General features: G+C 40.6%; 2 protein-coding genes across 4 annotated transcripts; one reads left to right on the forward strand and one right to left on the reverse strand.

Moving 5' to 3' along the window:
• Nucleotides 1-22,064: 22,064 nt before the first annotated feature.
• Nucleotides 22,065-165,269, reverse strand: cnih3 (cornichon family AMPA receptor auxiliary protein 3). 3 transcript variants are annotated; one of them, XM_039782002.1, is made up of 7 exons: nucleotides 164,634-165,269; nucleotides 138,950-139,018; nucleotides 113,866-113,913; nucleotides 45,984-46,096; nucleotides 34,939-35,082; nucleotides 34,211-34,266; nucleotides 22,065-23,832 (listed from the first exon to the last, which is right to left on the reverse strand). In XM_039782002.1, the coding sequence occupies exons 1-6, from the start codon at nucleotides 164,709-164,711 to the stop codon at nucleotides 34,239-34,241; spliced, it is 480 nt and encodes a 159-aa protein (XP_039637936.1). In that variant the 5' UTR covers nucleotides 164,712-165,269; the 3' UTR covers nucleotides 22,065-23,832; nucleotides 34,211-34,238. The 3 variants fall into 3 exon arrangements, with proteins under 3 accessions (XP_039637936.1, XP_039637934.1, XP_039637935.1); XM_039782000.1 differs by having other exon boundaries at nucleotides 34,939-35,085; XM_039782001.1 differs by lacking the exon at nucleotides 34,211-34,266 and having other exon boundaries at nucleotides 34,939-35,085.
• A 30,335-nt stretch (nucleotides 165,270-195,604) lies between these two features.
• On the forward strand, nucleotides 195,605-234,257 carry LOC120547201 (zinc finger BED domain-containing protein 5-like). The gene is made up of 4 exons (XM_039782678.1): nucleotides 195,605-196,897; nucleotides 197,056-197,274; nucleotides 200,201-200,502; nucleotides 234,221-234,257. Exons 1-4 carry the CDS (start codon nucleotides 195,605-195,607, stop codon nucleotides 234,255-234,257), a joined length of 1,851 nt encoding a protein of 616 aa, XP_039638612.1.
• Nucleotides 234,258-288,358: the final 54,101 nt, after the last annotated feature.

Below are 288,358 nucleotides of genomic sequence, written 5' to 3' on the forward strand. Positions count from 1 at the left end.
TCTTTCTGGGTGCAAATCGAGCCACTTTTCATGCCCATGGTTACTGATTTTTTGAAAGTGGTGTTCTTCCTGATACTATGAAGACAGCAATAATATCTTTAATACACAAGAAGGACAAGGATGCTGCTGATAGCAATCATTTCCCAATTTCATTACTTCCAGTTGACTTTAAGATACTGTCCAAATTAATTGCACGCAGGCTGGAAAACCTGTTGCCCCAGATTATTAATCCCGATCAGTCCGGCTTTGTGAAGGCGCGCTATGCATCTGACAATATCCGGAGACTATTAAATATAATTGACCACTCGGCCCTACACAATAGAACAGCCCTACTACTTTCGCTAGACGCAGAAAAAGCGTTTGATAGGGTCGAGTGGTCATATTTGTTTGCTGTTCTGGAGAAATTTAATCTTGGTGAAAAATGTATTGGGTGGGTCAGAACTATGTATAGCAACCCACGAGCCCAAATATGTATAAATGGTACCCTCACTGAAAAATTTGATTTGTTTAGAGGCTGTCGGCAGGGGTGCCCTTTATCTCCATTTTTATTTAACTTGGCTATTGAACCACTCGCAGAAGCCATACGGGCTAATGAAGAGATTGCTGGTATCAATATCGGGAAAACACAGAACAAAATTTCACTATATGCTGATGATATAATCCTATACTTAACCAGCCCTGAGCTATCAATCCCAGCAGTATTAGACCTTATTTCTAAATTTGGAACAATATCGGGCTATAAAATCAATTTGACGAAACCAATGCATTATTAATTAACTTCGTCTAGTTTCTAATAGACTCAGAGCAATCTCCGTTCACCTGGGCCCAGAACAGCTTTAAGTATCTTGGGGTAAATGTGGCTCTAAAACTAAAGGATCTTTACTTCATAAACTACATTCCATTGCTTAAAAGATTAAGGAGGAATTAGAACATTGGAAAATGCTCCCCATCTCATTTCTCGGACCGAATACATGTAATTAAAATGAATGTTCTGCCCCGTTTTAACTATTTATTTCAGTCACTGCCCTGTTACTTGGATAAAACATTCTTTAAATCTATAAACAAAATGTTAACCTCTTTCATCTGGAAAAATTCCTTACCAAGAATAGCTTTTAAAAATTTTAACAAAATCTAGAGAGAAAGGGGACTGGCATTACCAGACTTACAGATGTACTATTGGGCTGCCCAAACAAAGGGCCTGATTAGCTGTGTGCAAAAGCGTAATAATGCACACTGGATAGACATAGAAGAAGAACTTTGTAATCCTATTTCTACAACTTTGCTGCCATTCATTAACAACATAAATGCACTACATCAGATAACCAAAACATATGTAGTCTACAACACTCTTCGGGCTTGGCAAGATATAAATAAGTTCTGTGGGAATTTTGGCCAAAATCTCCAGGCTTTCCCCTTTATCCTTAAACCCAGATCTGCCACCATCTATTGGCAGATCTTTGCCTCTCAAAGTGGAGAGGAAATGGTATACATCAATTCCAACAATTGTTTGCCGGGGATAACACTCAAGTCCTTTTCTGTTCTAATGTCAGAATATGAAATTCGAAACAGGACTTTTATAGATACTTACAAATTCGCCATCTAATAAACACCCTAAATGGGGAAAAACGGCTGTCTTTGGGGCTGATGAATCTAGAGGAGATTTTGGTAAAATCAACATCATTAAAAGGAAAAATCTCTGTAATTTATAGTGCTCTGTTGGACTATTACAGCTCTTTCCTTGACCTCTCTTAGGAACATATGGCAGAAGGATATGGGACGCTTTTGTCGAAGATCAGTGGGATACAATATGTCAGAATGTTTTTTCCTCACTGTCCTGTCATAAAATAACTGAACAAAATTATAAATTCATGCACAGGGTGTACCTTACTCCGCTCGCTTAAAGGAAAATGTTTCCTAACTCATCCCCAGATGTCATCGTTGTAAAACATGTACAGGGTCAATTATGCATGTTTTTTGGAATGCAGGAAATTAAAACATTTCTGGAAGGCGTTACATGATCTAACTGTTAAAATTGTGAAACCCCCCCGCTGGACATTACACCAACACGTATTACCTCTTTGGTACGAATTGGACAAGACCCTGGACACCACATGCAGGAAGAGGATAATCATAATGTCTTACATAGCAAAGAAATGCATCTTGCCAATCAACCCCCCCCATTTTAATCAACAAAGTCTAAAAAATCCTAAATGAAACTTTGAGACTGGAACAACGCACATACGCCCTAAAAAATAAGGGGGATGCCTTCCGCAGGATATGGGAACCGCTTATGGACCTCTGACACTACCATGTCATAACAGAGTTTGACATGTTTACATAACATTCACAAAGGATGAACTGTGATCTGTGACCATGGACTGACCTGATCTAAAAAAAAATTTTTTTTCTCTTCTGTCTGTTATGTTAAAATGTTAAAAATCAATAAAAAGATAATTGAAAAAAAATAAAAAAAGATAACAGTAACCATAATATTCAAGACCATTTAACAAAATAGTAACAAAATAGACAATAAGCTATAAACCAAATAAACATGTGTATAAATGACAACACCATAAGTCCATCATGCACCTCTCTCCCCAGCACAAAGTTTCCTAGGAGCCCTCCAGAAAGCTCAGGTACTTTCCCCATTTTCTAGTATAGACATCCAAACTGAAAAACCCTAGCCATTTCACAAGCTCACTCCTGGATTGACAGCACCTCTTCATTCTTCCATCCTCTTAAAATAATCTGTCTGGCTATCATCACTAGTCTGGACCCAGCTTCTTATGTGCTTATCTATTTCTCTTAGGATTGACCCATCTCCCAGAACAAATAATTGCAGGATTGCAGGGACCTGGGTCCCTGCAATCCTATGTCTTTTTTTAGGGCTGTCCAGGCTCCATCCCCCAGGTTCTACATAAGCATAGAATTATACCCAGAAGCCTCATGACCTTTTCCATATTTCAACAACAAATAGGAACGCAGATTTCAGTGCCTCATTTCGTTGCCACTGAAATGCCTACACTGCCCTCTGAACGTTTGTTCATACACATGTCTAATATTTATTTTGTGACCTTGCCTGAACTTGAACGTTCACCTTAATAAATTAAGGTTGATCGCCGTCATGTCCCCTCAGTCTTCCCCCTTATAAGTGGATCAATGACCCAACACGGTGGCCGCATATTGCTTATGTGGAACTACACATTTGATTAAAACACTATTATTAGGCTGAGTGTTGTCTGTAATTAATCAACCTGTTATTAATAACCAACTGTTAGATCTATAGGCTGAGATTTAGTTGGAGACGACAGTCTGATTCTGCTATAACTGTTGGCAGCCTCCCACTTAAGCTAACATTAGCGATTCATCATTTAGCGATTTACCACACTGACTGAGAATATTCACGTATCTTATGAGCCTCATATATCAGTGTGAAAGACTCAACTAACCTGCTACACAACAGCTTTTTGGTATTTTCCTGTTTCTCTCCTGATGTGACATTGCGATTCTTCATTTTAATATGGAGCCTCGGCGATGCCGGTCAAGGCTAATAGCCTGGAGCCAAGACCCATCTATCAGGATCTATTTTAAGACATGGCAGAGGGACATATCGGAGAAAAGAGTTTTTGGATGTATTGTTGGTGCAACCAACTACCCAGCAACTTTTCGGCATAGTCATTAATTTAAAACGGTTTGTTTAAAGTAAAAGTTTGGAGCAATGTTAAACTTACAACGTTGGTTACGATGTTGTCATCTATGGGGAATGCAGGATTGTTTTCCCCCAAAAAGGGGCGTGGTGATGAGAGTCTCCCTCGGTTGGCGTATTGCTGGCCTAACGTATAAATAGCATCTACAGGATGTATAGCAGACGTTGGGGCGATGTATCAGCCTGGCATATCTGCACGACCTATAGAAAACTTTGTGACGATGTATAATATAGCATCTACAGGACGTATAGCAGTGTTGGGGCGATGTATCAGCCTGGCATATCTGCACGACATATGGAAGACGTCGCTAAAATGCCACGGACTGACGTCTCTGCGAAGTAGACCCAGTGAGCAAACGATAAATATACATTGTCTTCCTGCCATCGCCAATGTGTGCTTACTGGGTAGTGAATTTGAGTAATCCAAAAGGGCTGTGAGTTGGTCACAGTTGTCCTGTTAAGTTCAAATGGTTTTCGAGCTGTAGAACAAAGTCAAGCTGATGTCTGTGGACCATATTGTTCACTTACTGAAACTGCCATGACTGTTTGTCAAACTCATCGAACTGCAAAAACACATTTTCTCTCAGAACATGTTCAATCTGAAATCTATAAAAGTCTATTTTTGTCAGGTATAACTTGCTGAAGCAGCATGTAGATCATTATGAGATTTAACACCAATGTCATCTTAGATATTTAAATTTAAAGGCATATTGTGTTATGATGACACTATGGAATGTTCTGATGAGCAAGCATTATGTTTCTCCACTTGTGTATATTTTTTTCTTTTGTCACCTGTCTGTAGCATCATGTCTTGTCTTCTTTACCCAGAAGCCACAATAGAATCATGGAGCAAGCTAAGGTAGAGAACTGAAGGTGAAGCTTTGCTCTGCGTTATCTTATGTGTCAGCTGAGGTTGCACACTGTCATCACCATTTGGGTGGCCCATTTAAGCTGTCAAACTCATTTGCTCGTTCTGTGCTGCTGGTGTTTATGCATCTTTAAGCTCCCATCACCACCACTCTGGCATCCACCTGTTCCCTTGGGCAGAATACATAATTTTGTCAGCTTTAAATGATGGTGGCAGGGATACAAAGCCTAGATGCTAAAAATGAAAAACAGTTCCTCAACAGTAGTTGACTGATGTTTCAATGTATACATATTGGTGCTATTCTGGTTTACATTATATTACCATTGATAAATTGTGTCAATATTGAGATATAATCATAGCCCCCGCTACTGGCAACGGGAAGTTACAGTCCTTAGACTTTAATGTCCTCTACCTAGCGTGTTGACCAGAGCCACCTCAAAAGTGTTCAGAAAAGCCTTAAGACTTTGATGATTCTTCAGTTTGAAGATTGTGTTTTTTTGTCGAAGGGTGTCGCCGTGGCGGCATGGCAAACTTCAATGTTACATCATGATACAGAAAGTTGTTGTAACTTGAACTTACGTTGTCTGATCTGCCCCAAATCGTTAATACATGATAGTCCAGGCTGAAGTGATCCACATGGGTCTCAGACTTGATTATGGTAAATTGACAATTAATTAATTAATTAATACAGCCCCCTTCAAAATGTCAAGGAAGTAGACCCTGCAGGCGTTTCACCTATATGTATTAAATTTGGTATGCATATGTACCTTGTCCAGACTTACAAAAAAGCCTCTTGGATTTCTGAATCCAAGAAGACACTCTGAATCCAAGAGACATTCTGAATTGAAAGTGCATTTTTTGGACGTTTTGGACCAATTGCAGGCGTTCTTTAATTAACTCCTGCTACAAATTTAACCCAATTTACTTCACAATTGGTCAGTACAATCTAAAGACCTTGCCAAAGCAAAATTATGAAGCTTTTGCGGTTAAGTAGTTGCAGTACATCCTATACATTGCCCAACACTTGCCCACTGTTCGATTATTATGCAAATGCAGGACACTGGCCCTCATTTATCAACCTAACGTAGAAACCAGCACAGATATGAGCACAGAAATCATCCAAATATCGATAATATCGATACCAATGTTGGTATTGATTATATATAGGTGATGTGAGCGTGCGCTTCATTCAGTTCAAGATTATGCATCACTTCTATTTGACTCCCTCCAGATTGTTTAGAATTAGTCGAAAGGACACACCAAATTGTTGAAAATGTAAGACAAAGGACGACCAATAACTTCATGTCCTATGGTCCTGTGATAAGGTTCAGGAATTATGGACTGGGATACATGATAACTTATGTCGAATTGCAGAGACTCAGGTTCCATTCAGCCCAAGATTATTTGTTCTGGGAGATGGGTCAATCCTAAACGGGATGGATAAGCACATAAGAAGCTGGGTACAAACTAGTTGAATGATAGCCAGACAGAGCTGTATAGTAACGAAGTAGAACTACTTCACTACTGGAAAGTACTAAAAAGCTGTATCTATACTCTACTGGAGTATTATTTTTTTCTCCTACTTCCATTTTTACTTGAGTACATATTTTTGATGAGTTTAATACTTTTGCTCCGATAATTTTTTTATGTGCTGCATCGTTACTCGTTACTGTTGTGAATGCCTCACGCTACGGAGACTGTGTAGTTACTACGTTAGTAACGTAAGAAATCCCAGAGATCGTGTTTCTTTTCATTACAGTTGCCCGTTCAGAAGTCAGAGACATGTAAGTTTGTACTCTTTCTATTTAGTTATTGTTGCAGCAGATTAAGCTATTCCTGAGTTGTTTCAGTCTGCAGTGAGTACTGACCATTTGACCCTGTGATTCTGATCTGATCAGAATGATCTGATTTTGCTAGCTTGCTAACTTTCCTGCATATATATAAACAGACTTTCCTGTACATCACACATTTTATTTCAGTATTTGTTAATAAGTGATTAATAACCCACTGTTATATCAGATAATAGTAGTTATAACAGCTGTGACATTAATGTACCTTTTGGGGTTTATTTCAGAAACTTCCTTCATATCCAGCAATGTACAGCTTGTGACTGCCTGTAATGCACCGTCTTAATACCAAGTAAAAAGTTGAACTCCAACAATATGATATTCAAAATTTGACTGCTTTCTTTAATAACTACATACTTGTACTTTTACTTTTAGTACTTGAGTAGTACATTTTTAAATAAACTACTTGCAATACTTAAGTACAAAAAATTATGAATACTTTGGTACTTCCACTTAAGTGGGGTGCTTAAAGAGCACTTCAACTTCTACTCAAGTCACTTTTTTTATAGAGCACTTGTACTTTTACTCAAGTATGGGTTTCTAGTACTTTATACTCCTCTGTAGCCAGACATATTTTTGGAGGAATGAAGGGGTGCCACCAATTCAAGCAAGAGTGGGCTTGCTAGGGTGGCGGCGTTTGAAAAGATGTCATATAAACAGTTTGCCAGATTGGATGTCTAAACAAAAAAATGGGGAAAGGACCTGAGCTTTCTGGAGGGCTCATAAGAAGCTTTGTGCTGGGGAGAGGCGTGTATGATGGGCTTATGGTGTTGTCATTTATACACGTTTATGGTTTATTGTCTATTTTGTTATTATTTTTGTTGTATGGTCATGAATATTGTAGTTACTATGTAATCTTTTCTTGATTTTTGTTTGGGGTTTATGTGTATATGTTTATGTTTCGAATTGTATGTTTTGTATTTTTTTCAGTAGTGGTCCTCCCTGGAGGGCGGGTTACTTTTTAATTTGAAATGGTTGAAACATAGGTAAGGCCGCCTATGATTGATACAAAGTACATTTAACAATTTTACAGGCATTACTTCAGATAAAAGGTGGTTAAAGTTTGACTTACAGTTTCTAGTCAATAAGGAACCTCACAAGTATAATATTAAAATTGTGTGAGCTATGCCCTTGCTGGTGCTTCTAGCATGGATAGACACAGATGCTGGGCTCTCTGTGGGAGTGCTAATTACCAAAGATACATTCCTCTATTTTGTGCTGAGCTGACCTTCAACACTGTTGCAATAACCACACGGTTGCCAGAGCTCCCACAGACCTCCTGATACACACTTACTGCTGTAAAATACTGTTACTTTTCTAACATGTCAAAGAAGCTGTTTGACCATGGCCTTCAACTCAGAAACATTTTTAGAGAAGAAGTTCTTCCCCTCATTTGCTCAATGCTGAGCACTAAAGGTGCTTGATGACTCGTGAGTTCTCGCGGGAGTCAGTAAATCGAGCATAGCGAGTGAGTGCAGCCTCTCCTCGAGCTCAGGGTAAAACAAATCAACAAAAGCCATTCTTTCACTTCTGAAATAACATACAATGTTGTGCACGTAGCCTAGCTAGTCCTACTGTAGGTTTGGTGTATAAATGTAGTATATTAAAATGCAATTACGTCAAGCACACAGTCCGAAACATTGTAAGCTCGCCTCGCATGTTTTTTTTTTTGTCTTCACAAAACTTTATTATTCAAGTACAGATACACAAACATTGAAAACATTAAATGCATACATACAGTACATACATGATAAAGGGGCGCATGGAATTTACATTAAAGAGGTTGTAAGTCATTGTAAATGTTCAGAGTCCAGATGGCTTTCTTATTTGTCAGTCCTATTAAAGTTACAAAATATAATTCCATGTCATTTTTAAATGAATATTCGGTTTTCTTTCAGACCATTTACATTTATGGATATAACGTTTTCCAAATAAAATTCAAAGATTCTAAATGAAAACATGGCATTTTATCCAAATCAAAAGCTCGCCTTGGATGTAGCAATGACAGTACTGACTCAAGTGATTCAAGTGACTCGCACAACCCGGATCAGTTTAGTGAGTGACTCAGAATAACCCAAATCCTAAAAAGGAATTGAGTTTGCCAGGCCTACTACATTGCTGTGGAAGTAGGGGTGGGCGATATATATCGTTTACGATAATATCGTCATTTTGTGTTAACGATGTGCAAATTGACATTATCGAGTATTTAAATTACTTAGAAAAAAACACTTTAAAACACGCATTGGAACGCTACACATTCACGAATGTCAACAAAGATGGCGGCGCGTGATTGTGCAGCGGCTACTAGCTCTCCTGTCGGTGTATATTTAATAGGGGTGGTACGGTTCACAAAACCCACGGTTCGGTTTGTATCACGGTTTTAGGGTCACGGTTTTCGGTTCTTTACGGTTCTTGTTATTTTTTCTTTTAATCTTTAACACTCCAGAATATACTTCAGCATATGATATATAGCTAAAATTAGCATATTGAATGCATGTTGCACAAAACATGCACACAGTGGCAGTTCTATATATTGTTTTATTTCATCATAGGTACCATGAAATCCAAAATATTCCCACACACCAGACTATAAACGACGCTGGCGCATCCTCCAGCTCTGGGCAGCCTCTCTCCCACTTGACATTTCTGCAGCGACGTGATCGTGACCGCAGCGGCACCCCATCCACTTGAGGAGCGGGCGGCTCGGTGTCTCTCAAAAATTCTGACGAAAATCTTTTAAACTGACCTTTGTCGATCTGAAATGAAGACAGATTCAGCAACTGCATGGCCTATTTTCGCTTAAAATGTTTTCAGAAACACGTTTCGGTGAACTATTTTAGTACAATATGAGATCGTATTCTGAACGAGCCGCCATGACAGTCTATTTTGAAATTAGGGACCAGCCAGACCCATGTGACGCGATCGTCCAATCAGCTGCCATGGGTTGCGTTTGTCACGCCCATCCCGCTCGTCATTTCCAGTAAGTGTTTTAACATAGGTGTATAAAGTGGGCACTACGGCAGTAAGAGGTTAGTGCAGCTTAACAGTGTACTGACGAACCGTGCGGTACACACATGCTCCGAACCGAGACTAGCGAACCGAGCGGTTCGGGTGTTTTTTCATGAACCGTACCACCCCTAATATTTAAACAAGCACAGCCAGGGCTGGATTGGGACTCATTTTCAGGCCTGGATTTTCATGCCTTAGACCGGCCCACTTTACTTCACGAATGACTATATTAAAAAAATGTAATCAAAACCTTAGTATATAAGTCTGCAATAGCGCCTTGTCCTCTACATCCTTGTAATTCGGTGTATTTTGTAAAATATCACTATTTCCAAGAGTTGCCTCACAATGTAGATTTATTAGAAAAGTTAACATCTTAACAACAACCCAATGATGTTGAACAATATCAGAATCTGTTTCTGTGCAAATAAGTAATCACAGATTAAATAAAGAACAAGATACATTGTATTGCACTTTCTAATGACACCATAATCTATTTTTTCCTTTGAATATTTCATACAACTTTCATAATGGGTTACAAGTAATATTTGGTCATAAAACGTGATTATATTGTAGCTAATCTGATCATGTTTGCTTGTTCACACACTGTGATACAACAGCTTACAGTAGATGTGCCATCCACACTGACAGCAGCTATCCCTAATGCACACTACTGGCCCTGCTTCTGACACTAAATCACATTTTATAAATTGTCATAATTCTCAGCACAAATCTCTCCTTTTTACAAAGCTTTGTCAAGTCAAGTCAAGTCAGTGTCATTATGGTAGTGCCAAATCATCTGGCATCATTAATTATCCCAGGGCATTTTTCATATAGAGCAGGTCAACACCACACTCTTATTAATTCTTATAATACTCAGTCAATGATCAACCCTACCTGCCCAAACTGGAGTTCTGGGCTCATATAGCTGCTGCTTGGTAACCTTACTGGCTCTTCATTGTCACTGTTAGCAGCAAACTGGACTAGTAGCTGCTGCTGCGGAGCTACAAGAACAAGTTTGATTCATATACATAAACGCTGGTTTGCAGGCACTTCTCCTAACTAACTTAGCTTACCCGTCTCAATGTCTTCATTTGGCGTTTTGCTAAAAATAGAAAAAGTTCATCTGGCCGCGTCACTTTCTAGAGCTCTACTTTTTAAATTGACGCCTTTTCAGTGCCGTTTTGTGCTTTCTATTACCCGTTTAAAACAGCTTATTTTTGCTTGCAGTGGCATCCTCCAACAAGCACCAGTGACTTTTTTTTTTAGCAAGGTGCTGCCGTCGGAGGACTCCGAACATAAATAGGTCATCATTAACCAGGCTGCACTCTGCGAGTGGGCTGCATGAATGAAGAGAACGGTGGGCTGCAAGAAAAAAATAAATACTGTAAATACAAAAAGTGGGCTGTGAGTGCAGGCTGCATAGGGACAGCATCCATAATATTTAACTATGATTTCAACCCAGTGCCATACCAGAACACCGGCCCTCACAACCAAACAACCAGACCGGCCCACCGGGAATTCTCCCGGTGCTCCCGATTAGCCAATCCGGGCCTGAGTACAGCCACACTGAACTAATCAATATAGGACTACGATACAACACAGCCGTGACGAGACCCTTCCAGGTGGCTCATAACATTCCGGGGGACATAACCAGACCGTGGATTGTTGTTGGCAGCTAGCACGCCGAGCTAGCTACCGGCAGGATCGAGACAAGAACTCCGGCAAGACCAGAGGCGGAGGACTGCATTTTTGTGCATAATGAATGGAGTACCGACCGCAGAATCGTTGCCCAGCACTGCTCACCTGACCTGGAAGCCCTGTCGGCAATATACAGGCCATTTTATTTAACACGAAAACAACATACTGCCGTCTACATAGCCCCCGATGCTAACGTTAGTATAAGTTTGGCTCACTGCTAACCATAGTGAACACACTGCAGCGCGGGGTGGATAAATATTGTAGCAGGGGACTTAAACAAGGCGTCTTAAAGTCTGTACTCCCCAGCTTTTTTCCAGCATGTAGATTGTGCTACTATAGGGAAGAACACACTAGACCATGTTTTTCTCTAACATCAAGAAAGCATACAGAACTGCATCGCTCCCTCACCTGGGCCAGTCAGATCACATCCAACTACTCCTGATCCCAGCATAAATCCTGGTCAAAATGACTATACAGCCAAGTAGAAGGACTATCAAAACCTGGCCTGACACTGCCCTAGGACTGCTTCCAATAAGGACACGATTGTGTGCAATAGGTTACAGAACAGAGCCCTTTGTTTTATTATGATTTCATCTTGCTTGTATGCTGCACAATTTACATTACAGGCGAGGTATACAAGTGAATGTTTACTCAGAGTTCAATGTTCCTACAGTTGTTCAATTAGTATTTTGTATGTCTTTGAATTGATTTTACTTGAATACTTACATTTTAAAGAAAATAAATAAGAACTGTTTTCATTCAATATTATGCCCATTATTATCATAAGTGATTAAGTAACTCGGACTTTAAAAAAAGCATTTTTATAGGATATCGTCTAATTATCTTTATCGTCAAAATCGCCAAAAATATTGAGATATTATTTTTTGTCCATATCGCCCACCCCTATGTGGAAGGGTTTACAGTTTAAAACCTGATGTGTTTCATACAGACACTCAAGGGTACCTTGTAGTAATCGATCCTGGTCGATGCCTTCAAGTCAGTTGACTGTGTGTTAAAGGTCCAATGTGTAGGACTTTCTCCCATCTAGCGTTGAGATCATATATCGCAATCAACTCTCTCGCGCCGTGCAGTTCAAAGTATGTATTACAGCTACGGTACAGCTACGCTTCAAAAGCCGGTCTCTTGCTCTTTCAATATCCTTTTTCTGGCCGAAGAAGAAGACTCCTATTCCTGAAATTTGGATTTTGAATACGTGTGGTCCTCCATGTTTCCTGGCCGGGAAGCTAAGATACCCATTAGCAGCATTAGCAGCACCTGTGACTTTATCATGTGACAGCAAAAACACGAAAGGCGGAGCAGTATGTCCTGTATGTCCCTTACCGGCTAACATATTTCAAGATGGCGCGTGAATATGGAGCATCTAACCTAGTTCATGCGAATACAAATTTAAAATTTCAAGCCAAAAGGAATACTTTGAATTGATGGTGGTGGTAAATATTCATGGAAAAGGACAAGTTTGTGAACGGGCAACACAGATTTTGATAATGAACAATTAAACACGTTACACACTGGACCTTTAAGTGGGTCTATGTGTGGACCCAACACATTCTCTCACCCAGTTTCTTGCCGTCTCCTCTCAGATTGGGAAAAATTACGCCATGAGGCGGCTGTGGCTAAGGTGGTAGGTAGTCTACAAATTGGAAGGTCAGTGGTTCAATGCTGCGCCATCGGTGGGTGAATGTGCATGAATTTGAATCTGATGAGGAGGTGGCATCTTGTAGGGCAGCCTTGGTCACCAGTGAATTAATGTGTGTGTGAATGGCGAATGGTGCCTGTACTGTGTAAAGCGCTTTGAGTAGTCGTTAAGTCTAGAAAAGCGCTATATAAATGCAGTCCATTTAAATTCTGTAATGCGGTGGGTCTTGTTTTCCTTCACTACAAAGGTGAAAACCATCCAAATGTCCTATGTCTTCTTGTACTGTCTTATTGCACCAATTGTCCCGTGTTTTTGGAATGCTATTGCACTAATGAAAAAATGCATACATATATATGTGTGAGATTGATTTTTGGTGCAATCCACCAAATAATGAGTTACAACTGTCCAATTAGCTGGAAACAAAGGCATGAGGCATAAGGATTTTTGCATTCTGGATTAAAAGAAAATACGTAAACCTTACAATGCTCCTGAGCTGACAGATCGGTTTTGTTATGTTACAGAAATGAGTGTAGAAATTTAGGTCTGAATATAGGGCCAAAGACCATCATTCTCATAATTCATAACTTTTTCATGTCATATGTGTAGGGATGATGTGAAGTGAAGGAGCCTGATTCAACAGTCGAATCTTCGCAGAGGCGTAAAGCCCAGTTCAGACCAGAGATATGCGGCGAGACGAGTTGAAGCTACTTGCAACACACCAGTCTGCAACATTCTGAAACCTGCCAGTTCACACCAATGTGACGAGACGAGATGGTGGATCATCTTCTTAACGACTCTTTGTACTTCCGTTCTAACTTATGACTTTCAGGCTTTTTTTGTAGCTTGATATCATTTGTTGCGTCTAAATATGAATGTAGATAACGTTAGTGATAGTGAGATGCTTGCTACAGCGGCTTTTCTAGTGGAGCTGAAACGGCAAAAACATTTTATTTCTCTGATTCACAGCTTTGTTCTAAGGATGCTCGCTCTCTTCAGTCACTCTCTAGGTTGCTCGACCATATACCGTGCTGGTAGGCACTCCTCTAGTGTCCGGGCCGGTTCTGACCGCTGCAACTTTTCCCTGCAGCATTCTAAAACGGTTTTGTCTCGTTGCAAATCTTTTGTCTGTCTCTGAACTGGGGTTTATGAAACAAGGTACATGTCATTATGGCTATATGGGGGTGCTCAATGTCAGATTTTACATAGAACTATCTGTTTTCTCTCTGCCTTTAGTACACCGATTGTTCATTTTTGTCACAAGGTAGAAAACCACTCAACTGAAATACCTACAGCCCTCCTGTGTCCCATATCAGTCCATTCAACATAAGTCACAGTCCCTTTTTCTGATGGGTATTAACATAAAGAAAGTACCAATATGCATTATATCAGTGAGCTTTAATCCCATGCAAAGAAAAGTGGAAGAAGCAAATTTACAAACAAACCTCAGGTTCCAGAAGGTTAAGCACAGTGTGCCAGAGCTGCAGGACAAGACCTCAATGTCATATAAAAAGAGAGAAGGTGAGGATTTGGGGAAGCTAATCCAAATACATCACTGCCAGTCTGCACACGTACACACATGTACACATACAATAAGGGGCCAAAAGGTCAACAGTGTGTGCCTGGTGACATTATGATGAAACATATGACAGTGACGTGGATAGCACCCAGGTGCATACTGGCATACAGGCTGTCACCAATCTGTCAGCACCTGTCTGCCACAACTCGGACACACACACACACACACACACACACACACACACACACACACACACACACACACACACACACACACACACAGTTGCTTACTCTATCGCACACTGACAGGACACAGTTTAAATGTCAATGCAACAGCAGTAATAGTAATCCAGTATTAGAATATACAACAATATAACACTAACAGACCATTCTGGTTAATGATTACTTTTGATATTTAACTACATTTTGCCAATAATACTTGTACCTTTAGGGACTGTTGGTTATTTCTTTCAGGGGCCACTCGAGGAGTTTTGGGATTTTTAGTCAAAATAGACCTGACCCTCCCTTCACCAGCAATACATTTTGGATGACCCTCCCCAACACTGTATTGATACCTTCTGTACTGGTTTGCGCTTGGCAAAGATGTACCCATTGTTTTTTTTACAGCCATGTTATACATGAATAAACCTCTGCATTCTCATCTTATGATCACACTCCTCTGTTGTGGTGTGGTGGCCATTTCAGTAGATTTACTCAATAAGCAATAAGCAAGGAAAGTAAATGCACACTTCCTGCATTACTGCATTACTTCAAATACTAAGTTACTCATCTAGTAAATTAGTATTCACATGAAATAAAACGATAAAACATTGAGACCATTCAACAAAGCACACTGGGTAATAAGACATTCAACACTGGTTGCTATGGACTCGTCACTAGGCTTCCTCAGTCATTGTATATTTTAGCACAGCTGCCAAAGCTGAACATTATCCAAAACTCCATTTCTAAGGCCGGTTACACACTGCACGCGTCTCACGAGCGTGGCGTTTCTTTTGCGTCTCAGCTGCGTGTCAGCAGCGTGGATTTTTCTGTGTCCTACATACCAGAAGGGTGTCTGACGCGGCGCTGCTCCTGCTGCTAGGTACAGGGAAGGCTGATCTCGGGACATAGTGCCGACAGATTCAAACTGATAAATGGGTAAGTGGGCTGTCTGAACAACTTTGTGTAGCTGTAAAGAGCCTATATAGCCTATCTGATGTTGGACCGTCACTCAGAACACACATAACGTTGTTATCGTAGCCTATCCTACCATTTATATATAGCCCATTTATATATAGCCTACTGACAGGTGCAATATTTGAAAATCTTTTCTCTGAAATTTTGTATTACATTTATATCTACGCGTCTCAGGTGCGTCTCGAGCCGCGCCTGAGACGCGCGTCTCACGCCGGCAGTGTGTAAGCTCTAACCTGTTAACATGGGAGCCGAAATATAAACGGACACGCCACGCAGCTGAGACGAGCGTCAATTTGGGAGCTTGCATGCTACCACTCCTTCCCAAATGCCTTGAAAAGGCTGTCGTTTGTACAATTTCACAAATAATCACCGGGACCGAAATTATATTTGAGTCGGGTATGGCTGCAGTCTGGAGACCCTCCGTCTCATGCCTTCCCAGCTGGTGCTGATCGCGGCGCGAGCTTCGACTTTTCAAAATAAAAGCTTGTGTCTGGTCCGCTATGTTTTCGTATGTTTTTTGGATGTTTTTGAACTAAACAGTATGGCAGTCATGCTAATGAATACAATTATTTTTTCAGCAGGTGTCTTAGTTACAACACAATGGAGCTAGCAATGCAGTTTTGTGTTTATATGAAAGAAAACATTTTGCTGTTCTCATGAATACAAAAGTTGGGTGACCCAAAATAATTTCACAGAGTAATTATTGTGCATAATTGTCAAAAACTACATATATATATATATATATATATATATATATATATATATATATATATATATATATATATATCCTGTTGGAAGAGCTAAAAACTCTTTTTTAAGTTTATATGAAGCTCAGCGTAAAGTCTTTAAGGAAGACTTCTAAGCTTCATTTACCTCTCTTTACTAAACCAACCAGAATTGGCCATGAATTCCAAGAGCCAATCACAGCATTGTATCCTCACTTTAAAGCGCCCATATTATGCTCTATTTCAGGTTCATAACTGTATTTTAAGGTTGTACCAGAATAGGTTTACATGGTTTAATTTTCAAAAAACACCATATTGTTGTTGTACTGCACAGCTCTCTCTCACTGCTGCAGATCCTCTTTTCACCTGGTTTCTGTTTTAGCTACAGAATGAGACCTCTTTTCATCTTCTTCTTCTGTACTATCTTTGATTGCACTCGCACATGCTCAGTAGCTCAGATGTAGAGCATGTCAGCTAGCTAACTCTAGAGACAGTAAAAGAAAGCCTGTTTCTCCAACTTTGGTCGGTTACAAGGCAGGATTAGCTGGGAGACTTCTAAATGAGGGCGCACATGTAAGTAGTTCTTTTGTAGATTATGGTGAACTTGTGTGTGTTGTAGCAGTGCTTTGCTATTGAGAACGACGTAGCATGCTAGCGTTAGCCGGCTAGCGCTAGCATTAGCCGGCTAACGCTACAAGCTAACGGTTGTGGTTAGCCAGCTCATTTCGGACTGTGACGTCACAGTCCGAGGCCGATTTTGAACAGCTCACTAGGAGACTGAAAGCAGGACACATTCAGAAACCTGTATCTCACTCAAAACAGCATGGATGGATTTTTTTCAAAGTTTGTATGTGTGTGGAAGCACCAGAGACACAAAAGAACACCCCAAATCCCAGAAAAAGTATTTTTTTCATAATATGGGCACTTTAAATCTGTTCTTCTCTCTGCTGCTGTCAATTATCATTCCAGGCTAAGTGTGCGACCTTCTGGCTCCTTTTGGCTCCTTCCATTCGGTCTTCATACTCCTTCACCACCAACAGTGTCTAGACTCCATCGGGGGATATACCTGCCCACTTACCTACACGGCGATAGAGTCTAATCGCCAAAGACTCAATACAGTTCAACTTGTGTATATGCGACAAATAAACCTTTTGCATATTTGCAACAAAGTTTCTCCTGATTGAAATACATTAACTGTTAAATTTATCCCCACCTTCTTCCTTTTATGTTGTGGTGATTATGCATCTCCTGAACAAAGTACATATTAGAACATAATATGTGAAAAAGTATGATGAGTGGAATTGTACATCTATACTTACTAGTGCAGTGCCCGTTTGGAACGGGTGATTGCTTGGCCTGTGGTATTGCTGCTTGTAGAATTCATCAAAACCAAATTGTACCCCAAAATGACTTACAGAAGGACCCCAAACCACTTAATATGCAACTCCACTATATAGCCTACTGACTTACAGTGTAAGCTACTTCTACACCAGAGGAAGACGTTTTACTACTGTATTTACCTGACAGAGAACGCTGCAGATTCAGAATGTAATCACAAAATATCAGCCAGTAATCGGACATTAGCGTCATTGACTCATCAGTGCGCTACCCACCCGGCCCGTTATGAGCGCTAATCAGCACATATCTGCGTTCATCAACCGTGTGTGTGTGTGTGTGTGCGTGTGTGTGTGTGTGTGTGTGTGTGTGTGTGTGTGTGCGCAGAGAGAGTGAGAGAGAGAAGGTGTCGTTTTGTGTCGGATCGTTAACAAATTTAACATTTCAGCAGAGGTGTTCATTTTCAAACAGGTTTAGTGGCTTGACGGTTAACGGGGAAGAAGGGGATTTGATTCGTGGAGTTATTTTGGCGACTTAACCCGACCCAGGGTGAGTCTGATGAAAACTGATGTATCTGCCTGGTTCAACTCTGAGATTTTCTCGCATTGCACCGCTATGTGAAGGAATAATCTCCAAGATTAGGCTACGTTATGTTCTGTCAGATCACAGCAATTTAATACAATAGCAGGAAAAGAGTCCCCCTGCTGTTCTAAAGCGTTCTGCATGTGGTGTCTGCTGATGTGCAGGTTACCTTCCCCCCAAACACGGACACACATATATACAGATACGTCTCGCTTTATAAGATAAATAGCCTGCCTATAAGTGGGATCACACTCTGTCTGCACTTGTTGTGTGGTCGTGCCTTGTGTTGAAGATAAAAAAATTAAAACCATGCTATATGTTTTAGTACAATATACTTTTAGGTAAAAAATTTAACTTAAAAAATGTAAACTGTTGTGTGACTGAGTGAAGGAATGTTTCAATACTGATTAAGCCTAATCAGCATTTGTCTGGCTCACACCTTCTCAAGCTTCTAAAGAATTGATTAGCTCATATCTGTCATTTAGCATACTGTAGGAGACTCATTGTCCCCACAGGAAAGGTAACTGTTGTCTCTTTTTGGGGAGCCACCCCCTGCTAGGCCAGACTAGTTTAGGACAAAGAATGTGTACTCTTGTAGTTTGGAAACAATTGACATCGCCTCGGTAAGATCCTGTGACCGGGTGTGGCCTCAAGACACAGAATTTACACCTTTTCTTTTGAGAGACATCTGACCAATAGGGGAAGATTTCATTTGAGGAAACACCCAGGTGTAGGGAATAAATGGAAATGGAAAATGCACAGTAGCCGACCGGGACGGAGACCCGAGGTAGCGTTTGATTCGCGTGCATTTTAGTAGAAGTCCATTTGAGTTGGCTGATCTTAGATTGTGATACATTTTAAATATAAAGTGTACTAACTAGGTTAAAGCGTTTGATTCTCGTGCAGTATTAGAGGATCGATTTGAACTCGACCGGGTGTGAATAAATTTTAAATAGAAAGACCGCGAGGGCGGCGACAGAGTATTAGTCTCTGTCAAGGCACGGAGGAAAACATTAAGACTTTTTTTTAAAGCCAGTTTAAATAGCTGTGAGATATAGGACCTAGTAAAGCTGACGTTGAGTGACGACAGGCGTAAAGCGCTATGGGAAGATATCTCAGTTTTTTCTCGTGACCATAGCATGGAAATAGGAAAAATCAATTAAATAGGTATGTTGGTATGGTATAATTGTGTGAAAACACTTAGGAAATTGTACAGAGGCCTACTGTAAATATTTTTGAAATTGAATTGTGGTGTTGGGATTTGAGTCCGCGGCAGCGACTCGCGCTGTGTGTGTGGTTTGTGAAAAATTGTAAATAAGATTGTTTTGTTTAAATTGAGAGCGCGCAGCTCAGCAGTGTTGGATTTGTGGCAGATAAGAGCAGCAGATAATAAGGACTCTCACTAATTTTACTCAAGTTCTTCTTCACAGTTCCAAATCTGTCACCGGAGCACCACAGAACGACACCAACTCAGGACAGGCCCCCTCCCAAACGAAAAGAGGTTAGAACTAATTTTACCACGCTGTGAACAAAAAGTAGGTTTTGATTGGCATAATGATGAATTATGAATAGACACAGCCACCCAGAAAAAATTGCTTCTGGTAGTTTGGGATACTCATTCAATAACCCTTTTTGAATGTTGTCCCACAGTTATCTCATTTGATTTGAACTGAGTATGAACTGTATGAACTGAGTATGAACTGAGTAAAATTAAAATGTAAGCAAATGATTAGTTTCATTTGATTACATTTCCTGTTTGTGTTTAGTGTTGCCTTATATGGACAACCTTGGGAATACCTTAGTCTTAGATTTCTTTAAACTTAAAATCCATTTTTCTGTTCCTTGACTAAGTTTCGTTATTCTTCCAAACAAACAAACTTTTGCAGTATTATCTCCTGTGTTGATGAAGGACTATCCAGGACACGGGGGTTTTCACACCTCATTCAATGCAATAGATGCAGACAGATTTCCTGAGTGAATGCTTGAATCATTGTAATCTTCTCTCTAAACTATTTGATATGTTCCCCCATGCCAGAATATTTTGTAATTGAAATAAGGGATTAATCATTATATACTAAGTAGGTTACTGGATTTTGAGTTTGTTTTTCTTCTGCTACATATTTTATACATTTTAATTTGATTCATCTGTTATTTTTTCTTTTTTTTTGTCTTCGTTTTTGGGTTTTTGTTTCAAGTAGGATTGTGTCTGCGTGATTGATGAAGCCCATTGCAAGTCAAAACAGCAGCTGTTAGAATTTTTTCACACATATTCTTTTAAGTCACACGAAACAAAGACAAAAGGTGCCTTTGTTTGAATTTACACTCTCACCGGTGCAACTTCCCCACCCTACCTGTGAAGAGAGTCCAATGGGGGGTGGAGATAAGTTTAGCAGTATGGAGAAATAAATTGAGGTGCTTTAAGCAATTTAACATTAGCTACAAATGCATATATGGCATTTTTGTGCATCTTGACTCAAAATTGGTTTGTTTTTCACTTAAAATGATAAATAACAGGCACATGGAGATAAATTAATTGCATTTCTATGCATTCTGATCTTACTCTAGCTAATCTTCTTCCACTATTCTTTGTTTTGTTGTTTTTTATTTTTTTCATGTTTCTGATGATAGTCAAGATAGTAGCTCTTCTACTGATTTACATTTTTTGGTTTGTTTATTTTTATTTTTATTATTTTTATTCCCTAGTTTGTGAATATTTTGTTAAAAAAAAATAAAAAATGTGGGGAGATCTGAGGATTTGTAGAAATTTCTGTGCTGGCCACACAGAGGTTACGCAAATCTTCTGCTTTAGGGTGTTGAATGGGGCACAAAGAATGACACGTGACTTATATAGAAATTGATTTGCTCAAAAAATAGCAATTTGCTGATCAAGTTTGTCAAAAATGTTTGAAGTAATTGTAAAAGATGAATCTTTCCCCCCCTTGAGAAAGAAAATTGTGGTGTTTTTATTTGAATATGTTTTTGTAATTGATGATATGTATGTTTTCAATGGACTCATGACTTTTGGGGATCATTTATTTTGTTTTCGGACTGAAGCTTTTTGCCCATTGTCTTAAGGACTTTGGAAAACACAGATGACAAAGGAAACATTTCTCCTCATGTTTGCAGTCTGCTGCTGGCAGTGTTTCATGTTTTATGTTTTATGTTTGATTGTGTTTTCATCGTGTTGTTCATTAAATCTTGCTTAACTTTCAATTCGACCCCAGCCTCTCCTTTCTCCTCAGAAATCAAACGATCACGTCTTTTAGAGATTTTCTTCACTTGCATGTGTGGAATTCTGATACGTCCTAAAATTCGGGAATTGGCGTGTGTTTATTCAAAGTCAAAGACAGTCCAAAGTAGTGCAACTTTGCACATTTTTGTGGATCTGAGGTGTATGACACATTTTAGCTGCCAAAGCTCTGCTGCTCTCTTGTTGCGTTCATGCCACCTCGGAATAACAGGCACCGCCCCCCTGGTTACGTTGTTTTTCCGACTGGCAGCGTTCACATGGTCGGGATGCGTGTTCTTCTTCTTCTGTTATATTGGCGTTTGGCATAACTACTTTTTGCATGACTGCCACCAACTGTTGGCCGTAGCCTAGAGCATCAGGTGTGTGAAAACATGGAGGCCACAATAACAGAAGATTCTCTTTTTTCTTATGCGAGCATCCAAACAGCACATCGCCAGGTGTAGGCGATTTTTTGTGTTATCTGCAGGACAACGAACGGGAAAAGACAAGGATAATGTGTTTTTTTATACATAGGCCTATTTATGAATAATTTTAAACATATTATGTCTGTGTATGTTTCTTGGCAGAGGCATTTGTCCACAATAAACAGTTTATTATCATGTAAATATGTTCAGTGAACCAAAGTCGCCTCCTTCAAACGTCAGTTGCAATTTATAGATAGATGAAGACCAAATATTTGATTTTAAAATACTTTATTTCATAAACAATATCTAAATTCAACTTGGTCGGTCACATACACAGAAAGGATAGAAAATGCTTGAATTAGAGTAAGAGAAAACAACAAGAATTGGGCATTCCCAGCTGCTCGTTGAGTAGCAGCTAACAAAGTGAGCTTATTGTGTGAATAAGATGATGAAGATCTAGAGGAGCCTGGCGGTTAGAAAACAGTGCTACACATAGAAGATGCAGGTTCAAGCTCCTGCCCTGCTGAAGTGTCTCTAAGCAAGACTCTAAATGAGTTCTAGCTGCAGAGATAATAATCTTTAGCTGAGCTTGTCCTTTGACTTCTGACTTGTATATGGAAGGGAGCAACTTTCTTTTCTGGGAATCATTATACAGTAGTACATCAATATTCTCGGACAGATCTCATATACAGTATCACTTGCATCATCTGCTTCAGTTGCTTTTATTGATATCACAGATAAAGACAGATCAATGCTTAGCACCTTTCTCATCCTCTGCTTTATTCACTATATGCTGTCTTATCATGGTGTGGTTACATTGGAAAGTAATATTTTGTATGAGATGGAGGCAAGCCATCAGTATAGCCATCACAAATAGTGATAAATAAATCGATTGCAATACTGAAAGAACTACATTTTGGTCCATGGGGTAAATCAAGCTAGAAAAGATTCACATTGTGTCCCCATCTTCAGACAGGGCTGGATAGTTCGTTAGATGGTGGAAGACCTTCGCCAGTGTGGCTAGACTATCATAAATCATCTCAAATATATAGCCAAATATTGCAGATATTGTGCAAGATCAAAGACATTATTTGTGCAAAGAATGTGTGCTCCTACTATAAAAGCTTGGACAGGTGTCAGTTTTTAGTTTAAGTTTTAGAAAATGTTCCCACAATCAAACGACACTAGGATAACACTAAATAGGCATTTTCTGTATAGAATACCTTTAGCTGTAGATCATAATTCAATTAGAAATGCCTTTTGTTAAAGAATACACCAAAATGCACATGTCACAAAAGCCATTCACATAATGTTGAAAAGAAAAACCCTCGGGCCATGGACTGTATGTGCCGTCTGGGGGAAACTATTAAGAACTGGCTGCTCTGGCGTTTCCTCCAGTGCATTCTCTTTTCTGTACAATGTTATCCGTCCACTTGTCCATCTAGCCCTTGCTCCTGGCTCAACAGTTAAGCTACGGTTGGTGAGGTGTCCAGGGGGAATGACTGAGGGTCGGTGAGCTGTGCTGGGCTGGACAGTGCTTCACAATGCTGTGCCTGAGACAAACTGTGCAAACGCTACTGTGCTCTTCGTCCTCTGGGCTACCTGCGCTGCTACTGTATAGTAAGTATGGTATCACTCCAGAGGAGGGTGTGTGTGTGTGTATGTTTGTGTGTTTGTGTGTGTTGTGTGCATGCGTGCGTATGCATGTGGTACAAACGTTGGCCAGGCAGTGATTAACTCGGGTCTCGCTATGACCAGTGAAACTGTAAACAGGACTTTTAATTTCAGTTTTTATATACAGGCGAGCATAAAACATGTCCTTCCTTGTTAAGGGGATGAAGCAGAAAAGAAGCTTCAACCCTTATCCAGTTCATTGATTGGCTCCACAGAAGAAAATATTTTCCTTTCTTTACTTTTACAATTACTGTCTTTCAATTCTAGACCTAGACCGTGGCAGTCTGTGAATCCAGAGGCTTTTTTTCTTTCTTTCCAGTTGCTGATAAATCAGTTGTTATGAGGTAACCAATGAGTAGATCATACTGAAACACAAGAAGAAGAAACAGGACATGGAAAGTGAGTCAACACTTATCTGACTGGCCAGGCAGGCAGAAGGTGACAAAGGGAAAATTAACAATTCAAATAAGCTAATGGCCTTTTCAATAGTTAGATAAAGCATTCGAGCATTGTGTATGTATGTGTATTTAAACATTTCATTGATCCATAATTAGTATTCCTGCTGATTAATTTAAATACTCCTTTATCAACTGATCTAATAGGTTTGTGCCCTTGCAAGTTAGAAGCTTAAAGGTTGATTTTATATATGTTGCTGACAGCAAATGTTTATATGTGAAGTCCCTTTTAAGATTTACTGTCATGATCTGCATGATTCAGAGTAATGCTGTTTCTCCATCAAGATCAGCTATACATTACAACCGCCCACACACACGCACACAAGGGGCTGCTGCGTTTTTGGGGGTGTGTTGTATACCATTAAGACAATTAAATACAATCCAGAAGGTCCAATTTGAGTAATACATCCATTCAGCGCGCACAGCAGGACAGACTTTTGCTCTGTGAGTTCCGCTTCTTGTCACCGGGGGCATGTGCCAGCTGCTGACTGCTTGAATGAAACGCAAGCACTTCAAACAAGTTTCAACTGATCTTCTCCAATCCTGCACCACTTATGCAATAAGAAGCTACTCTGTGTCCTAATCGGTTGCATGCTTTCATACAAAACATGCCTGCATTTTTCAGCAATGCAATCAGTCAAATTAGTAGACAATTTGGCCTAGTGTGCTCAGATTAATTTAGCATGCAGTTAACATACTTTTGTGAATTTTGTTCCGGTGCAAGGAAGCTGTCGGTCAGATATTTTATTTGTTAATCCCTCTCTCTGGTCGGAGTTAAGGAGCATTCCAGGCAGCGGTAATATTATGATGGAATGAGGCTCATGTCACAGTTGTTAACAAATGATTTATGTTATTATATAACCAAGAATGTTTACTGTAGGAAAGAATAATGATGTATTTGAGAGAAAATAATATATCTAACATTTTAATGGATTTGAAGGCTTACAATCTGCAATTATAGCAACATACATTGGTTTAGGAGGATCTGTCTTTGTAGTTTCAAGTGGCTTGAATTTAGTAAATATAGTATTTCTTGAACTTGTTTGAATACTAATCACAATAGTGAACTCTGACCTACAGCTGGTACAAAATGCACAAAATGATCTGTACCTGGAATTAGAATAACTATATTGCCTAGTTTTAAAGTGCTCATATTATGCGTTTTGGCTTTTTCCCTTTCCTTTATTGTGTCATGTTATAGGGTTACAAAGTGAAAAAGCCCAAAGTCCACCCCAAAGGGACTTACCATCTCCAACAAAAAACACTGTTCACAAACTGATCCAAACAGCTCTATTGTAGTCCAGACGGACGTGCGTCACACGTTATAATTCTAGCCTAGCTGCTAGCGTGGCACACCCTCATACTCTGCTTCTGACTGGCTGGTAGTCCTTACCTAGCTACTGCGCATGTGCAACTCCAAACAAAGATGGAATAGAAGTGAGATGCCTCACTCTGTAGCTAAAACGGAGAGCTCAACACAGGGTGAAAAGAGAAGCTGCAGCAATGTGTAGTAGGCTACAACAAAAATATGGTGTTTTTTGAAAATTAAACCATGTAAACCTATTCTGATATAACCTCTAAATACAATTATGAGCCTGAAAATGAGCATAATATGAGCACTTTAAATAATAATGGCTTTTAATATTGAGTTGTTAAAATAATTAACACATGCTATTGTTACAATAATGCCTTATTACTGTTGCTAATAACATTGTGGTTCTACATTTAAATGTCTTAATATTTCATGTTTAGGTTTTGTAAAAGAAATTCAAAAACAAAATCCCTCCTGGCAAGATTGTGCTGTTTTTTTTTTCATTTCTGAAAAACTGCTGCTGTGGAAAAGTTGCTACTGAATGCAAAGTAAAAAGCAAAAGCTGATCATGTAATGCAATGAGCAGACGTACAAAACAAACTGTAAAGCACACATCGCTGCAAAGTGACAGTGATTTCACATTTTCTTTCTTAAGTAAACCATTGACAGAGATTAGCTTCTTCCCCAATGTGGTCAATATACTATATCCAGGGTGTTCTCAGTAAACCATTCGTACATATAGCTATGAAAGGTAAAGCACTGTAATTCATATATATGTAATGTATTTATTGCTGTATGCACCACAATGACTAATGGGTGGTTCATTCTTCCAAGCCAAAACTTCCCAGGAAAAACAAAAGACTTTCATCCAGGAAACAGGTTTGTTCCACGGGAGTGTTCACCGCATGATGCTCACTTTGTGTCTGCTAAACTCAGCTGCCCCAACCCCTGAAAGGATCTTCATCTCGTAGTGTCCTGTATCCGGCTCAAAGTTACCTTTTGTCGGCTAAACTCAATTAGCAACGGCCGATGATATGACTGACAGCTCATGGAGCTCTGTAGCCGGCTCACAGTGACCTATTGTTAGCTAAACTCAACTACCAATGGCCGCTGATACGACTAACAGCTCACAGAACTCTGTACCGGGCATCATGTGACCAGCTGGGGGTCGCCTAATGTCATAGGATAACATACAAATTGGTGTGCATACATTTTTGTACGATATCATACGAACCACTTCATGAGAATGCGTTGCTATATCATGTTTTTGCCCAACACAGTGATCTGTGATGCTTACTTGAAAAAAGAGAATAACAGAGGATGGCATGAATCAACAACTAACAGCCAAAAATCACAGATTGGGGATTCAACACTTGTCTCACTGAGCTGTGACTTGACAAGAACAGATCAGCACCTCGCTGACAGTGACTGATGATTCCAAATGTTTGTATTCATCCGAGAGGCCTTTCTGAGCTCCTAACACCTCTGTTAATCTTTCTAGTGAGAAGATGGAAAATTCACTCAGAGAGAGAGCCAGGAGAGGATATATGTGAGGTGAGGGACAGACATATCAAGAGTGAAAGGCTGGTTCCTCCTTAGAGACTTCATTAAAACCTCTAATAACTGCCTTTATCATTGGTAGATGGACTTGTAGGTCTTTAAATTACAAAAAAGAATAAAAAATAAATAATTATTCCTTTTCAAAGCCTGTGTAATATTTTCATGTTCATTCGTAGAAGAACAATAATAGAACCTCTGTATTTGTTTAATTATCTATGTCTAGTTGGGTTGGGTGTTGTTCTTATTAGACCTGGAAATTGATTATAAATGTGTCCAAGTCTAATCAAGTCCCATTGAACAGTGGAATAAACTGAGTGTATGATCATTAAGCAATATTACACGAGAGGGTTTGATTTAACATAATTATTGGCGCGACAGTGATGCGGCTAACACCGAGGCTCTTGAGCCGAGGTTCGTAAGCATCACTGAAGTGAATGAAACTATTCATATTGTGGGGCAATTCGCTCTTAAAATATTTATTATATTCTCGATTTATATTCCCCTTCCTGTTTAGTCAGCCAGTCAACTTAAGCTAACGTTAGCTTTGTAGAGATTGTGGGATTTCCCAAACTGAATAATTACTGCAAATATGAACACCAAGCTGATTTGCTAACTCTATGCTGTTATAACTAAGATATCTGCTGAAAAAATATTTTTTGCATGGATAGATTTAGATACTAAACGTCCGCGAACCATGACAAAGGCAACGTTTAACAGACTCTTTCTGTTCTTACCTTTCACAATAAAAGCCCTAGACATACGCTACATGCTAAATACAGTCTATGGCTACACTACAAGAGGGAGTTACTCAGAGTATTTTGCTTACAGGAAACTCTGACAGAGTCAGCGCTTCACATCAGGCTCAGAGGCTATCATCAGTAGTAGCATGTTGCTGGTAGTCTTGCTGTGGGATTAACTGTACTAATAAAACTGTAGAAACACGTAACTTTCTGTATGGAATCTGTATGGAATTGAATCTGTTGTGGTTTTGGAGGTTTTGCCTGGTATTTTGTTGTTTCGTTTGTAGTTTTCTGTATTTATCCTGTTTGGTTAATTCTGGACTGTGTATATTTATGTTCCCTTTATGTATATCTGTGTTCCCTGTTCTGTTTCCTGTTTTTGTTGGTTATTCTGCATTGTGTATGTTTTGGCTTATTCCTGAGTTCTCTGTTCTCCCTTGTGTTGTCTGGTGTTGTCAAGTTCCTGTGTTTAGTTGATTTCCTGTTTTCTGTCTGTTTTTCCTGTTTTGTTTTGATAGTCTGGTTTTCTGTCTTGTCTTGGCTTGTCTTGTCTTGTCTTGTCCAGTTTACTTCCTGTTTTCCCGCCTTTGTTGATTGTCCTGCCCCACCCTGATGTACTTCACCTGTTGTCTCACATGTTTCTGATTTACCCATCACCTCATGTATTTAGCCTCTGTGACTATGTTTACAAGCTGTCAATTTTCTGGGTTACTATTCGGGTTTCTGAAACATTCGGAATAACCCGTTTACATGCGTGAGCAGAGAGAGTTACTCCTGTATACATGGAATTTGTAATCAATTGGCAATATCCCGACGTAAACGGCGACGCACGGTTAGCGTCTGGACGTAGCCTACGGACAACCTTAAGACGCAATAACTTTTCGGTCACCTTCTTATAAATCTCACTATCTCTGTACTTTCTGCTGTCAACAAAAGACATTATATTCATGGTTTTCACCACACTAATAAAGAAATTGGTTTCCTCGCTCCAAAAGTGTGGTGCTGTGCTGCGTCTCGCCATGTTTACCTCTACTTCTTGTTTACTTCCGGTATACTGCGCGCAGGTTTTCTGCATTGACATATAACTATATTATTATAGTATATAATTATTATTATAACTATGTTTTCTGGCGCATACAAGAAGTTCCTCTACTCAAAAGACCAAGATTCCTTGCGAATAGAACATGCGCAGAACACAAATCAATGTTCCTTTTGATGGGGATATGCCGATACATGTTTACATGACCAAAATTTCCGGTTAGAAAAGGGGTAACCCAGGTAGCATATTCGGGTTTTTAAAAACCGGAATATGAGCATATTCGGGTTTTTGCCGGTGTTTACATGGCAGTGCGCGACCGGGTTATTGCTAATATTCCGGTTTTGAACGGGTTATTGGCTGCATGTAAACGTAGTCTGTGTTCCCTTTGTCTCTTGTCAGATCATTTTGTGTCCGTGCCCTTGTGTTGCTTCCCTGTGCCTTGTGTTCCTGCGTGTGTCAGTTTACTCTGCCTGTGTCTAGCCCATCGGTTTGTGCATTCCCTGTGAGTTTTCCAGTCGTACTGCCGCTTTTTGTTCTCATTAAATCCCTGAGTCGCCTCCATCTCCTGCCTGCCTGCCTCTCTCTGTGTTTGGGTCCACATTCCCTGCTTCATCATAACAGAATCATAGTATAGTATTACGGTTAAGTTGTTAATACATATAACATTTGGGCTCCAGGTAATCAGGTATTTTATCTGTTGAACTGTTCGACTATGTCAATTCTTAGTCAGGGGCAGGCCTAACCGACAGTATAATAATAACATCCAAAATGCATGATTCACTCTCAGTGGTTTCTGTGACATGAGAAGTACTTTTAAGTTCAGTATGTAGTCCCCCTCGCAGTTGAGTAGGCGGTCCTTAATGTGTCCCAGGACACAAAAAAAAGATATAATTGACAAAGCACATCGTGGCTACACTTTCCTTTCATTTGTTTCAAATTCAACGAACAATTTGTTGTATTTTGCAGAATACTGAAAGCAGCAGAAAGGCAGAACTCAGTACATTTTAACATCTGTTTATTTATCGCAAGTAAATATATATCATTTTTGCGATATTCAACATTATGGCATATCGCATATTTGCCTCATATCGTGCAGCCCTAATAACTACCCTGAAATTGTGTCAAATGCCACATCATGTCGCAATAATGTCATCTGTATCCTCTTTTAGTCTACTTTGTTTAATAGGTAAATAGTTATTTCTTTCTAAATGGTCTGATAATGTTATGTAGTCATTGTTTTCACCTTGGTTTGACTAGTTTATTACTGAACCCAGCCATCACGTGCCCCGCCATCACATGCTGTGCCACCCACCACCACAAGTAAATTTTCAACCTGTGGGAAACACTGAAAAGTTATGTCGGGGCAGTACATTCAAACAGCCAGTTGCTCGATTGGGCCAGTGCTCAAAAAATTAAAAAGGAAAAAAATTACTATATTTCAATTAAGGACTATATACAGACTCAAAATTAAGCATTTCCGCTGTATCAATTTTGAGGATTGCCAAAAGTATCCCCATATAATAAAGTCTCACATTTGTACCTTAAAATAGCTAAATTTCTAAAAACATGAGGTGCATGTGGGACAGTTTACATTAAGTTATTTTTCGGAATGGTGGTTATAAAAATGTTAGTCTGGAGCCCTGTATGCATGAAAGTTTAAGTTTAATGCATTGAAGTTATTCCAACCACTGAGACCAATCGTTTCTGATTCCTTTGCCACAGAAGACTCACCACTCTATTGGTTGAACTACAAAAACACACAGCCCACTCCCAATCGCACAGTGGTGTTAGACAGTGTCTTTTGGCAAGTTTATTTGCTAATTAATGCTTTTTAGCTACATTGGATCTCATCATAAAAGAGTAACTTGAGTTTTGAATTTTTGTGCTACTGTAATAATGCTGGTGTTAATCAGCCAACCCAAAAGTATTATCTACCAACCTAGAAATGCCAACAGCGGCGTACATTTCAAATCTAATCTGGTCCATTGGCAAACACATACACTTCAATGAACATTGTGATACAAGCGAAAACAATGCATGAACACATTTGCTTCTGCTTCACTGAAAAATGCATTGTGTTTCCATGACCACGTATTGGTCCACAGTACAGTATGCCAGTGAAGAACACAATATAACAGATGGATTTTCTGACAAGGTGGCTCACCCCTAATGCATAATGTTAGAAATTCATACATTTACATGAGTTTTTAATTTTAATGTTTTTTTAACCTTCCTAAATTAAGGATGTATGTCATAATTCCCCGCCTGTAAAAACATTTTATATCAAGCGCTTTCCTTTAGAGCCAGATGTTGCTTATTTCATGTTCCATTAGCTTTCAACATCTGTCTAGCTAATGAGCCGAGGTTAACCTTGTGTGTGTGTGTGTGTGTGTGTGTGTGTGTGTGTGTGTGTGTGTGTGTGTGTGTATGTGTGTGAGCAAATAGAATGGCCAGATTTATAAGCCCAGGAAGATGAAAAGAACAACAAATTCGATGAAAAGGTTAGATCTGTAAATGTACAGCAGAATAGCATGCAGGTAGCATACAACATGCTAAGTTTAGACCACAGGGGTTAGACAGGATTCCTGTACACATCTCGCCAGGGAAAAGTACTCGTGACACAGCATCGTTGTGACAGAAACGACAAGTTCAGGAGGAGAAAGGTAAGAAAAAAGGTTGGAGTGTAATAGTCAAAGGTTACATTCTGAGGAGAAATCCATTAGTGAGGCAGGGCTTCACTATCATCCAGTATCAGAAGAGGTACAGCTGGGAAGGGTGAGACAGCACAGAGCTCATCTGGGGCAAAAGTAGAATAGAAACTGTGTAGACCAGACATGGGCAAACTGGCAGGGAGGTTCCCTTCTAGTATTTATATTGAAACAAAATATGACAAATGTTGCACTGGTTTCTTTTTCTTGATTTATTTTTCATTATTTATTGAGGAATTAAATTTATTCATCTAAGTACACAAACGTGTCAAATAGATGAACCACATTAAAAAATTTAGCCCAAGGCTGCTCAATGCCTTTTGAGCCTGTGCTTCTGTCCCCCTGCTGTGTGCCCAGATGGACTAAATCAAGAGTTATATAGTAATTCCAGTGGATCATCTGCACCAGATAAGCTCCACTGAGCAACCAAAAAGGATTTTAAATCAGCCATCACCCAGGTGTGGAGGTGAGCACTCAGGTGGAGCTGTGTGTTCATCTGTGATCTGTGATGGCATGCAAAATTTCATTATGTGCATACATGGGGTTTTGTGCCTATGTGTTTCTGTGCAAACTGTTCTCACTCCCAACTTGTCAAAAACAGCAGCTTGTACCAAATTGTTCAAACCGACTTATTTTAAACCGAACCACAATCTTCTCCTAAACCTAATGGTAATGTACGATTTGAAAATTCGTTAATGAGTTTAACAGTGTCAGCATCAATGTAACGTTTGACAATTAATCTATTCATATTCATCTGTTCAACAGAAAATAAAACATGTAAAGCAAAGCACATAAAGCAAGCATCTTTTTCCATTCCTATGCTGAATACTTGACAAATCTACCTTTAAGGTATTTTGAACATTTTGAGCAGAAGAAAATGTGTTATTAAAGGGTAATTCTTTTCAACCCTATTTTCCTATGTTTTTGTGTGTAAGTGACTGATAGGAACAACAATCTTTGAAATTGATCCAGTATTAATCGTGAACGCTGTAACCGGCAACCACACACCGGGCTGCAATGTAACCCTATGTGGCAATATTGTCAATTTTTTTTTTGCCACTGAAAGTTTTAGATTTTTATTCTAAGGGTCTGACAACATTATGAAAAGGATCCCTATAGAGATAGGCCTTTTAAAAACCTCTTTAAGAACTTTGTTTAACCAGAAACAGCTCTGAAGTCGCTAGCGCTAAACCCACCAGACTCCATTTAAAAAAACAATACTTTTAGCGTGTATAGAGCCAACATATTTTCACATGTAAATCGGTAAAGTATGTGTTTATTTCCACCAAAACTAGAGATGTGATGGTTGAAAAAGTGGAAAGATGACCTAAAACGGCTTTTCATAGTTTTAATTTGTTTCTGTCAACTTTGAATGAAGTGTATTTTACGATGATAGAATTACTGTTTATTTACATGGAGTCTGGTGGCTTAAGCGAATGCAATTTCATGGATGTATTTATGTTTAAAAAAAGGATATTACTCTTTACCAGAAAGGTTGACCTTCTTAGAAATCCTCTCCATAATGTTGTCAGACATTTATAATATTAATCTGAGCCTGTCAGTGGCAAAACAACCACTTTTGTGAACGTAAATACAAGCTGCACAATTGCCCTATTAACTTACACTGTAGCTTGTTTCGCTGCTGCAGACTGCAGCAATCTCGCTTAACACTGGACCAATGTCAAAGATTGTTGTTCCCATCAGTCACTTAGACACAAAAACAAACAACACAAATGTCTTTCATTCATTAGCCCAAATGTGTCTAACAATGTTCTTACCCAGAGAAATATTTTTATGTATTTTTATTTAAGGTAACGGTCAGTAACTGTTACATTTGTTCGCCTGTCAATGGTGTTATATTTATATTTGCGCCTGCGTTGTGGTTGTGTGCCTGAAGCTGTCATAAATTGACTTTTTATCAATTTCTTGGCAGCTTTGCTCCCAGCCCCTCTGCCAACAAGCTGAGCTCAACAGTGTTGGAGAAACAGTGATTTTTACCGTGAAACGGCTTTATTTAGGGTTAGGGTTATTACAATCACCATGTCTGTTTGTTTCGGAGGGGACCTCTGTTTATATTCTCCTGGTAAAAACCTTCTGAACGATTAACACTGAAGGAATCCTAATTGGGAGAAGCTGACTGCAATGATGGCAATGGTGGTGAAGACAACTCCCCTGATCCACCTTTTGTTATCGTTTTGATTTACAGACCCCTAGCGACAGAAAAATCACATATTGTACATTTAAACAATTCACATCAACACACAATCTTTAAAGTTATCTTGAAAAAAGATATGCATTAACGAGAAGCAGCACCTTATCTCCCTGGCATATGTTGATTTTAGGATGTAATGTCAGGTTAACTTAATGATACTTTTATCAAAACCAAACAAATACACCAAAGAATTGTACCTTGTGTTGTGTAGAATAATAACACTCACCACATTGCTCATGGTGTTGCTTTTCTACATGTGTGGTATTGCTGTTATAAACATATTGAGATCACTATTAACAAAGCACCTACTACCTTAAAACAGCACATCACTTCTCTACAAGTATGGGACCATCCAGAATGTGTTAAATGTTTACTCACAGCACTATCACATATATACAAGAACAACTCCATGTTAAAGTTGCAATCCTTTTTAAATAATGGAATAATTTTTCTTTAAAAATCTTCTTCTTTGCTATTATGCTGCCATGTCTGGCCCATAGAAACTACAATCTGTAACCGACATGGCTCTACCAAAATCAGTTCAAAGCTTCAATCCATATAGTCACAACAGTCCTTCATGGCACATTAATAATGAACTTGCCCCTAAAACAGATCAAGATCAACTGTAGTGGCCATATGGAAGACCATTAGGGTAAAACCTTACTATTCCGTCTCAATATACTGCCATATGAAATAAGGTGAAAAAAAGGATTGTACCTTTAAGTGTTTCCATTGATAAGATCTATTAGAGGGATATATCCAGGTTCCACACACTGCAGCACCCACATGACACATGGAACAAGAATCCGGAGTGATTAATAACAGCATTATTAGACAAGGACAGCAACATTGTGTGCATTATTATCATATAACAGTAGAACATTTTAGCAAAAACTCGAAAAAATCGAAGGCAAACAAAAAATGCTATTTAAAAAATACCATGATTTACAGAATTAACTTATGTATAAAAAACACAAAATAAAAATGTTTATTTCCCTCTCTTATCCACCTAAGCATTCTGGTAGTGCTTGTCAATGAAGTAAAGAATCAAATTCTCTCAACATCACATGCATTAGCAGTAGTGGACCTAATATTAAACCTAAGTAACCTGACAGATCTAAATAACTTGCATGTGACTGCCAGAGAAATGGTTACTTTATTCAATGATATGCACTCACATTGTTTCATCAGAGCTGGGGAATTTTACCAAGTTAAATAATCATGTGATAGAAATAGGGATGGAAACAAACATATAGTGTAAGTGCTCATTTTCACAATTTCCTTGTTTTACATTTTCACTATTTCCCTTCAATTCCTGGTCTAAGTAATATTTCTAGTAGCTTGAGTTTGATGTCATAGTTTTTTACTCTAGCTGTTATAATCAGATTAATGTAATCTCTTTACATAATCCAATTATTGTCCCACACCGCCTGCCACATGCTCACCAGTACAGATAGTAGAAGAAGGAGAGGACGAAGAAGGAGAGCTTGCACCAGGCCTCCTTTAGGCAGAACTTGAGCGTGTCGCCATTCATCACTGATGCTGGGTCGTAGAGCAGCTCCTTAGTGTCCGTTGGGGAATGGAAGTACCTACCACAGAGGGCAAAGACCACATCGCGGGTAGTTGACCCGTTCCAGACCCCAGAGGGAGGGGGAAGGACGGAGGGATGGAGGTAGGTGGGGGAGATGATGGGAGGAAATGAGGAAGGAGATGGCATGGAAAAAGATGGCATGATGAGTTATGGGGACAACATCATGCAGCAGATGTGGGTGAAATAGTAGTTGAATATGTTTGTGAAAATCGACCGTTCCCTAAACCTCTTTCCTGAACAGTTGTTTAATCGTTCATAGTTTAGCACCTGTAACTAGGTACGGCAAGCCTGTCAAACTTTGGATACCCCCACATTCTAAAGCAGGGTGCTTAGTAAAAGTGTTAGGGACGGATTAAACTATCAGTACGTTTACATGCACATAATATTCAGGTTTTTGCCCTAATTCCAAAAACGATGATATTCCAACTAAACTGTTTACATGGCTAATGAAAGTGAATATTCCACTAATATTCCCGTTTACATGTAGTCGTGCAAAACAGGATTTTTTTCAAAGTTTACCAGCGGCGGGGGACATGTTGGACTGTGCGAACACAGCGTCCCTCTTTCATTCCTTCAACCAACTTATTGAAAAGGTCAGCATAGCAATGTTTGCGCATATCCAAAAACCTGTTGATATCCAAGTCTTTGATAATGTTTAAAAGTAGCTGTGTTTCTCCATCTTATCAGGTCAGTTATGTTGTTATAAAAGGTATCATGACTGGGGTTTATTCTAAGTTTCTAAATCCAGTCAGCTCAGTAAGTTGATTACAGCAACTCCAACTAGTGTGCATAAAAATGAGTCAATGATTTTCAATTAAACATTTTCTCCCACCTGCTGACTGATTTAAAACCTGAAGAGAAAATCCCCCCTTTAAAAGAATCTGCATTTGTTATTGCTATGCTTTTAACGTGATCAATATTTGTAAACACAAACAGCTCTCTCTTAAAGCTGTGTAAAATAAAGATGTGAAATGTCACCAAAAGAAAAAAACCTGACGGTGATTAATAGCAGAGTGGGATTGGAGAATTGTAGGATGTTTCCTGGAGCTTTTACATCCCAGTGAGACTAATTTCAGCAGGGCTGTTAGAATTATGAAACAGACAATATGTCATACAGCAAATGAGTACTCAAGGAAATTCACCATGAGAAAACATGAAAAGGGAAATTGCAACTGCTGCCTTTCGCTTTGGGCTGTTTATGTACTGATACACGATTGCATCATTACTTTTAATTTTTAATAGGGGGAATTTTCCCTTAATGGACCCCAGAGCTGACACAAATTAACTGTAATAATGGTGTGTTTCATTAATATACAAATGTATATTAATGAAACACACCAGTTAGAGTAACCTCTTTTTTTTTTGGAACCTGGACATTATTTCCCTATGTTTGTGTCTAAGTGATAGGAACAACAATCTTTAGAATTCATCCAGTATTACGCAAGACAGTCGTGAAACAAGCTACAATGTTATTTTGCAATTGAGCCCCTTTAATTTATGTCCATAAGAAGTGCTTGTTTTACCACTGACAAGCTCAGATTCAAGTGTCTGACAACATTAACATTTAACATAAAAAAATCCTTGGAATCACTATCGCAAAACCCACCAGACTCCATTTAAATCAACAGTAAATTTATCATCGTAAAAAACACTTCAAAGTCGACAGAAACAAAATAAAACCATCAAAAGCTGTCTTGGTTCGGCTTTCCATTGTTCCAACAATTAGCACTCTGGATTGGTTGGAATAAACCCTTAATTTACCCATTTATGTAGAAATGTAGAAAAATGCTGGCTCTGTACACGCTAAAAGTATTGTTTATTTAAATGGAGTCTGATTGGTTTGGCGATATTGATTTTGGAGCTGTTCAGCAAAAGGTCTATCTCTGTAGGGATCCTTTCCATAATGTTGTCAGCCACTAAGAAGAACAATCTGAGCCTTTCAGTGGCAAAAACAAGCACTTTTAGTTGATGTTATTGATGATTCTTGTTCATATTAGTCACTTGTCACACCAATGTATAGGAAAAGAGGGTTAAGGTTAATGCTGGATAATGGGTTCAGCTATTTAATCCACAGAGCCCATCACAAAGAATTTCACTCACTTAAACATTAAGATTATGTTTTGCAGGGTATGATGGGTAATACAGTTCAACCAGGAAGCTTCCATCATTACGCATGTGGTTTGTTCAGTCATTAAACTGGCTAACAGATGGTTTGTGCATGTCCATACTGTATATTAATTAATTTACAGTGGTTGTGCACAACTGTGAAATGATCATACATGTTGTTGTCATAAATGAATTACAATGTACATTCACACTTCCATTGGCCCAGAGATGACTCATGCATGTATGACATCTTCAACAATGCACTTGAAAATGATTTTTAATGTATTTTGAATGTGACAGATGGGTTTTTTAATGAGTCACTGCATGTAATTCCCAAGTATTTCTATAAAAAATACATGCACAAGTGACTGATATAATGGAGGTAAACACTAGTTTAGCTAATAGTTAACAAATTACAACACAAAAAGCTAATAAAATGTCATTATTCAAAAAATAACTTTGCACCATTTGTCTCACAATTCCCCTGAGCAAAGGTAACAGACAAAAGACAACATTTTTATTTTATGAACACTTCTTGCTTTAACACTATAACCGCCATAGCCATGCTATTTAACATTGTGATCCAAAATGTTTAATTATTCCATCATTGTGTGTGCTATGTTTCCCTCCTGCCCTGACTTTTCCTAAATACCTTTTCTGCACATGCCTATATTGTCATAATGATAGCATAATGTTTAGAAAACCAAATACACTCCTCTCTATTCGCCAGGAATAGCGCAGATCAACGTTGGTACACTCCTTGCAGCCAAATTGACACATTTGTATATAATGACCGTACAGCTCATTGAGAAAATGGATGTGACATAGAAACCTTTTAATTTGAACAAAATACTAACATTTCTAAATTGTATTATTTTAATAGGTTGGTGTGGATATGCACAATCAGATGGCAGGTTGTGTGTTGACTGTTGAACTAAAAGACACACAGGAGAGATGGAGAGACAAATATAAATGCTGAAGGGGGACTTATTGTTGTTCTTTCATTAGACCAAATGTGATAATGTAATAATTGGCATATTTACCATTTAGATTACCTGCCAAAATAAAAATGTTAAAATTGATTAAAATGTATTTCAACATTTGTTTTGCCTTTAAGAATTTAGGGTGTCCGGTTTAATAATAATAATACTTTATTTGTATAGCACTTTTTAAAACCAAGTAACAAAGTGCTGTACAGTAAAAACAATAAATAAAAACAAGATCCATAATTAAAATATAAATGCAATAAAATACTTAAGATTAACGGAAATAGTACCCTTAAGAGCCTGGCGGTTTTAGTGTTGAAGACTCACAGACTTTAATACTTACTTAGTAGTAGTATTAATTAGCAAATATTGGTTTGCTACTATATTAATGTTCTGAATGTCGAGTACAGCCCCTTTAAGTCATAGACATAGAAAAATGTGGAGTGTGTGTGTGAGTAACGCACACACATGAACGCACACACGCACGCACACACACACACACACACACACACACACACACACACACACACACACACACACACACACACACACACACACACACAGGCAGACACACACACACACACGTTTTGAAAATGATTCAGCTGGCAACCAAAGCATTTTAAAAGGAAAATTTGACACCTTTTATGTATATGGGCAGTCAGTGTTGATGGTTAATGTATTCGATTGAAGCAATAAATGCCTCAGTGTGTGCTATATTCACGGAGAACTATTTCTTCCTGCATCCAGCGCTGCCATGGGATGTGACAGTGACTCACTTGGAGGCAAGGAAAAACTAAAAAGGCTATTTCAGCCTGGATTTCGCCTATGGGTAGCCAGGCGCGTGCTCTAGAACTTCCTTGTTGTCTTTGCTTTATTGGAAACTAGTTTACGTTTTCAACAGCGTAAATGGCATCTCAAAATATGAGTGTAGAGTAGGGCTGTAACGATATGCGATATGAAACCAAAATCGCAACACTCAGATCCATGAACCTGTGCGAGAAGGCGGAGTGAGAAGGCACCCCTTCCAACTCCCAGAGTTATCGACCTCGGCCAATAAGGAGTCAGTTTGTTAAATGGGCGTTGTGGAAAACTCCCTGCTGGACTAATGAGCCAACGTCACTCCCTGGACTCACGCATTTGCGCACATGCGCAATTTCGCCATTTCCGTTTTGTAGTTCGCTGCGGACACGAGTACAGCTGCTCCTAAAGTTGCACGTTACTTATATAGCATTCTGTTGTGTTGCCGTGTGCGTTATTGAGAACGTAAGTGCACAATTTTATGTCCATGCTGGTGTTGCATGTATCTTTGTTTGTGTAGCTAACATAACAGTATTTTCTTTACTATAGTTCAGGATTGCCTACTTATGTTTAATTGCCTACTTAATGCTAGGAGCTTACTGCAAATATGTCATTCAGAAACAATAGTTAATACCTTGATTCATGGATGCATGTTAGCACAGTGTTGTACATTCGTTAATTACAATCCTGCTGAGGATTAGTTCAGCTGTTGCACTCGCGATGGTGTTGCTGGTTTGATTGTTGAAGCGCATTTCACCGTGCCATTCGCGCCGCTGGTGTATCACATGACTATTGCACCTGTATGTAGCTGTTATGTTCATTTGTGGTCTTAGAGCGCCATCTAGTGGCCAATAGATGTAACTGTACAATGAGACCTGCAGCATATTCGTTACTACATTGGAATTTATTGGTTTCCAGTACTACCCAGTATTATTTGGTTGTTTGCACAGCTATTTATTGCATAGCAATTATGTATTTTGTATATAATTGTGTATATTGCAGTGAGTTGTTGCCTACTGACCTGTAATCTGTATATATGTGTATTCGTTATGTACAGGTTATATTTACATATTCTGTATTTCTCTATTTTACAGAAAACCACACAAACACATACTAGCAACAAGCACTGTATTCACATGCTGGGATTGGATGTCAATAAATCTGTTGAACTAAGACCAAAGGTTGCAGCGACTCTCTTACCAGAGTACATAGCCAGCTCGGGTAGCGCCAGCACATAACGTACACGGACTTCACAGGCGTTAAGTGGTCTCCCCATGGATGGAAGGGTCTTCCTCACATTTCCGAAGAGAGTAGTGGTTGAATTAGTAACCAAGCTAAATGAACTTTAACAAATTACAACCCAGCGGCAAACTTAGCGCGAGCTCTGCTCACTTGTCTCATCCATCTCGTGTCGCAAGCAATGTTTTAGAAACTGGCCGCCATTTCTTGAACTGAGCTCGGACTGATAGCTACCTACCTAACATTCGCTAGCTCAGCCTTTTACCGATCTTCCACAAAATAACTTAAAGGAGCAGCTGGTGAAGCACCGCAATGCTCAACGCTCAGAGCAATTTCTTTCTGGCTAAACCCAAAGCGGGGTAAGTCTACAGTGAGTTCACGATACAGTGAAGAAATTACACCAGAAAGCTGACAGTTAACCTGGCTTTGAGCTTCTTTTTTAGTTAGCTGTCTGCTGTGCTAACTGAGAAACACTGTAGTGTTAACGTTAGCTTTAACCTAGCTTTGAGCTTCTTTTTTAGTGAGCTGTCAGCTGTGCTAACTGATAAACACTCTAGCTAGCTCTTAGCTAACGTTAGTTATGTTAGATTTGTTAGAGATAACTTACTGTGCAAAGTGCAAAGCTGATTGCAAAGGGCCTCATGCATCCAGAACAAGTAATTTCACAACTCGATATGACCGTGAGCTAGACTGAGACTGAATTGGTTTACTGTGTGGATTCAGCATGTCTGTGTTAACAAATGCTGCACTATTCTGCATCATTTAATTGCCTCTGTTCAACAAATGTTCATGTATGTTAACGTATTTCCTGCAGCTGCTATATCATATAGCCTAATGAAGATATACTATGCTCATAACAGTTTCAAATCAAATCAATAATGATTTGGCTGTACTCACTTGTATCAACTGATCTGACCTGACATCCTGTGGCTGCAGCTGAAACTGCTGTGCATCTTCTGGTACTTGGAAACTCATATTAAAATTAAATGTGACATTCAAACATGCTCGAATCATCTCCACAATGGAGTTTAGTTTAGAGTTTGTTTTCAACAGTATTTTGTTACAAAGAAAACAGAAGTGTTATAGCTTTGGCTATTTATTTATTTTACTTAGGTATGTTGTTAATAATTATAGCATAGTTAATATTGTTCTTTGGTGTTCAATTTATACAGGTTTTTCAAATGTAGGGGCATTGTGGTATAGCATAGTACATACTATCTACTGTAACTCCAACATCTAAGGTTACACCCCTTCACTTTTCCCATGTTGCCTGACAGTCTCAATTAATTAATAAAAGGGTCAGTTTACCCTACCTTTTTTTTTACCCTTAGTTGTACCTAGCGACACAGATAGTTTTAGTTTTGCATAGGGTCTAAGATATCCATCTCTGACATTTATAATCTAATGCTATTGGAGGTGGGATGGAAATTAATTAATTAAGTTCCTCTGGACTAAGGGTTTTAAAAGTCAGTTCAAAGTTATGAGGGTCTTTTTTCCATGATTTATAAGCAGATTTGTGAACAATTATTTGTGATGGACACCAGAGATATGAATTTTAACACAAATTGTGACAATTGGGCTCTCGGGGTTTTAGTACTTTAATTTCCTCCATGAGCTGTGCATGAGCTGCTCCTACTGTTGACCCTATTGGTGAGCAAGCCAAATCATAGGTGCAAACTAAAATAACTAACTTCCTGTTTTTAGAACAGCAACATACACTCCCTTTCACCTCGCACAGTACCCAAAAGGCTGTTGAATGTGTGATGGAGTTAAAAAGAAAAAAAATCTATATAATTTGATTGTTTATTCCCGAATCGACCAGAGTTTAGAATGGCAATAAAAAGAAAGTGGAAGGTAAGGGACATCCGGACGAAAATGAGTGACATCCGGTGGGATCTCCGGCGGCATCGGAACTATCCCATAAATGATACGTCGTTGATATAGACTACAGTACCCACAATCCTAAGAGTGACAACGACGTCTCTGATGGGTTACCATGGAAATGTTTACTGCATCTGCGAACAGCTAGAGCGAGCTGCTACCATTTAGGTCTATGATCTTTTATTCACACAGTGCCTTTGCCTTTTTTTTTACTGTTTTCAAAATGTTCTTTTGCACCGAATAAAGTTTTATGGTCACCATTCATCTCTGAGGGGGTTTGTTTGGTTCCAGGCTTAAATCTTTTTGTATAAGCATTTAATAAAACGTCAATGGAGAGACTGAATGGTGAAAATCACTTCCTGAACCAGAGCCGTTCAAAAAGTCATTTTTTAGCTCTATAGCAATGTTAATCTAAACCTCTTAAAGCAGCCCTCCCAGCCACATCTTTAAATGATGCAGAGCATCACATGGACATTCACAAGCAAGAAGCTACACATACATTCACACAATATATGTTGCTGTGATCACATATGGTAGTATCACATACGGTAGTATGTGATCACATGAACATGAATAGTAGTAATATATGAACTCTGTTTAAATTGATCACAATCAGTGTATCCCTCCCTCCCTCTTTCACTCTCCTCTGACTCACCTTGTCAGTATTAGATCTCTCTCCTTTCACTCACTCTCGCCTTACCGTCCTGCCTTCTGCCACTTACTCCTTCATTTTTCACCCTCCTCCATATCTGTCTTACCCCCTCTCTCTTCTTCCTTGTCTTCTTATCTCTCAGCTGTGCAGGAAGTAGCCTCTGTAGCTGGTGGGCATCTGGCACAGTCTCCAATTAATGAGACAGCAAGATGTTTTTTCTCTCTTTGGCTCTCCTCTCCTCTCAGTCTGTAACTTCAACCAGCTGAGCACATGAGCTTAAACCAATCAGGCTGCCAGCGGTGTATGTCTAACCAGCACTGGCGGGAAGAGCAGCAACAAAGACAAAAACAGACAAAGAAGCAGCAAAAGAAATCTGAAGCTCACTGACTGGTGACCCATTTTTCAGACATTGCCTTTTAGAGGCTTGAGAAGTGTTAGAATACCGATATACTTGCTTTTAACCATGCATATTATCCAGAATATTTGTTGTAAAAATCCTCAACAACATTTGCAAGGTGCAATTAAATTAACACGTGAATGGTGGGAGAGGTAGAAACAGAATGTGAAGTAAAGTAAATATGTGACTGGTTCCAGAGTTGGTTTTCCTAGATCAGTTGGGGATCATGTTTCTGTTGTCATACATGACACACATATCGATCAGGTCAGCTCATATCAATATCTTGGGGTTCACTTGGACAACACTTTCACCTGAAAGGACCATGTTGAAAGTTTGTGTTCCCGTCTACAGCAGACTTTATTCTTTATATTTTTATTAGTGTATGGTGTGGACAAGAGGACCATGTTTTTATTTTAATTGTTTAGGTTGTACTAGAAAACTTATATGGGATGTCAGCATGGTATGGCAACCTCACGGTAAAACAAAAAACTAAGTTTGCTCTACATTTCCCTGCACTACACCTTGAAAACACAGCACAGAGCTGTTTCCCCTCTACTCCTCTGGATGGAAACTAACTGTTGTCGGTTTTGTGGTTCTATTCTACCCGCAACAAATCCGGACCTAATGGGTATTGACGGACGGCGGAGCACGCAGCAGATACGCAGCAGAGCCGGTCCGTAGCCGTTATGCATCCAGTGGAAATCTGGAGTAACGTTACTACTCCACTGCTGTTTGTCCGTTACTGCAAAACCTCAGCTCCGCGACTTGCTGGAAGTCGGCTTAGTATCGGAAGTTTATATGTTACCATGGCAATGGTACACAAAAAATGGCTGCTGCTCTGACCACCTACGTTGATAGGAATGGAAATGGCCTTTCTATCCATTTAATTTCTATGGACTGACCCATCACATATCCTCCTCACAGAATGAGCACTTGCCCTCTGGCAGACGTCAGAGTCCCTTGCTGTAAACTCAAGTGTTCTAAAAACTCATTTGTTTCTACCCCTGTCAAACTTTTAAAACAATGCGGCTTGAGGCTGTAGAGATTTACAGTAGTTTCATGGTGTTTTACTGTGGAATGAGGGAAGACCGTGTTATGTGCAATATGTTCTTATCATGGGATTTGTGCAATATTTTATGTGCAATTTATTGTTGTGACTGGTACAGTTTGTTCATATGTTCTGTCAAGGGATTTTATTTAAATGTGCAGCTTTTAAGTCCTAAACAAATTTCCCTACTAAATATGATACAATATATTGTATTATATTTTTATTCCACTATTTAACCTAATCTTTAAGACACTTATGGAAGAGGGGAGAGATGACATTAAGTTTGCATTGATTAGAGATGCCAGATCTACCGAAGCATGTTGCTGCCACGCCACAATAAGGGATCAGTATCACGTTATAACGTGACAAGTTTACTGTTATAACAAGATGTTTTTCACGTTATTACTTAAAGACAAGTGGGCTGGGACGATCCGGGAACTGCATTCCTGCACCTCCCGATAAATAAGTAAATTAAGCTTTTATTTTTAAATTGCTGAAGTCAGTTGAGTGAAGTAATGAAAACTTTGTCGGTAGCCTACCGGTCGGTCACAAATGGGCTTAGTATGGAACAACACACTAATGTGCTGACGGATGCAATGTTTTTGTGTTTTTAGCTGACCAAAAATATTCTATAACAGATGAGTGAAGCTGTTTTGCCGTCATCTACAAATTATTTTTTTATTTAATTTTAGCTTTATTTTAACCTTATCTTAATTTTAAAGTGATGGTTCGGAGTAATTTCACCCTAGGGTCCTTTGCACCATGACCTCGAGCCAAACACCCCCCCAGAAGCTTTTTTCCCCTGGGTCTAACATTGGGAGAGTTAGCGTAGAGTAGCGTTAGCCTCTGAATAGCTTAGCGCAGAGGCTAATGGATCCGAAGTGTCTCTTAACATTACCCCACTAATAATGCCCGAAATGATACCAAAGGTCTACACTAGTATATATAGGTTATGCACTCATAAAACGATGGATTGTAAAGTTTGTAAGTACACCAGAAGGTTATGTAAATAACACTTGCCTGCTGGCTTCTGCTCTCTGCTGTTGTTGTTGCTGCTGTAAGACGAGTGCTTAGGGACATCTACAAATTACAACACCGAAAAGAGATGCAACAAAAATATTTTTTAATTTAACTTATTTTTTAAAGTAAGTGCTGTAGTATAACTAGCAGGAGACAAGTAATAATTGAGGTAAGTTTGGAGACATTAGCTTATTTAATCATTAAATTAATAAATATTTTTGTTGCATCTCTTTTCGGTGTAATTTGTAGATGTCCCTAAGCACTCTTACTGCCCGGTAGTAACAGCAGCAGCAGCAGCAGAGAGCAGAAGCCAGCAGGCAAGTGTTATTTACATAAACTTCTGGTGTACTTACAAATTTTACAATCCATAGTTTTATGAGTGCATAACCTATATATACTACTGTAGACGTTTGGTATCATTTCGGGCATTATTAGTGGGGTAATGTTAAGAGACACTTCGGATCCATTAGCCTCTGCGCTAAGCTATTCAGCTGATAACGCTACGCTAACGCTCCCAATGTTCGACCCAGGTGAAAAAAGCTTCTGGGGGGGTGTTTGGCTCGAGATCATGGTGCAAAGGACCCTAGGGTGAAATTACTCCGAACCATCACTTTAACCATCAATGCCACCACAAACCTAAACATAACCTTTTAGAAGCGAGGACATCCTTTTAAAAGTCTAGAACACACACACACACACACACACACACACACACACACACACACACACACACACACACACACACACAAACAACGATGGATTGGATAGTCACCTCCACGTGTTGTAGAAGAGCAGCGGGATGTTGAGGCCCACAGTCAGCCACTCCTGGGCACACAGGAACATGATGCAAAAGAGTCCATGGATGGAGTACTCTGGTAGCACCAACTAGAAAGAGACACAGAGGAGCATGAGCAAGAGACAGAAGGATGGGAAGAGGTGGATGAGTCAGATGGAGAGGAGTGGAGCAAGGAACAACCGATTACTCAGACTTAAATCACTGATATAGCTAGAGAACTTTAATGTCAACAAGCAGAGTCACAAGAGAGAGTCAGACACCAATGACCTTTGCTCTAATATAAGAACTGCATAAATTAACATAAAGGGCAGTTGGTTAGCAGATGCCACATTATCATTTTAATGCCCACAGGTGTAAGAAAACACATTAAGTATCATCATTAGCATTCAAATCTTTAAGCTAGCCTATATTAGGCTGCTGCAAATCATTCTATCTGCAAGCATTCCAAATGGCTAAATGCCCCCATCTAGATTATGGAGAGTTTAGCTGCACAATTTGCAGCACACATTGATAGCCGGGCTCCATCATTATCACAATAACTGCAGGGCTAAGCCCTCTGAATGTAGGAAGCAAGACAACCTCCTTGCAAACCGCAAGTGTAAGAATAGGTTTGAGTCCTCGCCACCAATCCCAATCCCCTTCCCTCCCACTTAACACTAGAACCACCAGACCCGACCCTCAAGCGCGTCTGTATCCTTTTCTTTGCACTGATTGGCTTTAAAATTGTGTCATTAGATTCAATCTCTATAGTTGGCTTGTGCCGATTGGCGATCCGATTGTATATCGACCACTGAAGAGATGATCTGTGATTGGTTCTTCCTACGCCGATATTAAAGCGGTTTTAACTAACTTACTATCAGAACTAATAATAATAAAATACTAATACATTTTATTTGGAGGTGCCTTTCAAAACACCCAACATTAGATTTAAAAAAAAAAAAAAATTCTTTTTCTTTAATTAGTGAGTAAGCCAGTTTAAACACGTGGGTTTTGAGGTGGGATTTGAATGATGTTATGGTGTCAGAACCAGAGGTGTATAAAGTACTAGAGACCCATACTTGAGTAAAAGTACAAGTGCTTTATCAAAAAAGTGACCTGAGTAGAAGTAGAAGTGCTCTTTAAGCACAACACTTAAGTAGGAGTACTAGTATTCAAAATTGTTTGTACTTAAGTATTGCAAGTAGTTTATCTTAAAATGTACTACTCAAGTACTGAAAGTAAAAGTACAAGTATTGTGTTATTTAGTTATTCAAGAAAGCAATCAAAAGTTTGAATGTCATTTTGTTTATATTATGTCAAATGTTTAGCCAAGACTGTAGCCAAAGGAATTAACAAATATTAAAGTTAAAATAACAAATATTAACAAATACTGAAATAAAATGTACAATTATCACACTGTGCAAGTAAAATGAACATCCTCTCCAGCACAGTAACGATTAAAGCCCCCAAAAACGTATCACATGCTAGCTAGTAACGTGTGATGTAGCTACAGGAAAGTTAGCACATCACAGGGTCAAATGGTTAACATTCAGGACTCAGTGCAGACTGAAACAACTCAGGAATAGCTTCATCTGCTGCAACAATGGCTAAATAGAAAGAGTACAAACTTACATCGTCTCTGACTTCTGAACGGGCAACCGTAATGAAAAGAAACACGACGCGATCTCGGGGATTTCTTACGTAAATTAATTATAATTATTAATTAGCGTACGTAACTAACGTACACACACTAACCTACACAGTCTCCGTAGCGTGAGGAATTCACAACAGTAACGAGTAACGATGCAGCACATAAAAATTCTATCGGAGTAAAAGTAGCCTATTAAACTCATCGAAAATATGTACTCAAGTTTAAGTGGAAGTAGGAGAAAAAAATAACACTCCAGTAGAGTACAGATACAGCCTTTTAGTACTTAAGTAGAGTAGTGAAGTAGTTCTACTTCGTTATATACAGCTCTGGAACTAAGAAGTTAAAAAGATAATATCTGGAATTTGTGCCCTATTGTTCATTTACAGATGTTTCTGGTGGATGTTCCAGCTTGTCAGACTGGCGATTAGATCGACTATCGGCAAACTCAAGTAACCACTGTTAGATTTGAAAATATCGTAAAAGTTATTGACCAAGCCTACTCAATAGCGCTGTGTTCCATCTCTAAAGCAGCAAGGAAAGACATACGCAGCCCCCACACACCATACACAGCCAGGTATTTACTCCTAGCAGTGTAAAATGTGCTATTTTTTACAGTTTTTCACGATCGCTATGACAATTTTTTCAATTTTAACAACTTTCCCAAACTCTTAACGCACCAACACACCTATAACACACGATTGGCAAAACAGTTAATTTCATGCTCAAAATCACACAATGTAAACTAAACTCCAACACTGATTTTCAAAGTACAATAATATACTAACACAATACACTGGGCTAGATTTATCAAGCCGTTTGCGCCTGTTTCCAGGCGCTAATTGGTCGCAAAAACGGACGTAACCGATGCGGGCTATTTACAAACAAGGCGCACTTGGGTAAAATCGCAGATTGTCTGCCACATGAGCGAGAAGAGACGAGTTGCGCTTTCAATATGCGTTCGTGGGAGGGTCGTGGGGAAAGTGGGAGTTCCACCCAAAAGGTGGGAGGATAAGCGCAAAAGTGCACCTAATTATATATATCCGTGGTATTTATAAAGACTGTCAGTAAGAGCGCACCTCTATTCTGCGGGGAAATTCTCCGCCTCTTTAAACCAGCCTGTCCGAGGTTTCCTCGTAGACCTTTATGCCGCTGGTGAAATGGCAACAGCAATTTGAGCAAGACGAAGACATAGGCGAGGCTGAAAATATTTTTAACACAAGAATCACACTTTGTCAGTGAACACAACATCATTTAGCGTTACAGATCAAGCAGACATGCAATATTAGAGTTACTGGAAGAAATCAAAGATGAAATTGAATCTCCCCACACGGCGTTCACATCCCATTCCAGCAGTTGTTAAACTCCTCGCTACATTACAAATATTGGCATCAGGATCATTTCAAACAGTCATAGCATCAGCAGTGGGAATATCGCACGCTCAGCCATATCACCATAGCACCAGTACCACTTGCTGCTACACGTTCTAGTGCAAGGTTAATGACGTTCGATGCGTTAAGTTTGAGCTTGAATGGTCAGTATAAATCCTTGCCATTACCGAACTCGCGATAATAGACGGCGCGCAAACTGCGCTGAGTATTAGTTAAATCAGGCCCACTGTGTTTACCAAAACAATGCAATCATGTCTCAAAAACAAATAATTCTTCCAAAAACACTAACACATGTTTTCTCCCCAGGAACAGGAACATTTAGTCAATCATAGCACAATGTCATACAAAACACTAACATCCCATGGAATTACAGAAACTGCATTATTTTGGTGTCGCCGGTCTCGTCTTCCCATACCACCCACAAAAGTGATTGTATTGATCATAGATTGTGTTTTGCACTGCAGTTTCTGTTGAAGTCTCTCTACATTTTTGTTTTGTTGGGTTTAGTACATTTTTATTAAAGATAATTTTTTGGGCTTTTCTGCCTTTATTTTACAGGACAGCTAGTTGAGAAAGGGGAGAGAGAGAGGTGGACGACATGCAGTAAATTATCACAAGTCAAATTTGAACCCTGGACCTCTACATCGAGGCATAAACCTCCAAGTATATGTGCGCCTGCTCTACCCACTGATCCAACCCGGCCACCGATTTGTTTCTTTTGCTGCAGAGATTCAATACAAAAAATGAATGACCCATCTCAGAGTAGCTTTATAGAATGTACGGTTTATGAAAAAAAGGAGACAGAGACAGAATTGTCCTAGTACTCCTCTTCCTCTCCCTCGTGGAGGCATTTTTCTTGTTTTTTGTGTTTATCTACAGTATATTGTTCAAATAGGTCCTCTTTTACTGTACTAACATATGATCATGCAATTGAAAGAACCTCAACACCGGAGTGTGTTTCCTAGAAGGGAATCAGCTGTGATTGATCTATTTGCATAACTTCAATCAGCTGTTTCTCAATAAATTCATGTATAAAATGCAGGTGATATATTTGTGTTTCAATTTACAATATGATCAGCTGTTCACTTTGACTTTAGCCTATAAGTTAGGTTTAGAACATGTTATCTGTTCTGACATACAGTGTGAAAGCATTTGTAAATTTGGCAGTAAAGATCCATTGTTTTGGTTTTGGTGGAGCTTGTGTGTAAAAGAAGTTCAAACATTTTAAATTTGTGTTAACTGTATGCATTTTGTGTCAAAGCAACAAGAAATGTGTTAATTGTATAGCCTACACAGACGGATGTTGTGCTAACTGTGTTAAGAGTTTAGAAAAGTTTTGAAAAAAGTTTCATAGTGATCGTAAAAAACTGTATTATTAGAAAAAATATTTTCAGGCTGCCACTCTATGCAGTAATGGTCTGGTCACCATCCGACACCAACCACATAAAGCGCAAATACAGCTTTTCTTGATTGCTTCAAAACAGTTAACACACAGGCCGAAACAGTGGCACTCATGGTCTAAATGACACATTTTGTTTGCAAAAGGCTCTAACACTGCCAAAACATTTAAAATATGCAACAAAAGGTAATTTTGCCTTCAAAGAACACAACTTGCAAACAAGTGTATGAGCTCTTCCAACCAACCATTACACAATGGACAACAAAACACAAAATACAGCACTCAGTGCAAATCAGTGCACCATTGCTTGCCATTGTAGCTTATTACTTTAAGTAGATTTCATGCCAGTGCCATTTTTAGTTTTTGATTCTTATTTTCAAACTGTGGCTGAAAACTGAAATACTGTAAATATTACACATAATACATGTAAGTGAGTATAAGAAATTAAGAAAATAAAAATAAAATCTATTACAGTAAAGTATAAACATCTATTACTGTAAGAAATAGCCACTATTGATACTCTGTCTCTTGTGTCTTGGCGATGGGGCCACATAGTCTAACCCTGCACACTGATCTATGGGGCCACATGGTCTAACCCTGCAGACTGATCTATGGGGCCACATGGCCTAACCCTGCAGACTGATTGCTAATTGAAGATTTGTGTGAAGTGTTTGGCTGTACAGTGTCAAACAGGTGCTTCAGTGATTTCATACTGATGTAGGTAGTTTCTAATAGTTAGGAACAGATGGTTTCTGTTTGGTTACCATAGCTAAAACAATGGAGTTTGGACTGCTTGAATGGCATCCGTGTTAACTGTTCTGCAAAAGGGTGGGGAAAATGTGTCAATCCAATGAGAAAGGGTTAACACATTTGCAAGAGGTGTCTTCTGCTCTGCTGAGACAGTGATGATGAAAACCGAGTGGATCCCAGTTTCCTTAAGAAGGTCAAAGCAATCAAGAAAAACGGTAATATTTGTAAAATACATAATTCTGCATGAATTTAGCAGAGCTGACAGAGTGGCGACTGGAGAGGGCCGCACCTTCTGGAATTCCAACAGGAAAGTCCTTTTACTGACCTGCCTCAGCTCTGAGGAATATCCTCAGGGTTAGAGGCCCCTCGGCTAATTGAAAGTTGTGCATGTGCGCCAGGTCCAGCTTTATAAAACAATCAGGTAGAAAGAATCCGTATGCACATTTAATGTTTTGAGATAGTTCATGCATCTGGCCCCAGATGTTGCTACCTAAGACTGGCAGTGTTGCAGACTATTACTTCAGATTAGGCTAAACACACTTACAATATTTGTCTACCACAAGAATTGACACTCAACCAATAATTCTTGCTTGCCAACCTACATCGGTTTTTCGGCCAATCAGACTGCACAATAGAAATTGCTTGCCATGCAAATCCCTGTGAACACCTGAATAACCCAAATGTCTTCATCCACTGAAATCTGCAGTAGCTTTTCATTGCTGTAGTTAATGTGATTCACAAACAAAGCCGCTTCACTACTCATGTATATTTAACAGCGAACAGGGCGACGCATTAGGGTGCCATTCTGGACCACCTGGCCTTAGACATTACTGTATACACTGCCATAACAAGGCAGTGTTCAGGATGCATTATTCAGATGGCCACATGCCTCCTAATAACAGAAGAACACATTTTCACTGAATAGCTCTTTAACAGCAGGAGACGAGAAAAATTGCTGCTAAGACAAAACCTAAATATACCCATTTACTTTCACACATACAGCAGGGAAGCTGCACACGCACGCACAAACACACACACACACACACACACACACACACACACACACACACACACTAATTCAGCATGCATGCTGTACATGAACGCCAGATACACACACACACTCCCTCTACTCATTAAAAAACAAATAGTCTCACTGAGCTTTACATTGTACCTTTTCTGGTCCCCTAATGCATGTCGGCTGACAGCACTCAGATGAGGGTACAAGCACGACACGTCACCACTCAACACTAAGAAGTACGTAAAACTTTAATGACAACAACATGATGTGAACACGAAAATTGTGAAAACAGCATTGCGAAGAATATAAAAAACCTACTACAATTTTCAAGACGTTTAACATGAAAGCATGTAAGCTAAAAATAGTTAGTCTTCTGTAATGTGCAAGGTTCTGAACATTAGCATTTCATGTCTTAAACCATGATTCATTAATAGTTGAGCAAAGACAAGTGACTCAAACTCAAGGGCATAACTTTGGGTTCAACATGGCGGGGGTTGATGTCGCCACCTATCTAGCGAAAAGAAGTTTGTTTCAACATTCGGCGGGACACATTATAACTGGGGTGTCTCGGTCTCCCAGGAAATGTTGAGCATCAAACGCTTCATTTCCTGCATTCTGGTGAATTTTTCTGCAACAATTTGTGCCTTTTCTGCATGCAAATGTCTTTATTCATGTAAAAAATAAATCCAGCTCCTCTGGTACCACCTACAGCCTGTAGTGCGATTTGCAAAATTCCACAGCTCCCTGTTCAGATGCACCAATCAGGGCCGGGGGGGAGGGGGAGGGGGGTGTCTAACTGTTTATCAATCACTGCTCATGCACACACATTAATTCTCCCTTGTGGGGGTGAGGGGCTTAGGAGAACATTTTGGGCATTAGCAGAAAGGGAGGAGAGACTGAGAAGTTGTCGATGTTCAAATGTTTTGGCTAAGTCCTGGATCTTCGCAATCCTACCTACAGCACCTTTAACAAAAAAATATTTGCGTGCCACAGGGTTTAAACTCTTTGACTTCACTACCCCGACCAGTTTTGATTATTGGGGGGGTTGTACATTACGCCTATGCTATCTAATTGCAACCAATAAAACCTTTAAAATTCCAACTCTTGAGGAGATCATGTGACCAGCAGCCGCAATGGTCGCAGAAAGCTAGGGCTCTCGTACCCACCTCCGCATTTCATTGAATGACCAGGTCTATTCCTTTATCTTCGACGCCAAATCGTTTTATCTGCTATCACAGTGACTCAGTGAATTGCCTGCAAGTGCGAGAAAACAGGTGCCGTTGTCGTCTAAGCTACATACTCGGACACAAAAATCTGCAAACATAGCGGCGGCTAACATAGCGACTGATGCTAGCGCATTCCCGAACATGGAGGACTTGATCGCTCAGGTCTTGGAAAAGCATCATTTCTGTCAGGAGCCGGATGTGGTGGACGACGCAACATCAACACAGGCCGCTCCGCCCCGGGGCCTGTTGCTGTTGCTGTTACTCTCATGGCTCCTATTATCCTCTGTGACATACTCTCTTCCACTTCGCCTGACAACTCTTCTCCAAAACAATAGTGATAATAGCTCAGCCCATAGATTCACTCACTTAAAGCAGATAGTATGCATGAAATAAAAACAGGACACGTAATTTCACTGTGTGTAGTGTTAACTACGTTAACTAACTGTGTGTTGTGAACCGCGTGTAGTGATTAAAATAAACAGACAACAGCTGTGTCTCAAAGACCGGGCAACAGCCAGGACGTTGAGAATCCAGGCCCGAGAGATGATGGATAGTTCCAGTCACTTCGTCATGTATTCACTTCGTTGAAACAAGAGAAGAAAGCCTCACTGATGTGAAGAACACGACAGAGATACACATAGAAATGCTCTCTGCCTGCCGTAAGTCCACTCACTCCGTCTCTGCTAGGGCATGCCCCAGCTGGCCGCACATTTGTTGACAAACTCTGACGCGCACGCAACGGTGAAATGGCGATTTGTTGTGTTAAGGGACATGTTGGGCAGATTTGTGTTTGTCTATCTTGATGACATTTTGATATTTTCCAGAGATCCTGTCGAGTACACACAACATGTTCGCCAGGTTCAACAGCGGCTGCTGGAGAACCGCCTGTTCGTGAAGGCAGAGAAGTGCAAATTTCACGCCCCATCAGTTACCTTTCTGGGATACATTGTCGCTGAGGGGCAGTTACTGATGGATCCAAGCAAGGTGAGAGCCGTCCAGGAGTGGCCCAGACCAGAGAACAGGAAGCAATTACAGAGGTTTTTGGGATTTGCTAATTTCTATAGACGTTTCATTAGGAATTACTGCCCCTCTAACCTCTCTCACCTCCACAAATAGACTTTTTTCATGGACTCCTGGGGATGAGGAGGCATTCACGGGACTGAAGGAGCTTTTCACTACCCATCCTCACCCAGCCTGACACCAGTTGGAGCTGTCCTATCTCAACGGAACCCGACCGATCATAAACTTTCTTTTCTCACCGTTTGTCTCCCACAGAGACATCATGTCTCCCACATGATGTTGGAAACAGGGAGCTGCTTGCTGTGAAACTGGCACTTGAGGAATGGAGGCACTGGTTGGAAGGAGCATAACAACCTTTTCTGGTTTGGACAGACCATAAGAATCTTGAATACATCCGCTCAGCTAAACGTCTCAACTCTTGGCAGGCTAGGTGGGCCCTGTTTTTTGGTCGTTTTAACTTTGCTCTGACTTACAGACCCGGTTCTTGAAATGTCAAACCTGACTCCCTGTCCCGCCTGTTTGAGAAAGAGGAGAGTGGATATGCTGTTCCTGACACCATTATTCCTGACGCCTGTGTCGTTGGAGCCGTTTCTTGGAGGATCGAAGAGGACGTTAAGGAGGCCCTGCAACGTGACCCAGGTCCAGGTAACGGTCCGGATGGACGCCTGTTTGTACCCCAGTCTGTCAAACTGTCTAAACTTACCTGTCACCCAGGTGTGACCCGCACACTTGCTTTCCTCAAAAGACGGTTCTGGTGGCCAACTATGGAGGCAGATGTTAAGTCGTTTGTTTCTGCCTGTTCTGTGTGTGCCCAAAATAAGACATCTACCTCAGCCCAGTTCAGGCCTTCTGCGACCGCTGCCTATTCCTCATCGTCCTTGGTCTCACCTTTCCCTGAATTTTGTGACTGGGCTGCCACTATCAAAGGTATGACCACTATTCTGACTGTTGTTGATCGGTTTAGCAAGTTTGCTCGTTTCCTGCCTCTGCCTAAACTGCCCTCTGCCAAGGAGGCATCCGTTCTACAGCCGTAGGAGTCATCGGACCTGGCATCGGGCTCGGGCTACACTCCTAAAGAACTCTGTCTACTACCAGCAGCACGCTAACCGTAGTCGCATTCCCGCCCCATCCTATTCGGTTGGGGACAAGGTGTGGCTCTCCTCTAAGGATCTTCCTCTGAAGACTGACTCCAGGAAGTTGTCTCCAAGGTTTGTGGGGCCTTTCGTGATTGAAAGGGTTATAAACCCTGTTGTGGTTCGTCTCACGCTGCCCCACACCCTCAGGGTGAATCCCTCGTTTCATGTTTCTCGGATCAAACCTGTCAGGATCAGCACTCTACTGCCACCCCCACCTGCACCTCTTCCTCCTCGGATGACTGACGATCATCCTGCCTACACGGCTAGTCGGATTCTCGACTCCTGCCGCAGAGGTAGGGGTGTTCAGTATTGACTGGGAGGGTTACGGCCCTGAGGAGAGGAGTTGGGTGCCCAGGTGTCAGATTCTGGACACTGCTATGGTGAAGGATTTTCATGTTTCTCACCCTATTAAGCCTGGTGGAGCGCCAGAGGTCGCTCGTCGGAGGGGAGGTACTGTCACGCCCGCACGGTGACTCTCTGGTCTGGTGTAACTGTGTTTTTGTTTTATTTTCTCGTTTGGTTGCTTGCAGTGTGGCTGGTGTGTTTTTGTTTTCTCCCTTTCCCTAACGTCATTTTCCACAGTGTGTGGACATGCCTCCTTCTGCTGCTTTCTCCCCGCACCTGGTTCCAATTCACTAATCAACTCACCTGCTACTCTTAAGCTCATCAACCTCCTTTAAAGATCAGTGTGACTTTCTGCTCGACGCCGGATTGTTACTTACCCTGAGTATGAGGTCTTTGCTGCTCTCGCTGGTGGTTTCTTGTTTTGAGTTTTTGCTTCAATCTAACTTGTCTGTTTTCCGTGTCCTAGAAGAAAATACTCACCTTCAGCAACCCCCAGATCTCGGAGCCAGTCAGCTCCAGTCCAGTCTCCAGCTTCTACAAACCTCAACCTCCTCGCCACACTCCGCTAAAAGTTTCCAACCACTACGGACCAGTTCATCTCCAACCACAAGTTTTTGTTGATTATAAATATTTTTTCTGTTTTCACTACTTCAGTTTCCGCGTTTGAGTTCTTTCCCTAAACCTGACAGAAGGTGGCAGCGAAGCGTATCTGGGTCTGTTCTCGGTGGGCTGCAGTGCCGTCTGATATTGTGGCAGTGCCGTCTGATATTGTGGCATCAGTAAATTGAGTTTTATAACCGGTTAAAAATGTCTCATAGTTGTGGTAAATAGCAATCCACTTCTATGGTGTGAACCGTACGGGATGGTTCACATCAGCCACCTTTTCAATTGGACACTTGGGCACGGCTCAGTGTTCACACTAATCAAATCAACTGGACTTGGGTTAAAGTGTATTGGATTAGGGCCCAGGTCCCTAATGATAAAAGCCCATAATGATGAAAGCCCCCTTACTGCATTATATTCCATTAGCTATATTTAATATTTTAAATTGTCACCAATTTGTATGAGCGTAATTTATTATATTTTATTACATTCTAATTCTACTGAACTATACGGAGAGTGGCTGTTTGTTTACTGTCACAAACTGGATGCATTTTTCAGTCCACCATCACCGAAACCCTGCCAGGTCCAGACCTGACCCTGCAATCCTCCTGAGCATTCCATTTTTTAATTCCACAGCTCAGTGTGACATGTTTGTTGCTAGGACAGAATGCAAACACACACATAATGCAAATTATATACAACTATATTCTACACTGCTGATGCCCCCGCTGTGACTTTTTCACATGCAGTGAACATAATCACTATACAGTGAATATGTGTGTGTGTGTGTGTGTGGATGTATTGGAGCATATGTAGTCAATTTCCATGCTAATGGGTAACACATTATTTTCCTCTTTTAATCGCATGCTGTGTGTGTGTGTGTGCGTGCGTGCGTGCGTGCGTGTGTTTTAACATAGGGACTCATCTGGGATGTGCCTGACTGGGGCAAGAGATCTTTTTCTCTGGCTGCGTCGCCCTGGGGCCGCCTTTACACCCATCTGATCCACCCAGCAGCAACACTGATGAGGCTGCATTCACGTGGGAATCTATATTTTACCCTTATCACCACAAGTATACCATGAAACACAGCATCACTGCATTTTGGAACACTTTGTACAGCTGCAACCATGCTGTATGCTGCACTGATAGAACTCTCAACATTTTAAGCTTCCCAAACATCTCTGTAAAATTACTGGAAACTCTTGGATTGCATTTTAATGTGAGAAGTTAATCTTATTTCGTACATCCATCAACACCAGAGTTAACAGCTAGTTTTTAGAAAGTTTAAACAGCTATCCAAGATATAAAAAAGGTGAAATAAACTTTCTCTGGCATTTCACAAGAGTTTCAGACTGGTCTTTTGATGTTCAATTAATAGTATGGTACGGAGCCCCGGAAAGATTCAGATTCAGATTCACAGAAAATATTATTGTGTGGCCACGCATTATTATTTTGTGGCCACGGTTACGACCGTAACTGGCCCAGCTTGTAGGGTAAAGGGAACAACATAAAACCAGGTGGTGTTGGTAAATTCTTATTAAGTTCTTATTAACATAAAAGTTTGAAGAAAAATTGACAGAATCACAGGTGCACAAGGAAAGAAAGGGCAAGTGGATGCTGGTTAAACCAAATAAACAAATGTAACAGAAGGAGGACTCTTTCAAAATAAGAGCTAAATCACTAAACTAAACAATCAGGCATGGAAACAAAATCTCACTAATAAGTCCCACTGTAAAACAAAACAAGAAACCAGCACCCCTAAAACTAGTGTGTCTGAACATAAAATAAGTATGAATGTGAAGTGTGTGTAATCTAAACTCTGGCCCAGTCTCCAAAGTAGTCTTACCTGAGTTTTAGCAAAGCTTTCAATAAAGCATTTAACAAAGCATTCGACAAAGAATTCAAAAGCACTTTCAACAAAGCATATAACAGAGCATGACCACTGTCATGTTGGCATGCTGCTCAAGTTAAAACACAGCTGCCACGCGATAGGATCAGGGACCATATTTATAAGCAGGTGAGCCTGATTGCTTCTTCAGGATTTGAGGGAGAAACCGAGTGCCGCTCCAATCAGTGATTCTCGCCTCAAGCAGGAAGTGGGAGGAAAAGCAGTGGCAGCAAAAACTGTCCTGTCCTGTGAGTAGTGTCCTGAGGAGTGTCCCGGGACAGTCAGACACTGTCCTGTGACTCCCATGACTGTCCCGGGACAGTCAGACACTGTCCTGTACACTGTCCCGGGACAGTCATGGGAGTCACAGGACAGTGTCTGGGAGTCACAGGACACCATTTTTACCATTTTGTACACACTAGATCTTTACATTTCTTTGTGAAATTGTCAAAATGTTTCCTCCACAACCTGTATTTTCATCCACCATCACTCTCTCCACAAAGAAGTCCCGAGTTAACTCCTGTTATGATTTGACACTATACATAAAATTGAAATTAAAAGAAGTGTCTCTTATGCACTTTCCCTTTTTCCTCCATTACCCCTGTGCTGAGGCAAACAATTCCCAGACCTCTTACAGCATATCACTATCAAACATGGTAAGAGTTCCTGCCCATGCTCCTTTCAGAGACCAAGTTGAACCTGAGAGGACTGCTTTAACTCAGCCTCAACCTCTTCCAATAAGTGACGCCACCCGTCACGGAGTGTATTCACTCACAGCTGAAGAGAGGCTGGAGAGCTTTTCAAATGTGACTTTTCACAGAGCAACACTCACAACTATTGCGGGAAATGAATACATAGAGAATAAAAGAGATGAGAATGGGACAAAGAAGAGATGTGACGTGTTCTGTGTGAGCTGAGCAAGCACACCAAATTCACAGCGTTCATTTCGGCACTCTTCACCACACCCCAGTCAAGCTGACTCTTGGTTTGTCACCCACCTGTTTGTGTAGTTTGCAGAGAAGCAGCAGGTATGAAAGCACAGATTCCCGCAGTGCAGGGCGACTGTGAACTATGAGACATAGATTTACTCCCTCACTTTAATTTATCATTCATACGCTTACTGTACAGTCATGGTTTGATTGAAAAATACAGTACAACATAGAATGTGAAAGTTCCCCATTGCCCGGGCACCAATAACGACGCTTCATTTTTTTCCTCAAAGTGAGGAAATAGAATATTCGCAAATCCCATAATCCAGGTTAGAATTCATATGCATGGGACGCCTGGGTAGCTTACCTGGTTGAGCAAGAGCCCCATGTACAAAGGCTCAGTCCTTACTTCACTAGCCACAGGTTCAATTCCAACCTGCACCCTTCCTGTCCTGAGCTGCCTTATCAAATAAAGTCCTAAAATAAAAATAAATTTACATTATTACATTATTTAGGCGCTAAAAGATCCAATCATCACTGAAGCATTTGTCATGTAAGAAAGCAAATAAAAACAAATCAAATGGTCAAAGTTGTCATATAGACAGTTAAGTTGATTGACTCAACCCAACGTGAGAAAACATTACACCTTAAAAGTTGCACCTGAATAAAATATATATTTTTTTCAGTCTACATTTGCTTGGCACAAGTAGGTAAATTAAATCATTCAAAACAGAAACTTTGCCGATATTGCTGAATGTCACACCAATTACAACCTACTACATCCATTGTAGTGTCTAACACTACTTAGCTAGACGTTTGGCTGATTGGTGTGTGATATTCTCAACATAATAATACTATTCACAAAGACCATTTAGCATTTGATTGAGTGGTCAGTTATAGTTGACTACTGTATGTAAACTTGCCATCATAGGAACAGTGGTTACATAGCCTTCGAAACGAGCCACAACTTCAACGTATGCATGCACGCATGTGCACACCTATGACGTGCGCACATGCACGTCATTGCGTACGCTCTCTACAATGTCATCATGTTACGTGACATTAGGTCCAAAACGGGCTGATAACTAGCAGTTGCGACAGAATATTTCTCTGTGATGGTTGTTGTAGGTGATTTTAATATCCATGTGGACGGTGACAGCAATAGCCTTAGTATTGCTTTCAACTCACTACTAGATTCAATTGGTTTTAGTCACTGTTTTAACCACACCCTCAACCTTGTGCTGGCATATGGCATCGAAATTGAAGATTTAATAGTATTTCCGCAGAATCCTTTATTATCAGACCATTTTTTAATAACTTTCGAATTCTTACTACCCGACTATCCGAAATTAAATAAAAACTACTCTAGATGCCTATCTGACAGTGCTATAGCTAAATTTAAGGAAGCTATTCCAACAGCATTTAAAGGAGAATTCCGGCCAATTTTTAGGTTAATCTTGATCGCTATAGCTACGCGAGTACTTTCGATAGAAAAAACCCCGACCCGAATCAGTGCAGGTAACACGGAGAAGCTGCAGCTACGTACTACAAGTGTCCCCTGAGCTAAAACGGCAGTGCTCGGGGCAAGTTTGTGAGTGGCGAGTGCCTTTGTGCCTCTTAACAGACACAAAATGCAATTAATATGTCTGTGCCACATGAACAAGGCCCTTACGTGTCAGCAAGATGCGTTTTCAACTAAGACATTGTTTAAATTTTTTTAGTTACTGAAGGCTAGCTTTAGCTTGTGCTTGGAACAGCAAGTTAATCTGCCTGTTTCCCCTCTGTCTGTCAGTCTCGTTCTTTCCAACTATTGAGGCTAGTTCTTCGTCTGTATACTCGGGTTCGAATAAATAAGGACGACCATCAAACTCAAAAGGCTCTTCCGTGTGTTGTATATCTGCTATATTCTTCATACTCCAAGCTTCTTCCCTTATAAACAACTCAGCTTTTCACTCTTCACACACTACGCTCCAATCTGCACACTACTGTTTACCTTTTTCTGCTACAACTGAATTCCCAGGAGACAGCGCGATGCAACAGCTAAGCTTCAGTAACGCTATTACTGTGCAAGCCACAGATATCGTTTATCCCGTTTCCATGTAACGCTAGTTACATAGTCACTGATATGGTCATAACCACTACAGTGCTCAATTACCTATTTTGAGGGGGAAATAATCTAAACCTTTTTGCTGCGAAGGCATGATCTGTCCTATGCAGGACATCCACCAGCCCACCGGGCGCTCCGTGGATTTTTATTTGGATGATTATCACAGATGCCTGGCTGAATACACTCTCCGGACAGCAGCTAGCAGCTAACGGCTAACAGCTATTTGGCTGTACACACTCACCGGAGGGCAGCTAGCAGCTAACAGCTACTACCGCACTACTGTTGTTTTTAGGGGGGAATACACTTCAAGACGTGACATGACCTGTCCTCTGGAGGACATAGCCACACACTCCGTGGATTGTTATTGGGATGATTATCACAGAAGCCTGTCTGAATACACTCACCGGACGGCAGCTAGCAGCTAACGGCCATCAGCTAGCAGGGCAAGCTAGCTACCGGCAGGATCGAGACAGAGACCAGGGTAGGTGAATTTAAACAATGTCTTAGTTGAAAACGCATATTGCTGACACGTAAGGGCCCTGTTCATGTGGCACAGACATATTAATTGCATTTTGTGTCTGTTAAGAGGCACTCTAAAACTTGCCCCGAGCACTGCAGTTTTAGCTCAGGGGACGCTTGTAGTACGTAGCTGCAGCTTCTCCGTGTTACCTGCACTGATTCGGGTCGGGGTTTTTTCTATCGAAAGTACTCGCGTAGCTATAGCGATCAAAATTAACGTAAAAATTGGCCGGAATTCTCCTTTAACTCAATGTCGTGCTTTAATATAACAGAGGAACTTTATGTTAACTTTAGTCCCTCCCAAATTGATAATTTTGTAGACGGTGCTACGGCCTGCCTACGGACGACTTTAGATTCTGTTGCTCCTCTCAAAAAGAAGATGATGAAGCAAAGAAAACTAGCACCTTGGTATAACTCCCAAACTCGCAAATTAAAACAAACGTCGCGAAAACTTGAAAGTAAATGGCCTTCAACCAAACTGGAAGAATCTCGTTTACATTGGCAAGACTGAAAACCTATAGGAAGGCCCTCAGAAATGCCAGATCAGACTATTACTCATCACTAATAGAAGAAAATAAGATCAATCCAAGGTTTCTTTTCACCACGTAGCCAGGCTGACAGATAGCCACAGCTCTATTGAGCCACCTCAGAACTATAGGAATCTATAGTTCTGAGTAGTGATGACTTCATGAGCTTCTTTACGATACAATTAAAACAATTGGAGATACAATTCATCACCTTTTTCCCTCAACTTCTAACGGTTCACCTTTAAACTCAGGACCGCTAGAAAGAACGACAAGACCTGAAATAGACTGCTTTTATCCTATAGACCTTCAACAATTAATGTTTAAAGGTCTCTTCAGCTAAGCCATCTACCTGTCTCTTAGACCCCATCCCAACGAGGCTACTTAAAGAAGCATTACCCATAGTTAACACTTCATTACTAGATATGATCAATATGTCTTTAGTAATAGGTTATGTAACACAGTCATTTAAAGTAGCTGTGATAAAACCTCTTCTGAAAAAAACCACCCTCAATCCTGAGGTCTTAGCCAACTATAGACCTATATCTAACCTTCCCTTTCTCTCCAAGATCCTTGAAAAGTTAGTCTCTAATCAGTTATGTGATTTTCTACATAGCAATAGTTTATTTGAGGACTTTCAGTCAGGATTTAGGATGCATAGCACAGAGACGACACTGGTGAAAATTACTAACAACCTTCTAACTGCTGCTGACGGGACTTGCCTCCGTACTTGTCTTATTAGATCTTATTGCTGCTTTCGACACTATTGACCATACCATCCTGTTACAGAGATTGGAACATTTAGTTGGCATTAAAGGAATCGCACTAAGCTGGTTTAAGTCCTATTTCTCTGATCATTCTTAATTTGTTAATGTTAACAATAAATCCTCCAGGTACGCTAAAGTTAGCCATGGCGTTCCACAAGGCTCAGTGCTTGGACCAATTCTATTCTCCTTATATATGCTTCCTCTAGGCAATATTATTAGGAAACACTCAATTAACTTTCACTGTTATGCGGATGACACCTAATTATACTTATCAAGCCAGACGAAACCAGTCAGTTAGCTAAACTTCAAGTATGCATTAAAGATATACAATCATGGATGACCTATAATTTTCTGTCATAAATCCCGCTTCCTGAGCCTGTTCTCTGCCTGTATCCTGTCATGGAGTCTGTTTTCCCTGGGTTCCCTGAATGCACCCTGTCTGGTTGCCAGGCAATGTAGCCAGGCGGGAGATCTCCCAATTACCCACACCTGCATCTCGTCAGCTATCTGCACACCTGGTCCTGATCATCACCACCTCACTTCATAAGCTCTGACCTGACATCCATTCCCTGCCGGATCGTTTGCCACTAACAGTATGTTGTGCCTGCGTTTAAGCCTCTGTTATCTTAGAGTTAGTTTAGCTGCTCTGTTTGTCTTGCTTGCTGTAAACTTACCAACTTCTCTACTGTCTGCAGTTACTTTCCCGGACTCTACACCCCACCTCTGCCTGGTTGTCTGTAGCTTCGGAAACGACGTTGGATCAGATCTTTCCCTCCCACCTACTCACCTCCGCCGCCTGCTCCGACACCTGGTTTCCCCTGCTCCCACAATCTATTCACTGAATAAATACTCACCTTCATTCAACTCACCTTGTCCTGGTCTGCTTCTGGGTTTCGCATTAGCAAATCCTGACATTTTCTGATGTTAAATTGAAACAAAACTGAAGTTATTGTGCTGGGCCCTAAACATCTCCGAACCTCTTTATCCAAAGATATAATTACTCTGGATGGTATTTCCCTGGCCACCAGCACTACTGTCAGAAATAGTTATTTTTGATCAGGATATGTCCTTTAACGTCCACTTGAAACAAACCTCAAGAACAGCCTTTTTGTAACATTGCCAAAATTAGGCACATCCTGTCTCAAAACGATGCTGAAAAAAATAGTCCATGCATTCGTTACTTCCAGGCTGGACTACTGTAATTCCTTACTATCAGGTTGCCCAAATAAGTCCCTTAAGACTCTCCAGCTGATCCAGAATGCCGCAGCACGTGTTCTGACAAGAACTAAGAAAAGAGATAATATTTCTCCTGTATTAGCGTATCTGAATTGGCTTCCTGTAAAATCCAGGATTGAATTTAAAATCCTTCTCCTGACCTACAAAGCTCTAAATGGTCAAGCACCATCATATCTTGAAGAGCTCATAGTACCTTATTGTCCCACTAGAGCACTGCACTCCTGGAATGCAGAGTTACTTGTGGTTCTTGGAGTCTCTAAAAGTAGAATGGGAGCCAGAGCCTTCAGCTATAAGGCTCCTCTCCTGTGGAACCAGCTCCCTGTCTGGGTTTGGGGGGCGGACACCGTCACCACATTTAAGAGTAAACTTAAACCTCTCCTCTCCAATAAAGCTTATAGTTAGGGAGTGAGGAGTTGCAGTGTCCGCCTAACCCAGCCCAACTGCTCTCTTCATAGTCACCAGATTCATTTACCATATAATCAATAATATAGTAAAAATAAAGGGAGGCAGGCTCCTGCTATGCTCTGCTGTGCCATGCTACATCCTGTAATGCCCTGCAGTGCCCTGCTATGCCATGAACTACGACTACTATTTCTAGTCACTGTTCCATTATCATTATTGCCACTGTTCATCACAACCCCAACTGGCACCGTCAGACACCGCCTACCAAGAGCCTGGGTCTGTCCGAGGTTTCTTCCTAAAAGGGAGTTTGGAATTGTTGGGTCTTTGTAAATTATAGAGTGTGGTCTAGACCTACTCTATCTGTAAAGTGTCTTGAGATAACTCGGTTATGATTTGATTACTATAAATAAAATGAATTGAATTGTTTACATGATCCTTTATAAAATGATCTAAAATGAAAACTATAACAGAGCATTCATTCTTTTTTGCAGCATAAAGCTAAGGGTTCTATCCATAGATATAGAACAATATCTATGGTTCTATCTCTCCCGTCATCACTTTGTACGCTTTTGATGATGTCATCACGTTGCGTGATGTCTGGTGCAGAACTGCATTACACTGGGCGGTGGGAATGGAGAAGACTGTCGCCAGAGGGGTGGGTCGATAGAAATGTCAGCAAGAGAGAGAGAGAAATAGTAAGTGTTAAGGAAAAACTCAGGAGCAGCACAACTCGTTTCACATACGTGAAGAAGATTCGGAGGACCTTGATGACTTACACAGGAGCAATCAATTAATTCCCAGTTGAGGAGAATTTATGATTACACAGTAAAGTTTGGTGCCATACCAACTATGAAATTCCTGTCTTCCTGAAGGTGTATTTAAACTCAAGTTGGTGGAAGTTTAGCTGAAACTTCAATGTAAACAAAGACATTGCAGGTGTTTAAACACAGATCCTAAAGCCGATCTCTCTCTCAGGGAAGTATGCAAAAGTGTGGCCGACCTCCAAACGGAGACAGTCCTGAAACAAAACATTCCCTTATCATGCAGCTGCCTAGATTCCTTGAATCTGTAAAGGCACACAGTTTAAGTACTCCTCTGCCTGGAAAGGTTATGAGGTTATGTTGGACAATGAATTGAATGAGACCTGGGTTAACACTGTCTGAACTTACATAGCATGAGTTTGAAAGCTGGAAGTTCCACAGTCATAGTCAGACAGTAGTTTTAAGAATTCATTAGTGTATTTTATAGTAGTCAAGGAGATATGTGAAAATGATGCTCACTTTTTCATAAAAGTATGACAATTGGTACATTTGTACAGTTTGGGGTGCTGAACATTTTCAGAAATGGAGTCATCGCAAAAACAGCACGTGGCGGCCATTTTACTTTCCACTATGACCAAATTGTGTTTTGCATAATTTCTCCTAAACAAAACATAACACAGAATAGTCTATGTCTACCCTTATGTCTTGATGTTCAAGGATTACAATGATACCATATACAATATCATAAACTGTTCAGGTGAATAGTTAATGGTGAATTCAGTAACATTGAAGGAGGAAATAACAGTATGAGAACCTAGGTTATACACTATATAAATGTTGCATGAATGTTATATATTGTTTTAAACATGTAATCTTTCTTTTTAGCATAAATCAAATCAAATGAATTTGTCACATACACAATCATACACGGTACAATGTGCAGTGAAATTCATTGTGTACCCGTTCCGTCTAAGTAAAAACATCCATAAAAATAGTTATATATACACAACACGAGAAAATTAGGTGGTGGGTGGAGGATAGCCACAGTTCTCATTGAGCAGACGGACAGCCTGAGGGAAGAAGCTCCTTCTTCAAGGGTGAGTGACAGTGATCCAGGGTTCTCTCTCCTCTGGTGGGACATGTGATGCGCTGCCGAAGGTCAGGTCTGACTCTTCAAGTTAGCACTGTTCCCCGGCTACGATGACAGCTGCATCCCGATGTCAGCCTGGTGGTTAACGAGAGTCTCCTTCCCTCGACTTTCCGGACTCTCTCGTTCTGTCCATGCGGTGAACTGAGAGGTGATCCGCTGGTTGAATTGCATGGTCCAGTATTGAGGGTGTTAGCCATGTCTCAGTGAGGCAGATGATGTTGCAGTCTTGCATGTCCCTCTGGTATTTAATTCTGACTTTGAGCTTGTCCAGCCTGTTTTCTATTGACTGGACGTTAGCTAGCAGGATGCTGGGCAGTGGTGTATGGTGTGCCCTGTTCCTTAGCCTGTTTCTGATGCCTGCCCGTTTACCTCTAGGCCTACTCCGTGACCTGTTGCTAATGAATCCGTTGTTGTTGTTGGCTGTCCTCCCGACCGCGCTAGGCCAGGTTGGATCGGGAGTGAAACTTTCAGTGAGACGGCATGAGTCCCGTATATTTAAAAGTGTTTTTTGTTGTATGTAGATACATATCTCAGGTTTTTTTAGTAGATTTAGTAAAAAAACAGGAAAAAAAACAGACGGAGCAGGTACTCTGGCTGCCGCACTCACCGGTGCCATGGCAAAAACCATAAATTAGGGAACCAGACTGTTAACCCCAGAAAAAAAGCATCGGCAACCAATAACAAAATTACTTTTTCCAGTAATTGAAGCACATTCCCACTTCAGTCGGTGTAAAACACCCAAAGAGAATATAAATCTTCTATTAAAAAATATTTTTATCTTGTTTTCATTGTCAATATGCTTGGGGGCACAGAATGTTGCAAATATAGCTGAAAAATGTAAACATTGTATTTCAGTTCTTGATAGGACTCAAAGGCAGGCCAAGGAGTTTTCACAAGTTATTTCATCAACACACACAGTACCTTGGTCAAGGACAGCACAACAATAGCAGGCAATAGCTTAACGAGACAGGTAATAGTAATAATGTCCAATGTATAAAAATGCTCCAGGTAAGGCCTGAATTCACAACCTCGGCATTGCTCTGCAGGATTCTGTCTTATTAGTAGAGCACGTTGACCGATAGCACCACTGGAGCTTATTCTTGGAGTTTCTAACATATAATAGTGCAGCTACACCTGTGGTCACTTTTTGCTGCTGGTTTGATACTGTATAACACGTGTCAAACTCAAGGCCCGCAGGCCAAATCCGGCCCCTTGCAGATTTAGATCTGGCCCGTATATCAATTTGGGTTCACAATAAATTTTGGCCCGCCTAGTTGTGCGTCAAACTAAAAACACAGGAAAGTGTTCCCCCAGAAGAATCAGAGAGTTTTCATATTCAGGCTCAGAAACAGGTTGTTGTAAAGAAAAATGATCAATGTTTTGCTTGATTTGCTAAATTCTGTGAACTAAGGAACTCCCTTGATGACTTTTGTAGGGCTTCATGTCAACAAAAAGCTACCAAAATGTAAAAAAAAAAAGTGACATACAGTAACAAAAGCACGTCAATAAACTCTACATGTCTGGCCCTTGGTGTGATTCTCTTTTTCCAGTGTGGTACGGTGGCCGGGAAGTGCAATGCAACATTACAAAGAATGAAACACTTTTACATTTTGGAAAACAAATTTACATTTTGGAAAACAAATTTACATTTTGGAAAACAAAATAACATTTTGGAAAACAAATTTACATTTTGGAAAACAAAATAACATTTTAGAAAACAAATTTACATTTTGGAAAACAAAATAACATTTTAGAAAACAAATTTACATTTTAGAAAACAAATTTACATTTTGGAAAACAAATTTACATTTTGGAAAACAAATTTACATTTTAGAAAACAAATTTACATTTTGGAAAACAAAATAACATTTTAGAAAACAAATTTACATTTTGGAAAACAAAATAACATTTTCGAAAACAAATTTACATTTTAGAAAACAAATTTACATTTTGGAAAACAAAATAACATTTTAGAAAACAAATTTACATTTTCGAAAACAAATTTACATTTTAGAAAACAAATTAACAAATGACAGATTCTTCACGGAAAGGGAATGTACCACATACCGGAAGTGATGAGGTGTTGTTGGTGAGCGCAGTCAATTTGTGTTGTTGTGAGTGAGTATATGGCGTGAATGAAGTTTATGGTGACTTTACGTGTGGTCGGTGTTTGGAGTTTTTATATGACGCGGACCTGACGGAAACACAGGGAACGTGATCGACAGCGGCGGCCGGGATCGAGGCTGCAGGGGGCAGCTGAGTCCGTCTGCAGCTGCAGGACCTGGAGCTCACTGCCCATTCCTGGGAGCCAAAAAACAGACACGCCCGGCCTGGAGACCTAGGCCTTATTGCTGGGCCCGCTGGAGGGAAGGGAAGCCCGGGAGAATCAGATCCAGGACTGAACGGAGCGGACTGTCACAGCCTGCTGAAGTTTAAATCACAGTTTTCCTAAAGGGAGTCTGGCGGGACTCGGACTGTGGACGACGAAACCACGACTTAAAGTCTCGTTAAATAAATAAATACATGCAGAAATAAATGAATCATTAGTGGGGGAGTGAGCCTGGACATTTCAGTCTGTTTAAACTTCACTTTGAAGCAGAACCTCTTAGTTCAGAAGGGTGAAGTTTCCGTTTGTACTCATATCTGTGAACTGATTATAATAAATATTCTTTGTATTAACACATTAATTAGTCTCTTTGTCTTTTTGTTTAAAAAAACTAGAACATCGCATGAGATTTTGACGATTTATAGTGATTTTATTTCCGTTAGACCTTTGCCTACATTGACGCTGGAGTGCGCGGCCGGGACGCCCATAGACAGTATATAAGGCAGTGCCCCCTGTTCCAAGATGGCGGCTCTATTGACGGATTCGATCCATAACTGCCGAGTCAAAGGCGACATGTATACAAAACCTCATCACTTCCGGTATGTGGTACATTCCCTTTCCGTGAAGAATCTGTCATTTGTAAATTTGTTTCGGGACTGGTAAAAGTGTTTTGCATCTTGTTAATTTGTTTTCGAAAATGTAAATTTGTTTTCTAAAATGTTATTTTGTTTTCCAAAATGTAAATTTGTTTTCTAAAATGTAAATTTGTTTTCGAAAATGTTATTTTGTTTTCCAAAATGTAAATTTGTTTTCTAAAATGTTATTTTGTTTTCCAAAATGTAAATTTGTTTTCTAAAATGTTATTTTGTTTTCCAAAATGTAAATTTGTTTTCCAAAATGTAAATTTGTTTTCTAAAATGTAAATTTGTTTTCTAAAATGTTATTTTGTTTTCCAAAATGTAAATTTGTTTTCCAAAATGTAAATTTGTTTTCCAAAATGTAAAAGTGTTTCATTCTTTGTAATGTTGCATTGCACTTCCCGGCCACCGTAGTGTGGCCCTTAGTGGAAATGAGTTTGACACCTCTGCTGTATAAGAATTAACACACACTCTAGTCTGTCAGTTCTACTTATAAGACAGTACACTGTAGAATAATGCCGAGGTTGTGAGTTCAAGCCTCACCTGGAGCATATTCCTAAGACCAGGACACACCAAGCCAATGGCCAAGAACTAGTGGCGTCGCCTTTGTCTTGCCCAAAATTAACACTGGAACACACCGCAGAAACTACAGCCGAGGGCCAAGTACCACGTATGTTCTGCATATGCATGCAAGGAAAAAAATGTCCATACCAGCAGGCACTGGTAACCAATTCATCATTCCAAAAGGGAAACTCGATAGAAACGTTGCTATGATACCCACAACAAACTGTTTGCCTGAATCAAACAGAAGCCTACGGTCCCTCTAATGGGAAGACGGTGGACATTGCTGTCATTCATTCTCTCTGCAAAGAAGTCTCCCTGCAGTGGGAAGCAGAGTTGAGGGACAGTGCGGCCGCTGGCTTCTTCCACCCACCTAACATGCCTTCATCCTTCACATAAAATGAGCCGAACAAAGTGGTCACACTGGCGATAGCAATGTGTTTTCCGACATTGTGACAAGAGGGAGTGAATGAAACATTAAGTTGTTACATTTTATTGAAAACTGGTTGGTTAAGCACTAGTCTGACTTTGCCAGACCCTTCTCCAAAGTGTGCTGGAGGAGAGTCTGGCTACTCCACATAGCATTCGGGGATGGGAGGAAAACGTGAGAAAAGCCGCGGTGCCGCTGCAAAATAGACTCGGAAGGAACTTGTTTTGGTGGAACTTGTGTATGTTTTAAAGTTGTTTTAGTCATGCAACAGAATACTCAGATTGGACAGATAGTCTGGCTATCTGTCTGGATTCACCCTGCAGAGAGCTGAAAAAAGGTTAACCATAGTCCTCATAAATCGACCAGAGTTTAAAATGCCAACACAAAGGAAGCCCAAGGCAACGGATATCTGGCCTAAATGAGTGAAATACGGCAGATTTTGTGGCGGCAGCAGAGCAATCCTGGAAGTGGAACGTCAAGGATATAGACTAGTTAAGCACCAACCAAGGTTGAGAGAGAGGTCCAACATTACGGTCTTTATATTAAATTTCATTAGTTTAGAAACGTTTGTTTATTTTGTAATGTGTCGGTGTATGTCGATCTTTTAAAAGACATGTTTATGTTGAAATAAATACACCTACACAAGGAGTTATGTATCACGTTGTACATATATTTGCCATCTTATGGACATGATGTGCCAAAATAGCTATTCCAATCATTTGAACCTGTGTTTTTTAAAAGTAACATTCAAAGGTAAATTTTGACCAGTTTTGACCCCTATGGATTGATCAGATGAGATGAAAAAGGAGAAGACCCTTTTAGGATTATTAAAGAGCAACTCAAATTCTACCACTATTTGCCTGGTGTAAACCCAGCTATAGATCAAGATGGAAAGAAATAGAACGCTCAATGGGGAAGGGATTACCAATTGGCATGTTAGTTGGAGAGCCTTTATTAAATAGTCATCTTCCAGACCCCAATAATCCCTGGATAGCTAGTTCCCTAAAGGTAGGGAATAAATAATTGGAAGGCACCAATTGAAGAGTAGGACTTAAATCTTCAAATGGTTTGCCTATGACCCGGATTTCATCCCCAGTAAATATGACACAAGGTTAAAGAGCTGGACTGGAAATGGTCTTACTGCTTACTGTACGCTTCTACATCAAGGCATGAGTTTGAGCTTCCAGGATCTTAAAAACAACTTTAATCTGCAGAATCCAGATCACTTTAGGTATTTAAAAATCAGAGATTTTGTTGGCAAGAAATTTCCAAAAGACAATATCACACTGGGAGAGGAGATCCTAGAAATGTTTCTAAAAGCCTATAAAGCCACTACTTACCAAGAAACTTTAAATTATACTTTGCTCTTCAAAATTTAAAGAGATCATACCCTGAGTATTGAAGCAATATGAGAAGCACAGGGCAATCTAACAGTAACACTGGAAGAATGGGACATAATCTGCAGACAGCAATGGTAAACACCAAGCTTCCCCTCCTGGAGAGAATTCAGCTGGAAGAATGTGACTCGGTACTTCTGCACTCCAGCACAACAGTATAATTATTCTAATTAGACTAGAGGTCCTGTGGAAGCGCAATGGCAAACCACTTTCACATTTTCTGGAATTGCCCCTCTGTGTGAGTGTCCCCAGTGTCCTGGAAGCAGTTTTTAAGATGAAAATCTATTTTGACTTTAAAATCATGTACCTTGGCGATCTGGAAAAGCTTCATTGTGCAAGCGAGATAAATATTTGTTGAGGTTGTTACTAGTGGCATGCAAAAAGGCTTTGACACAAAAAAATGGCTAAAGAAAGACATACCAACCATTGATGAGTGGAGTGACTTAGTTTACAAGTTATACACAATGGAGAGAATTACATTCAATTTGAGAGCCCAAAGGGATATCTTTGATGAAAATTGGTCAAAATGGCTCACCTTATAAGGCCCGATTTTGTTTAACAGTAACATAACTATGTTAATGTCATATCTTCCAATTTAAAAATGAATTTGCCTTCAAGTTCCTCCCTTCATCAGAATGAGGGTGTATGTAATGTATGTAAGTGGGTATCTGTAATTGTACAGTGGATACATGTACGCATACTCTTAAAGGCTATATTGATTTGATTGTTAAGATAAGAGATTGTCCCCTTACTGTGATTTATTTACTTACTGAAATTTTTTTTTGGTAAAGAAAACCCAATAAAAAGTAAATGACATAAAAAGAAAATATTTAAGTCTGGACCATCCAAGAGCCATGCTGCTAGTGTGGCTAAACATTGTTTTAAAAAGGGGCATGAATGTAAGAATGCTTGCTACATATATGCAATAATTCAAAGTTTCCTTTAAAAAAAAAGTCTTGAAAATGTTTCTACTTTGGTCTAAATTGTCTCTCGCTATTCTTCCTTTACCAACTTGTTTTTAAGCTTTTTTAACCTGATCAAGTACACCACACTCTTCTCTACCAAATTCATTTGGGTCCTCTACTTCACTCTAGATGAAGCTTGGATGTTCCTTTTAGCTGTAGCAGCTTATCCCTCCCTGATTAAGATAAAAAGACCCAATCACCAGTCACCAATTACTGTCTCAAATCCCTTCAGAACAGGCAACTGTAATTAAGCTTGGCAAAAAAAAACGTTTACGATCTTTAAATGATTCATGTTCATCTGATATACTTTGGAGCAGAAACCCACATGTTCATTTAGTTGTTTGAACAGAATTCAGATGAAACAATGGCATATTACGAGGGCTCGTGTTAGGTGTGAAACATTATATTCATTACCTTGATGTGGTTTAGTCAGAAGTTGAATAAGTTAAACTGAATTTAAAATTGTACTAAATACTAGACTGGTCAGCCACAAACACCAACTTCTCTTTAAAGCCCATATGTGTAGGATTTATAATGTCTTACTTTACAGATGAAGCCATCTATAATTTCTATATTTCTATAAGCCTCCGTACCGGTCCTCAGGCAGGTCCGTGACTGATCCCTGGTGGGAGCATGCTCTGGCCTTGGCTGGAATAAAATCCTCTGTGATACTTGCTGTGTAAAAACTAGTTGCAATGGTTTATTTATCCACCAGGGGGAGCAGTGATTGTGGCCATTGAAGCTTTTACTGGCCTGAAATCAGCTGTTCTTAAAGGAACACGCCGACTTATTGGGACTTTAGCTTATTCACTGTAACCCCCAGAGTTAGACAAGTCGATACATACCCTTCTCATCTCTGTGCGTGCTGTAACTCTTTCTGACGCCCCCAGCATTAGCTTAGCCTAGCACAGATACTACAGGTAACTGGTTCCAACTAGCCTACTGCTCCGAATAAGTGACAAAATAAGGCCAACATGTTCCTATTTACATGTTGTGATTTGTAAAGTCACAGGGTGTACAAATAACGTCACATGAGACACAGCCATCTTCTAACCGTAAACAAACTAGGAACTATAGATTCAGAAAGGCGAAGCTGCTCTGGGCTTCTCAGGTTGCCGCAAGCATATCACTCCGCCCAAGTAGCAGAAGTAGCTGTGCTTTGCCTTTCTGAGAATAGAGTCCCCAGTTTATATACGGTTAGAAGATGGCTGTGTCTCATGTGACCTTGTTATTTGTACACCCTGATATACAGCAGTATTTCCCAAACTTTCAGTAACAGTATTAAATGTAGTGTATAAATAGAGTAAAAGAGTGTTGCATCTTAGCAGCTGACTGGCTGCAGCTGTACAGGCTGTGACAAAATGACACAATGATTTTTACACAAAAAAAAAAAATAACTTAATGTATTATGTTTGCCTGAACAAGGCACGAATATGTATGAATTTGTCAGGTTATAAGGTGTCCTTCTACCTAAAAAAAATCGTAAAACAGCTTGAGTTTTAAAGGTCCCATTGCATTAAAATTTCACTTTGAGGTTTTTTAACATTAATGAGTTCTCCCAGCCTGCCTATGGTCCCCCAGTGGCTAGAAATGGTGATAGGTGTAAACCGAGCCCTGGGTATCCTGCTCTGCCTTTGAGAAAATGAAAGCTCAGATGGGCCGATCTGGACTCTTGCTCCTTATGAGGTCATAAGGAGCAAGGTTACCTCCCCTTTCTCAGCTTTGCCCGCCCAGAGAATTTGGCCTGACCATGAGAAAGAGAGACATCATGGCTTTCAAACAAGCAAAGTGGCAGTTGGTCAAGGCCACACCCCCACCCTCCACCTTGTCCCCCCTCTCGCCTCCTCAATAGCTACAGACACAGAAATGGCACATACTAAGGAAAGCTCATCGTGGGACTGGCTCTAGTGGCTGTAATTCTGCACCAAGGCTGAATTTCGGGAAAGAGACTTCAGATACAGTATTAGGAGACCACTAAGGCCTATATAAAAACATCCAAAGAGCACCATGTCATGGGACCTTTAAGGGACTCTGGGCACTTTCTTTCACGACCTCTGAAGGGTCAAACTGTGATTGCTGTTTACTGTTTGTTAAATTTGATGTGTTCACGTCACTAAATTTGTGTTGTTTTGATAAATGTAACGTAATGATCACTTGAAACTGACAGTGTGAAACATTTTGTGTTTTCAGCCTAAAAAATGTCTTTAACCCAGAAATGCAAAATCCAAGAATATGTAAGGCTAAAATAATAAATGTAAACACATGATTCAAACAACATGCAAGGTTCTTGGATTGTAGCTTCATAGCAACCACCAGCAGAGCTGACCAGTGCATCAAACATACAGAAACACAAACGCACATTCTCATCCAATATTCATACTTTCACACATTGGTCAAAATAATTTATAAACAAGCAGTATACAGTTTAGTCAGACTAGCTACCCGTTTGCTATGAAGACCTATCGTCTGAACTACGTAAATAAAACCAGAGCAATGTATTTCGTTTGAATACTTTCCTAGCTGCTGAGTAACTAACTTTAAGATATAAGGATCTGACAACAGCAGTAATATTATATACTCAAGGGCTGCTTACATTGATTCCTGAGCTGCTGAAAGACTACTTTCCCTTAAGCTGAAACATCAAAGGCTCTTCTTATTCATCTTAAATAAACTGAGCTCACTACAGTATTCAGCAGCACTCTGCTGATGCCCTTTCACCCTGAGGGCAGAAATGATAGGCATGACATTGGGACTGTCTTATTTTTGCAATTGAGTTGATGAAATTTTCTTTCCACATGAGTTGGTGAGGACAGCTGCCCCAGGCTAAAGTATATTCTAAAAGCCCTACATTCGGGTGGAGTTTTGAGACTGGCGATATGTGCAATATTGCTTTCAACTGGGATAAAACGATGGTCACTAGGACAAACTGCATGGAGGAATAAATTCAGGGATATATTTAAATAATTTATCAGTTTGAGATTTAATATAAATATAATTTTATTTATAAATAAAATGGGGTTATGTTATATGTCAGCAGTCATTCTGTAAGTGTTACTTAAATCAAATGGTGTATACCGTTTTGTAATGAAAGGCTTCAGCTGAGTGTCAAAGTAAGGATTGTCAAGTACAATATCTGTCTGACTTTGACAAAAACACAGACACAGTATCATGTTTTGTTGAAAGAATGTGACAGGTCATCGTTTGTAAAATGAGGCAATCATTTGCTTTGCACCATTACAGTCAGGTCATAGTAGCACCCATAGACTGTGTGAAATAATGGACGTAGCTTCCGGGTCTGAAAAGTAAAGCCAATGCCTAAGTACCTTGAACCTCTATTCTATCTAACTTCCAGTAGAGGGCGCCTCCACTGGTTCCAAAAAAAAAGTCGGTTTCCATAGAGGTCTATGGGAACATGACCCTACTTCTCACTTGAGTTATCACCTCTATAAACATTTTCATAATGTGAGTATGGTCTTAATCGCTAGTTTCAAGTCTTCTTCAATACAGCATGATGATCATTTTCTAAATTTTGGTCCAATTTATTTTAAAATTGACAATAAAGCAGGGAAAGGCTTTAGGGCATGGCTACAATCAGGACCAAAGCTTAGTAATGCAGTTTTTTTTGGGGGTTTCTGTGTTTTCGTCTTAAACTTTGACCTTCTCATTGTGTGTTTTCACTTCATCAAAGTTAATTGGAACATTTTGGTCACTTAAAAATGTCTTGTTCTGCATGCTGGTAACTTAAGCTGGTAACTATCTGGTTAGCTGGTAACTTAAGGTAAAGTTTGCAGATTTTCTGTACTGCCATACATGCAGCTCAATGGCGGCAGTACCCTGAGGTTCGCGTTTACCAGCCAGTAAATCTCCGCTGGATGACTCGCTTCAGAAGGGTTGAAAATTGGCAACTTTCCTTCTTTAGCGTTTAGCTTAGCTGGCACCACTGCAACCATAAACAAAACTGGCTTGGCCCCATCATCCTCCCAGGCTCCACCCTCTCGTCAAAAATTGTCATGTCCATTTTCAAAAAACAAAGATGGCGACGACCATATTGCCAAATTTGAGGCTTTAAATTAGCAGTCCACAAACCAATTGATGATGTCACTGCTGCTACATCTACTAATTTTACAGTCTATGGTAGCACCACCAACGAGGTTGGTAAGGTCCTTTTGATCTCCTTGAGCTACCTATTTTTGTTTTACCTGGCCTTTCCTCCACACCCTATCATCCTTTGAATGACTAGCAATTCAATTTGATTATACCCTGTCCTATTTTGGAAGAAAGTGTGTATAGGTAGCCATTGGGGAGTGTAACATGATACAGGACTGGGTTTGTTCTAGCACTTAAAGGAATACCCTTGTTTTTTATGGCTTTTTCATTGTCACTACTAGGGGTGGGAATCTCTAGGGACCTCACAATTTGATTCCGATTCAGAGTACTACAATGCGATGATAAATCGATGCATCTTGATGCATAACATTGTTTTTTGTTTTGTTTTTTTACATACATCTCTCTCTACATTTACGTGATTATTTTTTTCTCACTGTGTGATTATTTGCAAAGAAAAGCATATGTGTAATAAGCCAAAATTAAAATAAACAGATGAATTTACATATTTTTTGCATTTACAGCTCACATGTACAACTACTTTAAACATTCAACTGTGGCTCATTGGCCATAATTCTTAATGTAAGAGTCAAGGCACTTATATACTGGCATATTGTCAATAAGAACAAATAAATAATTAGTGACGCGCCATCATAAGACAGACCTGTTGATAATATCTGATCTTCAGCTTGTGCTCGTTTATACAAGGCAGACACAACGGACTTATTAAAATGCACCAGACCGTGACGCCAAGGGGTCCTGACCAAGCGTCCGTATGTGATGAGTTGGGAATGAGAACGGGTAATGCACATATGAAGGCACATTGCAGTGGGGCTCAAGCACTTTAATTCTGCATTCTCTACGACGTACAGGTAAATTACCGATTGCTGACCGTTCTCTATCGAGCCGTAATCAAGAGAGAATTTGCGATCAATCTGAAGCCCTATTTGCACACGACTAGCATTACTAGTACAGGGGACCTCATGTGATTTAGAAATTATACCGCCACATCTGTGTTCCGTGCGTGGGAAAAGCAAAGTCTGTATTTTACTCAAATTTACTGACATTATTACCCACATATGATGTCAAAAATATCCTTTATAATTGCCAACCCAGCCAGTACAACCCCGAATCGCAGAGATGCCAATTCACACGGGACTTATCACACAACCTCTGTGTTTGGCGAAATATAGTAGCTAATTTGCGGTGGAATTTTTACTTGACAAATTACAGAAATTACATTTGATCACAGAAGACCTCCGCAATTATTACAAATTACCAGAGGTCCCTAGGTAATACTAGTCCCGTGCGAATAGGGGTTTTGAATTGATTTTTCTTCTAACCCCTAGTCACTGCATCATCACCCATTTCATTCTGATGTTATAGTGATATTATTCACAATTGTTTGCAATGACAACACATTATGGTAAGGTATATTTGTAACCCCAGCATTCTCTTTTTAGTTATTCAAGACTAAGAATCAACATCACAAGAAAATCAATATCCATTCATTATTTGTACATACAAATAAATAAAACCCAATCCTGCAGGTTGTGTTTGGCTCCCTATTGCAAATGAAGTAAAAAGTGACCATGATTATAGGGATGCAGTGCTAAAGACAGTCTATATCAATACAGTAATTAAGTGGGGCCCAGAGCAACATTGTTTCAGATAGGCTCAGATTTCCTAACTATGCCCATGCTTGTGTCTTTGGATGACTAAGAATGCTGTTTGAATTTTCCAAGCAATTGCTTTTGTAATGGAGAAGTGGTGCAGCCGTAACACAGCTATGCCTCCGTCACTGAGCATCTTTGCCCTAAGCTGAAACACTGTTTTTCACTACCCATACTTACTTATAGATTTCAAATTTTTTATTTGTGATAATGTATGTATTTACTAATTATCTTTTTATGAGAACACTGACTATATATCACACAACAGCCACATAATGATGATGTGACACTTTTGGATCCCTGCTACAAAGCTGGAGCTGGAAGGGATTTGCGGTCTAAATTCACCTTAAGATGGAACTCAAACAGATGCATAGACTGAAAGCCATAGAGCCTCAGGCAGAAACAATGTGAGACTGAAATCTTGGTCTGACAGAGGGACAGAATAAAGTCTTGAATGTGTAGGGGAAAGACACAATTACTGTACAAACACTGTCTTTTCCCTGATTTTTGTCTCAAATAAACAATTTCCACCTAGGCAGGCTTGCAGATAACAATAATCCCCAAATCTGGTTAGGTTTTCAAATTTTACAACAATAACCATTCTGTTTCACTATGCAAACATAACTATGCATGTGCTTAATCAAGCACAGCATGGGTGACGCTCAATCATATGCATAGTCAGGACTCCTCAAATGTTTTCATGACCCCAAATATTCCATGACGACTTATATTTTAGCAATTGCGTCAGGGATTTATATCTATATATTTATATTTTTTTTATAACATGCTGGAGTTAGCAAGAATACTAATTTACATCAATAGTCCCTATACCAGTATTCAATTAATAGGGTATTGGTACAAGTAATACTAAAACCTATAATTGAAATTTCTCATTTTTATGTTTTCTGCAACAACTAGGATACTTTCTCTAAATGCAGTTACTGAAATCCAACAACTTATGGGGATCCTTAAAGAAAACCTCCAGGACTCCAGGAGCTCCCCAGAAACCACTTATAGATTCACTAAACAGAAAAACGCTACTCAGATGAACATTTATATTTAACATTCATAGTATCCACTGATGTTATGACTGCACACTAGGGCTGTTGGAACAAATAACGACAGTCGAATATAATTCGAATAGTAAAAAAAATCAATAATATTTGAATGCTGAAATTACTATTCGAATGTGACTTTTTTTTATAAATATGTTAGCTAACGTTAGCTAGCTAATTCAGAAGGCCAGGCTAATGTTAGAAGTCCCTCTAGTGGACAGAAGATGTAACAACAACCACATGCTTATAGTGGCATTGACAATGCATAAGCCTGAGTATTGTAGTACATATTGATAACAGGCTGCATTTGAGCATTAAATATTCAAATATTATTTGAATATTTAAAAAAATAACAAATGAAATTCAAATGGTATTATAGAGGAAGATTGGCAGCTCTACTGCACACAGAAAGTTAAAGTCAAAATGCATCCTTCTGTATCTTCACGTGTCTCTTTCATGCACGTGTATACACACACACACACACACACACACTCAGGACTATAATCCCACAAACAGAAGCAGTGCAGCCAGTTTCCCTTTGTGTCCTGTGTCTTGGCAAACTTCAGAGAGTTTTATCAAAGTATGCAGGACAGGCCCCTCAGTGGCCCCACATCAGACAATACACTTCACACAGACTCCATCACCTGCAAGCCCAGCTGCTGGGTTGTATGTATTGTGTATATACTGTACTTGTCCAACATGTGTGTATAAATGTAGATGTCTGTACACAAGAGGGAAGATAAAAGAAAAAGGATGAGAGGCAGACTGAATGAGTAAGAACTGGAGATGGATGTGACCTGCATGACGGACACAGCGAATGAGTCACAGAGAGATAGGAGGGGAGAAAGGGAGGGAAAGAGGCCAAGAGAACCTTTGTACTTAAACTTCAAAAGCAACATGGAAACCACATGGGACCCCCCTCGTCTCCACCACTCCCCACCAGACTCCGCTGCATCCTCAAATCTGATTGGCTGTGACTGGAATGTGGAGCGAGCTTCACTTTGACATCAGTAACTTAAAGAGGTGAAGGATTGCGTGAAGGAATGAGGAGCCTGCAACAATTAAATTCTAAATTAGGGCCTTTTCACACTCAAAGTCCGAACCAAGGTCTGGACAAAGGTTCATGTCTTTTTTTTTTTTTTTTAACATTGTATACATTTGATACGGTTAGTTTTGGTTTTAACATTGCAGTTATGCAAGCAGTTATGCATTTAAGAACTATACATGACATAACTACGTACTGTCATCGTCACATAGGTGCGCCGCTTCTTCCGATAATTGTTACTGATTGTTTCTCCTGTGCTCCCCATGAAACCGCAGCTCTTTTTGTTTTGTTGACAGGGGAACTTACTTGGGTTTTGAGGATTCACAGCATTTATTCAGGGACAAACTGAAACATACACTGTCCATTTTCTACCACTTAAAGGTGCAATATGTAATATATTTACTGTATTACATCCAAAAATTACCACAATATGTCATCAGATATTAAGAAAACATGCTAAGTTGAAATACTATCTTTTCTGACAATGCTAAAGCCAGTATTTTCTCCTTTGAAATTTCCGTTCCGAGACGGAATGTCTGTTTGTGTTTTGGCCTGTGTGTTGTTATCAACTGCCCATTTTGACAGCCAGGCCGGGTTGCCAGATATAAATGTAAAAATCATAGAGAGTAAAATTAATGGACGCCGTAGACTTCCACGGAGACCAATGAAGTCTATTAGAAGCACTTTTCCGGTGATGGCTGAGCATTATTGCACAGCCTCAAACTGAGCTTGACAACGTAGCAACCTGAAAGTTGAAAGTTGTAAGTCTTCTGGTAGCTGTGCCAAGAGAAATCTCAATCATTCCGAATCTTGCAGAGACGGAAAACGTAGGTATATGTAAGTAGATAACATAGGATCAGGCTAATTATTGCTAACTAAAATGCTAGTTAACATTAGTAATTAAACTTTATTTTTTAATTAAACAGCTAATGTTAAGTCAAGCTTCTCCTGACTATATGGTAATTTGTCTACTATGCAACAGAAAGTCACGTGGTTATGACACAATCGTTAGCCTATTTTTACAAAAACGTCTGCTACGGAGCCATAACGTGAGATACAAGGTAATGGAGCCTTTTATACATTGTCGTGTTTCTTTATAAATAAACAATGGACAAATACAGTCTTTAAACGCTTCAGATGTAAAGTTATTCGCTGTCAAAGTGACGCCAAAATGAATGGCAGTCAATGGAATGCTAACGGCAGGTGATGGCTTGTTAGCATCATAATGTCTCCATAGGAGGTATGCTTTGCGGATGCTTGCTTACCCCCTTGGTAAAAAGGTAAACCCAGCGCCCTACAGCTGTAGTACAGCCATGGAAGCAGCAAACAAACAAACGGGATCAAGGGAGATAGATTCTCCCCAACCTTAAAAAACCTTAGCAACAGTTGCATGACTAGAAATGTAACAAACCCCTGGTAAATATTGGAGATGTAGTTGAAAGATGGAGACAGCCTAGAGCCCAAAGGACACAGAGTTGGCTAATTTCTTCCTGAACAGGTAAGCATTAAGCTTCAGGCTAATTTATCATGGCAACTAGGGACCAATGACTGTATATAATTTTACAGTCTATGCTAGGGACAGGCATTTTTGGTCATTTCAACAATCGTGTACTCAGAATGAATTATATAAAGTACTAGAGTTAGTTACTCGCAAAAACAATTGAGACAGCCAGTGAAGTGATCCTGACTGGTCCTGGCCAAGGCCGCTATGCTAACCCTGCTAACTGCTAGCTAACGTTACCGGAGGACCAGGCAAGCGGGCCATGGCTGTTAATAACCATGACAGACCTATGACAGAAACGGCAAGATTGACTTCCTCTTAATGTAGGGTGACCAGATGTCCCGGTTTGAGCGGGACAGCCCCGATTTCCAATTGTTTGTCCCGAGTCCCGCCAAAATGCCAAAATGTCCTGGTTTACACCAGGAGCGGAGTCAGACGATTTTGCCGGGTCTTCAGCCCTGAATTTTTTGAGTTTAGCCTTGAATGTAACTTTGTCCAGTTTATTTTTCCGAGGCAAATAGAACGGCAGCTATGTGCGGGGTCCTACCATGCCATATTTGTTGCTAACACCTAGCAACCGTCTCTCCATGAGGAAAGCCGGGTGAAGTTTTGGGAGGAATCCTAGCCAAATCAGTCTAATACATTGATGCCATCAACACAAAGTTTAGGAGCGCAATGCTAATGATTTAGTTTGAAGTTCCTGTGACGTGACTTTTCCAGTCTACGGTTCAGACCTCAGACACATGGAGATCTGAAGCAGACCTGCTTGTGTCCACTCTCTCTGTAAAATACAGCGCAGCTTCAGGTTTATGGACGCGCTCAGCTATGGGCATGCTGCGGTAGATGTGTTGCGTTTGTGCTCCGTGTATTTCTGTAGTTTCCGTTTTCCACCTCCGATGTAGAGCAGCGTTCAGTTACAGCACAGCAGCAGACTATGGTGCAGGTATAGATTAGTTTCTGAAATATAGTGACTTTATTCTTGTAATAGCCTACTAACCTAACTTTATTTTTCTCAAAATGTCACGACTCATCGTCTCCTCCAAATCACAGAGAGCACAGATATACTGTATTTTGAAGGTGCACAAAGTTTTGGACATGAGCAGAAATCTTGCTCAAACACATCTGAAATATTACAGTCCAGGGGTCTATTATAAATTAAAATGAATTAATGTATCATTGAGGTGAATAACTGTCATATGCACATTTAAGGAGGTTACTTCCTCACTAAAAGACGCCAAACAGGAGGGAGGACTAAATGATGCCTAGGCTACAAATATTTGCAGGTTGCAGTATACATTGATTCAGAAAAAGGTAGAAATATGTGCATAAAATTCACCAGAATGCAGGAAATGAAGTGGTTATGCTCAAAATTTTCAATAAATCATTTTAATTCTTTTGGTGTTATTTGGAATAAATAACACTTCAAAGAATCTTTTTTAGAAAAAAATCTCAACATAAATCTCACACTAAACTGAAAAAGGCTGTTGCTGCAATTTTGTTAATTTTACAGGAAAAAACACTGTTGTTATTATTAGATGAGGAGCCTATGATCAAAATAATGAAGTTACTGTCTGTGTATATGTCTGACCTGGGCTGGCACATGTTCAAGTTAAAAAGCGTGTGCGTGCGCGAGCACTACGGTCACGTGCTAAGTATCCCGGTTTTAGCTCCGGGAAATCTGGTCACCCTATCTTAATGGAAACATGAAATTTAACTTTGGCAAAACAACCGTGTAGCCTGTTCAGCAGCCGTAGCTGACAAACGTAAGCCAATTTTAAGCCAAGAAATTTTGTCTGTCAGTCAAGTAGAGAGGGCCGTGAGTTTGCGGTGTTTTTCAGCGTTGTTGACGTTATTTTAGACCGAGAAAGTGTGTCTGTCAGTCAGGTGGAGAGGACGGCAAGGTTGTGGTGTTTTTAGTGGCTGTTGCCGTAATACGGTGTCTGTCAGTCAGGTATGGAGCTCCGCATGAGCACGGGCTTTTATAACTGTCAATATAGCCAGCATCTAACGTTAGCTACTCTGCCTCGCTTTGGAATAATGTCTGGCTATGCGAGACTAGTAGCGTTTTAGCGTCTAGCAATATTGTTGAATGCTGCGTTCTCAACCTGGCAATCCCCATGAACTTTAAGTCTGGGGAGGAGAGGTCTGGAGAGGAGGGGCCGGGGGAGACGATTCTTACCAGTATTTTGAATTTGTACTGCAGTAACTATTTTAAACATTAGCTGTCAGTATTATATATTGCACCTTTAACAAGTAAACTGCTAATTTATTCTCTGCTATGATTGCAGACAGCTGTCTGCTCTGGGCGAATCCACCGTTTCTCTTGCTCACAAACTACGTACCCACTAAGCACTGAGCTATATTCCTTAAAGGAGCTACGCTTCTCTTATAACACAGCCTGCCAGAACTTCCTGTAGTTGGTTCGAAATTCTGAACCTGTGGTCCGGAGGAGGTTTCACACCTATAATTTTGGTTTGATCAAAAAGCGTGAAAGTCCAGACCAAACAAGGTAGGTGTGAAAGCAACCTTAAGATAAAAAAAAAAATTCTAATTATATCAGCTTTTTTCACATTATTTTGTGTTATATAAGGACCATCTCCAAAGTGTGGGGAAAAAGTTCAATGCAGCCAGCAGCTCCAGTAACAGGGACTTTTAAAAGAGTGAAAGTTACAATGACAACAGCAGAGACACTGACCTGCTGTGACTCAGAGGAAAGTAAGAGTGATGAGTGGAAAAGAGACAGGAGTTGAGTCTGAGAAGCAGGTCAGAGTAGATGTCCATCTCATCTCCACAAGTACAGTATATTTCAGGTTTACAGTTTGATGGCCATATTTTAATGTGCTGGAAATGTTTGAGTTGTGTTCAATATATCAGTAGCCTATCAAGGCTCGGTCACACCAGCATTTAAAAACAGTGACATTTTGCAGCAAAATCTATACATTTAAATGGGATTGCTGCAATCAGTGGATTCACTAATGGGGTTGAAGTAAATTCAAATGTGTGTAATGGTAAATTGGTAAACTTTGACACGCATATTTGCGCAGTTGACTATCACAAGCTGTCTTCACAGTGGTGATCTGTTTTTTGTGATACATTTTTAAAACAAATTTTATTGGCACCTTCAGACATACAAAACAAACTACACAACGTGTGTAATAGCAGATGGTGCACAAAACAGATAAACACAAATTGATCCATAACAAAAACCCTCTCCCACCCCCCACCCTCTGCGATCTCGAGGAAAAAAAAACAGAAATCACACCTTGCCTAATCACTCTCCTCTTTTGTGCAAACGCACATGTTTTGCATCGTTTGGGCCGACCGTCCAGACGAATCCTGTAAACGCACTGCCTGAAAACGCACTTTTCAGGCGTGGTCTCAGGGTGAAAAAATTCGAAAACGGCTCTTGTTTGGCTTCGTATGGATGGTGAATACGAATATGACCCTGTATCGATGATGTCATCGCCACCCCTCGACCTCTTACCGCACTAGTGCTATTGCACGCCGGTCACACACGACTGCGGTGAAGCTAAGCGAGCATATCCCATCTCCATGGTCAAACCAGCTCACTTCATCTAAATACTTTGTCTCTGCTCCCTGACACTTCCCTCTGCCCTGCCGGTCCTGGATTCTACACAAGATATATTGCTAACGTTATGTAGCCAACATTAAACATCGCTAAAGTAGCTGACCGCTACAGCTGCGACGTAGCAAACGTTAGCTGCTATGGTTGTTTATAAAGTGGTAGTAGACGACTTATCAACTAGCTAGCTAGCTAATCTGTCTGCTTATCAACTCCTTGAACGGATTATAGTAACTTTTACCACGGTTTATTGTAGAAAGGCTACCGCCAGAAAACCGTAGATTATCATAAAGACATCATTCATGGATCATTGATGTTTGTTTGACTGCCGATGTTAGCTAGCAGAGCTAACGTTAGCTTGCTAACGTTAGCTCTGCTAGCTAGCGCGCTGCAATCATGTCCGATGGCAGACAGAATTGCAAAATAAAAAGCAATCCAACAGCACATTATACAATGTAAACAAAGACACGTTTTCTTGCGGCGGCCTTTATAAAATGAGCAGTGGTGAAAGTTATTATAGTCCATGGATGTATTAAGAGAGCGTTAGTCTAGCTAGCCATGTTATGATGGGAAGTGGAAGTGACAATGCTCTTCTTCTCGTTTTTTTTGGTGAATTTCTGTAGCAGAAACAGCGCCGCCTATAGCCTTGGAATAGGAAGTAGCGTGTTGAGTCATTTACAAATGGATTTGTTTGGATGCATCTATTCTTGAAACGAATCCAGGGAAGACGGGTAAAAAAAAGATCGTTTTGGTACGTGTGGACGTGGCCTAATTATTGTGGGGTTGAGGTCATTAAGTCTGATATTTGTGCTGCTGCGCTTTCCCATAGGCTGATAGTTGATGACTTGGCTTTGTTAAAGGAGAACTCCGGGTACTGTCGATGGCAAAAAAAATGAACATAATCGGTCCCAGCAAACTGGAGTTGCTGCAGCTAATGCCCATAGCTCCCAGTTAGTTAAAACGACAGTTTTGTGGGCATATTCTAAAGAGTGCCTTTGTGCCTCTTAACAGACCTCAAAAATAGGTAATTGAGCACTGTAGTGGTTATGACCATATCAGTGACTATGTAACTACATGGAAACGGGATAAATGATGTATGTGGCTTGCACATTAATAGGGTTACTGAAAGCTAGCTCATGCAGCTGCTTCATCTGCCTGTTGTTGCCCCTCTGTCTCGCTCTTTTCAACTCTTGTGAGGCTAGTTCTATACTGAACTATACTGCTAGTCTGTATACTTGGGTTCGAATAAATGACGGCCCCCAAACTCAAAAGCCTCTTCCATGTGTTCAATATCTTCTGTATCTCCATAGTTACGTTACTCCAAGCTTCTTCCCTTGTGAACACCTCCGCTCTTCACTCTTCACACACTATGCTCTGATCTGCATACTGCTATTTACCTTTTTCCTGCTACAACTGAATTCCCACAGGACTTCATTGCGAGACTACAGCTAGTCATCTGTAACACTATTTTACATAATTTTGTCCGTTTCCATGTAGTTACATAGTCACTGATATGGTTATAACCATTACAGTGCTCAATTACCTATTTTTGAGGGGGAAACATTTTTTTTGCCGCGAAGGCATGACCGGACCTCTGGAAGACATCCACCAGACCAGCGGGCGCTCGTTTGACTGTTGTCGGCTGCGGCAGGCGAGGAAGGCGGGGAGGAAGCTGAAGCAAGGAGGCCGGTTGGGCCAGCTAGCCCGCCTAAGGAAACTACCAAACAGATCGCCACTGCCAAGCCTCCTACTCACCAATGCCAGATCGATGTCCCACACAATAGATGAGCTGCAAATACACACGGATCATTATTGCATAAGCCTGGCTGAACACAGACTCTCGGACGGCAGCTAGCAGCTGGCAGCTAGCAGGGCGAGCTAGCAGCAGGATGTCTGAGTTGAAAACACATCTTGTTGTCACGTAAGACCCCTGAAATTTTAATTGCATTTTGTGTCTGTTAAGAAGCACAAAGGCACACTTCAGTATATGCCCCCAAAACTGCCGTTTTACCTAAATGGGAGCTATGGGCATTAGCTGCAGCAACTCCAGTTTGCTAGGACCGATTCTGTTTTTTTTTTGCTATCGACTGTACTCACATATTTATAGCGATCAAGATTAACGTAAAATTTGCCCAGAGTTCTCCTTTAATCCTTGCTGTAGAGCGCTTGAGCATAACTATGTCCAGAAAATATCCCAACCACTGTTTTATACAAAGCGAGCTGGCTAGCCAAATTTTCCTCTATCTCCCAAGCAGGTGTAATTTAGAGTCGTTATTAAGTAACAAAACAATTGGGTCAGTAGGAATTCAACATTCTATCACATCAGATATTATTGATGTTGTTTTATTCCAGAACTCATGCACCTGTTCACACTCCCAGACCATATGCAGGAAAGTTCCAGTTTGTTCAGGTTGACAGAACGTGCAATAGGGAGTGGGAATGACTTTGGAGACGTATCTCTTCTGAGGAGTCCAATATGTCCTATGACATATGTTGAAATGGATCTGCTGGGGATTTGGGTTCTTGGAACAGTGGAAAATGTTGTCCCAAACTGTCTACTAATTAATTGTGTTCCCCTCAGGGCTCAGTTCTCACTCCCATTGGGAGTTCTCCTATGGATACCTGCATCAGTTTAGCATAAATCCTGGATAGTAATCCTCTCACAGGAAAATCAACAAACCATTTAATGACGCGCTTCAAGACTATTTCCCCTTTAGGGCTGATCTTAAGCGAAGATCAAAGTCGTGGGGACCTCAAAACTAACTCTCAGATCTTCAAAACTCAACATACCTTTCTCGTTAAATAGCTGGTCTAAAGTATAAATACTTTTGTCACTGTTTACACGCAAAGGGTTTGTTACCAGACATTAAAGGTGCCCTGCCACACGTATTTCATTACTTTGTGGTAATGTCTGAACTTCTACCATGGACTCTGTAACATTTTTTTGTGGCAAAAATGCCTTGGTTACCTTGTTTCAAGCCATTCTAGCGTGGTATAGAAAGCCTACAGGAAGACTCAGCTTGATTTCTGCCAGTTCTCATTAATATTCAACAAGCTAAGCTGTTTGAATCTGATTGGCTAACAGTTAGCCAATGAGAGCCTGGCTGTCAGAATCCTTTACCCAGCCCAACTGGGCGAGCTAATGAATAGTAATGAGCTCAGGCAATATGATGTCAGACTGACCAGCTTTTGTAATTGGCCTGATTTCTCCGCTTATTTCTTTTCAGTGGCTAGAGCTGACAAAGGAGGTAGCCGTTCATTTTCACATTCACAACATAACACAAACACATATGGACCTAACATATTTAAAAAAATGCAAATAAAAACGGTTTTGTATGGCAGGGCACCTTTAAGTGTGCATTGTGCCATATTGGGGTATTCAAATGCCACTTATTGATGTAGCGTAGTTGCTCCTCCACCTGTTTAAAGTTGGTCAATGTGTTGGTGATAATAGTGCCATAGGTTACACTTTTTTGGACACACCCCTGCAAAGGCAAGGTCTTGCAGTCTTAGTGGTACGTTGCAGGGTAGAGTATTTTAGCCTAGGTTGTTTATTATTCCAAATATACTGCTGAATTAAAGTATCAAGTTTCTTCCAGAAATGTATTGGTGGGGGTTAGGGGATCATTGTACTTACGAAATTCACACAAGGAACTATGTTCATTTTAACAACAGCAATCCTGGACCGCAGTGATGCCGGCAGCGCAGACCAGTTGGTCAGATCACTTTGAACATTACTTAATATAGTTTCATAGTTGTCCTGGACAACTCATGATGATGCCCAAATATGAAATTTAGCTTTGGGTTGGTATTGTAACACTAATGGCTGATGTCACATGCCTGTTGTTCAACAAAAGAAGATTAGATTTTTCCAGTTAATTTTATAGCTGGAGATTGAGCCAAATTCGTTGAAAATCTTAAGAATTTTTGAGTCCTCAAGATCAGAGATGTACAACAAAATATCATCTGCAAATAATGATATTGAGCTGCTATTTGATTTAATCTAGACATTACAGATTTTATTTTGCCTTATGGCTTGGGCTAACGGTTCAAGAGAGATTGCAAACAGCATGGGGGAAAGCGGGAATCCCTGTCGAGAGCCCCGCTCGATGGGAAATGGCTGAGAATGCAAGCCATTGGTTGGGACTACAGCTTTGAATAGAAGGATTGAAAAGTGGCGCTGATATCTTTAAGATTTGTTGAGATACCTCGATCTGTGCGGATGCTGTTGATAGTAGCTCTGGATTCGCTTTGTTTTAATTTCAGAGCAAGCAACTTGCTTGGTTTACAGCCATTGAAATAATAATTTTGCCTCACTCTGTGCATTTAGTCCAGTATTAAGCTAGATCGCTGCAGTTGGCAGGAGCTAAACAAGCTACAATGTAAGTTAATAGGGCAATTGTCCAGCTTAAATTTACCTTCACAAAAGTGCTTGTTTTGCCACTGACAGGCTCAGATTAATATTCTAAGTGTCTGACAACATTATGGAAAGGATCCCTTCAGAGATAGACCTTTAAAACCAATTTAAGACCCTTTTTATTTAACCAGCATCAGCTCTGAAGTCGCTAGCGCTAAACCCACCAGACTCCATTTAAAAAAGCAATACTCTTAGTGTGTATAGAGCCAATGTATTTTCACATGTAAATCGATAAACTAGATGTTTATTTCAACCACAACTAGAGTTGTGATGGTTGGACAAGTGGAAAGACGACCCAATGCGGCTTTTTATAATTTTAGTTTTTTTTTGTTGACTTGTGTGTATTGTGTATTTTACGATGCTAAAATTACAGTTTATTTACATAGAGTCTGGTGGGTTTAACAAACGCAGATGTTTTTATGTTTAAAAAAGGTTCCTATTTCTGTAAAAGAAAGTTCCACCTCCTTAGAAATCCTTTCCATAATGTTGTCAGACACTTAGAATATTAATCTGAGTCTGTGGCAAAATGAGCACTTTTGTGAAGGTAAATACAAGCTGGATAATTGCCCTATTAACTTACATTATAGCTTGTTTCACCGCTGCCGACTGCAGCGATCTTGCTTAATAGTGGACTAATTTCAAATATTGTTGTTCCTATCAGTCACTTAGAAACAAAAACATAGGATAGGTTGAACAAAACAGTAGTTACCCTTTAACATTGTGATATAGGGCATACCTTGTTGGAGGTCTGCGATCTCCAAGTGCCCTTCTAGTTCAATTATATGTTTGCTATTGAGATCATGGTTAGAGGTGGTGTTGTACTGAACTACGCTATATTGAGAGGTGTTTCAAAAAGATTTACACGAGGGCGGGCAGAATATTAAAAACACTGAATGTAATGCAGTACAACACCATCACTCTAATAGTGTAAAAACCAAAAGCCAAAATGCATTTAAGGGTTTCTAAAGGAGAAAAAACTTTGTTAAATTTTAGTTTAGTTCGATATAGTTTACACCAAAACAAAACCCAAACCAGCTTCCAAGTCATTATAAGCACTAGCTAAAGGAAATAACAGTTTCACCTTTTGAACAATTCTTGTGCAGAATGGAACATTTCAGACACAGTACAGTATGTGCTTGATGACTACAACTGTGGAAATCTAGGTTGTTTCCAGTGTAAGTCATGCAGCAGCACTATTAATATTCATTTCCTGCTGAGCCTAACAGTGGTTGCTATTTTCTTGTCAAAGAGGAGTTTCCCATCCCCCCTCTCTTCTTCCTCTCTTTTTCCTGATTCTCCCTCTCAATTTATCTTTTCTTCACATGCTTCTCCCCCTCTCTATCCCTGTTATCTCTTACCTTCTCCCCATTCCTGTCTCCACCTCTTAGGTCTTCTCTCCTGGTAACATTGTGTGGGATCACGGAAGCGCTATGGTTTGCACATAAGCTCATTATTTTGACTGACAGAGAATTTACGCTGTTCCTGCATGAGGGATTGCACAGAGGAAATCACGCATGTCTTTTCTCAGCAGCAGAAAGGAAGGCATTGTTGTTGTTTTGGTTTACTTAATGTCTGGCACTGCATCCTTTGCCTTTTATAATCTGATGTACATGTTTCTTTGTGTATGTATGTATGTATGTATGTATTTATGCATTTAGTCTTTTTAAGGCTAAGCTACACTTACTATGGATATATGTTTTCCACTGTCATACCTTGCGTATTTGGAGAAGGAAAGGTTTAGAAAACAGGGATTATTTAGCTATTTTATTCAGCGCTAATTGCATTTTTGTAAGTAAATCTGTAATCAGGTTTATGGAGATTAGTCCTTTTAATTTGTCCGCAACAATAAGCTTACGCTGTTGAAAGCTGATAGTAAATTGGCTCTGAACAACCTTAAATACAGTACCACAGACTTACTATATTACTACTGGCCTTGATTAAGAGTTGACGGTGACACACATCTTGAAGTGGTTACATGTAACTTTCAGTTTGTGTTTGTGATTCTAGTGGCCGCTTTGGACAAAAGCAGTACTGTTTTTACGACCACTGCTGTGGTAAAGGTCTTTTCTTTATAGTGCTGTATTAGAGTTAGCGGAGGTCATATAGTTGAGATGACTGTTTTGGTCAGACAGAAAATCATTCATTTACAATAAGATAATACGTTACAGATGCCTCGCTGCATTTCAAGTGTTGCATATGGTAACATTAATTTAGCCTACATTGTATGTATTGTGAGCTAAACCGGCTGTCACTGTCACGAGCCAAAGCATTAAGAGTTTGTTGTAGCAATGAACGCAATAATAACCTTATCTTATCTTCTTAACTTTAAGATTTATACAGCGCCTTTCATTAAACCCAAGGACGGGATCTATTGCGCCAGTCCTACAGCCTGGACATTCGTCATATTAAGGGACGAGACATTTGACACATGTTGTGGCGGACGCATTCTCTCGGGCTCAATGTGATTAATGTCATTTTACACTTGTGTTCCATTTTTCCTGTGGTCCCTCTCTCCTTTCTCTTAAATTAGCTTCCAGGATCCAGTTGCTGAGGATAGAGGGCGGGGTTTAAACCAATCAGAATTGTCATGGGCAGCGCCGCCGCCCCCACCACGCGCATCACACGCTGTGCGTAGGGCACCAAGTGCTGAGGGGGCACTAAAAATAGCCTAATGAAAAATCATCAGTCATAATAATTATAATGCCGATATTATTTCAGTATAGAAATATTAGGCACTTTTTGCCTAATGATGGTGCCCCCCCCAAACACACACACACACTCAACTTCCCAAGCTCCCTGTGGGTGCCCTTCCCTATCTCAGTGGTCTGTTGGATTGCGCCTGACGAAGTTTGACAGTAGGCTAAGTCAACCTTTTTGGAAATGGCCTTGAAAAGACAGCAGGAGTCAGGAGCAGAGAAAAGAAAAGAGAAGAAACTGCGAGATGATGCCCGTGCATCACTTGCAAGTAAGTCCATGATTAATTAAATATGGGAAATGTGCTGCTAATATGGTTAGCCTATGCATACACCTCAAACTAGCTGACGTTATTGTTAGCAAACTCAAATATGTTATAACTTAGGTGCACGCTAAATTGAGATTTTACTGTTATGCATTCTACAAGTAACTGACGCCAGCTAGCTGTTACTTTACTTTACATATTGAGCAGTAGTTTATGGTTTATTTTGACGTGACGGTGGTCAATACGTTCTCAGTAACAGTTAGCAGTCAGTGCACAAGGTAGGCTAACAATTCCTCTTGCTTCAGACCATTTATTACCGTTTATTATTATATTTTGGTGTTTGCAATGCATAATAAACCCACGACCATCTTTAGGATTGTCATTCAGTAGAATTCAGCAGAATGTAGGCTACAGTCTCTCACACAAATTAGGTGAGGTGTTGGATGTGCAGTGGGACTTTAAATGGCTCTTGATAATGTGAACTGTTACTGTAAAGTGTTACTGCTACAGCTAGCTCAGCTACATCTGAATGTGACAGAAGCTACATGACAAAATGAACTGCCGTTTTGATTGCATTTATGTCAGGATGCAAAGGCATGGACGACATCTGCCGGTGAAATAGAAAAACGTTTTGTAGTAGACAAAATGCTCTCGTAACCGTATTTAAGTTGTATTCAATTAAATGGTATAATGTTTTAAGATTCAGAAATGTAGTCTGTAAGGTGTATAATTTTTCTTTTATTCCTGTAGGTAAGAAATAAATATAAAATGTCATTATGAATGATATAAAGCAAAAATTATTGTTGAATTGTGTGCAATATTGCAACTCATGCTTTTATATTAGATTAGATTAGATTTATCAAATAGTTGATAAATAAGTAATAAAGGGGGAGAGCTCCTTGGCTGCATGCTTTCAGTTTTAAATGTTCATAATATTTTTCAGTATAAGATTGTTTGTTCGAATATTTTGTCTCTTTATAGAAAGAGACAAAATATTTTGTCTCTTTATAGAAAGAGACAAAATATTCTGATCCTTTGTCTTTGTATATCTAAATTAATGCAGGGTCAATGCTGAGATACATACAAGAAGGAGCACGTGGCCAAGAGGAGGATACAGATGATGAGCAACCATCTACAAGCAGTTCAGGCACATATATCATAAAGGAATTATGCTTAGGGCACCAAAATGGCTAGCACTGGTCATGGGCGGTGCTAAGCTCCGCACAGAGCCGCTGCAAAAAGTTGTGTGAGAGAAAACTCAGATTGGACAGATAGTCTAGCTAGCTGTTTCAATTTATCAGACAACAATAGTCCTCCTAAACCCACCGAATTTAAAATTTCCACACAAAGAAAGCGGAAGGAAACGGAAAATACATGCATCCGGTGGAATTTCCAGCAGGGGGGATTGCGGGGGAACGCGAAGGATATAGACCAGCGGTTTTCAATAGTTGAGGCGCGCCTCCCCTGGGGGGTGCCAAAGAGCACTCAAAGGGACCCTCAAAGAAAAAATAACTCTGTATGCAGCTCTATTGATATCGGTTATTGTGCGTGAGTGTATTAGCTTTAAAATGCATCGTTTCCTTGTCCCAAGTTAACAGAAGTCAGCATTAAGGGAGGAGACAGGATCCAGCAAAAAACTTAGGAAATATGATCCTGAGTTAAAGTTAGGTTTCACCTGGTCGAGCTCCGAGTCTGCACCTCTGCCACAGTGTGACAGAAACTGGGAGAAATGTATGGTTGTCTGTGGAGAGCGAGTTCCCCCAGATCTCCACTAAGGCTATGAAAGTCCTAATCCCCTTCACCTCCACCTACTTGTATGAGTGGGAGTTTTCCGCACTGACCCTGATTAAAAACAAATACAGATCAAGGCTGCAGGTGGAGGACGACTTGCGTTTATTTCTCTCTGCAGTGCAGCCCACATCAAACACTTCTGCGCATCAAAAGCGCGGACTCATTATTCCCACTGACAGACGCAGCGTCAGCTGATTTTGCCGGGGCTTCATCCCCGAATGTTTTGAGTGTAACCCCGAATGTATTTTGAAAAGTTGACTGACAAATATGAAACCGGACGTCGCTTAGTGTCCACTCTTGCTGTAAAAAGCAGCTTCAGGTTTATCATGGATGCACTCTGCTGTCGACATGCTGTGGCAGATGTGTCGCGTTTGAGCTCTGTGTATTTCTGCCGTAGTTTCGGTTTTCCACCTCTGATGTAGAGCAGCATACAGCCACTTCCCTAAACTTTGTCTCATTCAGAGACCAGAGACCCAAACAGGGCTCTGTGTCTGTCAGAAGGTCTGAGATCTACCGTATCAGCAGAGCAATCACGTATTGCATATCAGGCTATGGTGCAGGTAGATTATTTTCTGAAATATAGTGACTTTATTCTTGTAATAGCCTATTATAACTTTATTTTTCACAAAATATCACGACTCCTCCAAACCTCAGAGAACACAGATGGGATGAGTTATATATATTTTGAATGTGCACAAAGTTTTAGACATGAGCAGAAATCTTGCTCAAACATCTGAAATAATACAGTCCAGGGGTTTATTAATAAATTTAAATGAATAACGTATAATTGAGGTGAATAATTGTCATATGCACATTTACGGAGGATACTTCCTCAACAAAAGCTGCAAGAGAGAAGGGAAGATGTGTGCTGACTCAGATATAATTAGAAAAGTCAATCCAAAGGAGAATAAATAGTTGAAAGCAATACAGAATGCCTGAAAGCCTTATTGCAATATATTCCATTATGTTTTTATATTTGGATTGTAATCTGTAATCTAATTTGCCGATTACAGATGTTAAGCATGTTTTGTTGACTTGTGGATAGGCCCACTGATGTTCAGTGATTTTAAAAGTACCCTCAATTAGGCCTGCATGAAGTTGGAAATGATTTGCTGTTGCAAAAATTTTTATGAATGCACTTGTGGAAGTAAAATGTCATAAAATACAATATTAAAAAATATTTACATTTTATCAGTTGTTATTGAAACTCATCATTGCCTGGAACACACAAAAGATGGCATTTACTGCAGAGGCGTGAATGGGTTAGGGCAGGTGGACGGGATTTTGGGGAAGGGGGGGCTCGGCTGTCCTTACCTACTCTAAGGGGAGGCTCACATTCACCCAATTTGAAAACCCCTTATATAGACTATGTTGGAGCATATGCGGTGAGGTGTTGTATTTTATTTACTTATTTTTGAATTAAGAAATTTGATATTTGGTATGGTAGTTAATACTTGGTTATTTGAGGTATATATATGGTTTATATTGTAATTGTTGTCACAAGAGTGACTTGGTTGTCTGGAAGCCAGGGTTTCCTTTGGGACCCTGGCTTTATTTAGGCCTGTGCCTGTGTTCTGAGGTGCTAACGACATGACTGGGAGCACCTTGCCAGTCCTCCCAGGCTTTTTAACCCTGCCTGGCCAGAGAGCAGTGTGCAGCATTCCCTTCACCTAGCACAAGTTAATCTTTGTTTTTTTACTTCCTTTGTTAGACACTGAAAACATGCACAACACATGGTTTACTGCATCCATATACCCTCATACACCACTGATCTTGACTACCACACCTCATTGTCTTTCTGTTTGCACTTTTATTTAATAAATGACAGTTTATTATTAAGTTTGCTGTGCATCTCCCTCTTTTGTTGTCAGCCGGTCGCAACAGCCTATATAAAGAAATCCCCTGCTACCCTTTACCTGCCTGGATGTATATATATAACACAGGCTTTTCTGGTGTTATGCCGAAACCTGTGACCCATCAGAATGTGTGACTGTAGGGCTGGTCTACCTGCCATAAATCCTTTTGTGACTTTGTGGGAAAAATCGGACCCAAGCAAAGACATTAATAAAAACTATATGAAAATAGCGTTCTTTGTAATGTACTATTACACAAATTACAGTTTCAGAAACATTTAAAAGTTACATATAGTTACCTAACCATTTTTATTTTTTTCTGAAAATACGTCTGAAAAAGTGAGGTCATTATTTGAGGTCCAGACTTTTTTTTATGTTAATACACCCACAACAACAGATGTCGCCAACAACATGAAACGAGTAAAACGCGTGTTGCCCTCCTAACTGAAGCAAGTCACTGTCCCTCACAGCTAGCTAGAGCCAGGGCCTGAAACATGGAGAGACACAGCGACCGTCTTGAACAAAGTCTTGAGCTGGACTCAGGCCAGCTGATGGTCATGCTGCAACTCAGCTGTTCAAGTCGCAGATGCTGGTTTTGGAACGTAAGGGACGTCACCTGTTTCAACAGCTAATAGAGAAGTCAGCTGGTAAAGTCAGCTATAAACTATAGAAATTAAATGATCCATAATCCATTTTATTTTAATGTTACAAACAGCTTTAGTTTGTAAGACGGAGCCTCAACAACCGCCCAAAAGCACGGTAACGTTTTATGGTCAAGCCAGATAGACAAACACGAAGAGAGAGCACCCAGCGGCGTTTGAACAAAGCAGTGAATCAGAGAAATAAAACGTGTTTTCGTAGCCTAGAAATCTAGATGCACCCTAGCGGCAGCAAATGTAATTTGCAGCCAGGGTCGTCTACCAACTCTCTGTTGGCTTGTGAGCTGGAAAAACCAAACTCTAGTCAGACCAATCACATCGTGTATAGAGTCAGTGGGCGGGCTTAACATAATGACGGCAGAGTTGTGACGGTTCCGCGTGAATTCCCTGCTACTTAAAAACAAAGAAGATGGCTGCTGCTGTTGGTGAACAGCAATCTTTCGAATCGGCTTTGCGACTCTGGAAGACTTTGAGTTAAGCTTTTCTTTGAGAAAAGAACAAAGAATGGCACTGAAGTCATTCTTAAAAAAGGAAGAGGTGTTCGGAGTTTTGCTCTATTGTTAGGTTGTAGCGCTATCCTATTGTGTGCAGAGGGAATTTGAACGACAACCGTTTATCCCACCCCTCGGATTGAGCCCTGCCAATGGTGTGTTCCCAGACCCAGACCAGATCATCTTGATGTGGGTCTGGCTTGTCAGGCTAGTGTTTTCACTGATTGATAACTGTAGCAAGCATCTCACTATCACTAACATTATCCACATTTATATACAAATTATATATTCAGTTACGAAAAAGCCTCAAAGTCGGAAGTTAGAACGGAAGTACAACGAGGCATTGTCATGGAGACGATACACTGTCTAAAAATGCAAACAGCCAGAGAAAATCTTACCGTGGTCCTCAAAGTGGCCGCTTCCAAGAGATTGACAGGAAAGTGTGTGATTACGTGACTGAAAAACGGAATGATGGGATGCCCATTACCAGAGCAGTCATTCAGCTGAAGGCTTTGGAAATATTTATCGTTAATTTAAATGTGACACTTTCATCTAAAAAGATATTGAAAATGTTATTTTATTTAAAAGATGTTAAAAACAACAGCATATAGACACATTTATTTTATATCGTGAGGTTTTGGCAAATTATATATTTATATTTTAGGAACAATATTAACGTAGACTGCAGTATTAATATAGGTTAACTGAACAATAACAACACTCAACTGATGCTCATGCATCTGCCTGACAATGACATAAGTTAGCGTCTGCACATTCATTCCTCAGTGATAAATACATTTCATTAAAATAATTTGCACATGATAAAAAAAGATTACTCCGTGGCGTTATTAGAAGTCAAAACTCCACAAGGTAACTCATGGTGCATTTATATATTTGATTATTATGAAACCCAAATTTGGGGCAGGAGAGTGAGGATGCAGACAGACTGAATGTGGCTAACAACTCAAATACAGTTAACTGCTTCGTTGCAATTGAGGGTCGCAAATAATACAGATAACACAGGAGCTGCATCTGAACAAACTTTTATTTGATCAATTTACATGCATTAAATGAACAGGTGCAAGGTGTGAGTGTTTACCACACCATGATTTTCCACGCATTCCAGGTCACAGTTCATTTAAGTGAACGTATATGTGTTGTGCTCTTCACGAGTGGTTTGTTGATTTCCTTTTTATCTTGGTCACTGCTTTCAGCCTAGTCATGCTCAGTGGGTTATCACTTATGAGAGAAAGATTCGGTAAAAAGAGCCCGGGTGTTAGATGGGAAGGGAAAGGACAGGATTGTTAAAAAAAAAAAAATATGATGCTTTTGTTGGTTGTACTTTTTTAGTTACGAATACTGATGCAGCCTGAGGTCACCACTGAAGATGCAAAGTTCTCCAGGAAGCTCTAACCCCCATTTTGTGAAATCTTTGAATCATAAAAGCTCACTCCAGTGCCTCTAAATGATTCAAAAAACACAATGAACATTACTACTGTTTATCAAATAAAGCCCACTTTCATCACACTGCGCTTCTGCTTTTATTAAAATCAAGTGCTGTGGGCACCCGGATAGCACAGTTGGTAGAGCTTGTGCACATATATAGAGGTTTACTCCTCACTCCTACTCGTAGCGGGCCCGGGTTTGACTCCGACCTGCGGCGCTTTGCTGCATGTCATTCCCCCCTTTCATGTCTTCAGCTGTCCTATCAAAATAAAGGCTGAAAATGCCCCCCAAAAAAACCCCAAAAGTGTTGCAGTCAATTTAATCATACTTTCTTCAGCTCAGTTTTCATCAATAGTTTACTTAAGTTCAAGCCTTTGTGTGCAGCAGCCTGAGGAGCTGTGCTAAATGCCATCACTCCTCTGTCACTCTACTGACTGATTGATTGTGAAGGTCAGTTGCCTCTGGCATTAAATCCAGAAGATGCTAATAAGAACATGTAGCTTGTGGGATCTTAAAACAGGGACACTGTGGCCATTTCACAGATACAGTTAACCAAATTGTGATTTTGTGGCATGCAGACCACTTGCTAGCAAATATTCAAAAGACCAACCAATTAACAATTTTACAGTGTAGTGAGTGTAACAAGAGAGTTCATAAAAGCATTTGTGTGCTAGGTGCAACAATATCTGGCATATGTCATGATATGTGGAAACTTCCACAATCACTCCTCCCTGAATGGTCAGTGTCTGACACACTGTTAAAATGTTAAAGACAACAGATTCACTCCTTGTCTTCACCAGCCAGCAGGTCAGCAGCAGCAGTCCTCTGTTACCCTTATTCACACAAATTGAATCAAAGTGGGAGGACTGTCATAAGCCTGATTTAGTTTACTTACTCAGCTCTGATAGGGCAGTTATTTAATGCCATTGCCACTATACAGGCAGACTAAGTAGTTCATTTCCCAAGCAATGCTTTTCCATGCAATGTTTTTCTTATTTAAGTCCCATTAGCTCATTTAAGATTTATTCTGACTCAGAGTCAGAGTAAGGCAGATTAGGGTGGGACATGCCTTCGCCATCCTTGGCTGGAATCCAGTGACATAGAAAAGAGCATTCCAGAGCCATGCATCTGATCAGCCTCTCTTGTAGCAGAACAGTACCTATTATCATAAATATTAGAGATGCGGTGACTGGAATTGGCAGATTTTCATGTCATCGGCCATGACCAGCGACCTGCCGGTCAGTCTGACATATGCCGATTTTATGCTGGTCAAATTCACTCGGGCGCCGCATGATTTACATTGCGCAACAACACCCTCTGCCTCTGACGCCCTGCTGGGTGCTGTAGGAGACTGTATTAAATAAATAACGCTGTATTAACGTTACTGTTTAAAACGCTTTCCAGGTTAGTGGGGTTGCATACCGCTCAAAACCAACATTAAAAACGTAGTAATCTTCCTTCAGTGTTTAGTTTTGTTGCTAATCTGTGTGTAAAATGAGCGGTGATGTTAAATTATCTTTTAAAAATTAATTTAATGTCACCGCTCATTTTACACTCTAGGCTGGCGTCTATTTGCTGGATTGTTCCGAGGTAACCGGCGGTAGCTAACGTTAGCAGATAAGCCTGTTAATAGTGTTCATATTTATGCACAATGACACATAAAGCAAACTTGCTAGAAAACGAACTACACGCTGTTTTCAGGTAACGTTACTGTTGACGTTCAAACAGGCCTGTGTGTGTGTTTTGAGAAATATTTTTATTCTGCATTAAGGCTATATTTGTTATTTATATATTATTTTATTGCCATTACCTGTTTTCCTTGTTTTCAGACATACAGAAGTTTAGTTTGCTAAATATATAAATTTTTTATGGTTGGATATTGGATGTGAAAAGAAGGAAATGGTTCTTCCATAACACTGCACTTTAGTCATTTCCCACACCAGGAGTAATTTATATAGTTCTATTTTATAGCGATCGATTATCTATTAAAAAAATGTCTATGTTCTATGCAACATGTAAAATGTTCTGTTAAAGAAAAGATAGAAAATAAATATTTGTGTGTGCTGTAAATTGGTTTGAAAAAATGAAATTGGTATCAGCTGGTCAAACTCAATGAAAAATTGGAAATCGGAATTGGCCTAGAAAATTGTAATCGGTGTATCTCTAATAAATATGAAGCAATCTGTTACCTGCGCTAAGTAGGTCATGTTTTTTGCTCGGTTTGTCTGTTTTCTGTTGTCATTCAGCAGGATTACCAAAAAACTACAGGCCCGATTTTCATGAAACTTTGTGGAAGGGTGTAGCATAGGCCAAGAAAGAGTCATTACATTATATTTTGGAGCGGATTCGAATCATGGTGCAGACATGCAAAATAATTTTTTGCTTTAGTTAACATTACAAGAAAGTGCATAGAGGACTGTATTGGGATCCCGCGGTACAACACAAATCTTGTGGGAGTGGGCGGTCTTAACGGTTTAGAAACTTTGCTGCAGGTCAGAGCCGTGGATGTTGCCAGTAGTCAGGGCGGTCAAAGAATATAAACTGCAGGTCCCAGGATTTAGCTAGTGCCAACTAGAAGATGGAGTCAACAAATTAGGTTGAAAAGAAGATTAAAGCAGGCCATGAACCGCTCGGTGGCAGCATAGTACCGCCTTGAGCTTTTGTCTGTATCAGCAGAACTTGAAAAAAACAAGGAAACAACAAGGAAAATAGAAAGGGAAATAACATTGCAACTAGGGCTGTAACGATATGCGATATGAAACCGAAAGCGGTAAAGTCAGAAGGCAGAATTGCGACACACCCCTTCCAACTCCCAGAGTTATCCTTCCCATCCAGATCACAAGATCACATCGCAAGTTGCGTTTTAAGCTCCTCTTTTTTTTTTTGCTTGTGGAGAGTGACACATGAAACTATATTGATGAGGACTGGCGAGTTAAATCGACCATCCGAGAGTATAGCAGGCAGACACACAGCTGACAACCTGCAGGTGGAGGCGATGGAGACAGGCTCGGACATACACGCTGTGGACTTGTGTCAGTCCCGCAAGCGGTTTCAGGAAAGTGGCTGCATGTGTCCGACAATGCACAAAAACATCAACACCGGTACAAGCCTACAGCTCTTCGCAGACACGGAGTGTGGAAAGTGTGTCAGAGCCTCCCAGACAGGTGAAATGAGACTCTGTTTCCTGTGCTTTCTTTTGGAAGGCTGGCTGCCAAAAATCACACCTTACTAGCTAATTAATTAGCCTGAGTTAAACACTAGCTATCAGTAAACAGAAGGTAGTGGCTGGTGTGTGCGCCAGTGTTTATGCGTTTGTGTGTCGGCCTGCCCCCACATTTGGCGACTGGCGACCCTGCACAATACTGTGAAACAGTAACCATTTAATTTACTTTGTAAATGTAAGAGAAGTTGATTGAAGAAGAATTTTCAACGTGCTCAAATCATCTCCACAGTGGAGTTTAGTTCTGTTTGTTTTTCAACAGTAGTTTGTTACAAAGAAAACAGAAGTGTTACTAAGGTATATTGTTAATAATTTGCATAGTTAATATTGTTCTTCTGGTGTTCAGTTTATACCGTTCTGGTGTTCAGTTTATATATCTCCCCCGCCCCCCCCCATCTTCTCTGAATCTGTCAAAGACTCTCCTCTAATTTAGCAAACACATAATCTACCAAAGAGCATGTGTTAAAGTATAATATTAATTATATCCAGGTATTCACCCCTCTTCTCTCCAGAAACCACTGTTTCTTATTAACGTGAAATGGACAGAAATTAAATGCAATCTGAGAAAAGTGACACAAACACCTCTTTGACACAACAGAGCGCTTTCTACAGTTACTGTGGTGTCTTCCTGATTTTAGCAGCTTATACCTCATCAACTTTTCACAGAACGTCTTTTGAATTTATCATTTTGTGTGAATTTACTGCAGTCAAGGGTTGGGAGTTACCATGGTAACCACCATTAGTCAATCCGGATAAAACTCCAAAAAATGAAAGATCCTGTTGGTTGTTTACTTCCATGGATCTACATAATCACCAGTTGGTGCACATAAATACACACACACACACACACACCAAAAACACTACTGCACTGAGATAACTGTGCTGCAACAATGGGCACAAACGTGCACTTCCACCAACACACAGGCATGTGAAAGTGTGCACACAAACAGTGCCTAACAGAAGCAGATATTGTAGCTCAGCACAGCACCACTCAATTTCTGACTCCTCTCTCATCTCTTTCCAATGTGAGGAGACACACTCACAGAGCCAGAGAGAGTGGGGGTTGGGGGGTACACAAGAGAGCAGAAAAATATAAAAGAGAATAAGAAAAAATAAGAGCGGAAGAGGAATGAGAAGTCAGAAGACTCAGAAGTGTTGAGAGCAGGGTGCAAAAAGAAGAGAGGGAGGGAGACCAATTTTACAACAGGTCTTACAGTAAGAACAGTAACATGTCTGATGTGTGATTTTGGGTCTTTGTGTGGTTGCCCTCCGATCTATCCCGATTTAAATCTAGCACTGCATTCATGTCCCCCCCTATAATTTGTGAATATTCATTGAGGGAGAGCAATTCATTGGGAAAAACCTTACGTCATATGTAGACGGTGCATATACCGTAACAAAGGCTATTTTCCTACTCCTTATTGTGGTGTATGTATAAGATATCCTGCCATGAGTGCGCATTTCTGCGACAGTAACAATGGAGCCCTTGGTTTTGGTGTCGTCACTGGATGAAGCATCAATCTTATAGTATTTATTTTTTAGGCGATTTATCTCTTTTATGTAAATGTGACTCTTGTAGCGCTATATCTATATTATTTCTTCTTAAGTAGTCCAGCAATTTAGTTTGATCGGCCCGTTTATCCCCCTACAAAATACATAAAAGGTCTATCATGCAGGATATCTTATATATGCACCACAATAAGGAGTAGGAAAATAGCCTTTTGTTTTAAGGTTTTTCCCACATCTAACCAATGAATTGCTCTCTCTCAATGAATATTCACTAATTATAGCGGGGACATGAATGCATTGCTAGATTTAAATCAGGATAGATCATGGGGCAACGACACAAATACCCAAAAACACACATCAGACATGTTTAGAGCAGTTGTGGAATCCCACCATCTTACAATATATGGAGGATGCACAATCCTACTAGCAAGGATTACACCTTTTTTTCCGCACGTCACCTCATACACTCCCGCATTGATTATATTCTGTGTTCTAGTGAGCTTAAGGCAATGTTCCACATGATAGCAATAGAACCAGCAACTGTCTGATCACAATGCGCTGATAACCACATTCCATTGTGATGTGTTAGGAGAAAGGTCTAGAAGGTGGCAATTTAATCACTCCCTTCTCCAGAACACAGCATTTGAGGCAAAGTTTAGAGCCAAACTGGCTGAGTTTATATCAATCAATATATGTATATAATATATATAATATGACTCTGTTTCGGACCCGGCATTCATTTGGCAAGCAACTAAAGGATTTATTAGAGATTTCACATCTTCCTTTGCGGTCAATTTGAAGAGAAAAAGCGAGGCAAGGATTGCGGAGTTGGAAGAACGTTGTAAATCTCTCTAAAGACGTGTTTTTCTAAATCTACACATACTCTTTAGTCACAAGTCGCTAAATGATTTGCTAAGAAGGAGAGCTGAATTCATAATGCCCAGATTGAGGCAAAATTATTATTTTAATGGTTGCAAACCAAGCAAATTGCTGGCTCTGAAATTAAAACAAAGCGAGTCCAGAGCTGCTATCAAAAGCATCCACATGGACTGAGGTATCTCAACGAATTCTAAAGATATCAACGCCACTTTCCAATCCTTTTATTCAAAGTTGTATGAGTCCTCCTGCAATCCAGACCCGACACAGTGCCATGAGTTCCTAAAAGAGCTAATTCTGCCTCTTCTTGACCCAGAGGAGGCAGAAGAACTGGGTCAACCCATAACATTAGAGGAATTTAAATCAGCATTAAAAACAGGGAAAACGCCAGGGTTGGATGGAATTCCATCAGAACTTCTACTACAGTACTTTGACATATTAGGACCTATCATTTTACAAAGTTTAACCTCGGGCATAGAGATGGGCACTTTTCAACAACAAGCCAACACTGCACTAATTTCTGTTATACCCAAAAAGTTACGGAGTGCTCAAACTACAGGCCCATCAGCCTCATTGAGACTGATATTAAGCTCTATTCCATAGTCTTGGCACTCCGCTTAGAACGCTTTATTGAGAAGCTAGTCAACCCCGACCAATCAGGTTTTATACCAAAGTGTCACGCTGCAGACAATGTACGCAGATTATTTAATGTAATAGAAGAAGCCAGAAACCTTCCAACAATGGCAGCAGTTTTATCAGTGGACATGGAAAAGGCTTTTGACCGCCTAGAGTGGAACTACTTGTGTCAAGTAATGGAGAGGCTTGGATTGGGGGCCAAATTCATTGACATGGTGCGAATCCCATGGCCATAGTCTCAACCAATGGCTTGCATTCTCAGCTATTTCCCATCGAGAAGGGCTCTCAATAGAGAGATGCCCGCTCTACCCCATGCTATTTACAATCTTTCTTGAACTGTTAGCCCAAGCCATAAGGTAAAATAAAATAAGTAATGTCCAGACTAAATCCAATAACAGCTCAATATCATTATTTGCAGATGATATTTTGTTGTACATCTCTGATCTTGAGGACTCTATTCCAAATATTCTTAAGATCTTCAACGAATTTGGCTCAATCTCCGGCTATAAAATTAATTGGAATAAATCAGCTGTGACATCAGCTATTAGTGGTACAATACCAACCCAAAGCAAAATTACATATTTAAGAATCATCATACACGCATCAATACAGCGAATGGTCCAGGAAAAGTATGAAACTATGTTAAGTAATGTTCAAAGGGATCTGACCAGGTGGACCGCGCTGCCGGCATCACTGCAGTCCAGGATTGCTGAAGTTCAATGATCCCTCATTTCTACATACATTTCTGGAAGAAACTTGATACCTTAATTCGGCAGTATATTTGGAACAATAAACAACCTAGGCTAAAATACTCTCCCTTACAACATACCACAAACACTGGAGGCCTGGCCCTCCCCAACTTTAAAATGTATCACAAGGCCTTTCATCTACAGGCCCTCAGAGTGTGGATGGACCCCTCATCTACAGTTCCATGGAGAGTAATAGAGCAAAACCTCATTGGAAGTCTAAGACTGCGAGACCTGGCCTTTGCAGGTGTTTGTCCAAAAAACATGTATGCTAACCTATGGACCCATTATCACCAACACATTGGCCAACTTGACATACAAACTTAGGGATAGAGGTATTTATACTCTAGACCAGTTATTCAATGAGAAAGGTATGTTGAGTTTCGAAGACCTGAGAGCTAGTTTTGAGATCCCAGGACATCCTTTTACTTCGTCTTGAGGTGCACCCAGTCATTAAAGCACCCATATTATGCTCATTTTCAGGTTCGTAATTGTATTTTAAGCTTGTACCAGAATAGGTTTACATGGTTTAATTTTCTTTTCTTCTTCTTCTGTACTATCTTTGATTGCACTCACACACAGTAGCTCAGATGTAGATCATGTCAGCTAGCTAGCTCCATAGACAGTAAAAGAAAGGCTGTTTCTCCACCTTCGGTCAGTTACAAGGCAGGATTAGCTGGGAGACTTCTAAATGAGGGCGCACATGTAAGTAATTCTTTTGTAGATTATGGTGAAATTGTGTGTGTTGTAGCAGTGCTTTGCTATTGAGAATGAGGTAGCATGCTAGCGTTAGCGTTAGCATGCTAACGCTATGAGCTAACGGTTGCGGTTAGCCAGCTCGTTTCGGCTTGTGATGTCACAAGCAATGCCGATTTTGAACAGCTCACCCAGAGACTGAAAGCAGGACACATTCAGAAACTTTATCTCACTCAAAACAGCATGGGTGGATTTTTTTCAAAGTTTGTATGCGTGTGGAAGCACCAGAGACACAAAAGAACACCCCAAATCCCAGAAAATTTGTTTTTTTCATAATATGGGCACTTTAAATGATTTTTAGATTTCCCTGTGAGAAGATTAGTGTCCAACATTTATACTGAGTTGTTGTCAGTATCCATAGGAGAACTCCCAATAGTAAAGAAATGGGAACGAGTGCTGAGCTCTGAGGGGAACACAATTAATTGGGAGGCTGTTTGGGACAACATTTTCCAATGTTCCAAGAACCCAGATCACCAGTATATCCACTTCAACATATGCCATAGGACATATTGGACTCCTCAGAAGAGATACTGTACGTCTCGAAAGCCATTCCCACTCCCTATTGTACGTTCTGTCAACCTGAACAAACTGGAACTTTCCTGCATATGGTCTGGGGTGTGAACATGTGCATGAGTTCTGGAATAAAACAATATCAATACTATCTGATGTGATAGGATATCTAATTCCTACTGACCCGATTGTTTTGTTACTTAATGATGACTCTAAATTACACCTGCTGGAGAGACCAAGGAAGATTTGGCTAGCCAGCTCAACTGCAACCAAGAAAATGATAGCTCAACGCTGCCCCCCCAGTGGTTCTAGACATAGTTATGCATGAGCTCTTTACAGCATGGATTAACAAAGCCAAATCATCAACTATCAACCTATGGAAAAGCACAGCGGGAGAGGGTTTTTGTTCTTGTTCAATCTGTGTTTCTCTGTTCTGTGCACCATCTGATATTACCTGGCACATATTGTGGAATTTATTCTGTATGTCTGAATGATAAATGGTGCTAATAACAATAAAAATTGATCTAAAAAAAAAAAAAGTGAAGTGAAACCTGGGCATTAAAATATAAAGAATAGCCATTCAATTACTGATTAAGAGCAATGATGATATAATGTAAATAGTAGCGTACCAACAATTGAGCCCTGTGGCATCCCGTTACTGATGGTAAGATGGTTTTAGACTTGTATAGCACTATGAGACACAACAGTTTGAGTTTTCCCAAAAAGTTAAGTAAGGGACCAATTAAATAAGACATTATTTAGGCCTATAGACTGCAGTTTGCTAAGAGGGACTGATATGATATGATCAAAAGAACAATTTGCACCAAGTAAAGAACTCCAAGGACAAAGGCACAATAAAGGCGCTGTAAGTTTCTTTTCAAGCCAGGGATGTATTAAATTGTGATTTGAATAACACCAATGGCACTGAGTGTATGGTGAGTGTGTGATGTGGCACATTCTGTAGTATTTAATAAATGGTGCAACATAAAGCAAACAATCATTTCAGACTTAAGTTTTAATTCTCACTGAAAGTTCCTTCTCTCTCTTTTTGTGTCAACTCGTGAAGATTGTTTTCTAAGGGACTCAAACATCATTTTAAAAGTCACAGATTTGATAATCAACACATGACACAAGTGGACAATTAAAGACAGCATGTTAGCAATTAAAAAAAAACCTTGGCACTTTAAAAATAAAAACATGTGCTTATCCTGTGTCACCTACGCATTACCACACTTAGAAAGGTTTAGAGAAAGGGATGGATGGAGAGAACAGGAGGAGAGAAAGAAATTGAGAGAAATGCTGAAACAGAGGAGGAGAGAGGAAAAGGGGCAAGACAGGTCCAAAAATAAAGGCAGGAAGAGCACTAATGAGTACACTCAGGTTTGCTCAGTTGCTGTGACAACGCGCCGGCTCATTGCTTCAAGCCACAAGACTAACAAGACTAAATGAATAAAACACACACACACACACACACACACACACACACACACACACACACACACACACACACACACACGCACAGTTGAGAGTAAAGAACACAGTATATCCCCTCAAGCTATTATATCTGCATGTGTTTGCGAGCATCCAAAACCCATCAGAACACAATACACTCTATTGAGAACAAAAATGGCACATGTCCATATACCTGCATGTGTATGTGTGTCTGTAGTGAAAACTATCAAATAGGTATGCCAACATGAAGAAACACAGCCAAAGCTTTTAACCAAATCAATCAGAACCACCATGCTGTGACTGTGCCAGTTGGAGCGAGCAGAATAGTTTTAGCAGAGAAAAGAAGACCTCTGGAGAAAGGAGCAAAACAAAACCTGACAATGCAGCAGATCCTCCTGCATCAGGACATCAGGCATTCAAACTGACATGCACAGCATTCAACAGAGTCCAAATATATCTCATAATTTGTGTTTATGAAGTTCATAAACTGTGAGAAGATGTATGAATTTGACTAGATGTATTAAAAGGGAAATTGTCACTTGAGGCACTTGTCTGTGATGTCCTCACTTTACACAACTCTTTGCATTGGATGAGTCACTAGATAATGCTGTTTGTCAATCACCTCATACATTAAAGGGGCTGTACTCGAAATACTAAAAAATAACAGCAGGCTGGGATTTCCTCCACAGACCGTTCCCCAAATTAGTGAAATACCGGCCGGACAGGCTATTAAAACAAAGAACAGAGAGATTACAACACCCACAGAGGGAGTGTGACTTTATTCTCTGCTCAGGACGCCATTATTCCACTATAACTTTACATAGCAAAAAAATTGTTTGCTGCTATTTTAATTTTCTACAATAGATTTCAAGTACAGCCCCTTTAAAGTAAGGTTAGACAATATGGTGATATATATACTGTGCAGTGGTGGCTGCTGGTAATTCAAAGAGGGGAAGCTCATTTTTGGCCTACATCATAATTTTTCATTTATTTATATTAATTTTATAATAATATATATAATAATGTAATAATTAAATTATACAATAATAATAAATAATATAATACAATAATAATTTATAATATCCATGAGAAGGTTTCATCAAGAGGCATGGCCAGCAGTACATTTTCTTTGTCACAGCACTTCCAGTTAGCCAGCTAACTTTGTCATACCAGGAGAGCTGAACAGACCTGTTACTTTGCCCTGTCATTTGCACTAAATCAATCTTAAGTGTTGATCTAATCCTGCTGTTTAATTTTAAGTTTCTCCTCGTAAGGAAGCCTTTCAAATGGCTTTGCCAAAATCAGGTCGACAATATTAGCATTGTTCAAGAATCTGGGTTAGCTTATCTGATTCAAAAGAAATGTGGTAGTATATATTGTATGAATTATGGGGGGGGGGGGGGGGGGGGGGGGGGGGGGGGGGGGGGCATTTACTCCTTTATCGACCGTCTAGTTTCGAAGCACTGAAAAAAACTGCTCAAAGCAGTCCCATTGAAGTCCACGGACGCTAGGCTTCAACAGGGAAATGCACTGAGACGCTACGGGAATGTATGAGAAGGAAATCGAGTCAGCTAATTCTGAACCAAGTCGTCTTCGAGATTAACGTATTCTAAAGCATTTTAGTCAATAAAATGTTAACACAATAGTATATATTTGACCATTAAATTTTAGACATTTTAGGGGGAAACTGAGCTTCCCTTGCAGTCTTAAAGAAATCGCCACTGATACTGTGAGATGGTAGAAATTTGTTAGCCTGTTTTGCGATACCACTTCTTCTGAGGTACTGTAGATATCTGTGGTTGTATGAGGCCTTTGCCATAAATATATTTAATCATCCAGAAGCCAGATCATTGTTCACACAGGGAATTACTCAGGCGTTGTGACCCCCTTCTGGCAGAAATTGTGTGCAATTCTAAAATTAGTCAGGGGTTACCAATCTAATGGTATGTTGATTTCATTACAGATTTAGAAGGTCTCTGATCGCAGACTCTGGAAGATGGTTTTTCATGAAAACAGTTTTTGAAATGGAATTCCATATGGTAAACATAAATTAGGTGGCATTCTACTTTAAAGGAATACGCCACTGTTTGTTGAAATAGGGTTATTCACCGTCTCCTCTATATTTATATAGGTGGGCAAACGCATTTTTGTCTCAGTGCATGCATTGTCTTAGGCCGGTTACACACTGGAAGCGTCGCGCGAGCGTGTCAGCTGCGTGGCGTGTCCGTTTATATTTCGGCTCCCATGTTAACAGGTTAGAGCTTACACACTGCCGGCGTGAGACGCGCGTCTCAGGCCTGAGATGCGTGCCTGCTAGTAATAGAACCGACGCCTATTTTTCACGCAAGACGCGAGCGTGTTGGAAGCGTTTTCAGGCAAAATAGACTAGGAAAATAGGTTTATATGTCATTTAGACACAAATACATATTAATAAATGACATATTGATGTTTGAAAGTCTAGGTTTTGACATCAATGTAGATATAAATTTAATACAAAATTTCAGAGAAAAGATTTTCAAATATTGCACCTGTCATACAGAACGAAATATTCTGTAACATATTTTGCAGTCAATACTGCCGACGTTGTCTTGCTTTAATCAAATCAGTAGGCTATATATAAATGGTAGGATAGGCTACGATAACAACGTAGTGTGTGTTCTGAGTGACGGTCCAACATCAGATAGGCTATATAGGCTCTTTACAGCTACACAAAGTTGTTCAGACAGCCCACTTACCCATTTATCAGAGTTTGAATCTGTCGGCACTATGTCCCGAGATCAGCCCTCCCTGTACCTAGCAGCAGGAGCAGCGCCGCGTCAGACACGCTTCTGGTATGTAGGACACAGAAAAATACACGCAGCTGACACGCAGCTGAGACGCAACAGAAACGCCACGCTCGCGAGACGTGTGCAGTGTGTAACCGGCCTTAGTCCGGCACCGCCACCGCTAGCTTAGCTTAGCGTAATAAATGGAATCCTTAGCACTGCTACTCGGGCACAGAGATATCTGCGGCCGGCGCAAAGTCACTGTTTCTGGGTTAGTGGACAACCAAATGCCCTGACTGAGCTCCCCCGGCGGGCCATTGCCTGTCCAGTAACCCAGAAACAGTGACTTTGCTCCGGCCGCAGAGCCCCGCGGGCTGCAGATATCTCTGTGCCTGAGTAGCAGTGCTTCGGCTCTAGCCTACTTCCACCCAATATAGTCCCAAGTCAATATCTACCTAGGAAATCGTCTAGTCTTAATCTGTATTGCTATTTTTACTTGTTGTGAATACGCAGGCCACAAGAAGTAATTAGGTTTTGTTTTGTTGTTGTTGGGTCACTTTTACTCACGACATGCTAACGTCAACAAAGGATTCCATTCATTATGCTAAGCTAAGCTAGCGGCGGTGGAGGAGACGGTGAATAACCCTATTTCAACAAACGGTGGCATATTCCTTTAAGCTTCTGCTTGGTGACATTGTGGTAGCACATCTGCAGCTACCTCAAATGATCCCGGCACAGTCACAGGTCACATCTGTAAGGACAGTGCATCTGGATGTGTGTGACATGTACTGTATGTTCCTTGGTCTGCATTTGTGTGTTCATGCATGTGTGTATGTGTTTCTGCACAAGCACCGCAGGGAGAATGTCCTCCTCAGGGGCCAGTGGATGACCTAAGGGTTTGAGTTGACAACACTGATAACCAAGATCAGCTGTTCAACCAATGAACCTCCAGCATAAACAGACAGACACGTGCACGCACAGTGTGAGTTTCAAAGAGGTGGAGAGACAAACAGATGTCACATTGAAGCTGGGAGGAGGCCCCTTCTCATCCGCATATGGAGTCCTTAAGGAAAACTGCGCTTGCATGCACGCACACACACACACACACACACACACACACACACACACACACACACACACACACACACACACACACACACAGCATGTCTCTGCAGAGCACAGCACAAGCATGGCACCAACCCAGAACCTCTCAATCTCTGTCTCCCCTTTGATGTCAGTGCAACATGAGCCAAGAAGACAAAGTGCAAATCAGAAATTCATTAGAAATTGAACTACTGAAACTAACCCTGTAGAATACTGATACGCAGCTCTATATACTCACATAACTCAAAAAATCTAAAACTTAATTGTCAAGAAGAAGCCTTGCATTTCTAAAAAGTGACAAGGAAACTGTTAAAAACCGCTGTCAGGGGTGAGACTAGAACATTTAGTGGATACATAAATGTAATGACAGATGCATGAAGCCAAAACATGTTTAATATATTTAAAAGTATCAGCTATCAGGTGAGAGCAAGGTGCTCATTGAAAGATTCAGTGTTTGTTTTTTATAATACATTTTATGTACTTTCTCATTGGAGTACATATTATTTCACCATTAATATTTATAAGCCAGTTACCAATTACATTCAGAACCTGAACGCCACAAACAAGATTTGATTTGTCCATCTCTGATTACCTTCCTCAAGAGATTGCAGATCCTCTCGATGTTCCGCAGTCTCTCCCTCTGTGAGGAAACAAACAGGGGAAAGTATGTTTATAACTTCCTACGATTCACAGAACATAATCGTATTGATGACTCAGTCAGTTGAGTATGCTGACATCTGGTGAAAGATGAAACAAAATAGAAAACGTGCAAGTTTGTCCTTGTACTTGTACTGAAAGTATAGGTGAAAATACATTCCCAGTATGCTGTTCATTTGTTAAAAATTATATTCCAAAAGAAACTACAGAAACAAATGCAGCCAAGTATGCATGAATACCTCTTGGACCTCATTTAAATGCTATCAGGTTGAAATTAAATTGAACATTGATTGAACACAAAAGAAAGAGGGGTCAATTCACAACTGGAACCAAAATGTGTGTCACTCCGTTCTTCATAGAAATGAATGGGAAGCAAAATCGGTGGGACCACACCATTAAAACATACCTGTCAAGTTTTGGATTTGAAAATAAGGGAAATTTTCCGGCGCACACCGCGAGCAGTCCCACCACCCCAACCAAGCTCCAGTATCCCTTACTTTTTAAGACAGGTGTACAAGAAAGCTAAAATAACCACTTGATGCTGAAAACATTTACAATTTATAACATTGCTTGTCTTTACATTTACATTTTATTTTTTTATTCCACACATTCTTTTCATTTCATATTGCTTTTCTTTTACAGTTTTTCTTTTCATTTCACATAACTTTTCTTTACTCTTTTAGTGAGTTATTGTACAAATTTGTTGCAGACTTTGCATTCTTTAAGACTGTTTTGGAAGGAGTGTATTTGTGGGCTGGGCCAGAGTGGTTCATTTTACATGAGAGTAGAGCGCAAACAGTTCTGTTGTCTAACGTCATCCTATTCTCTGTAACAATCTTTCGTACCATGCTAAACACCCTTTCTCAACTTGCATTGCTATGGGGAATGCATAGTAAAGCCTTCATAAGTTTTGGCAGCGCACCGTCTCTGTCGTAGCATCCATCATCCGTCTGTTTTTTTTTCTGTTTTTTTCCCTGCGTTGTCACCATAGACAGTATATAAGGTTGTCACTCATCATCTGACCTCACACACTAACCTTGCGTCAACTGCCACCTACAGTACCTGTAGTAGGCATAGATATATGTAGTAGGCTACCTACTGCAGGTTATCGCGAGGCTAGTGACAGAGCTCAGATTGGGAAGGTTTTTTGTTCTTTTTGCTCCGCTCGGGCCCGGGCTATTATTATTTTTTAATAACGCAGGTTAAAATACGGGAGATTTACGGGAAAATACTAATACGGGAGGACGGCGGGAAAGAAAGGTAAAATACGGGACTTTCCCGGCCAAAACGGGATACTTGACACTTAAAAAGCTGTTTTGGGGTGCTCGGATAGTTCAGTTGCTAGAGCAGGCGCACATCTATAGTGGTCCACTCCTCAACGCGGTGGGCCAGGGTTCAACTCTGCCCTGTGTCCCTTTGCTGCATGTCATTCCCCCTCTGTCTCCCCTTTCATGTCTACAGCTGTCATTTCAAATAAAAGCCTAAAAACTATCTTAGAAAATAAATAAATAAAGTTGTTCTGAGCATTCAGTGCCTGCACTTTAAGAATGTCTGTACTCTAAACCAGAACATAGTTTATAGATAAGAACTTTTTGATATTTGTGTAGACACACCTTTCTTACTATATAAAATCAACAGATATTTTCATAGGCTAATGCTATATGACCTAAGTCATTCTCCATAATTCAAACCTAAAAACACATAACACAAACAACTTTTCTTCTGCAGATATCAGACATGATTTTACTCTGCTCAAAGTATCTGAGAGTCAAAGTGGGCCTTAGTCAAGCTTGGTCCAATTTATATTCAGTCTAATCGAGTTTGATAAGATACCATTGCATTGGTACGGGTCTCGGGACAGAGTGTCAATATGTATAATGCCTAACGTGTTCCAAGTGGGCTTGCTATCAGCTCAGAATATGAAGTGTTATAATTATTGAGAGAATTACACATATTGTCAAATGGTGGTGCTGCCCGTGTTCTTGATTTAGGTCTGTTTGGGTTGAAAACATTTAGGGTCAGATCTAATTATCCCTTGGTCTGTAGAGATCAGGTATGACCTGTGGACCACTTTAAGATCTCATCAATCTTTGGATTGTCTGCACATTAGTAGTGTAGTGTGACGGCAAGCAATTTCCTCATATAGAATTTTGGAGTAGAGAGTAAGAGACCTTTTCTCTTCAGCACTCACTGTAGTTATTGTGTTAACACAGTTACTATATTGTTATATTTGAGTGTTCCAGGCTTGTGTAATAAGCTGTAAAATTCTTAAATCAGCACTTGCCACAGTGCTGGCTCTTAAAGCCACCATTTCACCAAAGCTTTTAACATCATCATCAAATATTAACTAATTCCTATAGAGACACATTCTGGACTTGACTGGGCTCCACATGGGGCGATGCATAACTCTGGCTGCTTATGAATCATATATTGATCTAAGTGTCACGCTGTTTATGCTTGTGGACAGTTAGTTGGACTTTATCTCTGCTTCTCATAAGCTGGCTGCAAACGTTAACAACAGAGGCTCCAAGGAAACGATAAAGTATATATATATTAAAAAAAAAGTATGCTCATACAGAACATCAAAGCCTGCATGTCTAAAGCTGAATGGATATTTAGTAACCACACAAGAAAAACAGGATTAAAATGTATGAAAATGTGCTGAAATAATTGAAATTAAAACACACTCTGCTGCCTATGAACACTGTATTTATAAGTGTTTGTGCTATCCCATGGTAGTCTGCTTATTGTAATTTACTTTTTCATTTACTGGACACCACAAGCAGTATCTACTACTGTACTGTTACCTACACGTTTTTTTTTAACTTACCTGTGCATTTTTATATCATATGTTTAATGCTGAGCATTTGTGCTAACAAAATTGTACCTTTGCTGAACTACAGTGTGTGTGTGTGTGTGTGTGTGTGTGTGTGTGTGTGTGTGTGTGTGTGTGTGTGTGTGTGTGTGTGTGTGTGTGTGTGGTGAGGCTGTGAGAGCCCTCGTTGTCCATACACACACACACACACACACACACACACACACACACACACACACACACACACACACACACACACACACACACACACACACACACACACACACAACTGGCAGCTTTATTCCAAACACACAGTATCTCATGAAATTTGACTCTCAGATTCCCTGTAATTAGTTTGAAGTATTGTACGTTTTTTGCCAGTTATCTTTTCTTTTATTGTATATAATGGATCTAATATTAGTCCACTAGGTGTTGATTATTATAAGAGTTTATAGACAGTATAACAGTAAAAAAACAGTATGTACTGTAGCAAAATGTTTATTATTGGACGTTTTTGTCACGTATTCAATGTTTTTGCCACTTTTCTGACATTTTTGACACTTTTTTCAACATTTGTTTCCTTTTTCAATGTTGTTCTCACCTATTTTGAGTATCTTTGCAGAAGTTTTTCAATGTTTTTGTCAAATTTGGTTAAGTTTTTGCTGCTTTTTCAATACATGACCCGTGACCTCCCTAGATAGTTGGAGATCACAACCAACTACAATGTTGAACCCAAAGTTATGCCCTTGATCATATCAAATCAAATGTAGCAGTTGCAGGTTGTGTGATTAAGAAACGTTTCCCACAGTCTCCCACACAGGGATGCGTTTTGATAGACTGAATGTAAACTACCTGTGTGACAAAGTTTTTTTTTTCCGCATTCTGCCTAAGACAGGGCCAAAATAGACTGTTGCCAGTTTGCAAACGTGACAAAAATAATAATAAACACTCTTGTTTGTGAGCCTTCATTTAACAGAAATTCCCACCACAGGCAGCTTTAACACCTCCAGCACCACGCAGCTCTTTCTTTTTTTATCAGAATGTGTGCATATGTGTGTGCTTTTTATAACGCAGTGGGAAATATGCTTATTCAATTTCTTTCAAAGAGTGAGATTTCAAAAGATTAATACCAACCCCATGTCTGTTTGTTAAGTAGGTGTAACTAAATGTAACTGAGCTCAGCCTGATACCGTTGAAGCTAAGCAACCCCTTGACTCTTGTTGTGTTGCGTTAAGTTGTTGAATAATGGATCAGAATGGTAGGACCAGAATATACTGTATATACTGGTCAGCCTGGTCTCACAGAATTCCGTGAAATGATCACAAACTGTTAACACCGCATTACGTGGTGGTTGCACAGAATGTGTGAAAATTCCATGTGGCCACCACAGAAAACAATGCCAGTGAGAAGATGACGTAGCATTACAGTAAGAGCGACTACGGTAGCGAGTAGTATGAAAGCCCGAAATTCCGCACAGGGAGGTTGGTTGGGGTGGTGGATGGGTCAAACAACATATATGATTATAGCCAGCTCGTTTCGGCTAGTGACGTAGAAAGCTGTGCAGATTTTGAACAGGAGACTGAAGGCAGGACACATTCAGAAACCGTATCTCACTCAAAACAGCATGGATGGATTTTTTTCAAAGTTTGTATGCATGTGGAATCACCAGAGACACAAAATAACACCCCAAATCCACCAAAAAGTGATTTTTTCATAATATGGGCACTTTAAGGAGACGTGATGTTGAACTACGGTGGGATTGGACACTCTGGTGTGATCTGGTCCGGGAGTGGTAATGCGGAGCGGGTGGACGGAGATGGAGTGGGGGGAGGAGGAAGGGGCACAAAAGGAGCAGGTGGTGCGTTTGGAGGCCCACGCTCCATGGCTGCAGCAATCCTCTCCAGACTTGAGGAGATGCGCCCGAGAGGCCGCAGCAACATCGCCACCTGGTCAAGACAGGCATTTATTAATTTATTATTTTGCCGCATCCCGGCAAATCCAACGTCATAATAGCAATCCGCCATGCAACAAGAGCGCCAGCTGTTAAAAGGAATGTGAGATGACGCTCTGATTGGTTTATTGCACGTTACGCCCAAACCACACCTGGCTACTTCAGACCAACCCAAGAGTAATTTATTCCGCCGGTATAATAGCAACAGCGCACGAGATCCGCCCACAAAGCTAATTGCGTTTCACACTTGATACTTGCGTTTCAGATCGTTAAAATAGGGCCCTAGGTGTTTGAATACTGCTTTCATGCCCATATATAACATAAGCGGCTTGACGTATTTGAATGTTAGATGCCAATAATTACTTCAAATGCTGAGGGTCTCTCAATAATTTCCTAAAATATGCATTGATGAGTATTATGTTTGTGTAGGACTCAATAACCACACCGTCATGAAAAACCTCTGGTCACTTCGAATGAAAATCACCACCAGCAGGTAGCGAGCGTGAGCAGGTGTCCCGTGAAGTTCTCCACAGAGGTCGACCTGAATATGTTCCCAGGGTGAAGATGGCCAAGGGGTCGGGGTGAGAGGGGCTGTGGCAGGCTGACCAGTTTTCCCACTCAGGAGGCAGCAGGCGCAGTTATGTAATAGCTCCTCGACATCAGAGTCTATAAGCCGCTTTCCGACCGGAGGGACTTTTGGAGTTCCTAGAACCCTTTTTTTTCTCCTGTTCCGACTGGACCAATTTGGGCATTATTAAGTTCCTCTGGCCACAGCTCCTGTAACTCTTTCAGCTCCTAATTAAGTGTGAATGCAAATGGCAAAACCGGTTTGGGGGAGAGTAGTTAGTAGAACTGTTTAGAAGCAGACTGTTCCTATAACTACGTTCCTGTAACTACTTGGTCGGAAAGAGGCTTATGTGGGGCCATCACACTGTGTCACGGCAGCGCTGCTTCAACTTGTTGCAGTTACGACAACGTTTTCCCTTGGCAGGGCATGACTGATCTCTGGTTGCATATTTAGGGGAGCCACAGCTGCTACAACTCTTGTGCCCACTCTCCCTGGGCCCCCTGTCCACACTCTGTACATCCAAACTGTCACTCACCCTGTCAGCCGCCTCTGCAGTCTCTATGTGCTGAACTGACGGTGGTGATGATGTCACAGGCTTGTGCACAGCGCGGCCAAACTTATGTGCCTCCATTAGGGCCGTTTCCAACTGCTTTCCAATTACTAAAGCGTCCCTTAGTGTCGTGGAGTCTGGCTCTAGTAAAAGTCTCTCCCTCAGTTGGTTACATGACGTTTTCTCTATTAACTGGCCAATAATAAGTCCATCCTCCAAAGCCCCAAAATCACAAAGTCTAGCCAGCTCACGTAATGCTGATACATAGTGGGCAACGGTCTCACCCGGCTTTTGGGTCCTCTGATGAAACATAAAACGGTGCATTCGCCGGCTTCTTCCAGAGCTCAAGTGAGCCTTCAAGACGGCCGTGGCTGTGACGTAGTTATCATCCGATAGGCCAGGGTGAGCGTGGCAAAGATTTGCTGTCCCTCCTGCCTGAGACAATGGCGCAGGAGTGCGCACTTCCTTGCCTCCGCTAGGTCCAAGTGTCCCAAAGCCAGCCAATAATCTTCAAAAGACGTCAGCCAGCGATCCCAGGGAACATGGGGATCACATGAAACAGGTAGGAAAGGTGGTGGTGGTAAGACGAGTTCAGACATCCTCGTTCGCCCAAATATTATATTTGTGTAGGACTCAATAACCACACCATGTAGCTCCATTCATGTTGCATTTACTGAACTGCCGCAAACCTTACATTTTACGATCCTTGCCGTAAATCATTGCTGTAAGCCTTAGAGCAAGGGGGTAAGCTTCGCTTCAGAACTCGAACCTCCGATGGCGCCATTTTGTTGCTACAAAGGTATCACCTCCTGTTAGCATTCCACTGACCGCCATTTTTTTTTTACGTCACTTGACTGCGAATAACTTTACATCTGAAGCGTTTAAAGACTCTATTTGTCCATTGTTTAGTTCTAAAGAAACACGACAATGTATAAAAGGCTCCATTACCTTGTAGCTCACGTTATGGCTCCGTAGCAAACGTTTTTGTAAAAATACGCTAACGATTGTGTCATAACCAAGTGACTTACTGTCGCACAGTAGAGGAATTACCGTATAGTACAGGAGAAGCTTGCAGGCAGTTTTGACTTACATTAGCTGTTTAGGTTTAATTGCTAATGTTAACTAGCATGTTAGTTAGCAATAATTAGCCTGTGCCTATGTTATCTCCTTACATATACCTACACTCTCCGTCTCTGTAAGATTGGGAATGATTGAGATTTCTCTTGGCACAGCTACCAGAAGACTTACAACTTTCAGACACGTTGCTCACGTCACATTTACGTTGTCTCCGTCAGTTGGAGGCTGCGCAGTAAAGCAAGGTATCACCGGAAAAGTGCTTCTAATAGCCTTCACTGGTCTCCATCCAGAGCAACGGGGTCTATTGGTCCATTATATACTGTCTATGCCTTAGAGGCACAGTAAACTGTCTCTCGCAGTGCATAACATAAGAGTCCAACAGGACACAATACTGAACGTTTTCAGATATAACAATGAGGATGTAAACATACATATTTGATTACTATTTTTAAGAACTGCAGTCTGTGACAGTGGTTTCTCTTGGAAAATGTTTAATTTATGCCTGTGCTCTAAATAATGAAAACCAGAGGTTACTGGAGGCTGCAAATAAGTCTGAGGTAACACCACGATAACAATGGAGAGAGATGGAGAAAGAGGAGAAAATAAGTGAACTGTAGTAAAAAATGAAGGTGACCACTGTATCATTTCGTAGAATTTTTTTTTTAAGTGTTTTATGTTGTTATTTATGTGTGTGTGTGTGTGTGTGTGTGTCAGGGATGGAAATGTAGGGCTGTGACAATAACGGCATCACCGCAATACCGGTGGTGACGTGCCACTACCCCGGTGATGACATCATCACCGCATATAGTTTTTTATATTTTATTTTACTTTTGCTGGCGAAAGTTACAGGAGAACAGACGTTGTGTGATATGAAATATAACTAAAGCAATAATCATTATGTAGTTTTCCTCATTCTCATGTCTTCTATTCTATATTCAAGAGTTTATGGAGAAAAAAAACTTCTTGCTTGTCACTTCAGCTTTGCACAGGAGGATGGACAGTCCTACCATCAGCCTAGCAGCTAGAGGAGTTTCCTTCTGCTTATAGCTTAATCCCGACAAAACTGCACGGTAAAATTTCAGCCTGCATGTCAAACCTTTTTTTTTACTTTACAAACACAAAACCAACATAAAAAAACCCCCGTAGTAATCTTGTTGCTAAACTGTATGTAAAATGAGCGGTGATGTTAAATCACCTGTTTCAGGTAGCTTTGTTCTAAGGTACTGTCTATGTGTTGGAGCGGTGGTTAGCAAGCAAATAACTGACAGCGCTGTTATTGTTTATTTTTGGCACAATGTTGAGTAATGACAGTAGTAGTGGTCATAGTCAGTAAAAATGTGATCTGAGATGCACATTGCAAAATGTATCTGGAATTGTTCATTAGATACCATGTATTTGTGATATATGTAAAGCTGAACTGACTCACAGTAGTAAAACTGATTTTATTATGATTCAAATACTTTCTGTGAGTCTGTGTGTGTGTGTGTGTGTGTGTTAAGATTTGCCGACTACAGTATCAAGACATCCACCCTCATCTCCTCAAAACACCTCATGGGACTTTACCTCATTACACAAGAACAACGGAAGGAAGCGTGGGAAAAAATATGGAAAAATATATCGCAATGCCTTTAACTGTGCATTATTTCAAACGTTTCACAGTACAAGGAGAAGCCATTTCAGCTGAAAAAAGTTTGACTTTGAAGTGCAATGTGAGGCAGCAGCATGACGGGCAAAAAAGGGAATCCATGATTGGGGAGGAGGAACAGCAGGAAAGTGTGGTCAGGGTAAAAATTTGTATTCATGGTGGTAGATTACAGATTGCTGCAGCGTGCACAGGAAGTCTTTCATGTTTCATGCTTCAAAAAAAGCAGAAATATAACCCTCCCTCTGTCCTTGATATGACTTCATCCACTGCACACACATATAACACACACACACACACACACACACCACAACAGCCATGAAAGGACCAGTCTGATAGCCAATTATCGCCGCTGCAATTATCATGTCTATTTCTGGTTAAGTCTGCACACCTTATCAAGGACCAGGCCAATTCACTCCTGCACCATCTCCTGTCGCCTTCATCTCCTGCCAGGTTTGAAGGAGGACTTGCAAATATATTCTACTCAGATAATTTTGTGTGTGTGTGTGTGTGTGTGTGTGTTTGTCAGTGTACTTGTGCGCACAAACACCCGCAACTGTCTACTCATTAGCAAGCAATTAGGCTGATGTCTCTTTGAAATGTAACTCAGCGAGAATTTACTTGACAAGCGAGAATTTGCTTGACAAGCGAGAGCAGATAGAAAAAAAGGAGGAAGAGAGAGTGTGTGTGTGTGTGTGTGTGGGGCGGGGGGTGTGAAGTGGGAAGGTGGAGGGGTGCTTTAAACTGACCTTTACTTAACCAGGCAGACCAATTAAGAGCAAATTCTCATTTACAGGCTGTGCATCGTGTGAGCATCATTGGACAATGAACCCCTAAAGATGAAGTGGAAGAGGGTGTTTGTAATGAAAATGTTCTACTGGTGCAAAGTGCGCTGTGAAGTAAATTTCCCCCTTTGACTCAAGTAAGACTTGAACTAAAGCGAGGGAGACAGGCGTGGAGCAGCAAGGGAGATGGAGTAATATGGTGAATGAGGGATGGAGGGGAGCATTTAAACAGTGTGAAGAGGCTACCGAAGCTGTCATCACTTGTGCTTGTGTCCTTGGTGGGATGCTGATAAACATCAATCAGTTATGCTAATGAAAACACTCCTAAAATCCACATTCATAAAACATTTCAATAACATCAAAAACACCAGACTCTCTTAGCTTTATCTCTGTCCTCAGTTATTGCGCTGATTTTAGACTCGGATGATATTATCATTGCATATACCGTTGCTCCTGGCTATAGATGTATCCCTTCGTAATAAAGAAATGTGTCCATGTGAATATGTACTGTAAGGGCTCCTGCACACTGCCTGCGTGGCATGAGAGTGTCAGCTGCATGATGTGTCCATTTTTATTTCGGCTCCCATGTTAAGGTTAGAGCTTGTACACTGCCTACACGCGTGCATGCTAGAAATAGGACCAATGCCTATTTTTCACGTGACAGCGTTTCCAGGCAAAATAGAATACAAAAAGGTTTATATGTCATTTTGACACAAATACATTTAATAAATGACATTTTGATGTTTGAAAGTCTCTAGGTTTTGACATAAATGCAATATAAATATAATAATAATAAAAAAATTATCAAATATTGCACCTGTCAATACAGAACGAAATAGCCTAATTTGCCGTCAATAATGCCGACGTTGTTTTTACTGTAATCAAATCAGTATATATTTATGTTTAACATGAAGTATACTACTGCTTGAGTGCAGTACATTTCCATAACTCTCTCCCCATATGTCGAACAATGGTAATCCAAATCATTATCAATGGGAATCATACATGTGTACAGACAAGGCTAGCAGCAGTAGCGCTGCGTCAGACACGTTTCTGGTGGGCAAAGATATAGAAAACACCACGCAGCCGCCACACAACTGACAACAGAAACCCACGCTCACGCCACGCAGCCAGTGTGCAGGAGTCCTAAGAGTGTGCTTCCTCATGCAAATCTGTCTGTCTGAGCAGCGGTGTAGTCTAATGTATTATAGTGGGTATACTGTACTGTATATATATATTGGCCAGAATCTGCCTTTGGGGGGGTCTGGGTGTCCTCCCCCAAGGAAGTTTTGAGCATCAACAACTTCATTTCCTGTATTCGGATACACTTTTATGCACCAATTTATGGTGGAAATACCTTTATTTAGCCTATGTGAAGAAGAAAATAACAGATGACAAATCAAAACTATAATGGAAAGAATGTTGTTGCGTGTCATTTGGCATTGTAAGTGGGTACTGTGTATACCTGTGTATCACGTAGACTACACCACAGCTGCAGAGTGTGTGTGTGCATGTGTGTAACAGTCAAACACCATACTGTATGCCATGAGCATGGGAACTACACAATAAACCCTGACCACTGTGGAAAACAAAACAAAGAAAAATAACAAGCTAACAAGCTTGCTAACAGACTGTCAGAAAGAAAATATCAAAATGGGTAAAATTTTTTGTTAAGTTTAGTTAATGTATGGAGTCATTTCAGGAGTATAACCGCCAAGTCTGATGCGCAAGAGCGTCTGTATCCTTTTGTTATAGCTGATGGGCCATTAATGCATCAACCCTCTTCATCTCTATTGAGACCACCTAGGCAAAGAAAAACTAAAAAGACACTCTCCAAAGATGACGAGAGAGTGGAAGCCCTTCAAAGACAAAGACGTCTTCAACAGGCTTTCAAATTTGCCAGCAGTCGCAAGTAATCTCCTGGCTGGCCACTGAGTGTAAAAGCGCGAAAGGCGGAGGTATGTCCCTCTTTGGCTAATGTATTTTAAAGATGGAGGCGCTACATGGCTGCCACCATTCGAGTGACTCCCTCATATGTATTCTGAATGATTCTGAATGGCAGATTCTACGTGTACGACAATACTTTGATTAGTTGGTGTAAGTAATTACACATGAATGAGCACATATTTGTGAAAGAACAAAGGGGTTTTTGCTAAGAAGCAACTCAAAAAATTACACAATGGAGCTTTAAGATGTGCTGTGCAATCTACAATGCATCAGCGCATGCAAGCTGTAGCAGCTTACAATAGAGACAGAAAGCATTTAAGTCCCTCCCACACTGAAGGGGGAAACAATTCAGCACTCTCCACTGACTTTGTATTGAGTGAAAATGCCTCCTTGTCAATTCTATCTGATGTGTGGTGGAATCAGGGGCGGATTAAGGTGGTCAGGGGCCCCTAGGCTGCTCTTTGTGTGAGGCCCCCCTTTAATCATTGTGCTTTACTGGAAAAATGTATTTAGTGCCATACATGATCCACACGCAAATAAGGTGAACTGACACACACACACACACACACACACACACACACACACACACACACACACACACACATACACATACAAACAGACAACAATTACCACCACACCACATAGGTAAAATTAGAAATTGAACATTACAAACAAAACACAAATACAAACAAACATAAGGCCCAGTGCTTAGAAGCATCCCTTTAATTATGATCAAGAAACACTGGCAGTACAACCAAAACTAACATCAACAGAGGTGTAAGTGGAAAGAATACCATATATTATCCTCTTATCCTCTTATTATGCCACCACAGCACCAAAAGAATTACAATGGAAATATAACTATAAACAGCAAAGCAGAAGAATTCCCTGGATTCACAGTTCAACAGCAAGCTGGTAATCACTTTTAGCTTATTAACCAACAGGTAGGCTACAGCATCTGCATCAGTGCAGAACACCCAGTTTTACTGAGGCAAAATCACAACATCATTACCAGTGGTGGAAGAAGTATACAGATCTTTTACTTCAGTAAAAGTACTAATACCACACTGTCCTGCATTGAAAATGTTACTTAAGTAAAACCATGCAAGTATCATCAGGACAATGTACTTGAAAGTAATGTCGAAAAATCCTCCCATTTTTTGAACAAACCAGACAGTTCTGTCAATCAACTAAGTGTTTAATAGGCTCAACATTTCAGGTGGACTTGTAGGCAAAAATATTTTTGGGTAGTTTAATTTATTATAAAACATTGTATTTTTTAAACTAGACCTATATGTGTTTTGTCTGCAGAAATCTTAATGTGTAAAGTAACTAGTTACTAAAGCTGTCAGATGAATGTAGTGGAGTAAATGTAGTGTAAATGTACCTCAAATTTGTACAGTACTTGAGTACTTAGTTACATTCCACCTCTGATCATTACTGAGACACAAACCACTATTTAATACACTAAATTGTGAATATAATTTTTAAAAACAGCAGCAGCAGCAGCACATAACACTGTTATTAACAGCAATAATGAAACAGCAGCACAATAATACATATGTAGGCTACATATTGTTGCATAATCATCCTACCTTTAGAATTCTTTCTTTCTTGATTTTCACCACCGCAACCACCCTCTTTAAAACCTTGGTTCAATATTTGCATTAATTGTCAACTTGTCAACTCGTTACATACACGAGCATTGCATCTGTGGCACTCGGATCCCTCATGTTCAGCTTGGCGTACAGCTGCATTTTTCCAGTCACTTGAATATCACTGCTCCCAAATAATTTGCGCAACATAACACAATGCCTTTTGAGGGGGAATACAACAGCCATTCTCTTGGCTGCGTTTCACCATTTGCCAGTTTAATTTTACACAGGGTTTTGGAAAAGTAGACATAGGTTGCTAAAATAACCATGCTTAAAGATAATGTTTTTAGGTCTTTAAAGGCCTTTTGTTTGCATTTCAGCCTTTGGTGGCATATTGTGGCGGCAATTGTTTTCCCCTCCAGTGGACGTGGCTTTCAGAGTAGCCTTTGACGCAGTGTGCTCTTTATCTATGTTTCTCTCGCAGAAATATACTGCGACAAGCACGCCGCAACTCATATCTCTGAGGTCAAACCAGCCAGCGCTAAAGTCGGAGACAGACGGCAAGTGTTGAAGTCGCGGTGAGCAAAGCAGACGTAGTAATGTAGCTTGGGCTATGGCAGTTCAGAAAGACACCAGAGGCCTGTACTACGAATCAAGATCAACATGCCCTGGATTTCTTTCAGTTATCCAGTTTCACTAACCCTAACAACCGCGGTCCCGTATAACCCGTGACACGATGGTGGTTTTCCCAATCCAGCGGCACGCCCGTTCACATAAAAGAGGCGGTGTTTGCACAGCACGACCAATCGCAAACATCTACCAGAGCCGCATATTTTACATAAGAAGAGGAAATTATAATTCTACATAAATATGAAGAACACAGACACGGTTTTGCAGGCAAAACGCAATACAGTCGTTGCTTCCTAAAACAGGAAGGAAAGCTGGCAAAAAAATAGCCGACGCTGTAGATGCGTACATCACAACGCTTAACAATATCACTTCTCCATCAGTCAGGACCAAGATCTGACCATAATTACACTTATGCACATATTTGCACTTTCCATAAACTGCCGTTGCTTTAGCCTATTATTTCAGTTGCAACCCTGGCAGTGGGAAGCCATCGATCGTGAGAGCAAATAAAATTCATAAAAACATAATTCAAACTGATGTGCGCATTGGCAACACACGGCTCAAGAAGCCGAGCCAATATGTAATTCCCTCCCATTACAATCTATGTATTTCATAAATATACCCATCAGGGAATGCTAACGGGGTTGTCGGTCGCTAGCTAAATGTTTACTTTTATGTGCGCAACCCTTTCTCCCCCTCTCTCTCTCTCTCTCTCTCTCTCTCTCTCTGCGCACCGGGCTCCGCCTGAGTCGAGTATTGATTGGTCAGTAGGCGGTGCTTTTACACCAGTTGATCTCTAATCTCCAACTTAACCTCCTCCCGACCAGGTTAGGTGTTCAGCCTGAGTTACCACGGCGATTGAACCCGATAACAACTAATCCACCTTCGTGGTACAGAAAACCCTGGGTTGAACCTGAAGTTAGCTCGTTAACGCCAAATCTTGCTTCGTAGTATAGGCCTCCGGATGTATACAAAAATCTAAACACATAAACTATCAAAGAGCTTTTGAAACATCAACCAGAGACTCAGCTCCTCAAGCAACAGCAGTCCACCTTCCCTGGAATCTACTAAGTTTTTGAGGATTAAAAACAACTCCTCTCCTGTATAACATTATTCACTATATTGTATTATTTCCTCTACACTGTCTGACATATAATTGAATGTGTGTGTGTGTGTGTGTGTGTGTGTTTGTGTGTGTGTGTGTGTGTGTTTGTTTGAGAGAGATATAAAAGTGAAGGAGATGGCTAGTTGCTGTATTCAGGATGAAACCATCAACCTGCTTACATTACACCTAGATTCTAATGGCTGGATTTTCACAGCTACATTCTCTATATATAACAGTATTTGACTATAAACAGCACTAAGCTAAAAAAATTCGGGGAGAAATGTATGCATGCACAGATGTACAGTAACTGCAGATTTATTGGGACTAATAAGAGTATGCCTGACTGAGGAAGAAGAAGAATTTGATGCTGAGGCGGAAAAATCAAGATTATGCATGCTGCTCGACAGTGAATATGTTAAGTCTGTATATGGAACCACAGCTTCCAGAGCCACTGAACTCAGTCACTGCTCCAACCATCTCTCAGAGGAACCTGGTCTCACAGAATTCCGTGAAATGAACACGGCCCCTTAACTCAAAATCTGTGGCAGTTTCACGGATTTGCTGAAAATTCCATGACGGGCCCACTGATGCGATGCCTATGTAAGTCAATGACAGGCATCATCCATGGTCTACGCACAGATTCTCTGATCACAGCACGTTTCTTTCTGTACAGAGAAGCTGTATACAGCTTTGCTATTATTGGTATTTTTAGCCCAATAACCGCTGTTTTAATCAACATTGATTCACCAGATCTTATCATGGTTTAATTGTATTTCTTTTAATGTTATTATTTCGGTCTATTTCAGCCAGGGAAACTGGATTGCTTTGTTGTTTATTGATATTTTTTAAACTCTAAAGCTATATCTAGCAACATATATTTAGATATTATCATAGTATGCATTTCTTTATTTGAATAATATTATTTTGGTCTTGGTGAAATATTACAGTATGCTGTAAGACAGAATACGATATGATCCGAGCTGGGCGCATGCAAAGCCGATTTCCCACAATGCAATGCGGGCATTCATTTCAGAGAATCAGACAACGATCAGCGGGTCTTTAACGCCAATATCGCTTCAATGTACATATATATAATCAGTGGTTTGGTCACCAGCAACAACACGTTGCTCTGTTGTGTTCTAGTAAGTTATGCACCGTAGTAACGTTCAGCTGAAGACTCCGGAAGTGACATAGTAATTACCGCACGGCATCTGTGAAAGCTTGCTGCACGTTGTAGCCTACATGAGAATTTGTACAATAAATAGTGTTTTATGCTTATGTTTAACTTATTTACATTTGTTTTGACTTGTTCTGTTGTTAAAAACAAAAAATAAACTAGAAGCATTTTTTTATCTTATTTTCCATGCATTGTTATTTAAAAACGCAATTTTCAAATTTTGTGGTTGATGAATGTTAATAGCAAAGACTAAAGGGAAAAAAACATGAGCATATGTATGTGTGGGACAATTTATGGTAGGCCTAACATATTATTATATTCAGAAGATGATCCTCATATCAATCACCGTGGTTACAGCTTGTAGTCATATAGCCTTCAAAAGGGACTAGTTTTAGGAAGCATTTCAGGAAATTAAAAGGATAAGCAGATTGTTGCCGAGGTTTTTGTTCACAGAGATGTATATAGCTTTGTTTGGGTATGTGTACATATACAACATGTGTTTTGGCATTTTTTTCACAAACTGAGGGAAGGGTCGTGACATGGGTCAGAGGATATCAGAGGTCATAAATGATGAACCAATTAATCGGCTCTGCTCCTATAGGCACCTTGGTGTTCATATGGACAACACCTTTGGCTGGAAGGCCGTGTTCAAAGTGTGTGTTATGATTTAGAGCAGACACAGTGAATCAGATGGTTTATTTTATACAATATAAAAACATCTCATTTAAAGTTTGGTTGTCAGGTAACTGTCATGAAGGTTGTGGAGAGGAATAGAAACCAGTCTCTCCAGGCAAGCACAGAGAATATGGTCTGATCTTTATTCTCCATGCCAAGTAGCTCTAAACTAAATATTTCTAAACTATAGGCCTAATTTGGACCAACCTCAATTAAAACTTTAAAGAATGTTGCTTAAGGCTGGTTGTGGAATAGCTTCATGATATGATGCATATAGGGTTGTGTGTAGGTCTTTTCACTGTTTGTGAAAGATAAGCAATATATTGTGGCTGATAATGTGCTTCAGTCTGGCTGCATATCACTTTGTTTATGTTTTTTTATTGTAAGTATTTGTCAGCTGTATGATAAAACAATATGTTTAAGTGTTATGTATGAAGCATTTGAACTCAAGGCAGATATCCCTCTGGGGACAATAAAGCAAAGTGGTCTCCATGATATGGTAAAAATGAAAACGTCGAAGGACTATAGCGAAGACATCGTTGGAAACTTCTCAACCCAGTACATGTTTGAAGGGTTGTCATTTAGCAACAGAAGGTGCTACACTCATAGGACCAGCTGTTCTAGAAAGATCTGGACCTCAGCTGTCATGTAGATATGGTCTCCGAAGTTTACCCACTGTAAGCACTGTCAAATATGGTAATAAGCTATTTTCACCTATTCAAAGATTAGATTTTTAAAATCTGATGACACCAGTGTGTTCCCCACCCCCAAAACCCCCAGGGTGTATCCAAAATTATACACTGCCAACTTCTAATTAGGATAAATATACCAATATATTTAAAAACTACAACTCCCACTATAGACGGGCCCCAGAACCTGTTACAAAGCTTGAGCACTTGTAGTTCTTCCGGGATGGGTGGGAGGACATGTTCGGCTCCTGTGGTTTCTGCTGTCTGCCGTGAATGGGCTTCATTCTAATTCAGATTGCCGCCGCCGGCCGGCCGGCCGAGCACACAATACATGAGACAAATACATGAAACTGTATTTTATTATTATTAATATCTTCATTGTTTACATCCTCAAATACAACATTAGACAAAAACATCAATATTACGAATATTATGTATTTTTTATCTTCTTATCCGCTGAGCAGCATGTACCATGTCACTTCTGTAGTATTCCGCGGATTTTTTAAAACGTTATTACGGTGCATAACTTACTGGAACAAAGCTGAGCAACGTGTTGTTGCTGGTGACCAAACCAATGATTATATGTATGTACATTGCAGCAATACTGGCGTTAAAGACCCGCTGATCGTTGTCTGATTTTCTGAAATGAATGCCCGCATTGCATTGTGGGAAATCAGCTTTGCATGCGCCCAGCTCGGATCATATTGTGTTCTGTCTTACAGCATACTGTAATATTTCACCAGTAATAAGACCAAAATAATATTATTAAAATAAAGAAATGCATACTATGATAATATCTAAATATATGTTGCTATTTGTAGCGTTATAGTTTAAAAAATATCAATAAACAACAAAGCAATCCAGCTTCCCTGGCCGAAATAGACCGAAATAATAACATTAAAAGAAATACAATTAAACCATGATAAGATCTGGTGAATCAATGTTGATTAAAAGAGCGGCTAAAAATACCAATAATAGCAAAGCTGCATACAGCTTCTCTGTACAGAAAGAAACGTGCTGTGATCAGGGAATCAGGGATGATGCCTGTCATTGACTTACATAGGCATTGCATCCGTGGGCCCGTCACGGAACTTTCGGCGAATCCGTGAAACTGCCACAGATTTTGAGTTAAGTGGCCGTGTTCATTTCATGGAATTCTGTGAGACCAGGTTGCGCAGAGTCACCAAGTATTTCAGCTAAGAGACAGCTGAACAGTTAGCTGCAAAGAGAGCTGCATCAAGGTCATCGAGTATTTCATGAGGAAGAGTCAGAAGTAAAGATTGAGAGATAGAGGTATTGTGGGAAAAAACACTCCATGCATGAATGTCATTCATCTGTTTGTGTCGTGTTGTAGTGTGTCTGTTTTATTTCTATTTCACTTACTGTTAACTGGAGGAGTTTTAGAGAGAGGCTACCGAGCGGCTGCGTGGATGGTAATGGTATGTGGTCAAGCGAGGTAAAGAGTGACTGAAGAGAGAGAGATCAACATTAACCCAAAGCAGTGAATCAGAGAAATAAAATGTTTTCGCCGATTTATCACTCGAAATGCAACTGTAGCAAGCATCTCAATATCACTAGTCTATATCCTTCGTGTTCCACTTCCGGCATTGCTCCGGTGCTGCAGGAAATTCCGCCGGATGCATGTATTTTCCATTTCCTTCCGCTTTCTTTGTGTTAGAATTTTAAATTCGGTGGATTTATGAGGACTATTGTTGACTGCTCCTCTGATCTCTGCATGGTAAATTGAGACAGCAAGCTATTCTATCTGTCCAATCTGAGTTTTTTCTCGCACGACTATTTTGCAGCGGCTCTGTGCGGAGTATTATTAAAGCACCGGCCATGACGATTCTGATTGGTTTAAAGACTTGCCATTAAACCAGAGCACGTTTTCCTCCCATCCCCAAATGCTGTGTGGAGTAGCCAGACTCTCCTCCAGCGTGCTGTGGAGGAGGTTCTGGCAAAGCGAGACTCCAATATCGATAACTAATGTTATCCAAATTGATATTTAAAAGACCACAAATGATATATCCAGCTACAAAGTCCGAAGTTAGACAGAAGTACAAAGAGTCGATTGCCATAAAGACGATACACTGTCTAGTCTCGTCTCATTGGTGTAAACTGGCAGCTTTCAGAACGCTGCAGACCGGTGAGTTGCAAGTAGCTGCATGATTCATCCCCACTCTTAGCAAATCTTTGGTCTGAACTTGCTACTGCACACACAGTGAGTGATACAGAGTGAAATTGTAACTTGTAGTCAAGGACTGTATCCTGCTTAACTTTAGCTACGTTTTCTTGAGGTAAAAGAAATTGGATATTTTAGTTGGCTATGGAAAACAATAGTTTAGCTAGTGTGAACGAGTGAAATACAAGAAATAGCTAACCTAGCTAGCTATCCACAGCTCTATTCTTTGCCATTAATATAGCATAATATCTCCATAATATTAAAAACAATATCAGCCCCATAGAATGTTGTTGTCAATGAAACACTGATTCTTGGGAATTTGGATAAAACAGGTTTTCATTTTGAAAATAAAAATTTAGTTAAATTACAAAATCTGAAGGTATATCATTATTGACCAAAGTGTTGGCTATTCAGCAATATACTGGTGCAACCTCCTAATTTTGTATTTTTTTCAGAAAGTAGACATTTTTCCAGTTATTACTTTGTTCCATGTACCATCAGACACAATAAAAAGCATATTATGTTTTATTTATTTGGTCTAATATGTATTTAGAGTTTAAAATCATTATCTGGCATTTATAGTACACATATATGCTGTTAAATGTTGAATATTCACTTTTGTTAATTTTTTATACTGTTTCACGTGTACTCCTTTAAAAGATCTAACATCGTACAACGTTTACTTTAAGCCTAAATAGAAAAAAGTAATGTTTTTTTATTTAACAAACATATATTTGTATTAAAAGAGACTTTTACTTTAATAACTCAACAGCACTGAAGAAACATATTGTAAGCATATTCATTTAAAACAAATAAAACTCCCTCTGACAGTGGTGACTTTAGAACTGACGGTGGTGACTTTGGTGGTGACTTTAGAACTGACGGTGGTGATACTAATCTGGTGACAGTGGCCTCATAACAACATACAATTCCAAAATGTATACCACAGAAGATGGCTTCTTGCTTAACAACTTAATTTAACTATTAGGTCCAAAAAATAACAATCCTGAGCATGCATATCATGTGAAAGAGTAGGTTTTTGTCACCACATGATATGCATGAGTTGTTCACATTAGCCATCTTGTTTCCCCTCTATTGCTAGCTACTTCAGACCTCTTCTTAAAAAGTATACATTTATGTCATAATCTAATCTAATATTTTTTATACAAAGAGTGTTGACATGTTATGTAGTAGCAGTGTCCAAAATATGAACAAGTTTAATAGAAAATAGCAAACTTAAGGGAACTTGAGTGATCTTGAAGCATGCAGTAGAGCTGAAGGTTTGAAAATGGGGTCCTCAGGAATGTAGTTGACCTTGTAGTTGCCTGATTTTATTGCTTTTTATAAATATCTGACGGTGGTGACGAATACGTGGAACACATTTTGAAAATAATAGTAAATATTGTTAAAAACTCACTGTAGTTTTTAAAACATATTATACTATTGTACAATTTCATGTGGTAAATATATTATTCAATTCAATTATTACTTTATGTTTTTTTAATCAAGTTGAAATGATTATCTCTTAATGTTGTAGGCAATTGGCCAGCAAATAATCATTAAATTAAAAATAAAACTATAAAAGAACCTTAGATATGTGCAAAGGACCCCCTGATTATAACCTTGATTCTTTTTATTCATGAAAATGTTATTAATTTCCAACAGAATTGGCACTTTTCTTAGTGGGACATGTTTTCACCAAAGTTTCAAGAATCAGTGTGAAAACTAAATTTCATAGTGTCCCTGTTAATGCTTTAATTAAGACTATCAGCTCCATACAACTCTCTCTGTATTTCTTAGTATGGCTATGTTCACACGATTGTGATTGTGATTGTCCGGTGACTTTCCCGCACAGAAGCTTGAGTGAAGATAATGACCTCTTCTGAAGAGTTCATCATGTTTTTTTAATCCTTTGTGTCGTCTTTGGCTACAAGCAACTGTGTGGGGGCGGTGCACGATCACGGAAGGCTTGTATCATGTGGAAGTGCCGACAGTGTTGTTGTCATTACTTAAAAGTCCTCATGGGGGCAACAGAAACTACGTACTATAGCTTTAAGTCATAGCCTACGGAAGAACTCAGAAGGAGCATAGTCTGGCCTAAAATTCCCCCATCCAGCTTTGATGTCTAAAAGCTAACATTACAGTAACTTTTGTTCAACATAGCAGAAATGGCTGTCGCTTTTTACTTGTTAACATCTTGACTTCTTCACTGGTTGTTGACATAAGTAACAAAAGAGTGTGAATGCAAAGATTTTGCATACCCTGGGGGCTAAGCCCCTGTCTTTCAATCCTAGTGACGTCCCTGCCACCATTACTTATTGTGATTGTCAAGGAAGGAGAGATCCCTCAAAATGAACAGAAACTTACCAGAGTTCTTGAAGTAGTAGATGATGACGGACTGGTGCAAAAAGCTACACTACATGAAAGTGGAAGTTAGGAAAAAGCTGTAAATGTCTCGGCAACACTGAGTTGTTGAACGACCCATTCAGAAGTAGTTAGTAAAGTGCAGCTATAAAAAAAAAAGAAAATCGGTCCTCCAAATCTGGTCAAGTCACACATTTATTTATCTCCTTTCTTAGAAAGTTGTTATTTAACTCATGTGTGTGTCCTCAAGACAGATCATTTAGAACCAAGTACTGTAGATGTCGTTTCCTGTATTCTGGTGCTTTTAAACAGGTGGTTTGATACTTTTATCTGGCTATACTAGCCTGAGAAAAATGATGGGTACATTTTGTCATTACAACCAGAGGAAGTGATAAGCCCCAGATCACACATTTAAAGATATTAAAAAGCTAAAAGCATGGAAATGGATTAGATGGCGAATTCAGAGCAAATCTTTTTTTTAAGATAGTATTTTGGGCATTTTAGGTCTTTATTTGTATAGGACAGCTGAAGACACGACAGGGGAGAGAGAGGGGCAATGACATGCAGTTAAGGGCCAAAATGCGGAGTCAAACCCGTGGCCGCTGCGTCGAGGAGTAAACCTCTACAGTATATATGGGTGAGATTCCCAGGCGCCCAGAGCCATCTTTAATATAACCACTCATCGTTCATTAAAACTTGAGGATCTTTTTATGCTTGCATGCAATTGCAATTTCTGTTAACCTCTGGAACCTCATTTGTTTATAAAAATATGAATGTTATACTGTTTTGAAAACATATAACATTGTTTTTATTTCTATTCATGATTATAATTTTTCTAAATCTACAAACTGTCTCGGGTTTCCAAGGGCTTCTGGGAACCCATTAGAAAACTAAGACATTAACTTGAACCTGTCAGAGAATCTTAAAGAGAAGCTAAAACTTTGAGAATATATTTAATTAATTTCTTTGAAAAATAAATCATGCATTTTATGTCTACATTTTTATCTGGAATTGGGCAGCAGTGAAGCATTTCATATAAGAAGCAGAAGGCAAATAGGGAAGGATGGGAGCATGAGAGAAGAAAGGAATATTAGAAAAGAGAGAAAATTAGATGGAACCTTTTGCACCCATTCAGCTGCTGGCTTCTTTGATACGTTCTGCATTGTATAATGATATGCAAATATGACAAAATATGAAAGTGGTACTGAGTGGGGAAATCTGGTCTAATGCACCGTTTTCAGAGTCTTGAAAATGCCTTTCAAGCTGAAAAAATCTTTTCATGTGCCTCTTAAGAAATCCTCATTCACCCATCTCTCCCTCTGTCTGTCTGTCTCCATCTCTAACTCTCCTATTTCACCCAGTTTGCAATTTCTTTCATCAATCTGTCTCCTTCTCCAACTCAGTCAAGTCAAAGTCACCTCCAAACTAACTGCTCATGCTGTACTGCACCATGCATTATTAAGGGCCAACTGTGTTAGTAAAAGCCCAAAAGACTCAAGGGAAAGGGATTTAGAGGGCTGGAACAAATCCTAAAACAACTTCACCGGGGGCAGCTTTCCCATGCTGGCCAACGCTAATGTAAATTTCTTCTCCACAACTTCTCCTGATCGCTGCTGTGGCAATTTTAGGAGTGATGAAGGAGAACATATTTGCCTGTTTCTTCCCTGTGAGAAAGTAGTGAAAGGAGATAAGATTGTGGTTTCTAGTTTATATGTATGAAATCAATTAATGCCGATCTAACACAGCATTTATTTAATATTCACTGCACATCTGATTTGTTTACCAGACAGCCTAGAAGAGTAGAGGATATATGTATAATCCAGTGTATTAACCTGTGAATTGACTATTGCTAATTCAGTAAGCCAAAACAATAAATGTTCCCAATGACATAGCAGACTGGATACACATAACCACTAAAAGCCTAAATCCCCCGGGGCGGCTGTGGCTCAGTGGTTCAATCCCTGGCCCTGCAGTCCCATGTCAAAGTGTCCTTGGGCAAGACACTGAACCCCGAGTTGCCCCCGATGCTGCGCATCGGAGTGTAAATGTGTGTGAATGTTTATCTGATGAGCAGGTGGCACCTTGTACGGCAACCTCGGGCACAGTGTGTGAATGGTGAATGGTTCCTGTACTATGTAAAAGCGCTTTGAGTAGTCGTTACTAGACTAGAAAAGCGCTATATAAATACAATCCATTTACATCCTGGCATTAGCCTGAAAGAACCTTTTAAATAACATCAGGGATAACTGTTAGCTTTTAGCACCTTTCAAGGTGACAATAAAGGCCCTTGCATATTGTATTGGTACTCAAGTAAAAGTACCAATACAACAGTAATACAAGTAAAAGTGTTGCATTCATAATCCTACAAATAATGTACAAATACAGAAGTATACACGGTGAAAGGAAGGTATCAAAAGTAAGTACTCAAGTAGATAAAAATATAATAAATCGTCATATATATCGTCATAAATCAGGCATTTATCCAACAATCTGCTACACTTCAAGCTTGATATTGTACAGTCTGGTGTACCCATTTCCCACATTGTAACCCTGCAAAAAACTATTGCACAGTATATGGTAGCCTTAAAGCAGTTTCAGCAGAGAGCCGACAATGCAACAACAACAGAGTAAAGTCTATCAATGACATCTTTTTGCAGGCTAACCAGGAAATGATCCCCACCCAGGGATCCTGTAACAGATTTCACACTAAATTTAGCATTTGATTTTTGATAAAGTAATACATTTTGTAGCTTGGTGAGCATCCCTTTCTGTGCAGATGGATAGCCAGAAAGTTGGCAGCTCTAGTGACATTTTGTGTGAGTCTAGACTATATCAAAATCCTAGCTGGAGCTACGAGGGTTAAGATCATTCTGTTTGAGCATAAGTTTAGAAATGGCATGCCTCGGGACTGGTAACCAACTGTAGATTCCATGTTTATTTTTGGTTATGGCTTGTTGCTATTATTTTATTTATTTAGATTCAAGAATTTGTTTGTAAAAGATAATCATTCATACTTGATGCTTTGGCCTGAAGTCCTATGATAGGAATCTGCTTTTGAGCCAGGAAGTGAGGAGAGAAAGGCATACAAAACTAGTATATTGACAGCTGCTTGATTCAAAACTAATGAAGTAAGAGAGGAGAGAAAGTACAGGAATGTAGTCTGGGAAAGACACAGAGTGAAAGATGAGACAAAGAAATGTGTGTGTCTCTTAGAAAATTGATTTAAATATTTTTCAACAATAAAATGAGCAGGGAGAGTAAACCTACCGCATGGAGTGGATTGCCCTGATCGATCGGCACCTTGAAGTCAGCCTGGAGCTCATCAAAAGCTGTTATCTGCGAGGGAGAGGGGAAGAGAAGTGAGGATCATCTTAATCTATGAAAATAGAGGGATAATATAGAATGAAATGTCTCACTCTGAAAGCACATCGTCATTGCCAACAGTCTCCTGTGGGTCTCACAACCAGCAATGCAGCATTCAGAATGCAAGATGGTTTTGTAATGTAATGTAATCTGAATACTCTTGGATTATTCAAAATCAAACATTGAAAATATTGACATTATACTAAATGAAAAACAGAACTGTGTGCGTTTTCTCCAACGTGTGAAATGCTGTATCATTTGTGTACGTTTTTGTGGAGGACTTTGCTATTGCAGCAAAAGAGGTGCACTCAAAATGTTCATTTTCCATTTACAATGAAAATAAAAATGAATACAAACTACAAGCGTTTAGAATTGGTATTATGAAAAAAAAGTTTAATCATTTTTAAAACTGCCATATTTTAAAGACACAACCAAAAATGAAAAGAAGTAATCCTTGAAATTGTAAATCAAATTTAATCACACATTTTTTCAAATCAAATCTGTGCTGATTATAGTTTATCGTATTACGTATTATTGACCATCCCAGTTATCTTTATTCACTTGTTTCCAACAATCTGCCCTGCAGCGTGTGTTACAGAATATCAGCATCATCTGCTGAACAAACCAATCCACAGTCTGCACTGTCAGGCAAAACATTCTGCACTGTCAGGCAAAACGTTCTGCACTTTCAGGCAAAAACAGCCCTGAACATGGACATTATACGTAGCTGGAGCTTTCTCTCACACGGAGACATCATGTACCAACACCCTCCATTTCAGAATGAGCTCGTCATCCTCATCCCCATTAACATGATCTGCTCCAGTTAATATGTTGGAACAAATCTGCCCAGTGGCACAGAATATGCATTGCAAGAGAAAGAACTCAGAACCTTTTGAAATGGTGTCATTTGATCCTGCAGCCCACCCACTGCTTCATTGTGGGACAGCTCTATGTAATAACACTGCCAAGTATTGAAGAACAGTGGAATTATGCGCAACAGTTCTATTGGTGTTGCATGTGTGGCAATGGAGGCAATTGCATTACAAAGACAAATGTCATTGCTTGACTAGTTGGCCTCAGGAAAGAAGTGTGTGTGTACTAGAGAGTGAGATTGCAGGAAGATATATGTGTGTTAGTCAGTGTATCTGCATATGAGTTACACTGTGTCTCTAGTGTGTGTGCACCATGGGGCGTGTGTGTGTGTGTGTGTGTACCTGTGTGTGCATGCATCCGTGTGGAGAGTAAGAATAAGTTATTGTTTGTGTGGTATGCAAATGTTATCAATGCATTTTGTGCTATATGAGGAAGAAACAGAGGAGACAGTGGCATATGCATTTGTACATGTGAATGTGTGTATTAGCTCAGCATGGTGAATTAACATCAGAGAGATGGCAGAGGTTCACACCAATCCTGGGTTATTTCCCTGGGCTCGCCCCCTCACTGACAGGAAGCTCTTTACATGTTATTTCCCTGTGGACCCCAACAGTGATCCTGGCTCATTGCCTCGCTCTGTTACAGTGTGTTAGCCTCCCTCGGGCTGTTCCTCATGGGTGACGGGAGCGAACACACACAAAACACACACACACACACACACACACACACACACACACACACACAGCCTTCATGGGTGCATAAATCCAAGCATACAGTAAGGCACTGTACATATTTATGCACAGGAACACACTCTTCCACAGAGACACACAACTTGCCTATAGACCCTTAATGTACATGCACCACATGAGAAGAACATTATAGACTGGATGCTTTAAGTGGATGTCAGGCTTAAAGGATCATTCAATTGAGATTAGTTTTAGATTTTTGTCTTTTGCGCCATCAGAGATATGGAATTGACAACATTGCTTATATAGAGTTTGATGAAGTAAGGAACAATGAGTGGTAAGATGATAACACTGGTTGTAACAGTTAATCCAGATTATATAAACTACCTCATCCATCTATCCATTGAATCAAACTAAAATGGCAGTAGAATAAGCAAGTTAGCCCAGATGTCCTTCTCCCTAGCCACACGATCCAGCTTTTCCTGGGGCATCCTGGCTTCCGTTTCTGGGCCGGAGGTAATACTTAATGCCTCCATCTGGGTCTTCTCCGGAGTTCTCCTCCCAGTTGGACATGCCCAGAGTACCTCCAGGAGGTATCCTCAACTCGTTCTTTTTCGATGAAACAGTGGTTCTACTCCTAGATCCTTCTGGATGTCTGAAGGTGACCCCACTTGTATTCATGATCTCATTCTTTTTCGGACTTAGGATGTTGAATGGTATCGGGAGTATCACCTCCAGACCCCTACTTGATGACTCACCACCTTATATATATATATATATATATATGTGTATGTGTGTGTGTGTGTGTGTATATATACACACACACACACTTATATTGTTTGTTCTGTTTAATCTATTTGTTTAACTTATTTTAGAGAATGTGTGACATGCACCTACAACACCAAAACAAATTCCTTGTATGTGTAAAAAACGTACTTGGCAATAAAGCTTTTCTGATTCTGATTCAGATTTTTATTACAAATAGGGAGGATGACTAAAAAGACCAAATTAGACCCACATCATAATAATAATAATAATAATAATAATAATAATAATAATAATAATAATAATAATACTACATTTTATTTACAGTACAGGCCAAAAGTTTGGACACACCTCATTCAATGCGTTTTCTTTATTTTAGATTCTCACTGAAGGCATCAAAACTATGAATGAACACATATGGAATTATATACTTAACAAAAAAGTGTGAAATAACTGAAAACCTGTCTTATATTTTAGATTCCTCAAAGTAGCCACCCTTTGCTCTGATTACTGCTTTGCACACTCTTGGCATTCTGTTGATGAGCTTCAAGAGGTAGTCACCTGAAATGGTTTTCCAACAGTCTTGAAGGAGTTCCCAGAGATGCTTAGCACTTGTTGGCCCTTTTGCCTTCACTCTGCGGTCCAGCTCACCCCAAACCATCTTGATTGGGTTCAGGTGCGGTGACTGTGGAGGCCAGGTCATCTGGCGCAGCACTCCATCACTCTCCTTCTTGATCAAATAGCCCTTACACAGCCTGGAGGTGTGTTTGGGGTCATTGTCCTGTTGAAAAATAAATGATGGTCCAAATAAACGCAAACCGGATGGGATGGCATGTCGCTGCAGGATGCTGTGGTAGCCATGCTGGTTCAGTATGCCTTCAATTTTGAATAAATCCCCAACAGTGTCACCAGCAAAGCACCCCCACACCATCACACCTCCTCCTCCATGCTTCACGGTGGGAACCAGGCATGTAGAATCCCTCCGTTTACCTTTTCTGCGTCGCACAAAGACACGGTGGTTGGAACCAAAGATCTCAAATTTGGACTCATCAGACCAAAGCACAGATTTCCACTGGTCTAATGTCTATTCCTTGTGGTTCTTGGCCCAAACAACAACTTAGCTGATTGGTTCTTGCCATAATATGAATTCTAACAGTTGTCCAATAGGGCTGTCGGCTGTGTATCAACCTGACTTCTGCACAACACAACTGATGGTCCCAACCCCATTAATAAGGGAAGAAATTCCACTAATTAACCCTGACAAGGCACACCTGTGAAGTGAAAACCATTTCAGGTGACTACCTCATGAAGCTCATTGAGAGAACACCAAGGGTTTGCAGCACTATCAAAAAAGCAAAGGGTGGCTACTTTGAGGAATCTAAAATATAAGACATGTTTTCAGTTATTTCACACTTTTTTTTTAAGTACATAATTCCATATGTGTTCATTCATAGTTTTGATGCCTTCAGTGAGAATCTACAATGTAAATAGTCATGAAAATAAAGGAAATGCATTGAATGAGAAGGTGTGTCCAAACTTTTGGCCTGTACTGTATATAGCGCTTTTCATTGTACTCAAACACACTTTAAAGTAAAAACAAGCACATATATCACATAAAAAATACATAAGCAATAAAACCAACACATAAAACAAGCATATTAGAAGAAATTAAAAACAATAAAACCAGTAACTATCAGGTGAGAAATGTCAAACTATTGTATGTGGAAAGCTAATCTGAAGAGGTAATCTGGTGTTATCCTTTAAGGGAAAAGCCACCCTAAAACAGAACTAAATCCCCTTGATATTGGACTGCTCAGCCAGTCATGATCAGAAGCAACATTTGCCCTGGAGCTGCAGACCAGAGGAACAAAAATCAAATCTGTGACATGCTCAGGGAGTGATTTCTGCTAAAGATCCACTGGCAATGACTATGGGTTTCTGTTTTTGCAAATCTGGTTCTATTTTGATGTGAAAGTTCACTTTACCAGACTGCTTTGAAATCAAGGTTGGCTGGCAGTTACAGCAAACAAACTGGCACCCTCTGCTTCTCTCTTGGCACTCTGCATAAATAGAGTGCTTCAATGCAGACTGTGGCTGCTAGAGGACTGACACCATATACTGTGTGTATATCTGTAAGGGAAGGAGAGGGGAACAGAGGGATGAATGTAGCCTAATTAGTTGTGTATTAGTGTGTGGATGTAAATGTGTACTCATTTTCACGGTCTTTCAGTCAGTTGAACGTGCTTTTTTCCTTCCATGCAGCCTTCAAGGCATTCATATGGAAATAACAAGATTAAAAACAACAACAGCAATCAGACAAACCTCCACTTTAACGTGAAAGACTACAAGGTCCACTTTAATTATTTAAAGCCTTGTCTCAATTATTCATTGGGATTTTAAACCCACTCAATATGGGTTAATTTTGCACTCCTCACCAACCTCTGATGCAAAATTTAGCAACCAATGTAGCCACTGCCAAACATTAAGTCTAATATGCATGCAGCCAATTGAGATTGGAACTGTGCTGGGTGTAATTCATGAAATATGTCTGTTTCTCTGCATTAATCAACTGGCATGATGCAAAGTTAACAACATAGGTGGCTCATTTCCACAAGATGAGCATTGTATTTTCATGTTATCTCAAGTGGAGAGTATTATACAGCGCCTAGCTAACCAAGAATGCCTGTTTCACATATTTTTTAAGTGGAACTAATATGGAAACCTCAGTTTCTGGGGAGTTTCTCAGTTCTATTGTTGCTACATTTTTGTTTTAAACCTGGAAAACAACACTATATGGTATAAGTCGTGTCTATCTCTGCATTTCAATATTATTCTTTTTTTATTAGCCTGACGTCATCCTACTCAGATTCTAGTCACAATATGAGTCTGATACTGCTCCATTGGGCTGTAATTATGGGGCATGTTTCAACCGAACCAGGAAAAAAAAAAAAAAAAAAAAAGAAAAAAATGTAAAAAATGTTGTAATAAAAAACCACAAAGCGCAAAATTCAGGCTCTCGACAGATCAAAGGCAGAGGCGGTAGTTTCGTGTGGCAAGTGAGTCGGGGTGTGCAAAGTGTATACATATGTCGATATCTTCTATAACAGACGCAATGGCACCCATCTTTGATGTCAACAAATTCAACTCAAGCGCTCTTTGGTGACGTGGTTGATTACGTTACTGTTGATCATCTGTCCACCATCGTATAAAGCCCGCGCCGACAATTTGATGTTCAAGATCCTAAATGGTAAAGCTCCTCCACCACTCAATTATTTTATTAAACAAAAAAATTCTAAGAATAGAACCACTCGGTCTGTTCTGAGAGGGTTTTTTTTTTTTTTTTTTTTTTTTAAGGGGGGTCTTTACCAAATGAAATAAGTAACTGCACCACGTCCTACATCATAACAAAAGCTCTCTGGCTCTTGGATAGTCAGACTTGTGAACATTTTTAGTCTCTTAGTATTTTTTATATTAATGTTGTTAGTATTGCTAACCTCTTGCTAACATGTTTAATGTTTTGATATCTTGCTAGGTATTAAACTTAGCTCGCTTTGCATTGCTTGAATATGTATGAATAACAAATTTGTATTTTAAATATTTTTACCATCATATTAACCTGTCCTATAGTAACGCATCCCTCATGAGTGATGTAACTTATTTTATCTTTTCGTTATGGCTTGTTATTGTTTTGCATGGTTGAACGCTGTTAGAAGATGGCTTGTGGCCTATGTTGCTTGGCCGTGTTTCGATGCTTGTATAATATCTTGTACTGAATGTGAATGCTGTTTGATGTTTAGATATGCTGGTGCTTTGCTGCTTCTTGTGGCTCTGCATGGCAAACAGGGATAGCTTCTCTGATGCTCTAGCTGTCTGTGTTGTGTCTTGTTGACTTCTGTCTGTATAATTTAACCTGTACTAATGTCTTCTTTCTTCCGGTTGCTCTGGTCTAACATCATCTGGCCAAAAGGACTGCAGTTGAAAATTAGCCGGCTGGCTAACACTGGCACATTTACAGAAATGTTGATTAATGTGTGTTGTCCTTTATAAATAAAGAATAAGAATAAGAATTGGTCCGAACAGCTCTGGTTCGAGCATAATTGCTCAACAATGGATCAAGTCCAGACCGAACTTCCCGCCCTCAAATGTTGTGGGCGGGACTAAGTTCGGCTGGCATCCAGGCTAGGACTTTATATGAAGCATCAAAAAATCCCCTCTCCTGCAGACTACCCAGAGGTCACTGGATTTCCATGTGCTGGGAGTTGGCTTGTGTTTTAATCGCTAACATGTTCCCATCAGTGTTGGCCTGTATCTGTGCTGAACACCTTGGCAGGGGGGAGACTGCTGGAGAAGGCAGTTTCCCTGATGCTAATAAACACTGCTGGCACAGTTAACTCCTTCCTTCACTGTGACAAGATCAAATGAAACCCATCTCTTCCCTCCAAAAAACTCGTTACGCGTGGTTCTGCTGTCAGGACTTTCTGCAAGGCACCAAATCCATATGATAAGCACATATTCAGCTACAGTGATGGTAATTAGACATAACATTAAATGAGCATAATACATACACATAAGATGATTACATTTCAATGGAATTGTACTTTGTACGATTTTATGTGACAAATAAAAATGTATTAATTGATTCATTGAGCCAATAAATTACACTGCCATGACATTACTGCAGGACAATATTTTAGTTTGTCCTAAAATCAATTGCAGGATTTACATTACCATTAAAACATTGATTCCAACCTTACAGGCTGTTAGCGAGACAATGTAGTGAAGGTTACCAAAGGCAGTCAGTAAGTATGAGAAACTTACGTGAAAATCCAATGATTGTAATTACTGTAAAATAACTGGAGTACTGACTGTAATTTATACAGAGCCTGGATGGTGTCACAAGTACTTTTTCCAAAATGTTCCACAAAGAATTATAACCCATTCTGGTGACTAGTAGCCAAAACACCTGTAAATAGTTTCTGCTTTAAGGCTAACAGTACTTTAAAGTGATGTCATGTTATAATGTCGGATGTTCATGTTAAACAGGGCCAAGACAAATAATGAGGTAAACATATTTTAGAGATATCCCCGTGAGCTAAAACTTTCAGATTTCCAACTGTTCTGAACGCTCAACAGCTTTTTCTACTCTGGGCTGAGTATTACGCAACACTTAGCCGGCCTTCTCCGGCCTTCTGTTATTAGTCATCTGCTCCAGGTAGGCAGGAATGGAGTGTTTTTCTTATTTAAGCTACTGCATTGTTAACATTTTCGCATGTAACTACATGCTAAGGGCAGTAAAATATGTAATCTTGGCTGCCAATGTTGTTAAATTACTCCTGAAACATTTTCGGTTACGTAGTATTTGGTTTAAAAGCCTTTAACTTTATTATTTTTTTGGGGGTGCTTTTCCCTTTATTGACAGTGGATAGACCGGAAAGGGGGAGAGAGATGGGGGATGACACGTAGCAAAGGGCAGCAGGTCGGACTCAAACCCGCGCCGCTGCAGGACTCAGCCAACATGGGGCAAACGCTCTTACTGTGTGAGCTAGAGGCCGCCCCCTTTAACTTTTTTTTTACTGTAGAAAGGGCTGCTATACTCTATTAGTGTCCACTGCTAACTATAGTAGCTAAATGTTAACGACAGTAAGCGATGTCATCTGGGCTGCCAATGTGGGTCGCATTACTGCTGATTGGGTAGTATTTGGTTCAGAAGCCTTTATCTGCAATTTTTGACAGTAGAAAGTGCTGCTTCATTCCACTACAACCTAACGTTAGCATACTGCTAACTATTAAGTAGCTGAATGCTAACGCCAGATAGCTGTAATCTTGGCGGCCAATGCTGGTCATTTCTCCCCAATTTCGGGATCACATTACTGCTTGGACATGTCTGGTTGTTTAGTATTTTGTTTAGAAACCTTTATTTGTGATTTTTCACGGTACAAAGCCCTGCTATATTCTCCGTTGCAGTAGTTCCAGCTGCTACTAGTGATACAAAACTGGAGTGCAGCGGAGATTCCAGGAAACATGCAGGCCAATCAGAAAAGACTGTGCTTTTTCAGGAGGGGGGCTTAAAAAAGACAGGCAGTCCAGCAGAGCGCTTCATACAGAGGGTGAATACAGGTGCAGCAGCCATGGGCAGTATGAGAAAGATAAACTGTTTTTTGAACATTAAAGCATGTAAACATGTCGTAGTAAAAGTATGTATAGTATATCAAGTATGAACCTGAAAATCCTATATAATTCGCCTTTAAGACAACAAATTTCCGACTTCAGCACAAGAGTAAAGAAAATGTTACCTCATAAGGCTCTGTAAGTTCCAAGGTTTTTAACGATACAATCACATCTTTGCCGTCAATATTTAAATGTTCTCCTCTACGTTGCTGTATGCTCTCATTTCAGTGTTAACACTCCAGTTTATCGTTTTCAGCGCCCAGGTCTGAGCTCACCAGAGCTTACTCCTCTTCTTATCCATCCAGAAATCGGCATCCTCTTCATTCATCACTATCACCACTAGTGTCTAGACTGCATCGGTTATCCTACATTACTCATGGCTTCTCAACGCCTTTTAAAATATGATGACATCACAATGGGAATTTGATGACGTCCCAATTACTTTTTTCATTAATAATTTTTATCGTGCACGTCAATCCACGTGCAAGTCTCTCCTGATCAAAATATATTTCTGTCTGACTGAGCGATGCTAAGCTCCAGTAAACTACTAAATTGCATTTGATACATTGGAAGCAAATGATGATCCCAGTAGTAATCTGTACATTGTGACTAATCCCACTGCACTCAAGCTTGCAAGTGAAAGCATTACAACCTTTACATGGCTTCTTACCCTGGGCTGTTTACATGTATCAATCAATTGCATTAATTATTTCTTCTTTGCCCCTACTGTCAGTACTGACTGTTATCTACAACTGTATGTGAAAGTGAATTTTACGAGTCTCTTTACATGAAAGAAAAATCAATGCAAATCCATAAATCATTAAAAGACTTCCCCTTGTAAATTGCGAAAGAGCTGGAATAGTTATTTGCATGATGTTGGAAGCTATGCATGATGGGACTGGTTCATTGGAACAATCAGGGCTTTAAAAGTCTGATCATCTCTAATCAAGCCTGTTCTTAAAGACCGAAAATTTGATACGACCTGCACTGTGGTTTCTGTAAAATTGCCACCAGTCTCTTGTAACATCATCAATGACAAAGCCTATGAATAAGAATAAAAAAAGAAAATGAGAAAAAACGGCACTCTTTGTGAATAGCTAGTGAGGTGACAGTTGAAATAAGAAGAGAGAAAAAGTGGAAAGGAGGGATGACGAGAATCGCTCATATAATCCTGCAGTTTATGCACCGTGCAGTGGAACAATAGAAACAGTGGAGTCAGAATGATGGATGAGGAGCCAGCAGGGGTTAATGAACACAGGGATCGATGCAGAGTCAACCCAGCTGTACACTGAACACCACCTCCATTATAGCCTCTGGTGCCTGGTGCCGGAAAGCTCTGTTGACAGTTTGCTTCATTGAGATTACAATCAGTTGATCACCTATGCATTTCTTCCCCCTGATGACTAGGGCACCTTGAGCCCAGGCTACTTCTTAGTATATACAGTTCAGGGGAGCGTGGTAGAAAATCACTGTGGCTCTGCATGCTCAATGCTAGGTGAAACCCAGAGTACCTGAATTCACTTCTTTTTTTCCCCACATCTTCTCTTTAAACTCTACTGGGTTTCCTTTTATACTGACACTGTGTGTTAAGGTACTCAGACTCATGCTTTCCGTCTTTATTGAATGCCATTGCCCTATTGCCCCACTATTCTTGTCCTCCTTTGTGTATGGTTTTTAATAGAAATCATGGAATTTTCATGGTGCTTTGTGCAATGCAATAGCAAGGCAAGATGGCGGAAGTACACTTTAATCCTAAAGCAAATTTGGGTTTCATAAAACCTTGGTCGTATTTTAGTAGTATTTTGATAATAACATTGCACTCATTGCTGAAATCTGAAAATGTATGACATTGACAATCATTAGTGTTAACTTTTAAAATGTAATAATTAATGTAATGTAATTAAAGTGACTAGTAATTTGTTATAACATATTACTAGTCACTTTAATTTAAAAGTAATAAGTTACTTTATAAAATTACTAGTGTGTTAACTGCATGCCAAATTAATCAGCGCACACAAGACCAAATTGCCTGCATATATATAAGTTACCATATGACCAGTTCCAAAGCCTATTTTTTATATGGAGTCCAACACAGTCACTCCACATAAAACCCACTGGGACACATTCACTTCTAGCTGACTTGAGAACAATCGGGGCAAAACAGCATCACCGATCTATTTTAACAGAATAGTCTCACCATAGCCACTTGCTTTGTGCATAAGTTCACGGCGGTGCACTGCAATAATTAATAGGGGATACATTAGAATGGATATTTGGCGTTATTTTAAACGAATGGGAAACACTGATGTATAAAACTGCCAATTAAATAAATTTACTTATTAATCAAAGGTGCCGGAAGGGTACCCCTAACTGTCTGTGTACCCCTAACTGTCTGTGTACAATACTTTTGTGTTACTTTCACCAAAACACCGCAGCCCAGGTTTACGGGTATTCCAGTTCATAAGTACTGTCCTCTTTACAGAGAGACAAGCTATTGCAGCAATATGTTGTGTAGTTCTTGCATGTTTATTTTCCATTTTATTTCCTAGTATGCAGGACATTAAGGAATATGAACATTCATTATCCTCTGTAAAACATACATTTCCTCAGTCTAGAACTGTTCTGCCATTGGACAGGACCACAGAAAGTGAATAGGTACATTTCTTTTGTTCAAGGTTTTTTTATTATTATATGAAGTCAGGACAATAGATTCAAACATTGTACAATAGTTATACAGCATAAATGAGGATAAAATAAAGATTTGTTTTCCCAAGCCCATACCATCCCCATTCCCTTAACCCCCAGCCCCCAAGCTAGGTCTTACATATTGACGCAAAAACAAGCATTTACTATGTATATATGTACTGTATGTATGAATTTACTCAAAATTAGTCATTTGAAGAGCAGAATTTTGGTAAAGACTAACACATTATGCACACTTAAAACAAATCACAATTGTCTCGGGTATGCAAGCTCCGTATGCAGCGACGGTGCCCTTGGAAAATTGTAAATCCATCTGGTGCTCTATACTAAAATGAGAGGGCTGTTCGAAGAAATAGTGTTCTATTTCTATATGATATAACAACTGTTTTGTTAAATGGATAAATTAATGAGCTTATCAACAGTGAGGATGACAGTAAAAACCTATTTTCACAGGACTAGTATTAACAAGGGACCTTATGTGATTTAGTTATCTCCACCCAAGTCTGTTTCGTGCGGCACATTCGCACAGGATGTATTTTACTGACATTATCCCCCACGTATGATGTCAAGGCTCTTTCAGTTATAATTTCCAACACAGCCAATACCAATGCCGATTTGCACGGGACCAATATTAGCCCACAACCTCTGTGTACACATTTTCTAGAGGTCCTCAGGTAATACTAATCCCGTGTGAATAGGGCTTAAAAGATTATAATGATGACAATTATTCCATTTAATTCACCCATCAGTCCACTGTTATTGCATCCCAATAGGACGCTCAGGACGACCGGTGTAGTTTTGCCAGCTTGTGAGCGGAGGGAGCTCTGTGTGCGGACAGGCAGACAGATGCTGTTCATCTGCATGTCACTGTAATGCAGTGACACAAAGCTGGTTAAAAATAGTCAGAGTTTACTTATTTGACATTGTTTCAAATGTATTAACCAATTAAAACATTGCCATTTGGATTTAGATACTACATTTCTGGTCAGTCTAATTCATGGCGATAGTATTTTTTATTTATGTATATGTATTATCAGTCTATTTGGGTAATTAGATTGAGACCTATCACATATATAGATAGATATCTAGAGACATCACATAGCCTTCCATATTCTTCCAGGTCTATATCTTATCATTTATTTATTGTATTTTTTTTATTTATTTGATTTTCTTTAAACTTAAAGTGCTCATATTATGCTCATTTTCAGGTTCATAATTGTATTTAGAGGTTGTACCAGAATAGGTTTATGTGGTTTAATTTTCAGAAAACACCATATATTTGTTGTACTGAACATTGCTGCAGCTCCTCTTTTCACCCTGTGTGTTGAGCTCTTTGTTTTTTCTACAGAGTGAGGCATCTCACTTCTGTACCATCTTTGTTGGGAGTCGCACATGCGCAGTAAGTACTGCTAGCTTGCCATTTGCAGAGCATAATGGAGTGCCATGCTAGCAGCTAGGCGAGCATTATAATGTGTGTTACAAAGTGACGCACGTTTGTCTCCGAAGTAAAGGCTGGACTACAATAGAGCTGTTTGGAGCCGTTTGTGAACAGTGTTTTCTCTGGAAGATGGTAAGTCCCTTCGGGGTGGACTTTGGGCTTTTTCACTTTGTAAACCTATAACGTGCACAAAAAAGATATATAACACAATAAAGGAAAGGGAAAAAGCCAAAAAGCATAATATGAGCACTTTAAATGTTTTGACTGATAGTGGTAAATAAAGTCAGATATATGGCAACCAGCCAGAAAGTCAGTGGTAAAGGAACTCTGTTTAAACAGCAACTTAGTCATAGCCTGACAGTTAGCCTGCCCCGGACCATGTTCATTCAAGCTCAGTTCAAGCTCAGTTACTATGGCAACTTATGCTTGCCCTTGTGTTGTCCTTCCGTCAACCTTGAAAAAAAACACTTGTTATTTCGACATTTTTGACGCCTTTTTTTCACAGTTTGTTTTTGCTTTTTCCAATGTTTTAAATTGTTACATTTTTCTTCTACATTTTTAGCACTTATTTCTACGTCCCATATTTTCTGATATAAAACAGATCAATTTGACCCGAAGGCAACACAAGGGCTAGACTATGATGAATCTGATTTATGGAACCGAATCAATGAGTCAGACTAACCAAAACAAGTCTGGCTTATTGCTTGCTTTATGGAACATGGCCCAGAAGAGATATAAGCTCAAAAAAGACATTTATTTACAAAAACAATACTAAAAAAACAGAAAAGAATGTGAAAGTCAGTAATCAGTCATTTATGTATATGTACATGAGTGTGTAATAATGTCTGTAGTAAGCAAAACCAAAACAACAGATGTGGTGAGGGAAGGGAGAGAGTCAGTGGGAAGGTGGTGAGCTTTAAAAGCAAGAACCACACCAAGCCCATGTGTGGTCAGTGAAGATTACGATGACGTCTCACTGGAAATTCTTTACTGGAATCATACATCAATATAGTGATAACTTACATTTCAACTAGTGCTGTCAGTTAAACGTGTTATCAACGGCATTAACGCAAACCCATTTTAACGGCGTCAATGTTTTTATCGCGAGATTAATGTTCTTTTTGGCCTAGCAAACTTTTGTAGTTTTTTTCACATGCTGTTGCAACAACTAGTAACGTTAGAAAAACTACAACACCACACCGGATCTAGCTAGACCGGAAACAAAACAACAGACACGCTGCACACACTTGTTTGGGCTTGCGAGCCGGCCAAAGAGTAGTAGCTACATACCTGCAAACTAGACGCTTTTCGGTGAAAATCGCCGTTTTGAATGGGAAAATGTCATCCACGTGAATCGTGTAGATCCAAAGATCTTTTATTTTGGGGGGGGGAGGGGGTCCTAATACGGCACCGGGGCCTGAACGACCGTTATCTACTGACCGAATAGCAATGCGGATTTCGGTGCCGCTGAAATGCCTGTGCTTCTCTCTGATGCTCCGAAAAGAGACGTTAGAGGGAACTGTTCTTTCTCTAGCTCGCACCACCACTTTGTTTTATCTTTGTTTTATTAGCACCGCTCCACATAGCGCTCTAGGATACTGTAGCAGTAGCTGTTGTTATAGCAAAAAGACAAAAGATGCTGTCGGGTGCTTTTTGGAACCAAAAAGACTGCCAGCTTTTTTTTTGTTTACTACAAAAGCCCTAATCAACTTTTTCTTTTTCTTTAATTTAAAGGCTTCACTACATATATGAGTCTGGACAGACATGGATGACATGGATCTGATTGGTCCTCTACATTGAATTCCCTATATAGTGTTTCATAAATATTGAATGAGTAAATTATTTCAGATACAACTGGAAACAGTTGTAACAAGAGCATTAAGTGGAAAGCTTGATGTACTTCATCTTTATTGCATTGCTGTTATTAAGACATGAATAATCTAGATGAAGACAGTACGAACATTGAGTGCTCTGCCCACAAGACAAAAGCATTACTTGTTGTGACTGAAGTGGTCTGTTCTTCTGTCTCTAGTTAATTATTTCACTCTCAATCTCTTTATCTATTTCTGTGTTTGTATCCAATGCTGTCAACCTTGTCTTCTGGAAAAGCTTGATCCATCTCAGGATGTTTCCCTTACCCTACCAGCTAACTTACGCCCCTCCACACAGAACTTTACTTTTATTTATCACTCCTGTCTTCCTTTGATCTCTCCCTATCTGTATTGCTGCCTACTCAAAGTTTTGCATCTGGCTTTTCCTTCCTTTTCATGTCTGATCATGATTTTGTATTCTGTTCCAGTCATCTATCTAGCAGTCCAATTTGCCCTGGTCTAAACTAAAATCTGTACTCTCTCTAGCCTTTCCCACTTTTCTTTGCCATCATACAATCACTCCCGCAGGTTTGGTCATTCTGCTCTACTTCAGCAGACACTGCTTCATCCCCCTTTAATCTTTCTTCCTGGGACTTTGTCTGTCCCTTTCCTCTGGAAAGGAAGGGGACAAGGGGGCATTTTTTTTTTTTTTAAAGTAGGATAAAAGTAACAACCCAGACTGACGAACACACACACACGGCTGTGACTGCACTCTCCCTGTGCATGCTCCCGGTTGAAGACATTTCTGTCCAGTAATGGTTGAGCCTACACTTAAGAATAAAATATTAATAAAAAGTTTAGCTAGTGCAGTAACGTTAAGCTAACGTTAGAAACTGATTCTTGATCTGATTCTCCATCACTCATGTCCAAATCTAGCTTGCTCTAGCTTCTGATAATGCAGCCGCCTTGTCAAAAGACATGTAAACAATATACATTGCTAGGCTAGCGTTTTTTCAAGGGGTAAAGTCATAGACTTATTGATGAAGTGAGAGGACGACTGGAGCGCTCACTCTCTGTATCAAATATCGCCGTAGATGGAATTACATTATTGTTTGTAGTTGAAAGCCCCACTGCAATGTAGATGCCAAGTAGAACTTGGAGCCTAATAGTAATTGTGTTGCTGTGTTTGTATGTTTTATGGATGTATGATGTTGAAACAATGGGGCAGAAAATACAACTGAGGGGACAAAGCCCCCTTTTGCCCCCTCGTGGGGCTGGCTGCGGAGGCGTTACAGATCACAGGAAGCATGCATGGCTTAATATTTCTCTCAGTTTCAATCTACCTTCCACACCCCCCCCCCCCCCCGTCGGGAGAAAAAAAAAAAAAAAAAAAAAAAACAAAAAAAAAACAAAACACACCCAGGCCCGTTTGTTTTTCTTGGACCCAAACAGCCCCCCCCCCCCCCAACCTCACCCCAAAAAAAAAAACAAACCACAACCCACAACCCCCAAAAAAAAAAAAAAAAAAAAAACTTGGGGGGGGGGGCCCCCCCCTCCCGGGGGGGGCTGGGGGGGTTCGTCCCCCCCCCCAATTTTTTTTTTTTTTCTTTTTTTTTTTTCCAACCCCTCTTTTTTTTTTTTTTTTTTTTTTCCTTTCCCTTTTTTTTGCTTTTGGTTTTCACTTGAAATTAAAAAAAGGGATTTTGTCGCAACCTTCCCAAGCCAATCATATCGCTGCTGTCAAGCTTTAAATATGTTCTCCTCTGCTGCTGTCAGCTGTCATTTCAATACAAACATAATGAGAATGGCAAACTTTTGAATCGTGGATTTGGAGAATCTTGACACCCCTACTGATTGCACATGGTCTAACATTACCTCACTCATTGCACTGGTCGACTTGATTTCATTCACTGCAATATGGGGCCTTTCTCAATTCACGATTTGTACCTCCTTGGCTCCTCGCTTCTTGATACAATAGCTTGTGACCCAGAAATCTATGTCAGCCTGGCATCTTAAAGGACAACCCAATTCCTAAATTGCATGTTGGAGAGAGTATTGAGGAGTGAGGAGGCTCGCCTGGAGGACTATAATCAAGGATACACTGATGTATCCTCTGCGGAAATCTTTTCACCCGTGGCATGTAAACAAAGAGGCATGACAGAGAAAGAGAGAGAAGAAGAGAGATGTGAGAGAGAGAAAGGGAATAGCATATATATAGTTACATCTGTGGCCACATGGTTAATCCACATACTGGGCCAGTTGAATCATATAAATTAACATTCTGATTAAAAGCGGGTGGGTGAAATAATACATACAGGAAATATATAAACTTTCTTTGTGAATAATATAGCAGAAGCAGAGCTGCAGCAGCAGACATCTTCATTTGTAAATGCGTCCCCATTAAGAGCTCAAAGAACAGCGGCAATACTTCATTATTATTATTTTCAGAAGCTATAGGTTTAGTTATTTTTTCCTCTGTCTAGTTTATAACTATAGTGTTTACTGCTTCAATGTCCCACGATATTAGCTGCAGTGACATTACTGCATGCAGAGAAATGTTTCCAAGCAGCTTCTCTAATCATTAAAGTAAATCGTTAAAGAAAACAGTCAAACGGTATATCGATACAATACATAATTCAAAGAAGCAACATAGCCTACAGGGACTGATAGAGTACCTAGACTATATAAAGATGGACAAGGCATCTCCACTTCCTCCCACTGGACAAAAGTGAAACCAAAGTATCCCAGATACAGGCGCTGCCATCTTGTAATTTTGGAGTCTAAGTCTGCCCAGTAGCGATTGTGCCGTGGAGCCGCGGTATCGAAGTCCCACCTTTGCACAAACCAATCGCGAGTCAATCACAGCTGTCAATCATGATGTTTCACCCCATTTTTATAGCATCAAATGTGATCAGACCTACCTAAAATGACTGAAACCATCCTTGGGAATAATGTATGAATAGTGTACTGTATTTTTTAGCTTGGCCTATGTTCCATCTACTAACAACGGCAGGATTTATGACCTATACTGCAGCCAGCCACGAGGGGGCGATCGATCAAAGTGTAGTACTTGTAAATCTACTTTCATTCCACCACTGCCCATTGGGCACACTGCAATGTTAAGACTACAAATGGCAGCATCATATCAATTTTGCCCTGGGTTTAGTGTATCAGTTTGTAATAATTTAATTAAACACTAATGTATGTGCTGTAAGAATTGAAACTACATTTGACACAGTGCCCCTTGACAAGCCAGCCTCAAAATATGGCAAAAATGCAGGAGCTACCTAGAAGTCCCCATCAACATAGTTTATACTGTATTTCAGCCATGCATATTACAACTACCAAATGTAATACCATATTAAACTTTCACTTTTTTTTATTGCTTTTTGGTTATTAAAAAGTCATTTGATTAAAGTGACGTGACATTATACCCCTTTATAAAGGGTTTATTGGTAGTAACTAATAAATTGGTTGTAACTTACAAACATTATTAAAATAGTTTGACACTTAGCTTTTTTGCCACTCTCATGTCTAAATACAAATCTTAAACCAATAAATAGTGAGCCTGACTTAGCATAATGAATGGAGACAGTGGAATCAGCCGAAAACACACCAAGTAGCGGCTTACTGCTGCCAGCAGCGAGCTGCCATGCAATGTTTATGTAAAGCTGTGGAAGCCGGGTGCCTGGGTAGCTCACCTTGTAGCGCACGCGCCCATTTATAGAAGTTTACTCCTCGATGCAGCGGCCGCGGGTTTGACTCTGACCTGCGGCCCTTTGCTGCATGTCATTACCCCTCTCTCTCCCCTTCTTCAGCTGTCCTATGAAAATAAAGGACTAAAATGCCCAAAAAATTATTAGTAATAATAAAACTTAAAAATAAAAAAGCTGTGGAAGCCGCTCCGAGCTCAGCGAGCTGTGGCCGGCAGCGAAGTGCGGCCAATCTAAAAGTAGTAGATAGTTTAACTTTCAGCGGCAAAGTGCGGCCACAGAATACCAGCAGCCAATCAGCAACAGAGAGCTCTGACTTCTGTGACATGTTGACCTATGTTTACAAAGAATCACTCCAGTTTGAAACACATGAACATGCCTACTGGCTGCAGAAAATTTTTATTATTGCTAGCCACACCGAGCCGCTACTTGGTGTGTTTTCGTTGTTACTCTGTGCAAAGGTTGAAAGATCTGCCAACAAGTACCATTAATTCACGAATATAGTTCTTATTTAAACCAAAGTTTAAGAACAATATGTCATTGTTTTAAAGGGGCTGTGAGCTGCACTATTTCTTGGGCCTGTGACCTGTTACTTCCTGGAGAGCAATGGTTGTGTGGCTATAACGTTTCCGTTAGCGTGCAGATGAGAGTGGTATCAATCTTCTCTTCTAACTGCTTGCAAGAAAGCAAATTAGCATATTTTTTCTAAATGTTTAACTATTTAATGGTAAACTAATTACTAATGTTTTATAGACCATTTAGAAGCCATTAATAATTAAAAATAAATTAGGTGGAGATTGTGACACCCTTCAGCTGGTGTTTGTCCTTTGTGATCCATTTATTAATACTCATATGGTTTTCTCAATAAATATGTTAATAAATAAATAATAAATTAAATATGTTCTATATGCCATTGGAGTTAAGTCTGATAAATTAAAGAGTAAAAGAAAAGGCAATTGTGGTGGAGGATAAACAGCAACCAAAGGAAATGTGTATTATTCGACAACCCCAAAGTTAGTCAAGTCATAGGTTATTAACTGATCTACAGTATACAGCATTAGTAAATTACTGATTAACCATTAATAATGTGAAGTTACAACTTATAAACCTATTATAAAGGGTGACCCTTCTGTGGTCCTGGTGGTGTGGGGTACTAAGGAAATAGCCCACTTTGCCCAGTTGGTAATACAGCCTTACTTTTTGCTTAATCCATACGAACCATGCTTTCATACCTCATCGCACCTTCCAGGCACTAAATACCTCTGACACAATATAATGTAAAGCCCCAACTGGGAGTGTAAATGATACTTTGACAGTCTGCCCTGTGTCACCCTGCCAGGGCAACCTCTGTATCATAACTGCACCACAGGGCTTTCCCATCTATCAGTGGAGCACCAGAGTGTGTTGCTCGCTCCCAGCTTTAATGACACTTAGAGCACATTAGTGGCTGTGGTTACATGGGAGAAGAATCACTCAAGCACAGTCTGACCATCTTAGCACTGAGCCATAGAGCTCGTGGGAGGTCAGAGTTCACCTTTAATGTTAATTAAAATGGCTTCGTAATCGCTTACATGAGTGCTCCCATGGGTGGCTGTGGTGTTGTGTTTTATGTGATGATGAACAGAAGGATTCTGCCAATTGCTGCATCTTGTTTGAAGTGTCATTACATCCCACACTGAGACTACTGTGGCATGCTTAGCATAAATATCACATTTATTATTTTTAATGGACAAATTTTCTTGCACAGCTAATCACTTAAAGGAACACGCCGACTTATTGGGAATTTAGCTTATTCACCGTAACCCCCAGAGTAAGACAAGTCCATACATACCCTTCTCATCTCTGTGCGTGCTGTAAAGCTGTCTGATGGCTCCAGCATTAGCTTAGCCTAGCACAGATCCTGCAGTAATTTTCCAGTAATCCTACTGCTCCCAATTGTGACAAAAGTGATAGATACGCTAACATGTTCCTATTTACATATTGTAGGATGGGAGTCGGTTGAAGGCAGAGCTAAAAACGTTAACATGAGACACAGCCATCTTCTAACTGTAAACAAACCGGAACTATATTCTCAGACAGGCTTGCTGCGAGCATATCACTCTGCCCAAGTACTATATTCTACCGCCTGAGAATATAGTTCCCGGTTTGTTTACGGTTAGAAGATGGCTGTGTCTCATGTTACGTTGTTTTTTGTACACGCTGTGACTCTACAAATCACAACATGTAAATAGGAACATGTTGGCGTTATTTTGTCACTTATTCAGAGCAGTAGGATTACTGGAACCATTCACCTGCCTGTTCTGTGATGGGCTGATGCGGCTGGAGCCGTCAGACAGCGTTACAGCACGCACGGAGATGAGAAGGGTATGTATCGACTTGTCTAACTCTGGGGGTTACGGTGAATAAGCTAAATTCCCTATAAGTCAGCGTGTTCCTTTAAAGAAGTTATATAGTCTTTATCTGTCAGTTAGAAAATTTATATTTGAAGTGAAAATAATTACATGCCATAATGAAAAGGACTGTCAACAGTCACTGAGGAGCATTAATGCATACCAAGTGTATATATAATAGATGGGGTTGTCAAAAATAACGTGATAATAATGAGTTAACGCAAATTGCTTTTAAACGGCACTATTTTTTTTAGACGCGCGATTAACAAGCATGTTGTTTGATTTAGCCTTTGGGCCGCTTCTTAGTTTGGGAAATCAGGAAGTGATGCAGCAGTAACATTGTCGATGGCTAGCAGAAACAAACCTCCTTGAGCAGAAATGGATATAGAAAAGGTCTTTTGAATGGAAAGTTAAGTTTCAAAGCCCTTCCAGATGGTTCTCTCGACAAGATTAAAGTTATTTGCATGTACTGTCGATGTGAATTGAGTTACCACCGGAGTACGCCGAGCCTCAAATACCACTTGCTGGCCAAGCATACGGCTAATGCAGAGAACCGTATGTGCCCATCTGGTGTTGCTTGATGGACTTGAATTTGCCATATTATGCTTATTAGCATATCTTTGAGGTTTTTCTGGGGAAATATGTCCTTGTTTTTTATTGTTGTGATCATCATTAGCATTTGCATAAAGCAAACACTTCCAATAATCGCAAGTTATAATAGTATATATATATAAAAAGGTTCTAACATAACCAAACTGTAGGCTCCATCTTGAAATATGCTGAAAAATCCTGACTGATCAGATGACTAGCTTTCATACTGAAAAATATTTGAATTTGCTATAAAACAAAGTAAATGCAGTCTTTTACGATTCAGCTCTTTCATGTAATTGGACAACAAAATATGTGGTAGAATAAGAGGTAAAATCTTTCAAAATAGCAGGAAAGGCAGATTAAGCAGAATAACCAAATCTGAATAGTATTATTTGACATTAAAGTATAGGTAATGTTTATGTGATGGATACAGTAAGTGACTGGAGCATATAAGTTAGGACTATGAAACCTTTGAAAGACTTAGCACATGATCTTATAAATGAACATTTTAATTAATATGCAATCAAATCTACATTTCTCAAATCAATAAACTCAGGGGTGTCATGCCCAGCTCCCCATCCTAGGTCATTCAGTTTTCTTTCACATCCACTTACTTTGCTCACTTCCTGTTTTATTTTGAAATTCACCATGTGTTTTTGTTGCAGGTCACTTTCCTTCCGGTCTTTGTCTGCCTTCACCTTCCCATCCCTAATGTCTTGCACCTGTGTCTAATTGTCTCCCCTCCCCACTCAGGTGTATATATTCACTCCCTCGCTCTTTGTTCTCTTCCAGTTGGTCTTATCCCCCTGTCACTAGATTTACCAATTGGTTCTGCCTGTGTATTTTGGAGACTGTTGCTTGTTCTGTTTTGTATTGGTGTGTACAATAAATACTTTGTTTGACTGTTACTGTGTGTCTGAGTCCTGCATCCTGAGTTCCCTGTTTGCCCCGAATGAACATTAGCTATTGTTGGTTAATGTCAGCTAATGTTAAGAAATGTTAGATATTAGTGTATAATAGATGTTCATTTGGGTCAATTTACTGACTGATTTACTCTTCTAGTACTATAATTAAGGTGTGCTTAGACAGAACACTAAGTGAATTTTAGACACCGCTAAAATTGAGCTCCTTCAGGGCTTTTTGAATCTACTTCATAAACACAGAAACACAACAGAAAAAAGAGGGACGCTTGGGGGAAATACCACAAAGAACTGGAATTCCTGGCGAGCTTCAGGATCAGTCAGTATCTGAGCTTTCACAAAACCACACACAGGCATGCTCCACAGACAAACTGTCGATGCTAGTTTGCTACATGCTAACATCTGTATAGTCGGTATGTACACTGTCTGCACACATAATGCACAACGGTCCTATTTGTGTGAGTAAAAACATTCTGTCTGAACATTGGCTAGCTTTAAACACAGTGTTAGTAACTTTTTCCAATATACACTTTTTATATATTGTTTTAAATAGTCTTTACCCCGACCGCACTAAATAACTTATGGGCTCTGAAAAATGAGCGAAAAGATCTGTCATCTGTATCCAAAGACTGTTAAGAAACAAGACGCCCCAACTCAGAGTAGTTTCCTGTATGTGTCACGTGGGTTGCTCCAAAGCCACGCCTCCTAAGGAGACTAGTGGCAGGTTGTGTATATATATATAGTCTAGTAAATATTGGACCTATTTTTCAGAAGCCACATATCTCCTTAACATTCTGACACTAAAATGGCATGTTTTTGTCTCAGGAACAAACTCTCGTGAGAGCTGGCTACACAGATAGAACTCTGAACACACTGCTGCCATATTTGCGTCTTTCTGTTGGACGGGTACTTTTTTTGTGGGGGGGATTTGTTGTTTTCAAAGCTCAGAATATCACATCTCCACTCCAAGCAGAAAAACAGTCCGCTAAATTCCACAGATTTTCATTCAGGATCACTGCAGATAACTGTAAAAAAAAAAAATAATAATAATCTGCAGATTCCATTTAGGTCTACTTAAACCTAATATTTTAAATAAAGATTACATGTTATGTATGTTAAACCTTAAACTGACAGTAGTAACTACATTTGTCAGACAAATGCAGTGAGGTGAAACTTCTCTACTAGAGAAAATGTATAAAGCCACATAAATGCATAGAATATTTCCCCCCCTCCTTCCAATCCTCTCCAAATGGGTTTAATAGCAATTTACCGAACAACAGCTGAAAAGCAGAGCATAAACTGAAATAGGAGCGATAGTCCAGAGTCTGGCTGTGTCGGTCTCTCCCGATGATTTTAACGGTGGTATTTAAATACTACTATTATGTTTTTAAATAATAAAAAATAAATAATACATTTTTGTTGATTGGGGTTTCCTTTTCTCAAGCGCAATTGACATTATTGCTTATCAAATTGTCAGAAATAAAAGGCAAATGCATAGATATTTTTCAAATAAGGTAACACTTCTTGTCATGCATAGTTGTGTGTGTCCCCCCCTCACCTTAGAGTCCATGAAAGATCAGAGAGAGTGAGGTGATTCACGATAATAGATATTCTGAAGATAGCCAACATGTCTGTCCTCTTTTTTTTTCCTTACAAGGGTCTCACCGAATAGCCTGATGTGAGTGTAAATGAGCGAAATGGAAGAGAAATAAGTTTTGTTTCCTACTTCAAAACAAGTAAACGTAAGATTTATCAGCACCTGAAAAGAGCTAATTAACTTGGCTGTATATGCTGTGATTGATTATGGTCCATTAATGACAGAAGTCCATCTGTGTGCAGTCATTTGTCATTGTCTGACATCCATGACTCAGGCGCTCATGTTACCTGCTGACAGTCCTGGTAATATGTTTGAGTCAGAGCAGTTCATTACTCATTTTCTCCCATTGTCTTTTCTCTGTGGTTTCATAGCCTCGGTCTTTTTATGTTAATTTACACTGACTCACTTTATTTATAGCTTGATTTTACCCTGGGTAGTTTGACTCAGCACACTTGCTCTTTTTAGCAATGCACTGCTGCTCAGGGCGTTAAAAACTAACCTTTTGGTCAAGTGGCCACTGTGGCAGCAGGAGTCTGTGTTTTCAGCAGGTCTTTGAAACCAGATCAATTATGAAATTCAAGGGGAAAAAAAAGAACTGACGGAGAGATGGCAACCTGCCAAAGTGATAGAAGTAAAAGAGGTACAGACAAAATTCCCCCAGCATTTGGCAGGTGGCTGGTGTTAATGTGCAGCCTTGGCTCTGCTGATCGCTTCCACAGTTCCACACATTCCCACCTCAGCTTCTTCATAATTATCTTTCCTCGCAGTATGGAGTCCCAGCTTATTATGCTGCATGTCTGTATGTCACCGTGAATGGTAATCAGTGCAGGAAGCATCTCTACCGTTTCTGCAGTCTGAAGCAGAAGGCAAAATAAAACCTGGCATGTGGATTATTGCTGAAGCTACAGAATAATGTGTTCCATTGGGATTCTTCCACCATTGCTGAATTGACATTACAAACAGAACTGAAGGAGGTGTTGTGATTTCTGCCCCTCGATTATTAATCAGAACACACAGGAATGTCTTTCCTTCAGTGTAGTAGTCACTAGCATCATAAAGGCGCTGTATATTCAGTCAATTTTACGTATTGTCTTTAGCATAACCACTCAGATTTAACTGTACCATCATGGGTGTCTGCACTCCCACTGTCCTGGTGTCTCTATTTCTGTTCTGGGCAGACACACGGGCCACTGTCTGAAAGACTTGACTATTAGCTGTAATTGTTAGAGGAGCAGTCATCCCAAGTGCATCAGGTCTGTTGCTGTTTCCATACAAAAGGCAGATTCAGGGCAATAGGCTGGAAGACCTGACCCAAATCTGTCTTTACATATGGCTCTACATGATGGAGATGTTGCTCAGGGAGCAAATAATTAGATTATTCAAATATCACAATGCAGTCAATCATACTGGCACTAGTGAGTAGCTGAGCCAAGGCTTGATTAGAGGCAGAGGGAGCAGAGCAGGAAGATGTGAGGGGGGAGGTTGCATTTCAAGATTTCCTAATTGATCTGGAAGGAAGGCCATGTCATTTATCTAGGATGCTGCACAGGGTTGCAAGCATGTGTGCATATCAAAATGGGTCAGTATGAACGTGTAAAGTAGCCAAATAATAGTGGTAAAATTGTAACTAAGTGGTAAAAACGATGGATGCAGTTAGCTGATGGAGCAGGAGCTGAAGATACAGGTGTGCACCTGTCATGTTGAGGGAAATATCTGCCAAAAATTATCCTGCATTGGTAAACAGTGCGCAAGCTACAAAAAAACATGCATTTGACAAATGAATGAATGTTTAGGGATGCGGGCTATCTGGGAGTATTACGCACAATCTATCACACCTGCCCGTTCAATAACCACACATCCCCGTTGATTAGATCCATCCGCTGGTTATCAAACACAAGAAAAAAACAAAATATATTAATTCCAGGGTACTTACGTGCCATATTGCAAAGAAGATCAGCGACACACAGAGGACCAGAGACAGCATATAGCAGAAGGCAGCAAAAGTGAACATAATTGAAAGGGGAAACGGTGGATAATTTCCCAAAGAAGCACGATCCCGCTGACAAACATCTAAAACCACAAGATGAAAAAAAAGGGGGCAATCAGGAAGAAAGTTCTCAAGGTGCCATGAGAAGCCGATGCGGTACCGGCACCATGACTTCGCCCCTCACAATGTTTGCAACAATTTTTTGCAGCAAACCGCTCCAGATAAGCCGTGCGTCTGCGTCCACCCAGCAGCGGTGATTTGACTCTGAAGTCAAAGCTGGTCTCAAATGAGCGCACTTGGCATGATCAGCGATCAGTGTCCACGGTGTTAGTAAATTGATCATGTAATCATAGAAAGGCAGCGCTCTTCTCAGCGATGAGTGGAGCTTATTAATATAAAGAGGAGGGGCGCAAAACCATTCGGGAGAGGGGAATATGTAGGTAATCCATTCAGCGGCAGAAGGAACTCTGCTGTATCTGTGCTGTGATGGTGTTATGAGAAGAGCCCCTCGCCACTTCTTGCACAAGGCGTTAAAAAAATATCTGTTTTTTCCTGACAAACCTATCAGCAGCAGCGAGCAGAGAGCGCATGAAGGCGCGTGAACAGGTGGATTTAAAAGAGCAGCACCCTGTGCGCTCGTGTGTGTCTGTGTGTGTGTGTGTGTGTGTGTGTGTGTGTGTGTGTGTGTGTGTGTGTGAGAGAGAGAGAGAGAGAGAGAGAGAGAGAGAGGTATACCAGAGATACCAGGCTTCACTACCTACACTGAGGACAAAAAGCTTCCTTTTTTATTAAGGGAAGATAAAAGCATGGCATGGCTAGCAGCTAAATATGTCTTCTCCTGCCACAATACAAGGCAAAAATAAATAGAGAATTGTATATATAATTATTTTTATTTTTCTATTATTTTGTTTATTTGCATTCTTTATATACATATATATATATATATACACATACTATTGTTTCAACTTACCCTTGACATGCCCAGAATTTGTTTAGTATCTGCATTCATATCATTATGTTTACTTGTATTATTACTCCTTGTTGTTGTTTATATGTATGTTTGTTCTTATGCTTTGGCAACACAGATGTATTTTTTGTCATGCCAATAAAGCAACATGAAATTGAAATTGAAAATTGAGAGAGAGAGAGAGAGAGAGAGAGAGAGAGAAAGAGAGAGAGAATTTCTAGCAGTGCCTCAGAGGGATAGCAGACAGTCCAGAATTACTGAAAAAATGCCTTAAACAAAAAATGATATGCACTCCAAAAAGACAATTATCTGACATAAAATGATCATTTAGATGTGTTGGAAATAATAAAGTCTCTCTGATGACTTCAGAGAAACTGAATCCTCTGCTTGGATTAAAGTTTACAGTATATTTAAACTGTGAGATTGGCGCCACCGCCTGACGCTTTTGTAAATTGCAAGTGCCAGAGAGCAAGAGGCCTAATTAAAATTTCACAGAGGCATAATGCTGTGTCAAGACACATGGGAAACATGTATGCCTGCTCTGCAAAATAAATAATACCCTTTGAGTTTATTATATCCTTGTGAGCTGTAGTGTAATCAGTTTATTACTGTATATAGGTAGGGGAGACTGGGGATAGTTGTAACATTTTTGACATTTCTGTCTGTATCTTGGAACTCTTTTAAGCCAGTGTTAAAAATGTGATACAGACTAGTTACATGTGTCTGCTATTAAATGGTGTAGCTGTTATCTCTGCAACCGAAACAGAATATGCATGGTTTACTCTAAACACAAGGAGTAGCCCTCTAAGAGCTGTTGCTATTGGGTTTATACCTCCTGCATGCGCAGTTGTGAAGATTTCTTTTGCGCCCTTGTGCCCTGCACCAGCCTGTCTGACGTCTGCAGTTACTGTATATTACAGCTGCGAGACCAGAGATCTGCTCCCAACATCAGCATTTTTCTTCAGCCAATGTTAGTGAAGCAGGTGACCTAGATCTTAGAGGGCTATGCCTACACTCATAGAATCTGGAGTTACAATATGTAACTATCGTTCTATTTTGTATAGGCTTTGTCCTCTAAGAGCTGTCGCTATTGGGTTAAGGGCGAAGCTGATGTAGTCAATGCCACCTGTGACACCGAAATCCAAAAGCAGATAGCATTGACAAGCTCCTCTATGGGCTGAAATATGTACCACCAGAATATGAATCATTTATATTTAAATTGCTAAACTTGAATAATTGCATTGAAAAACTGAATTTGAATCACATAATTTGAAATTATATTGTTTAATTTGAATCATTGCATTGAAAAACTGAATCAGAATAGTATAATTTGAAATTGAATTTATTCGTTTGGAACTGAAGTTCAATAAAATTTGATCCTCACTGAAATTTCAACTCTCAACTACTACTATACAACTATATATCTTCACATTCCGTTCTCACAATTCAAATTCAGTTCTAAAAATTCAATTTCAAGTTACTGTGACAGACATAGTTGAAGGATGAAGGAAGGAAGAGCAATCAAGCGCAGATTAATAGATAGAGTTCAGTGGCGCAGATACATAGGACTCCTCTTCGGCCAATCAGCACCTTCGTTTTGGAGCACAGTACCCGCCATGAAACGAGGAAGAAGTGCTTGCCTTGCCTAGACACAGAGACTGGCATGAGCCGCATGACCACCATGGATTCAGCTGGGACAAATACGGTAATGACAATTTAACATATATATATGACCTAACGATCTTTTGTTTAACTGTTGTTAATGTTATAGCTATTTTGTAGAAACGTTTCTAGCAATAAATCTAGCGACTTTTTGTGGTGTTATTGGAGACTTTTGGAGACTTTTTCTTACTCTTCTCAACGAGCAGCGGGTGCCACCGTGGGCCCCTCCCCCATCTGAAAGCACTCACAGACGGCCCAGTCCTCGCACAGCAGTTCCTCTGAGCTGCAGTCAGAGCAGGAGATGTTAACTCCTCCGCGTCCAGACTGAAAATGAATCGCGCATGCGCATGCGGGAAGCCCCGCTGGCTTTTCCTGCCCATAATGTAAAATGTAAATGTTCTTTGTCTAAAATAAATCACTGCACAAAAATAAATCACTGTTTATCACAAAGAGTGTGCCTCTCTGTGATAAACATCTAGCTGGCTAGCTCATGATTGATAAATAGATAGATCGATAGATAAGTTATAGATAAGATAGATAGATAAGACATAGATTAGATAGATAGGATATATATTAGATAGATAGATAGATAGATAGATAGATAGATAGATAGATAGATAGATAGATACTTTATTCATCCCGAGGGAAATTTTAGGCATCCAGTAGCTTACACAACCATAACACAACAAACACACATACACACATATATCTCACATACATAAAAATCACTCACACAAAATCACTGATCATGTCACACTCTAAACTGTACAGTCAAAAATACAGAAAGGAGTGGGACTCAAACCCTGAATTCAAAGGCTGGTTGAAACCATTTATTGGTGACGATACACGTGCATATTGCCTGTACTGTAAGGCTGATTTCTATGCTAACCTCAGTGATGTTAAAAAACACAGGATGACTCAAAAACATACTGAAAAGGCAAAGCCTTATAACAGTTCCACCCAGAACAAGCTGCCATTTATGTTAATTAAAACTGACTCTGCAAAAAAGGCTGAGGCCACCATGGCATTAGCTATGGCTGAACACTGTTCGATGCTGGCATGTGATCATATCGGAGAAGCATGTAAAGCTGCTTATTCAAACTCTGCTGCTGCTACCCACTTCAAAATACACATCACAAAGTGCACATAAATGATTAAGATTGTTCTAGCACCATACTTCCTGAAAAAGTTGATTCGTCGCCGATGTGGGTGACCAGCGTTTCAGCATCCTCCTCGATGAGTCCATGGATGTAAGTGTTTCTAAGTATCTGGGGGTGGTGATAAGGTACTTTAGTGACACCAAGCAGACTATTGTATCCACATTTCTGGGGCTTGTTGAGTTAGAATGAGGAGATGCCAGATCTATAGCCCGTGCTGTTGTGGCTTTCCTGGAGAAATGTAGTCTTAAAAAAAGAGAAACTCCTGGGGATAGGGACTGACAATGCCTCTGTTATGATGTAGATTAACAATGGGGTCCATAAAGTGCTGAAGGAGGAGTATGGCATCAAAGATCTGATTCTTATTCGCTGTGTGTGCCACTCTCTGTAGCTTGCTGTAACTCATGCTTCCACTGACACCATTCCCCGTAGTGTGGAGTAGTACTTGGTACGAGAGACCTATAACTGGTTTTCAGTCTCCAAAGCGCAGGGAGCCCTACAAGGCCATATATGCGACCATAAACTGTGGGGAGAAACCTTTACTAATAACCAAGGTGTGTACCACACATTGGCTCTCCATTGAACCTGCGGTTTCATGCATTTTGGACCAGTGGGAGGAGCTTAGGCTGCATTTTGAAGTAACTAAGTCCAGTGAACACTGCTACATGGCTGAGGTTTTAGACTCCATGTACAGTGATCCTCAAAATGTTTTGTATCTCACTTTTTTGAAGTCAGTGCTGGGTGAGGTACAGTTGGCCATCAAGGCTTTTGAGGGGGAGCAGGTGGATCCTCTTAAGCTACTTGACAGCTTGGTTAGCCTGATCAACTCTATGAACAGCAGGGTGCTGAATCCACTGGCAAAGGTTGATGTACTCAAACGTCCAATAGATGGATACATCAGTCCCAAACCCTACCTTGGTTACCTTTTTGAGTCCAAGGCAGCTGAACTCTACCTTGCTCCTGAGAATGAAAGCAATGTCCGAAAGCGGTGTGTAGCCTTCACCATCTCACTCACTAACGAGTTGAGAGTGAGACTGCCGGACAACATCGAAGCATTGCGTTACATGTCGATTTTCAATGTGGAGGAAACTGTAAAACACAATAAGAGCCCAGGAGACATTGAAAAAATAGCCAAGCTCCTTGGCTACACCCCTGCAGAGATAGACAAAATAGTCCAGCAATGGTGTGCCATCCATCTTAGTAAATGGAATGAGACCAAAACCACACTGGGCTTCTGGAGTGAGATTTGGAAGTTCAGGGATGCAGCTGGTATCAACCCATTTCAAGAACTTGCCATGGCTGCTGTGTTTGTGTTGTCCTTGCCACGCTCAAATGCTGAAGTAGAGCGAGAATTCAGCCAGATGAGTGTGGTAAAAAGCAAACTGAGAAATCTGATGTCCTTGCAGACCCTTAACTCCATCCTGTACATCCGATATGGACTGAAGCTGTCTGGTGAGGCTTGCTATGAGCATCAGCTGCCTGATGATGTTTTGCAGCTTTTTGGGAAATCAGCTGCTTACTCATTTAAGTCAGCTTCATCAGTTGCTGAACCTGCCACAGAGAGCCTTGACCAAATTGATGACGACCCATTCTTTCTGTGAGCCAGCACAGCCTGTTTGTGTGTGGAGGGGGGTCTGGAAAACAAACAAATAATAAACTTGAATTAGAGCCAGACCAGTGTTGTGCCTGAACGCGTTCATTGAACGATAGTTAATGAACTCGTTCATATTTTGGGCGAACGTGAACTGAACGTACTGTATTACTGCCTGATGACCGTTACTGTGAACTCGTTCATTCTGGTGTCTGTGAACGGCACGCTCTCTCAGTTTAACTTCGTTCAACAGGGTGCCAGATTTCTATAGAGTCTTCCAGGTCGAAAACCCGGCTAAAACACACCGTAAACAGGCCTTAATATGTAGTGGAAAAAACACCCAATCTGGCAACACCAGCCACCAGTGTCGCACCGCCACATGCGTCATCAAAACACAAAGCAGCAAGGAGGCTTCGTATGATCATTTAAACGAGTTTTATGACAAGGATGGGAAAAATCTTACATTTTTGTGCAAACTTTGCCCGCCGGCTTTCAAAAAGAAAATCTCGCACTTCAGTCACATCCACAGCAAACCTGAAATGGGACATTGAACTGAAGCAACATATGAAAAACAAAGAACTATGAACTGGTTCATTTTTGGAACTGTGAACTTAGTTCAAGATTTTGAAATATGAACTATGAACTGAACTAGTTCATTTTAAAATTTCTGAACTGAACTTTGAACTAGTTCAAGTAGAAAGTAAACTTTCCCAACACTGAGCCAGACTACCATTTTGACACATTGCCATTGACAGCTTTCTCTGTCTCTTTTTGGTCCATTTAGATTGTTGTATGATTTACGAGAAAATGTTTAAACTGTTATGGTTTAAATTGTTCATGTTTTACTTACTTTACTTAAGAAAACTAACTAAGAAAATACAAAAAAAAAAGTAAGTCCGACAGTTTCTCTATACTTCTTGTGAATGTTGCCTTTTATCTTGCCTATTAATAAAAACTATTAAAACTAATTTTGGCACGTTTTAAAATGGGAATTTAATGTCAGGCCGTCTGTAGCAACAAATAAAACTGTTAGCTAGCTAGCTAGTTAATGTTAGCTAGTTACTAACGGCATTTACGTTGACAAACTCACGTAACGTTAATATTTATTTTACCATTGTTCAGTTGCCAAACATCTTTTTACAATATTGTTTTAACAATGTTCTCTTTTGGTAAACTTTTGCCTTGTCCCAAGCCCGGATAAAGGAGGAGGGTTGGTTTTAAAAAAAAAACAAGAATCGAAAGTTCTAAACATATTTAAGGTGTTTTTTTACTCTTTTTTTACTTTTTACTACTTTTTGTCTCTCCCACGATGTTATTCCTCTCCTACAGGCAGCGTCCATCACGTGCAGTTGGTGCAGTTCTCTTAATACATCCATGATATCTCCCCTTGTGTGTTGCTTTAAATGTAAGTTTTTTTCTAGCCTTTTGATTTTGACTTAAATAGCTCCCCCTTTTTTGATTTGTTCTTAGTTTTTTTTGCTCAGGTGATTCTTTCTTGTACATGGACAACATTTGTAAATACACATGTATATTCTTTTCCCCAATGAGAGTTTTGTATGTTAAAAAAAAAAAAAATCCATACATGATGCTGATGGGAAATTATGCTAATTAGGCAATGACGTCATTTAGCGACTTCTAGCGACTTTTAGGACAGCCAATAGCGACTTTCCTTATTGAGGAGTTGGCAACACTGCTCCCAAAGGCAGTGAAGAAGTTTTCCATCTGCAAGCTGGTATGGGACGCAGGTCCATGCTGATACCAGAGAACTACACCCATGATGAGGTGAGGCAACATTGACAAAAAAAAATCATTTTTTTTGTCATATATTTTATATAGTCCATTATCAAAACCAATGTTCTTTTATCAATATGATGGTATGATTTATATTACCCTTAAACGTACAATATGTAACTTTCTGCCGCTAGGGGTCTCTCAACCAAAACAATGGACGGTAAAACTGGACTTTTGATGACGTTGGGAAGTTGCGTGGAATTATGGGAGTTTTTAGTGTTAAAGGAATATTTCACCGCTGGAAAGCTGAATATATCTTTAAATTGGGTCACTTATGTAGTAGAAATGTGAAAAAAAAAATTTGTGCCTTCTAGGCCGAGAAAAGCCAGAAAATGTGTTTTGGTCTTATATGGATGAAAAACACCAAATCCCAGAATGCACCTGCTTCGTTGCTTTGAGTCCACTCCCAAGCCACGCCTACCGCTTGACAGACCGACAGAGGCATTCCTCCAACTCAAGCGCGGTTTTATTGTCACTTCACCCATATACATGAAACAACGTTTCATCGTGATTCAAGTGGTGTTACACATTTAATATAAAAACGACATTATATAAAAACGACATTATATAAAAAGCGCACAACGAAACGGGCTATATTTAGTACACACACTTTATAGGCTCCGTGAAGTTCAGCTAACACATACTAGCATTAGCGCTTGGTGGGCTGTAAACACCGAGCAAAAACACAGCCGTGAATTAGCGTGCAATGTAGAATGGTCGGCATTTAACAGTCACAAACTCCACCAGCAGTTAGCAGTTAAATGGATACAAATCACCACGTTTCTGCACCACTTCGTGTTAACACAGCCCACCTCTTTTACCCGGCGACAGAGCATCTCTAGCTCGGAGGGCTAGCAGGCCTGGTAGCTGGACCTGCACAGCCCGATCGGTACACTATTCAGGCATGTTTCCACAACAACAAAAACACAGCAGTCTCTGAACTCACGTTGGGAGTTTCGTTGAAGTTGGATGTAGTCCAGTTTGTGGTCTAAATGAGCGGACACTTGCAAGCAGGATCCATAAAGTTCAGCTAACGCATACTAGCATTGGTGTAGCTAAACACAGAGTATAAACACAGCCGTGAATTAGCGTGGAATGTAGAATGGTCGGCATTTAACAGTCACAAGCTCCACCAGCAGTTAGCAGTAGCTAGTTGGATTTTATTTCTACACCAGTCCGTTTAACACAGCCCACCTCCACGGGCCGGCGAGAGCAGCCTGGTAGCTGGATAGTCCCGGTGCCGGGCACTTAGTTGTTCAGGCATGTTTCCACAAAAACAAAAACACAGCAGTCACTGAACTCACGTTGGGAGTTTCGTTGAAGGAGGATGTAGTCCAGCTTGTTGTTTAATGAGCAGACACTTGCAAGCAGGATGGATGGGACAGGTGGACAGCTAGCGTTAGCTTTCCACCTAGCCGATGAGGATGTCCCGTAGCGCCGGCTAGCGTCATTGACGACACCACGCTGGTCTCCGGTGCTGCTTCACGTATGTGCCGCAGTATTGCGTCTGTAATAATGCGTTCCTATACATATTTTTCGATCTGTACCGATGTATCCCGGTGGTACACACGTCCGGTAGTTTGAATGCAGATAATTGTAAAAGTTTTCTGCTGAAAACCGAAAAAGTTTAGCCCGAAGGTTCAAGATGGCTGACAGTCGTTTATCTCGAATACCTCGGCCAGACTCGGCAGTCCAACCCCTGTGGGCGTGTTGAAAACATACAGAAGTAGATCCTAATACTGGCTGTAGTCCTTGCCACTGGCCCAAAAATCTTCCGATGACGCAGAAATCGTCATTTTACGTCATCGGAAGATTTTTTTCCAGGCCCCACATGCAGAGATCTCTCATTTAAGGGGACATGAGGGAGGGAAGCACGGTCATTCAGAAATACTATCGGGTTTCTACTGATACAAAGCTGAATGCTAAATCGGTGAAGTATCCCTTTAAACACCTTCGCTGCCGGTTAGAATGCATCAGTTCATGGACGAGTTTAACCATTAAAGTTTATTCACGTTACGTTTAGTAACATCTATTCATGTTATTCTAATAAAATAGCTGCAGTTTCCCTATATAATTACGTTTTTCGTTCGCGTATTGAACGATGTTGTAAGCTCATAATGTTACCCACAAAGCATTAGCATCAACGTTAGCTACTTGTCAACCAGCACATTGTAGTAACATTAAGCTGGTAACGGGGGAAAGGGAAGTTTGGGGTCCCCTGCTGGAGCTGTTCCCCCCGCGACCCAACACTGGATAAGCGGACGAAGATGGATGGATGGAGTTGCTTGAGGGCCAGAAGGAGACACTAAAGCATTAATGGGAAACACACGCCGGAGACGGGGAAACAAAACACCACACGCGGGGCGCGAACCCGAGTCTCCTGACTGAAAGTCCGGTGTTTTACCCATCCGCCACCCCAACCACTGTCCTTACACAGCAATTTCCCCTTACATACCACTCGCTAAATCTCATCCAACTGCGGCTCTCCCAAGTACTTTACACAAATATGCCTTTTTCGTCGCATCAGACGCTGAAGGACACTGCCCAAACGTACTTATTTTACAAGTTCGGAATGAGAACAGGTTGTTCTGAGGCACTTTTTGGACCAACTCGGGGAGAGTGATCAGTTCGACTGGCTTTTCTGCCGACGGTTGGCCATCTGGTTGGTGTGTAACTGCCTTTAGGGTCATCTGTGGTACTTTTGTCTTGAAAATCTCCCATCTCTGTGTGGAGGAGTTGACAATGGTGTACAGACGTTGTAGCTCCCCAAAGAAGCTCACAGACTCCACTGTTGACTTCGCAGCATCTACAATGACAAGGTTTAGACTGTGGCTGGCGCATGGCCTCAACAGTGCTTTTTTGTTGATATCAAGCACCCTTTTCTGCACACCGCTATTTTCCCCCCGCATGTTGCTACCATTATCATACGCCTGTCCCCTAAATTTTTCGACATCCAGGCCTAACTTCTCTAAATGCTTCCAGAAGACATCTGTTAGCCCTGCGCCTGATGTGTCAAGCACTGGTAGGAAACCGACAAAATGCTCTCCAACAGCAGCCCCGGCACCATTTGGCACTTGACAAAGCGCAGTGTCACAGAGAGTTGCTCTATGTGTGCAGCGTCCGGGGTGCAGTCCATTATCACAGAGTAGTAATGGGATTGTTTTACTCTTTGTATTATAGCTTCCACTGTCTTGTCTCCAATAAGAGCGATCATCTCATTTTGTATCGTTTTCCCCAGATAATAGTCAGCAATCTCTTTTGTCTCCGCTCGTCTGACATGCTCGCTCATCACTGGGTCAAACTCTTCAAGGAGCTCCACCACACCTAGAAAGTGTCCATTGTTTGTTTCATGTAGGTTGGAATTGTGGCCACAGAAAGCAAGGTACAAGGTTTGAGTACACGAACCATGACCTGCGTATCTTTTCTCCATTTTTCATCTTCATGAAATATCTGTCCTTGGTAAAACGGTGGTGTGATTGGCTTTGTGGGAAGTTAAACTCCTCTATCTGAACGGGACTGCTCCTATCAATATCAATTCGTTGGTCATCGGCAATATGCTCTGGCCAGCACCCCGGGTATGTCTCTGTAAACGGGGCTTTCTCCCTGGCATCTCCCTCACCTGTCTCGGCGGTAGGATCTTCATCGTCATGTTCTTGTTCTACTAACAATGTTTGGTCATCATTATTGTCAGCAGTTTGAGTTGAAGATGGATAATCTGTATTTTGGCTAGCATCCTGTGATGGGGGCTTTAACAGCTGGTAGGGTTACAGATGCTGGACCAAAGAAAGAGGTCACTTTTGGTAGACTGAATAAAGCTTTTCTTTTATTGTCAGATAGCTTTCGTTTTTCAGCACCACTGGCATATGTACGTTTCATTTCCTCTTAAAATTCTTTTCCTGCACAAAATAACATTTTAACTTAACGGCAAAAAAGGCAAAGGTATAAACACATAAACTACCGGTATTATACTTTAGATCGCTTAAGCCGTTCGTTTGAAACGTTGCCATTGGTAACCGCGAGTTTGACCAATCAGAGACGTCAGTGTTTTGCTTAGAATTTTGGGTAGTGTAGTATTTCTCCAGAAGATCGCAAATAACAAGGTTGATTTCATACCTTGTGGCTTTTATAGGAGCAGAAACTTTCGTTTCACAACCTCGTAGCTCGTGGTCAATCTACCTTGGATGGTTTAGACATTATGGCTGAAAATCAATATCCTACAGAGAAAATTAATCGGATTTGCTGGTCTGTTGGAGGGTGGGGCCAGTTTCAATTGAAACGGGTGAAACATAGGTAAGGCCACGTCTGGTTATAACAGCTGCGACATTAATATACCTTTTGGAGTTTCTTTCAGAAACTTCCTTCATATCCAGCAATGTACAGCTTGTGACTGCCTTAATACCAAGTAAAACGTTGAACTGCTCCACTCTGCCTCCGCTCCCGCTTCCAGCCTTCCCCTCTTCTGCTCCTCGGTTCCCCGGCTTCCAGTGTCCCTTCCTCGAGCTCCTCGCCCTCGGCCTCCCCGTTCTCCCTGAGCTCCCTCACCTTTCCCAGCCCCAGTCCTTGTGCCCTCACTCTGCTCCTTGGTGCCCGCCTCCTCCCAGCCTCTGGGTCTCTGAGTCCTGCGTTTGGGTCCGTTCTGTCACTCTGCGTAACAGGTAAATATGATTTAAATTACATTAAAAAAAATTGCAATAGAAGTGACAGTAGTTACATGAATGGAGTGATTCTTTGTGTTCAAAGATATGGTTGCAGGGATTGAGCAGAAGCTGTTTGAGGGTGACCAGACTGGAAAATGTCCCAAATATTCCATGTTGGATCTTGATCAAGCAAATTTCAGGTATGCCATACTTGCATACAGTGGGGTCCGTAAGTCTGAGTCCTCAAACAAGACTTTGTTTACATGTTACAGGGCTGAAAGAATTCAGGCATGGTGCCTGAATTCAGGCTTGAGCCAGGCCATATATGACAAGAAAAAAAGGAATTGTGTTTGATGATAATATATTGATGAAAATATTTGATAATTTCAGGCACTGACAGTGTTGTTGCTTTCAGCCCTGCATGTTATCATGGCAGTGATATTTATGTCCAGTAGTACTTAACTTGCATATAAAGTTTATATGTTATGTGTTACTATGACGTCACCAGGTGTGGGCTCTGATTTGCCCATGTGTTCCATTGAGTCTATTTAAATTGCTTCCTCGGTTCCAGTGGCATTTTTTGGCACGGGCGAACTGGGCAGCCGCCCGTGGCGGCACGAGAACTTAAAAAAAAAAAAAATCCTCTGCGCCACAAAGCGTTTTTCTGTTTTCTATCATTTCACTGTGGGGAATGGCAGATCAGCGCCCCCAGCAGCTGCAGGCGCCCTGCTTGCTGAGAGAGGTCAACACCCCCTACTTTCACAATTAAATGGACTAGTCCGTAACAGTGCGATGCGGCGTTACCCAAGCGGCTCAAATAAAAGAAAAAAGCGAAAAGACATGTTTTCGGCAGTAGCAGGACAGAGATGAGGGAGTGAGGGTAGAACCTGCGGTAAGCACAACTCCCTTTAAAACACTTTGGCCCTTAGCCAAGATAGCAATACAACAATAAAAAAGTAGGCATGCTTTACTGTAGGATTGCATTAGTAGCCTATATATACGTTGCACATCATGCACACATTCTTAACGAGAATTAATGCTTTTCTATCCGCATTGACAGACAAAAACTCATGATAGACCTCTTCAAATTATAGCATAGGGCCTCTTGAAATTATATATATATATATATATATATATATATATATATATATATATATAAAAGCTTGTTTTATGATTCATTAGGAATATACAGTTTTAGTGTATTAATAATGGCACTTTGTTGAAGTATTTAATGTGTCAACTCTCACTGATTCTTGCTTACTCATTACATGGCGTTAGTAGTTTTAGGAGTTGGTTTACATATTCAGGGGAGCGCAAGGACGGGTACAGCTTTATCAATACTAGTTAAACAGTTGTACAGTTTTATTCCCAACTTGTATATATTTTAAATTATTATTTCTTATATTCTATCCTATTATTATTTCATGTATATTGTATCCTATTATTTCATTTATATTGTGTGTAGGCTGTGTGTCTGATATTGTGCTGCTGCAACACTGGTATTTCCCATTTTTTTGGGATCAATAAAAATCTATCTATCTATCTATCTATCTATCTATCTATCTATCTATCTATCTATCTATCTATCTATCTATCTATCTATCTATCATCTTGTGTGGTGGGCCGGTCTGCCAGGGCTGATATTTGGTCCCTGTCAGTCACTGTGGCTCAAGCAGAGAGGCGCTTTTCCAAACTAAAGTTGATCAAGTCATACCTGATGTCAACTATGTCCCAGGAACGGATCACTGGCCTTGCTGTCATCAATATCAATCACCCAATAGGGGAGCAGATTTCATACGATGACATCATGGATGATTTTGCATCAAGGAAGGCCAGAAAGGTCAGGTTTTAGTTTTAGTTTGTGTTTTCTGTTCTTAGTGCTATAGTGTAATAATTACATTCTCTTTAGTGTGTTTTCACATATGTGTGATGAAGGATTTGTGCTATTTTGAATATTTATTCTATATTGTGTCTTTTGGCAATGTTTGCGCTAGGAGGGGGTCTCGCCCTGGGCGTCATTCAATGTAGAACCGCCCCTGCTCGGTTCACACCGTAACATGAACATGATGAAGGTCCCAGCGACCGGAACACTGTTCTCTGATTAAACTTTATATGCAAGTCAAGACAGTGTGCGGGAGCTCCCTCTGTTTCAGTCTGTTGCCCTTTTGGTCCTCTCCTATGCACCTGTCTGCGTGTAGCAGTGTTGCCAGATCTTGCGAGACAAATAAGCAACCAGGCCTGTGAAAACAAGCCCAAAACAAGCGACTTTTTCTACAGAGGCCCCCTAGGTTCCGTGAAGAGAAAAATAAATAAACTGTGTGCACGGTTTTACAATCCGTGGGGACGGATTTTAAACTGTGGGTACAGATTGTCAATTTAGCCTACATCCATGTGGACAGATTGGTAAACTGTGCGCAGTTTTGCAAAACTGTACACACGGTAGTTTATTTATTTTTCTTCCCCCTGAGCTTCAAGACAATGATCACAAGAGTTAGTTAAACCACCTTTTAACATTATTTAACATTAGAAAACTGATGGGATATCAAATATAGACTGATGTACCAACATTATATACACAGTAAACCTCTGATAATTAAAATTTGCACACACAAATAAATATCATCCTGAATTCACAAATTTGTTATTTATTATTGCAGGGACTGCAGAAGATCCCATTTTTAAATAACTATAACCCAGAAACAGGAGAAATTATTGATAATCTTAGTGTGCAGCAATAAAGTGGCTCCTACTCTGATAAACAAATGAGTGAGTTAGAAAAGACTTAAATAAACTAAACTGGTTTAAAAACCATTCCAGTCAAAACCATTTGAACAGGTGAGGATGAGGCTTGGTCTAAAACATTTTTCTTAAGACTCATAACACTTTAGCCTCATATATATGAAGAATAACACCACCATTATCTTTCTCATCACTCACTGATGTTTTCCTAAACAAAAAAAAACAGATTGCCCTGCTCTGCCTCTGATTGGCTAGTACTTGTTGTCATCTGGGTCAGAGCCAATTAGAAGCAGGATGTGTGTGGGGGAAAAAACTCTGCTGTCTCCTGTGTGTATGGGAAAAGGGGAGGGACCAAAGGAACAGGCAAGACAAACTCCTACGTTTAAATAACATATAGAAATGTCTGCTTGACAACTTATTATGGAGCTGGGAACAAGCCCAAATAAGCAACTACACTTTAGAAACAAGCCCAAAAAAACGCGACCCGCGACTACCAATATTTGTAAGCGACTTTACAGAAAAACAAGCCCAAAGTCGCTTATAATAAGCGGACTTGGCAACACTCCTCTGTAGGTGTGCATAAGTTTTGATTGTTTTATTTTCAGTAGGCTAAATGTTGTGGCTTGTGATCTTAACACAGTATTATGCACAGTTGTATGTCCTCAGGACATGACTATGTTTCTACTAATTTATACTGTTTCTTTCAGGAGTGCTGGTGAAATCTGGGCTGCAAGTCTGGCTCAAAGTTGACCACCACCTTGCTGCCTCAAACTTTGGTGCTACAAGTACTTGTGTGATGGGGAGATGCAGATTCAGCACATTTCCAAAGAGGATGTCTCTGATGCTGAGTATACATCACTTCTCTCTCAGGTATGAGGTGTTAAGGGTTTACTGCTGTAAAACTTTTGGCATCACATCTTTGTAATACAGAATTCCCAGCTGTCACATAATTCATGGAAATCAGGGAATTTTGTAACAACATCAATACTGGGATATTTGGTCAAAGATATTGTGATATATGATTCTGATGATGGAGGCTGCCATGCAAGGCACCAACCAGACTATCAGGAGTAGTTTGGGGTTCAGTGTCTTGCTCAGTGACACACTCTGGAGGTGCTGTAACCACCCCACAACCAGGTAACATCATTGTGTTTTATGTACTGCTTCTCCTATCTCCTCTGCTGTGTGCTGCTCCTCTGTTGTCAGTGTGTCTGTTTTGACTGACATACAGTTTATTTCTCTCATTCATTGGCTTTGTCCTCACCAGTGCCGCTTGCTCTATTTATTAACTCTAGCTCACTCGGCCACCACCTTTCTTTCTTTCTCTCACCAGGCTGATGCTGACTTTGTCTTTGTAGCGTGCCATCCTGAGTTCAGTGAGAAGGGCTCCAACAAAGAACAGGTGGAAGTAAGTGTTATGAACCATCTACAGGACTTCTTGCAGGAGCTGGAAGCATGTAATTGCTCATTTAGTTTTCTTCTTGTAAACTCTGTGTACTTAGTTTCTCTGTCTTACACATCTCATGAAGTTTCCATGTAGATTACATTATCATTGTTAGTACACTTATGTCAGATATTAGATTTCCAAATTCTACTTCTGTGCTGGTACAGGTAAACCATGTACAATATTTCATTTACATGATTGTTTGCTTTATCTGTCTCTGAAAAGGTGAACATCCAGAGGTAGGTGACACAGTAGACTATCCAGGTCACCTGTCCCCCAGTACGTTTCTCCAGTGGCTCACAGGACAGGGCCACATTCCTGTCTTACTAGAAGATAAGAGAAACTTCAGAGTCTTTGTGCAGTTCAATCACACTTGTGACATCCAGTATGGTGTACATACAGTTTGCTACCCAACAGTCGCCTGCCTGTTAAGCATATGCAAACTTCTACTGAGTTCAAACAAGTGATGACGGAGGCCTTCCATCTAGGGCAGGCATTTCATCAGGATTAAGTGAAATGCTGCTGTTTCAAATATGCAGTGCTAATTAGACTATTGAATGTTATTCTTTCATGGTTCAAGTACAATGCATATACATTCAGGCTCATGTAGTAATACATTGGGTTAAGATATTTGTGCAGTCTTTTTTGTGTGTAAAATCCAGTTTGTATCTGTTCACCCAATTCTCGTCAATGTTCAATGTTCGTAGGTGTATTTAATGACCCAGTGTGCATGGCTAATTGATTGATTTGACATTTTAGAAAGTATACATCATTGTTAGCATTACATTGAATGTTACGCTTCAAACAGCATTTCTATATGGGCATTGCACCATTAAAATGTTTGTCAGAGAATTTGTCCTTCACTGTGTTCTTTCCCTCCTCCCTGTGGCTGTGTCAGCCTGACAGAATGAATAAATGTGAGGGTGTCCGATAAAAAAAAAAAATTTGGGGGGCTTTTTCCCTTTATTTGATAGTGACAGTGGATAGACATTAAAGGGGGAGAGAGATGGGGGATGACACGCAGCAAAGGGCAGCAGGTCGGATTCGAATCTGCACCGCTGCAAAGGACTCACGCTCTTACTGGTTTACCTAGAGGCCGCCCCCAAAATACAACATTTTGTTATTATTTATTTAGTTTCAATTAGTTTGCTGTGAATGGAAGGTGGACTATAAGGTGCCTGGATACATGGGGTCCTAGACTGGACTTGTGCAATCATGAATCATCATGAATTATTAAAAGCTTTTAATCCTCTGATTGGCACAGACACGACTGTCAATGATGGTGAAGTAGGTACAAAGCATGTGCGAGTGTGGTCAAATAAATGTCTTCCAAAACTATTTGAATGAGAAAGGGGATCAATGGCAAGGCGTAGTTTCAATGTCCTCGGTCTTCAATGGACATTCCATTTCTGGCACGGTAACACCTGGGTTGGCAGTTATCATGAGAGATCCCTGAGCTCTCTCAATCAATATCCTCAATTTGGATTCCCTAAAACCAACAGAAGATAGTATTATCAGTATATAGATTGAGAAAATCATATTTAGAGGCAGGACAACTATCATTGGCATTATTAGTCAACTGCCACATTTTCCTCAAATATCTCTGGCTCTCTGATGGGGTGCTGCAGCATCCCAAGCTCCCACAGCTGGTTTGGGGAAAGGAAGCCCTCTGTCCTGATAGGATGATCATTCCATCCAGCAGAAAACTTGGCCAAATCAGCCTTGAGTCTGGGGTGTACTGAGCACAGAAGAGATGAAGATTATCCGAGATGTCGAGGGATCCATCTTCCTCCAGGCTGTGTAATATGTCGTAGTAAACGTGTGTAACTCCTGTCCAAACGTCCTCCATAGACGTTTGATTCTACAATTCATACATAGAAAAGTTCCCCATGGGTCAATCAAACTATGTAAAATAATAGCCAAACAGCAATTCAACTGGAGTAAATATCACACTGAAGGGCACACCAACAATAACAAGACATGTCATGTACCTACTTGGATATTGAGGTAATTTGATAATCATTATTGCAAAAGGAATACTTCACCTCTGGTTGTGCATGCTTTTTCCACTTATAAAGCTTCCATGTCCTGTGCCTCTCACAGTGAACATCATCTGGGCAATGCTGACATTTTCAACACCCTGGTCACCTCTTACCCTTAAGACATCAGATTTTGAAATTAGTATCCATACAACTGAATCCACAAAACTTTAATAAAAATACTGGATCATTTCCTCACACAGGTTCATGAAAACTAAATGCAGCATTGAATAAATCCTTATGTTTCATAAACGGCTGACAAATCATTTCTGTTGCTTAAAGGATATTATAAGAACCATAATTCTAAATAAATTTACTGCAGCATTACTCACTTGTAAGGCCATCCAAATCTCCTCACTGCATCCAGAGAAAACTGAAGCGCAGTACTCGCTGTGTTGTTGGATCCAACATTGAGGGACACGATCTAGAGGGTGGAAAACGGACATATTAATGGGATGATTGTCATAAGATGGACACCCTACCAATAATGGATTATACCAGCAATATTTTCATGAGTATGTACTTTGATACAGTAGGAAACTTACCTTCCTCGAGTAGCCATCAATGCATGCGAATATCACCATGTTATATCTGGTGAAAAAAAGGCGCTGTTGCTATTATACCGGCGGGATAAATGACTCTTGCGCCTGACGCAAATCTAAAATTGGTTCGTCTGAAGTAGCTAGGTGTGGTTTTGGGCGTAACATGCAATAAACCAATCAAAGCATAATCTCACATTCCCTTTAAGAGCAGGCGCGCTTGTTCCATGGCAGATTGCTATTATGACGGCGGATTTGCCTGCCGAATGGCAGCGGGAGCTGTCCAGGATGCGGCAAAGTAATAAAGGCCCGTCTTGACCAGGTGGTGATGTTGCTGCGGCCTCTCGGGCGCATCTCCAGCCATGGAGCGTGGGCCTCCAAACCACCTGCTCCTGTTGTGTCCCTTCCTCCTCCCCCCACTCCATCTCCATCCACCCACTCCACCGCCGGAGTGTCCAATCCCGCCGTAGTTCAACATCACGTCTCCTTACGTCCTCTAATATTTCCTCATTTATGTCATCAAGACATCCATGATTCATGGAAATGTTGTGTAAAACAAAAGCCACAAAGAATGCTGCGACTTTTTGAGGACTGTACTGTAATGTGCTGACCTATCCAAACACCTGAAGCGCATGTCAGTAAATTTTTTATTATGTATGGTTTGCAAAAATGGTAACTGCTGCGTCCGTGTAGATGAGAGAAGCAAAGTGTATGCGCGTTGTGCACACGCTACATTATGGCCAAGCATGCGCCCCTAAAATAGCATCTGAATAACGCACCACTGACTTTAGCGCCACTGACTTTAGACTAGATTTTTCCTGGTTTGTGGCGGAATTGTTTTCTGAAACTGCAAAATAGCACCAGGGAACGTTTGCGCCTGAACACGCCTCCTCTTTTCGCTGAACCGCCCCTGGGAGCGCAAATACATTCCCTAATTTACCGACGTGAGTCTGTGGAGGGAAAAGTTTGCTGTGCGTCAGGTGCAAAATAGGAATGATACATGCGTCGGTGTACAAAGGCAATTGCGCAAGATAGGGCCCCTTGAGTCTGGTCCATTGTACATGGTGGCCCTCTGCTTCAAGACACCCCTTGACAATCTGGTATCCAGCATGAGGTAGTCTAGATTTGATGGCTCTCGCTTCATTATCGAGAGCATCATCAGTCATGGTAGAATACAGGCTCCTAACTGACATATTGTACTCCTGCATCCTCCTTTATATGGTTCTTCTTGAGACTCCAAGAATGTTTGCTACACACGTGGCAGGTAGACCTACTGTAGATGAAGAAGACTTTGGAGGTGGTCCTCTGTGACCTGTAGTCTAAAACGTCCACGGGGACCTATGCTCCTCACCACAGATATTGAGGGGGGTGTTGTATGGAGTGGAAGGTAGAGGACCCAAATGCGGGTTGAGGCAGGCAGGCAGGAGATGGTTGTAACTCAAGGATTTAATTTTAACAAAAAACGGCAGTACAGAGACTGACAACCTTACAAAGCCCCGCAGGGAGAGATCCAAAAATGTAAAGATACAAAATGCTGAAACTGACAGGCAACAGCAAACAGGAACAAACTGACATGAGACGCAAGGAAGCAAAACTCAAGACACAAGACGATCTGACAAGGTAACAAGGGAAACACAGAAGCTAAATACATGAGGTAGGGAGCAAAGAAGGAACAGGTGGTAACATCAGGTGAAACACATTAGGAATGACAAAGTAATCAAAAAGGGCGGGAAAACACAGGAAGTAGAATCAGACGAGACAAGACAGAAAACCAGACTTTCACAATAAAACAGGAAACAAACCAGAATACACAATACAAACAAGACAGGAACAGAACAAAATACAAGGCATAACACCAAACCATAACATGGGGAGGTTTATTCCGCAGGTCTAACAAACGCCACACGCGGGACGCGATCCCCGGCCTCCGGATGAAAGTCCAGAATTGTTTGACCCATCCACCACCCTAACCAACCTCCTTACGCAGATAGTGCTTACCGTAGTCTTGCTGTGATCACGACATATGCTTCCCATTTAAATACATTAGTTTACATTTTCGTGCTGGCCACCACGAAAAAAATGACAAAAACATCCATGTGAACACGAATCAATAAATTAAATAACGTGACCATTTCACGAACTGCCATGAGCCTGGGTTGGGTATACAGTATAAACCGGTATACCGCCCAGCACTAGGTCCTCTCTTGGGTCACCATGTATTCCAAATAATCAAGATCAGGAGGGTTGTTGTTGAGGGCACACTGCAGTCTTTCCCTCAGTCTGGCTAAGCACTCCTGAATTACAATGTTCTGCAAAAGCAATGTAATGAATTGTTAACATACACCGTCTAGTAATGCAACCTATTTCATCAGCTGGAGCTATTCTTTTCTGATACCACTGTGAATCACTGACGTACTATGTATTAGATGACATAATGTCATACATTAATAGTAGGGTTACTATTAATATTATTTATTGTGGTACTAATAATATTCCAAATAGGAGATGTGAGCTACAGAGAGGTAGCTGGTAACATAATAATCTAGAAGTAGTAAAGGTTGAAAGTAGTAGGACCTTTTCATTGCAAAGAAATGTAATTGCTTTACCATAAACAGATTCAATCATCACTGATTGCTATGGAGTTTGTGTCAAGTTGATATCAAGTGTGATGGAGGCGATGGATGAGGAACCACCAAAATTAAGGAATAGTAGTAAACCAGATGTATTTTTTATGTGACTAAAAGCCAACTAGTTATATATGAATGTTACACTATTGCCAGATATGTTTCTTATACCATGGTAACAGTAAAAATGTATTTGTAACTGGTTGGATCGTTATATAATGTTAAGTTTCACCTTGCTAAACATCACAGCATAAGTTGGCCAAAAGTGAATCCCTAAAGAACAGCTGGGTTGTTTTATCTTGCCTCTCCCTGACTTAGAGCACCATGAAAGGCGCTTGAACATGGCTTCTTCGATTTCTCGGTTTGGATCATGTAAATGGACCAACTCTCTCCTCTAACGTTATCAGTAAATCTGATCAGCATTGACATAACTCAAATCCCACCATGGACTCTATTTCGTGTAAGTCTGGCAAAAATTTAACCCAGGGTCTTTTTCTGCATGAAAACACATCAAATTAACTGTCCAGAGGCCTTCGACAGGGTCGAGTGGGGGTACTTATACGAGGCAATGGACAGGTTCGGCCTGGGAGACAATTTTATCCTCTGGGTCAGATTATTAAATTCATCCCGATGGCCTCAGTTCAAACTAACGACACGTTGTCACCCCTTTTCTCACTCCGGCGAGGTACCAGGCAGGGATTCCCTCTGTCACCACTCCTGTTCGCCATTGTGATAGAACCTCTGGCGGTTTGGCTTCGCTCGGAGGAAGGTTTCAAAGGCATCACACGATAATAAATTCTACACCTGCATCTGTCGTATCGTGCATTTTGGGTCCAGAATCCTTTTCTTGCCTCAGCACTTGGCCAACCCTGACAATACGCTCATTTGCATTTGCATACTGTTGAGTAGTTGTCAGGTGCAGCAGTGCAGCGATCAAGAGCAAGGTAGATAAAAAAAAATAGAAATCCAAATAATCACAAACTCACTTATATTATAATTATTAGTCAGATATATTAAAAAATTATATTTTTAAAAAACAAAAAATTCTTCATCTTTCTGCCATCACATCCAGCTGTCTCTCATCTCCCACAAGCAGGCAGCAAGCACCTCTCCTGTGGCGGCCTCAAGAGAGAAAGATCTTGCATGCTCGCCGGACAATACTGGCATCTCTTTTATAGAAAGCTGTGGATTCGAAAAGTCGCTATATCTAAGTTGGCAACACTAGCTATGCTTCTTTAGGACAGTCACCCAGCCTCCCTGGCTTCCTGGCTGCTGCCAGGGGACAAAAGCTACATTAAGGTTAGGTCAGCCCGCACCGATGAGAGTCGAGCTTCCAAAGCAAGATGCTGTCAGCGACACAGAAGTATCGTCAACTGGAATTGACACAAAACACTTCCTGCTGCAAGTTAACCAAGCAGGAGTCAGGACAGCCAGGCCGGTGTAGCCAGTTTCATTGATGAATGGGGAAGCATATGCATAGTATGTTATGTCCAATTACGTGTTTGATGTAGCCAGCCTGTCAGACTGGTGATCAGATTGCCTATTGGCAATCCCGAGTAACAATGATTGAATGATTTGATAATACTAACGATCCAATCCAATCCAATTTTATTTGTTAAGTGCTTTAAAACAACCAAAGTTGACCAAAGTGCTGTACAGAAGAATAAATAAGACATCATAAATAAAATACATAACAATATAACATGAATTCAAAATAATAGCTGCGCAATGAAAAACAATCAATCTAAATCGTCCTAGATCGTCCAAGCCTACCATGTACTCAAAGTTTGCTTAACTGAGTAGCGCAAATTATGGACTGTTCATTTTCAAGTAACATTTCAGGATAGTGCGCACACCAGTGTTATGTTGTGAGCAGTGGACCATCAGTATCAGCTGCCTTGGGAATTCATTGTTAGCACCGGCAAGCTATATGTGTCAGCGTTGGCCTTTTTACAGCTCTTTTGTTAAAGCAGCATTGCCAGAAATTGGCATAGGCACTCATTTTCAGTTTGGAAGGGGGCCAAGGCCATAATGTGCTCAATTCCCAGTAGACATTTTAAATGGTGTTGCATAGCAACTAATAATCCTTTTTTTCCCAATAAAGAAGCTTTTTCTGATAGCTATTTATCCAAGGGAGAGCTTTACTGAGCATTACTCTTCAGGAGCAGCTGTCTGATATGCACTTACAGAAGGTACTAGTCACACACGGGAGTTCTTCAGTAAAGTGTTGGTCAATGGTCAGCATCATGGTAGCAACTGGATTTACAAGTCTTGAGTTTCCCAGTTTGTAAAGGGATTTGAACAGGGGGAGCAGGGGGGCCCAAGCTTTTTGTTTAAATGTGCTCTTAGGTTGGGTTGAATTTGGATTGGATTCAGAAGAATTTTGTTACCTGTTTAGATGTGTACATGGAGTGGAAGGAGCAGGATGGATGGATGTTGAACCCCAGCTTCAACCAGCCCAAAGCTCACACAGTGCAAGCTGAGAAAACCTGTTCTGTGCAGGACTCTCCACTTTCAACCACTGAAGTCTTCAAAAGTAGGAAAAACAAAGTAGCATTTTAATATTTGATACACCTTTTCAGCAAGTTATGAGAAAAACTAAAACAATTAAGCATTACCAGTGTGGGGTGATTATTGAATCTAAATAAACATGGCTAAGAAAGGGAGAGATCCTTATGTTCAATGATAATATAATATAATATTAACAACATCTTATCATGGTTTGTTCTGATATATTCATATTTTTGAGGAACGCAACTATATTTAACACTGAATACACGCTCACACATAGGATGATCGTTTTCATTTGTAATATGACTTCATCCAAGTACTTTGAGTAAATATCTATCTACATGTGCTTTTGTCTATCTTTGACCTACAGGTATGATCCCCTGCCATGCAGTAATTGGGGAAGACCCTACTGCTCCCCTGAGTAAAGCTCCGACTTCCACAAGTTAGGCTCAACATTCTCTCGCAGCACATTGGGGTGTGTAACACGTCTTCTGAACAGTTGGCTAATTGGCAAATATCAAAAACAGGTAATAACAGTTACAGTATGATTGAAAGTTAACAGCAAAATTCATAGTAATTGCAGTTTTGACAAAACCAGCACTGTATCCTCCTTACTGTAAGTCCTCCAATGTAATATGTTGTCCTTTGACTTCCTGTCTACACTATGCAGGGTTAATATCTACTTTTTTAACTTTACTGAAGATAAAAACATTGTTGTGGTCTAACCAAAACTTTTTCCACATTTACATGTTTTTTTTTTTTATTTCATGAACATTATTGGAGGTGCCTAAGGCCTAAGATTTTTATTGGCAACGACTACATTCTTTTATTTTTAGTGCAATTGACAAATAAAGAACCCTGAAACTTGGGTCTGACTGTGTCAGGTCACATTATATCAGATGTTCCCATTTTTGAGAAATTTCAGTGGGCTGTTTGAACCGATCAGTACCAACATTTGTCACGTCTTTTCCTGTATGTATCCTATCGCTGGTGATCGTGAAGTTAAGAGAAAAAAGTGGAAATGGAACAGCCGTAATGTAAACTGTCAATATATCATGAAAGTTTCTGATGGAACTGTTGGAAAGCGAAAGAGTTTAAACAACACAATTTGTACTGATTTTACTCTTTTATATAGTCTGCAGTGTGATGTTCAAATACAATATTAAATTAACTTAAGTGTGGATGTTGGGACACAAAAAATGCACTATAGTGTTGATTTTAAGATACAAGTAATGTGAATATATATATATATATATATATATATATATACACAGTACAGGCCAAAAATTTGGACACACCTTCTCATTCAATGCGTTTCCTTTATTTTCATTGTAGATTCTCAGTGAAGGCATCAAAACTATGAATGAACACATGTGGAACTATGTACTTAACAAAAAAGTGTGAAATAACTGAAAACATGTCTTATATTCTAGTTTCTTCAAAGTAGCCACCCTTTGCTCTGATTACTGCTTTGCACACTCTTGGCATTCTCTTGATAAGCTTCAAGAGGTAGTCACCTGAAATGGTTTTCCAAGGAGTTCCCAGAGATGCTTAGCACTTGTTGGCCCTTTTGCCTTCACTCTGCGGTCCAGCTCACCCCAAACCATCTCGATTGGGTTCAGGTCAGGTGACTGTGGAGGCCAGGTCATCTGGCGCAGCACTCCATCACTCTCCTTCTTGATCAAATAGCCCTTACACAACCTGGAGGTGTGTTTGGGGTCATTGTCCTGTTGAAAAATAAATGATGGTCCAACTAAACGCAAACCGGATGGGATGGCATGTCGCTGCAGGATGCTGTGGTAGCCATGCTGGTTCAGTATGCCTTCATTTTTGAATAAATCCCCAACAGTGTCACCAGCAAAGCACCCCCACACCATCACACCTCCTCCTCCATGCTTCACGGTGGGAAACAGGCATGTAGAATCCATCCGTGGAACCAAAGATCTCAAATTTGGACTCATCAGACCAAAGCATGATAAGGCTCTGTATGGCTGCAGCCACTGCCGAGTTATGGTCATTCTGACAAACAGAGGTTAACAAAGACCACTACACCTTAATGTAAAAAAAACTTGAGCTGATGTTAGTTAATGCTAACTTTAGTGCTCACGATGCTTCATTGTCAGCTTTGTCCAGCTGTCCACCTATTTTCCCTTTATTTGTTAATGACAAAAAAATGCCACTGCGGGGATAATGTCCCAACGTATCTATTAAAAAAGGCTAATATCTTTCAAATGTCTTACCCGTGCGCTGGCGCCAGCGGGTTGCCTTGGCGGAGCGGAAGCCATACTGACTGCCGAGTGAATACTGTGGTGCATACTTTCAAGGTCGTACGTGGAAGTGGGAGAAGTCATTGTTCCTGCTGAACTGCACAGTCTGGCACAGTTTATTGCTCTTATAGTGTTGTCCAAAACAGTTTTTTAAATGGAACTTTGTCACTGGCATCGGTTTAAGTAAAAATCATATGTATATGGTGGATAGAAAGCATTCAGTCATAGTTCTCGCAGTAACACCATTTCCTGAAGGCAACATGACAGAGGAGAGTCTTCTGCCTTCTTTGTTAGGCTGTCATAATTCCACGCCCCTCTGAGTTGAAGCCACGCACGCCCCCTACGCAAAATCGGGGCCAAAAGTCTGAAACTGAAAAATACTGATCTGAAAGTGAAAAAACGATCTGAAACTGAAAACATGAAATGTGGAACTGAAAACAAATATAAAAGTGAATAATTTAAATTAATAATTTATTCAAACTGAAAGAAAAATTGGTACACTTATTTTTAGTTTGAATACATGGTTTTATTTCTTAAAATTTTAGACCAAAGCTTTAGTTTTTCAACTATACATATTTTTTTCAAATTAACAAAACATTTGGCCCTGATTTAGCTCCATATATTCCCAACCTGCCCATGGCTATTGTTCCCAAGAATATTTCTGCCTCCACATGGATAAAAAGCTTATTCACTGTGTGGAAATTGATATGCAGATTATATAGTGTGGCGTATAATGGCAAAGCAAATCAAGCCACCGTAGCCTATCATGAATAATGATTTTGCAGGGGTCCAATAACAATGAAATTGCAAATTACACATGAGGTGCTGACGGTGCTTAGTTTTCAGAGTGTGCTCACAGTGAGGACTGAAACCTGGGAGGAAGATCTGTTTTTTATTGAAGCTTCCATCTGTTACGGCCTCGGCAGTGCTCCTTTCTCTCACTAATGTTTCCCTGTGTTCCCAACTCCTCTAATGTCTGTGATTTGATTATTTTACAAGATGTACAGTGTCATTCCAGGTGCAATGACTGATGGGTATTCTTACTTGTCAACTTCCGTCCAAAGTGATGAACTTCCTTACTGTTAAGGAAAAACTCAGGAGCAGCACAACTCATTTCACATACGTCAAGAAGGTTTGGGAGACCTTGATGAATTACACAGAAGCATTTAATGAACACTCAATTGAAGAGACAATTAGGCAGGCAGTACAGTTTAACCGTGATGTGTTATTGTGCAGTGCCGTCTCAACTCTCTGAAGTTCCTGTCTTCCTGAAGGTGTATTTAAACTCATGCTGGATGCGCTACGATTAAGCTGAACCTTTAAGGTAAACAAAGATATTGCAGGCGCCATAAACATCTCTCTCTCTGGGAAGTATGCTAAAGTGTGGCTGGCCCTCTGACCTCCAAAATAAGACAGTCCTGAAACAAAACATTCTCTTATCATACAGCTGCCTAGATTCCTTGGCCCTCATTTATGAAACATGCGTAGAAACCAGCGTAGATCTGAGCGCAGAAATCTTACGACGGGGCTCACGTGTGATTCACGAAACGTTCGTATCACTCCAATTCCAGCGTACGAATGAACGGGTGTTGATAAATCAGATGGCTGAAATCAATCGTAAATTAAATATCACACCCACATATATTCACAGATTAGAGGCCTCGCCCTTAGAATTTACGACATGGATAAGCGACATCCGACAAAGAAAAGGAATTTATCTGAGGTAGAAATAGAGACGCTCACGTCTCAGGTGGAGTCCAACCGCTTGGTGTTATTTGGAAGCTTAAAATCTGGCATCAAAGGATCAACGAAAAATGTGGAGGTTACTGCTGCAGTCAACAGCGTTTCTGCGGTAAATCGGACTCCTGCAGAGGTTTGAATATATATTATTAATATATATATATATATATATATATTAATATATATTTGAATTTTCTGCGCTTAAATCATTAAATATAACTTGTAGTATTCTGATAACTATATTTGTATTTCCATTAAGGTCAAGAAATAAATGGTCCGACATCAAACTGGCCACAAAAAAACGTGTTGCGGCAATGAGGTGCTGCCTAATTCCGATGGGAGGAAGCCGGTCAGACCCCGAACTGATATTAACGCCAGCTGAGGAGCGAGTGGCCACACTTATCGGGTCTCCCTCCATTAGTGGCATTAGTGGCATTCGTGGCGGGGGGAGACACTGATGTACCTGAGTCCGAGCAGGCAAATGGTGAGAGAAATAGCCACAGTACAAACACTGATTTGTTGCCTGCCTAAAATAATCACACAAATGAAGTGCATTGAATCTTTTATTTTCTCTTTTTTAAAGATCAGTCAGAACCAAGCACCAGTGCTCAAGGTTCCGCAGAGTAGTGTCCACACAGACTGGCGGAATAGGAGCGCTTGTTTTCGCCCCATCCTGGTCCACCACCACGTGCCTCTGTACTAACTGCTGAAGTCCTGGAGAGACAGGCAGACATTTGCAGATGGATGGGTGAAATAAATCGTTTCATTATCATCACCATTAACGACACATTGAGTGCATTTCAAATAAATGAATTATTTTCACTAAACATTCCACATTGTATTTTTTGAAGTAGCTTTCTTATCCAAAGATAGCACTTACTATATTAGAAGCTGAAGAATTAGATCCTGTCTCCTTCGTAGAGCCCCTAATGGTGGCTGTTGTGGCCACGGATCTCTAGGCATAGGGTCATCTGGCTGCACTTCATTGAATGGCACCTCGTTCTCCAGCGCAATATTGAGAAGAACGCCACATGCCATAATTATGGTGCAGGCCTTCTCTGGGGTGTATAGCAGAGTCCCCCCCTCCCCCGGTGACCCAAGACAGATCCCCCTGCCCTTGAGCAAACCTATACATCTCTCCACTGTGGTTTGTGTGCGTGTGTGGGCACTGTTGAACCTGCGCTCCTGCTCGGTTTGAGGATTTGCAAGTGGTGTTATAAGGTACTCAGTCAGGGGATAACCTTTGTCACTTAAAGGAATCACATCAAACCGTTTCACCAAAGAACTATGTAGAACTTTTATAATAATAATTGTACGCGGGAGATGACTTCGGCCATGCAGTGCGTCCTCCTGTAGTCGTGCGTCCTCCAGGCCACCGGGCTACCATATTCAGAACAGACATCCTGGCATCACATATGATCTGAACGTTGATTGAATGAAAGTTTTTGCGATTGATGAATGTGTAATCATTCATGGATGGTGGCTTCAGACGCACATGAGTACAATCAATCACCCCAATCACATTTGGAAACCCAGCAATCTCATAAAGTTGTCTTTTAATCACAGTTTGCTGAGCATCATCATATGGAAATTGAATATACCTAGCAGAAAGGGACTTGATAGCCGCCAAAACTGCTGGCATACTAATTCTTGGCTGTGATATACCAGACCTGTCCCTCCCGCTGAAATGTCCCGGTGGCCAAAAACCCCAACGTAGAGAGCAACTGCACTGGCACACATTGGACCGTTGAGTCTCTCTATTTAACCGACAGTGTTTACTTATTAAAAAAGTAATCCGTTACTTTACTTAGTTACTGTCATGATGTTATCATGGCAGCCCATGCTTCTTCTTGTTCTGTGTGTGTTTGTTTGTTTTCCCTCAAGTTGCTCTGTGATCCACTCGTCGCCAGATCGTACAGTCTACTAGCGTGGTATAGTTGCACTTCTAGCTCCCTGTGTTATCTGTGTACCTGGTGTTTTAGCTTGTGTAGCTAAAACGTTTTTCTGTGTTTCTCTTGTTGCACTCTGCCTTGCTCGCTCGTGTTCCTGCCTGCCTGCCTGCCTGTTTGCTCCTCCCGCTTGCTCCTCTCTCTCTCTGTAAGGATTGGATTCAGACTCAATTGTTTGTTGGAGACCTTACCACATGGTCATCGCCACCACTTCACTGGGCACGCTCTGGAGAGCGCACTGCACCCACCACTCACCACTGGATCCCCTCGACACAACTCCCCCTTTTTTGCCATCAGCACAATTATTGTATATATTTCACGCATTAAATCACTTAATCTTAATTATTGTGTTTGTTGTCTGCTTTTGGGTCCCACCTCCTGTGCCGTTCCGTAACAGAACGATCTGGCCAAAAAGAACGGACCCAGCAGATTCTGACTCTAACCCTCAAGGTTTTTCGCTCCACCATGCGATGGCCTCTCAAGGCATCCTGCTCGGCCAACACTCTCAGTTGCTACAAGGAATCATGGAATCCCGTCAACAGCTCTCAACCAACATGCCTCGTGTGGAGGAACATTCCCCTCAGCTTCCAGCTCAGTCTCCACCAATTTCCTCACCTTCCCAAGCTGTACCCGTGAGTAATTTTCTACCCCGTGAACCTTTTGTGCCCGCTCCTGAATGCTATAGTGAAAAGTTAGGAGAATGTAAATCTTTCCTGTTTCAATGTTCACTAGTGTTCGGTCAGCAGCCTCTAACCCATGGTTTCTCAACGGGGGCGGTACCGCCCCCTAGGGGGCGTTTGGACAGTGTTGGGGGGCGGTGTGAACGAGGCAGCAGAGAGGGGGGCGCTCAGGCACAAATGGGGGGCGTTAATCACTGTTATTCATCACAACTTTTAAGCCTCTGACAACACATACAATGTTCATTTGAATTTGAAATAAAATAATGTCTGAATTAATATTTCAATTGTTGCTAGTAGCCCACTCCGACTTGTCCTGCTAGCTTACTCTCTCGCTACCGGCAAATGATCTCCATAGCAACGCCTATAAACAAATCCCGCAGCCGGCAGCTGTCAGAGTGGTAGAAAGAACGCTGCTGAGGACTTTGACAGCAGCCCTGCTTCGCGGTTTAAAATGAATGTGTCCAATCAAAATGTACACAAGCTTCGCGGTTTAAGATTAATGTGTCCAATCGAAATGCACACAAGCACAATTACGCAGGCTATACAACAACATTTTGATATCAAAACACTTTCAAACACCATGGCGGAAAATAAGAAGAAGTGCAGACAGTATAGTGTTGAGTACATTAGATATGGCTTTATTCCCTCACCCGCAAACATCCAGCTCCCGATGTGCCTGCTTTGCCAGCAGGTTTTTTCTAACGAGGCAATGAAACCGTCCCGTCTAAAGGAGCACTTAACTAAAATCCACCCCGATAAGGCATCCAAGGATGTTGCGTATTTCCAGGACCTCAAGGATCAACTTTCAAAACGGTCCATCTCCAAGATGTTCGTTAGGAAGGTAAACCAGGCAGAGAGTGGGTTGGTGGCCTCCTATAACATCTCTCTCCTGATCGCAAAGTCCGGGTTGCCATTTACAGTGGGGGAGAAGCTGGTTATCCCAGCGATTAAAGAGGCCATCTCTACTGTCATGGAGAGAGACCCGTCGCCAGTGATGCAGGCCATCCCGCTCAGCAATGACAGTGTGGCTCGGAGAATAAAGGAGATGGCGCTGGATACTGAGCAGCAGTTGTGTGCCACACTGCGTGAAAATCCATTCAGTATCCAGCTGGATGAAACCACGACAATGGACAATAATGTTCTGTTGATGGCGTATGTACGTTACATGTCTGAGAGAGATGTGGCCGAGGATGTTTTGTTTGCCAAGTATCTCTCCACTGACACACGAGGGGAGACGATCTTCAGGGCCCTGAGTCAGTACCTGCTGGAGAACTCTATTCCGATCGCAAACATCCTCGGCTGTGCCACAGATGGAGCTCCCGCAATGGTTGGCAGGTACCGTGGCTTCGCAACTTTGTTAAAGGAGCGTGTGCCGCAGGTGTTAACAGTGCACTGCATGTTGCACCGTCACAACTTAGTGGCCAAAAATATAAGTCCTTCTCTCCACCAGTCTCTGAACATCGCTGTCAGGTCCATAAACAAAATTAAGGCCCATGCTCTGAACGACCGGATCTTCAGGCAGCTGTGCGGGGAGAACGATGAAGCGTTTCAGCGCTTGCTGCTCCACACCGAGGTGCGCTGGCTATCCAAGGGCAACTGTCTGGCTAGGCTGTGTGAGTTGTTCACAAGTGTCCTGGAGTTTCTTGCCGGTGCCGACGCAGCACTAAGGGACACGCTGTGGTCCTGTCGCGGTGACATCTTTTACCTGGCAGATTTCTTTGGGAAGATGAATGAAGTGTCACTGAAGCTCCAGGGAGATGCCTTGACACTGGTCCATTCAAAAGCCACCATCTGCAGTTTCCTCGCCAAGCTGGAGCTGTACAGACACAATTTGAGCAGGCGTCAATTCAATAATTTCCCTCAGCTGGCCAAGGTAGCCTATTATTATTATTATTATTATTATTATTATTATTATTATTATTATAATTCTTGTTATTATTAGTAGGCCTATTATTAGATATATTTTAATTTACAAAGGCAGCCTAAAAATAATCTCAATAACGTTAACTGCCTTTCTGTAATTACATTCAGGTGGTTGATGAGCTGACCGATAACCACCTGCTGCGTTACGCCGATCACTTGAGGGCAGTGAAGGCGGACATGGAGATCCGTTTCAGGGACCTTGAGCAACTCGAGGTCCCTGAGTGGGTGACGGAGCCATTTCAAACGGATGCGTCCAGGAGTGAGGCCGAAATTCAAGAAACTCTCATCGACCTCCAAAATGATGAGGAGGCCAAAGCAACCTTTCGGGCATGTGGATGGCGTGTCTTGTGGGCCACGCATGGTCAGCGTTTCCCTCTTTTGTGGAAGACGATTCGTCTTCTGCTCCTTGCTTTTCCGACGTCATACCTTGTTGAGCAGGGGTTCAGTCAAGCTTTGCACATGCAAACGAAGTACCGCAGCCGTCTCAATTTGGTTACGTCAGGCGACCTCGGCTCAAGCTGACATCCTTGTGTCCTGATGTGAAAAAGTTGGCTGCATGTCACCAAGCTCAGGGATCACACTAATGACCGTAATTAATTACGGTGGCTGCTTTTTGACACCTTTGTCGTTTTTTCTTCGGTTCACTTCAGGTGGCTGAGCTGTTGTATTCTTTGTTTGTCGGTTGAAATCAAATGACCGTTTGTAGGATATTAAAATTAGCCTAATTGAGTGCGCGATCTACCGCTGCTTTTTCATTGGCCATTTAGGTTATGTTATTGTTCACGTGATTGGTTAATCTTAAAAAAATGTGTGTGTGATCCTGAATTTGTTTGAATTTCTAAATACATACATTTGCAATACCTTTCAAACAATCCATGTGTTTTTGCTTTTTTCCCAAACACAATATTCTTCAAGTATGCTGCCAACACTCTGATTATACAACATACTTACTAGCTTACTAATAAATGCTATGTCGCCTAGCCTTAGTAAAAAATGAAAAATACTAACAGAAATAGAACCACTTGAGGCCTTTTCTACAATAGAGGCTGCATTACTCATAAGCAACTTCTGTTTCAGTTTTTTTTTTTTACCAAAAACTCAGGCTTCAGGTATCAATTTTTTTGTGTGTGTGTGTGTGTGGGGGCGTTAGGATGATCATGAAGAGGTCAGGGGGCATTTGTTCAAAAAAGGTTGAGAACCACTGCTCTAACCTATTCTCTTGATGCTACTACGATAGCTTATGTACTCGGGTTACTTTCTGGGAGGGCGAGAGACTGGGGGGTAGCTTTTTGGAACAGCCCATTGACAACTAACGCCACATATCAACAATTTGTGGCTGAAATTACCACAGTTTTTGATCACCCTGTTACTAGCAGCGATTACGCCAGTAACCGTCTGTTAAGCCTATGTCAGGGAACCCTCAGTGCAGCTGACTATTCTGTTGAGTTTAGAACATTAGTGGCAGAATTGGGATGGGATGATAGGGCTTTACAAAGCATTTTCTTTAAGGGTCTCAATGAGAATGTCAAGGACAATTTTGTGGGTCGGGCTGAATCGAGTACTCTACCAGACTTAATCTCCTTAGCCATCCGTATTGACAACCGGTTAAGAGAGAGAGACGTAGGGAGAGAGCGGCCAGTTCACCCACCTTTGCCTACCCGCCTGTACCCAGTCCGGCTTCTCGGGTTGCTTCCAGTTCTTCTTCTGCCTGTGTTAACTCTACTTCCGTGTTACCCAAGGAGGAACCCATGCAGCTGGGACGCAATCGGCTTACCCCTGTTGAGAGGAACCGGCGGTTAAGCGCGTATTATGGTCCTCTAACAGAGCCAGATCTGCCATCGCTTTGACTTCAGGACTGCCAAAGCGCTTGTTTAAATAGGCGTCTGAATTAACATTTCACCAATCACATTACAAATCGATTAAACTAATATATATATTTTAATTATTTGATTGAAATTGTTGTATGCCTAATGCCTCATGTTCTAGGCCATGCTATAAACCAGTTAGTAGCAATGTGCTGTATCAGGGTTTCTGCAGGTATCAGCAAATCTCATTTTATGCTTTTTCATGCCCTTTTTCATGCCACTTTAAACTAATTTCATGCCCATGTCCAACTGCAGATACTTTCACACACAAATTGTAAGCATTTGACAATGCCAATTTTTAATATTTGAAAATCCAAATTTAACTGTCAGATGGCTCACAAGACGGTTTATAGTCATTAAACGCAACACAAGGTGCTTCACAAAATAAGAACACAACAGAAATACAAATATTTAAAACACTGTTCACTGAGCAGCTCGCATCTCTGCCCCGCGGATCTCAAAACAACATGCACCGATAATTACAGTTTTTCTCAATTGTTTACACACAATTACTGGTACTTGAGACACAATGACCACAACATGTAACTCATGCACCAACCCCCTTAACCAATTCTGCTGAACTACAAGCACAATTCCTGCTTTACACTCAAATTTCAGTTCTAAAACACACTTTTTTCAAAACACTACACACAATTTCTCTGCATTTGGCACAATTTTCCTGCAGAAAATCTCTTGTTTTCACAAGAAACACACTGACATTCAAATATGAACACTGACTCATCACATGGGCAAACACCCATCACACAGTTTTACAATTAGCAATCAGAGCTTTAGCATAAAAGGGCAACAGGTGAGCTCTTCTGTTTTGGAGCAATGGATGCCAACATTGGAAACAGAGGCAGAGTCAGAGGAGTGAGAGTAAGAGGAGGAGGACGGGGAGGACGGGGAGGACGAGGATGAAGAAGGGGAAGGCCAAGGACCGTAATCTCTGATGAGATCCGAGCCACTTTGGTTGATCATGTGGTCAACCATGGTCTAACAATGAGGGAAGATGGGCAAATTTGAGCAGGTACACTGTAGCATCCATCATCCGGACTTTCCAAAATGAGAATAGGTAAGAAATACTCTCACTAGAAAATTGCAATACTACATATCAATACAGTACTCAGTGAGTACAGTAGTACAGTATTGCCTGTGGACTGTTCTGTAGGACTGTAAAAATAAAGTATGTTTCAAGTATTTGGGAAATGTATTCCTACTTTGTATTTACAGTATTTTACTATTTGTTTGGCAGAACTGAAAGATTACCAACACAAGGTGGTTGGGAACATACATACATACATATTTCAGTATTGTAATCATAATGATTGTGCTCCACAATAGTGACCACTCCATGTCTATTTCTGATATTGTCATGTGTGTTACAGAGAGTCCTTGAGCTAGAGGTGGCTGCAGTGGAGCACCAGTTCATCTTCATTGATGAGGTTGGATTCAACCTCACAAAAAGACGAAGGAGAGGAAGGAATATCATTGGCCAGCATGCCATTGTTGAAGTCCCTGGCCAGCGCGGAGGGAACATCACAATGTGTGCAGCGATTACCCACCAAGGCGTCATCCATCACCATGCTACCCTTGGCCCCTACAACACTGCCCATCTGATCATGTTCCTGGACACCCTACACCACACACTCATTCCACCAGATCAGGTAGATGGCCCAGAGCAGCTCAGGTATGTTGTCATTTGGGACAATGTAAGTTTCCACAGGGCTGCTCTGGTTCATAACTGGTTCACTGCCCACCCACGCTTTTTAGTCCTTTATCTCCCTCCATATTCTCCATTCCTCAATCCTATTGAGGAATTTTTTTCTGCCTGGAGATGGAAAGTATATGACAGAAATCCACAAACGCGTATACCTCTTCTCCAAGCTATGGAAGACGCATGTGCAGATATAGCAGCTGATGCTCCCCCGCTGCTTGGCCAGGGAAAACATTGCTTGTGATGTGGATGAGGTGCTGTGGCCAGACCGAAACAGAAGAGAGGATGCAGCATAGTTTTTTTGCTGTTTTTTTTACGGTATTATTTTATGTAACTGTATACAGTAAATTCTTCTGTTTTGAATGTAGACCACTGTATGTGAAACTTTGTGTTGGTTTGGAATGGGATGTACACGGTGTACATTGTTTTTGTGGGCAAAATAAAATATATTTGTTACCGTGTATTTGTGTTTTGAGTATAACAACAATATTCTCAAATTCTTTTACAACGCACTTATGTACTGTCTGTAGCAAGTGTAACACTGAACCAAAAAAAAGGCCTAAGTCATTATGATGAATGGAGAAGTGTTTTCAGTGTTTTACATTGAGCACATCAGTGTTCATCTGGTTCTTATAAATGTCTATTCATGTGATGGTTTGTGTGTGTCATTTGAAAACAAAATACCATAATATATACATAAATAACATTATTTTGAATGTAAAGTTTAATTTTGCAGGAGCATTGAGGAGTTTTGCCCATTGTGTGTGTGTTCTTTGGAATTGTGTGTAGAGTTCTGAGAATATGAGGCATGCTTTCAGAAAATGTGTGTAAACAATCGAGAAAAACTGTAAAAGTAATGAACCTATACTGCTTACGGCAGTAGGCAAATTCGGCAAAATCATGTCAACCAGTCCCAAAACTTGCATTTTCCCATTTTTCCGTCATTTGATATTTCCTCTGTTCTTTCGCCACAGCATACACTCACTCACACCATAGACAGTAGACTCACACTCACCGCACGTTGCATTACTAGCATCCGGTGTCGCAACTTCGTGCACCAGCAGTAAAAAACAGCCAGCCAATTAAAAGGTCAACCATTATGCTATACTTCCGATCAAAATAAGATTTAGATGTTTATAACAAAATAAATCGTGAAAAACAATGTTTTTATTCCATCAAGTTTACATAATTTTTAATGCCTTTGAACATCGAAGTTCATGCTTTTTCATGCCAGTTCATGCCTGAATTTTCACAAAATCTATTTAATTACTTTTCATGCTTTTTAATGACCTGCGGAAACCCTGTGTATACAATTAATTTGTAATTCTGAAATGTAACTTGCAATATGGGGTAGTTGTGATGCACACACATTTATCAATGATCGCTGGTACAACAATTCACTGAACCGGGTGGTTATACCATGAACCAACGCTAGTCACACTGGAAAACTTGCGTACACAAGTTCAGCCGGTCTGCAGCCGTTACGCATCTAGTGGAAATCCCCGGTAAGTTTCCACTCAGTCATCTTCACACACACACACACACACACACACACACACACACACACACACACACACACACACACACACACACACACACACACACACACACACACACACACACACACACACACACACAAACACACACACAGATTCACTCATCCATGCACTTTACATACACCTTACATTATGACATTCTCACACCTCATTCCTTTTTCTTTGTTTAAAGTTAATAGTTTTGGTTTACAATAAAGTATCTTTTTCTTGATTAGCCTATACTTGTTGTTGGTGTCCCCTCATTTTTTGCCACAGGCTGTGAGCTGGCTTGTGACAAGTGGGGGCTCGTCTTTAAGTTAAAGTTAATTATACTTTAGTCTTGCTTTAGTATTTTAGTTTACTTTGACAATTTCCTATAGTTGGTTAAAGTTTTGTCTAGACTGTCTTTGCCTTATCATTGATTTGTTTGTTTATTTGTAGTTTGGCTTTTTGACTATTGTTTTGTAGTTAATTTGGGTTAGTAGTTTTGTTAGTTTAGTTCAGATTGCCAAACTTTTGTTTGAGGGGATGCTTTGGTATGGCCAATATTATTATTAGTAGTTTTGTTCAAGCTCCTTCAGAGGTAGCTTTAGAGTTGTGTACTAAGGAGCAGTTAATTGAAATTGCTGACCATTATCAGATTGAGATTGCTGATAAAAAACTTAAAGAGACTGTTAAGGCTAGATTAAAGCAGGGTCTTAGGGAAGAAGGTGTTCTTTGGGGTCAGTCTGCTAGTAGTGAGGGTTCAAGTTTTCAGTCTAGCCCTTCATTAACTTTTGAACAGCAGAGGGAGTTGTTGCAAATGCAGTTAGAAATAGCATGATTGCGAAATGTCAATGGCCCAGAAGGAGTACCACAGTTTGATGTTTCACAGAATCTTTGTTTGTTGCCTAAATTTGATGAGTCAGATCCAGATACATATTTTACTTTATTTGGGCGTATTGCGGGAGCTAGAGTTTGGTCAGATTTGGACATGACTATGTTGTTGCAATGTGTACTTACAGGAAAAGCACGTGAGGCTTTTTCAGCACTGAGTGTAGCTGATAGTAAAGTTTATGCTAAAGTTAAATCAGCAGTTCTGAAGGTCTACGAGCTTGTGCCGGAGGCATATCGTCAACGTTTTCGTTATAGGGAAAAGCTATATTCACAAACCTATTCTGAGTTTGTTCGCGATTTGACTTCTGCATTTAATTGTTGGTGCAGAGCTTCTGAAGTTATTACTTTTGAGGGTCTGTCTAACTTGATTGTGTTAGAACAGTTCAAAGATTCTGTGTCTGACCAGGTTGCGACATACAATAATGAACGTAAAGTTAAGTCTCCAAGTGATGCAGCAGTCCTTGCAGATGAGTACAGGTTAACACATAAAAGCCATTTTGAGTCAAATAGTGACATGCACTATAAAAATAACTTTACTCCTAGGAATAGTAGGTCATAGGTCAGGAGCTTTGTTCCAAAGGCCTCAGCAGAAGTTTGGTTCTGGGGGACCTAAAGCACCGGTTAATGCTAATACCTGTCGCTACTGTTTAGTTGAAGGACATTGGAAGGAAGATTGTCCTCAAAATCAAAAAAGTTAGGTCAAGTTAAACCTGCTGTGATGGCAGTTCCTGTTACAGCCTCTGGCCACCAGGGTGAGCTTTTTCAGCCAGTAGAGTTTGGTTCAGAATCTTCCCAATGTGATTTTTTTTCAGCCTTTATTTCAGATGGTGTAGTGTCTTTGGTAGATGGCAACCAAAATGTTCCAATTAGGATCTTAAGAGACACTGGAGCTTTAGATTCTTTTCTTGTGGAATCTGTTTTGCTGTTCTCTAAGGAGTCTGATACTGGCAGTTGTGTATTGATATGTGGCATGGGATTAGTTCCATTCTTTTCTCCTTTACATGACGTTACCCTTAAATGTGGTCTGGTAGAGGGTGATGTAGCTGTTGGGGTTAGACCCCAGTTGCCAGTAGAGGGAGTCCACGTGATTTTGGGGAATGACTTGGAAGGTAGTAAGGTGTGGGCAGATGGCAAAATAAACATCTTTAAGAAGCAAGCTTCAGTACCCCCTGCAAAGGTATCTCCAGATTGCAACTGTGTGTCTCCAGAGGTATTTCCAGGTTGTGCTGTTACCCGCTCTGCCTCATGCAAGGAGGTTGAGAGTAAGCCAGAAAGTTTTGAGTTGCCAGTTAAACTCCAAATAGAACAGTTGACTAGTTCTAGAGTCATTGATAGCTGAGCAAAAGGCCGATACTACCTTGGCCGATTTGTTTGATAAAGCTGTGCCTTATCAAACAAGCCCTGTGAGGAATAGTGCTCAGTGTTATTTTCTTCTTGATGGTCTGTTGGTCAGGAAATGGGTTCCACACTGTGATCAGGGTCTAGGTGAACCAGTTTTTCAGATAGTTGTACCTACTACTTTGCGAAAAAAAAGTGTTGCAAATTTCACATGGTGATGTGGCAGGTCACATGGGTGTGCGAAAAACGTATGATCGCATACTCCGTTATTTTTTTCTGGTCACTTTTAAAGCGGGATGTAGCTCAGTTTATTAAAACTTGTCATACATGTCAGTGCACAAGCAAGCCAAACCAGGTTGTAAAGCCAGCTCCTTTGTATCCAATCCCAGCCATAGGGCAACCTTTTGAGCATCTTATGATCGATTGTGTTGGGCCTTTAACATGGTCCAAATCAAGTCATAACTAGTTATTAACTGTTATGTGTCAAGCAACTAGATATCCGGCAGCTTTTGCCTTGCGTACCATAACTTCAAAATCAGTAGTTGAAGCGTTTATTGAGGAATGAGGTGTGAGAATGTCATAATATAAGGTGTATGTAAAGTGCATGGATGAGTGAATCTGTGTGTGTGTGTGTGTGTGTGTGTGTGTGTGTGTATGTGTGTGTGTGTGTGTGTGTGTGTGTGTGTGTGTGTGTGTGTGTGTGTGTGTTCTCTTAGTCTCATCATACCACAACATGGTGTTTCCGGAAATTCCACCACACTTACCTACACAGTACACAGTTCCCTTTGAACTGAATATTTTTGCCCTATACATGTGTAGAGGTGTTGAAATTAATCAAATAATCGATGCATCAAATCATGGACATGGACGATGCTGCATCGATAATCGGCAGGCTCATAATCTATTATTTCTGTTTACAATTTAATGTAGGCCTAACAACATTTCTGTTTACATATTCTGTTATATTTTGCACATTCAGGAAGTGCCATGTGCTCAGTGCTGTAGATTTATGTATCCAATTTACTTAGTATTAAGCTACTTTATATCACATCGAATATCGAATTGAATCGCTGACATGATAATCGTAATCTAATTGGGAGATCAGTGAAGATTCACACCTATACGTGTGGACTTTTACTTGGCTGAATACCCTGTGCAGTTCACTCAAAATAAAACACCTAGGTTCATGGTGATTTAGGCTGTCTTGACTTCTCACCGCGAGACTCGCGATCAGGCACACCGAGAGAGAGACTGAAGGACGGACAGAGAGAGTGACATATACACACACACACACACACACGCACACGCACACACACACACACACAGCCAAATATAGGCTACAGTTACCACAGTTTTACCTAGCCTGGTCCTACCAGACTTTAATTTGTACAGAGAGTCTGGCCACTCTCCATTGAAAAGTGTTAACTTCCTTGAAGGTGGGTACTCTGTTGAAGTTTAAAACTATTGGATCTGCCCAGAGCCACTCTGGTTCTGCCATAACCAATCACTAACATTTGGTCGTGACGTCGGCTTAGCATCGCTAGCGTTTGCCTTAGCCAACTCCTTCACCACTAACGGAGCGATCTGGAAAATCAAATTTTTGGGGGGGAGGAGGGCCACAACATCATGGCCACCAACAGAACTCAGCAAAGATTGTTCTCGCTCTGGCTTTAACTTCTGGATATTTGGCAGTGTTGCCACAATGGACCGAATGGCTTCCCTCGCATCTTTCTCCACCGCCATTACGGAACTACAACTCAAATTAGCGCACATGTCATCGCTCTCAGCCACTCCCTCTGTTTGCTGATTGGACCAGTAAAGATTTGGCCAGAGCGAGAGTGAGAGCAAAAGAGAGAGGGAGAGAGAGAGAAGAGAATGATCGCTGTGTGACTGGCGCACAGAAATACGAATCCGGTATGAATGGCCAGGCGCACAATCAGGCACGTATCTACGCTACGCAACACTTACGCGCCCGGTGTATTCCAGCTGTTAGTGTGCAAAAGGCTTAATCTCAAAAAGCATGCAAGAATACTGAAAAGGGGTGGCCTGTGATTTGGATTTTGCAACGTCTGGCCTGGACAAGCAATTTAGACTGTGGATACTCACGGTTGTAACTGCTTATTGCACTATAGTCAAAGGTAGCAATCTGGAGTCATTTAGCAGTCTTTCAACTGTATAGGACCTTAAAAAATGTGATATCTCCAGGTCAGGGACTATTTCAATAAAGAAATCAAACAGAGGATAATGAATCTAACTTGATAAATATATTTTCTGAGGCCTATAACACTAGCACTAGTAGCATGCATCTAGTCTCACGGATATATACCTAAGGAATTACTAAACTCACTCCACTGCTCAGTTGAGACAGAAATGGGAGAAGGAATCTGGCCTGGAGATAGAGATCTGAAGATGAGTGGAACAAAGAGTACTATATACTATAAGAGTACTATATTTGGACTAAAAGTTGATTGCTCCTTTCTCATATTATTCCTGAGCAAATTCCCAGATAATCTCATGTCTCATACCTTTATAAAGTCCTTCTTGTTGCGAGGAAGAAAGCCATCATATGGAAGTGGCTGCAGATAAACCTGGCATGCAAGGATGATTGGATTGCAATTGTCAGCAAAATAAACTGGATTGATTGACTGACCTTTTCTTAAGCTTAGAATTCAACCACTATATTAAGGTCTGGAAAAAATGGTGTGAGGAATGTAACCCACTCTAATTGTAAATTCCTGTTTTTTATTTTTCATTGTCTTCAGTGTGTTTTACCTGCACTGTAGTATGGCCTATGTCTTTTTTTTTCGATTGCCCTCCTTTCTTTCTTTCCTGTTGTTGTGTTTCTTGTTGTAACCTGAAAAAACAATAAAAAGGAAAGTTAAAAAAATGTAATGTTAATCAGTGCATGTTTCCATCAAATACCTTTAAATGAATGTGTCCAAGAGGACATGCCAAGATGCATAATACTAAGATGATTTAGCATAAGACAACATAACATTGTTTTTTAATTGTTATCAAAATTTAAACAATAGCGTAAAAGATTTTAAAATTCAGTAGTTATATTACAGGTGCTATTCCTAGTATAGCTCCATTACTGAAATGTCTGCTTTTATGATGGCTTTCCAGAAGTTGGATGGATAGTTGATCAATTGTGTGTTCAGTGGAGGGACTCGTGTGGAACATGTTATCTTGGTGCAGGGGTTTGGGGTGTATAGCAGTTAGCCTCTACCAATAGAGGAGAAATAAGCCTCATGGTAACAGCAAAGTTGTGTTATTTAAATACTGTGTGTTCCTAGGTGGCTTGTTCAGAATTCTGGCATTTCAGAATCAATGTTTTAACAGACAAATTTATAAATGAGGAAAAACTAGATAGAAACTAAAATTAGATGTGAAGTTAACACCCTACTTGTCAAACTAGTGTTGCACAAAAATAAATATAGACCTTTTCCACAGCAGACATGTTGATATGTCATAGTAGGAAAAGCACAGGTGTTTTCAAAACCATTAATGATGGCTGCATTCCACTTAGGAGAGGCCCTGGTATTGTGCATGCTAACTGAGCTTACTGGGACACTTGATGGTGATGATGACTATGACAAGTCAAAATGTCTGCTGTGAAAAAGGTCCATTGTTTGTGTAATTTCTGCCCTAATTTCATCATTACAAATTTGTCTCAAGGATTCTTTGAAGAATAGTTTCAGTGTAGCAGACCTGAATAACCTAAATGTATCCTAATGTGATCAGCAACCGATTTAATTTAACTGATTTACCCTGCTTGATTTTAAGTTTTGGTAGGATCCCAAAGGGACACCCAAAGTGATTGTTACTTTGCAAGGCTGTATGAATCTGCTAATTTGCAAATGTGCCTCACTGACTTAAATACTTGTTTATTTTTCCATGGTCATCTCTATCCCTTGATGCAGCATTTCTTCCTGATAAGGCTAAAGACACATTTGAACATGTACATTTCAGCCCAGCCAACATTTAGCTTTCCATTCAGTTAGTGTTAAAGGGCTGATAGAATGCAAAACCAATTTTACCCTGTCATAGTTGAATAACGACATAGAAGCTCAAAATCCCATTGACACCCCTTTACTATGAAAATCTCATATTTTGAAACTGCCGCTGAAAACGGGCGAATCTCAACAAAGCTAGGTGCTTGCGTAAGCATCTCAAAATCCGCCCCAACATTTACATAGGCTACACAACTGACCTGAGATCAGGTAGTCTTCTGAATCTAAGTCACGAAGATCTCTGCTATTCCATTACAAAATTCACTTCTGAAACGTTTTTATGCGAGAAATCAACCATATAAAGCTCAAATATGGGCCGTTTTACGAAAATGGATGGCTAATTGCAAATTTTGTCCGACTGTGTGTCGGAGTTTAGCGCCGGTGCTGCCTGGGTTGCTACATCGCCGCCCTGCCTGTCCTCCGTCAGAGTCCACCCTGGCCTGCTGTGAGCTCGATTGAGCTTGGCCGGCGGCCCGGTGCTCAATACCCGCAAACTCACCCTTTACTGGGTGACTGGAACTACCACACACTGCTGCCCTGACAGAGCTCCAGGGCCTGCATCTCGCTGTTCTCCCTGCCCTCTTCCTACTACCGGTGAGTGACTGAGAGTGCGGTCAGCGAGCTTGTTACGCCCGCAATCTTTTACCGCAGCCCGCAGGTTCCAGTTAATCTTATAATGGGTATGTGTGTTGAGTTATTTAAACAAACAATCGGGTAAATAAACGCCTCTTGTCCGCGAGTCTCATTGATAGAGCCGCGGTGAGATGGAGTCCATCAATGAGAGCTAGCTAGCCTCCTCCTAACTCTGACATTCACAAAAATACATTCAATTGAAATCAAATCGGACAAGTGTTAGCTAAGCTTTGTAAGACCTTGAGGAACCTGTAATATTCATGCCGTGACGAAATTCTAACTGTAAATATACTTTAGTTATGCGAAAGTGAGCAAGCTGCGATATTTCCCCATTGTAATGAATGGGACATATAGCAAGCAGCTGCTCGTCCTACAAAGACGCCTTGCGTTCATAAAAATGCCTTAAAATCAAATTGGACACAACTGATAGCTTTATAAGACATTGGGGAATGATGTTATATAAGTGGCGTGACGAAATTCAAACTGTAAATATAATTTAGTTATGCCGGCAGCCGGCCGCGCAGAGCCCCGGTAGTGCAGTATCCACAAAGGGTGACTTTGCGCTGGGTATGGAGCCCAGCAGGCTGCCACTTTCTCGTCAGACTGTGTGGAGCTCCTAAAGTCCGACATGTCTTACCAAATTTGCAATTAGCCATCAATTTTTGTAAAACGGCCCATATTTGAGCTTTATATAGTTAATTTCTCGCTTAAAAAATCTCAGAAGTGAATTTGGTAATGAAACATTGCAGTGTCTGGAATATGAGATTCTGTCGCTTCTCTAATGTGTGTGTATTGGGGATTCGCTCAACCAATTAGCGTGTACGTCTCTAATGTGTGCGTATGGCAAGTCGCTCAACCAATCAGTGCGCAGCTCATCTAAATATTCAAGAGAATACCATATTTGGAAGAAAAGCTCTTGTTACAAATAGGGCCAAAACACAGGGATGCATAAGGGCCAATAAAATATCAACCAGGCCATTTTCAGCCCAACCAATGTTACATACCCCATTAGGAGACCATAAGGAACAGTGTGAAATACCCTATATAATCATTCTATCACCCCTTTAAGTAGTTAATTCAAGTCTATTCTAGGGGTAATTTTCAGCATCGCCACTAGATGACAGTCTTTAATTTCCTTCCTCTCATGCTTCATGGATTTATAATACCATTTTGTCCTCTCAGCATGCTGCCTATCAGCTGTCCCCAATAGGATCTTCAGTCGCCAGCATAGAGAATGTAGAGAGACAAACTGTCACATATTACTGCAGATTCAGATATATTGTGTACAGTGCCACAAGCACAAAAGCCAAAACAGGATTCCTCGCTACTGTATGTTTAAGATGATTCACCAATCAATACACTATTGTTTGAAGCAGCAGTTCTCATCCTGTTTGGCTCTTATTCCCTGTATAAAATTGGTTCCGAATGGTTCCCCACACTGCTGCAGGCAGAAACATGCCAGAGAGCTGACCTTTGACACCAAAGCAGGATTTTTGTTTTTCCCTTTCAGTTAATTTTTACTCTGCCTTTATGGAAAAGAAAAAAGCCCAGTAGCCAAAGGTGTTATTATTAGTAGTATATATATATATATATATATATATATATATATACGCTCCAGAAGAAATTCTAAATAGCAAGTTAGTGGACTTGCTATTTCCAAGGTCAAAATTATTTGATAATTTTTTTTAAATAATCTAATAAATCATACACTTATTTATAAAGAATATGGGTTCCATTTTTTAAATGGAACTCCATTACATTCATTGTAATATATATATATATATATATATATATATATATATATATATACGCTCCAGAAGAAATTCTAAATAGCAAGTTAGTGGACTTGCTATTTCCAAGGTCAAAATTATTTGATAATTTTTTTTTAAATAATCTAATAAACAAATGGGTACTTACTATGTATACTGTCTCAGAACATTGCCTCTCTTTTCTCTATACCATATTAAGTACCAAATACACTGTCCTTTCTTGGAAACGTACCTGGATTTTATTACGAAATTGCTGGACCTGGGTATTATTACAAAATTAACAGACCCATAAAATAGTGTTACCATTCAGACCATATACAGACCTACTGTAGTGATAACTACACAACTACCATTCTGATATTCAAAGCACAAAAGCCACGAGTTAAAGTCACATTATGTCTTACTGAGCATGTAAATATATTCTGCAGGATAATAAAATAAATGGAATTTAGCAGGGTGAGTCACTGCAATATCCCGTTTTTGCACCATGTAATTCTTGTGGTTGTAGTAGTGCATCTCTGTAGTTCCTCTGTATCACCTGCAGCGGCGGATCACCAATAGACGGCACTGGGGCGACCTCCCACTGACCTGCCTGCCTGTTTAAAAAATTTTTATTTTATAATCTCTCATTTTGAAAAATAATCTGTGTTACAAGCTAATAATGATTTTACTTCAGAATGTGTTTAGAACTCTCCAGAATGATATTTGCATTCACTTTCATGGTGTAGTAGGCAATAGGCTGTCTTCCCTGGGCTCCAATTTGCTCAGCACTACCAGCCAATCATCACTGTCGAATTTTATGGTTTGGGGGCTCTGAAAATATTGCCCGTAGTAACAAGATTAGAGCAGTGCACCACGGGACATTTAACTCAGAGAGGAGTGCGAGTGCAGCACGGCAATGTCGAATAGCACAAAATAGTCGTGGGAGTTCAGGTAGCCCCAAATTCTGTTAAATCTCTACACCTGTATCCCTTCGAAATAAGAACATTAGCGGAAAAACTAATCGTAAAAAAACTTGGACCAGAAGTGAATATAACCCAACAGGCGCGAGAAAAAGGAGAAAACATTCAAGAGAACCTTTTCCCGAGGTTGGTTCGATCGAAAGGCTTGGCTAACTAGCTGTGAGTACGCCAATGCAATCTTTTGCTTCCCTTGCTTACTGTTTAAAGGGGTGATAGAATGATTATATAGGGTATTTCACACTGTTCCTTATGGTCTCCTAATGGGGTATGTAACATTGGTTGGGCTGAAAATGGCCTGGTTGATATTTTACTGGCCCTTATGCATCCCTGTGTTTTGGCCCTATTTGTAACAAGAGCTTTTCTTCCAAATATGGTATGGTCATGAATATTTAGATGAGCTGCGCGCTGATTGGTTGAGCGACTTGCCATACGCAGACATTAGAGACGCGCGCTGATTGGTTGAGCGAATCCCCAATACACATACATTAGAGAAGCGACAGAATCTCATATTCCAGATACTGCAATGTTTCATTACCAAATTCACTTCTGAGACTTTTTTAAGCAAGAAATCAACTATATAAAGCTGAAATATGGGCCGTTTTACAAAAATTGATGGCTAATTGCAAATTTGGTAAGACGTGTCGGACTTTAGGAGCTCCACACAGTCTGACGAGAAAGTGGCAGCCTGCTGGGCTCCATACCCAGCGCAAAGTCACCCTTTGTGGATACTGCACTACGGGGCTCCGCGGCCAGCTGCCGACATAACTAATATATTTACGGTTTGAATTTCGTCACGCCACTTATATAACATCATTCCCCAATGTCTTATAAAGCTAACCGTTGTGTCCGATTTGATTTTAAGGCATTTTTACGGACGCAAGGCGTCTTTGTAGGACAAGCAGCTGCTTGCTATATGTCCCATTCATTACAATGGGGAAATACCGCAGCTAGCTAGCTACACATGTCGCCATAACTAAATTATATTTACAGTTTGAATTTCGTCACGCCACTTATATAACATCATTCCCAATGTATTATAAAGCTAACCGTTGTGTCCGATTTGATTTTAAGGCATTTTTATGAACGCGAGGCGTCTTTGTAGGAAAGCAGCTGCTTGCTATATGTCCCATTCATTACAATGGGGAAATACCGCAGCTAGCTAGCTACACTTTTGCCATAACTAAATTATATTTACAGTTTGAATTTCGTCACGCCACTTATACAACATCATTCCCCAATGTCTTATAAAGCTAACCGTTGTGTCCGATTTGATTTTAAGGCATTTTTATGAACGCTAGGCTCTTTGTAGGGACCGAGCAGCTGCTTGCTATATGTCCCATTCATTACAATGGGGAAATACTGCGCTAGCTAGCTACACTTTCGTCATAACTAAATTATATTTACAGTTTGAATTTCGCGTCACCCACTATATAACATCATTCACCAATGTATTATAAAGCTAACCGTGTATCCGATTTGATTTTAAGGCATTTTTATGAACGCGAGGCGTCTTTGTAGGAAAGCAGCTGCTTGCTATATGTCCCATTCATTACAATGGGGAAATACCGCAGCTAGCTAGCTACACTTTTGCCATAACTAAATTATATTTACAGTTTGAATTTCGTCAAGCCACTTATACAACATCATTCCCCAATGTCTTATAAAGCTAACCGTTGTGTCCGATTTGATTTTATGGCATTTTTATGAACGCAAGGCGTCTTTGTAGGTGGAGCAGCTGCTTGCTATATGTCCCATTCATTACAATGGGGAAATATCGCAGCTTGCTCACTTTCGCATAACTAAAGTATATATACAGTTTGAATTTCGTCACGGCATGAATATTATAGGTTCCTCAAGGTCTTACAAAGCTTAGGTAACACTTGTCCAATTTCGGATTTCAATTGAATGTATTTTTGTGAATGTCAGAGTTAGGAGGAGGCTAGCTAGCTCTCATTGATGGACTCCATCTCACCGCGGCTCTATCAATGAGACTCTGACAAGAGGCGTTTATTTCCCCGATTGTTTGTTTAAATAACTCAACACACATACCCATTATAAGATTAACTGGAACCTGCGGGCTGCGGTAAAAGATTGCGGGCGTAACAAGCTCGCTGACACTGCGGTCAGGGCAGCGATGTAGCAACCCAGGCAGCACCAACACCGGCACTAAACTCCGACACACAGTTGGAGAAAATTTGCAATTAGCCACCCATTTTCGTAAAGCGGCCCATATTTGAGCTCTATATGGTTGATTTGTCGCATAAAAAAGTTTCAGAAGTGAATTTTGTAATGGAATAGCAGAGATCTGAGTGACCTAGCTAGATTCAGAAAACTACCTGATCTCAGGTCAGTTGTGTAGCCTATGTAAATGTTGGGGCGTGACCGTTCTCTTAATACACCCATGGGCTGACAAAGGTTCCGGTTTTTGGGAGGTTGACGTCAACTTCCAGCTTTGTTGGGATTCGCCCGTTTTCAGCGGCAGTTTCAAAATATGAGATTTTCATAGTAAAGGGGTGTCAATGGGATTTTGAGCTTCTATGTATGTCCTATTTACCCACCGAACTGTCGTTATTCAACTATGACAGGGTAAAATCGGTTTTGCATTCTATCACCCCTTTAAAACAAGTGCTTGTGATTGTTTGTGGACACAGACAGGGGTGACGGACATGAAACATGTCAGAACGCATTAAGAAACATGAGCGGGCAAGAGTGCATATGGACAACACTGTGAAGCTAGCCATGCTAGGCCGAATTAATTAGTAAGGCTTACTTGCTCATAACAAAATTGTAACTGCTATGAATATGCTGATTTTATTGTATTGTTGAACTGAGAAATGTGAAAACTTAATGTTTTCTGTGTTTACTTTTCTACAATTATGTATCATTTCATAGGTATGTGATACCATTATGAGCCAAGCCAAGGAGAGGTTTTCTTTCACCAAGCATCTCATCAGTGCCACTCTGTTGCAAGGAGACTTGTTCCCACAACACAGCAGAAATTCGATGTAGTATGCAGACCAGGCGGCTAGGTGGTAGTGTGAAGCACTGCCACACAACACTATCAAGTCTGTAGTTATTGCTCCAACAATGCACACACAGCACCCACACAGACACACATGGGGCACACACGGCACACGGCACACACACACACACGGCACACACACACACGCAGCGCACACACACGGCACACACACGGCACACACACACACACACGACAAACACACATGCAGCACACACACATATGCGGTGCACACACACACTCACGGCACACACACGGTACATACACACACACACGGTACATACACACACACAGTGCGTTTAAACCCTTTAGACGGGAACGCGACAGTGGATCGTTTTTAAGATTTCCACTCTGGAGGGTAGTTTCACTTTTTTGCGTTTTTAAGCCCCAAAAACGTTGTTGCCGTCTAACAAAAGGCACATCTGATAAAATATTTTAACGTTTTCACCCGCGAGCGTATTCGTGTAAACAGGGCTTTAGTGTAGACCTAACTACCTGTGTGTCACCTGTGTGGCTGTTTTAAAACTGAGCATAACAAATATGAGTCGATATGTGTGAAACATTGAAATTTACCCACACACAAATTGATCATTGTGAATGATTTGGGATCTCCAGCTGGTCACCCTAAAATGCATCAGAATGCAGGAAATCACATCTACGAAATTCAAAATTTTCTGGGCAAGGACCACCCGCACAAACAGCCCCATCTAGCATATTTTTCACCAGCCGCCACTAATCACCTGCAGCATTGCTGTTTGTACACAATGTGACAGACAATAGAAAACTTGATTAGGGCTCTGGCAGAGAGAGCAGTGGTCTGCCTGAGTGCGCCAGCTTTGCTGCAAAGTCACAGGATCACCTCTCTCCAGCAGAGCGAATCAGAGAGAGTAACGGAGACATACAAGACAATTTGTTGCATCCATCTGAATATCTATCCGTTTAGCTATATCTGTTCAGAGCTTGGCCATATTTCTCCTCAAGCGTTGCTCCAGTTTTGTTGTTGGCTGTGAGTCGTTGAGCCTTTGGGGTTGTAGCAGTAAAGAAGAGGCGTAGCACACTGTGCCTTTCTCAATGTGCCAGGGACCATCTGTGTAGGCCTGCTGGATCAGCATTTTGCTCACAGAGACCGACATAAAAGAGAAAACTCTGTTCTCAGGTTATGAGGCTTCCATTGTTCTACCTGTTATTTTTCTTCTTTCCTCCTGTGTCTGTGTTTTCTGCCACTTTTGTTATGGTCTTACTCTTCTTCTATCCCTCCTTTTACTGTCACTGTCATCCGTATCACTCAACTTTCACTTAGAGTTTCTCCTGCCATGTAATTTGAAGCCTTTCGCCTTTTTTTAAATCAACTTAAGATGGAAGCAAAGTCAGCATCCTTTACATCAGCGTGTCAGATACAGACCCTGAAGTCAGTGCCGCTGCCGAAAAAGACGAGGAAAGCAGACATAATAAGGCCCACTTAAACATAGCTTGAAACCTCTTCAAGAGTTCAACAGCAGCTAATCAATACACAACATTAAAGCAGTAACAATAGGCTTGGTGAAGTGCCCCTTTAGAGGCACAATTGATTTAATTTATTTAAGAGCTCCTTTGCCAGCCAGCTGTGCTACTTGAGTCCTGTTGTAGAAAAAAAGTTTATATGGTCTTTCTCCTTTCTTCTCAGTCCCTTTTTCTCTATCTCCCTGCCACTACCACCATCCCATCATCTTTTTCGAACTAATTTGCTTAGGCCGGTATCTTTCCTGCAGGCGAGAGCTGTTGGCTTTGACTTTGAGTCACCTTTCTAATTCGACTCAGTTCCTTTGTAAAGTGGTACCAGGGGTGTTTATTCAGCTTCTGAGACTGCAACATAGAGCTAAAGGGCAAAAGGACACAAGTCACTCAGGACCTTTTCTGCTGCTGATTAGTCAGTCAACACTGCCCATAAACAGATGTACGCATAAGCGGAAAGTATGATTTCAGCTTCAATTTCAATTTTATTTATAATGTCAAATCATAACAGGAGTAATCTCAGGACACTTTACAGATAGAGTTGGTCTAGACCACAGTCTATTCAGCTCTGCCTTCAACACCATTATCCCGGCTATGCTGCAGTACAAGCCCAACTCCACCTGCAGATGGATCACAGACTTGTCTGACAGGAAGCAGCACGTGAAGTTGGGGAAACACGTCTCTGACTCAAAGTCCATCAGCATCAGTTCTCCTCAAGGCTATATTATGTGTCCCAACTGACAGCGGCAGATGGCCACCCACCAAGAGCCTGGTTCTGCCCAAGGTTTCTGTCTGTTTAAAGGAAGTTTTTTTGTTTTTCCTCTTTTTTCCTTAAATTCTTTCTCTTGAGGGGAATTGTTGGGTCTTTGTAAATTATAGACTGTGGTCTAGACCAACTCTATCTGTAAAGTGTCCTGAGATTACTCCTGATATGATTTGACATTATAAATAAAATTGAAGCTGAAATCATACTTTACGCTTATGCGCACATCTGTTTATGGACATTGTTGACTGACTAATCCGTCTTCATTAGCAGAAAAGGTCCTGAGTGACTTGTGTCCTTTTGCCCTTTAGCTCTATGTTGCAGTCTCAGAAGCTGAATAAACACCCCTGGTACCACTTTACAAAGGAACCGAGTCGAATTAGAAAGCTGACTCAAAGTCAAAGCCAACAGCCCTCGCCTGCAGGAAAGATACCGGCCTAAGCAAATTAGTTCGAAAAAGATGATGGGATGGTGGTAGTGGCGGGGAGATAGAGAAAAAGGGACTGAGAAGAAAGGAGAAAGACCATATAAACTTTTTTTCTACAGGACAGGCAGCTAGCGGATAGTGAGGAGATGTTTGCTGTATGTGACGAAAAATGTTGTAGCCTAAAAAACGCGTCACATCACTTAGAGCACCTTTAAGAGAGTGCTGTGACTCTTTTCCAAATACTTTAATGCCGTTTCTCTGTTCCCCATTATACCGACAGAGAAACAGCAACTTGACTGCTTAAATATGCCACCTAGTGGTTGTTGGTGCACACTGCACTTTTACTGGATACATTATCTCACCCCCCTTAACTCCTGCCTTAGCAGTACTGTGGTATTACCACAACAATCACATTGAATTTAACCTCTGTAACATCTGTAGCGCCGCCCGAGACGATTATGATTGGTTTAAAGAAATGTGTTTTTTCACCTATCCCAGAGTATTCAGTGCAGTAGCTATACCATACTTAAGCGCTGACACAGCGCTGTGGAGATTGGTCTAGCAATGTGTGAAAAAATAAAGTAAACATTGGGCCTGTTATTTTGTGCATAATACGATTGGTTCTTATTTTAACAGCGTTTTTTAGTTTTGCTCATCTCTTAGGTAAGGTTGAATTTTATAATTGGTAGACATCACTCTATGAAAAAATATTATATGTCCAGTACAAGGAAACATGTTATATGATTGTGTATGTTTTATTTATGTATGTTTTTTATTTTCCTGTAACGCCAGTACTGATGCTCTGGAAAAACACTTTGTTTGAGTTTATTTAACAGTATGTCAATTTCGCTACTGCTTCTTCTTCTCACAGCCTTTTTTTAGTGGTATCTCTCTCTCCAATTATTGGGCATGTGCCAGAGTATTTGCACACAGCACAGCATCTGCACTTATATAGTGTTTAGGAGGCATGTATCTATGCGATTAAAGAATTATGATCATGTAGGATTCATCATTCAGCACACATGGTTTAGAGCAGATTTGGATGGTTAAAAACATTTGGTGCATCTGGAGTTGAAGGAGGAGAATATTTATTCAGTCCAGACGAAAGATGTGGACATATACCAACCCACTGACTGACCTTCAACAAAAAAGTGCTCAACATTATTTGTTGTCCCTAAACCCAAATCAGCTGCACAAATAAAAAAAAGTCAGAGAAGTCTTAGGTCTGTGTACTGTTTGGATGACCTTAGGAAGTGGTGATGCAGCAGATTGTAATTTTGTTTTGATGAACTGCCAAAGGAAGCCAATGTCTATCTCATCTCTGCAGCCTGTTAAATTAGAACATCTCTCCTTCTGCTCTTTTTTCTCCTCATATCCACAAAGGGAATCTCAGCTCTCCCCACTTCTCTTTGATCTCTGAATAACTGTGTGGGCGTAAGCTTGGCAATATTCCTATACAGCCAATGGTGGAGTTAACATATTCTTTAAATCCTCCTAAATTCACCTAAATTGGCTCTCCTTTTATAACGAACTGCACCATCTGGGAAGCGGTGTTGTATGGGAAGCTCTGGGGAAGCTAATGTCAACCCCAGCTTGACCTGCAGGATAGGTCACAGACAGTAAGAAGGTGGTTTATGTGGCCAAGGCCAGAATCGATAATTCTAAAATTGCCTTACAATCTGACATGGACCATGTCATGCATCTATCAATTTGACTATGTGGTAAACCGCACACATGTGTTTGTGCATTATTTTGTCAATATGAAAACATAACCACAGGCTCATATTACTTTAAGCTGGTTTTACTCATCAGACAAAAGTGCTGCAAAATTATATCATGATCATTAATTTATCGTTGTGGTAATATTTTGTCCATTTTATAAATGTAAGATAAGATACACCTTTTTTGATCCCCAGTGGGAAAATGTGGATGTTGCAGCAGTATAAAAGGTAACAGATAAATAATAAAAGGTACATAAACTGAGTTTTTGTTTTACGCAAATGTATGACTTTATAATCTTTATACAGATTACCCCTCCCCATCTCCGTATCTTAATAATGCACACTTATTTTGTAGTAGGGCTTTCTCATAGCAGATATTCAACTTGTTATAGTATGAGAAGCACAGGTGTTATAATAAGGTGTTCTAATAACATTAATGGTGGCTATGTTCTAATCAAGTGTACCCAGTAAGCAATGGGTTAGGTTTTTGGGTTAAAACATAGCGTCCAAAATGGGCGCTACGAGGGGCACGGGCACAAGGGGGCCTTAAAATCCCTTAAAACAGATCTTAAAAAAACAAGTTTGGTTATCTAAAAGCCAATTTAAAGGATACAGGTGGTTAAAAGCAGACTGAAGGAGCCACTGGACAGGAAGGTCAGCGGGAGTTTTATAAAGCTTAAAAAAGCTTCCCCCCACCTGCCCCAGTCTCTCTCCTGGACAAATTAAAATAAATACCCTGGTATCACAATATGAAAAATCAATTTCAACATTTAAAAAAATAGTAGTCATCGCCATTCATTTTATAAGATACTGTTACTTAGTCATTGTCATAACGTGTTATTAGAAAAGACCTATGGTTGTGTGGGGAAAAAGTCTCTCTGGGTCCAAGCATCATATGACCTACATTTTTGACTAAAGCAATACAATGGCTACCAGCTTCACTTTCCTTTAGCTTCAAACTCTGTAGGGTACTGCCTGCATTTTTTAAATGTATGATTGATTACATATTCTACAGCTTAATATCATGGAGCTTTCTTTGCCCCTATTTAATGGTATCTTGTGGTTTTTCTTGTATCAACTTTGACTGCACATCACTTTGTGGCTGTAATTCTTGCTGAAATAATCAAGTTAACATTGATTGTTATTTAGACACAACCTAGCAGCAACAGTGCATGAAGGGGCCAACCCAGATATATAATGTATGCTTCCATTTTAGTCATAAACCTTATCCTGGGCCCTGGGGAAATATTCAAGAGGAAATGCTGTAGTTACAGTCTTTGTCTTTAAGAGTGCTTGTGTGTGTATATTTTTGCATGTGTGTATTTGTGCTGTGGGGGTGGTTCCTCTGGTGGATGACTAATGACTTTGTGTGTGTGTGTGTGTGTGTGTGTGTGTGTGAGGGGGAGGGGAGGTGGTAGACGGTGTGTGTGCCTTGGAGAAACTGAGATGGAGACAGATTTCCCTTATACCATGAGATGAATGCGGTCATGTATGTTAATGCACACTTGAACAAGTTTAAATTAGTCACTTAATCTACACAGGTATGTGAGAAGAAACACCAGTGGCAGAAATAGCATGGTTTGTCTGAATCTGTTAATCTGTCAGCTTGCATTCTACACCCAAACGCCTTCAACTGGACTAATACTACAGTGTATGACCCCAATCCATCCCTCCAAGTAGCACAAAATACATTAAGATTTGTTAACGTTTAATATGTTATTTAAGTAGCAGTCAAAGTTAATTGCCCTGCCTCCAACAGTACAGTACACACATTTAATAATTTACAAATGAGGGTGGAGCATGTGTTGAATTAACACATGCAATTTTGTGTGTCAACCCTGTAATTTAGTGCAGATGGCAGTTACTGCACATTTAGTGGCTGTAGTGTACAGAAAATATGTATTACTGATTGGCTGGCAGGTGATAGTAAAAAATGTATATTGGGACGTGTCAAACTCATCGTTGAAGGTATATTAAATAGGTATAAAAATAGCTTTGGTCTACTTTATCAGTTAATTCTCCCTGGGTAAACAGACCTAACCATAGCTAACTGACCGCACACAAACAAGTTTAAAATTGGTGTTCATTTAAACACACTCTGTACTGCGGTTAGTGGCCATATGGGATAAGCGCAATAATGCACAATGAGGTGTTGGCTTATGTTGTACATCATGTATATGTGGCAAAATAGTTTAAGCACAAACATGGTTAAAGGCACACTTCCTGAATCCTTGTTGTAATGTTAATTTCTGAGCCAACCTTTAACTGGCACCTGCATGGACATCCCATTACTCCCTCTCTACCAGTCTGGAGGCTATGTTGCTTTTTAAAATGTGTATTTTATTGATGTATTAGTGTTTCTTTGATGATTTACATTAATGATTGTAGAGAGGCTGCTTTCATTAATTGTAACAATTTTCGTGTGAGCAATAATGTCACTGCAGCTACTATTGAGGGACATTTAAGCAGCAAAACAAAAAAAAACTGTAGTTTTAAACTTGACAGGGTAAACAGAACTAAACTTTTAGCTTGTGAATCTGAAATAATCAATAAAGTTACGCTACTGCACACAGGTCTCTTACAGTTTTTTCCAACTGCTTACACACAAAATCTTTTCATGTCACACGATTTTTGAAACCTCTCACTCAAAGTGCAAAACTACACAGCAAATCTCCAAAACCGTAAGCTATTTCTCAGCCATTCACTCAGTTTTCAATTGCATAAAAATCTTTTTTCAAAACATTACAAACAATTCTACATAAGACACAAAAATCTAACAGGAAGAGACTTGCTTTCCTTTACTAAACACAATCAAAAATCAAAAAATGCTTCACTTATTTACCAGGGCTCACACACACTCCACACATTTGCAAACACATTATGTCATAACTGAACACTAACCAGTCACTGCTTTAGTATAGGCCTATACGTAGGTCAAAGGTCAGATTACCTGTTTTGAACAATGGATGCCAACAATAGACAGAGAGCAAGGGGCGTAGGAGGGAGAGACAGGGGACAACAACGAGGAGGAGGAGGAGGAGGAGGAGGAGGAGGAGGAGGGAAGAAGAGGAAGGAGAGCCATCTCTGATGAGATCAGGGCCACACTTAATCATGTGATCAACCACAGTTTGACCAATGAGAGAAGCCCATCTTGAGTAGCTTTACAGTGGCGTCCATACTGCATGCAACTATCCAATGACTATTTCAGCATTACTAATCAATCAGACTTTTTTTGCACAAAGTACACCCCGTGACACACGCATTACACACACACGCTACAAGACACACACGAACAACGCTACCACCGACACCAACAACAACATATTCTTTATTCTAAAAATGATACCTTTGGTTTACATATGTTTGTACTTTTGTTTTCTTGTTTCATACTACTGTATACAACACGTGCTACTCTTACAAACGTAATGTTTTGCCCAATAAATATTTTCTGTTTTACTGTAACATTACATTGTTTTTACAGTGCACTTTTCAACCCCTCTCAGCAGATTACTTTACCTCTAGAACATTGTAAATGTAGATATAAGCCTATGAAAGACAAAAGAGCTTTAGATTTAGAACAACAGTGTGTACATGTTATATCCAAAAAGTTACTATTATGAAAAAAGTGTTTGCCATTTGATGCAAATGCTTAATTTTGAGATGTGTTTATGGTATTTTGAATGCAGCGTTTCATTTTGAAGGAGATGTGAGGCATTTTGCATTTTGTATGTGCAGTTTTGGGAATTGTGTGTAGAGTTTTGAAAAAAGGAGACATAGTTTTGAAAACATGTGTAAGCAGTTGGAAAAAACTCTAATGGAGACACACTTGCCCAAAAAAATTAAGAGTCAGCGGCTCTGCTTGGCTCACATTTAGAGAATGTAATTCATATTTTACTCATAAATTATGTATTTTGTTACCCATCCACTACTAATCAGCATGTTATGACCACAACCACCTGGCCTGGATTATCCATATATGGCATTGGGAGGGTGCCCAGGGGACCAGCAGTGCTTGCAATTTGCAATGCTTGGGCGGCACCAAATGATTGAAACGATTAAACTTTAAAATTTGTGGGGCTGTACTAGGCCGGCCCAGCAGCATGGACTCTCTGGACACAGGTCTGGCTCACAGCTCGCAACCTCACCAGTCCCCTACTCAACCATCCGGTCGTAGGCCAGCAGCAGGATACAGTGACCTGTCATCCCGAATCTCCTGTTACACCTCTTCCTAACTGGACACGATGTGAATCAACGAATTGGATTGTTTCACGTCATTGGTCAAAATTACGACTGAAACAGCACTCCAACAATATAGAAACAAGGTTGACAAAAGGCAACTTACCTTAGTGCCAATTTAGCTGAGTTTCAGAGGAACACAACCAGGAGTGAAAGGCAATGTTCACTGGCTTTCTCAGGGATTGTTGTTTAATGAAAAAGAGCAGTGTTGGCTAAAAGGCTCAGTATTGTAACAACAGGAGCAAAGGTTATGTTATAGCTATAAAAAACACAGCCATCATTTCAAGTGACTCACTTCATTAATGTAGTATATTGTATAGTGTTACAGTACCTTTTACTTTGAACACCCAGGCCTGTGCTCGGTGAGTAATGATGGATTGTTGTCTGCTGTTTCCCTCTCGGGGGAAACATCTTGGATAAACCTCTCACTGAACTCCATTAGTTGCAAATGCTTTCTGCTTAGTGTCAGCTCAGTTATATATGGTTTAGATTTGTTTTATGTTCATAGTTAATCGATGAGTGTAGTTTTATGTGACATCTCCTTTATCAGAAGGTAGTCTTTCCTCTTAGGGAAATTAAACTTTGTGATTGTTTGGCTGATTGCTATCAGTGGATACTGGCGTTTAAGCAGGAATTTAATTCACCTTTTTTATGTGCGTCAAGATTTTGTAATGCTAGTTTTAACAGAGCAGACGGTCTCCTTGCATGAATGACAGACGGGCCAAAGTATCCAAAGTACATGCACTACACAATGTTTATTAATGCCCTTCGGCAACCAAAATGTTGCTCACATAATACAAAGAAGAAAAAATTGAATCGGCCCCAGTGGTCGTCTGCTTGTCACACACAGATGTTGGATACAGCAATGCCAGCCTTTTCTGGCAATTTGTTCCTTGTGGTATTGCAACAACAAAAAAATCCCTTGCTGTGTTTATGTGATGTACCTGTGCTCGTGTGTAACATGGAACACCTGGTTATTCAAGCCTGGCTGCAGTGCTACTCTGGTCTCCCTTCCTGCCTGCCTGCCGGCTTCTGCTTTTCCAGCTCTCCCTGGGTCACCGTTGGTTTGGTTATGTTGTTTTAGGTTATTTTTATGCTTTGTTTGCACTTTCCACACACACACACACACACACACACACACACACACACACACACACACACACACACACACACACACACACACACACACACTCTTTCACTCATGCATACTTACACCACTGATTATACCGAAAACCACACCCCACACTAGCTCACCTTGTAGAGCCCACACCCATATATAGAGGTGTACTTCTCGATGCAGCGGCAGTTTCGACTCCAACCTGCGGCCCTTTTCTGCATGTCATTCCCCCTCTCTCTCTCTCCCCTTTCATGTCTTCAGCTGTCCTATACAAATAAAGGCCTAAAATACCCCGAAAATGATCTTTAAAAAAAGGAGAAATTATAATAATAAGATAATAATTATTTAATTTGGTTTGATTTTATAAATAAAGTATATTTTTGTAAAGCTTTACCATGGTCTGTTTCCTATTTAGTGTGGCTTGAGAGCCATAACAAAATAGAGGTTCGTTAGTCAACAGTTCCAGTTCTTAGAATGCATCCATACACCACAGTAAATGCTAGTTTAGTTGTGGAGGCAGGGTCTATGGTAGGCTTCTACTTATCTTACTTTGATGAAAATATTTTAACACGCACACACGCACACACACACACACACACACACACACACACACACACACACACACACACACACACACATTCCTATATGGGCGGCAAGGTGAGTACAGGTAAATGTACTCACTTGATTTGAAGACCAGGGGGCGTCAGACTGGGGAGAAAAGGGCCCAAAAAGATGCTAGAATGAATAGCTGTGGATGCGGGGAGGGGCCCATAGAAAATGCCTTTCTACAGGGCACAGAATTTTGTGCTACGCCCCTGGTGAGGACCAACCTTTCTACAATACTTAGAGACAAATGCATGCTACATTTTAACACCAGATGGCTCCCTAATTTCATTTTCCACCTCAATCTTTTAAAATATCAAGGGAAACAAGGGACGTTTCCATGAGGTGCTATTGTTTGACAATGTAATTATACATTCAGTCAATATACAGCATAGTCTTAAAGCGCCCATATTATGCTCATTTTCAGGTTCATAACTGTATTTTAAGGTTGTACCAGAATAGGTTTACATGGTTTAATTTTCAAAAAACACCATATTTTTGTTGTACTGCACAGCTGTCTCTCACTGCTGCAGATCCTCTTTTCACCTGGTTTCTGTTTTAGCTACAGAGTGAGACCTCTTTTCTTCTTCTTCTTCTGTACTATCTTTGATTGCACTCGCACATGCTCAGTAGCTCAGATGTAGAGCATGTCAGCTAGCTAACTCTAGAGACAGTAAAAGAAAGCCTGTTTCTCCAACTTTGGTCAGTTACAAGGCAGGATTAGCTGGGAGACTTCTAAATGAGGGCGCACATGTAAGTAGTTCTTTTGTAGATTATGGTGAACTTGTGTGTGTTGTAGCAGTGCTTTGCTATTGAGAACGACGTAGCATGCTAGCGTTAGCATGCTAATGCTAACGGTTAGCATGCTAACGAGCTAACGTTTGTGGTTAGCCAGCTCATTTCGGACTGTGATGTCACAGTCCGAGCCGATTTTGAACACCTCACTAGGAGACTGAAGGCAGGACACATTCAGAAACTGTATCTCACTCAAAACAGCATGGGTGGATTTTTTTCAAAGTTTGTATGTGTGTGGAAGCACCAGAGACACAAAAGAACACCCCAAATCCCAGAAAAAGTGATTTTTTCATAATATGGGCACTTTAAGGTCTTTGAAAATATTAGCAGAATTTCAAGTTTAAAGACATGGAGAATACCAATATATGAATGTCGTATTCATCATCAGGCTAATACAGAAGTGCGTCTTTAAACCTGGCCAAGGAGAACAAGGACATATATAGCGCTGTCATACCCACATGCTTCAATAATTCCATCTTTTCTGTGCCCAAGTAACAAAGACCAGCCTGCCTGAATAACTACCGCCCATTGGCACTCACCTCTGTAGTGATAAAATGACTCACTACCCCGCACAGTGGAACTTAAACAAACAACTAATGTATTTCAATGGGAAGTTTCTTTCGCGATCACAGCACGATTCTGTCCGTCAGTTGGGCTGCAGCAGAGAAGCTGTATACAGCTTTGCAATTATTGGTATTTTTAGCCCAATAACTGCTGTTTTAATCAACATTTATTCACAAGATCTTATCATGGTTTATATGTATTTCTTTTAATGTTATTATTTCGGTCTTATTCCCATGGAAGCTGGATTGCTTTGTTGTTTATTGATATGTTTTTAAACTTTAATGCTACATCTATCAACATTTATTTAGATGTTATCATGGTATGCATTTCTTTATTTTAGTGATATTATTTTGGTCTTATATTACAGTTTGCTGTAAGACAAAAAACGGGCCAAGCGGGGCGCATTCTAAGCCCATTAGCCACAATGCAATGCAGGCATTCATATCAGAGAATCTGACAGCGATCAGCGGGTCTTTAACGACAGTATCGCTTCAATGTCCATATTTAATCAGTGGTTTTGTCACCGCGTCTCTGAAAGACTGCTGCATGTTAAAAAAAAAAAAAAAGATTAAAAGACAGAAAAGGGAAAAAGACATGAGCATATTTATGTGTGGGACTTTGTTTGATTTAACATCACACTGCATAATTAGTTGTTTTAAATAAATTACTTTTTTGAAATAACAATTTATGGTAGGCCTAACATATTAATTATTATATTCGCTTCAGGTTGACAGCCAAGCTAACGTTAGTTTAGCTAACACCTAATTTGGCTAACCGCTAGCTGAGACAGCATGTAATAACTTTAAAAGACCCTCAACATAAAACTTGAAAATAAACGTTAACATATATAACAGCGGTTACGTCAGCTCTACTTTACTTGTGCTCATTTAAAAATTCAAACACTAAATATTTGTCTTTATTGTTATTACTGTAAAGTCTTAATTTAGCTGTAGCCTGCTTTTCCCATTAAGTTTGACTTAACGTTATTTTAGCCGAATTAGCTGTTAGCTAAACTAACTTTAGCTTCCCGGTGGAGGCTAGCCATAGGTTAGCGTGGAACAGATCGTGCAGGTCGTATCCTTGGTAAAACAGTATTACCTTATGCATGCGCAGAACGGATCGTGCAGGCAGAAGGGATTGTGTACCCACACTTACCTAGCTACTGTGCATGTGCGCCTCCCAACAAAGATGGGATAGAAGTGCGATGCCTCACTCTGTAGCTAAAACAGAGACCTGAACACACAGGGTGAAAAGATGATCTGCAGCAATGTGCAGTACAAAAAAATATTGGTGTTTTTTGAAAATTAAACCATGTAAACCTATTTTGGTACAACCTCAAAATACAATTATGAACCTGAAATGAGCATAATATGGCCACTTTAAGAAGGGACTAGTTTTAGGAAGCATTTTCGGGAAATTAAAAGGATAAGCAGATTGTTGCCGAGGTTTTTGTTCACAGAGTAAGATTTGTTTGAGTATGTGTATGTACACATACTCAAACAAATCTTACTCTGTGAACAAAAACATGTGTTTTGGCATTTTTGGCACACTTCTACCTCAGCCTATACTGCACACAGACACAAGTACTTTTGCATATTCTGCTGAAACAGAGACCTGTGTGCTGTGCTGCCATGCCATCAATCTAATTCAACCATTTCACAAACTGAGGAAAGGGTCGTGACAAAAATGAGATCAGAGAAAATCAGAGGTCATAAATGATGAACCAATCCATCAGCTCTGCTCCTATAGGTATCTTGGTGTTCATATGGACAACACCTTTGGCTGGAAGGCCCGTGTTCAAAGTGTGTGTTATCATTTAGAGCAGACTCACGGTGGATCAGAGGCTTTATGTTATACAAGGCTGCATTACAGAACATTTTAGCATGTCAGAAAGCATGGCAATATCTAAAAACATCTCATTTAAAGTTGCTTGTCAGGGGACTTTCATGAAGGTTGTGTAGAGGAATAGAAACCAGTCTCTCCAGGCAAGCACAGAGAATATGGTCTGATCCATCTTTATTCTCCATGCCAAGTAGCTCTTATCCGCTTGCAGAAGAAATAGGGTACCCCAATGTAAAGTAAATATTTGTAAACTATAGGCCTAATCTGGACCTACCGCAATTAAAACTTTAAATTAAAGCTGCAAGCAGCGTTGGATGGGCCCTCGAGCCTCTGCGCGCGTCAGGATTACTGGCGAAAGCCGCTCCTTGTGACCGTGCATTTGCGCAGCACTCAGACACTGCAAATCGTCACCAATGAAAAAGGAACTCCCTGCAGAGTTCAATGATACCTCACACAAGACTCTACGTCATACAGTTCATTAGCTGTGAAAGGAGGCGTGGCATAAGTATAGGGGGGCGGGCCAAACCATCACCAATGAATAAGGAACTCTCTGCTGAGTTCAATGATACCTCACACAAGGGTCTACATCAAACGGGTCATAAGTTATATAAAAAAAGGGGCATGGCTACAGCATAGGGGGGCGCTATGACCAAAAGTCAATTTTGGCCTATAAATGTCCTCAGGCCTGGACCCTTGTCAATTGTGAGAAATTTCGGCCAAATTGGACAGTGTACACTGAAGTTACAACAACTTCGTTCATCAATAAATGCTCAAACGCCACACCACGCCCACACCGTTGGACGAAATGTTTTTCTTTTAATAACTTTTCATCGTTAAGGTCTCAAGATGACACAGACCAAATGTTAAGTCGATCTGATGAAATCCTAAAAAATTAGGTCTATTTCCTGTTGCCACTAGGGGGCGCTATGACTTTGAAATCGGATGAAATCTCTAGGAGGAGTTCGTTAAAGTACGATATGTGGAAATGGTCAAAATCAAACAATTTTGAACTTTCAATTCAAAATGGTGGACTTCCTGTTGGGTTTAGGGTATGGCTCCAATGAGTTTTTTTGTACGTGTTGACATGCTACATATGTGTACAAAGTTTCATTAGTTACGTTAAACCCACTGCATGGGCTCCATTTGTTTTATTTTGTAGGGGGCGCTAGGGAGCCATTTTTCTGCGCCTATTCCCGAAACACGTAAAATACGTAACATTTCACCAGGCTTGATGTGACCGCCAATTTTGGTGAGTTTGAGTATGTTAAGCCCCTCAAAAAGGCGATTAATTTGCTGGAAGAATAAGAATTCCTTCAGTTTCAATAGGGCCTTCACCGCTGTCGGCGCTCGGGCCCTAATAATGTTGCCTGAGGCCGCAGGGGTTTTGCAATAGCTTCATGATATGATGCATATAGAGTTGTGTGTTGCTCTTGTCACTGTTTGTGAAAGATGAGCAATAGATTGTGGCTGTGTGATGTGCTTCAGTCTGGCTACATTTCACTTTGTTCATGTTGTTTTTTTATTGTAAGTATATGTCAGCTGTATGATAAAACAATATGTCAAGTGTTATTTGTCATTTGAACTCAAGGCAAATATCCCTCTGGGGACAATAAAGTATCACCTGCAAATTGGTCTCCATCATATGTAAAAATGAAAACGTTGTCGTAGGACTATAGCAAACACATTGTTGGAAAGGTCTCAACCTCGACAGTAACATGTCAATCGATAACGATTTTAGTTTTTTAAATCTGATGACACCAGTGTGTTCACCATCCACAAAAAAAAACCAGGGTGTATCCAAAATTCTACACTGCCAACTTCTACAGTGCCTTGCGAAAGTATTCGGCCCCCTTGAACGTTTCGACCTTTTGCCACATTTCGGGCCTCAAACATAAAGATATAAAACTGTAATTTTTTGTGAAGAATCAACAACAAGTGGGACACAATCATGAAGTGGAACGAAATTTATTGGATATTTCAAACCTTTTAAACAAATAAAAAACTGAAATATTGGGCGTGCAAAATTATTTAGCCCCCTTAAGTTAATACTTTGTAGCGCCACCTTTTGCTGCGATTACAGCTGTAAGTCGCTTGGGGTATGTCTCTATCAGTTTTGCACATCGAGAGACTGACATTTTTGCCCATTCCTCCTTGCAAAACAGCTCAAGCTCAGTGAGGTTGGATGGAGAGCGTTTGTGAACAGCAGTTTTCAGTTCTTTCCACAGATTCTCGATTGGATTCAGGTCTGGACTTTGACTTGGCCATTCTAACACCTGGATATGTTTATTTGTGAACCATTCCATTGTAGATTTTGATTTATGTTTTGGATCATTGTCTTGTTGGAAGACAAATCTCCGTCCCAGTCTCAGGTCTTTTGCAGACTCCATCAGGTTTTCTTCCAGAATGGTCCTGTATTTGGCTCCATCCATCTTCCCATCAATTTTAACCATCTTCCCTGTCCCTGCTGAAGAAAAGCAGGCCCAAACCATGATGCTGCCACCCCCCACGATTTACAGTGGGGATGGTGTGTTCAGGGTGATGAGCTGTGTTGCTTTTTACGCCAAACATAACGTTTTGCATTGTTGCCAAAAGTTCGATTTTGGTTTCATCTGACCACAGCACCTTCTTCCACATGTTTGGTGTGTCTCCCAGGTGGCTTTTGGCAAACTTTAAACAACACTTTTTATGGATATCTTTAAGAAATGGCTTTCTTCTTGCCACTCTTCCATAAAGGCCAGATTTGTGCAGTATGATTGTTGTCCTATGGACAGAGTCTCCCACCTCAGCTGTAGATCTCTGCAGTTCATCCAGAGTGATCATGGGCCTCTTGGCTGCATCTCTGATCAGTCTTCTCATTGTATGAGCTGAAAGTTTAGAGGGACGGCCGGGTCTTCGTAGATTTGTAGTGGTCTGATACTCCTTCCATTTCAATATTATCGCTTGCACAGTGCTCCTTGGGATGTTTAAAGCTTGGGAAATCTTTTTGTATCCAAATCCGGCTTTAAACTTCTCCACAACAGTATCTCGGACCTGCCTGGTGTGTTCCTTGTTCTTCATGATGCTCTCTGCGCTTTACACGGACCTCTGAGACTATCACAGAGCAGGTGCATTTATACGGAGACTTGATTACACACAGCTGGATTCTATTTATCATCATTAGTCATTTAGGTCAACATTGGATCATTCAGAGATCCTCACTGAACTTCTGGAGAGAGTTTGCTGCACTGAAAGTAAAGGGGCTGAATAATTTTGCACGCCCACTTTTTCAGTTTTTTATTTGTTAAAAAAGTTTGAAATAGCCAATGAATTTCGTTCCACTTCATAATTGGGACCCACTTGTTGTTGATTCTTCACAAAAAATTACAGTTTTATATCTTTATGTTTGAGGCCTGAAATGTGGCAAAAGGTCGAAACGTTCAAGGGGGCCGAATACTTTCGCAAGGCACTGTACTTATGAGAACTATACCAATATATTTAAAAACTACAACTCCCACTAAAGACGCAGAACCTGTTACAAACCTAGTTAAAAAACCCTGTTACAAAGCTACTGTACTTGTAGTTCTTCCGGGGTGGGTGGCTGGACTTGTTCGGCTACTGTTTTTATGCCGTCTGCCGTGAATGGGCTTTATTCCATTTCAGATTGCCGCCACCGGCCGGCCGAGCAAACAGTATTTTCGGGATCACAGAACTCACCCTCCCCTCAGTATCATCGTTTGAATATCTCGCCTTCAAAGCTTTTTCCTCCATGACAGTCCTACTCATTTACCGTCCACCTAAACCAAATCCCTCCTTCCTCTCTGATTTTACTGAACTCCTCACACTAGCCTCATCTCTCTCTCCACGTCTGCTGCTACTCGGAGACCAGAGATGGGAAGTAACAAAGTACAAATACTTCGTTACAGTACTCAAGTAGATTTTTCAGATATTTTTACTTTACTTTACTATTTATTTTTGTGGCGACTTTTTACTTTTACTCCTTACATTTTAACATGAATATCGGAACTTTCTACTCCTTACATTTCAGAAAATTGGCTCGTTACTTTAGTTTTGTACAAAAGGTCGTCTATCAGGAGTGATTGTGAGTGCATGTCGGAAAATAGCGTGGACACGCGTCTTACACCGCGAGTGGGCGCGCGCGCCACACAGAGAAAAAAGTGAGAGAAAAGAGGATAAATCAGTTGAGATCGTGTGTGTGTGTCCTTGAGAACTGTAAGTCGTATAACTTATGTTGTCAGTTAATTTAAGCCTGTTGTTGTATTGGTCTATTTTTCTTGCAAACTTAAGTAAGTTAGCTAGTTGTTAATTGTTTGTTTGTGTTCTTCACCTGTTAGCTAGGTTGCACGTTGCTTGATCTTATTAAAGCATCAAAAGAGAGAAGTTGTCTCCGTCCGTGTTTTAACAGACACACCTGGGGCGAAGTTGGAAACCAGAATCAGCTTTAAATACAGTCCTAATCTAGTCCTAACTAACAAGTTTCAAATGATTTCACTGGAGTTAGCCTACCGTTATTATTTTTTGCGTCATCAATACTGAATTCAATCTAATTGGATCTAATTGGATGGGGATATACTGTACGTTGCACTTGATGCAATGACTCGACAGAGTCATTTGTTTGTTGTCTGTTTAGTAATTCATATTGAATCCTTTATTTTCATTCCAGAAGCCATATTTGAGCACACACACACACATACATGTAGATTCCTTTAAATGTTAAGGGGAAGATTAAAAAAGAGAAACTGGATCTGTGAATTCTATCTTACTACTCAGTCAGAATCTTATTAACCTGGAGTCACAGTCTCTGTCACAATAATCATATATGTCATGTTTTAGGCCTATTGGCAGACATCCATTTAAAATGTAGGCAATGGCATAAAAAGAGTCCACTGAAGTTTCTCAGCTACCACTCTAGGCAGCTTTTCATAAAAAAATTTATTCATTCGCAAGGCTACTTTTACTTTTATACTTTAAGTAAATTTCCAAGCCTGTACTTTGTTTCTTTTACTTGAGTAAAGAAGTTAAATCAGTACTTCTACTTTTACCAGAGTATTTTTTAACAAAAATATCTGTACTTCTACTTGAGTACGGGAAGTGAGTACTTTTGCCATCTCTGTTGGAGACTTAAACATCCACATGGACTCCCCCACCTGCAAGCTCTCATCAGAATTCACCATTTTACTGGACAACTTCACTCTCACCCAACATGTCACATTCCCCACCCATGAAAAAGGATACATCCTCGACCTGGTCTACTCCACAAACCAACCAGTGCTCAACCATGCCTCTTTCCCCTCTGATCACAAACTGATATGGTTCACCATCCCTTCTCCAACCCCACGCCCCCACATAGTCAGAGAAATCACTTTAAATCTATCAATCTCCACCATCTCTCTGACTTGCTCTCCACCACTCTCCATCTGGACTCAACCCTCAACACTCTGGCCCCCCTCAAAACAAAAAACATCACTTTCACCGTGGTACACACCTGTAAAAAAATCATCTCTCACAGTCCACCATGAAGCCTATAAACTCCACCTGACTGCCTACAAAGACACCCTCATTGCTGCCAAATCTGCCTACCTCTCCCCCATCCTGACCAACCCCTGTCAAAACCCCAGAACCCTCTTTTCCACAATGAACAACCTCATCAAGCCTCGGACCAACACCCTCCCTACCCCTACTCCGGATCTCTGCAACTCATTCCTACACTTTTTCGCTGACAAAATCAACATCATTACATTACATTTAGCTGACACTTTTATCCAAAACGACTTACAATTGCTATATATGTCAGAAGTCGCACACCTCTGGAGCAACTATGGGTTAAGTGTCTTGCTCAGGAACACATTGGTTGATGTATCACAGTGGGAATTGAACCCAGGTCTCCCACGCCACAGGCATGTGTCATATCCACTGCGCCATCACCACCCCAGACCCCATCATTTACCAATCTCTATCCTCTGTATCTGATCTCCCTCTTTCTACTCCAGCACCTACCACGGCCCCTCTTCTCCCCATCGCTGCTGACCTCCCGACCCCTCTTCCACACTGCCTCCTCTCCCAGTTTGACTCTGTCACCCCTCCTGAAATCTCTAAACTCATCAGCTCTTCCAAACCCACTACCTGCTCCCTTAACCCCCTCCCTACTCCACTCCTGAAGTCCTGCCTCCCCGTCCTATGCCCCTACCTCACTAACCTCTTCAACTCCTCACTGTCCCTTGGAACTGCCCCCTCTGCCTTCAAAACTGCCAATGTCACCCCAATCCTTAAAAAACCTGGTCTGGATCCCTCCTCCCTCAACAACTACCGCCCAATATCCAACCTCCCCTTTCTGTCTAAAACCCTGGAATGTATAGTCGCCTCACAACACCAAACCCATCTTCATGCTAATAACCAATTTGAACCTCTCCAATCTGGTTTTCGCCCCCTCCACAGCACAAGAAACGCTATCCTCAAAGTCCTCAACGACCTCCTCACCTCTGCTGACACCGGTTCCCTCAACATCCTTATCCTCCTCGACCTGAGTGCAGCCTTCGATACCGTGAGCCATAAAATCCTGCTCACTAGAATCAAAGACCTTGGTATTGAAGGTACTGCACTCAGCTGGCTCTGCTCCTACCTTTCCAACAGATCCCACTTCATCTCTCTCCATAACCACACCTCTGCCACAGCCACAGCCACTCAAGGTGTTCCCCAAGGCTCCATACTCAGCCCCCTCCTCTTCATCATCTACATCCTCCCCCTTGGTCAGATACTCCGCCACTTCAACCTGGACTTCCACTGTTATGCCGATCACCAAGATCTACCTCACCAAAATCCCCCCACAATCCTCCCCTCTCCCACATCAACTCCTGTCTGTCAGCTATTAAAACCTGGATGCAACACAACGTCCTCAAACTCAACAACGATAAAACAGAATTCCTCCTCATAGGCTCCAAATCCACACTCAGCAAAATCAATAACCCCACTCTCATCATCGACAGCACCATTATCTCCCCAACCCGCAACCATGGCGTGATCTTTGATTCCACCCCTTGAGTCCCACATCCGCCATGTCATTAAAACCTCCTTCTTTCACCTCCGCAACATTGCCAAAATCAGACCCTCTCTCACACCCCCCACTGCTGAAAGACTCATTAACGCCTTCATCTCCTCCCGACTGGACTACTGTAACTCACTTCTCCTTGGCAATTAGCTCTACCTACATCAAACGACTCCAACTGGTTCAGAACGCAGCCGCCCGGAGTGTTCAGCTGATTTTTTTAAACAATATTACAGTGCATAACTTACTGGAACAAAACTGAGAAACGTGTTGTTGCTGGTGACAAAACCACTGATTAAATATGTACATTGAAGCGACACTGTCGTTAAAGTCCCGCTGATCGCTGTCAGATTCTCTGATATGAATGCCCGCATTGCATTGTGGCTAATGGGCTTAGAATGCGCTCGGCCTGTGTTCTGTCTTACAGCATTCTGTAATATTTCAGCGGTAATAAGATCGAAATAATATTATTAAAATAAAGAAATGCATACCATGATAACATCTAAATAAATGTTGATGGATAGAGCGTTATGGTTTTAAAAATATCAATAAACAAAGCAATCCAGCTTCCGTGGCAATAAGACCAAAATAATACCATTAGAAGAAATACATATAAACCATGATAAGATCTCGTGAATACATTTTGATTAAAACAGCAGTTATTGGGCTAAAAATACCAATAATAGCAAAGCTGTATAGAGCTTCCTTGCTGCAGCCCAGCTGGCAGAAAGAATTGTGCTGTGATCACGAAAAAGATGCTTCCCATTGAAATATATTAGTTTAAAAAACGTGATCCCATCACGAAAATCTTCAAAATATCGTGATGGTATAATAGATTTCTTTTTGTGATGCCATCATGAACTGCCGTGAGACTGGGTTCCCTATACATAGTTATAACCTTAAAGTAAGAAAGCTATGTGAGATTGCTGTCGATTGACTAGAGTTCAGTGTTTAACACCATATTTCCCTCCACACTCGTCACAAAGCTTAAGGACCTGGGATTAAACACACTGTGCATGTGGATCCTTGACTTCCTGAAAGGCAGACCCCAGATGATGAAGGTGGGTGGACACACCTCTTCCATCCTCATCCTTAACACTGGAGAACCCCACAGCTGTTTTAACTCTCCTGCTGTTATACTGCGTTTAGCCACTTTTAACTCCAACACCATTATTTAGTTTGCTGACAACACAGCTGTGGTGGGCCTGATCACAGCAAACAAAGGAAACGCCTACTTGAAAGAATTAGATAACTGACTCTCTGGTGTAAGGACAACAACCTACTCATGAATACCAGCAAGACTAATTAGATGAGAGTGGACTTTGGGAATATACAGTATATATATATATATATATATATATATATATATATATATATATATATATATATATATATATATACACATTAGAGGCCAAACACCTTCTCATTCAATGCATTTCCTTTATTTTCATGACTATTTACAATGAAGATTATCACTGAAGGCATCAAAACTATGAATGAACACATGTGGAATTATGTACTTAACAAAAAAGTGTGAAATAACTGAAAAAATTTCTTATATTCTAGTTTCTTCAAAGTAGCCACCCTTTGCTCTGATTACTGCTTTGCACACTCTTGGCATTCTCTTGATGAGCTTCAAGAGGTAGTCACCTGAAATGGATTTCCAACAGTCTTGAAGGAGTTCCCAGAGATGCTTAGCACTTGTTGACCTTTTTGCCTTCACTCTGCGGTCCAGCTCACCCCAAACCATCTCGAGTGGGTTCAGGTCCGGTGACTGTGGAGGCCAGGCCTGATTCGCACAGTCTCCTCTTAACAGTTGTTCTAGAGATGTGTCTGCTGCTAGAACTCCGTGGCATTCATCTGGTCTCTAATCTGAGCTGCTGTTAACTTGCGATTTCTGAGGCTGGTGTCTCGGATGAACTTATCCTCAGCAGCAGAGGTGACTCTTGGTCTTCCTTTCCTGGGGCGGTCCTCATGTGAGCCAGTTTCGTTGTAGCGCTTGATGGTTTTTGCGACTGCACTTGGGGACACATTCAAAGTTTTCGCAATTTTCCGGACTGACTGACCTTCATTTGTTAAAGTAATGATGGCGACTCGTTTCTCTTTACTTAGCTGATTGGTTCTTGCCATAATATGAATTTCTAAAAGTTGTCCAATAGGGCTGTCGGCTGTGTATCAACCTGACTTCTGCACAACACAACTGATGGTCCCAACCCCATTAATAAGGGAAAATATTATTCCACTAATTAACCCTGACAAGGCACACCTGTGAAGTGAAAACCATTTCAGGTGACTAACTCATGAAGCTCATTGAGAGAACACCAAGGGTTTGCAGCGCTATCAAAAAAGCAAAGGGTGGCTACTTTGAGGAATCTCAAATATAAGACATGTTTTCAGTTATTTCACACGTTTTTGTTAAGTACATAATTCCATATGTGTTCATTCATAGTTTTGATGCCTTCAGTGAGAATCTACAATGTAAATAGTCATGAAAATAAAGAAAACGCATTGAATGAGAAGTTGTGTCCAAACTTTTGGCTTGTACTGTATATATATATATATATATATATATATATATATATATATATATATATATATATATATATATATATATATATATATATATTTCAAGGTTCATTCAATATATTCAAGGTTCATTCAATATATATTCAGACTTTCATTCAATATATTCAAGGTTCATTCAATATATTCAGTATATATGTGTGTATATACTTTACATACCCACATATATATATATATATATATATATATATATATATACACACATACATACATATATATACAGTACAGGCAAAAGGTTTGGACACACCTTCTCATTCAATGCGTTTCCTTTTTTTTCATGACTATTTACATTGTAGATTCTCACTGAAGAGGCATCAAAACTATGAATGAACACATATGGAATTATACCTAATAAAAAGTGTGGAAATAACTGAAAACGCTAATGTTTATATTTTAGCATTCTTTAATATTTTTAAAAAAACCATTTCCACTAATTAACCCTGACAAGGCACACCTGTGAAGTGAAAACCATTTCAGGTGACTACCTCATAAAGCTCATTGAGAGAACACCAAGGGTTTGCAGAGTTATCAAAAAAAGCAAAGGGTGGCTACTTTGAAGAATCTAAAATATAACATGTTTTCAGTTATTTCACACATTTTTGTTAAGTACATAATTCCATATGTGTTCATTCATAGTTTTGATGCCTTCAGTGAGAATCCATAATGTAAATAGTCATGAAAATAAAGAAACACATTGAATGAGAAGGTGTGTCCAAACTTTTGGCCTGTACTGTATACACACACACACATACATATATATATATATATATATATATATATATATATATATATATATATATATATATATATCCGAAAATCGCCGTTTTGAATGGAAAAATGTCATCCACGTATATCGTGTAGATCCTCAGAGTTTTTATTTGGGGGGGGGAGGGGAGTCCGAGACCCGGTGCTAATATTGCAGTGGTGCCTTAACGACCGTTATCTACCGGACCGAATAGCAACGTGGATTTCGGTGCCTTATTTAGGTGCCACTTAAATGCCAGCGCTTCTCTCTGATGCTCTGAAAACGTACGTGCTCATTTATATATACACAAGGTGCTCCTTTTTATATATATATATATATATATATATATATATATATATATATATATATATATGTATATATATATATATATATATATATATATATGTATATATATATCTTTCGGTTCAGGCACCATATCGTTGTATCATGTTGATAAGAGCATTAAAATGAGAAAAAAATAATGGGACAAAAAGAAATCAAGGGACATTTAGAATAGATAAAAATGTGTGATTAATTGCGAGTTAACTATGACATTAATGCGATTAATCGCAATTAAATAATTTCATCGTTTTGAATTCACTAATATATATACATATATATAACTAACTAGTTCTTGGTGGTGAGAATGGACAGCTTCAGGGACCTTTGTGTCCACATCACCAAGGGTCTGACATGGGCGCTGCAGACTGACTCAGGGATCAGAGAGGCAAGACAGAGACGGTTTCACCTCAGACGCCTGAGAAGATGGTGGGTATACAAATCAGCTGAACACACAATAGGTGGTGCCCTACCGTGCCTTAAGGATAATAGCAACAGGCAAGAAGATCCAAACCACCCACTACAGTTGTTTCTTCCTATGGAGGTTGGGAAGAAGAGACCAGATACACCAGGATCCTATGATCCTAAATGAGGACACTGACTGAGACTGCCCCCACATTCTGCTTCATCATGAATCATGCACTAGTTGACGGAGCTGATGGGATTACAGTTCACTGGAATTGTACCCTGTACGATTTCATTTGAAAAACACAATTGATGAGAGATCACGTGACCAGCAGCAGATCATGGTCGCAGGAGATTAAGGCTCTCGTACCCACCTCCGCATTTCATTGAATAACCAGGTCTATTACTTTTTCTTCAATGCCAAATTGTTTTGTCTGCTACCACAGTGACTCAGTGAATTGACCACAGTGACTCAGTGGAATGCCTGCAGGAGTAAAAAAGCAGGGCTTGTTGCCATTTACCCAGACACAGAAGTCTACCAACATGGCGGCGGATATATAGCTACTGATGCTAGTGCGGACTTGAATATGGAAAACGTTATAACCAAGGTCTTGGAAAAGCAACAAATGTGCTTGAATCAGTGGTCCGCAACGCAGTGAAGGAAGCGTTAGCAGAAATTGATACCTTGCTGCAACACATCAGGACAGAGCTTGAGAGGCAGGGAGCTACAGTATGTGATCTGGTACGACTAGGCAAGACACAAGGGGATAATAGGCAGATGAGAAACATGGGGACTGCCTGTGTTGATGACCAGAAGAAATTGGAGTATAAGCTAGAAATGTAAGACAGATCCCGACGCAACAATGTACGCATCATTGGACTGAAAGAGGGTAGCGAAAAAGATGACTCAGTTGGATTCCTGCAACATCAGTTACCGGTGTGGATCCCCACCTTTCAGAACAGGGATATCATCAAAATTGACAGAGCACACAGATGGCAAGGGTACAACAACACATACTCTGATTTTCAGGTGTCTGAGATATCAGGACCGCCAAGCAATCTTTCAGAGGGCGAGACAAGTACAGCAGAAAAGCCTGATTCGTGATGCCAAAGCAACGCTATGCTTTAAGGCAGACTACAGTGCATTCACCGTCCAGCGGCGCCAATAATTTATAGGAGCACAGCGCATACAGCTACATGCTAAAGGCGTCTCAAATTTCCTTATTTATCTGGCCACCCTGAAAGTGACCCACGGAGGGAGAGTGCTCACCTTTACTACAGCCAAGGATGCAGACATTTTCTGTCGGGAGCTGGATATGGAGGATGACGCGACATCCACACGAGCCGATCCGCGACTGAACCGGGTGCCGACATCGGAGTCAGAGGGCGACGGGGGGACTTCTCGTCTGGTGCTGGAGCCGGCGGCGGGGCAGGGGCTGGCAGACCCTGTGGCTATGGACTAGCGATATCTGGAGTACTGTGCTAAGTTTGACTTGAGAGCACTGTATGTAAGTTTTGGAACCAAACTTTAAAGGAACATTTAATTAGACTGAAAGAAAATGATGAATGCGGACTATTCAGCTTATAATCTGTTTACTACTCCTACTAGGCTGGTGGGTTTTTCGCACAGCCTATTTCAGAACTTAATAGCGGGTTGAGACCTAGTTCTAAGGTTTTTGCAACAATATTCATGTTTAACATAAGAGTTCACTAGACCTGTTTCAATTAACCTGTGACTTTAGACAGGAGGGGCAGTTTTGAGCTGGAGTATGCCACGGGCTGCGTTTGATGTGGTCACGTATCTTACAGATAGGGGAGGAGGTCTGCAGACAGTCTGTAGCTGCCGTTGTTTGAAAAACAACACATATGTTGCGTTCACTTGAAACTCGCCTTGCCAGCCTCATGCTGCATTCAAAGTTATTGTAAAATACCCTTTTCCCATCCAGTGGTTTTGTTTTTGTCATTTAAAAGGAATTTACTGGTGAAATAAGGAAGAGGCTCGATATTTATATAACTTTATATAATTTATTTTTATATAACTATTTGACTGAAATGGTTATCAGAAATAATTCATTTAAAAAAAGACTAAAATGTTTTGACTAAAACTTGACTAAGATATACTGGAGTTCTCTTTTGACTAAAACTAGATTAAAATGATGAGACTTTTAGTTGACTAAAACTTGACTAACAAAAAGCTATGTGAATGACTAAATATGACTAAAATTAACAAGGACATTTGGCACAAGACTAAGACTAAATTAAAAATAGGTGAGAAAATTAACACTACCCATCAGCCTCATCGGAACTGATATTAAGCTTTATTCCAAAGTCCTGGCTCTCCGCCTAGAGCGCTTTATCGAGAAGCTAGTCCACCCCAACCAATCAGGTTTTATACCAAAACGTCATGCTGCAGACAATGTACACAGACTATTTCATGTAATAGAAGAAGCCAAAAACCTTCCAACAATGGCAGCAGTTTTATCAGTGGACACGGAAAAGGCTTTCGACCGCCTAGAGTGGAACTACTTGTGGCAAGTAATGGAGAGGCTTGGTTTGGGGGCCAAATTCATTGACATGGTGCGTACTTTATATGCCAATCCCACAGCCACAGTCTCAACCAATGGTTTGCATTCTCAGCCATTTCCATTGAGCGGGGCTCGCGACAGGGATGCCCGCTGTACCTCATGTTGTTTGCAATCTCTCTTGAACTGTTAGCCCAAGTCATAAGGCAAAATAAAATTTGTAATGTCCAGATTAAATCCAATAGCAGCTCAATATCATTATTTGGAGATGATATTTTGTCGTACATCTCTGATCTTGAGGACTCTATTCCAAAAATTAAGAAGCTTAAGATCTTCAACGAATTTTGCTCAATCTCCAGCTACAAAATTAACTGGAATAAATCTAATCTTCTTTTATTGAACAACAGGCATGTTACATCAGCCATTAGTGTTACAATACCAACCCAAAGCATAATTACATATTTGGGCATCACCATACATTACAGCGAGATGTCCAGGACAACTATGAAGCTATATTAAGTAGTGTTCAAAGGGAAATGGCCAATTGGTCTGCATTGGTCCGGCATCACTACGGTCCAGGATTACTGTTGTTAAAATTAACATAGTTCCTCATGTGAATTTCTTAAGTACAATGATCCCCTTACCCCCACCAATACATTTCTGGAAGAAACTTGATACCTTAATTTGGCAGTATATTTGGAATAATAAACAACCTAGGCTAAAATACTCTACCCTGCAATGTACCACAAACACGGGAGGCCTGGCCCTCCCCAACTTTGAAATGTAGCACAGAGCCTTTCTGCTACAGGCCCTCAGAGTGTGGATGGACCCCTCATCTACAGTTTCATGGAGAGAAATAGAGTAAAACCTCACTGGAGGTCTAAGACTGCAAGACCTTGTTTTTGCAAGTGTGTGCTAGCCTATGGCCCTGTTATCACTAACACGCTGTAAGGGGTGACCTCTAGCTCACCCAGTAAGAGCGTTTGCCCTATGTTGGCTAAGTCCTGCAGCGGCGCAGGGTTCGAATCCGACCTGCTACCCTTTGCTGCGTGTCATCCCCCATCTCTGTCCCCCTTTCATGTCTATCCACTTTCAAAAATAAAGGGAAAAACCCCAAAAAATAAAATAAAAATTAAGCAGTAGAGAAAAGTAATGAAAAAATGAAGCAGGAGTTTGCTTGGTGAAGCTTCACTACAGGTAATGTATGGATTTATTTATCGGTCTGTTCCAGTAGCCTCCTCTTTTTCTTCCACGCTTTATGTACAAGATCAATTATTTAACATGCCGTTTTCACAAGCTGTACCTCCCACTCTGCCAACTGCACACCTTGTTGTAGCCTCAGATAAGCACAGCTACTGTAGGCTGCAAAAATGAATTCTCTTAAAACAGGAAATGCTCAGACTTTTAAAAATATTACTTATAAAGACTACTTACCGTGACTTTAACTGAAATTCCTTTTCTCCGGGAGAAATCTAGTTGGGGAATTTTGGTTTCTCCCATAACCTACCCTGATTATGGAAACCAAGGTTCTCATTAGATGACATATAAGAAATCAGCTTCCTGCTGACAGCCCATAACTGCCATCACTGCATACGTAGTTGGCCATGCCATAGATGTCGTCTGGGTATACCCTTTCTCTCACCACAATTGGACTGATAGAAGGAAAATCTATATATAGAACAATTAAACAATTTGAATGAAATAAAGATGAGAACATTCCTTTGCCATCTCTACTCCTGATTATTTTTGTCATCTGTAGACGCAGGATTTCATTGGCTGACGGAGGAAAAATAGGAAATACATTCACATGAGATGATGCAGGAAAGGACACACAGATGTTAGGCTTCACTTCACTTTGACCAAGCTCAAACTGTTGTTCTTGATCAGTATTGCTTTCTTAGTTACCTCAGATAATATCTATCTATATCTACTGTATATGTTCAACCTAGAATTCAGATACTAGTTTAGTTTGCACATTGTGCTTATCTACATCCTCATGCTGAGGCATTACTGATACAGAAATTATTTTTGACAGGCATTAGTAACCAGTGGTACGTAGGGCTAAGTATTGTTCAAACATTTTTGATTTTCCCGAAAAGACTACGTGGCACCTCTCCATCCAATGGGCCCACCACCTGTGGGAGGAACTGCTGGGGTCGGGTGTGCTGCCACGTGGGTGGCGGTGAAGGTCAGGGGCCTCGACGGACCAGACCTGGGCGGCAGAGGCTGGCTCTGGGAACGTGGAATGTCACCTCTCTGTGGGGGAAGGACTCAGAACTTGTGCGGGAGGTGGAGTGCTACCGGTTGGATCTGGTGGGGCTTGCATATGCACCAGACAAGAGTTCCCGAGTATTCTGCCTTCTTGGATACCTTGAATGGAGTCCTGTATGGGGCTCCAGTGGGGGATTCCATAGTTCTGCTGGGGGACTTCAACGCGCAGGTGGGCAATGATGGAAATACATGTAGAGGCGTGATTGGGAGGAATGGCCTCCGTGATCTAAACCAGAGTGGTTGTTTGTTTTTGGACTTCTGTGCTAGTCATGGATTGTCTATAACAAACACCATGTTCGAACATAGGGATGCTCATAAGTGTACTCGGTACCAGAGCACCCTAGGCCGAAGCTCAATGATCGATTTTATAATCGTTTCATCTGATCTGAGGCCATATGTTTTGGACACTCAGGTGAAGAGAGGGGCGGAGCTGTCAACTGATCACCATCTGGTGGTGAGTTGGGTCAGGGGGTGGGGGAAGACTCTGGACAGACCTGCTAAGCCCAAACGGGTAGTGCAGGTAAATTAGGAACGGCTGGAGGAGGCCCCTGTCCAACAGACTTTGAACTCACACCTCTGGCAGAGCTTTTCGTGCATCCCTGTGGAGGCTGGGGTCATTGAACCTGAGTGGACAATGTAACTGACTCTAAGGAAGGTGTATTAATAAGGTAACCACTTCACAGCTTTATTTTATTAGTTTTCTCTTTTCATATTATGAGTCCTTTATTTTGGCGCCTCCTAGCGGAACGGTAATCTTGCAATCTGAAAGGGGGGGGGACTAGTTTGTGAGACGCACGCACGGAAGTAAGGAGGAAAAACACAAGTAGCTCCGAAATCGTATAAAGCTCTATAAAGGGGATAATTAAGCACCTAGCTGGAACGGGAAAAGGTATTGTGGGTTTGATTTGTTAAATGTTCGTGTGCAGTAATATGGAGTTTAATCTATCCCACTGTGAAGTGTTTAAATTTGTTGTTATCACTTTGTTATACGGAGTCATGCTAACATTAGCTTTTCGGCATTGTGAATACTGACAGAGGTAACGTCACAGAAATATTTTATGAAAGGTCATAGGTACGGTTAATGTGGCCTTCGGGTAATGTTTGTAAGAGCTAATTTTATGTTATTTATCTGTCCTGTAGCTCTTACGGTGTTTCATGAAGAAAAGGTATAAGGAAAAAGAAGGTATATTAGTGTTCAGAACAAGGCTGACGGCTGAACGTAAATAAAGGCTTCTGGAAACATCAGTACGCTTCACTATTGTCTGGCTGGGGGTTTGCTACAGACAATGTTCAAAGTTTCCATTGCTGAAGCTGCCTCAAGGGGTGGTAACCCACGAACACCGTGGTGGACACCGGTGGTCAGGGAAGCCGTCCGACTGAAGAAGGAGTTTTTCTGGGATATGTTATCCCAGAGGACTCCGGAGGCAGTTGCAAGATACCGAAGGGCCCTAAGGGCTGCAGCCTCTGCCGTGAAAGAGGCAAAGCAGCGGGTGTGGGAGAAGTTCGGAGAAGACATGGAGAAGGACTTTCGGTTGGCACCAAGGTGCTTCTGGAAAACCGTTCGCCACATCAGGAGGGGGAAGCAGGGAACCATCCAAGCTGTGTACAGTAAGGATGGGACGCTGTTGACCTCAACTGAGGAGGTAATAGGGTGGAGGAAGGAGCACTTTGAGGAACTCCTAAATCCAGCTAATACGATCTCTATGGTAGAGGCAGAGCTGGAGGGTGATGGGGGTCGATTGTCTTCAATTTCCCTGGTGGAAGTCGCTGAGGTAGTTAAACAACTCCACAGTGGCAAAGCCCCAGGGATTGATGAGATCCGTCCAGAAATGCTAAAACCTCTGGGTGTGGAGGGGCTGTCTTGGTTGACACGCCTCTTCAACATTGTGTGGAAGCACGCCCGCCGATAGGGGGGGACAAACGGGTCTGTTGTCCCGGGCCCACAGTAGGGGGGGGGCCCAGAACTGGGGGCCCAGAACTGGGCCCTCATTAAATTATGGAATAATTGAAAAAAAATTTTTAAATAGGCCTATTTGTGGAAAAAAATATGTAATATTTGAGTTACATAAAAGCTTTTTATTTGTTTTCTTCCTAATTGTCCTTGAAATAGTGGTCAAGAACCCCCCCAACACAAAAATGGTTTGGCCACTTATCAAAAGTTGATGTTGTTTTCAGTAGATTTGAAGTTCAGTATGCTCAAAATGTCCGGTCAGCACAAGTCCGGTGCTCAGAAAAGGAAGGAAAAGAGAAGAAGAAAATAGAGGCCTTAGAGATTTTCTAAACAAATATTTTTTTAAAAAGGTGGTGACGGTGAAGCTGGAACTGTCAACGTAGAGCAAGGTAAAAAACAGCGCAGCCAACGTTTACGAGCCATGTAACGTAAGCTAACAGGCCAGCTCTCATGTTAACGTCCATTAGCTTGTATAAAAGCCTGAGACAACACGTTCTCTTTTACAGAAAGAGTTGAGTTTGGTAGCTCCGTCAGAGAGGATGAGACAGAGAGGAGAGAGATCCAGCTGCTGTCAGGTGACAGAGAGAGTGATGCGGGAGGGGCCCGCTGCCTCGCAACGGAGGGACAGAGTCAGGCTACCGGTGAGAGAGAGAGAGAGAGAGAGAGAGAGAGAGAGATGCGGGAGGGGCCCGCTGCCCTGTCAGAGAGTCTGAGCAGGATGGATCAGAGAGTGATCACATTAATTTCAGTTAGAGATGTGAGGAGAGGAGAGGAAGATTAGATTAGAGGAAGATCAGAGGAGAGGAAGAGCATAGGAGAGGAAGAGCATAGGAGAGGAGCAGGAGAGGAAGAGGAGAGGAGAGGACCAGGAGAGGAAGAGCAGAGGAGAGGTACAGGAGATGAACAGGAGAGGAGAGGAACAGGAGAGGAAGAGCAGGGGAGAGGAAGAGCAAGGAAAAAGGAGAGATCTGTGCGCGGGGGGCCCATCTAAGCTTATCTCGTCCCGGGCCCAGGCAAGACTGTCAGCTGGCCTGTGTGGAAGCCTGGGACGGTGCCTAAGGAGTGGCAGACCGGGGTGGTGGTTCCCCTGTTCAAAAAGGGGGACCAGAGGGTGTGTGCCAATTACAGGGTTATCACACTTCTCAGCCTGGTAAAGTCTACTCCAAGGTGCTGGAAAGGAGGGTTCGGCTGATAGTCGAACCTTGGGTTGAAGAGGAACAATGCGGATTCTGTCCTGGTCGTGGAAGGATCCTGGAGGGAGCCTGGGAGTATGCCCAACATGTGCTTTGTGGATCTGGAGAAGGCGTATGACCGGGTCCCCTGGGAGATACTGTGGGAGGTGCTGCGGGAGTATGTGGTGAGGGGGTCCCTTCTCAGGGCCATCCAATCTCTGTATTACCAAAGCAAGAGCTGTGTCCGGGTTCTCGGCAGTAAGTTGGACTCGTTTCAGGTGAGGGTTGGCCTCCGCCAGGGTTGTGCTTTGTCACCAATCCTGTTTGTACTATTTATGGACAGGATATCGAGGCGTAGGTTGGGACGGGTTGCAGTTCGGTGGGCTGGGGATCTCATCGCAGCTTTTTGTAGATGATGTGGTCCTGATGGCATCATTGGCCTGTGACCTTCAGCACTCACTGTATCGGTTCGCAACCGAGTGTGAAGCGGCTGGGATGAGGATCAGCACCTCTAAATCTGAGGCCATGGTTCTCAGCAGGAAACCGATGGAGGGCCTTCTCCAGGTAGGGAATGAGTCCTTACCCCAAGTGAAGGAGTTTAAATACCTTGGGGTCTTGTTCACGAGTGAGGGGACAGTGGAGCGGGAGATTGGTTGGAGAATCAGCACTATTACATTCAATTTATCGCACTGTTGTGATGAAAAGAAAGCTGAGCCAGAAGGCAAAGTTCTCGATCTACCGGTCAGTTTTCGTTCCTACCCTCACCTATGGTCATGAAGGCTGGATCATGACTGAAAGAACGAGATCCAGGGTACAAGCGGCCGAAATGGGTTTCCTCAGGAGGGTGGCTGGTGTCTCCCTTAGAGATAGGGTGAGAAGCACAGTCATCCGTGAGGAGAGCGGAGTAGAGCCGCTGCTCCTTTGAGTCGAAAGAAGCCAGTTGAGGTGGTTCAGTTCCAGTTGGGCGCCTCCCTAGGGAGGTGTTCCAGGCACGTCCAGCTGGGAGGAGGCCTCGGGGAAGACCGAAGACTAGGTGAGGGATGATATCTCCAACCTGGCCTGGGAACGCCTCGGGAACCCCCAGTCGGAGCCGGTTAATGTGGCTCAGGAAAGGGAAGTTTGGGGTCCCCTGCTGGAGCTGCTCCCCCCGCGACCCGACACCGGATAATCGGATGAAGATGGATGGATGGATGGATGTCTTAAAGAGGGAGCAGATGGAAAGGAGGGTTTGTGCATTTAACTGCCTGAGGGAAAAAGATGTTTTTAGTCAGTTTGTTCTGGTTCAGATTACATTATACATTACCTTAAAAAAATCTTTTTTACAGACTCCAAAATTCATATCCTGAGTCACTGAGGCTCCAACAAAGGAATACAATGTAACCAACACAATACATTAGTGCATAGTTTTAATAAAGTTAGTTTTAGTTTTTTTTAATTCATTTTTTATTTTGAAGATGATATTTTTGGCTTTTACACCTTTATTTGATAGGACAGCTAGGTGAGAAATGGGAGAGAGAGAGGGAAGACATGCAGGAAATAGTCACAGGTTAGCTTCGAACCCTGGACCTCTGCGTTGAGGCAAAACCTCCAAGTATTTGTGCACCTGCTCTACCCACTGAGCCAACCCGGCCACAAGTTCAAATAGATTTTAGTGCAAAATAAACATCTTCAAGTATGTAAGGCTCACTTCTGCATACTTAAGATCTTTAAATCACTTAGCAGTTCTTAAAATAAAATAGCATGTCTGCTTTTTCAGGAGACAGACAAGACACTCCTGGCTGATAATGTCCCCAGCAATAGAAAATGTACACGCTGATGATCTGGATGATGCTTGCACACAGATACCTTGTTGCCAAGTCAGAAAGCATTGGCAGAGTGCCCCACCACCAGGTTACTAGACTCACTGAGGACAGCCTATATGGAAGTAATCTGTAGTGCTTTATCTCTGCCTGAATCTTGTGTCTGTATCTGTACTGCTGCTGACAGTGGTGTCTGTTCTTACTTCAATTGCTATGTCCTCCACAGCAAACAGCTCCTCGTTCGGAGGGCTTTGGACTCCTCTGTGGACAAATAAGTAAACAAAATAAAGCAAAAAATATAAAACACTATTGAGGTTAATGCAAACAATTTTCTTGAGCTCCTTTCAACATATGGTTGAAGTGTAAAGTATTTTGTAACACTGGCAAACTGTTCTGCTTTTCTGAAATCCTTATCAGAAACTCTTCAGTCTGAAAAATATAATTAGTTTTGTTAGCTGGACTATAGTTTTATGAGCACAATAGTTCACACTGAAAATAGTTTAAGTTAATGACAAAGTTCTTTCCTCCATTGATTTCTTAAGCCGAGGGTCCATGGAGGCGGCCTGGATGGCAGCGAATCGCTTGCCTCTTGTTTGACCAGTCAAGCTGCAGTAGCTCTTTAAACATCCCATGGAGCCAAGCCGGATTTGCTGATCTTGCAAACCTCTCACAGGCCATAGAGAGGCGTTCAAAATCACGAAGTCACATAACATCTGAACTCAAACTCAAACTTTTTGGATGAGAGAGGATAAATGAAGCCTGGATCAAGCGTTTGCAGGGCTGGACTGGGACAAAAAATGGGCCCTGGCCTTTTTCCATGCAGACAGTCCTCTTAAAATATGCGTGCATTCTATAATATGAGTTGCCTAGTGTTCTGCATTCATGTGATAGTTTTGGATCCTTCAAGAGGGGTCTCAAGACTTCTCTGTTGATCTTACACTTAAATAATTCATTCATTCTTAGAGTTATGATTTGTATATTTATGGTATTTTTGTTATTTTTTATTTATTATATTTTATATTGTATTGTCATTATTGTTTTTATTACTATTTTGCTGGACAAAAGTGTCTGCTAAATACACTAACCATAACCCTTCCCAAAAGCTACAATAAAGCTGAGAGTAGTATATGCCCTGGAAAAGAGCTAATTAAGCAATTCAAGGAACACTGATGCTTGTATCAACACTGATTTTATAGATCACACAGACTTTTCAGCTACCCAACAGGCCAACCACTAGCAGTTTCAATGTAAGCTTAGCAGTTAGGTTACCTGACAGCCACTAACTTTAATGTTACAGCCAAACTGCTTGTTATTGTTATGACGTGAGGCGCACATAACGCGCACACACAAACGCCCACACACACACACACACACACACACACACACACACACACACACACACACACACACACACACACACACAGCCTCCCTCCCTTCCTGAGAGTCCCTGTTAATTTGCCTACTCCTTACCACATCGTCATCTACTCTATCTTCCATCTTTTCCTCACTCGCACCCATGGCCCTGTCGTGGTCACTCGCCTCCTCCTCCTCGGCTTCTTCCCTGTCATGTTGTTTCTGCTTCTCTGTATAGCCAGCCACCTCTCCTCCTCCTCGGCTTCAGGTAATGCTGATGTTGAAGCAGCTACTACAGCCCCAAACATTTTGAGGAATTGGCCTGTAGATTCTTAATTCTTTTCTCCCATAATTTCTCTGCACCTCCCTTGCGCTTTGGTGGTCATTTGTCCATTTTAAGGTGGTTGCTAAACTTCTAGCATAACTATTACAGCTTGTGTCTCAGGGCGGGAGGCGTGGCCATAGTTGGATTCGTAAATTTGCGGCCCAGAGTGGGGAAGGGGGTTCGTGGATTTGATTGGGTCAGGCCAGTGCCAATAAAGATAATTAACCAATGGGCCGCTGTGAGTTCTTTATGGGCCGGTGCGGCCCAAAAAAAAAAAAAAAAAAAGGCCTATTTATTGGCGATTCGGCCCACCAGAAAAATGCCCGGTATGCCAGACGGCCAGTCCAGCCCTGAGCGGTTGCAATTAGTGTTTCAAGGCATAATCAACAGGTGGACAGGAATCGTGCCATTCTGAAGAGATTGATTATTTCTGTACTGTATCTCGGACGCCAAGAGCAGGCATTCCATGGCCACGAGTCAGCTAGCAGCTCTGGCAACAAGGCAAACTTTGTGGAGCTAGCGTAAGCTTTCGCCGAGTTTGACACAACGCTAGCAGAGCACCAGCTACAACAATTTACGGGTATGTCAAAGACAATTCAGAATGGCATAATAGAAAGCACTGCTCCTGTTATTCAGGAAGAAATCAACAAGGAAATAAACACAGCGCCATTCATAGCAGTCAAAGTGGATGACACCACAGACATATCACGCAAGTGCCAATTGACTGTCATAAATGAAAAGGGCATGATATGTGAGCGGTTTCTTGGTTTCTTTGACATTAGCCTCGAATGAGATGTTGAAGCCATAACTGCTGTGGTGATGCGGGCAATTGCCAACTATAATCTTGAAACAAAGCTCATTTGTCAGACATACGATGGAGCAAGCTGCATGAGGCACTCGTCAAGGTGGAATGTCCAAATACACTGTTCATTCATTTTGACCGGATCATGACTGAGCCTGGATGGGATAAGGATGCAATTGCACAGAGCTCTGCCCTGAAACAGACATTTAATGACTTTGATTTCATTTTCATGCTTGAGGTTTTTAAACCATTTTTGGCCACACTGAACTACTATTCCAGGTACTCCAGAGCAAAGCCTTGGACATCAGAAAATGTGATGAAAGAGTTAACAGCACTCTTAATGCACTGAGAGCTACCCGAAGTAGCAAAACATTCAACCGGCTGTATGAGAACACGGTGGTGACTGTTGGAGCACCAAACCAGCGACGCAAACGTAGCTGTCGGGCATGGGAGGATCTCGAGCTAGGAGTCAGTTCGGATGGCGACCAAGAGGACACGGGCTCCACAGTTTACTACCGATGCCTCTTTTTCCAACTTCTTGGTGCTGGTTCAAGTCCCCATACAGACCAAAGTATGGTGGTGAACTGGTAGCTGGAGAGGTGCCAGTTCACCTCCTGGGCACTGCCAAGGTGCTGTTGAGCAAGGCACCGACCCCCCAACTGCTCGGGGTGCCTTTCCATGGGCAGCTCCCTCACTCTGACATCTCTCCATTAGTGCATGTATAGGTACTGAGTATGTGTGTGTAATTCCAACCCGTTCTCATTCCGAACTCGTAAAATAAGTACGTTTGGTCAGTGGCCTTCAGCGTCTGATGCAACGAAAAAGGCACCCTTCGGCGTATTTGTGTAACGTACTGGGGAGAGCCGCAGTTGGATGAGATTTAGCGAGTGGTATGTAAGGGTAAATTGCTGCATAACGAGGTTGGTTGGGGTGGTGGATGGGTAAAACACCGGACTTTCACTCAGGAGACTCGGGTTCGCGTCCCGCGTGTGGCATTTCGTTTCCCCTTCTCCGGCGTGTGTTTCCTGGCTTTTGAGGCGTCCTTCCCCGGGTTCGCGTCCCGGGTGTGGCGTTTTGTTTCCCGGCTTTTGAGGCATCCTTCCCCGGGTTTGCGTCCCGCGTGTGGCGTTTTGTTTCCCCGTCTCCGGCGTGTTTCCCGGCTTTTGAGGCGTCCTTTCCCCGTTGTTTTTCTCCTAAACCCAACCTCCGCGATTCCGTTATTGTCGTGCTTCACCCGCGGCCGTCTCCCGGCGTGTGAGACGTCCTCCCCCGCTTGCTGGAGTCGCTTTACAGAGTCGCTTTTTTCTTTCCTCCCGCGTGTCACAGAACCGTACGCCCACCCACGACCCTTTCCTAAACCCAACCGTCCCAACCAAGCGCTTCAAAAGGGACGGCAATAGTGGCGACCAAGCACGTTTACATGAGACGCTAAAGGAGACTTTTAACATCAATAAGTACGAGAAAGGCTCCTGACCGAACGTCCTTATTTTACGAGTTGGGTGTGAGAATGTGTTGGTAATTCAGGACTGTGTGTAATGTGTGTAATAACAACAGAGTGAAAACATTGTAATTATTATTATTATTATTATTATTATTATTATTATTGATGGTAATGTGCAGCATATAACGATTCCAAGACATGAAGAATCATATGTTTTTTGTGTCCTGGATAATGCATTGTTCAAGACATACTCCCAGCCTGCATGAAATCTAACTGGTTAAGCCTGTCCACTGGATCAGACTGGTGAAACCGGAAGTCAACCAAACTCTGTCTGTGAGTATTTAGCTCCTTGCTGTGAAGTGGTTTATGATATGGAGGTCAAATTATGTGCTGTGCTCTGTGTTTTCTGGATTCACAAATGCATCTTAAAGCCCCAGTGTGTAACGTTTGTTGTTCATTATCAAAATCTGTATTGCCCTTCACAAACTTCCTTTTTCATGAATATTGACCACCACCATCAATTTCAAGTATTACTATTAGCTTGGAATTTTACATTTGCGCTTGCATGAACTGGGGTAGACGCTCCATAATGATGCGCCATCTTGAAATACGTTAGCCGTTAAGGAACATACAGGACATACTGCTCCGCCTTTCGCGTTTTCGACTCACAGCTGCTGCTAATGGGTAGCGTCGCTTTCCGGCCCCGGCAAGTTTGGAAACGTGGAGGACCACACTTATTCAAAATCCAAATTTCAGGAACAGGAGTCTTCTTCTTCACCCAGAAAAAGAAAACGGATATTAAATAGAGCAAGAGACCGGAAAAAGAGCGAACATTGGAGCTGCTTTGGAGGCACACACCAAATCCCAACTAGTTAATTATCCTCCGGACCGCTGCAGTCTCCTTTTCTTTCTCTCTCCTTTCCGTCAGATGGCGCGTGTGCCCGCTCGTGGTGTCTGCACCACTCTCCGACATGAACTCATGGATGTATTAAGAGAACGCATGAACTCCAACAATGACAGCTGATAGACTGCCTTTTTTACACCTTTGCTTTTTGAAGCATGAAGGCTACCGTAGCTGCAATACTGCGTGGCGAGAGAGAGTTGATTGCAATATATGATCTCAACGCTAGATGGGAGTAATTCTTACACAATGTAGCTTTAAGTAGGCTATGTGAAATATTTCCAATTTAGAAGAACATAATAAATGCACAGCTGAGATGATAAAGCCTCAACTAAGCACAACCATATTTTGACATTTGCTTTGGCTGAGGTCTACTCTCACAGAGTGCCTTTCTAGCTATCAAAGTGCTTTGCTGGAGTTGTCAGTTGCACAGAGGCTAATTTCAAATGGCAGAGGTAAACAGCACTCATGCAGACAATCCACTATTCTCTCATCTCACTTTCCTGTTTGCATCAGTCTACATTTCTGCACCCTGTCTTGTACGAATCAGAGGAAGTAAAAATAGCTGCAGGAAGATGAAAGAGGGCAGAATGTGGGTAAAAATGGAATACAAAAGATGTGCCTAAAATCCTTGAAATAGAAGGAATGAAAATAATTATGATCAGAGGCTTCATCTGTCTTGTCACACAATTCCCTGAGTTGATGGCTATGAATTTCAAAAGCAATAACGGCACTTTGTCACTCACTTCAACCAGTGAATGAAATTGTATGACAAACCATGCATCTGAATTTAGATCCTCTAAGGTTAAAGTGCATCAGTGTTACATCAACGATAAAATGTTTCTCCATACCAGAGACACTGCAGAGTATACAGCAAACTAATCAGCCATTCCAGGCAAGATGGCCCCAGGCAGTTATCTCTGTGAAACCTCCCATCACCAGCATTGTTTCCACAGCCATCAATGTAAACCATGCTTTGCTCCTGATTAACCAGAACAGGCAGCTATTGGCCCAATACAGGAATCTAAGAATCCCGGCTGGTGGTTGTGGTGGTTATGGTGTGTTAAAATCGATGAAGAACATGTTTCATCCCACACTCACTGTCACAAAAATAAAGTAAATACATAATAAATAATGTGAAAAGCTTAATACAGTTGTGAGGTTTTCATGTTGAATGAAATGGACTACATATCATACCTTTTGGTAGCATACAACCCTGGGTTTACACCCTTTTAGCGTCTAGGTTTTATTCTAAAACAAGCCTAAAGCCCCACATGGGACTGGAATGATTCATCTAGGGGAAGTGGGTTGATTTATAACAATGCATCATATTTTGTAAACTTATTTTTTGTATTACAAAATCTGAATCTATTGAGTAACATTAGCTAAAGCTTTAAATTAAGTACAATATATTCCTCTGAAATTTAGACATTTGCAAAGTCATGAATGGAAATACAAGTCTATCAAAATTGTAGTAGAGAAAATATGCAAATTTTTTTCCCTGCAAAGTATCGGTTACCTGCTGGACAACCAATCTAACAGCCACTAATTTGTTACCATACAACAAAACACCCTCTTTTGAGATCAGTGACTTTTGCTCTCTGATAAACCAGCGTGTGTTAATGGAAACACAGCTTTAACTAGCACATTTAGCTCCCTCATCAAAGTGACAGCCTCTAGTCATTTACTTATCAAGTCATACATTTCTTCTATAGGAAATTTGATGCAGATTTAATAAGACTCTTAACATAAGCCTGGAGTGGCCACGGAGACTGTATTCTTCTCCATCTCCTACCCAGGTTACTGCAACAGTATCTGCAGTATCCATACACGCTCTATCTCCATTTCTCTCTCTCTCTCTCTCTCTCTCTGTAGAGGGGGTTCCCAACACAGGCATCACCTCACTCTCTTATCTCTCCTCTGCTGCTGATCTAGCGTGACCAGGATTATGCCTTAACCCAGTCCAAGATGGCTGCCTCCAGCTGCCAGCTCACTCTTTTTTTCATCTCTCTTGCTGCCTGTACTGTGTCTTCACAGGCATGAAAGGGGGAGAGCAAGACATTTAAAAATACATGACCCTGGAGAAATAATGACACTCCAGTCAGCATTTCTAGACCCTGTGCAAAGAGATTTACTATCATCCACTATGTGACAGATGCACATGCTAATTAAGACATTCCATCTGTCACTTTGAATAAGTAAAAGTGCTGATAACCTACATGCAAGCTTCCTCGGTTTCAGATAGAAACCAAGTCAAGGATGCAACGCTTTTGATATTAGCACTTTAAGGGTAACCACCGTTTTTTTTCAACCTGGACCCTATTTTCCTATGTTTTTGTATCTAAGTGATTGATGGGAGCAACAATCTCTGACAATGGTCCAGTATAAAGCAAAATTGCTGCAGTTGGCAGTGGCGAAATGAGTTACAATGTAAGTTAGGGCAACTGTCCAGCTTGTATACCTTCACAAGAGTGCTCGTTTTGCCATTGACAGGCTTAGATTAATATTCTAAGTGTCTGACAACATTATGGAAGGATTTCTAAGAAGGTCGACCTTTCTGTTAAAGAGTAAGATCCTTTTTTTAAACATAAAAACATCCGCGAAATTGCGTTCGCTAAACCCACCAGACTCCATGTAAATAAACATCGTTAAATACACTTCATTCAAAGTCGACAGAAACAAAATAAAACTATGCAAAGACATTTTGAGTCGTCTTTCCACTTTTCCAACCATTACAACTCTAGTTTTGGTTCAAATAAACACATAGTTTACCGATTTATATGTGAAAATATGTTTGCTCTATACACGCTAAAAGTATTGCTTTTTTAAATAGAGTCTGGTGGGTTTAGCGCTAGCAACTTCAGAGCTGTTTCTGGTTAAACAGAAAGGTCTTAAAGAGGTTTTAAAGCGCCCATATTATGCTCATTTTCAGGTTCATAACTGTTGTACCAGAATAGGTTTACATGGTTTAATTTTCAAAAAACACCATATTGTTGTTGTACTGCACAGCTCTCTCTCACTGCTGCAGATCCTCTTTTCACCTGGTTTCTGTTTTAGCTACAGAGTGAGACCTCTTTTCATCATCTTCTTCTGTACTATCTTTGATTGCACTCGCACATGCGCAGTAGCTCAGATGTAGAGCATGTCAGCTAGCTAACTCTAGAGACAGTAAAAGAAAGCTGTTTCTTCAACTTTGGTCAGTTACAAGGCAGGATTAGCTGGGAGACTTCTAAATGAGGGCGCACATGTAAGTAGTTCTTTTGTAGATTATGGTGAACTTGTGTGTGTTGTAGCAGTGCTTTGCTATTGAGAACGATGTAGCATGCTAGCGTTAGCGTTAACCGGAACGCTACGAGCTAACGGTTTTGGTTAGCCAGCTCATTTCACTGACGATCACAGTAGTCGAGGCCGATTACAAACAGCTCACTAGGAGACTGAAAGCAGGACACATTCAGAAACCGTATCTCACTCAAAACAGCATGGATTGATTTTTTTCAAAGTTTATATGTGTGTGGAAGCACCAGAGACACAAAAGAACACCCTAAATCCCAGAAAAAGTGTTTTTTTCATAATATGGGCACTTTAAAGGTATGTCTCTGTAGTGATCCTTTACATAGTGTTGTTAGACACATCTGAGTGTCTGTCAGTGGCAAAACAAGCACTTTTGCAAAGGTAAATACAAGCTGGACAATTGCCCTATTAACTTACATTGTAGCTTGTTTCGCCGCTGCTGACTGCAGCGATTCGATACTGTCAAATACCCCCCCCCCCCCCCCCCCCCCCAAAAAACAAAAAAAAAATGGGCCCCGGGAAAAAAAAAAGGGAAAAAAAAAAACCCCCTTTTTTTCCTCCCCGGCAAAAAAAAAAAGAAGGGGGGGGGGGGGTTGGAAAAAAAAGGAAACAAACCCCCTTATTACTTTATTATTCCTTTTCAATTCTAAACAGGTAATCTATCATCTGTGAAAGATCTGGGCATGAAGAAATGTTCTCTAAATGTTCAAAGTAGAGATCAATGGGGCTGCAGCAGAGTGAAGTTAAGCAGGCTGTTTATGGCATTAAAAAGAAGCAGTCAGCGCTTAATGTTCCTAGCTGGCATGCTGACAGCTCTTGTCACTGTGGATCTCATTGAAAAGCTGTGGATTTGTAAACAGCAGGTCAAACGTAGGCTGGCATAAAAGGTACCTCTGCAAAATACCTACATGTATAACAGCATCAGAAAATTACACTTTAAATTAATGAAGTGGCGAAGTACTGCATTGTATAAGGTAGTAAAATATATAAAGTAGCTCTATCAATCACTATTTGAGAGATCACGGTATGCTAAACGATGGCATGGCCCGCTTGAAAGAGGTGGGCCAGGCCACAGTCGGTTGGACTCGGGCACGGTACGCATCAGTGTGATCACTAAACGTGGTCAAGGAGGGAACTTCTGCAACCGCAGCATAAGCAAAAAACCTGTTATGTATGCGAAAGGGCTGTGTGTCGTCACGCCCCGAACTCCAAATAAGCCACAAAGTAAGCATTTCAGTGATGTACTCCATTGTGCTGTACAAAAGTGCTTCACTTACTGTTTTCTTTAAACATAGTTGCATCGTAAGCGTACTCTGGCCCTGAATGTTTTATTGCAGTGTGAGTGCAGGCCAGCAGGGGTGCTTGGGCATGGTTTATGGCAACTGGGCTAAGTGTGAGTACGCCCTTAATAACTTGACTGTGATTGTGTGAAGGAGCATAACTAAAGGTATAGTGGAGGATTTTCTTTTTCCGGGTGGATCATCAAGACTATTGGTCCTCCTAGTTGTCAATCATTCTACTGATATTTATATGTAAGGCCGTCGTACGTGCTCGTCCCTAGCATTCAGGTGTATATGTGTGGTGAGCTTGAGCTACGGTTTCAGCCATTCATTGAAGCTCGCCGTTCTCACCGTGTTTTTTCAAAATGTCTGAGGGTCGCAAGAGAAAAAGTGTCTACGAATTGTATGACAAGAAGAGAAAGGCCTCTGAAGAAAGAAACAAGACCAGAGTGTTTTGGGGAGAATGTTTCACACGCTGGCGTGCGCTAAAAGCACAGGTTGGGCTTCCCACTGATGCCTCAGTCGCGAAGTTTCTACTCGACAGGTAAAGTTTGGCATGCTATTTGTAGAAATCCATTTAAAATCACTGCTAGTAAAAGTTGATGTAAGCTATGATTAGCAATGCTAGCCGTGGCACAAGTCACGCACCGCGCACACACGGTAAACATCTCAATTTGTAAAAAGTGCAAATCTTCTTTTGGAAAGTAGGCTTGTATGAGCCATGCCGACAGCAACTTGTAAACAGTGCGCTCTCGTGCACACATTTAATAGGCGTTCCCTCTCGGGAGCAGGTAGAGTGTTGCACATGTGCATTTTTTCAAAAAGTAGAAAGGGCGGTTATTTTCTAAAATTCGGGAAAATCCTCCACTATACCTTTAAATGCTCAGTTCACTCAAATCATAAAATACACAAGTCCTTTAAACTTAACAACAAAATGTGTGTCATTGTCTTCCAAAACAACACATATTAGTGTTTTCTGATCTGGCTCCCCTATCACTAGGACAATAATTCAAACTTACAAATGTCCACCAACTAACTTTTTAGATTTTAACCATTTATCATGATCTTCATCAACAAATCACACTTGTTTAAAGTCCCCCTTCACTCAAAACTGTGTTTTTCTTATGTTTATGTCCCCTAAAGCAGGGGGCTTCAACATTGTTCAGCCCAGGGACCCCTTAGCTGATGAAATAGAACAGGAAACCCCCAGATAAAAAAAGATGTTACGTTTTAAGCCTGGCCATACACTAACATATTTCTGACCTCTTTTAACCTTTTTTGTACTCAGTTATTGTGTTTATGGGTTAGATATATATATATATATTTACCTTATTAATCAAAGTGACACGTGTCACAACAGTGGTGTCCATAATATCAGCAAAGTCAGCACTCATTTCTTTGGCAGCGAGAGATTCTCTGTGTAACATGCAGTGAATCCACGTAATTTTTGGGGCGACTTTTTTGATAAGCGCCATCAGTCCACTTTTCTGACCAGTCACAGCGCGTGCACTGTCAGTATACACACCTTGCCCAGCTTATCTCATTTGCTCTGAAAAAGTCATCAATCACTTTGAAAATTTCAGATCTTGTTGCGTTCAGGAAGCTTCTTATAGAAAAACAAAAACTCATCTTCTTCTGTACTATCTTTGATTGCACTCGCACATGCGCAGTAGCTCAGATGTAGAGCATGTCAGCTAGCTAACTCTAGAGACAGTAAAAGAAAGCTGTTTCATACATTTTGTTTTGATCAACAAAACGCACAAATCCCAAGAGCTGTGCATCTTTGGACACATCCAAAGACACATCCACCTGTAATGAAAAGGCTTCCGCCGATTTCAGCTTCTCAATTAACTGCTCCCTCATATCAGGTGCCATTTCGCAAACTCGCCGAGCAATAGTTGTGTCTGAAAACGGGATAGTCACCAGTTTTTTTGCATATTCATCATTCCCAAACATGGTCTTTCATGCAACAGTGGCCGCAGGCAATATCAAATCCTCCGGAATTGTATACATTATCGGAGACAAGTGATAAAATAACAGGAGTAATACAGAGAAAAATAATAATACTAAATAAAGATAATCTGTATATATATATATTACTGCACCTAAAATGAATGTTCACATCTCAACAAACATGATACAGTAATATACAGCCATATAATGATATAAAATATATAATGTATAAAAAAAATCTATATAAATCTATAAATTTAATTTATAGATTTAAATATTCTTTAACCATGTGCCATCTCTGATTAAAAAGGTCAGATTTCAATTGTAATGATGCAGTCATTTTTTCCATCATATAGATCTGTTTTAGTCTCTGTTTCCATTCAGTTACAGTTGGTGATTCCACAGACTTCCAATTAGCAGTAATTTTTTTTTTGGCAATTAGTAGTAATACACGTAAATATATATCGTTGGTCAGCATTGAAAACATCAACTGATATAACACCCAGCAAGAAAAACTGTACATTTGAGGGAACTTCTCTTTTTACAATTTTTGTTATTGTTTTGTACTATTTGAGGCAGGTTGCAAATTTCTTGATATAGAGAGAGGCGTAAGACAGGGTGATTCTCTCTCACCCATTCTCTTTGCTCTCAGTATTGAGCCTCTAGCGGAGGCAATACGACAAGACATCCAGATTGAGGGGGTTGAGGATGGTGGGGGGAGAGTTCATAAAATTTCCCTTTTCGCTGACGATATCCTGCTATTTATAAAACATTCCCTTACTTCAATACCTCGACTAATGCAATGCCTAAAGGATTATGGAGACATTTCTGGATACAAAATTAATCAGAATAAGTCAGAGGCAATGATGATATCAGGACTATGGCCTAAACGACTAAACGAGATGGTGTCATTTCACTGGTCTCAACAAGGATTTAGGTACTTGGGGATTACTATCACACCTTAAACTACAAGACTTTTTGAGGCAAACTATAATAAGCTAATTAATCAAATAAGGAGCGATCTAGTTCGTTGGGAAGTTCTTCCTTTGTCTCTGTTCGGCAGAGTTTAAACCGTAAAGATGAACCTGCTCCCACGTTTCCTATTTTTATTCCAGTCGTTGCCCATAAGAGTTCCAATTTCCACTTTTAATATGTTAAACAAATTAATTTCTCAATTTATATGGCAACACAAAAGACCCAGAATTAGACTTAAAACACTTCATCTGGCTAAAGGTAAAGGAGGTTTTGCTCTGCCAAATATAAAATTGTATTATTGGGCGGCTCAACTAGCAGCAATTGTGACTTGGATTAGTGGAGATGAGGAAGCAAAGTGGACTCAAATAGAGCAAGGGGAAGTTAAGGGTGCACAACTGTCTGCCCTACCCTTTATGGATCTATAACATGTCAATAAAATGAAGATTGAAAATGAATGGATAAAACATACAATAAAGGTATGGGCAGAAGTAAAGAAAATGCCTAAGGATGTTGGAACAATTTCTCGAGTTATGCCCATAGTGGGTAACGTAGATTTTCCGCCTTCAATGTGTGACCATGGTTTTAGGAGATGGGCAGTTAATGGCCTCTTTATTTTCAATAAGCTTTTTGAAGAAATACACTTAAAGTCTTTCACACAACTTCAGGAACAATTCGATCTTCCCTCAAGTGATTTTTATAGATATTTGCAAATTAGGCATTACATTACAAACCATAAGGAAAAAAGAAAGAATTGGCAAAATCCCAAATGGCATAGAACAATATTCTATTACAATTTCAGAAAAACGCCTCCCTGTTGGTAAACATATTTCTCATCTTTATAAAAGATTGTTAACAGACATGGTCGGAAACACTTACAATATTAAAGAAAAGTGGGAAATAGAAGCTAATACAGTAATAGAGGATGTGTTAAGGGATAAACTCTGTTATAGGTGCCATAAGGGAATTAATAGTCAACAGTGGAAGGAGTTTGACTGGAAAATTAAAATACGTTATTTTCATACTCCTCTGGTTATTTCATTGAAATATTCGAAGGTTGTTTCTCCTCAGCCTGTTTTGTAAGTCATCACAAACCGCTGTGAGTTGTTTTTCGCGTTGAAACAGGTACCGTATCACACGGTGCTGCCCTACCCTCGCATCTTCCACATCGCTCACTCTCCCCTCCAGCTCACCGATCCTCTGCTGGTGGTCACCGAGCTGCTCCTTAATATCTGTCACAGTCTTTTCCAAGCGTTCAAGGGTCGTTGATGTTTGTTTATGTCCCTGACTGTTTTCTTCGCGAAATGTTCTCATTTCTTGTATCAAAGATGTTTCGCCCTCACGTGCTAACTGCTCCTCACGGCTAGTAGCATCTTAGCTAGCGCTGCTCGTGCTCGGTGGTTTATTGTCAATTTCTTTCAAATGTCCTGGTTTTCCTTGTCCTCTCGTTTTCGATGTGGTAGTCATTTTGTTCACGGGCTATTTTCCGCCCTGAAAGCTTAATATATCTGCAGTTGTCACTGTTTTCTAACTTTTTTCTGACAGAGCCTCGTCTCTAACCTGTTGCTCCAACCATGACGTCACCGGAAGCCTGTATACGTTTTTTTACTTCTCTCTCTTACATTTACCCTCTCCCGCTGGGGCAGGTGCCTCTAGAGCAGGTGGAGCCGTGACACTCCCATCACCTGTGGCCTCGGACGAGGTGGACGGAGTAACATTAGCAGTCGTGTTCAGTGCTCGAGGCCTTATTGTTACAAAGTGATCCATTATTATAAGAAGCTAACTTAGTAGTCAAGTCTATTATTTGCTTTCCAGCTTTTTATTTACTTGCGGCTAACATTAGCGTCTTCTCCGACTTCTCATCTGAGTCTGCGTCTGACGGTGGGGTTCAGACTAGTAATGGGCGATAGAAACAATATGCAATATAAACGATACAACATTGGAAAGATATTTTAATTATATTGCACTATCGCGATAATGCATCTTGATGTCTACCCGCGAAATTTAGAGCCACGAGCTGCAACCGGCTGCAATGCAACAAAATAATTTTCTTTGCCTAATATTGAAAGTATTTTTAGTACAGTGTCTGTTCCTTAACTAAAAAGACACCAGTTTTTCCTGTTCTCAGCATCTTGGGTGGTATTTAAGAACCAGTGACTTAAACTAACTAAGTGTAGTGCCTTTTAGAATGGTTTGCACTAAAGAAAAGAACCCCAATAATTTAAGCTTTTTCTTTGTTAAAGTGTCTGCAACTAGTGTACTTGAATTTTATTTATCTGCAACATTATGTTGTATAATTACAGTTTTGCACAATAAATGTTCTCAAAACTACAAGCTACATTTATTTCTTTAAAAAAATACATTTAGCAGTTTGGCTTTTCTTAGGGTCTATGTAACCTGTTCTTAAATGGTTTATTATAATTAATATATCATGATATATATTGTTATTGTAAAGGCTGCAATGTATATCGCAATATGGATTTTAGGCCATATCGCCCATCCCTAGTTTAGACAGAACGCCCAAAGTTGCAGACAGCGAGCTCGCGGAACTCAATAAGCGAGCCGCACTATGTACATGACATCAGTAATAACTGACAGTAAGTCAGAAACTTTAGTTTTTTGTGAAATCAAACTTCAATATGTCTCTAGTCTAAACTATAATATATTCTTCTTTGAAATGGTGAATAAAAAAAAGGAATATGAAGCATCCCAGTTCCTTTTGTAGCAGGCATTCAGAGAATCTTTGCCAGGAGGAATAGCCTATTATCTCTCACATAGCATGTTGATAAAATAACTCGTTGATACTGTTGTGGAGTTGTTTAACAAATCACAGAAAAGTAGCAGAGGGGCTTAGATATTGTTAACAGAGAGAAGCAATATATGTAACAATATTTATTTGCAAGTCAAATCATCTTAATGGCTTTTGTTCATTTATTTATCCATGCTTTATGTAATGGCAGAGTGACTTCTCTGATGTATTAGCCAGCGCTGAGTGGGAAGCTCAGATCCATTACCCATCTACTAATGCAAGTCTTTCTCCTTTTATGCAGTCATTTATCTTAGCCTTCTTCTTACACTGTATAACTCAACAGCTTTCACTGCAAACGATCCCAGTTTAGATGAAAAAAAGTGTGCATGCATCAGCTAATTTTAAAACAGGAATAAAGTGGTGGTAAGACTATCAACAACTTTGCAACATGAAGCTGCAATTAGCAATATCAGATCATTTTCTCTCCTGTTAATTTTGACGTGTTTCACTAATTAAAGCATATTTCTTTCAAGTAAAAGAATGATTAATTAAAGCTGCAAGCAGCATTGGACGGGCCCTCGCTCCTCTGCGCGTGTTGGGGTTACTGGCGGACGCCGCTCCTTGTGACCGTGCATTTACGCGGCACTCAGACAACAAATCGTCACCGATGAAAAGAGAACTGCTGAGGTCAATGATACCTCACACAAGACTCTACATCATACAGTTCATTAGCTGTGAAAGGGGGCGTGGCCAAAGCATAGGGGTCGGGGCAAACCTTTACCAATAAAAAAGGAAGTCTCTGCTGAGTTCATTGATACCTCACATAAGACTAACTTAAACAGTTCACCAGTTATGAAAGGGGCATGGCTTAAGCATAGGGGGCGGGTCAAACCATCACCAATGAAGAAGGAACTCTCTGCTGAGTTCAATGATACCTCACACAAGACGCTACCTTAAACGGTTCAAAAGCCATAAGATGGGGGCGTGGCCTAAGTACATAGGCGTGGTTAAATTATAGCTAAGTATCACATTATAAGCTTCATGTAAATCGGATGATGTTTGTCATATAAGGCGGATTTCCTGTTGCCAGCAGGGGGCGCTATCACCAAAAGTCAATTTTGGCCTATACATGTCTTCAGGCCTGGACCCTTGTCAATCGTGAGAAATTTCGGCATAAATGGGACAATGTACACTAAAGTTACAGGAACTTCTTAGTTCATCGATAAATGCTCAAAATGGCCACCACGCCACGCCCACACAGTTGGACGAAAAGTTTTCATCGTTAAGGTCTTTAGATGACACCGACCGAATTTGAAGTCGATCTGATGAAATCTCTAGGAGGAGTTCGTTAAAGTATAGCACTTTGACTTTTAAGCCTTCTTCCTGTTGCCACCACTTTATTTGTAGAGGACAGCTTAGAGAAGAAGAATGACATGCAGCAAAGGGCCGGAGGTCGGAGTTGAACCCGTGGCCGCTGTGTCGAGGAATAAACCTCTATATACAGTGCCTTGCGAAAGTATTCGGCCCCCTTGAACTTTTCGACCTTTTGCCACATTTCAGGCCTCAAACATAAAAATATAAAACTGTAATTTTTTGTGAAGAATAAACAACAAGTGGGACACAATCATGAAGTGGAACGAAATTTATTGGATATTTCAAACCTTTTAAACAAATAAAAAACTGAAATATTGGGCGTGCAAAATTATTCAGCCCCCTTAAGTTAATACTTTGTAGCGCCCCCTTTTGCGCGCGATTACAGCTGTAAAGTCGCTTTGGGGTATGTCTCTATCAGTTTTGCACATCGAGAGACTGACATTTTTGCCCATTCCTCCTTGCAAAACAGCTCGAGCTCAGTGAGGTTGGATGGAGAGCGTTTGTGAACAGCAGTTTTCAGTTCTTTCCACAGATTCTCGATTGGATTCAGGTCTGGACTTTGACTTGGCCATTCTAACACCTGGATATGTTTATTTGTGAACCATTCCATTGTAGATTTTGCTTTATGTTTTGGATCATTGTCTTGTTGGAAGACAAATCCGGCCCCAGTCTCAGGTCTTTTGCAGACTCCATCAGGTTTTCTTCCAGAATGGTCCTGTATTTGGCTCCATCCATCTTCCCATCAATTTTAACCATCTTCCCTGTCCCTGCTGAAGAAAAGCAGGCCCAAACCATGATGCTGCAACCACCATGTTTGCCAGTGGGGATGGTGTGTTCAGGGTGATGAGCTGTGTTGCTTTTACGCCAAACATAACGTTTTGCATTGTTGCCAAAAGTTCGATTTTGGTTTCATCTGACCACAGCACCTTCTTCCACATGTTTGGTGTGTCTCCCAGGTGGCTTTTGGCAAACTTTAAACGACACTTTTTATGGATATCTTTAAGAAATGGCTTTCTTCTTGCCACTCTTCCATAAAGGCCAGATTTGTGCAGTATACGACTGATTGTTGCCCTATGGACAGAGTCTCCCACCTCAGCTGTAGATCTCTGCAGTTCATCCAGAGTGATCATGGGCCTCTTGGCTGCATCTCTGATCAGTTTTCTCATTGTATGAGCTGAAAGTTTAGAGGGACGGCCAGGTCTTCGTAGATTTGTAGTGGTCTGATACTCCTTCCATTTCAATATTATCGCTTGCACAGTGCTCCTTGGGATGTTTAAAGCTTGGGAAATCTTTTTGTATCCAAATCCGGCTTTAAACTTCTCCACAACAGTATCTCGGACCTGCCTGGTGTATTCCTTGTTCTTCATGATGCTCTCTGCGCTTTACACGGACCTCTGAGACTATCACAGAGCAGGTGCATTTATACGGAGAATTGATTACACACAGCTGGATTCTATTTATCATCATTAGTCATTTAGGTCAACATTGGATCATTCAGAGATCCTCACTGAACTTCTGAAGAGAGTTTGCTGCACTGAAAGTAAAGGGGCTGAATAATTTTGCACGCCCACTTTTTCAGTTTTTTATTTGTTAAAAAAGTTTGAAATAGCCAATGAATTTCGTTCCACTTCATAATTGGGACCCACTTGTTGTTGATTCTTCACAAAAAATTACAGTTTTATATCTTTATGTTTGAGGCCTGAAATGTGGCAAAAGGTCGAAACGTTCAAGGGGGCCGAATACTTTCGCAAGGCACTGTATGGGCGCCCGCTCTACCAGGTGAGCTAACCAGGCACCCCAATATTAAAAAACTAGCTATCCTAAGATAGCTAGCATGCATCTGGAATAGGAGAAAAAAAGCTCTGGGTTGTTTGCATTTTTTTTAAACCAATCACAATTATCTTGTTCTATCTTATCTAAGTTCCAGACGCAGCAACAGTGGCTATACAAAATAGTCTTTGGAAGGAACTTGTTTTGGTGTAACATTTGCACCCTGCAAAAGAAAACACCACAAAAATATTAAATAAAGTTAACTGTTCACACAATACAGTAACATGAGCTATTTAAATCAGCTGGATACATGGTTAAACATAATTTACCAGTGTATCGCTGTCTGTACTTCGTCCACAGCAATCCCGCCAATCCCTCCCAAAACGTTCCAGTTAGTAAATGCTGTAAACATATTCTTCGTAAATATTTACAGTCATTCCCCAAAAGAACCAAGCAGGCCTGCCTTGCTGCACAATCCAAATGCTCTTAAAAAATTGCCATTTTCAGCATGTAGCATGCTAGCTTGAAGTTTGTTGTCGTTTCCTGAAATGAACAGAGTTTGAGAATGGCAACACACAGAGAGCGGAAGGTAAGGGGATTTCAGGCAATTATCTTGAAAATGTACTTCCGTTGATCCAGACTAAAGAAAAGCTATTCCAAAGCCTAGAGAACCCGAATGCAAAGGCAGGTGCCAGGTTACAGGTGCATATGCAGAGCGAGTCCACCCTACACACACACACGCACGCAAGGTGCGTAGGACCCCACAAATTAGGGAGGGCTCTGCCTCCCCATCCCATCATGCCAATGCGGGTGTCAGATGCTAGTCAGTGGTCAAACGTGACATTTCAATAGAGGATGAAGCAGAATTATCCTCAGGGTACGAAAAAAAGAAAGAAAAAACAACATGATAGCGAACCTCGGGAATAGCAGTCAGGTAAACTTATGTTCTCTTTATAAATTTAATGTCAGCAAATAATACTATCCTAACGTTAAGTTGATGTGCACTACTAGGCCAGCTTGCGGTGGATCGCTTGTTGTCTGCCTTGCTAATCTAGCTGGGCAGTGCATATCTTGGTCTGTCTGTGTCTTGCTTGCTTGTCAGCCACTTTCAGGTCTGTGGTTGTGACTTTGTGCCTGACAAAAAGGAGAGTGTAATACTATTATTTATCGCATTTGATAAACACCAAAGGACAACAGTGTTTATAAACCGCAGATGGGAAAAGATTGCGCATTGCTTGTGAACATGCTTTTATATTTTCGTTTACCAAATGCATCTGCTCTACAGCCTCTATGGCAACCAGTCCACAGACAATATGTACGCACATAGTGATTGGTGCTCCTCATGAAAGCACATCATTTTAAAACATAACAATGATTATCTAGTCTCTGTAAAGGTTACAACTAATGCTTAATTGAAGAAGAAAACAATGGATTGACATTGAATTACATATTGCATTTAAACTGTTGATCAGCTGGACAATATGGATGTACACCTCTCAGTAAATAATAACCATCATGTATTCAGCTAATCAATAGTATAAATAGTCAGAAGAATAGTAAGAATTGTAACTTGCATCAGCAGAGAGAAGCTTTTAAAAATTAAGGTCTTCCATGACACAGAACATTTGAGTGGTTTGGCCATCATGAATAATAAATCATGACGTGAAGAAACACTTGTCCTATGATGATGTCATTGATAACGTTGCCTCTAGAAATTGCAGAAAGGGAAAATTTTGATGGTAAGATTGTAATTAAAACATTGAAATGTTTACACACTTTGAAACTTGTGAAAATTACTTCAACTAACTATGTGACATACTTTCTCAATTTCCTCCAGACAGTCCAGATCGACTGATGCCGATACTGAAAATGGCCAGGCTGTAGAAGGTTAAAGCTATAGTGTGCAACTATTTTATATTAATGGACGTCCGTTACAGTCAAGCCAAATGAGTTGATACATAGCTACTCTATCCTATTAGCTCAAAAAACTCTGTATTTCTCAGCATGGCTGTTTAGAAAAGGGTGTAGTCCGCCGACATGCGCGCGCAGCACCTGGAGTGAATAAAATGACCTCCTCTGAAGAGTCCATCATGTCTTTTTTAATCCTCCGTGTCTTCCTTGGCTACAAGCAGCTACGTGGAGGAGGTGTGGGGGTGGTGCGCAATCACGGAAGGCTTGCGTCACGTGGATGCAATGACAGTGTTGTTGTCATTAGTAACGACAACAACACTAACTACACACTATACCTTTAAGTTACAGTTAATGACACAGCTGTATACGTTTTATTTGACTCTTTTGAGACATCTAGCTACAGCCATCGTCTAAAAGCTCATGTTTACGTTGTATAGCCAAAGCTAGTTGGATAATATTGTGAAGTCTGGAATAATTACCAGGCAGCAGAGCCAATGCTCAGTGTTCCATTATTCTTTTCTAAATTTTATACTTTTAATCTTAATATTCACTTCTTTCAATTCAATTCCATTAACATCGACAGATGGAGCAAACTGTTTTAAAAGAGGGAAGCATGTAGTGGGAGCACTGGGGTGTTAGCTGTGCTGCAAAGGCAAATGGTCTCCAAGTAAAAGCCCCCTGAGCAGAATTTTGCTTAGGGCCCCAGGGAGGTCAGGACTGGCACTGTGCATATGGGGTCAAGACACACTAATGTAAGACAGAGCATTAGCATTAATGGCTTTATAAGTTAACAAACATTTACTTTTGGGGATTTTATTGCCTTTATTTATAGGACAGATTAAGACAGGAAAGTGGGAAGAGAGGGGGAATGGCATGCAACAAAGGTCAGAACTGAACCCGCAGCCGCTGGGACAAGGACTGAGTGTCTGTACATGGGGTGCATTCTCAACAAGATGAGCTAACCAGGCGCCCCAAAAATAACATTTTCAATCAATTGTAAGAATAGAGTAAAATTAAGAAAATGAAGGGCAGCTAAAATGCAGGTGCTTAACTCCCATAAGAAACAAATACCATGGACATGATCTTAGTGACATTAGTGGTATAGGGCAATGGTGAGGGAGAAAGAAAAAAAGAGATCTGTAGAAAGTGGCTGTGGGCAGCTGATGGCTCTTGTGAAAAAGAGACAGAGGTTAGATCACCCTGCCAAGTGTGTCAGGCTCTGGGTGGGTTTGATTGGTAGCTGACTAAACTGTGCAGTCAGGGATTTCAAAACTGCAAATACTCTTCTCATTACATGTACTGATCAGTAATGCTCTCAGTCAGAAATACATCATTCATACACTAAGCATTTGACTCTTCATTTTTTTTTTTTCTTTAATTTCTTATCTGGAAGATTGAAGTCGCAGCTGATTGCACCTATTCCCCTGAAACAGATACGTGCAAGGCTGAAAAGCAGAAATGCTGCACTGATTCCCTATTAAAAAATTTCACAGAGAATTCAACATATCTACAACATCTTTCTACACTTTCAATCATGCAGTGAACATTAATTTCACATTCACAAAGAAACAGATTATGTCAACTATTTCAACAACAAATTAATTTGATGCATTTGGCATTCACATTAAATATTTCCAAGTATTTTTCACTCAGTGTTTAAGTTATACTTGACACCACATAAAGGCAGTGATTATTAAGTTACTTTTAAATATACATTACTGTTTTATCGTCAGGTTGTAAATAGGTTTGTTTATGTTTACAATGGGCAGTTTGTGTAAAACCAGTTTTCTCCTCTGAATATATATATATATATATATATATATTTATTAAGTTTTCTGCAGACATATAAAGTGTATTACAACAGATGTAATGCAACAAGGTGTCTGAAAGAAAAGAGAAATCAATAGAACAGTTCCACACAGAAATATAGACCCACAATCATCAACCCCAAGGCCACCTGTAGCACTCACAAGTAAAATAAATAAATAAATAAATATATATATATATATATATATATATATATATATATATATATATATATATTATAATAATAAAAATAATAATAATAATAATAATAACAACAATAACAATAATACAGTAAACAAAAGAAGAAAAGTCTCCCCCCTCCCCACAGAAGTTTAGTCAGGAGGTCTTGACAACACGATAAGGCCTTCAGTAGTAGTCAGTATAGGGCTCCAAGTTTTATGAAATGAACTCAGCGAACCTTTAAGAGAGTGTAAAATTTTTTCAAGGTGGATGCATTGCAATATCTCTCGTATCCAATCGTCATGTGATGGAGGAGAAGCATGCTTCCATTTAAGGAGGATGGTGCGCCTGGCCAGCAAAGTAGTAAAGGCAATGACGCAGTGCGCTGTAGCTGGTATACATGTGATTGGGGAAAGGCCGAACAGGACACTCAAGGAATTAGGGACAATAGTGTAATTGAGGGCCTGTGAGAGACTTGTGAAAATGTCTGACCAATAATCTAATAGCACTGGGCATGACCAGAACATGTGAAGATGATCGGCTGGGGATTGTTTGCATCTGTTACAGGCATCACTTCTGTTAGGAAACAGTTTTGCCAGTCTGGCATTAGTGAAATGAGCTCTGTGAAGCACTTTACATTGAATTAGGGCATGTCTAGCACAAATCGCTGAAGAGTGAACTAAACTGAGAATGTTTTTCCACTGGTAGTCGGAAATGTCAATGCCCAAATCATGCTTTCAAGTTAACTTAAGGGAGTCAATTGGGGAAGGGGTTAAGGAGATACAGTGCCTTGCGAAAGTATTCGGCCCCCTTGAACGTTTCGACCTTTTGCCACATTTCAGGCCTCAAACATAAAGATATAAAACTGTAATTTTTTGTGAAGAATCAACAACAAGTGGGTCCCAATTATGAAGTGGAACGAAATTCATTGGCTATTTCAAACTTTTTTAACAAATAAAAAACTGAAAAAGTGGGCGTGCAAAATTATTCAGCCCCTTTACTTTCAGTGCAGCAAACTCTCTCCAGAAGTTCAGTGAGGATCTCTGAATGATCCAATGTTGACCTAAATGACTAATGATGATAAATAGAATCCAGCTGTGTGTAATCAAGTCTCCGGATAAATGCATCTGTTCTGTGATAGTCTCAGAGGTCCGTGTTAAAGCGCAGAGAGCATCGTGAAGAACAAGGAACACACCAGGCAGGTCCGAGATACTGTTGTGGAGAAGTTTAAAGCCGGATTTGGATACAAAAAGATTTCCCAAGCTTTAAACATCCCAAGGAGCACTGTGTAAGCGATAATATTGAAATGGAAGGAGTATCAGACCACTACAAATCTACGAAGACCCGGCCCGTCCCTCTAAACTTTCAGCTCATACAATGAGAAGACTGATCAGAGATGCAGCCAAGAGGCCCATGATCAATCTGGAAGAAATGCAGAGATCTACAGCGGAGGTGGGAGACTCTGTCCATAGGACAACAATCAGTCGTATACTGCACAAATCTGGCCTTTATGGAAGAGTGGCAAGAAGAAAGCCATTTCTTACAGATATCCATAAAAAGTTTGTCGTTAAAGTTTGCCAAAAGCCACCTGGGAGACACACCAAACATGTGGAAGAAGGTGCTGTGGTCAGATGAAACCAAAATCAAACTTTTTGCAACAATGCAAAACGTTATGTTTGGCGTAAAAGCAACACAGCTCATCACCCTGAACACACCATCCCCACTGTCAAACATGGTGGTGGCAGCATCATGGTTTGGGCCTGCTTTTCTTCAGCAGGGACAGGGAAGATGGTTAAAATTGATGGGAAGATGGATGGAGCCAAATACAGGACCATTCTGGAAGAAAACCTGATGGAGTCTGCAAAAGACCTGAGACTGGGACGGAGATTTGTCTTCCAACAAGACAATGATCCAAAACATAAAGCAAAATCTACAATGGAATGGTTCACAAATAAACATATCCAGGTGTTAGAATGGCCAAGTCAAAGTCCAGACCTGAATCCAATCGAGAATCTGTGGAAAGAACTGAAAACTGCTGTTCACAAACGCTCTCCATCCAACCTCACTGAGCTCGAGCTGTTTTGCAAGGAGGAATGGGCAAAAATGTCAGTCTCTCGATGTGCAAAACTGATAGAGACATACCCCAAGCCACTTACAGCTGTAATCGCAGCAGAACGTGGCGCTACAAAGTATTAACTTAAGGGGGCTGAATAATTTTGCACGCCCAATATTTCAGTTTTTTATTTGTTTAAAAGGTTTGAAATATCCAATAAATTTCGTTCCACTTCATGATTGTGTCCCACTTGTTGTTGATTCTTCACAAAAAATTACAGTTTTATATCTTTATGTTTGAGGCCTGAAATGTGGCAAAAGGTCGAAAAGTTGAAGGGGGCCGAATACTTTCGCAAGGCACTGTAATTTTACCATAAATGGTTGAAATCAGTTATCTTTGACCAGAGTCGAAGGTGAGAATTGAATCAATTTCTGATTCGGGAGGACGATTGGGAAAATGGGGAAATAGCTTTTGAATAAAGTGCCTCACTTGAAAAAAACGAAAGAGATGACTATTAGGAAGGTTAAATTTAGCTGACAAAGAAGAGAAAGAGGAGAACACTTCGTTTTCATACAGGTCGTTTAGAATAGAGAGACCCTCAGCTGCCCAAATATCAAAGAAGCTGTCTGAAAGGGACGGGGAAAATAAGTGGTTATTTGAAACTGGCATATGAATCGAAGCTCCATGTAGACCAAATTGTTTTCTGAATTCATGACAAATCTTAATAGTATTGATAACTATAGGATTGCTCGAGATTTTGTGTACTCCAAGGGGAAGCTGGGAGCAGATATTAAAAAGTAAGCAACGAGATGAAGATATCTCTACATGCACCCAGGGCGGACAAGAGGCATAGCTTTTGAAGCCAAACCAATAAAGTAATTTATGAATGTTACATGCCCAATAGTAGTATTGAAAATTTGGCAGTGCTCCTCTGAATATATTTGACCAGTTTTTTTTATTTATTGTCAGAATGGACAGAAAGTTTAGCTAGCTGTCTTAGCCTGCAGAGATCTGAGGAGCAGTTAACCATAGTCCTCATAAATCCACTGGAGTTTAGAATGCCAACACAAAGAAAGCGGAAGGTAACAGACATCCGGCCGAAAAGAGGGACATCCAACGGAATTTCCAGCGGCACCGGAGCAATCCCGGCAATGGAACATCGTAGTAATAAACTACTCTTGTGTATATCTGTTAAACTTGAGGATAGAGACAGGAGACGATTAGCTTCGCTTAGCATAAAGACTGCAAGCTGGTCTGGCTCTGTAAGAATAAAAATAGTCTTGCTTTGCTAGGCCCTCCTCCACAGCGCTGCGGAGGAGGGTCTGCCTAGTCCACACAGCATTCCAGGTTAGGAGGAAAACGTCCTGTGGTTTATTGGCATTTCTTTAAACCAATCACAATCGTCTAGGGTGCCAAAACAAAAAGCAGCAGTGCCGCTGCAAAATAGCCTCGGACAGATTGGACAGATAGTCTAGTTAGTTGTCTGGATTTACAATGCAGAGATCTGAGGAGCAGTTTACCATAGTCCTCATAAATTCACCGGAGTTTAAAATTCCAACACAAAGAAAGGGGAAAGTGACAGACATCCGGCTGAAAAGAGTGAAATCCGGGGGAATTTCCAGAGGCAACGGAGCAATCCCGGAAATGGTTGTGGATATAGACTAGAGGTGTTGAAATTAATCAAATAATCGATGCATCGACTTGTGGACATGGACGATGCTGCATCCATAATCGGCAGGCTCATAATCGATTATTTCTGTTTAGAATTTAATGTAGGCCTAACAAAATTTCTGTTTACATATTCTGTTATATTTTGCACATTCAGGAAGTGCCATGTGCTCAGTGCTGTAGTTTTATGTATCCAATTTATTTAGTATTAGAGCACTGCATAATGTTTTGTTTTTGCAGCTTGAAAAGCTATGAATTAAATATCATACATAGCTTTAATAGAAAAATGTTTTTGATGCATCGTGATGCATTGAGGTATCGAATCGAAGACATGATAATCGTAATCGAATGGAAAGATCTGTGAAGATTCACACCTCTAATATAGACTAGAATAAAAACAACAGTTATAGACGTTTAGAAATGCGGGAAGACAGAGTCAGGCTAGCGGTTTCCTCCTGCTTCAAGTTATTATGCTAAGCTAAACGTATAACTTGCTGGCCCTAGCTTTACAAAAAACTGGAATTTCCTATATTTGTGATAATGTACCTTCTCATTTGCATAATATACTATACATTACATGGACTATAATCCTGAAAGTGGTTATAATTCAGTTTAATGTGTTTTAATTCTATGTATCTATTCACAGAGGTTCTTAAGGCAAATTTATTTAAAAATAACAGTGACATTATGTAAATAAATTAAAATAGCCTTAACTCATTCAAAAAGTAAAGGAATTGCAACTCTTCCTTTTCGGCAGTGTGTGTTTCTGTTCCAGTGATTATTGGGTAACTGCTGTACCTCAAAGGGTTGTTTTTTCTTTTGGTAAACGATGAATTATTTATGGTTTGCTGCCTATTTTGAAAATAACAGTAATCAAATTGTCAGGTGACAATTTCGCCACAGGTGTTTTCATGCTGTGTGATAAGATAGAACTCTGTGTGTTGGCTCCATTTAATTATATTTCCCAAAGCCTTTGTTTTTCTTGCCACAGTAAAGAGATCCTTCTTGACTTCAGCGTATGGGCGACAGAAAAATGAGCAATGAAAAGATACTACTGTTTATACTGTCCACGAGAAGGCATTAAACTGACTCTAATAGTCTGATAGTTGGGTGTATTAGTGCAGCCAGTGTTCCAACAGCAAATAAAGTCAGTCCAGCGGCATAAGACGATCCCCTGGCAGCTTATGCTGCTCACTACAGTGGCATGCAGATCCATGGAGCATGGGTATTGTTAGCTTAGCCACCGTAGTCTGACTAATAAAAAACTGAAATTTAGAGCCAAATAACCAAATAAAGGAATGTATACGTTATACAGTTTTCTCGTCCATGCTGGTGCTGGGAAATGTGCGATGCTTTTAAAATTACAGTAAAGTAACATTAGATCTTGCCTTTGCTAACAAAGTATCTTTGCTAACATGTACCTAGTGTTAGCCACTGTACACTCCCTGACTAATCTATAACAGAGATTTCAACCCAACAACTTTAAAGCATAGACTGTATATAAGGCGTTAGGAGATTAGGGCAAACTAAAACCACTTAATATTTTGGGCACGTTTAATAGTAGAACGTGATCACACATTAGCCTACATCATATAAAACGCCATGTCCCAGAACATCATCCAGGCATACGTATGGCATTTTTTTTATTAGACTATTTACCATAATTAGATTCATGAGTAACAGTTTGGCATAAGCACAGTCCTTATGGGGCAAAAGCTCAGGTAACAACAGCTATGCTAGCTACGGCTAGCTCTAATATTAACTTTGAGTACATCGACAAGGATTGTTGAGGCTGTTTCTGCCGGTGCAACACAAGCAGCATACCACTCTGGGGATCAAAATTTGTCGCTGTAGCGAGCAGCATAAGCCACCATGGGATCGGCATATGCCGCTAGCGGCATACCATTTCCTTTTCGATCTTGGCACTACTGCTTAAATTGATGAATTAAGTGTTTTTGCTTAATGGCTGCATTCCAGGTTTTACATTCACAAGTAGTTTGCCTAAAACTTACAGCAAAGCAGCTGGTATAATTTTTTCTTAGTGCCATTATTGTCTCGTCAATGATTAATGATACAGTAAACCTTAATCGCTCTGACAGATCCATGGTTTTCATTTAAGGAGATGCCTCCTCCTGCCGGAAAATGTTTTCTCCTCCATTTAAGAGCTTTGCTCCGCCCTCGCAGCTTGTCATCACTTTTTGGGTAGTCTGGGATTGGGATTGCTCTGTTGCAGACAGAAATTCCGCCGATTTCATTCATTTAGGCAGGATGCCTTGGGCTTGCTTTGTGTTGGCATTTTAAACTCTGGTTGATTTATAAGGACTATAGTTAACCTTTTCTTAGATCTCTGCAGGGTAAATCCAGACAGCAAGCTAGACTATCTGTCCAATATGAGTTTTCTGTTGCACGACTAAACAATATTTGAATGCAACCTGATTTCATGTGATAGGCCTACGGAAGAATTCCGTGAAATGAACACTGTTCCTTAAATTAAGGAAAAGGTCGTGGGTGGGCTTACGTTTCCATGACATGTGGGACAACAACTGGACGGTTAGGTTTAGGAAAAGAAGAACGGGATGGTTAGGTTTAGGAAAAGAAGAACGGGACGGTTGGGTTTAAGAAACGTGACACGCGGGACATGATCCCCGGTCTCCTGGGTGAAAGTCCTGTGTTGATTGACCCATCCACCACCCCAACCAACTCCCTACGCAGATTTTCAGGTTTTCATACTACTCGCTACCATAGTCGCCCGCTCTTAATGCTACATCATCTTCTCATTGACTTTACATTGGCATTGTTTTCCGTGGTGGCCACAGTTCGTGATCATTTCACGGAATTCTGTGAGACCAGGCTGTTTGAATGTACACGTTCCACCAAAACAAGTTCCTTCCCGAGGCTATTTTGCAGAGGCGTCGTTGCTCCTTATGGCACTTAGCGCCGCCCAAGACGATTGTGATTGGTTTAAACAAATGGCAATAAACCAGAGCACGTTTTTCTCCCTTCCTTCCCTTCTCTGTGTGTCAAATGTTTAGCTACTCCTCTGCCTCCTTTAGTGATAACAATACATCTAATAAATTTAGTATATTCGCTGCTCTGGAGGCAAGGCTTAGTGAGTTTGAGGCACGGCTACGCATCATGGAATCAGAATCATATGCTTCCGTAGCTAGCCAGCGCCACGTAGCTGAAGCAGGCCAACATACTGTAGCTTCTGTAGCTTCTGCTAGCTGTCCCCCGGTAGGCCCTGAGCAGCCGGGCGAGTGGGTGACTATCCGAGGGAAGCGTAGCGTTAGATCTAAACCAGGGAGTGCACATGATGACGGTCGCTCTAAACCGGATCATCTTTGCCTCTCTAACAGTTTCTCCCTACTCAGTGATACACCCGCTGAGAAGCCAATTCTGGTTATTGGGAGCTCTATACTGCGACATGTGAAGCCGGCGGCCCCAGCGGCTGCGGTCATATGTGTCCCCGGGGCTAGAGCTGGCGATATAGAATCCCATCTAAAACTGCTTGCTAAAAATAATCGTAAATACAGTAAGATCATACTTCACGTAGGGGGTAATGGTCGTAAATCGGAGATCACTAAAATTAATGTTGAGTCACTTTGTGCATACGCAAAGACAATGTCGGACTCTGTAGTGTTCTCTGGACCCCTGCCAAACCTGACCAGTGATGAAATGTACAGCCGTACTTCATCCTTCCACCGCTGGTTGTCGGGGTGGTGCCCAGCTAATGATGTGGGCTATGTGAATAACTGGAGGGCGTTCTGGGGAAAGCCTGGTCTGATTAGGAGAGACAGCATTCATCCCACCTGGGACGGAGCCGCTCTCATATCAAAAAATCTGACTGAGTCTATTATCGGTCATAAACCATGACAACCCAAGTTTGATATTGCTGCAGTGCTACGCACCCCTCTGTGCTTCCGTTGGAGCAGTCGCCCACTCATAGTCTAATAAGCACGGTGTCTGTCCCCCGTCTCAGATCGGTTAAATCAAAGGTAAACAAAAGATGCGCTATACTTAACAACCTAATTAAAACTAAAACGACTGCAACGATAGAACAAAATAGGAAAATTAGATGTGGACTATTAAATATTAGATCTCTGTCTTCTAAAGCAGTATTGGTAAACGATTTGATATCAGATAATAAAATTGATTTATTTTGTCTTACTGAAACCTGGCTGGGCCATGAAGAATATGTTAGTCTAAATGAAGCCACTCCTCCCAGTCATATTAATACTCAAATTCCTAGAGGCTCAGGCCGAGGAGGGGGAGTTGCAGCCATCTTTGATTCAAGCCTGTTAATTAATCCTAAACCTAAACTAAATTATAACTCGTTTGAGAGTCTTATTCTTAATCTTCAACATCCAAAATGGAAAACATTACAGCCAATTATATTTGTTGTTATTTACAGGGCTCCAGGTCCGTATTCTGAATTTTTTATCTGAATTCTCAGAGTTTTTATCATGTTTAGTCCTTAAATCAGACAAAGTACTTATTGTAGGTGATTTTAATATCCATGTGGACGTTGACAATGATAGTCTTAGCACTGCTTTCAACTCATTATTGGATTCAGTCGGTTTCAGTCAGAGTGTGCACAAGGCGACGCACTGTTTTAACCACACCCTCGACCTTGTGCGGGCATTCGCGTATTCGTGTAAATTGAGGATTTAATAATATTCCCCCCAGAATTCGGTATTATCAGATCATTCTTTAATTACTTTCGAATTCTTACTACCTGACTATACCTAATTAGATAAAAGCTTCTACACTAGATGCCTGACAGTGCTATAGCTAAATTTAAGGAAGAGATTCCAACAGCATTTGACTCTTTGTCATGCCTTAACAGAGCAGAGGACCTTTATGTTAACCTCAGTCCCTCTCAAATTGATACATTTGTAGACGGTGCTACGACCTGCCTACGGACGACTTTAGACTCCGTTGCTCCCCTCAAAAAGAAGATGATTAAGCAAAGGAAACTAGCACCTTGGTATAACTAGGTATTGCAAATTAAAACAAATCTCGCGAAACATCGAAAGTAAATGGCGTTCCACCAAAGTGGAAGAATCTCATTTGCATTGGCAAGAAAGTCTCAAAACCTATAGGAAGGCCCTAAGAAAAGCCAGATCAGACTATTACTCATCACTAATAGACGAAAATAAGAACAACCCAAGGTTTCTTTTCAGCACTGTAGCCAGGCTGACAGATAGTCACAGCTCTACTGAGCCATCTATTCCTCTATCTCTGAGTAGTGATGACTTCATGAGCTTCTTTAATGATAAAATTATAACAATTAGAGATAAAATCTATCACCTTTTGCCCTCAACTTCTAATGGTTCACCTTTAAACGCAGGACCGCTAGAAAGAACGACTAGACCTGACATATACTTAGACTGCTTTTATCCTATAGACCTTCAACAATTAATGTTAAAGATATCCTCAGCTAAGCCATCTACCTGTCTCTTAGACCCCATCCCAACGAGACTACTCAAAAAGTGTTACCCGTGGTTAACACTTCATTACTAGATATGATCAATATGTCCTTATTAACAGGTTATGTACCACAGTCATTTAAAATATCTGTGATAAAACCTCTTCTGAAAAAACCCACCCTCGATCCTGAGGTCTTAGCAAACCATAGACCTATATCTAACCTTCCCTTTCTATCCAAGATCCTTGAGAAGGTAGTTGCTAAACAGTTATGTGATTTACTACATAGCAATAGTTTATTTGATGACTTTCAATCAGGATTTAGAAAGAATCATAGCACAAAGACGGCACTGGTGAAAATTACTAACGACCTTCTAACTGCTGCAGACAAAGGACTTGATCTTAGTGCTGCTTTTGACACTATTGACCATACCATCCTGTTACAGAGACTGGAACACTTAGTTGGCATTAAAGGAATCGCACTTAGCTGGTTTAAGTCCTATTTCTCTGAGCGATCCCAATTTGTTAACATTAACGATAAACCCTCCAAGCATGCTAAAGTTAGCCCGGGCGTTCCTCAAGGCTCAGTGCTTGGACCAATTCTATTTTCCTTATATATGCTTCCTCTAGGTAATATTATTAGGAAACACTCAATTAACTTTCACTGTTACACAGACGACACCCAATTATATCTGTCAATTAAGCCAGACGAAAGTGGGCAGTTAGCTAAACTTCAAGCGTGTATTAAAGATACAATCCTGGATGACCCACAATTTCCTGATGTTAAACTCAAACAAAACTGAAGTTATTGTGATGGGACAAACGCACCTCCGAACTTCATTATCTAAAGATATAGCTACCCTGGATGGAATTGCCCTGGCCTCCAGCACTACTGTCAGAAATTTAGGAGTTATTTTTGATCAGGATATATCCTTCAACGCCCACTTAAAACAAACCTCAAGAACAGCCTTTTTCCATCTTCGTAACATTGACAAAATTAGGAATATCCTGTCTCAAATCAATGCTGAAAAACTAGTCCATGCATTTGTTACTTCTAGACTAGACTACTGCAATTCCTTACTATCAGGTTGCTCAAATAAGTCGCCCTTAAGACTCTCCAGCTGATCCAGAATGCTGCAGCACGTGTTACGCGAGAACTAAGAGAAGAGATCATATTTCTCCTGTATTGGCTTCTCTGCACTGGCTTCCTGTAAAATCTAGGATCGAATTTAAAATCCTCCTCCTGACCTACAAAGCTCTAAATGGTCAAGCACCATCATACCTAGAAGAGCTCCTAGTACCTTATTGTCCTAGTAGAGCACTACGCCCCCAGAATGCAGAGCTACTTGTGGTTCCTAGAATCTCTAAAAGTAGACTGGGGGCCAGAGCCTTCAGCTATCAGGCTCCTCTCCTGTGGAACCAGCTCCCAGTCTGGGTTCGAGGGGCAGACACCATCACCACATTTAAGAGTAAACTGAAAACCCTCCTCTTTGATAAAGCTTATAGTTAAGGAGTGAGGAGTTGCAGTGTCCGCCTAACCGGCCCACCTGCTTCTCTTCGTAGTCATCAGTTTTATTTTAGCATATAATCAATAATATAGCGAGAGTAGAGGGAGGCAGGCCAGTACAGCCCGATCCGGTTGGGGAGAGTTCTAGCCCGACCAGGCACCTCTCTTTAACCTGCCTCTCTTAGTTATGCTATTATAATTCTAGACTGCCGGGGAAGTTCCTTCCTTTCTGTGAAACACTGAGCTGCTCTCTCATCTCTACTTGTTTCCTTTTGTATGCATCCTGTCCCAGAAAGGCTTGTTACTAACCTAGCTCTGGGGAGTTTACTCCCCGGAGTCCTTATGTTTCTTCTATGCTCTGCGATTCTCTGCAATTCCCGGCTGCATCCTGCTGCGTCCACCGCATCCGACATGACATGAACTTCCACGATGACCTTCGAAGTCACTGTTCCATTATCTTTAATGTGACTATTATGTGCCACTGTTCATCACACCCCCAACCGGCCCGTCAGACACCGCCTACCAAGAGTCTGGGTCTGCCGAGGTTTCTTCCTAAAAGGGAGTTTTTCCTTGCCACTGTCGCAATAGCCACTGCTAATGCTTGCTCTTGAGGGAATTACTGTAATTGTTGGGGTTTTGGAATTTATGTGGTCTAGACCTACTCTATCTGTAAAGTGTCTCAAGATAACTCTGTTATGATTTGATACTATAAATAAAATTGAATTGAATTCCCAGAATGCCGTGTGCAATCACCAGGCCGTCCTACGCAGCGCTGTGGAGGTAGGTCTGGCAATGCGAGACTACCCGAGGGGAGGTGTTTGGTCCCAGCCTCTAAGCCTATGGTTTTCTCAGAGTTTCTTTTTTGGCATTTTAGGCCTTTATTTGTATAGGAGAGCTGAAAACATGGAGGGGGAGAGAGGGGGAATGGTATGCCGCAAAGGGCCACAGCTTGGAGTCGAAGTCGCGGCCGCTGCGTCGAGGAGTAAAGCTCTATATATGGGCACATGCTCTACCAGGTGAGCTACCCAGGCACCCAAGTCTTTCCCAGTTTCTGCAGTTTCTCCTCTCTCCCCTCCCAGCCAGACTGCCAGCCAGCAGGAATGACTTTGTAAAATTGTGACACTTAGTTAAACTTCATCTTAGTTAAATTAAACTTTATATCTCCTCAATATAGCACACAATATACTCTTGATATAAAACCATATTGTGACTAACAAGTCACATAAACTACTTACATGAGCAACAGGGGCTCACATGAGAGGTAATTATTAAATGCTACTGCCCAGCACTACTGCAATAAGTATTACAAACAACATTATTTTTGGTACAGTTGTGAATAAAACACACACAGTAAACACCAGTGCTGCTAAAATAATGCATAAGCACAGTAGACCTAATTAATATCACTATCATAGTACTAAAACTCTACCCTTACAGCCTCGTAGATGCGAAAAAGTATGTTTGAGTTTAAGACTGTACCAACTCATGGCATTAGCAAAATGGCCATATGAGCAGCAGGGAGAACAGCAGGCAGCTCAGTCAGAGGGACTGTTATTAGTGTTGACAGTCAAAATGATTGATATTAGTGGTTAACTATTACAGAAATTGTGCTTGTGTGTTGGATTTTAAACAGTGTGGGGTGTGTGTAGTGTTATATTAGTTACGTTTCTAAATGCAGCAGTAAAACAGGCCTGTGTTTTGAATTATGACCTACCCACAAAATGCTGGTTTCTTTTTCACATTAATATTTTTGTTAAGGATTTCCCTTCTTTGTTTTAGCTTTTTACCCACAATACAAAGCAAAGATAGACTAAAGTTTTCTTTTCGTTATCTAGAATAGATCTAAAAAAAATAATAATCAAACTTAAACCATTTTAAATGTATCTTCTTTTTCAAGACTTTGTATTAATGGGTTGCAAGAGTGCATACCTGTCCACAGATATGTATCCCTTCACTTCAGGATACTACCATTTATCAGCAATCATGAGGATATACCTACACTGAAAAATTTCAATCATTGACTTTAATTAAATTTATTATGGCAACAGGATCCACGTATTTTTATTCTGTTAGTTAAAAGCAAAAATATTAAGGTTATTTAATTTAACTAACCTATGTTACAGTAACACAATGATTGTACATTCAGCTAATTTAAATTTTTTACTTCTGATCAACAAGACATATTTAAGCTTAACCAAATTAAGTCAGTTATGTTATATTAACCTAAATAATATATGTACAGGCTACATATTTTACATTTGTCAATTCAGCATGTATCTCATTTGTAGTCATTAAATAATCAATTTAAGTTCAGTTAATGAAAACTTTAGGTTTTCATCTAATATAAGTTTTACTATTTACTTTGACATAATTAAACAGGTCCACACAAATGAATAATATATAAATAATTCACACTTTAATAAATAACTCACTTTTTATGGTTTAATAAATAATACTTTTTACAGTTTTCAAATTTGTTTACAAAATAATAGTCTCTCCATCTAACAGCCTTGCCACTGGAAACTTTATTTTAGATGTTAACACTTTAACAAACATCTACTCTCTGTTAAAGTAGGATTTCTTTAACGATGGTTAAGATGGTCTGATGATTGAACTCTGATGATCCACAAAATATCCATAGTTATATATCAACCGTTTTTGCGCAGCATGGTCTCTCAATTCTACATCACTTCTCTAGTAGTGCCACTCAACTACCACTTTTCATGTATGGTTTTTCAAAAGTTTGCAAAGAAATTTGTTTTTTTCCTCAAGTGTAGTGTCTCTGCTCTATTTTCAAACAGATAATCTTTTTCAGTTTCGGCCCAAAATATTTTTCCTGTTCTATGGAACATTCAGCATCCAAATCAGTGATTGTCTCATTCGTACAGTTGGTTTTTGAGCAGCTGTACCTTGGTTGAGAGTCTGCAAGCATCCATTTGAAGGAAGAACTTTTGAAGTACTTCAAAGAAGGCTTTCAGTCTGTTAGGATAACTGTCGGCACATGCAGAGGCAAAGTCTCCCAAGTCGTGCAGAACTTCAACACCCTGAATCACAATTCCAACATCGGCTGGAGGAGTGGTGGTATCACCTCCCTTAACATCGATGCTGTAGATACCAAAGATGACTTCTCAAGCTCCCTCTCAACAGCTGTACCATCGGCTTCCTTTACAGAGGAGAAAGACCAAGGAGAAAAACAATTATATTAGAAAAGGTTTTACCTACGCAATTTTCACAACACTCACTAATAGTTAACCGGCCTCAATTGTTTGAGTGATCAGTGCTGTATGTTGAGAAGCAAACTTCTGTTTCTCATTCCAAATATCAATACATTTCATCCCTACAAACAGCTACATTGATTGATCTGTGTTTATATTCAGAGGTGGCTGCAAATAAAACATAATTTGAAAGAAGCACAAGAGGCAACCATCAAAACCCAACTTCATAGCCTACTCTTCCACGATCCCACACGGCACCTCCGATAAATATTTATATTATTTAATGAAAGTTTAATCGATTTTCTTTTTTTTCCAGCTGAAAGCTAACAAGTTAGCCATCACGGGCGTGTCTCTGGTGTCTTTGTAGCCTTTACAGAAGGTTTTCCATCCAGCCTGGAGCTTGTGCGTCTTTTCGGAGTTGTTCAGCAATAAATCCACACTCTTACATCCAAGATTTATCCACTTGATGTCCGTAATTTATCTCGTTTTCGGTCAGTTTTGCCACTAGCTGTTAGCCGATTTCAACAGCTAATAGCTAAGAAGCTACCGATCACAGTGATGTCTTTTCTGTCTTCGTAGCCTTTACAGAAGGTTTTCCATCCAGCCTGGAGCTTGTGCGTCTTTTCGGAGTTGTTCAGCAATAAATCCAAACGCTTACATCCAAGATTTATCCACTCGATGTCCATAATTTATCACGTTTTCGGTCATTTCTTCAGCTAGATCTGTGTTTCTGCTGTCTAGTATAAATCTCTCATGATGCTTTGCAAGTGTGTTTATGTTTTTCATCAATGGGAATGCAGGTCCGTCACAGTGGAAAGGTGAGTTCACTGACTGCAGGAAATCCGAAAACCGAGCGAGAACAAACCGTAAAGTGAAAAAGAGAGATAATGGCGTCACTGTTTAGATATTTGGGATACATTTGGGCCTTTTTTTGAAGAAATGTAAATAGTTTGTCATTTATATGAGTTATAACGTTTATTATGTTTATTTTTGCACTGGATGACTCCAAATATATAGGATAACTGTTTTAGACAACACAAATTCTTGTGTACCATTTCTCTGTGTGTGATATCAATACATTTGACATTATTATTTTGATTATTGGCAAAAGCGTCTGGACTTTTTTTGAAAAAATGTATATATTTTGTCAACTTTATAAGTTATAATGTTTATTTCTTTACAGTTTGACACCCAAGAATGGGAACTGATTTAGACAGGAGATTGGCTTAGTTTTTATTGTTCTGTGTGTGATATCAATAAATATCTGTGAGATTCATTTTCCGTTTTATTTATTTATTTGTTTTTAAAGGTCATACAACCTTTTTTTACATTCAATTGACCTCACTACAGCACAAATATTCTAAAAGCCCAGTTTTTCCTGAAAAAAATGATGTACATTGATTGACTGTGGACAACAGGGTTGATGTTTTACAAGCTTTTTTAGAAAATAAAACCAGACGGAAAAGTAATTGTAAAAATGGTCTTAGGTTCCTGAGGGGTGCATTCACAGATACTATCTAGTCAGTCAGATTCACTAGTCAACATCAACTTATAATTCCATAATATTTTCTACCAACAGCAAAACATACCTGTGTCATTGGGGCCATAATGATCCTGATTTTCCTCCCTGCAGAGTCTCCTTTGTTCAACACTTTCATGAGCTGCTCAGTGCGTTGGCCAAGTTGTGTAAGGAACTTTGAGAGAAGGGGAGTAGTAGTAGTAAGACAAATTCTGCCTCCATCTGAAAACATGCCCACGAACACAAATTATATTAATGGTACCTACTAAAACAGTCAACATTCACTATTTTAGTAATACCTCATAAAAAGGTTTTTCTATTTTCTGCCATAATGTACCACATGAAAGCTCCGCAGTCCAGCTATAACACATCAATACAGAGGGAGTGGACAAAGGCTATCCCAGCCAGGACCTGCAATTCAACAGATTAACAGAAGCCATCAACTACTGAAATGCATTAATTGCATTTAAGAGCGCTCTATACCTTAAAATAAATAAAAAAATCTATTCAGAACAAGATAATGAAGCTGTCACCTAATAAATGTTCCTAAAAATATGCAAAAGCCGATTTGCAGTAACTAGGTAGCTAGTTACGATCTTACCTTTTTTTGAGTAGGTCTTATCCAGACAGGAGCACAAATCATCAATGAAGCAATTTTTCAGGATCTGAAATTTTGCAACATAATGATTACTAAAAGAGACAAATGATGTTAACAGATCAATTATTGGGGCACATTTTACATGGTTCTTAAAGCAACACTATGCAACTTTTAGCTGCAGCTGGAGTTCCAATGAGACAACCAGTAGGGGGAGTGGAGGGTAGCGCGAGTTGTAGTTATAATGAGACAACCAGTAGGGGGAGTGGAGGGTATTGCGAGCTGTAGTTATAATGAGACAACCAGTAGGGGGAGTGGAGGGTAACGCGAGCTGTAGTTCCAATGAGACAACCAGTAGGGGGAGTGGAGGGTAGCGCGAGCTGTAGTTCCAATGAGACAACCAGTAGGGGGAGTGGAGGGTAGCGCGAGCTGTCGTTATAATGAGACAACCAGTAGTGGGAGTGGAGGGTAGCGCCAGCTGTAGTTCCAATGAGACAACCAGTAGGGGGAGTGGAGGGTAGCGCGAGCTGTAGTTCCAATGAGACAACCAGTAGGGGGAGTGGAGGTACAGCGCGAGCTGTAGTTACATAGTGTTGCTGAGCTACAATATGACAAAAATGTCCTTAAAGCTTGCTTTTACATAATTCCTTAGCATGACTTTCACACACTCAACCCGATTAAAACACAATGAAAAAATAACTAATGATTTGGCTGGGGGGGGGTTATATATTTTATACTCTAAATACATGTGCAAAGTAAACTTTCAAATTCACCACAAATAAGTGGAAGGGTCCTGCCCAGCTGCTTTAAAATTAAACATGAGTAATATGAAGTGTTGCAGCTAACCATACCTCAGGTCCACAAATGGGCACCTTTTCTATCGTTTCTGTATTAGCTAAATGCAGAAAGTTTATCGCGCAGTGAGCATGACACAGCCACAACATTCACTTCAGGCTCAGAGGCTAACGTTAGTAGCAGCATGTTGCTTGTGGTGTTGTGGCCTGCAGGAATATATGTTCTAATAAACCGCGAAAGCACCGCGGCCACACCACTGTGGATGCGACCCCGAACGTCATTTATCTGGTTGTTCACCCTCTCCCTCACTCGAGCTGACCGGAGCAAACGGCTAACCTGAGCTAATTACATTGGGCCACCAGCACTAAATTCAAGTTTAGAAACACTACACACGTTAGCTATAGCTAAGCGG

This window comes from Perca fluviatilis, chromosome 18 (assembly GCF_010015445.1).
Source record: "Perca fluviatilis chromosome 18, GENO_Pfluv_1.0, whole genome shotgun sequence".
Taxonomy (NCBI): Eukaryota; Metazoa; Chordata; class Actinopteri; order Perciformes; family Percidae; genus Perca; species Perca fluviatilis.

Coding starts and splice junctions, on each gene's coding strand:
- cnih3 (XM_039782001.1), bottom strand. CDS start 164,711: ATGTTCACTTTTGCTGCCTTCTGCTATATGCTGTCTCTGGTCCTCTGT. Junction 113,914..138,949: donor AGGGCAATCCACTCCATGCG/GTAGGTTTACTC, acceptor GTTTCCTCACAG/AGGGAGAGACTGCGGAACAT. Junction 35,086..45,983: donor CTCTTCTACAACACGTGGAG/GTGACTATCCAA, acceptor TGCCCTCTGTGG/TAGGTACTTCCATTCCCCAA.
- LOC120547201 (XM_039782678.1), top strand. CDS start 195,605: ATGGCGGAAAATAAGAAGAAGTGCAGACAGTATAGTGTTGAGTACATT. Junction 196,898..197,055: donor ATTTCCCTCAGCTGGCCAAG/GTAGCCTATTAT, acceptor AATTACATTCAG/GTGGTTGATGAGCTGACCGA. Junction 200,503..234,220: donor GATGGCCCAGAGCAGCTCAG/GTATGTTGTCAT, acceptor TTTCTACTCCAG/CACCTACCACGGCCCCTCTT.